Here is a 288,358-nt window from a genome sequence, read left to right on the forward strand (position 1 = left end):
AAAAAGAAAGAAGGAAGGAAGGAAAGAAAGAAAGAAAGAAAGAAAGAAAGAAAGAAAGAAAGAAAAGGAAAGAAAGAAAGAAAGAAAGAAAGAAAATACATGGAGCATGAAAGGCCAAAGGCAGTGAGTAATGTCTGTGCCTGGACTGTGAGTAGTGAGAACCCGGGAGGGTGAGAGCTCACATTTCCTGATCCAGCTCCAGGCTGAGTGCTGGCATGTGGGAATGTGGACCCAGCATGGCCAGATCTTCAGATAATTTAAAAAGAGGCAAGAAACCCTCATACACTGGTGGTAGGGATGTAAAATAGCGCGGCACTATGGAAAACAGTTTGGTGATTCCTCAAAAAGTTAAACATAGGGTTACCACATGACCCAGTAATTCCACTCCTAGCTAGGTATCTACCCAACAGAACTGAAAACATATGTCCACATGCCAACTTGCACACGAATGTTTATAGCAGCGCTATTTATTTTAATTTTTTAATTTTTATTTTTTGAGATACAGTCTCACTCTGTCACCCAGGCTGGAGTGCAGTGGCACGATCTCGGCTCACTGCAGCCTCCACCTCCTGGGTTCAAGCGATTCTTCTGCCTCAGCCTCCTGAGTAGCTGGGACTACAGGTGCGCGCTACCATGCCTGGCTAATTTTTGTGTTTTTAGTAGAGACGGGGCTTCACTATGTTGGCCAGGCTGCTCTTGAACTCCTGACCTCGTGATCCACCCGCCTCGGCCTCCCAAAGTGCTGGGATTACAGGTGTGAGCCACTGAGCCCAGACGTGTTTTTTTTTTGAGACAGAGTTTCATTCTTGTTGCCCAGGCTGGAGTGCAGTGGCACAATCTCTGCTCACTGCAACCTCTGCTGCCTGCGTTCAAGCGATTATCCTGCCTCAGCCTCCTCAGTAGCTGGGATTACAGGGGCCTGCCACCACGCCCAGCTAATTTTGTATTTTTAGTAGAGATGGGGTTTCACCATGTTGACCAAACTGGTCTTGAACTCCTGACCTCAGGTGATCTGCCCGCCTCATCCTCCCAAAGTGCTGGGATTACAGGTGTGAGCCACTGCACCGGGCCAATTTTTGTATTTTTAATAGAGACAGAGCTTCTCCATATTGACCAGGCTGGTCTTGTACTCCTGACCTCAAGTGATCCACCAGCCTCGGCCTCTCAAAGTGGTGGGATTACAGGTGGGAGCCACCAGGTCCGGCCTTTATTGGCTTAATTTTTGAGCAGGCAAAGCAAACTAGTGTTTGGCTTATTGGCTACCAGTTTGGAGCCTATGTTTTAACAGAAATCACGTGCTTATCTGGGGTTCTCACTTCCCAGCACCCCTGCCGCAGGGAGGCTGCTCCTTCTTCCTCATCCCTTGACCCTCTGGAGCCAGCCCTGAGGCTTCTTCCAACCATTATCATTCATTATCTTTTATTTTTTTTGTTTATTTATTTATTTATTTATTATTTTTTTTGAGACAGAGTCTCGCTCTGTCGCCCAGGCTGGAGTGCAGTGGCGCGATCTCGGCTCACTGCAAGCTCCGCCTCCCGGGTTCACGCCATTCTCCTGCCTCAGCCTCTCCGAGTGGCTGGGACTACAGGCGCCCGCCACCACGCCCGGCTAATTTTTTGTATTTTTAGTAGAGACGGGGTTTCACCATGGTCTCGATCTCCTGACCTCGTGATCCGCCCGCCTCGGCCTCCCAAAGTGCTGGGATTACAAGCGTGAGCCACCGCGCCCGGCCTATTTATTTATTTTTAGAAACAGGGTCTTGCTTTATTGCCCCGGCCGGAGTGCAGTGGCATGATCTCAGCCAACTGCAGTCTCAGATTCCTAGGCTTGAGAGATCCTCCTGCCTCAGCCTCCTGAGTAGCTGGGAATACAGGTGCACACTAAAGACAAGCTAATATTGTCTTTTAAAGAGCTTGTCACCTTCAAAGCCCTTGCCTCTCAGTTATACTAATTCACTGACAACATTAGACCCAGATGTACTTTCTTTTCTTTTTTTTTTTTTTGAGACAGGGTCTCATTCTATCACCCAGACTGGAGTACAGTGGCATGATCTTGGCTCACCACAACCTCCACCTCCCAGACTTTTTTTTTTTTTTTTTTGAGACGGAGTCTTTCTCTGTCCCCCAGGCTGGCGTGCGGTGGCGCGATCTCGGCTCACCGCAACCTCCACCTCCTGGGTTCATGCCATTCTCCTGCCTCAGCCTCCCGAGTAGCTGGGACCACAGGCGCCCACCAACACGCCCGGCTAATTTTTTTGTATTTTTTAGTAGAGACGGGGTTTCACTGTGTTAGCCAGGATGGTCTCGATCTCCTGACCTCGTGATCCACCCGCCTCAGCCTCCCAAAGTGCTGGGATTACAGGCTTGAGCCACCGCGCCCGGCCACCTCCCAGACTTAAGAGAGTCTCCTGCCTCAGCCTCCCGAGTAGCTGGGATTATAGGCATGTGCCACTACTGCCCGGCTAATTTTTGTATTTTTAGTAGAGACAGACTTTCATCTTTTTGACTAGGCTGGTCTTGAACTCCTGACCTCAAATGATCCGCCCATCTCAGCCTCCCAAACTGCTGGTATTATAGGCTTGAGCCACCACGCCCGACCCCAGACATATTTTCTATTTTCCTCTTTCTCGCAGTCTCTGCCTCTGTTCTAGGTATGTCTCATGTTCGCTTACGTGACCCATACACCAACCAACCTCTCTGTCAGTTCCCTGGCTTCCTTCTCCCCCAATCATTTCACCTTCCCTCGAACTCTGCCCCCTTTGCAACGCCAGAACTTGCAGCCGAGTGTCCCACCCCTGAGTTACTACGTTCTGGGTGGTCCTTTCTCTCTCCGTGGTCATCTACTCTCCCGCTGTTGGCTGCTCTCACTTTCATCCTTTCTACTGCAAGACAGTCCTTGACTCCAATCCTCCCGTCTGGCCTCTCCCTCCAGTCTTTGCTTCTTTCCCCAGCATGGATTCCACAGTTACCCACCTTGGCCAATCTCTTGACAACATCCTGACTTCTCTCTTTTTTTTTTTTTTTGAGACGGAGTTTTGCTCTTGTTGCCCAGGCTGGAGTGTAATGGCACGATCTTGGCTCACCACAACCTCTGCCTCCCGGATTCAAGCGATTCTCCTGCCTCAGCCTCCTGAGTAGCTGGGATTACAGGCATGTGCCACCACGCCTGGCTAATTTTTATATTTTTAGTAGAGACGGGGTTTCTCCATGTTGGTCAGGCTGGTCTTGAATTCTTGACCTCAGGTGGTTCTCCTGCCTTGGCCTCTCAAAGTGCTGGGATTACAGGCATGAGCCACCTCGCCTGAAATCCTGGCTTTTCTTGACCTGTCTCACTGATGCACTAACCCGGAAGCCCTGACTCAGAGCCAGTCTGCTCATCCTTCTTAGCTACACCTGGGTCCTAAGCTGTGCTGGAGAAAATCACATCACTGCAGAATCTGGTGCCATCAATCCATGGACATCAACCTTAACTGTGTGTCCTCCAATACTACCTGCCCACAGCTTGACTCTCCTCATCAGCTCGCCCCCAAAATCTTCCATCGTGGCTATTGAAAACCTCACTTTCTGTTATACTCAGAAACTGGAATTCTTCAGACAGGAACTCTCCCATTATCCTGCCACCAAGGTGCCTACCTGACTGCCCCACCTATCACCTCCTGGAGGGGAGATGTGTCCTTTTCCCACTGAAGGCCAATCTTCCCCGCTGTGCACCGTCTGATTCCCTAAATTCCGCCTTTGGCTCCTGGATGCTCTCGGGCTTCTTCCATCTCTCTCTCTCTACTGACTCCTCACTAAGAACAAACAAGAACCCTTCCATGTCCACCTCCCTCTCTCCACCTTGTGTCTTTTTCTAACAAGTAACCCAGCTCGGAAGCCAAAGCACTTTTTGTTGTTGTTGTTGTTGTTGTTGAGACAGGGTCTTCTTCTGTCGCCCAGACTGGAGTGCAGTGGTGCAATCACAGCTCACTGCAGTCTCGACCTCCTGGGCTCAAGCGATCCTCCCACCTCAGCTTCCCAAGTAGCTGGAACTACAGGTGCACGCCACTACTACACCTGGCTAATTGGTTTTTTTTTTTTTTTTTTTTTTTTTGTACAGACAGCGTCTTCCTATGTTGTCCAGGTTGGTCTTAAACTCCTGAGCTCCAGCGATCCTCCTGCCTCAATCTCCCGTAGTGCTGAGATTACAGGCATGAGCCACCGCAACCGGCCCCAAAACACTTTTTCAAAGAGTTGTTTACGTTGGCTGCCTCAGTTTCCTCACATACCACGTACTCCCCGGAGCCACCTGGCTTCTCCCAAATTCCACCGAAACTTTTATTGCAGGTCACCAACAACCTCCTTATTGCCGAATCAAACCGATTTGGGCTGAAGAGCATCCCAGCCGGATAGCCCACGGGTGATGTGCGAGCAGCTGGTCCTGGGAGCCTTCGCCTGAGGGCAGACGCACGGCTCAGCCCTCCTGGACGCAGGGTGCCGGTGAAACGCATAGCAGAGCTCATTCAAGTGGCAGGTGCCTCCTGGTCCCAGTAGCTGGTTCAGTCAACTGTAGAGTGCTTGGCACTGGAAGAGGATTGCAACTCCTGCTCTTCTCCCGGGTCAAGAAGGCCCCAGCAAACTCCCTGCAAGCCCCTAGGTGTAATTTCCTCCCACTCTGGTGAATCTCTGGTGAATCTCTTCTCTTCCAATGTACTGTTAGTGGATAAATACCATGTCCTTCCCCACTCAGGGACTCAAAGCCAAGCGCGTGACATCAAAAACTCTGGCTCGGCTGGGCGTGGTGGCTCAAGCCTGTAATCCCAGCACTCTGGGAAGCTGAGGCAGGCAGATCACGAGGTCAGGAGTTCAAGACCACCCTGGCCAACATAGTGAAACCCTGTATCTACTAAAAATACAAAAATTAACCGGGCATGGTGGCGTGTGCCTGTAGTCCCAGCTACTCGGGAGGCTGAGGCAGGAGAATCGCTTGAACCCGGGAGGTGGAGGTTGCAGTGAGCCAAGATCGTGCCACTGCACTGCAGCTTGGGCAACAGAGACTCTGTCTCAAAAAATATATATATATATAGCTCTGGCTCTGCCTCAGCTCTTTCTGCAGCGGGACGGTGGGCACCCTCAGATCTGTAGTGATACGGTCGTGCCCTCCCAACAAGGCCACCCCACTTCATCCAAACAAACTGCCTAAACAATGAGTGCTAAGGAGGAGGCCGTGTTTTGTACTGATTACTTCTCTGCCTCTCAGAGAGATGGGAGAAAAAATGGACCAGAGAAGGGTGATCAGGTTGCTGACCAGAACTGAGGTTCTATTCAGCTTTGTGTCATAAAGTCAAAGTGAGGACGTTCAGCATGGCTGAGTGTTCTCCAGCCACTTTCAGCTGTTCAGCAAGGAAAGAGTTAACATGATGGCGCATGGATCTAATCTGGGTTAGGACATAAGAATAGGAAAGGGGGCCCACTGTGGTGGCTCACTCCTGTAATCCCAACACTTTGGGAGGCTGAGGTGGGTGGATCACCTGAGGTCAGGAGTTTGAGACCAGGCTGGCCAACAAGGTGAAACCCCGTCTCTACTAAAAATACAAAAATTAGCCGGGCATGGTGGTGGGTGCCTGTAATCCCAGCTACTCAGGAGGCTGAGGTAGGAGAATCGCTTGAACCCGAGAGGCAGAGGTTGCAGTGAGCTGAGATTGTACCACTGCACTCCAGCATGGGCGACACAGCAAAACTCCGTCTCAAAAAAAAAAAAAAAAAAAAAAATAGGAAAGGGGATAGTGTCCAGTTAAAAGATGGAGCATTGGTGGCTTAGGAGTCCCAAATGTGAGGAAGTTGTCACATCAGGAGACTAAGAGGAAGAAGACAGAATATCGTTTGGAGGTGAAGGTCTGAGACGGGGGGTTAAAAGTGGCAGTTCTGCAGTTGCTACTGTTCTTGCCAATGATAATATGACCAGGTCAGCAGGTGGCCAAAGAACAGATCCTTGGCAGCAGGGAGGTCTAGGCCCTAGGTCCCAGGTTGGATGGGCTGTCTACATCTATGACACGGAAATCATGGCGAAGGGAGGTGGAGGGAATAGCAGCTGAGAGACAGACGGGGAGCCACTGCGTGTGTGATCCTGGCTGACCTGGAATGCCTGGGAGGAAGGCACGCGGCTGGAACCAGGGAGATCACCCCAGGGCCTGTGCATCAAAGGTGCTGCGAGATTTGAGGAAGGAGAGAGGGACAATGATCGGGAAGAGGCAACGAGGAGCTTGGGAGAGCCCGACCCCATCTCCAGCCTTTTGGGACAGGGAGCCTGGAAGGAAAAAGCAGTCCCCTTGAAGGGTTGAAAGGAAGCCGTGTCCTCACTCAGGGAAGAGTCAGGTGAGCAGAGAAGAGGGTGGGGACATAGAGGGCTTTGCTGTGGGCAGGGGCTGGGGCCTGAGGACAGATGAGGCACTTGGCAGATGAGGAGGGGCGTGAGACTGGTCAGGTAGAGGGATGTTGACAGCCATGTGGGGCCAGGCATTCAGGTGATGACGCGCGAGCTGGGAGACAAGGGCTTTAGGCAGCGTGGAGCCTCGTGGACTCTTGTCCCCTGAACGTTCCTCAGGCTCCTCCTCCTCTCTATTGAAGCTCACTCCGTAGGGGATCTAACCCACTCCCACTGGAGTACACTCTGCCAATGAGTGAGTCCCACATTTATCTCCACCTCCAGCCTCTCCGCAAGCGCTCCAGCCTGCACATGGGATTACCTGCGGGGCACTGCCACGTGGATGTTCTAAACACCTTCCAAAGTGCAAAGTGTGGTCCCTCAAACCCACTCTTCCCCCAGGAAACGGCACCACTGTTCACTCTGTCGCTTAGGACAAAAACCCAGAAGTCACCTTAGAGACCTCTGTTTCCTTTTCCCCCTTTAACAACCCAACACCAGGTGCCAGCGGCTCCTGCTTCGGAAGCCACCAGGGCCCTGTGCACTCGTGGCCCCATGGCTGCTGCTGGGTCCCTGCTTCCGCCACTGCTCACCCGGCCCTAGCACAGCTTCCACCCTCCCACAGGAGCAGCCAGAGTGAACCTCCCCAGACCCACATCAGAGCCAGCTCCTCCCCTCCTTCAGCTTCCTAAAGTGCTTGGGATAGATTCCTGAGTCCATGGCTGGGTCCCACAGGAGGGCTCCTTCCCACTTCACTCCCCGCCATGTCACCTGTGCCCTCCCATCCCCCACCTCACTGTCCCTCCTTACTCTCTCTTCTCAAAACACTCACATCTGCTCCAATGCCACCTCCTCCCAGAGGCCCACCCCCACCCTGAAGGTCCTGCCACAGAACAATCCCTCCTCCACTCTCTCCTGTTGCTCTGCTCTGTTATTCTCTAGGCCAATACATAGCACCTGACATACTGATGTTTCCTTGTTGATTTGATGATTTTCCTCTCTCCACTAGGACAAGCTCCATGGAAGATGTGGGCAAAACACCATCTTTTTCTTTTCTTTTCTTTTTTTTTTTGAGACAGAGTCTCGCTCTGTTGCCCAGGCTGGAGTGCAGTGGCGTGATCTCGGCTCACTGCAAGCTCCGCCTCCTGGGTTCATGCCATTCTCCCACCTCAGCCTCCTGAGTAGCTGGGACTACAGGCGCCCGCCACCACGCCTGGCTAATTGTTTTTGTATTTTTAGTAGAGATGGGGTTTCACCATGTTAGCCAGGATGGTCTCGATCTCCTGACCTTGTGATCTGCCCGCCTTGGCCTCCCAAAGTGCTGGGATTACAGGCATGAGCCACCGCGCCCAGCGTTTTTCTTTTCTTTTGAGACAGAGTTTCCTTTTGTCTCCCAGGCTGGTGCGTGCAGTGGCACCATCTTGGTTCACTGCAACCTCCACCTCCCAGGTTCAAACGATTCTCCCTTCTCAGCCTCCTGAGTAGCTGGGACTAAAGGCCTGAGCCACCACACCCAGCTAATTTTTTGTATTTTTAGTAGAGACAGGGTTTCACCATGTTGGCCAGGCTGGTCTTGAACTCCTGACCTCAGGTGATCCACCCTCCTTGGCCTCCGAGAATGCTGGGATTACAGGAGTGAGCCACCACTCCTGGTCTTTCCTGTTTGTTTTTAAGGCCGTCCTTTGAAGCACCACCTTTTCCACTGCTGTATCCCACACCTTGAACCTGCCCAGCTGATAGCGGGGGTGTAATAAATATTCGTTGAATAAATGGATAACTAAAGAAGCCTATTTTATTTTATTCGGGCCTCAAGAGCTTGTTCTGAAAAGTCAAAAGCTGAATTTATGATTCCTGCTTTAGCAATTCTAATTCTCCCCAAGGCAATTCATCCTCGGTATTAGGCAGGTAGTCAAGGAGGAGCAGCAGCCAAGAGCACGTCAAGGAATATTTTCTTTCTTGGTTGGTACCAGATCTTGGGCAGGGCAGGAAGAGAGTACACGTCTCTCAGCACAATAACAGACAAGTTCTTACCCTGAAGGGCAGGACATCTTTCTGTCTTCCATGACCTGAGTCTCTGTTGTCTCTGAAAAGTGGAATGGAGCAGGCTTGGGGCACCCACCTTCCCTCTCACTCATGGGCTGCGTGCGTTTTGGAGTTCAGGGTCTGGGCGCACATTACTGTTCACTGGCTAAACACCGGTAGGAGTGCGGAGCTCCACCTGAATTTGAGCTCAGGGAAGAAGAAAGCTCATTGAGAAAACGAAATGTAATACCTTCAGGAAACGAGTGAGACGGATGCTTTTCAGGGAGAAGGACCCTCAAGTGAAAAGGCCTGCAGGGGCCGGGCGTGGTGGCTCATGCCTGTAAATCCCAGCACTTTGGGAGGCCGAGGTAGGAGAATCACTTGAGATTAGGAGTTTGACACCAGCCTGGCCAACATGGTGAAACCCTGTCTCTACTAAAAATACAAAAAAAAAAAAAAAAGTTAGCCGAGTGTGGTGTTGCACACCTGTAGTCCCAGCTACTCGGGAGACTGAGGTGGGAGGATCACATGAACCAGGAGGTGGAGGTTGCAGTGAGCTGAGATCGAGCCAGTGCACTCCAGCCTGGGCGACAGAGGAGACTCTGTCTTAAAAAAAAAAAAAAAAAAAAAGGGCCGGGCGCGATAGCTCATGCCTGTAATCTCAGCACTTTGGGAGGCCGAGGCGGGCAGATCACGAGGTCAAGAGACTGAGACCAACCTGGCCAACATGGTGAAACCCCATCTCTACTAAAAATACAAAAATTAGCTGGGCATGGTGGTGTGTGCCTGTAATCCCAGCTACTCGGGAGGCTGAGGCAGGAGAATCGCTTGAACTCGGGAGGCAGAGGTTGCAGTGAGCCAAGATTGTGCCATTGCACTCCAGCCTGGGCGACAAGAGTGAAACTCTGTCTCAAACAAACAAACAAACAAACAAAACGGACAAAAACTAAAGTCAACACACATGTGATGGGCTGGGAGAAACCTTTGCCTGCCACAGTATAACAGCTTCATGACGAAAAATAGAATCTTGAAAGAAATAAGAAAATGACAAAAAAACAAAACAAACAAGAAAACCCAATAGGAAACTCGGCAACTCATACGAAAGGGTGATTTGAAGAAGAAAGGGTCAAATTCCCAGTAAACCTAGGAAAAGATGTTCAGTGTCCCCAGAAATTAGAAGAATGTAAATGTTACAGGCTGAAGTGTGTCCTTCCCAAAAAAATATGTTGTAGTCCTAACCTCCAGCCACCTCAGAATGTGATCTTTGTGGAAACAGGGTAATTGCAGAGGTAATTGGTCAAGACGGGGTCATACTGGAGTAGGGTGGGCTCCTGTCCAACATGGCATCCTTAGAAGGAGCTGGCCAGTGAAGACGGAGACACACAGACAGGAAGATTGGAGGGAGGCATCTCCAGACCAAGGAATGCTAAAGATTGCCAGCAAACCACCAGAGGCTGGGCTGGTGCAAGGAAGGATTTTTTTTTTTTTTTTTTTGAGATGGAGTTTTGCTCTGTTGCCCAGGCTGGGTGCAATGATGTGATCTCGGCTCACTGCAACCTCTGCCTCCCAGGTTCAAGCAATTCTCCTGCCTCAGCCTCCCGAGTAGCTGGGATTACAGACATATGCCACCATGCTCGGCTACTTTTTTTTTTTTTTTTTGTATTTTTAGTAGAGACGGGGTTTCTCCATGTTGGCCAGGCTGGTCTCGAACTCCCAACCTCAGGTGATCTGCCCACCTCTGCCTCCCAAAGTGCTGGGATTACAGGTGTGAGCCACCGTGCCTGGCTGGGGCAAGGAAGGATTCTATGCTACAGGTTTCAGCATAAGCATGGTCTTGCCCCCACTTTGATATTTTGTTGTTTGTTTATTTGTTTTTTGTTTTTTTTTTGAGATGGAGTCTTGCTGTATTACCCAAGCTGGAGTGCAGTGGCACGATCTCAGCTCACTGCAACCTCTGCCTCCCAGGTTCGAGCAATTCTCCTGCCTCTGCCTCCCAAGTAGCTGGGATTACAGGAATGAACTACCATACCCGGCACATTTTTTATATTTTTGGTAGAGACAAGGTTTCACCATGTTGGTCAGGCTGGTCTCGAATTCCTGACCTCAAGTGATCCACCTGCCTTGGCCTCCCAAAGTGCTGGGATTACAGGCTTGAGCAACCTCGCCCAGCCAGCACTTTGATTTTGGACTTTGAGCCTCCAAAACTGTAAGACGATACATTTCCATTTATTTATTTATTCATTCATTGATGTTTTGAGATGGAGTCTCACTCTGTTGCCCAGGCTGGCGTGCAGTGGCACAATCTCGGCTCACTGCAACCTCCGCCTTTCAGGTTTAAGTGATTCTCGTGCCTCAGCCACACAAGTAGCTGGGATCACAGGGATGCCTGAGCACGCCTGGCTCATTTTTATATTTTTAGTAGAATTGGTGTTTCACCATGTTGGCCAGGCTGGTCTCCAACTCCTGGCCTCAAGTGATCCACCCGCCTCGGTCTCCCAAAGTGCTAGGATGACAGGCGTTAGCCACCGCACTCGGCCACATTTCTTTTTTTAAACAACCTAGTGTGTGGTCCTTTGTTATACCATCCCTAAAAAACTAACACGGCAAATTAAAACAACGTTGAGATCGCTTTCATTTTTTCCGTCAGTTGGCAAAAAAATGAAAAATATTATTATATCCAGTGCTGGCAAAGATGTGAGAAAACTGGCCGGGCGCGGTGGCTCATGCCTGTAATCCCAGCACTTTGGGAGGCCGAGGCGGGTGGATCACGGGGTCAGGAGATCAAGACCATCTTGGCTAACACAGTGAAACCCCATCTCTACTAAAAATACAAATAAAAAAAACATTAGCCGGGCGCCGTGGCGGGCGCCTATAGTCCCAGCTACTCAGGAGGCTGAGGCAGGAGAATGGCGTGAACTCGGGAGGCGGAGCTTGCAGTGAGCCGAGATGGCGCCACAGCAGTCCCGCCTGGGCGAAAGAGGGAGACTCCGTCGCAAAAAAAAAAAAAAAAAAAAAAAAAAAGATGTGAGAAAACTCACTGCAACTCTGATGGGAGTGGGATTTAGTGACACCCCTTGGGAGGCAATTTGGCAGGACACCATCAGATAAAAATGAAAAGACTCATGTTCTACAGCTTGGCAATTCCAGCTCTTTCTGTCTAACCTGGAGAAATACTTACACATGTTCACAAAAGAGTTGCATATTAGAATGTTCTTTGTGGCATTTTTGTAACAGCAGAAAACCTGACAAATCTATGACATCCACGGAAAGGAAATGGCTCATGAACTGGTTTGTCTCTCCTCAGGGGGGATTCACGATGAAGTCACTGAAGCTTAAGCTGCAGGCCCCTCACTTGCACCACCCCCTTCTAAGGCCCAGGGAGGGGCTCTAGCAATTGCTATGTGCAACTTTGTATTACTTTTTAAAGAGGCTCCTCCTGAATGCATAAGCTCCAGGCTCCATAACATTTGAGCCTGCTCCTGTCATACTCTATAATAGATGATGACAATTAAAAAAGAAATAGGGCCAGTGGGTCAGACCTGGTGGCTCATGCTTATAATCCCAGCACTTTGGGAGGCCAAGGCAGGTGGATCATTTGAGGTCAGGAGTTGGAGACCAGCTTGGCCAACATGGTGAAATCCCATCTCTATTAAAAGTACAAAATTTTGGCCGGGCGCGGTGGCTCACGCTTGTAATCCCAGCACCTTGGGAGGCCGAGGCGGGCGGATCACGAGGTCAGGAGATCGAGACCACGGTGAAACCCCGTCTCTACTAAAAGTACAAAAAAATTAGCTGGGCGTGGTGGCGGGCGCCTGTAGTCCCAGCTACTCGGAGAGGCCGAGGCAGGAGAATGGCGTGAACCCGGGAGGCGGAGCTTGCAGTGAGCCGAGATTGCGCCACTGCACTCCAGCCTGGGCGACAGAGCAAGACTCTGTCTAAAAAAAAAAAAAAGTACAAAATTTAGCCGGGCGTAGTAGCGCTTGCTTGTAATCCCAGATACTTGGGAAGCTGAGGCAGGAGAATCGCTTGAATCCGGGTGGCGGAGGTTGCAGTGAGCCGAGATCATGCCATTGCACTCCAGCCTGGGTGACAGAGTAAGACTCCATCTCAAAAAAAAAAAAAGAAAAGAAAAAAGAAATAGGGCCAGTGGCTAGGGAATAGAGGGTTTCACCGAGCGGAGCCTCTGAGTTCCTGCAGAGGGTTGGAAGTGACAAGTTGAGAAACCGATCAGGCATCACCTCCTGCCACCCACCCTGGGCAGCCGGCGTGGACATGTGACACAGACTGGGTCCATCTGAGAGGCACCTATATAAAGGGTGAGATTAGGGGCCAGTGGTGGGCAGTGAGTGTCACAGGGGCCACCTGCTTGCAGGCCATGATGAGTGTCCAGGAGTGGCGGTATCGGCCGACAGTTCCTGTGGTTTTGTCTCAGCTGCCTTATTGTCCGTCTTGATTTGGCCTTTTTTTCCCCTAAGTTTCTTCTCTAGACTTCCTGACATTTGTTCATTTTGTTTGTTTGTTTTTGAGACAGGATCTTGCTCTGTCACCTAGGCTGGAGTGCAGTGACATGATCATGACTCACTGCAGCCTTGACCTCCTAGGGCTCAGGTGATCCTCCCACCTCAGTCTCCCAAGTAGCTGGAACTACAGGCATGTGCCACCACACCTGGCTAATCTTTGTATTTTTTGTAGAGATAGGGTTTCACCATGTTTCCCAGGCTGGTCTCGAACACCTGTGCTGAAGCAATCCTTCCACCTTGGCCTCCCAAAGAGATGGGATCACAGGTGTGTAATCCCTTGTCCAGCCCTTCGTGCCATTTGCTGAGCTGTCTGATGGTCTCCCAATAAATCCCCTTCCTGCATAAGCTAGCCAGTTGGTCTCTTCTGTTTCCCACCAGGAACCTGACTGGTACCAGTAGCTCACCCCAGTTCCCAGAAATATTTAAGGGAATACATAGAATTCTTTTCAGTCTAAGACTTTTCTCTCACAAATTTTTCTGAAATCTTTGATGTCTACTATGACTCGCCTCCACTAGAATTTCATAAAAGATTGTATATATTTATTATTATTATTTTTTTGAGACGGAGTCTCGCTCTGTTACTCAGGCTGGAGTGCAATGGTGCGATCTCGGCTCACTGCAACCTCCGCCTCCCTGGTTCACGCCATTCTCCTGCCTCAGCCTCCTGAGTAGCTGGGACTACAGGTGCCTGCCACCATGCCCGGCTAATTTTTTGTATTTTTAGTAGAGATGGGGTTTCACTGTGTTAGCCAGGATGGTCTCGATCTCCTGACCTCGTGATCCGCCCACCTCAGCCTCCCAAAGTGCTGGGATTACAGGCGTGAGCCACTGCGCCTGGCAGGAAAAGGTTGTATTTAATCTGACTCAAGAGGTATAGGTTTATTTATTCTGGCTTTAGTGCACATCTACCCAGGTGCTCTGCCACCCAGGAACCCAGAGCCCTGGAAAGCCTGAGGTTCCCTGGGCAGATCCCTTTCTATCGGGAGATGATGACTCCCACACCCACATCCCAAATAGGAAAATTTCTTCTTCTTTTTTTTTTTTTAAGATGGAGTCTTCGCCTGTTGCCCAGGCTGGAGGGCAGTGGCGCGATCTCGGCTCACTGAAACCTCCACCTCCCAGGTTCAAGCAATTCTCCTGCCTCAGCCTCCCGTGTAGCTGGGACTACAGGCGCCGGCCACCATACATGGCTAATTTTTGTATTTTTAGTAGAGACGGGGTTTCACCATGTTGGTCAGGCTAGTCTTGAACTCCTGACCTCAGGTGATCTGCCCGCCTCAGCCTCCGAAAGTGCTGGGATTACAGGCGTGAGCTACCGCGCCCAGCTCCAAATAGGAAGATTTCATAATACTCAACACTTGGAGAGTTTGTTCCCTGCATAAGAGGTCAAGTCATTCAGTGGAAAGAACATGAGATTTGGAGTCAGGAGACTGCGCTCAGGTCCAAATCGGCCTCCAGGCACAGTCTCTCCAGTACTCTGAGCCCCATACTCATTTGTAAAGGAGGTAACAGTACTTACTACGGATCAGCCATCCAGGAGACCCTGGGTGCTGCCACTCCACAGCCCCGACTAGAGAAGGTGTCAGAAATTTTTTTTCTTTTTCTTTTTCTTTTTGAGACAGAGTCTTGCTCTGTCGCCCAGGCTGGGGTGCAATGGCACGATCTTGGCTCACTGCAACTTCCATCTCCCAGGTTCAAGCGATTCTCCTACCCCAGCCTCCTGAGTACCTGGGACTACAGGCACCCGTCACCATGCCCAGCTAATTTTTGTATTTTCAGTAGAGATGGGGTTTCACCATGTTGGCCAGGCTGGTGTCAAACTCCTGACCTCAAATGATCCACCCACCTTGGCCTCCCAAAGTGCTGGGATTACAGGCGTCCCACAAATTGTTTTTATGAACAAGTTGTTATGCTCTATTCCTCGGACTTCAGACACATGGACTGGAAGAGGATCAGGTGACTGTGGCAAGGGCAGCCATCTCTAGAGGTCAATGCCCTGCGAGCGGGGCTAGCGTGAACAGTCCTGCCTGATCACCTGTTTCTCATGGACAGATGAAATGCAAGGCTTACATGGAGATTTGTGCAGCAGAGACACAGAAACCCAAAGATCCACAGAGATGACAGCTAAAAGTAGAAGTTGAGGCAGTAGAAGCTTTCAGCATGCAGGAGTACGCAGGAGTAAGGCAGTGGAGAGGCCGTGGTGGTTCCAGGAGCTGTTGGTCCCCTGCGCTGTATCCCCTTGGGCCTTCTCAGTCCACCTGCAGGTGTAGGTGGTGGTTCCCTGCACACGCAAGCTTCACTTCAGTACCCCCATCTCTCTGCTTCTCAGCCTGAGGGTTTTTTTTCTGGACCAGTGAACACTTGCTTGGCCTTTTATACAGGGTAACCCAGAAGGGCCAGGGATTTAAACCTCCAGGGCCTGGCTCAGTACCTGGGCTTCCCATCCCTGGGCATGCAGTGCTGTGCTGTGCTCTGCACCACCCCCCAGCGGGCCCGGCAGGGGACTGAGCCCAGTTGTCCGCAGAGGTGACCCGCTCAGTGTCTTTCCTCACTCCCCTGTCTCTCATTCCCTCTCCCGCGCTGTGCTTCCTGGAATCAACTCCAAAATAAGCTACCAAGTTCTCGTCTCAGGCTCTTCTTTAGGGGAATCTAAATTTAGACTGTGGCACTAGAAGAAAAGAGAAGCAGCAATAAAAATCTGCTGTGGGTGCTGAGAAGCAGCGGACACTTCTGCAGGGACAACCAGATGGAGGCCTGTGGCCTACTGAGCGACATTCCAGTCTCCCAGGCCAGATTGTGCAGACAGGGAGGATTTCCTGTGAGCCTGCTGTGCTACCAGTGTGCCTGAGGGAACCCGAGGAAGTCTCTGGTCCTTTCAACCAGAAGGGACTGAACCAGCCTTCTCCTAGGGAGAGCTGCTGTTTGTTAGGCACCTACTATGTGTCCAGCTCTGTGGCAGGCACTTCACTTTCATCTCTCATTCTCTTGACAACTTGCAAGGGAGGTAATATCTTAAAAAACAAAGTAGGCTGGGCGCGGTGGCTCACACCTGTAATCCCAGCACTTTGGGAGGCCGAGGTGGGTGGATCACACGAGGCCAGGAGTTTGAGACCAGCCTGGCCAACGTGACAAAACCCCGTCTCTACTAAAAATACAAAAATTAGCCAGGATTGGCTGGGCGCAGTGGCTCACGCCTGTAATCCCAGCACTTTGGGAGGCCGAGGTGGGCGGATCACCTGAGGTCAGGAGTTCGAGACCAGCCTGACCAACATGGTAAAACCCTGTCTCTACTAAAAATACAAAATTAGCCGGGTGTGGTGGCGCATGCCTGGAATCCCAGCTACTCAGGAGGATGAGGCGGGAGAATCACCTGAACCCGGGAGGTGGAGGTTGCACTGAACCGAGGTTGTGCCATTGCACTCCAGCCTGGGAAACAAGAGTGAAACTCCATCTCAAAAAAAAAAAAAAAGCCAGGATTGGTGGTACATGCCTGCAGTCCCAGCTACTCAGGAGGCAGAGGCAGAAGAATCGCTTCAACCCGGGAGGTGGAGGTTGCAGTGAGCTGAAATCGCGCCACTGCACTCCAGCCTGGGGGAGAGAGGGGGACTCTGTCTCAAAAACAAAAACAAAAACAAAACAAACAAAAAACAACAGCAACAACAAAAAACAAAGTAGGAAGTAGGCCAGGCATGGTGGCTCATGCCTGTAATCCCAGCAATTTGGGAGGTCGGGAGTTCGAGACCATCCTGACCAACATGACAAAACCCCGTCTCTACTAAAAACATAATAATTAGCCGGGCATGGTGGCACATGCCTATAGCCCCAGCTATTCAGGAGGCTGAGGCAGGAGAATCGCTTGAACCTGGGAGGCGGAGGTTGCAGTGAGCCAAGATCGTGCCACTGCACTCCAGCCTGGGGTGACAGAGTGAGACTCCATCTCAAAAAAAAAAAAAAGGATGAAAGACCTACATCTAAGAACTAAAACCACAAAAACTCTTAGATGAAAATATAGGGGCAAATATTCATGATGTTGGATTTGACAACAATTTATTAAATGTGACACCAAAAGAAAAAACAAATAGATTGCAATTCATCAAAGTTAAAAAGTATCAAAGGATATTATGGGTTTTGTTGTTGTTGTTGTTGTTTGTTTGTTTGAGACAGAGTTTCCCTCTGTTGCCCAGGCTGGAGCGCAGTGGTGTGATCTCGGCTCACTGCAGCCTTCACCTCCCAGGTTCAAGCAAGCTATCCTCCCACCTCAGCCTCCTGAGTAGCTGGGTCTACAGGCGTGTGGCACCATGCCTGGCTAATTTTTGAATTTTTCTGTAGAGACGGAGTTTCACCATCTTGCTCAGACTGGTCTCAAACTCCTGGGCTCAAGCAAACCTCCTGTCTTGGCCTCCTAAAGTGCTGGGATTACAAGTGTAAGCCACCACACCCAGCTGGGATACTATCAAGAGAGTGAAAAGGTAACCCACAGAATGGAAGCAAATTTTTGCAAATCATATATCTGGTAACGATTTAATATCCACATTATATAAAAAGTTCCAATAACTCACCACCACCAAAACCCCCCCCCAAAAAAAAACCCCCCAAAACCAACCCAATTAAAAAATGGCAAAGGGGCCAGGCATGGTGGCTCATGCCTGTAATTCCAGCACTTTGGGAGGCTGAGGTGGACAGATCACTTGAGGTCAGGAGTTCGAGACCAGCCTGGTCAACATGGTGAAACCCCATCTCTACTAAAATTACAAAATTTAGCCAGGTGTGGTGGCGGACGCCTGTAATCCTAGCTACTTGGGAGGCTGAGGTAGGAGAATCGCTTGAACCTGGGAGGCAGAGGTGGCAGTGAGCCCAGATCTCACCACTGCACTCCAGCTTGAGCAACAGAATAAGACTCTGTCTTGGTCAGGTGCAGTGGCTCATGCCTGTAATCCCAGCACTTTGGGAGGCCGAGTGGGCAAATCACAAGGTCAAGAGATCGAGACCATCCTGGCCAACATGGTGAAACCCCGTCTCTACTAAAAATACAAAAATTAGCTGGGTGTGGTGGTGTGCACCTGTAGTTCCAGCTATTCAGGAGGCTGAAGCAGGAGAATCACTTGAACCTGGGAGGCGGAGGTTGCAGTGAGCCAGGATTGCACCACTGCACTCAAGCCTGGTGACAGAGTGAGACTCCGACTCAAAAAAAAAAGAAAAAAGACTGTCTCAAAAAACAAAACAAAACAAAAACCAAAAATGGCTAAGAAAGAAACCATGGGCCAGGCGTGGTGGCTCATGCTTGTAATCCCAGCACTTTGGGAGGCCGAGGCGGGCGGATCACGAGGTCAGGAGATCGAGACCATGGTGAAACCCCGTCTCTACTAAAAATACAAAAAATTAGCCGAGCGTGGTGGCGGGCGCCTGTAGTCCCAGCTACTCGGAGAGGCCGAGGCAGGAGAATGGCGTGAACCCGGGAGGTGGAGCTTGCAGTGAGCCGAGATTGTGCCACTGCACTCCAGCCTGGGAGACCGAGTGAGACTCCGTCTCAAAAAATAAAAAAGAAAGAAGCCATGAAAAGATGCTCAACAGCATCAAAACCACAACTAGTTATCATTCCCCAGGTTGGCTATTATCAAAATTTGTAAAATGACAAGTGTTGGCAAGGATGTCGCTGTGGACTGAATTGTACCCCTCCCTGCAAATTCATATGTTGAAGCCCTAACTCCTAGTATGACTATATTTGGAGATAACGTCTTTTGGAGATAATTAAGGTTAACTGAGGTAAAATTTGGGGACCTAATCCAATAGGACTGGTGTCTTAGAAGAAGAGAAAGAAGAGGCCGGGCTTCCCATCCCTGGACGTGCAGTGCTGTGCTGTGCTCTGCACGACCCCTCAGCGGGCCCGGCAGGGGACTGAGCCCAGTTGCCTGCAGGGGTGACCCGCTCAGTGGCTTTCCTCACTCCCCTGTCTCTCATTCCCTCTCCTGTGCTGTGCTTCCTGGAATCAACTCCAAAATAAGCTACCAAGTTCTCGTCTCAGGCTCTTCTTTAGGGGAATCTAAATTTAGACAGTGGCACTAGAAGAAAAGAGAAGCAGCAACAAAAATCTGCTGTGGGTGCTGAGAAGCAGCGAACACTTCTGCAGGGACAACCAGATGAGCCCTGGGCTATCACCCAGAGCTCTCTCTCTCTCCAAAGGCCATGTGAGGATGCAGTAGGAAGGCAGCCGTCTAGAAGCCAGGAAGAGAGCCCTCATCAGAAACTGAATTTACTGGCACCTTGATCTTGAACTTCCAGCCTCCAGAACAGAATAGAAAATAAATTTCTGCTGTTGCAGCTGCCCAGTCTATGGTATTTTGTTAGAATAGCCTTAGTAGACTAATACAAATTTGGAAAAATTGAAGTGCATTGCTGGTGGGAATGTAAAATAGTATACCTGTGGAAAAATTTGGCAATTACTAAAAAAGCTAAACATAGAATTTACTGTATGACCCAACATTTCTACTTCTTGATATATACCCAAAAGAACTGAAAGCAGGGTTTCCTAGAGACATTTGTATACATTGTGTTTATTGTGACGTTATTTGCGACAGCCAAAAGGTAAAAAAAAAAAAAACAAAAACAAAAACAAAAAAAAAAACAAGCAGCCAGGCGCAGTGGCTCACACCTGTAATCCCAGCAATGTGGGAGGCCGAGGTGGGCAGATCACCTGAGGTCAGGAGTTTGAAACCAGCCTGACCAACATGGTGAAACCCCATCTCTACTAAAAATACAAAAATTAGTTGGGTGTCGTGGCGCATGCCTGTAATCCCAGCTACAGGGAGACTGAGGCAGGAGAATTGCTTGAACCTGGGAGGCAGAGGTTGCAGTGAGCCGAGATCACTGCACTCCAGCCTGGGCAACAGAGAGAGACTCTGTCTCAAATAAATAAATATATATATTGCATAAAAAATAAAAAGCTTGTCTACTCTGAATCATGAATGATGATACTGCAGGGTGGGCAGCCCTCTGCAAAGGATAGGGTGAGGTACAAAGACCAAGAGAGGGTAAGCAAATCCTCTGGGTGGGTAAGGGGACAGGGCTTGGTATCAACTGTGGGCCAAGGATGAGGACACCAGCCTTGGAGTCAGGCAGACCCTGATTCAAATTCTGCCTCTGCCAGCTGGGCGCGGTGTCTCACACCTGTAATCCCAGCACTTTGGGAGGCCGAGGTGGGTGGATCATGAGGTCAGGAGATGGAGACCATCCTGGCTAACACGGTGAAACCCCATCTCTGCTAAAAATACAAAAAATTAAATTAGCCGGGCGTGGTGGTGGGCGCCTGTAGTCCCAGCTACTCGGGAGGCTGAGGCAGGAGAATGGCATGAACCAGGAAGCAGAGCTTGCAGTGAGCTGAGATCGCACCACTGCACTCCAGCCTGGGTGACAGAGCAAGACTCCGTCTCAAAAAAATAAAAAAAGAAAGAAAAAAAATTCTGCCTCTGCTATTTCCTATGATGGGAACTTAAACGAGTCACTTAGCTCTCTGGGTATCAGTTTCCTGATGTGCAGCATCGGGGCAATAACAGAACTAATTTCACAGGCTCTATTTTTGTTGTTTTTTGTTTTTTGAGATGGAGTCTTGCTCTATTGCCCAGGCCAGAGTGCAGTGGCGCCATCTTGGCTCACTGCAACCTCTGCCTCCTGGGTTCAAGAGATTCTTCTGCCTCAGCCTCCTGAGTAGCTGGGATTACAGGCATGCGCCACCACGCCTGGCTAATTTTTGTATTTCTAGTAGAGACAGGGTTTCACCATGTTAGCCAGGCTGGTCTCAAACTCCTGAACTCCAGTGCTCCACCCGCCTCGGCCTCCCAAAGTGCTGGGATTACAGGTGTGAACCACTGTGCCTGGCCCACAGGCTCTATTTTTGTGATGAATAAGTGGATGGTGCAGTTTTCTCTTGTGCCTGGCACATCATTGAAAGTCAATGAATAGGCTGGGCATGGTGGAACACACCTGTAATCCTGGCACTTTGGGAGGCTGAGGCAGGTGGATCTCCTGAGGTCAGGAGTTCAAGACCAGCCTGACCAACATAGCAAAACCCTGTCTCTACTAAAAATACAAAAATCAGCCAGGCATGGTTGCGCACGCCTGTAATTCCAGCTGCTAGGGAGGCTGAGGCAGGAGAATCGCTTGAACCTGGGAGGTGGAGGTTGCAGTGAGCCGAGATCGTGCCACTGTACTTCAACCTCCTGGGCGACAGAGCCAGACTCTGCCTCAACAACAACAACAACAACAACAACAGAAACTTCTTACCCAGCCCAACATGTCTCCAGGTGACCTGGCCCCAGCCTTCCTCTGTGAAAATAATGCTCCCTCCTGTGTTCACAGAGCTCCAACCACACTGGAGCAAGTCATCGTCTGCCCTGGGGACGTGGTCTGGGACTTCCCACCTATTTCAGATGACTGGCTTCATTAAGTCTCAGAACTTGCCTGTCATATCCCCAAAGAAGACTTCCCTGCCACTCTGTTAGAAGTGGCCACCCAGTTTTACTCTATGACACCTCAACCCTCTTCACTGTCTGCATGACACTTAGCACTATCTAAAACACTAGTCACATATGTGATTACTTCTTTACAGCCTGTCTACCCTCCTGGTTCTGAGGCTCCAGCAGAGCAAAAGCCTCGTCTGTCCTGTTCACCCGTGAATCTCCAGCACTCAACACGGTGCCCTAATAAATACTGGCTGAGTAAACGAATGAAGGAATAAACAAATGAACGGCCCTGACTTTGACTTCATTCGTGTCTGCAAAGCCAATTATCTGGTCAGGATCTGGCGGTCCACTGGGAGACAGTATTAAACTGATGGTATAGACATAAGTATTTGTCCTGACCCCTGTAATAGTTATGGTTCACTTTGAAATAATTTGTGTGTGTGTTTTTTTTAATATGAGTCTAGGAGCTTGATAATTATTGTCATGCTCTATTATTCATTGACTTTTTTTTTTTTCCTTAATTCTTTTTTTTTTTTTTTTTTTGAGGCAGAGCCTCGCTCTGTCGCCCAGGCTGGAGTGCAGTGGCGCAATCTCGGTTCACTGCAACCTCCACTTCCTGGGTTCAAGCGATTCTCGTGCCTTAGCCTCCCGAGTAGCTGGGACTATAGTTGCTCACCACCACGCCTGGCTGATTTTTTTTTTTTGTACTTTTAGTAGAGACAGGATTTCCCCATGTTGGCCAGGTTGGTCTCAAGCCCCTGACCTCAAGTGATCCACCCGTCTCGGCCTCCCAAAGTGCTGGGATTACAGGTGTGAGCCACCATGCCCTGCCTTTCCTTCCTTCCTTCCTTCCTTCCTTCCTTCCTTCCTTCCTTCCTTCCTTCCTTCCTTTCTTTTTTCTGAGACAGAGTCTTGCTCTGTCGCCCAGGCTGGAGTGCAGTGGCGTGATCTTGGCTCACTGCAACCTATAGGTGAGCACCACCATGTCCAGCTAATTTTTATATTTTTTAGTAAAGGTGAAATTTCGCCATATTTGCCAGGCTGGTCTCAAACTCCTGGGCTCAAGCGATCCTCTCACCCTGGCCTCCCAAAGTGCTGGGATTACAGGCGTGAGCCACCGCGCCCAGCCAATTCATTTTTTAAAGAAAGAACTTGGAGTTGGTCCCTTGCCTGTGGCAGAAGCTGTGGGAAAGGTAGCAGAGTCTTTGGCACCCAGAGTTTTCCTGTCATGTCTGAAGCTGGTCTCCGTGAAAGAGAAGCAGTGAGGGCCGGGTGCGGTGGCTCACGCCTGTAATCCCAGCAGTTTGTGAGGCCGAGGTGGGCAGATCGCCTGAGGTCAGGAGTTCGAGACCAGCCTGGCTAACATGGTGAAACCCCGTCTCTACTAAAAATACAAAAATTAGCCGGGCATGGTGGCACACGGGAGGCTGAGGCAGGAGAATCACTTGAACCTGGGAGGTGGAGGTTGCAGTGAGCTGAGATCATACCACTGGACTCCAGCCTTGGTGACAGAGCAAAACTCTGTCTCCAAAAATAAAAATAAAAAAATAAAAAAGAGAAGCAGTGAGAATCCCAGCCGCATGGATTCCCTGGTTCTCTTCAGTCTTAGATACAGCTGCGTCTCCAGCCCTTTAGTGTTGCATTGCAGACCTCCATAGCCCTCCAAGAAATTTCCGTTTTGCCCAAGCAGAAGCTGGATTTCTGTACTTTACACAAAGAATTCTGATCAAAACCCAAGCAGAATTCTGCAAATATGTAATGTGTCATCTGTGCAAAAAGCAATGTGTTCTTCATTAATGAAAGTATTTAGGCAGTCTGAATGCTGCCTGGAAAGGGTTTAAAAGAAGGAATTTCTGCTGAGGATGGTAGTCCCAAAATGATACAAATAGGAACAGTAGCAGCTGCCTCCATTTGAGTGCTTGCTACATAATAGGTACTGTGGTAGTTTAGTGGGGGAGCCAGTTTTGTTCCAGGTTAGACTTTGAAGTTCTTTTTTTTTTTTTTCTGAGACAGAGTCTCGCTCTATCTCCAGGCTGAAGTGCAGTGGCGCGATCTTGGCTCACAGCAGTCTCCACCTCCGGGGTTCAAACGATTCTCCTGCCTCAGCCTCCCAAGTAGCTGGGACTACCACCATGCGTGGCTAATTTTTTGTATTTTAGTAGAGACGGGGTTTCACCGTATTGGCCAGGATGGTCTTGATCTCCTGACCTTGTGATCCACCCACCTCGGCCTCCCAAAGTGCTGGGATTACAGGCGTGAGCCACTGCGCCCAACCGAAATTCTTAATGACTAAGCTAAATAAAGGTTTTCAAACTTTTTAGTGTCAGGACCCTTCTATGATATTAAAAACTGAGGGCTCCAAAGAGTTTTATGTGGGTTTTATCTACAAATATTTACCACAATGGAAACCGGAACTGAGAAATTAGCCTGGGGAACATAGTGAGACTCTTTGAGACAGCGTCTCCCTCTGTTGCCCAGGCTGGAGTGTAGTGACAGGATCTCGGCTCACTGCAACCTCCACCTTCTGGGCACAAGCAACCTTCTTGCCTCAGCCTCCCCAGCAGCTGGGACTACAGGTATGTGCCCCCACACACAGATAATTTTTCTATTTTTTGGAGATGGGTTTTCACCATGTTGTGCAGGCTGGTCTCGAACTGTTGGAGTCAAGCAATCCTTGGCCTCCCAAAGTGTTGAGATTACAGGCATGAGCTACCACGCCTGGCCAAGATTCTACACAAAATTTTAAAATTAGCTCAGTGTGGGGCCTGGCGGGGTGGCTCACACCTGTAATCCCAGCACTTTGGGAGGCCGAGGTGAGTGGATTGAGGTCAGGAGCTCCAGACTAGCCTGGCCAACATGGTGAAACCTCTTTGCTAATAAAAATACAAAAATTAGCCAGGTGTGGTGGCATGCGCCTGTAATCCCAGCTCCTCGGGAGGCTGAGGCAGGAGAATTGCTTGAACTCGAGAGAAGGAGGTTGCAGTGAGCCGAGATAGCGCCACTGCACTCCAGCCTGGGCGACAAGAGTGAGACTTTCAAAAAAAAAAAAAAAAAAAGCCAGGCGCAGTGGCTCACGCTTGTAATCCCAGCACTTTGGGAGACCGAGGCGGGCGGATCACGAGGTCAGGAGATCGAGACCACGGTGAAACCCCATCTCTACTAAAAATACAAAAAATTAGCCAGGCGTGGTGGCGGGCGCCTGTAGTCCCAGCTACTCGGAGAGGCTGAGGCAGGAGAATTGTGTGAACCCGGGAGGCGGAGCTTGCAGTGAGTCGAGATTGTGCCACTGCACTCCAGCCTGGGCGACAGAGCGAGACTCCGTCTCAAAAAAAAAAAAAAGAAAAAAAAAATTAGCCAGATATGGTGGTGCACACATGTAATCCCAGCTACTTAGGAGGCTGAGGCGGGAGGATCACTTGAACCCAGCAGGTTGGGGGTGCAGTGAGCTGTCATCTCGCCACTGCACTCTAGCCTTGGGGATAGAGCAAGACCATGTCTCAAATCCCACCCCCCACAAAAAAAAAGCCCAGAAATTAAAAAAAAAGACTGAAAACAATAAAAATCCATCACTTATGAGCATATTTTTATTAAAATTATTTTTTAAAACAAAAAAATGTGAGACTAGCATTGTTTTTGCATTTTTGCTTATCTCTTTTACATCTGATTTAATAGAAGACACTGGATTCTTAAGTCGGTTTCTTCATTAGATATGCTGCTTTGGTTGAATATAAAGAAAAACTGCTTTCACATAGACTTGCAGTTCATGAACTCCCCGAAAGGGTTTCAGGTACCCCCTTGTCAGGAATCCTCAGATGATATTTTGAGAACCACCGCAACAAACTATATTGCTTCTCAGTTAAAAAGTCTGTATTATTAACCATTGAATTAATATTAGAACTGGAAATTCCATCTCCCAAGATTTTTTTTTTTTGAGACGGAGTTTTGCTCTTGTTGCCCAGGCTGGAGTGCAATGGTGCTCTCGGCTCACTGCAACCTCCGCCTCCCAGGTTCAAAGGATTCTCCTGCCTCAGCCTCCTGTGTAGCTCAGATTACAGGTGTGCACCACCACGCCTGGCTAATTTTTGTATTTTTAGTAGAGACAGGGTTTCACCATGTTGGTCAGGCTGATCTTGAACTCCTGACCTCGTGATCGCCTGATTATAGGCGTGAGCCACCACACCCGGCCAATATCAGTTTTTAACTTGAGTTCATAAATTGTCCCTTTGCCAGCCAAGATTATATATATTTTTCTAAGCTAAGAAGAGAAAGCAACATGTCATACACCAGGGGTCCCTAACTCTTGGGCTGCAGAGTGGATGCCAGTCCATGGCCTGCTAGGAACCCGACTGTACAGCAGGAGGTGAACAAGGTGGTGACCGAGCATTACCGCCTGAGCTCTGCCTGTCAGATCAGCGGCAGCATTAGATTCTCATAGGAGCTTCAACCCTATTGGCGAACTGTGCATGTGAGGGATCTAGGTTGCACAGTCCATCTAATGCCTCATGACCTCAGGTGGAACAGTTCCAAAACCATCCCCAAGCACACCCCCGCCCCACCCCCGGTCCATGGAAAAATTGTCTTCCATGAAACCAATCCCTGGTGGCAAAAAGATTGGGGACTGCTGTCATACACAACCAAAGGTCACATTTGTATAGTGGTTTTACATTTTACAAAGCTTCTCTCTGTGCCCACATGATGCCACTTAGTCCTCAGAAGCCCACAGTACAGAGGAGGAAAGTTCGGAGTAGAGAGGCAACTTTGCCAAGCTTGCCATCAGTAACCAAGCTGTGGAACCAGGACTCAGAACTGGGTTTGACGACTGAATCCCACATTCTTCCCTCTTTCAGCTGCCCACTGCTATCACACAGGAGGAGAAAGAAGGGCTGACTGCTGTTTTCGGGTGCTGGTGATCCACACTCTGCCTTGAGCTGTCGGATTCCTCATGACTAAGTGATGCGCTCAGAGGACAACCCTGCTCTGGCCCCGATGAACAAACATTTCACTTTCGAAAGCTGAGTTTTCAGCCTTGGAAGGGGAGACTCTTCATTTATGTTTACTTTGTTCACATACACAAGAGAAAGCATCCGTTCTAGAATCCAACTGGACTTTATTTGACACAGAATACAATATGGCTACAGAAACAGCAAACTGAAAAAACAAAGCAGAAAAAAACACAGTTCCATCCAATTTGTAATTAGGTAACAGCAGGGAAAGTCATTAAATGAATAACAAAACAATTAAGCTTGATGGAAGAAGTCTTTTCCTAGTGCCCATACCTGAAAGACAAAGTAAATTACTCTGATTAATTCCATGGTAATTTCCTGTTTGAGACATAAAACTTGCTTACATGAGCAACTTTAGTTAGAACCTAAGTGATCACAGTGTGCTCCAGGATTGGGTGACAACACTGACACTAGCTTGGCTGTCACTGTGATTCCCCTTTCCCCTCCCCATCTTACAGGACTTCTTGCCTACTGCCCCCTCTTAGGGACAGGCTCTCCCTCTGACTCAACCATGCCCACCTGACAGGTGCCAGTAGCTGCCTAGTGGTATTAGGGAGGTGAGAGGGAAAAGTCATTGGTGGTTGTGAAAGGGAGCTCCACCTGCTCACTCCCAGCAGGGGCTCAGACAGTTTGAACTTTCGGGCTCCCTGATCATGGCGGCCTATTTTCACCTGAACTCCAGTACTCAGGCATGTTTAGGGTAAAGCTAATAGTGAGAATAGCAATTGATCAGGCTTCAATTTCAAAATCTGTCATCAGCTCCAATTACAACTCTGATTACATTCAGCTCTATACAAAGAGAAGAGAAAGCTAGGCCTGGATTTTGGAGGTTTCTGTTTTCCCCAGAAACCAAAATTTGGCTCTAAGAAGATTATAAAAATTAACAAGGGGCCGGGTGCAGTGGCTCACCCCTGTAATCCCAGCACTTTGGGAGGCTGAGGTAGGCAGATCACCTGAGGTCAGGAGTTCAAAACCGGCCTGGCCAACATGGTGAAAACCCGTCTCTACTAAAAATACAAAAATTAGCCGGCGTGGTGGCAGATGCCTGTAATCCCAGCTACTCAGGAGACCGAGGCAGGAGAACTGCTTCAACCCAGGAGTTGGAGGTTGCAGTGAACCAAGATCACACCACTGCACTCCAGCATAGGCAACACAGTGAGACTCTGTCTCAAAAAATATATATATAAATAAAAATAAATAAACAAGGCCAAGGAATTTCTTCCACATATAAACAGATTTTTTTTTTTTTTTTTTGAGACGGAATCTTGCTCTGTCCCCAGGCTGGAGTGCAATGGCGTGATCTCAGCTCACTGCAAGCTCCGCCTCCCGGGTTCACACCATTCTCCTGCCTCAGCCTCCCGAGTAGCTGGGACTACAGGCGCCCCACCAACACGTCCGGCTAATTTTTTGTATTTTTAGTAGAGATGGGGTTTCGCCGTGTTAGCCAGGATGGTCTCGATCTCCTGACCTCGTGATCCGCCCGCCTCAGCCTCCCAAAGTGCTGGGATTACAGGCTTGAGCCACCGCGCCCGGCCATAAACAGATTTCTTGAACACAAGATCCCTCATTATTATCTTTTGTCCTGGATCTTTTTAGGCAGTTAACCTGATTAAAATAATTTGTCATATGGATAGAAACTAGGGCACTGGAACTCTGGATCACAGCTTCTCATAAGAAATCTACTTGAATATTGTCTTAAAAAAAGCTGTTGTGCCAAATTCCACATAGGTTAGGCTCTAGCATGTGAGATGGGCTGTAGAACAATCCTATCAGATTAAAGAATGCTGAAGAATTTGTTTTCCCAATGCACTGATAACTACCACCTGGGAAGGTCACCAGTTAGAATGGCAGAGTCAAAGCCCCAGATAAGGAATTCTTCATACCCCTGCAATTCTTAGATTTAGCCCTGGGCACATGTACCGGCAAAACGAGACCATTTTGGTCTAAAATGGAACCTTGAGCCTGCTGTAGGGCAGAGCCAATTACAAAGGCCCCCTGAAAACTTAGAAAAGTCCTCTGCCTTGACGTGTATTCCTGTTATGGTTCCCTGTAGAATGCAAGCTCCAAGGGCAAGAAGGACCATCTCAAACGTTTTTATGGCCGGGCACGGTGGCTCACGCTTGTAATCCCAGCACTTTGGGAGGCCGAGGTGGGCGGATCACGAGGTCAGGCGATCGAGACCACGGTGAAACCCTGTCTCTGCTAAAAATACAAAAAATTAGCCGGGCATAGTGGCGGGCGCCTGTAGTCCCAGCTACTCGGAGAGGCTGAGGCAGGAGAAAGGCGTGAACCCGGGAGGCGGAGCTTGCAGTGAGCCGAGATTGCGCCACTGCACTCCAGCTTGGGCAACAGAACGAGACTCCGTCTCAAGAAAAAAAAAAACAAAACAAAAAAACCGTTTTTATATTTTACACGGTACTTAGCACACATTTTGCTGAAGGGAGCCCAACAGTACCACTCAGATACTGAGTATTTGGCAGGTTTCTTAAAAACTGAATATGCATTGATAAGACTTCCAAATGTTTTACCAAAATAAATTATTGAATTTAAAGGCAAAATCACTGCACCAATAATGGATTTCTAAACATTTCACAAACAAAAGAATCCTATTTTTTTGTTTTTTAAACCAAGAATAGCCTAAAAAAGGCATATTTAAATTAAAAAAACTCCTTTCTCATAAAAAATTCAGTAAAGAAAATGACCAATAATTCAAAAGAAAACGTGCAGGAAGATAAACACAGCGGTTCACAGAAAAGCGTTAAGAGATACAAAAACATGAACAATTGCCCAACCTTACTGAAAATTCAAAAATGAAAATCAAATACTGATTGTCACCTATCAGAGTGGCTAAGATGGAAAAACTGTATAATGAAGCACTGGCAGGAAATGAAGAAAGGGGAGTTCTGCTTCACGGTTTGGAGAGAGTGAAATTAGTGTATATTCTTGGGAATGGAAAACCTGACACTATTTATCAAAAACAAAAATATACATTCTTTTTTTTTTTTTTTTTTGAGACGAAGTTTTCTCTTTTGCCCCGGCTGAAGTGGCACGATCTCAGCTCACTGCAACCTCTGGGCCCCCAGGTTCAAGCGATGATTCTCCTGACTCAGCCTCCTGAGTAGCTGGGATTACAGGCGCCATCATGCCCGGCTAATTTTTGTATTTTTAGTAGAGGGGGGGGTTTCACCATGTTGGCCATGCTGGTCTTGAACTCCTGACCTCAGGTGATCCACCCGCCTCAGCCTCCTAAAGCGCTAGGATTACAGGTGTGAGCAACTGCACCTGGCCTTTTTTTTTTTTTTTTAATTGGCTGTATTACCTAGGCTGGAGTGCAGTGGCATGATCTCAGCTCACTGCAACCTCCGCCTCCTGGGCTCAAGCCATCCTCCCACCTCAGCCTCCAGAGTAGCTGGGACTATGAGTGCATGGCACCACATCCAGCTAATTTTCTTTTTTTTTTTTTTTTTGAGACAGGGTCCCACTCTGTCATTTAGACTGGAGTGCAGTGGCATGATCTCTGCTCACTGCAATCTCTGCCTCCCAGGCTCAAGTGATTCTCCTGCCTCAGCCTCCCGAGTAACTGGGATTACAGGCATGCACCACTACCGCCCAGCTAATTTTTGTATTTTTTTTTTTTTTTTTTTTTTTTTTGAGACGGAGTCTCGCTCTGTCGCCCAGGCTGGAGTGCAGTGGCGCAATCTCGGCTCACTGCAAGCTCTGCCTCCCGGGTTCGCGCCATTCTCCTGCCTCAGCCTCTCCGAGTAGCTGGGACTACAGGCGCCCGCCACCACACCCGGCTAATTTTTTTGTATTTTTAGTAGAGACGGGGTTTCACCGTGGTCTCGATCTCCTGACCTCGTGATCCGCCCGCCTCGGCCTCCCAAAATGCTGAGATTACAAGCGTGAGCCACCGCGCCCGGCCTAATTTTTGTATTTTTTAAAGTAGAGACGGGGTTTCACCACGTGGGCCAGGCTGGTCTCAAACTCCTGACCTCAAATGATCCACCTGCCTCAGCCTCCCAAAGTGCTGGGATTACAGGCATGAGCCATCAGGCATGGCCTAATTTACTATTTTTTGGTAGAGATGGGGTTTCAACATGTTGCCAGGCTGGTCTCGAACTAGTGGACTCAAGCAATCTGCCCACCTTGGCCTCCTAAAGTGTTGGGATTACAGGTGTGAGCCACCAAGCCCAGCTATACTCTTTACCCATAAATTCCTCTTTTAGGAATTACTGCTCCAGATACATCTACACATTTACACAAAGCTTCACGTGTAAGGATGTTTCTCCCTTCACATTGCTTGCATCAGTGAAAAACTGGAAACGCAAATGTCCACCAGTAGGGACTGACTTTTTTGCTTTTTTGAGATGGAGTTTTGCTCTTGTTGGAGTGCAATGGCGCGATCTCAGCCCACTGCAACCTCCGCCTCCTGGGTTCAAGCGATTCTCCTGCCTCAGCCTCCCAAGTAGCTGGGATTACAGGCATGTGCCCCCACGCCCGGCTAATTTTGTATTTTTAGTAGAGACGGGGTTTCTCCATGTTGGCCAGGCTGGTCTTGAACACCCAACCTCAGGTGATCTGCCCGCCTCGGCCTCCCAAAGTGCTGGGATTACAGACAGACGTGAGCCACTGTGCCCGGCCAGGGACTGACTTTTTAAAAAATATAAAAAATGTTAAAAACATGCAAACAAAAAAAGAAAAGAAAAAAGTTAAGGTACATTTACATAAAGAAATACTCTGCAACCATTAGAAATGAGGTAGTTTGTTATTTGTGGAAACGGAAAATCTCCAAAATGTACAAAATGAAAAAAAAAAAAGGTGAATTACTGTATAGGATACTCACATTTATGTTAACAAAAATATATATATACACACAACCATGTAAATGCCAGGACATATAAGAGATAGTCAGAAAATCTTCTAAGAAGCTGTCCTGTCACTGATGGCTAGCTCCAGCAAGCCGGAGCAGGTGCTTATAGTGGGAAATTCATATTTTGTGGTATACCCTTTCAACCATTTAAATTTTTAAAAATTTACCAGGTCATGTTTTATTTATATAACAATAAAATCTAATCAGGATAGCCATAAATGCTATATCAGAATTAATCAGTGTGAGATAAACCAGTGAAATATAAGTGGATACAAGTCTAGCCCAAAGCTACCTGACATTAGGTAGTCCATGGAGCCTCATTAGGATGTAATTTTGGAAATATTTAAGAGTTCACAGATTATCACATTTTCTACTTTCACAGACCCTAGAAGGTTGGGAAACCTGCCGGGCACGGTGGCTCACACCTGTAATCCCAGCACTTTGGGAGACCGAGGCAGGCAGATCACTTGAGATCAGGAGTTCAAGACCAGCCTGGCCAACATGGTGAAACCCAATCTCTACGAAAAATACAAAAATTAGTTGCGCATGGTGGCACACACTTGTAATCCCAGCTACTTGCTAGGCTGAGGTGGGAGGATCGCTTTAATCTGGTAGGTGGAGGTTGCAGTGAGCCAAGATAGCACCACTACACTCCAGCCTGGGCAACAGTGAGACTCCATCTCAAAAAAAAAAAAAAAAAAGGTTGGGAAACCCTAGGCTGCAAATGTCTAATGTTGGCTAATCCTTTGTGCATTTTCCATATAGATAAGTCCTAGCTTAAGTAACCAAAAACTAGTTTAAAAAAAAACAAGGCATGTATCATGTCTCCATTCCCCAAGACCACGCTCCTTTCAGCCTGAGGCAAGTCAAAAAGCCCCGTCAAAACAACCAAAGATACCTACTTTTGGAATTCCCACTCTCTGTTGTCCAATGGACACACCTGTCGTGTTTTGAGCCAGCGAGAGATGCAGTGGAAGTGAAAAGCATGCTGAAAGAAAACATATATTTTATTAAAAATAACTCCGTGCAGGCTCAGCCATTGAGCGACAACAGGTTCCACAGGGCAGTGGCATGGGTGACATATAGTGGACAAGAAAAGAAAAGGAGACAACGAGAGGCAAAAGTTCAACAACTGATTATATCTTGGTTAGATGCAAGGACATTTCCAACAAGCATTTGTTAGAAATGTCATTACTACTAAAGGAAATCATTCAGGAAGCACAGGAGTATGTGCTAGCACTGAGCTCTCTTCTATTTAAGAGAACATGGAATGTGGCTCCTTGGTCCCATTCAGCCTGTAAGGGGATACTTCCACTTTCTTTGGGAAAGGAGGCCCCTGATCAATGCAGATTTCAAATATCCCCATTCCCGGTCTCTAGCTTCCCTCCCACCCTCCTGCCCCTGGAGAATGCGACCTGCAGGAGCAGAGCCTTCTCCCCAGCCTTTGGTAGAGAAGTGCATGGTCACTGCCACCCACCCAGAACTGAGACGGGCACTTCCCCAACCTCCCCACATCCAGCTCAGCTCTGGTCAAAGGCACTTTATTTCTAGATGTATTCACAGACATATTGATATTACAAGAGCTCAGTACTTCACGTGCCTTTAATGGGTGAGGGACTTTGTCTTAGGGAATGAGATAAAAGAAAATTGGCCGGGCGCAGTGGCTTACGCCTGTAATCTCAGCACTTTGGGAGGCCGAGGTAGGTGGATCACGAGGTCAGGAGATCGAGACCACAGTGAAACCCCGTCTCTACTAAAAATACAAAAAATTAGCTGGGCACGGTGGCGGGCGCCTGTAGTCCCAGCTACTCGGGAGGCTGAGGCAGGAGAATGGTGTGAGCTCCATCTGGGAGGTGGAGCTTGCAGTGAGCCGAGATCGCGCCACTGCACTCCAGCCTGGGCAACAGTGAGACTCTGTCTCAAAAAAAAAAAAAAAAAAAGAGAGATAAAAGAAAATTGGGGTAAAAGGAGTATCCTTATGAGGGACAAACGGCACACAAGCAGCCTAAAGAGCATCAAAAGGCTTATTTCATAAGACAAGAAGTAAAAAGACAAGAGTACCAAGAACACTGGTAACTGACAGGGAACTAGAAGTCTGCTTAGATTTGGGAAAAGGACAATCTGCGTGCAGTTTTTTGGTGTGGGCTCATGACATGCAGATGCTCATCACAATGCCTCTGCAATGAGTACCTCTCCCCCTGCTCATGTGCGTATTAGAACAGACACAGCAAGTGCTTCCTTCATTTCGTCTGTGATTGGTGCACTGTGGTGTGGCATGGGGAGAAATACTCACCCTAACAAAACAACAAAAGCTTTACAAGCTTCATTTAGTAACAACTGAAATCTGGTCAGTACATCTCCCAAAGTATGTATGGAACTTAAGGGATTATATAATGTGGATTATTATCTTGTGAAATGTCTTTTGACAAAGACAAAAATATAATTCAGTAATTAAGAGTGGAATCCACAGCTAGTACATTAGGGACACCCAAGAGGACAAATATTCTCCTAGAGTGACAGCCTTTTGGAAGATCCCTTTTCCGTTGACTCTTGTATAACTCACCGTGAAAAAGAGAAAAAGCAAAATTTCCAAAAGGCAGAAAGCAGAGACATTTTTCATAACCACCAGGTGTTGGGGTCAGGCTCACCGAAGGGGATTCGACAGCTTCTCCCTCTCCCACCTCACTCACTGAGCACTTTGCAGCAGTACAGTGTCCTGGTACGGCCCAACTAAGTCAGAGAATACCAAGCGCTGGGGAAAAGAGGGCTGTAAATGAGGTGTCAGGGAGGTGACAGCACCCCTGAACATTTACTAAGATGTACCAATGGATATATTTAGTGGCCAAAGTACAATTTACAGAAGATAAATTTACAGTACTTGACAGTTTACAGAAGATGTTGACATGTATTACCTCATTTGAGGCCTCACATCAACCCTGGCAGGCAAGCATGACAGATATTTTTATCTTCATTTTACAGACAGGAAACTGAAACCCAGACAAGTGACTTGCCTAATTCATGGAGCTGGTTTGTAGAAGACCCAGAACTAGAACCCAGGACTAATCCAGAGGCTTCTGCCATACCATGCTGGCTCTCTTTTACGGCAGGCTCTCTGAGAGAATCTCTTAGCCAAATTTAAGGGGATGTTCACTCTCTTTTCTTTCCACATAAAGGAACATGGTTCTTAGTATATGCCTGTATGCCAGAGAGGGCAAAGAGCCCAATATACTTCCTTTATCCCCACAAACGATTAAAGCTCCCCCATGGCCAACACGGTCTACTATGAGCCTGGCCAAAGGGTCCCAACAAAGACGGAAGAAGGTGTACCAGAAAGTGTGGGTAGGGGCTGGGCAGGGTGGCTCATGCCTGTAATCCCAGCACTTTGGGAGGCTGAGGCAGGCAGATCGCCCTGAGGTCAGGAGTTCAAGACCAGCCTGGCCAACATGGCAAAACCCCATCTCTACTAAAAATACAAAAATTAGCCGGGCGTGGTAGTACACACCTATAATCCCAGCTACTCGGAAGGCTGAAGCAGGAGAATCACTTGAACCCAGGAGGTAAAGGTTGCAGTAAGCCGGGATCGTGTCACTGCACTCCAGCCTGGGCCACATAGTGAGACTCCGTCTCAAAAAAAAAAAAAAAACAAAAAAAAACAAAACCAGTGTAGGTAGGAAAAAGAGTTGCAAGCCAACAGGAAAAAATACTGAGAACACCATCTACACAGTAACACCTCTACCTCAAATTTGTATTTATTTAGATTTTTTTTTTTTTTTTGAGATGGAGTCTCACTTTGTCGCCCAGGCTGGAGTGCAGTGGTGTGGTCTCGGCTCACTACAAGCTCCGCCTCCCAGGTTCACACCATTCTCCTGCCTCAGCCTCCCAAGTAGCTGGGACTACAGGCGCCCGCCACCACACCCGGCTAATTTTTTGTATTTTTAGTAGAGACGGGGTTTCACCGTGTTAGCCAGGATGGTCTTGATCTCCTGACCTCGTGATCCACCTGCCTCGGCCTCCCAAAGTGCTGGGATTACAGGCGTGAGCCACCGTGCCTGGCCTATTTATTTTTTTTAACAAGCACTTGTGCTTACTATGTGCCGGGAGTTGTTTAATCACATTTTAACATAAATCATCTAATCCTGATTACAATTTTATGTGGTCCACTATCAGCCCTATTTTACATGAGGGAACCCAGGATTAGAGATGTTAAATGCCTTGCCTAACGTCACTTAGCAAGTAAGTTACAAAGGCAGGAAATGGTGGTCTGACTCTAGAATCTCTTAGCCCTGTGTCATGCTGGGAACTGTGGGTATTCTGTCCCCATGATATATGAGGCCCTGATAAGACAATTTTAGCTCATGTGACTGGGACTTTACAGCTTAAAGAATGAATTTTTAACACATGCTAGAAATAACATATTTGATATTTGTTATCCTTCACAGCTGTCACACTCTTGGAAGGCCATTCAGTCCAATAAAGCTACACAAAACATTCCAGGCATAAGCCATGTTAAAAAAAAATCCTATCTCAGTACATACGCCACACTAAAACACACATACACAGAGACTTGAACACTCAATTTACTCATCAAACTTAGTTCCATTAGACACCTGGTCTTTAAAAGTCTGTTTTAAAGGTACAAAGTTCTACCAACAGAATATTCCAAAGGGTGCATGTAGGTTTTGAAGGCAGTTCCCATAGATGAAGCCCCAAAATATTGCTAACAAAATTGGGTCCACTTTATAATTAGGACAAATAAGTGCCTCTTTGCAGTAACTGTAATTTTTACCCTGTAACAGGTTAATAGTATTATGATTTAAAATCTTTTTTACTATTTGTATACCTTTTAGGAGAAAGGTGGACTAGTCATTTTTTTCCCTAGTTATTTTCAAGACTAGCAAAGCAGGAAAAGTGGAAATATGTTTACAAGCCATGCTGACAGGTAAAGATGCTTCCTTACGTTACAGACTCCCCATGCGACAGTACACTCTTCTGAAGTAGCGGACGCCTGGTTAGCTTGACACTCTATGCCTGTGGGAACAAGAGCAACAAGATCACTGGACCTTGGGAGCGGCAACGTTTCAATCTATAGCAGCCAAAACAATTCTCAAGTGGTTAATTAGCCATAATTGTTTTTTAATGAATGTGGGAAAGGAAGAACAACAGAGAAGACAGAGATAACAGTATGCTTTCTGACGATCTCCTATCCTTGTTTAAAAAGAGTAACAAATGGGAAATGCACATCTCACTCCCGTTACCCAGGCTACATAGTACAGTGGCATGAGCATGGCTCACTGCAGCCTTGACTTCCTGGGCTCAGGTGATTCTCCCTCAGCCTCTTGAGTAGCTGGGACTACAGGTGCATGCCACCACACCCAGCTAATTGTTTGTATTTTTTGTAGAGACGGGGTTTCACCATGTTGCCTAGACTGAGTTTTTTTCCTTTTGAGATGGAGTTTCCCTATTGTTGCCCAGGCTGGAGTGCAATAGCGCAGTCTTGGCTCACTGCAACCTCCGCCTCCCGAATTCAAGCGATTCTCCTGTCTCAGACTCCCAAGTAGCTGGAATTAACAGGCGCACACCACCATGCCCCGCTAATTTTGTATTTTTAGTAGTGATGGGGTTTCTCCGTGTTGGCCAGGCTGGTCTCAAACTCCTGACCTCAGGTGATCTGCCCACCTCAGCCTCCCAAAGTGCTGGGATTACGGTGTGAGCCACCACGCCCAGCCTGCGATGAGTTCTTGACTGAGATCAAGATCTGATGGGTTAAGTACATCTGGGGATAAATATTCAAAGAACAAGAATTACTCATGCATAATTTGCTTTCTCTGATCATAGTAACTAACTGGAGTCTCCCTTCTGAAGAATAAAAAGCTTCAGGAGAAACTATTTAATAGGGGAGAATTACTTCAAACTACTACAGGTGAAAAATAGTAAAACTATGGCTGGGCACGGTGGCTCACACCTGTAATCCCAGCACTTTGGGAGGCTGAGGCTGGCAGATCACGAGGTCAGGAGTTCAAGACTAGCCCATCCAACATGGTGAAACTTGTCTCCACTAAAAATACGAAAAACTAGCCGGGAGTAGGCCAGGCGCGATGGCTCACTCCTGTAATCTCAGCACTTTGGGAGGCCAAGGCAGGCAGATCATGAGGTCAGGACTTTGAGACCATCCTGGCCAACAAGGTAAAACCCCGTCTCTACTAAAAATAAAAAAAAAAAAAATTAGCTGGCCGTGGTGGCAGGCACCTGTAGTCCCAGCTACTCGGGAGGCTGAGGCAGGAGAATTGCTTGAACCCGGGAGGTGGAGCGTGCAGTGAGCCGAGCTTGCACCACTGCACTGGAGCGTGGGTGACAGTGCAAGACTCCATCTCAAAAATAAATAAAAATAAAAATAAATAAGTAAATAAAAATTAGCCAGGCATGTGTGGTGGTGGGCGCCTGTAGTCCCAGCTACTCAGGAGGCTGAGGCAGAAGAATTGCTTGAATCTGGGAGGCAGAGGATGCAGTGAGCCAAGACTGTACCACTGCACTCCAGCCTGGGTGACACAGTGAGACTCTGTCTCAAAAAAAAAAAAAAAAAAAAAAAAAGTAAAACTATTACAACAAAACAAAACTAGATGTTACTGGGCATGTGTGTTTTTAGGGGAAGAGATACCATGATGATACTTTTTTCTTTTCACTCTTCAAAAATGTGGAAAGTGGGCTGGGCGTATTGGCTCACACCTGTAATGCCAGCACTATGAGAGGCTGAAGTCAGGAATTCGAGACCAGCCTGACGGCAAAACCCAATCTCTACTAAAAATACAAAAGTTAGCGGGGCATGGTGGTACATGTCTGCAATCCCAGTTACTTGGGAGGCTGAGGTAGGAGAATCGCTTGAACCCAAGGGGCAGAGGTTGCAGTGAGCTGAGGTTGCACACCACTGTACTCCAGCCTGGGCAACAGAGCAAGACTCTGTCTCAAAAAACAAACAAACAAAAAATAAACAAACAAACAAAGGCTGGGAGTAGTGGCTCACGCCTGCAATCCCAACACTTTGGAAGGACAAGGCTGGCGGATCACCTGATGTCAGGGTTTGAGACCAGCCTGGCGAACATGGCAAAACCCCCTCTCTACTAAAAATGCAAAAATTAGCCAGGCATGGTGGTGGATATCTGTAATCCCAGCTACTCAGGAGGCTGAGGCAGGAGAATCACTTGAACCCAGGAGGCAGAGGCTGCAGTGAGCCAAGATCACACCACTGCATTCCATTCCAGCCTGGGCGACAGAGTAAGACCGTCACACACACACACACATACACACCCGGAAAGCAAAGCACTTACTTTTGCTAGCCAGATTCACACTACAGTGTGACTTGGTTTGCCAACTGATAAAAATAAAGAATTGGGGCCAGGCCTGGTGGCTCACGCCTGTAATCCAAGCGTTTTGGGAGGCTGAGGCGGGTGGATCACGAGGTCAGGAGATTGAGACCATCCTGGCTAACATGGTCTCTACTAAAAATATTAAAAAATTAGCCAAGTGTGGTGGCGGGCGCCTGTAGTCCCAGCCACTCGGGAGGCTGAGGCAGGAGAATGGCGTGAACCCAGGAGGCGGAACTTGCAGTGAGCCGAGGTCGCACCACTGCACTCCAGCCTGGGGGACAGAGCGAGACTCCATCTCAAAAAATAAAAATAAAGAATGGGGCCAGGCACAGTTGCTCACACCTGTAATCCCAGCACTTTGGGAGGCCAAGGCAGCAGGATCACTTCAGCCCACGAGTTCAAGACCAGGGTGGGCAACACAGCAACATCCCAACTCTAGAAATAAAGAAATTAGCCAGGTGTGGTAGCACATGCCTGTGGTCCCAGCTAGTAAGGAGGCTGAGGCAGGAGAATGGCTTGAGCACAGGCGGTTGAGGCTGCAGTGCACCATGATCGCACCACTGCACTCCAGCCTAGGTGACAGAGCAAAACCTTGTATCAAAAAAAAAAAAAAAAAAAAAAAAAAAAGGCCAGGCACGGTGGCTCGGCCGGGCGTGGTGGCTCACGTCTGTAATCCCAGCACCTTGGGAAGCCGAGGCAGGTGGATCATCTCAGGTCAGGAGCTCGAGACCAGCCTGGCCAACACGGTGAAACTCTCTTCTAAAAATACAAACAATTAGCCAGGTGTGGTGGGTGGTGCATGCCTATAATCCCAGCTACTAGAGAGGCTGAGGCAGGAGAATCGCTGGAACCTGGGAGGCAGAGGTTGCAGTGAGATGAGATTGCGCCACTGCACTCTACCCTGGGTGAAAGAGCGAGACTCCATCTTAAAAACAAACAAAAAAAGGATCTAGGGTCTATGCAGTGTATTTAAGAGCTTATTGAAACTGGAATACACTACTATAATTAAAAGGATGGCAGAGAAAAGTAAATATGATGTCCTTTAAGTTGGATCCTCTAACTTAAGAGGACTACGTATTATAAAATTAGCTACATAAGAGCCACAATTATTAAAGTGAAAATCGAAACTGTCTCAAGGTACATTATCATGTTTAAATTTGATCTGGGTCTTTCGTTTGACTGTGGCCATGGCACTACTAACCTAAAGAATCCTTCAGGCTCCCTTCATGGTAAGTCCTTTCCTTCCTCCCTGCCATACCTGGAACATGCTCCTCCTCCTATCACTCTCAAGTCCTCCCCACCTTTCAAGACCCAGCTTAAATCCCTACTTCTTGACTGAAGCTTTTCCTGACTATTCCACCCTGAGTCATTTTCCTCTCCTTCAGGCACTCTTAACACATCAATTATGAGTATCTCTTTACATACCTGACCTCCCTCCTTCCCCCTCAACTCAAAGCTCCCACAGAGCAGGGACCTGGTCTTTCTATGCCAAGGGCAAATTAGGCTCTTGGTACTTGAACAAGCAAACAAAAACTATTTCTATAAATAGAAGAAATATGGGACAAATACAGATTCATTCTTTTTTTTAGACAGAGTCTCGCTCTGTTGCCCAGGCTGAAGGGCAGTGGCACAATCTCCACACTGCAACCTCCACCTCCCAGGTTCCAGCTATTCTCCCACCTCCGCCTCCCAAGTAGCAGGGATTACAGGTGCGCACCACCATACCAAGCTAATTTTTTGTATTTTTAGTAGAGATGGGGTTTCACCATGTTGGCCAGGCTGGTCTTTAACTCCTGACCTCAAGTGATCTGCCTGCCTCGGCCTCCCAAGGTGCTGAGATTACAGGCGTGAGCCACTGCATCTGACCAAGATTCACTCCTTTTTTTTAGACAGAGTCTAGCTTTATCTCCCCAGGCCAGAGGGCACTGGTGCAATCTTGGCTCACTGCAACGTCTGTCTCCTGGGTTCAAGTGATTCTCCCGCCTCAGCCTCCCAAGTAGCTGGGACTACAGGCGTGCGCCACCATGCCAGGCTAATTTTTTGTATTTTTAGTAGAGATGGGGTTTCCCCACGTTGCCCAGGCTGGTCTTGAACTCCTGAGCTCACGCAATCCACACGTCCTGGCCTCCCAAAGTGCTGGGATTATAGGTGTGAGCCGTGCGCCCGGCCACTCATTCTTTACTACTAAATTCCTAAGAAAGAATAAAAATATATAGGAGGGATACTACTGTAATCTAGAATGCCAAATAACAAGGGATACAGCAGGGAAAATGATTAAATATTAGTGTAAAATGTGCTCAATACAAACGTTTTCCAGCTTTTGTTGCAGAGAGTAAGTAAAGGGGTTGAGTCCAGTTAGTTTAAACAGGGGCAGGAACTGTTCACTGTCAACCCAGAACAGGTAGACAGTGGCACATAACGGGTTCATGTCACACCCCTGCCAAGGCAGAAGCCTATCATGTGATTTATAAAGCTTGGGGACCTTTAAGCTTTGATAAAAACGCTGTACCACCAAAGAACTGTTAAGGAAGCAATGGCTTCATCTGAAGAGTAGGCAGATTACACTTTCAAAACACTGATGGGGCCGGGTGTGGTGGCTCACACCTGTAATCCTAGCACTTTGGGAGGCAGAGCCGGATGGATCACTCGAGGTCAGGAGTTAGAGACCAGACTGGCCAACATGGTGAAACCCCATTTCTACTAAAAATACAAAAATTAGCTGGGCGTGCTGGTGCATACCTGCAGTCCCAGCTGCTCAGGAGGCTGAGGCAGGAGAATAGCTTGAACCTGGGAGGCAGAGGTTGCAGTGCGCTGAGATCATGCCACTGCACTCCAGCCTAGGCAACAGAGCAAGACTCTGTCTCAAACAAACCAAACCAAACCAAACCAAACCAAAATACTGATGGATCTGTAGTTTTAGGTAGATACTAACATCTTCCGGGCCAAGGCTGGGTCTAAGATGATGAAGATTCCCTGTCATCAGGAATAAGATTACCAGAGGTAACAGAGAAAATAAAACCTAGCATATTTGATTTTTCAGCAACTCCTTAACACAACCAAGAAAGGAGACAATGTAAAATAAAATATATATAAAGGTACAGGATGGCATGCAGAATCAATATGGACTTAAAAGAGGAAGTCTTCAGAATCCGACTGGGGCACAGCCATAATCATTCTTATTTACTTAGAGCTATGTACATAATTACTCATTTAAGGCCAGACAAGATTTATTAAAATACAGCCATTGCTAAATCTAGATTCTTACTTTCATCTTTAACAAAAATTGTCTTTATAAAAATGATAAATCCACTTTTTTCTTTACTTGCTAAGTTCTTTTCCCATATAAATCCTTTTTTTTTTTTTTTTTTAAGTTATGACACTCAGACTTCTCCTCAGTTAATAAAAGTGTGTGGCCAGGGGCAGTGGCTCACACCTGTAAGCCCAATGTTTTGGGAGGGCAAGGCAGGAGGATTGCTTGAGTCCAGGAGTTCAAGACAAGCCTGGACAACACAGCAAGACCCAATCTCTACAAAAAATTAAAAAATTAGCAGCCAGATGCGGTGGCTCACACCTGTAATCCCAGCACTTCGGGGGCCGAGACGGGTGGATCACGAGGTCAGGAGATCGAGACCAGCCTGGCCAACATAGTGAAACCCCGTTTCTACTAAAAATACAAAAAATTAGCCAGGTGTGGTGGCAGGTACCTGTAATCTCAGCTACTCGGGAAGCTGAGGCAGGAGAATCGTTTGAACCCAGAAGGTGGAAACTGCAGTGAGCAGAGATCGTGCCATTGCACTCCAGCTGGGCGAGAGTGGGAGACTCCGCCACCAAAAAAAAAAAAAAAAAAAAAATTAGCTAGATGTGGTAGTGCACGTCTGTGGTCCCAGCTACTTAGAGGCTGAGGTAGGAGGACTGCTTGATCCCAGCTCAAGGCTGCAGTGAGCTATGACTGTGCCACTGCACTCCAGCCTGGGCACTTGAGTGAAACCCTATCTCTAACAAAAAAATACATAAAAATAAAAAATAAAGTGTTTCTCTTTTTGAGATAGGGTCTCACTCTCTCACCTATAGGCTGGTGTGCAGTGGTGAAATCTTGAGTCACTGTCACTTCTGCCTCCCGGGCTCAAGGGATCTTCCCACCTCAGCCTCCCAAGTAGCTGGGACCACAGGCGTAAGCCACCATGCCTGGCTAATTTTTTGTAGAGACAGGGTTTCGCCATGTTGCCCAGGCTGGTCTTGAACTCCTAGGCTCAAGCGATCTGCCTGCCTCAGCCACCCAAAGTCTTGGGTTTACAGGTGTGAGCCACCTCACCTGGCCAAGAGTGTCTTTTTGAGACAAGAGTTTTGCTCTTTTTGTCCAGGATGGAGTGCAATGGCAGGATCTCGGCTCACTGCAACCTCTGCCTCCCAGGTTCAAGTGATTCTCCTGCCTCAGCCTCCCATGTAGCTGGGATTACAGGTGCGTGCTACCACGCCCGGCTAATTTTGTATTTTTAGTAGAGATGGGGTTTCACTGTGTTGGCCAGGATGGTCTTGATCTCCTGACCTCATGATCCCCCCCGCCTCAGAATCCCAAAGTGCTGGGATTACAGGCGTGAGCCACTGCGCCAGGCCTAAGAGTGTGTTTCTTTTTTTTTTTGTTGAGACGGAGTCTCACTCTGTCACCAGGCTGGAGTGCAGTGGCGTGATCTCAGCTCACTGCAACCTCTGCCTCCTGGGTTCATGCCATTCTCCTGCCTCAGCCTCCCAAGTAGCTGGGACTACAGGCGCCCGCCATCACACCCGGCTAATTTTTTGTATTTTTAGTGGAGACGGGGTTTCACCTTGTTAGCCAGGATGGTCTCGATCTCCTGACCTTGTGATCCACCCGCCTCGGCCTCCCAAAGTGCTAGGATTACAGGCGTGAGCCACCGCGCCTGGCCTAAGAGTGTGTTTCTTAAAGGTAAAGACTTGAGGTTGGACGTGGTGGCTCACACCTATAATCCTGGCACTTTGGGAGGCCAAGGGGGGTGGTTTTTTTGAGGCCAGGAGTTTGAATGGGTCACGTCTGTAATCCCAGCAGTTTGAGACCAGCCTGGCCAACATGGTGAAACCCTGTCTCTCGTAAAAATACAAAAAATTAGCCAGGTGAGGTGGCCCACACCTGTAGTCCCAGCTACTTGGGAGGCTGATGCAGGAGAATCACTTGAACCCAGGAGGCGGAGGTTGCAGTAAGCTGAGATTGTGTCACTGCACTCCAGCCTGAGTGACAAACAGAGACTCTGTCTTTGAAAAAAAAAAAAAAAAAGGTAAAGACCTGCCCGATCTCAGTCATTGTTTTATCCTGGTGCCTACCAGGATGCTCGGGATATATTCATTGGATGAATAAAAGATAGGACTTAGAAAATACTTTCATAAGTTTTTGTTATAAGATTTCAACATCCTACTTCATCTGACATTCAAAATATATTATGAAACAGAACAGGTATCCCACTGAAAGCCTAATATGATGTCTCAAGCATTTCACTCTAAGAGAAGACAGAATATGGATCGCCTTTGTCTTCTGTGGTCCTTTTAAGAAGTACATTCTCTCATATCCAGAGACACATATACACTGACTTAAATATAGAGAAAAAAAAATCAGGGTTATATAAAATCATTAAAAATCATTAATTATTTTCAAAACAGAGCCCCAAGAAAGTAAAATTTTCTCTGGGTACAACTCTTTGTGAAAATGCAAGGCTGAGAAACTGGCAAGCATGTAATCAAAGACCCCACCCAAACACATCTGAAACCATGCATATGTTTTTCTGTGATGGGTTCATGTCATCTATATTAAACATTATGGTAGGTGCTGATCTCCCTTGGCTGTAGTGTGAAGAGATAAACAGTGTCAAAGCTCAAAGAAGCCAAGGGCAATACATGACCAGTATAAGCCATGACTGCTTTCCAACAGAAAATATTTGATTTGTGCTTTCCAAGTTGAAAATATCTAAGCAAGTTTAAGATAAGATCTAAAGCTCAACTATGGGTTAGTCTTACATTGCACAATAAAGTAGTTATTAACCACATGTGACTACTGAGCACTTGAAATGTGGCTAGTCTGAATCTAGATGTGCTGTAAGTGTAAAATACACACTGAATTTCAAAGATAGTACAAAGACAGAATGTAAAATATCTCATTTTTTTTTACATCAATTACATGTTGAAATAAAACTATTTTGGCTATAAAAGGTTAAATAAAATAGATTAATTTCACCTTTTTATTTTCTTTTTACTTTATGAATGTGGATACTAGAAAATTTCAGGCCAGCCACAGTGGCTCACGCCTATAATTGCAACATTTTGGAAGGCCAAAATGGGAGGATCACTTGAAGCCAGTTCGAGACCAGCTTGGGCAACAAAGCGAGATCCCGTCTCTGAAAAAAAGCAAAAAAAAGGAAAAAGAAAATTTAAAATTATATATGTGTTTGTATTGGCTTACATTCAGATTGGACAGTGCTGGGTTAGATAAAACCAAGGAAGAGAAGAGGTGAAGAATATTCTAGGCAAAAAAAGACTAGGCTATGTAAGGGCTCTAAAATAGAGCATGGACACTTGAGAATGGAAAAGCAGGCCGGGCGTGGTGGTTCACGCTTGTAATCCCAGCACTTTGGGAGGCAGAGGCGCATGGATCACCTGAGGTCAGGAGTTCGTGACCAGCCTGGCCAACACGGTGAAACCGTCTCTCTACTAAAAATACAAAAATTAGCTGGGCGTGGTGGCAGGCACCTGTAATCCCAGCTGTTGAGGAGGCTGAGGCAGGAGAATCACTTGAACTTGGGAGGCGGAGGTTGCAGTGAGCTGAGATCATGCCACTACACTCCAGCCTGGGCGAATCCATCTCAAAATAAGGAAAAAAAAGGAAAACCGGCCAGGGGCCATGGCTGCTTTGGCCACCATGGTTTAAAAAAAAAAAAAAAAAGCGTCCAGGTAAACTAACAGAGCGAGCAGGAGTGACTCAAGACGAAGCTGTAAAGGCAGGTGAGTGATCTGAAAAATAAGTTCCTATAATTCCAATTCTAGAAACTTGAAGTTTCTTTCCTCTATTTCTGGCCTCAGGAACAAATCATTTTAGTTCCCAGATGAAAAAGTACCCTCAACTGTTCCTGGTGTGATCAACATTCTTGTCCCTTCTACTATAAGCACAGGAAATCAGTCCATCAAAGACTATAATCAGATCTCTATGTGCTGACCACTACATGTAATAAAATACGTGGAGATTTAAATGAAATTTCTTTAGTGCAATTAATTATTTATTTAGATGTTGGCAATGATTTCCTTTTTATTATGTTTGGCCCTAACATACAAAATCCTCACTCCTTAGGCTTCTTTCCGTTGTAAACAATGACCAGCAAAAATTAGCTCAGATAGACTTTTTTTTTTTTTTTTTTTTGAGACTTTAAGTCTTGCTGTGTCGCCCAGGTTGTAGTGCAGTGGTGTGATCTCGGCTCACTGCCACCTCCGCCTCCCAGGTTCAAGCAATTCTCCTGCCTCAGCTTGCCAAGTAGCTGGGATTACAGACATGCACCAGTATGCCCAGCTAATTTTTGTATTTTTAGTAGAGACAGGGTTTCACCATGTTGGCCAGGTTGGTCAACTCCTGGCCTCAAATGATCCGCCCGCCTTGGCCTCCCAAAGTGCTGGGATTACAAACACGAGCCACTGCGCCTGGCCTCAGAATATTTTAGCTCAGTTTATTTTCCTCCTTTGACTATTTCTACCTTTGAGTCTAGGTACAAGATGGAAGACATGCAGGAAAAATCAACAGTGCCTGTTGTCCACAATTAATTCTAAATGTGTCCCTGCCATCTTTAGATTGAGTAGATTTATTCTGAGAGCTGGGTATGCCTCCAGGACATCATAAAAAAACTACTCTATTTCAAACACACCAACAGACTAGATACAGAAGACGGAGTGCTCAGAGTAGGCTTGTTATCTCCTTGTGAAGAAGAAAATCAGTCACATCAAGATAGCCACAATCTCTGCAACCTTCTCAACTTCCTCCCATCCTCCTCCAATTACTTACAAAGATCCATAATGTGGTTCCTGCAGATGGCACAGTTATCAACCACAATATCCCAGGCCCAGAGGGCTACTGCATTCCACTGTAAAGACAAAAAGAGGGAACAATGCATTCTCCTTATAACACGCACACACTCTTTAGGACTTCAGGCTGCAGCTGCAGTTATCATCTTTTTGGCCACAGGGAATCACCAAACAAAAGTTTTTGGATATTACGTTAATCTTACTATACCAAAGACAACAGTAGACTACACATATGTTCTCCTATTCTCCAAAAGGCTGACTGAGTGTATGAACACAGAAATTAATGTCATCTTTTGTTTCCTATAGTTTAAAATAATTTAGTCTGGCCGGGCGCAGTGGCTCATGCCTATAGTCCTAGCATTTTGGGAGGCCGAGACGGGTGGATCACCTGAGGTCAGGAGTTCGAGACCAGCCTGGCCAACATGGCGAAACCCCATCTTTACTAAAAATACAAAAATTAGCCAGGCTTGGTGGCAGGTGTCTATGATACCAGCTATTTGGGAAGCTGAGGCAGGAGAATCGCTTGAATCTGGGGGACGGAGGTTGCAGTGAGCCGAGATCGTGCCACTGCACTCCAGCCTGGGCGACGGAGTGAGACTACATCTCAAAAAAAAAAAAAAAAAAAAAAGCACAAACTTGAATTTCTGTGGCAGTTGCAGAAGAGCTCAAAATCTGAATAAGTATCTGCTTTACCAGGCAGCTCTGGAAGCATGAGCAATGAAGTGAAAGCTAGGGAACAGAATGAACTAAGATAATGACTGGATCATAAAATGGGTAATCGTGGGATAAGCTGGATAATTAACTACCCGTGTCAGTACACAGAACAAGGTCATCACTTAAATCTTAGATTACTTCATAACAAATTCTACAATTCACTAGAATTTTGTTTGATTCTTACCATAAAATAAACTGATGTTCTCAACTTTTATATGTTTAGACTCTTCCATTAAGATAATAATTCCAGTAAGAGTTTAACTAAAAGTGGCATTTCATTCATTCAACTCTGGCTTCCTCAATTACAAATACTCCCAAACCTTCATCGCTTTCAAACCCTATTCTCAGTGCCTAGTAACTTCTTCACCACTTTTCACATCACAGTTTCAACTTGGAGGAAAAGCCCCTACTTCTATTATTCTTCAATATGGCTGCTGGCTGTAACTGAGCAGCAGCGGCCACAATGAGACACCAAAAAGCACTAGGACGGGGGATATTGTCAGTGTTTAGCCAGATGTTCTAGGAATATCTTCCCTATTTCAGAATCTCCATTTTGAACAGCTTTCATGTTAGATGGGAATCGACACTGTTCTCCCAAACTGTGGCAAACCACTAAAAGGCATTTCATGCAAAAAGACACGTTCCATTTTTGCTTTCCCACGCTTACCAAGTCATTCGCGACTAGTACTCAACCCTCCCTAAATGCCACAGGATTTGGGCTCGGATTTTCTTAACAAGTTCCACCATGCTTTTTATTATTATTTTGGAAGGGGGAGATTCTGGACGCGACAGAGAACCCAAGAGTGGGGTGGTTGTGTGAAAAGCCAACAGACGTCTCAGAAGAACCAAGCATTACACTCCAGACTCTAACCAGGCGGTGTGAGGCCCAGAGATGGGGTTAATGGAGGCCTCGGTTTAGCGAGGACCAAGTCTGGATCCCTCCAACTGAGAGGACCCCAAGCTTCAAAAAGGGGCGGAGCAAGATCACCAAGGGGGCTCCTCAGAGGCCTCCAATGCGGTAGGACTTCAGGTTCCAGGCTTTCGCCGCACTGCCCCATCCTCCACCGCCGCAGTCGCTTCGACTCCCCATTCCACCCACCCGACCCTACCCTACCCTGCCCTGTCCTTCCCCCACCTCTCAACCACTCCAGTGACAGCTCACGCGCTTGGCTCCCGCCGCCAAGTCGCAACCCCGCGTATCTCAATAAGCAGCTCTGTGATTGGCCCCTTAGCCTCACAGCGAAACCAACACTTCCCCCAACAGTGGGCCGCCGTCACGCCGATCAACTCTAAGACCCGCCCCCCGACTTCCTTTCGTGGTACCCGGTCCCAGGAACGCCCTGAAATGAAACCCTTTACTCCGCGCCTCGACCATCCTCGGGCCTGCCAGCCAGATCCGCGCCTCTCTAGCTTCCCTGAGGAAGGCGCTGGCGAGACCCAACCTTTTTCACTTCAAAGCGCTTCTTGCCCGCGCCGCTGTTGGTGCCGCTCGGGGTATCCACATCCATCGCTGCCGCCATTTTGGAAACACACGGTCTGTCGTCCGACCACTGCGCCTGCGCAGCAGCGCACACTTCGCTCCCCCCACCTCCCCGGCACCTCCTCCCGCACCCCACCCCTTACCGGCGCGCGAGGGGGAGGTGGAGGCGGAGCACGTGACCACGCCTCTTAAAGGGGCTGTCGCAGGTCGCCCCACCCGCGAAGTGTAGGCCGGGGAGGGGGCGGTGGCCGGAGTGGGTGGGGCGGGGCCGGGCGGGGCCGAGGCTACGTGAGCTAGCCGGGTGGAAACGTTCGAAAGGGCTCGATGTCGCCGCCTCCTCTGGGAAGCCCCCGGCCGCACTCCGTCAGCTGGGGCGGCGGCTGCTTCCTCCGCCTGAGCCAGACCTGCGCCGCAGTCCTGTCCTGTCTGCTGGGCTCGCCGGGTCGCCGCGCGGCTCCCGGTGCTGGCGGGGGTGGGCGCCCGCCGCCTGCCCCGAAACCCGAGAGTCCTCGCTGGTCTTTCGCAGACTCTGACCCGCCTCCGAGCCAGGCCCAAGGTGCAGTCCCCGTGGGAGGGCTGGGGCCCAGGCACCGTCTGGTCTCCGATTTCTGTTCGGGAACTGCTCAGGGATTCGATGGGGAGAGAGGAGACCCCCGAAGTTCCTCCCTAAGGCCACACTGAGCAGGCCTCCAGCCCTGCCTTTACCCGCCCGCCAAGCCTGGGGGGTGGCCTCTGCGCCCGCATAGTCGCAGTCCTAGCCTTTGGTCGTGGTGCACGGTTTCACGGTAGCGTGTGTCAGTCCCCACTCCTCATTCCTCAGTTGTCATCTTTGTAGGGTGATTTCTCCCCGACCTGTGTCCTTTTTCCGCTGCTTGTGCTGTAGTGAAACCGACCCATCTGCAGTCGCTGTATTTCTTGAATTTTTGTGAGGCATTCTTTTTTTTTTTTTTTTTTTTGAGACGGAGTTTAACTCTTGTTGCCCAGGCTGGAGTGTAATGGCGCGATTTCGGCTGACTGCAACCTCTGCCTCCCGGGTTCAAGCGATTCTCCTGCCTCAGCCTCCCGAATAGCTGGTATTACAGGTGCCCGCCACGACGCTCGGCTAATTTTTTTGTATTTTTAGTAGTAACGGGGTTTCACCATGTTAGCTAGGCTGGTCTCGAACTCCTGACCTCAGGTGATCCGCCTGTCTCTGCCTCCCAAAGTGCTAGAGCCGCTTTTTTTTGTTTGTTTTTTTTTTAATAGAGACAAGTTCTCACCATGTTGCCTAGGCTGGTCTCGAACTCGTGAGCCCAAGCGATCCTCCCACTTCGGCCTCCCAAAGTGCTGGGATCACAGGAGTGAGCCATCGCGTCCAACCCAAGCACCTGTACTTTGTGTCACTCCCATTTCTGGCTAGACCAGGACTCCCTTTGACATCTCTAACCTTGCAGAGGTGTGACTCTGCCAGAGCACTCTTAGATCTCGTACAGGTGTATTTGAAGCCTTGTATTTTCTCTTAAAAGATATCTGGCGAGTAATGGAGTGTGCTGACTCTATTGCTAAAGAGAAAGAATAGGCTGGGCGCGGTGGCTCACGCCTGGGAGCCACTTTGGGAGGCCGAGGCGGGTGGATCACCTGAGGTCAAGAGTTTGAGACCAGCCTGGCCAACATGACAAAACCCCGTCTCTACTAAAAATACAAAAATTAGCTGGGTGTGTTGGCACGCGCCTGTAGTCCCAGCTACTTGGGAGGCTGAGGCAGGAGAATCTCTTGAACGCGGGAGGCGGAGATGGCAGTGAGCCGAGATCGAGCCACTGCCCTCCAGCCTGGGCGACAGAGGGAGACTCCGTTCCTCCCCCAAAAAAATAATAAAAGAGAAAGAATTGCGATTTGTTTGTTAGTGATAAACAGCAACAATCTGGGAAAACACCACCACAGCTTTATCCAGACTTCAAAAGAAAAATTGTGTGAGACCTTAAAGGGCTACAAGAACCCTACAAAGTTTTTCTTAGCCCAAGTTTTAATGACTTTATGTTAAAATTTCTGTTGTTAATTTGTTGTGTGCCTACAGGCCCTGACAGGAATACTAGAAACCCATTGTAAATTAAGGTCTTGAAGACATATTTATCCATCATTCAATAAAAGTATTGATATTTACCAGGTTTTGTTTTAAACAGAAGAGACATAATAACAGAGTTAAATAAACCCCTAGTTAGGGAATAATACACAAGTCAACAAATAAATACAAGAAGTCTCAGGGCCAGTCGAGGTGGCTCTAGCCTGTAATCCCAGCACTTTAGGAGGCCAAGGAGGGCGGATCACCTGAGGTCAGGAGTTAGAGACCAGCCTGGCCAACATGGTGAAACCCGATCTCTACTAAAAATACAAAAAAATTAGCTGGGTGTGGTGGCTGGCACCTGTAGTCCCAGCTACTCGGGAGGCTGAGGCAGGAGAATGGATTGAACCCGGGAGGTGGAGGTTGCAGTGAGCCGAGATCGTGCCACTGCACTCCAGCCTGGGCAACAAAGCCAGAGTCTATCTCAGAAAAAAAAAGTTGCAGGTATCCGCCAGGCAGGGTGGCTCAGGCCTGTAATCCCAGCACTTTGGGAGGCCAAGGCGGCCGGATCACTTGAGTCCAGGAATTCCAGACCAGCCTGGCCAACATGGTGAAACGTCTCTACAAAAAATACAAAAATTAGCTAGGCATGGTGGCACATGCCTGTAGTCCCAGCTATTCTGGAGGCTGAGGGGGGAGGATTACGTGAGCCCGTACATGGAGATTACAGTGAGCTGAGATGGCGCCACTGCATACCAGCCTGGGTGACAGAGTGAGACCCTATCTCATAATAAATTAATAAAAAATGCTGCATTGAAAAAAGGCTCACCGGGCGTGGTGGCTGACGCCTGTAATCCCAGCACTCAAAGTGGGTGGATCACGAGGTCAGGAGATCGAGACCACGGTGAAACCCCGTCTCTACTAAAAATACAAAAAAAACTAGCCGGGCGCGGTGGCAGGCGCCTGTAGTCCCAGCTACTCCGGAGGCTGAGGCAGGAGAATGGCGTGAATCCGGGAGGTGGAGCTTGCAGTGAGCCAAGAGCGCGCCACTGCACTCCAGCCTGGGCGATGGAGCAAGACTCCATCTCCAAAAAAAAAAAAAAAGAAAGAAAAGAAAAGAAAGAAGTCTCTGGCCGGGCGCAGTGGCTCATGCCTGTAATCCCAGCACTTTGGGAGGCTGAGGTGGGTGGATTACCCGAGGTCAGGGGTTCGAGACCAACCCAGCCAACATGGCAAATCCCCGTCTCTACTCAAAATACAAAATTCAGCTGGCTGTGGTGGCTTACACCTGTAATCCCAGCTACTTGGGAGGCTGAGGCAGGAGAATTGCTTGAACCCGGGACGTGGCAGTTGCGGTGAGCCAAGATTGTGCCATTGCACTCCAGCCTGAGTGACAAGAGTGAAACTCTGTCTCAAAAAAAAAAGAAAAAAAGTCTCAGGTATCAATAAGTGCTATGAAGAAAATAAGGTAATGAGATTGAGGGGAGAAGGAGGCAACAATAAATTGGGTGATTAAATAAGGCTTCTGTGAAGAGTGACATTTAAGCTGAAGTCCTTTAAATGGCCCTACATGATCTACTTCCCCATCCAATTTACATATATATACCTTCTAACATATTTTTTCTAAGTTGGGCATGTGGTGCCAGCTACTCAGGAAGCTAAGGAGGTGGGAGAATCCCTTGAACCTGGGAATTCGAGGCTGCAGTGAGCTGAAATTGCACCACTGCACTCCAGCCTGAGTGACAGAGCAAGACCCTATCTCCTAACAAACAAACATATTTTGACATTTACTTGTGTATTAGAATTGTTGTTTTTGTGTGTCCTCAGCAAGAAAAGAGAATTTTGATTTGTTTATTGGTAACAAAAACTGGTACATTGTATGTGCTCATTATGTGTTGAGTAAATAAATTTGGAGCTTACTGAGCAAGCAGAAAGTAGTAAGAGATGTCAGAGAGGCAGGCAGAGGCCAGAGCATGCAGGGATTTTATTACAGATCTTATGGGAAGGCATTGAAGGTTTTTTTTTTTTTTTTTTTTGACGGTCTTGCTCTCTTGCCCAGGCTGGAGTGCAGTGGTGTAATCTCAGCTCACTGCAGCCTCCGACCCCTGGGTTCAAGTGATTCTCCTTCTGCAGCCTCCCCTGTAGCTGGGATTATAGGCACCCGCCACCACGCCTGGGTAAATTTTTGTATTTTTAGCTTGGGTATCCGCCAGGCAGGGTGACTTGCGCCTGTAATCCCAGCACTTTGGAAGGCCGAGACAGGCAGATCACTTGAGGTCAGGAGTTCGAGACCAGCCTGGCCAACATGATGAAACCTCATCTCTACCAAAAATATAAAAAATTAGCCAGGTGTGGTGGCTCGTGCCTGTAATCCCAGCTACTTGGGAGGCTGAGGCAGGAGAATTGCTTGAACCCAGGAGGCAGAGGTTGCAGTGAGAGATCGTGCCACTGCACTCCAACCTGGGCAACAGAGAAAGATTCTGTCTCAAAAAACAAAAACAAAAACAAAACAAAAGTCTTAGAACTGAAAAATGCAAATAACTGAATTAAAAAACTCTCAGTGGATGGGATCAATAACAGAATGGAAGTGACAATTTTCCCAACAGAAGCTGGGAGGAAAAAAAGACATGGAAGTGATAGAAGAAAAAAAAATAACTGAACTGGAGGATAGAACAATAGAAATAAGGCTGGGCGTGGTGGCTCACACCTCTAATCCCAGCACTTTGGGAAGCTGAGGCAGGTGGATTGTCTGAGCTCGGGAGTTCGAGACCAGCCTGGGCAACATGGTGAAACCCTATCCCTACTAAAAGTACAAAAAATTGGCCAGGTTTGGTGGTGCGTGCCTGTATTCCCAGCTACTCGGGAAGCTGAGGCAGGAGAATCACTTGAACCTGGGAGGCAGATGTTGCAGTGAGCTGAGATTGCACCACTGCATTCTAGCTTGGGCGACGGAATGAGACTGTCTCCAAAAAACAAACAAACAAAAAACCAAAACAATAGAAATTACCCGATCTGAACAAGAAAGAAAACAGACTGAAAACAAAATTTAAAAAAGCCTGTGGACCTGTGGAAATACTACAAAAGATCTAATATTTGTGTCATCAGGGTTCTAGGAGGAGAGAATAAAGAGGGCCAGGTTGAAAAGGTAATTGGTGAAATAATGGCTGGATACTTGCCAACTTTGGCAAGAAAAATCTATAGATTCAAGAAGCTGAGCAAACACTACACAGAATACACCCATAGAAATCCATGCCACAACGCATCACAATTAAACTTCTGAAAACTAAAGAGAGAAGAAATTTCGACAGCAGCCAGAGAAAACACCTTACCTAAAGACGAAAAATCATTTGAATGGCAGATTTCTCACCGCAAACCACAGAGGCCAGCAGAAGTGGCAAAATGTTTTTCATGCAAAAAGCGAATACAAAAAAACACCTGTCAACTCAGAATGCTATATGTAGTGAAAATATCCTTCAGGAATCAAGGGGGAATCAAGACATTCTCAGAAGGAAAACTAAGAGAATTTGTCACCAGTAGGCCTTCCCCCAGAAAGGGCTAAAAAGGAAGTTCTCTAAAAAGAAAGAAAACAATAAAACAAGGACCTTGGAAAGTTAGAAAGAAAAAACAAACACAGAAAGTGAAAATATGGGCAAATACAATAAGCTTTTCTTCTCCTTTTGAGTTTTCTAAATTATGTATGACAGTTGAAGTAAAAATTTTTTTTGGAGACAAGAGTCTTGCTCTGCTGCCCAGGCTGGAGTGCAGTGGCGCGATCTCAGCTCACTACAACCTCCACCTCCCGGGTTCAAGCAATTCTCATGCCTCAGCCTCCCAAGAAGCTGGGACTACAGGTACATGCCACCATGCCTGGCTAATTTTTTGTATTTTTAGTAGAGATGGGGTTTCACTGTGTTAGCCAAGATGGTCTCAATCTCTTGACCTCATGATCTGCCCACCTCAGCCTCCCAAAGCGCTGGGAATGCTAAAATTTTTACTTTAGGCCGGGTGCAGTGGCTCATGCCTGTAATCCCAGCACCTTGGGAGGCCGAGGCAGGCAGATCACCTGAGGTCAGGAATTTGAAACCAGCCTGGCCAACAAGGTGAAACCCCATCTCTACTAAAAAAAAAAAAAAAAATTAGCTGGGCATGGTGGCACATGCCTGTAATCCCAGTTACCTGAGAGGCAGGGGTTGCAGTGTGCTGAGATCGTGCCACTGCACTCCAGCCTGGGTGACAAAGCGAGACTCCATCTCCAAAAAAAAAAAAAAATTATAGCATTATCTTCTAATATAGTCCTAAATCTATATGGAGAAAATATTTTAAACAATTACCATATAAACCGGGAAGGGTGAAGGGACCAGAGGGAGGTAAGGTTTTTATATTTCTCTCAAACTGGTAAAATGATGACATTAGTAGACTGTCATAAGTCATGTATATAAGAGCTGCCACTTAAAAAGCTATACAAAGAGACACTCAGAAGAGAAACACTATAGATAAAATGGAATTCTAAAAAGTGTTTGACACACAGAAAGGCAGAAAAACAGAGCACAAGCAGAAAACAAAAAATAAAATGAGGTGGGGCACAGTTGCTCGCATCTGTAATCCCAGCACTTTGGGAGGCCAAGGCAAGAGGATCCCTTGAGCCCAGGAGTTCGAGACCAGCCTTGGCAACATAATGAGACCTCATCTCTACAAACAATACACACACACACACACACACACACGAGTGTGGTGGTGCACAACTGTATTCTCAACTACTTGGGAGGCTGAGGCAGGAGGATGACTTGAGCCCACCAATGTCAAGACTGCCGTGAGCTGCGATTTCGGCACTATACTCTAGTGTAAGTGATAGAGTGATACCTTGTCTCAAAAATAAAATAATCACTTCAACCTGAGGAAGCTGATTAGAAAAATAGAAAAAAATAAAATGACAGACTTCCGCCTTAACATATCAACAATTGCATTAAATGCAAATGGTCTAAATACACCAATTGAAAGAGAAATTGGCAGAGTGGATTTAAAAAAAAAACCAGTTGTATGCTATCTGCAAGAAATTCACTACAAATATGATATAGGCAAGTTGCAAGTAAAAGTATGGAAAAAGTTATGTCATACAAGCATTCATCAAAGGAAAGCAAGAGTGACTATACTAAAATAAACTAAAGTGGACTTTGGAGCAAAGAAAATTAATGTAGAAAGAGCGGGACATTATATAACGCTAAAAGAGTCAATCCACTGAGAAGACATAGCAACCCTAAATGTGTATGCACTAAAAAACAGCACTGCAAAACATGTGAAGTGAAAACTGACAGACCTAAAAGTAGAAATAGGTAAGTCCAAGCCAGGTGTGGTGGCCCACACCTGTAATCCCAGCACTTTGGGAGGCCGAAGTGGGAGGATTGCTTGAACATAGGAGTTGACCGGTCTGGGCAACATAGTGAGACCCTGCCTCACAAAAAATAAAAAAAAATTAGCCAGGCATGGTGCCACACACCTGTGGTCTCAGCTACATGGGAGACTGAGGTGGGAGGATCTCTTGAGCCTGGGAGGTGAAGGCTGCAGTGAGCCATGATTGCACCACTGCACTACAGCTGGGTAACAGAGTGAGACCCTGTTTCAAAAAAAAAGAAAAAAAATATAATGACTTAGGCAAAATTGATCACTTCCTCAAAAACAAATTACCACAAGTCATCCAAGATGAAATAATTTGAATAGCCCTGTAACTTTTTTTTTTTTTTCGAGACAGATTCTCACTCTGTTGCCCTGGCTGGAGTGCAGTGGTGTGATCTCGGCTCACTGCAAACTCTGTCTCCCGGCTTCAAGTGATTCTTGTGCCTCAGCCTCCTGAGTAGCTGGGACTGCAGGCACATGCCACCATGCCTGGCTAATTTTTGTATTTTTAGTAGAGGCAGGGTTTTGCCATGTTGCCCAGTCTGGTCTCAAACTACTGACCTTAAGTGATACACCCTCCTTGGCCTCCCAAAGTGCTGGGATTACAAGTGTGAGCCTGGGAGGTGGAAACTGCAGTGAGCTGAGATCGTGCTACTGCACTCCAGCCTGGGCAATAGACCCAGAACTTGTCTCAAAGGAAAAAACAAAAAGTTGAGGATCATCTATAATTTTATGAAGCTAGTTTTACCCTGATAACAAAACCAGACAGAGTACAAAAAAGAAAACTACAGAAACAATAACTGTCATGAATATACACACAAAAATCCGCAACAAAATATTAGCAAATGATACCTACAAAAATTTTAGAAATTTTTGTTAATGGGACAAAATATTAGCAAATATAAAAATAATTATTCACCATGGCCAAGTGGGGGTTTTTTCAGGGATGCAAGGCTGGTTCAATATTTCAAAATAAATCAATGGATTCTTCCATATTAATGGGCTCAAGAAGAAAAATCACATGATTATATCAATAGGTGCACACACAGGAATAGAAGAGGAACTTCCTCAATTTGATAAGGAGCATGTACAAAAACCTGCCAATTTTATACATCTGGTCTTCTGTATCTGTGGATTCAACCAACAAGGGATCAAAAATACTTGGGGAAAAAACCCAGTAAGGATGCTGTGTTTGTACTGAACATGTACAGCCTTTTTTTCCTTGTCATTATTTCCTACCTAGTCTATATGGTATGTCAACTATTTACATAGCGTTTACATTGTATTATAAGTAATCTAGAGATAATTTAAAGTATGCAGGAAGATATGCCTAGGTTATATGCAAATACTACACCATTTTATCTCAGGGACTTGAAGATCCTGGGATTTTGGTATTATGTGGGGGATCCTGGAGCCAATCCCCCATGGACATCAAGGGACAAGTGGTGAAATGCTGAATACTTTCTCCTAAAATCGGGAACAAGGCAAGAAAGGCCTCATCACTCTTTCACTCTTATTTATTATAGCACTGGAACTTCTAGCCAGTGGAACAAGACCAAAAAAAAAAAAAAAAGGAAGTAGCCGGGCGCAGTGGCTCACACCTGTAATCCCAGCACTTTGGGAGGCTGAGGCGGGTGGATCACCTGAGATCAGGAGTTGCAGACCAGCCTGGCCAACATGGTGAAACCCCATCTCTACCAAAAATACAAAATTAGCCAGATGTGTTGGTGTACAACTGTAATCCCAGCTACTCGGGAGGCTGAGGCAGGAGAATCGCTTGAACCAGGGAGGCAGAGGTTGCAGTGAGCCCAGATCGCGCCATTGCACTCCAGCCTCGGTGACAGATCGACACTCTGTCTCAAAAAAAAAAAAAAAAAAAGGAAGTAAAAGGCATACAGGTTGGAAAGGAGGAAATAAAACTGTCCCATTTTTAGACGACACATGGTTATGTAGAAAATCTCAAGAATCTAGCAAAACTTACAACTAAATGAGTTCAGCAAGGTTACAGAATACATGATAAACATACCAAAATCAATTGTATTTGTATATACTAGCTAAGAACATGTGGACACTGAAATTGAAAGGAATATGCCACTTCTAATCATCCAAAAAGTGAAATAGTTAGGTGTAAATCTAACAAAACATATTTCAGACTTGTGTGCTGAAAACTACACAACACTGATAAGAGAAATAAAAAATATATGTATATTTTTGAGACACAAGCTCCCTTTGTTGCCCAGGCTGGAGTGCAGTGGTGTGATCTCAGCTCCCTGCAACCTTGGACTCCTGGGCTCAAGTAATCCTCTTCCTTCAGCGTTCCAAGTAGTTGGGACTACAGGCGCCCACCACCATGCCCAGCTAATTTTTGTATTTTTAGTAGAGATGGGTTTCACCATATTGGTCAGGCTGGTCTCAAACTCCTTACCTCAGGTGATCCGCCCACCTCAGCCTCCCAAAGTGCTGAGATTACAGGCATGAGCCACTGTGCCCAGCCAATTTTTGTATTTTTTTAGTAGAGATGGGGTTTCACCATGTTGGCCAGGCTGGTCTCAAACTCCTGACCTCAGGTGATCTGCCTGCCTCCACCTCCCGAAGCGCTGGGATTATAATCATGAGCCACTGAGCCAGGCCTATTCTAAAATTTACATTAAAAGGCAAAGGAACTAGAATAGCTAGAACAATTTTGGAAAGGAAAAATAAAGTGGGAGGAATCTCTTTACCTGCTTTCAAGACTTATTTTTTACAGCTGCAGTAATCAAGACTGGTGTTCGTGGAGGATAGACACATAGACCAATGGAACAGAATAGAGAACCCAGAAAAAGACTCACTTGAATATGCCCAACTGAATTTTGACAGAGGTACAAAAGTAATTCAGTAGAGGAAAAACGCACCATTTTTAACAAATGGTGCTGGAGCAATTGAACATCTATAGGCAAACAAAAACCAAACCAAAACAAAAAACCCTCGACCTATGTCTCACATGTTTTTCAAAAATTAACTCAATGTGTATCATGAACTTAAACCTAATACTATAAAACGTTTAGAATTAAGGCCAGGTGCGGTGGCTCACGCCTGTAATCCTAGCACTTTGGGAGGCCGAGATGGGTGGATCACTTGAGGCCAAGAGTTCAAGACCAGCCTAGCCAACATGGAGAAACCCGGTCTCTACTAAAAATACAAAAATTAACTGGGCATGGTGGCGGGCGCCTGTAATCCCAGCTCCTTGGGAGACTGAGAGGCATGAGAATCGCTTGAACCTGGGAGGCAGAGGTTGCAGCGAGCCGAGATAGTGCCACTGCACTATAGCCTGGGTGACAGAGTGAGACTCTGTCTCAAAAACAAACAACAACAAAAAAGAAGCCAAAAAAAAAAAAAGAAAGAGGAGAAAATTTGCAGGATCTAGGGCCAGACAGAATTCTTAGACTTGGCACCAACAGCATGATCTATAAGTAGAACAATTGATAAATTAAACATTAGAGTTTAAAACTTTTGCTCCATGAAAGGGCCAGTTAAGGGGAGGAACAGACAGCTACAGAGTGGGAGAAAGAATTTGCAAACCACATATCTGACAAAGCACTAATAGGTAGAATATATAAAGAAAGAATTGTTAAAAATTCAGCTATCAAAAAACAATCCAATTAGAACATGAGCAAATGGCATGGAAAGGGATTTCACTGGAGAGGATAGATGTAATACAAATGGCAAGTAAGCAGATGAAGAGATGTTCAACACCATTAGCCATCAGAGAAATGCAAATTAAAACCACAATGAGATATTACTACCCATCAGAATGGCCAAAAAAAACCCAAAAACAAAAACAAAAAAACTGTGACAACACCAAATGCTGGCGAGGATGTGGAAAAATGGAATGACTCATACATTGCAGGTAGAAATGCAAAATGGTACAGTCACTTTGGAAAGTTTGCCAGTATCTCCAGTATCTTTTTTTTTTTTTTTTTTTAGATGGAATTTTGCTTTTGTTGCCCAGGACGGAGTGCAATGGTGTGACCTTGGCTCACTGCAACCTCTGCCTCCTGGGTTCAAGCAATTCTCCTGCCTCAGCCTCCCAAGTAGCTGAGATTACAGGCATGTGCCACCACACCTGGCTAATTTTTTGTATTTAGTAGAGATTTAGAAGGGGTTTCACCATGTTGACCTGGCTTGTCTTGAACTCCTGAGCTCAGGCAATCCACCCGCCTTGGCCTGCGAAAGTGCTAGAATACAGGCGTGAGCCACTGTGCCCGGCCATTTTTTTTTTTAAGTTCCAGGATACATGTGCAGAACTGTGCAGAACATGCAAGTTTGTTACATAGGTAAATGTTTGCCATGGTGGTTTGCTGCACCAATTAACCCATCACCTAAGTATTAAGCTCTGCATGCATTAGCTGTTTATCCTGATGCTCTCCCTCCCCCTGCCCCTCTAAGATGAGTATTTTAATAAAAATGTTTGTTCTAACCTTGTAGGCTTCCCACTTTCGTTTCCTAGGAAAATGTAGTATTTAGTGGCAACCATTCAGAACCAATGGGGTTTAAAAACTGGTGGGAATTGGCCGGGCGCGGTGGCTCACGCTTGTAATCCCAGCACTTTGGGAGGCCGAGGCGGGCGGATCACGAGGTCAGGAGATCGAGACCACGGTGAAACCCCGTCTCTACTAAAAATACAAAAAAATTAGCCGGGCGTGGTGGCGGGCGCCTGTAGTTCCAGCTACTCGGAGAAGCTGAGGCAGGAGAATGGCGGAAACCCGGGAGGCGGAGCTTGCAGTGAGCCGAGATTGCGCCACTGCACTCCAGCCTGGGCGACAGAGCGAGACGCCATCTCAAAAAAAAAAAAAAAAACTGGTGGGAATCTAGATCAATATTATATAGTGACAGATACTTTTTTTTTTTTTTTTTTTTTTTTTTTTTTTTTTTTTTTTTTTTGAGACGGAGTCTCGCTCTGTCACCCAGGCTGGAGTGCAGTGGCGCGATCTCGGCTCACTGCAAGCTCCGCCTCCCGGGTTCACGCCATTCTCCTGCCTCAGCCTCTCCGAGTAGCTGGGACTACAGGCGCCTGCCACCACGCCCGGCTAATTTTTTGTATTTTTAGTAGAGACGGGGTTTCACCGTGGTCTCGATCTCCTGACCTTGTGATCCGCCCGCCTCGGCCTCCCAAAGTGCTGGGATTACAAGCGTGAGCCACCGCGCCCGGCCTGACAGATACTTTTTTTTAGAGACAGGGTCTTGCCCATGTCACTCAAGAGTGTAGTGGTGTGATCATAGCTTGTTGCAGCTTTGGGCCTCAGACTCCTGGGCTCAAGTGATCCTCCCACCTCAACCTCCTAAGTAGCTGGGGCTACCTGCATGCACCATCACACCTAATATAATTTTTTTTGTAGAGATGGGGATCTAGCTATGTTGCCCAGGTTGGTCTTGAACTTCTGGCCTCCAGTGATCCTCCCACCTCAGCCTCCCAAAGTGTTAGGATTACATGCATGAGGCACCACACCTGACCAGTCACACAAATTTTTATGTCCAGAGTAATTCTTACCAGTATAATTCTAGATCTTATGACCCTAAATACCCTAAATGATATTTCAATTAGGGTATTTAATTTAGGGTCATAAGATGTAGAATTAGTTTTCAAGAGCTCACTGAAACATGGAGAAGGAGGGGTGTTACCATTTGGTCATCTACTTCAGTGGCAGCTGTTGAGCCGTTTCACATGGAAGACAAGGAAGTCATGGAATTTAGGTAGAATGGTTGGTGTTTCAGATGTTTAAGGGCTGCTAGCCATAGGTGTCAAGGGGGCTAAAGACTGGGCCAGGGCTGCTTCCAGATGCAGCCTCAGACAGCCCAGATCTCTGCTTTACATATGCTGGATACTTACGACTTTTGTGGATGAAGTACCTCTTAGTGGAGTCCAAGCTGTGAGCAGGGTTACTGTTCTAACAATACATGTATATACTGCAAATTATAGCTTCATTATTTTGAAATATTTGATATAAAATATTTCAACTGGATTAGAAATCCATTCACATAAGAAATTTCATGTTTGTTGGTCAGCCATGGTGGCTCACTGTACATATTTTACTTATCATAGTTAAACGATGTATAATAATTTTTTTCTCCAAGTCATATGTACTTACCACTCAGCCCCCTCAAATTTATTCCATTGTGCCATACAAAGTATCTTTTTGTGCCTGCCAGAATGTGAGAAATGTTAAAAGTACTCCTTATAGACAGTCTCAGATTTTAAAGATGGTCCTAACAGGGAGAGAGAGATGGCTACACTTAGGATTCATTATATGGTTGACAAAGTTCAAATATTCATAATTTTGCAACTTGATCCTATTTCCCCACAAAATTCATCCTTCATAAAATGTGCATGGCTATAGTTTACAGTCTTGAGTACTATGGGGACTTTCTGGAGACTTTTCAGTCAGTTTTGTGTCAACCTTTTAATAGGCTGGATCAAATCCATCAGATTCTTCCTCTGTAAGATGGATAAAATCATTTCAAGTTTGCTATCATGATTTTGTGACAGCAGCTAATGAATACTTTTTAAATTATTTTGTAAAACCAGATGGTCTCACGTTTATACTAAATAGACTGTAAACTCTAGATTCTAAAGTAACACACACACACACCATACACCTCTATACTGTTTTATAGTTTTATTTTTTTTTAAATGACAGTTACAAATGCTTTTCCCTTGATGGGCAATGATGTAACTATTTTCAGTTATTAGTAATGCCTTAAAAAGTAACAGCATTTTGTCTAAATTGAACTTACATAATTGCACAAAAGTTATGGAAAGCATTAAGAAATGCTAGTAAAGATTGAAGTTTTCTCAGATTCTTGCGCAGCAACTCCAAGAAGGCTTGATTCCAGTGGGTCCTCTGATTCAAACAATAATGATGCTCAAACTCAGTGACACACAAGTAGAGAACAGCAGCACAACCAGGAGAACCCATGCGGTTTGTAACAGTGAAATTCTGCTCTACTGTTAAGGTTTAATGATGCATTCATTCATCTTTTCATTAGGAGCATAAAAAACACCTCAAGTTATATTTTCTCAGGCTTAAAACTTTTGAGCTATGGATTCTACTTCAGGAAACAAAAATTAAAAAAAAAAAAAAACACAATCACACCATAAAAACCTCTTCTAAGCAGGTTCCTTTATGCTGCTACTCTCTGTGGGGGCTGCCTAATTTTCTAATAGACACACAAACGAATTACATTCTCAGCTATCAGACACTAGTTGAGGGACAGCAGATAGGTTCTGTTTTATTGGCAGCAGTTATTGGAAACACTGTTACAAAGGACTCCGAGGTCACCGCTGGACTGGTGAACAGCTCACTGTGCTTTCTTCTCCATCTCTGACATGGGAACAGGAGGGGGAGAAGCAGCATTTGTGCTTCACATTTGTGATCTTTGTATTATTAACAAAGCTGAACAGGGTGTGGGTGTGGATATTTGGAGGTGGGAGGGTGAGTAGGGGCGATGGAGACTCCAGCTGTGCAGCCTTCATTCCGAGAGCTGCTTAGATAAGGTGCGCAAAGCCAGGCATTCCTAGGCTAGCACTGTCAGGATATAATTTGTATCACTTTTGTTTTCACATTATCTGTCTCTTGAGGAAGTCACTGCCTGTCTGCTTTTCACTCTGTACCCTGGGTTTCCCTGATAAGATAGGCAAACTTCCAGCATTGCAGAGATTGTTAATCCCCTAGCTTGTGCTTCCCTAATACAAATTGTTTTTTTAAGAAACCCTCAAAGTTGTGTTCTAACAATTGGCATGTTTTATACATCTTGAGCTCATATCCAGGTTTAAAGGAGGTGAACACACTGGTTCTTAAAGCTTCCCTCTATCACAGAAGCTCCTAAATAAGCTATCTGTGGTAATCTAGCCCTGTTCACCTTGCAAACTGAGTTGCTGTATAATTGTATCCAATGTTTGTGTTTAAAGAAATATGACTCTTAAACCGGGCGTGGTGGCTCATGCCTGTAATCTTAGCACTTTGGGAGGCTGAGGTGGGCGGATTGCCTAACCTCAGGAGTTTGAGACCAGCCTGGGCAACAGGGTGAAACCCTGTCTCTACTAAAATACAAAAAATTAAAATACAAAAAATTAGCTGGGCATGGCGGCATGCACCTGTAGTCCCAGTTACTCAGGAGGCTGAGGCAGGAGACTTGCCTGAACCCAGGTGGTGGAGGTTGTAGTGAGCCGAGATTACACCACTGCACTCCAGCCCAGGCGACAGAGCGAGACTCTGTTTCCAAAAAAAATAAAAAAGAAATACGACTCTTTACCACTGCACTCCCAATGCTAGTATCAAAGAAAGATAAGAATCATAGGATATTTACAGGTACTTGGTAGATTCCGTATTTTGTTTCTATTAGCACTAGAGGAAATCACAGAATGATAACAGGGGTACTTCTCTGAAAACTGGGTGCCACTACTGGGACTCTGACAGGGTATGTAAGTAGAGGATCTGCTTCTGCGCAGCACAACAACTACAAGGGTAACCTGTGAGGGTCAGGGCATTAAGAATCTATAGAGGGAGCAGGGATGTCTGGGAAAGAAATCATTTTTTTTCTTTTCTTTTTATTAATTTTTGAAGCCATCATTAAGAAATCATCTTTAAATTGAAGAGAAAAGATGGCAGGATGTCCGGATTTTTTTTTTTTTTTTGAGGCAGAGTCTTGCTCAGTCATCCAGGCTGGAGTGCAGTCGCATGAGCTCAGCTCACTGCAACCTCCACCTCCCAGGTTCAAGCAATTCTCATGCCTCAGCCTCCCAAGTAGCCAGAATTACAGGCATGTATCACCACACCCAGCTCATTTTTGTATTTTTAGTAGAGACAGTGTTTCACCACGTTGGCCAGGCTGGTTTTGACCTCTTGGTCTCAAGAGATCCACCTGTCTCGACCTCCCAAAGTGCTGGGATTACAGGCAGATCCACTGTGCCCAGCCCTGATGTCTGGATCTTTAGTATATACATACATAATTTTCTTTCTCTTCCATTTCCTTCTTTATCAAGAATCTAAACACTTTCCAGGTCCCAGGCAAATGGCAAGAAAAGCTCAAAAGTGTTTTGTTTGGTAGGTAGCTAGTGTTGCTGGAACCTGGACTGTGGCTGACTAATAAGACTGCAGGACACCAGTGTCCCTGAGGGCTCATATGGCTCCAGTAGATATGCAGGATCTAGAATAGGTAGGGAGGAGTTACATAAGGTATGTATTGGCCACCCACAATCACCGACAGATGAATTTTCGCATAGGCAGAGACCTTGGTAATTAGCTAAAAATACAGGCATCACAGAAACTTCTTATGATATTGGGTGGATCTCAGCAAAAGTATAGAAAGGGAAGGACTTGAAAAGAAGAAGTGAATTTTCTATATGTTTAAATGTGTTAACTGGAATGCATGGACATATGTAACCAAGACCTTTATGTTTAAAAATTAAACTTGCTCTGGTCATTAATTCTATAGAAAAAATTCATTTTTTCTATAGAATTCCAAAATTCATTTTTCCAGACTTCTAACTACTTAAAACAAAAAACCCCCCACACACGATTACATACATTCACACAGCTGCTATGCTCCCAAATGGAATGCATATATTAATGCACACACAGAGACACTCAGAAAGCACATGTGCAGGGCTGCCAGAAGACACCCATCTTGAACCTGAGGTGCATGTGGGCCCCAGTGAAGGTCAAGAAGCCCGGCTGCATATCTGTTCAATGTCATTCATCTCTTTGGGACAGTCTGCAGAAAGGATGAGAGGTGAGTCCTGAGTCACCACTACATCATCCTCAATTCGTACACCAAGACCCCGAAACTTCTCTGGGGCATCTTTGTCATCCTCTGGAATATAAATGCCTGTGAAGTAGAAAGAAGAACACGCTGTTCAGGAATGATAGTAACTGGGTGGTTTGGGGCAAGTAACTTCTGGATTAAAATTCCTTCCTCTGTAATACTGGATCTTTATGGTACCTACCTAGTAAAGCTGTAAGGATTAAATGAGATAATCATGTCAAAGTGCCTGGCATATAATGGTCAACACATGTTGGTATCATTACTAAAATTATTATTGTGGTTATCTTTATATTGGACTACAAGCTCAATACAACTACGGCAATGCTGATCATGATTCTGTCATATTCTAGTGGCTCAAGCAGGCCAATAAAGTTACTTAATTTAAAAGTACATCAATATATGTGGGGGGACAAGCAGATTATATAAGTGCATTCTTCCCCTGCCTAAGAGTCCCTTGGAAAAAGAGCACTTCGCAAAAATAAAGACAAAATATATTTAAACTGTATTAAAAGAAACATTTAGAGATTATTAGCCTTGACAACTGGAAGCTGCAGAGATAGTCATTATAAGATTTAAATATATCTGATGTGCATAATATAAAGTACAAGAGAAACTGAAAGACTTTAATGTACATTTGGAAAAATGTAGGAACCCCAGGTACCCTTTCTAATCATGAAGTTAGACACATACCAGGGCTTTTTATATTAAACAAGTTATAAACTTCCTCCACTATCCTCACAGATACTGCTCTGCGATTTAAAAAAAAGAAAGATCAGCAAAGGAAAATGTTGCACAGTCTAAGGAAGCGCCCATGTACCAACCAGATTGAACTAAATGATATATCTATGGCCACAGATAGCAATGTATGACTAGGTTCAAAGCGTGGCATAAAAGACATTTCACAGCCATAATTTATATATAGAGATTAAAATACTTGAAATCTAAAATTTAGATCAGTTTTCAAAACAAAACCAGCATCAGTATTTAACCATCAACTCTGACAACATCAATCTTCACACACCACTGTGGCCACTGCTTCTCTTCAGAATCCTGCCCAACACCCAGGACCATTCAAGTTAGGTAACGTATCCGATTGTTAGCTTTCTCTGAAGCTTATGAGGAAGGCGATGGATACTAAGGAGTGGGATGGTGCTGAGTAGTTCAATGCAGCTTGCAGAGGTGTTGAAACTGAGAGCATAGTGTGTCTGCCTGTCTCTCTGCACGCAAGCACTGGGCGCTTTGGAAGCTTGAGCAGCCCCCCACTACTAAATGGGAGACCAGTACAAACTGGCCCTGGGAAAGGCAGGATTAAAAAAGATTCATTTCTTAATATCTACTTATAGGAAGTATTCCCCATCTGTTGTTTATTGGAGGAGTCAAATTGAACAAATTGTGTGATGTTAATTAAGCATACGAAAGATAAATCTAAAATAAAATTATCTTCCACACTCGACTTTTTTTCCTGTCTCTTCTAACTTAATTACATTGGTTGAGGTAAAAACAAACAATGTGGCTGGGCGCGGTGGCTCACGTATAATCCTAGCACTTTGGGAGACCGAGATGGGTGGATCACCTGAGGTCAGGAGTTCGAGACCAGCCTGGCCAACATGGCGAAACCCCGTCTCTACTAAAAATATAAAAATTAGCCGGGCGTGGTGGCCGACGCCTGTAATCCCAGATACTCAGGAGGCTGAGGCAGGAGAATTGCTGAACCTGGGGGGCGGAGGTTGCAGTGACTGAAGGTCACACCACTTCACTCCAGCCTGGGTGAAAGAGCAAAACTCCATCTCAAAAACAAACAAACAATTTACCTCATACTACTATTGTTAACACCTCTCCTTACCTGGCTCAATTGTGATTACCATCCCAGGCTGCAGAGGGAGGGAACGGGGCATATCTGGAGTGTCATGGACATCCATTCCGAGGTAGTGGCCAACATGATGAGGGCAGTATTTTCGAGCAGCCTGGAAAATATAATTATCACAGTATCATTACAGCAATGACCTCTTACAGGAATGCTGGGCAAGTATAAATCAGTGAGATATGTGTTATTATCTCCCCCATGGTTCTGCCACTTCAGTTTAATCCCTCCTTGGGCTAATACTTAAAGGCACCTGAAAAACTGCGACCTCTTACATGCAATTCTGCCAATGGCATTCTCATAAATCCACATTTCCATTCTTGCTATTTAATACACTACATACATGCTGACTTGGGTAATCCCAACTAATGACTGTGGCAAATGAAAGTCTCTTTTCTTCAGTACCACAGGAAAGGTAAAAATAAAGAAAAAAAATCTCTTTTCTTGGGAAAGAGAGGATAACTATTACCACAGTTCTTTCCAATGTTCATTCACATATCCCCTCAGGAATCTACTCTGGAGACCCTAAATATCTCACAGCAACTTATGGAGAAGGCATACTTTGGGGCACCTACCAGCTTGGGTATTTCTTTTTTTTTTGAGATGGAGTCCTGCTCTGTTGCACAGGCTGGAGTGCAGTGGTGCGATCTTGGCTCACTGCAAACTCTGTCTCCCGGGTTCAAGCTATTCTCCCGCCTCAGCCTCCCAAGTAGCTGGGATTATAGTCATGTACCACCATGCCTGGCTAATTTTTGTATTTTTAGTAGAGACAGGGTTTTACCACGTTGGCCGGGTTGGTCTCGAACTCCTGACCTCATGTGATCCGCCTGCCTCAGCCTCCTAAAGTGCTGGGATTACAGGTGTGAGCCACTGTGCCCAGCCAGCTTGGATATTTCTGTCAGTTAGTTAAAGATTTGTTGGCCCGAGCAACAGCCAATTTATAGCTTCGTTTTTATTGATAACAGAAGTCCTAGAAGGCTTAACTTGTAGGTAGGAGATGCCCAATGGTCTGTCTAACTTAGGCATCTAGCATCTTAATTTTAAAGCTGAGGTTTTACATTTTTACTGAACACCATCACATTTTGGATGCGGAAAAAAAATTCACTAATGACATGGTCTTTGGGAATACTGCTGAAGTCTCAAAAATGTCACTTAAATAACAAATACCTTCTACTTTGACCTACAGAATAACCCGTAAAAGGATTAAAAGTTAATCTCTCTCTCTCTTTTTTTTTTTTTTAGACACAGGGCCTTGTTCTGTGGCCCAGGTTGGAGTGCAGTGGTGCGATCATAGCTCACTGCAGCCTTGAACTCCTGCGGTCAAGTGATCCTCCCACCTCAACCTCCCAAGTAGCTGAGACTAGAGGTGTGTGCCACCACACCTAGCTAACTTTTAAATTTTTTGTAGAGATAGGGTCTTGCTGTGTTTCCCAGGCTTCTCCTCATTTCTTGTTTCCTTTTTCACCCTATCGGCACCAGACTTCATTTTACGTTTTCTGAATACGGAGCTAGTTATGCAGCATGTAATGAATCAGAACGTGCTGCCATCTTCTGGAAGAAATAAGTACTGACTTCCTTTGTTTTAATCCATGTTAAAGCTAAATCTCTTTTACAGATCACAAAGATGATTTCTAAATCTTTTCTTTTTACTTAAAAAACCCCGTGTGTGTGTATGTATATATATCTACGTATGTGTGTGTATATATATATGTGTGTCTGTATATATATCTACATGTATATAGATGGGTCTTGCTATGTTGCCCAGGCTGTCTTCAAGCTATCCTCCTGCCTCAGCCTCCTAAACTACTGGGATTACAGGCATGAATCACTGCATCTGTCCCATTTCTAAATCTAATTAGCTTTATATAGGGTAAAAACCTAGCAGCATGGTAGGTGTTCTTGAGAACTGGGGTCAAGAGAAGTGAAGTACCTTGAAGGCATTATTTTCCTTAATGTTCTTCATGATCCCCAAGTCTTTAAGCTTCTGTCCTATCAGGGTCAGCATCATACTGTAGATGTTCTCCAAGCTTGTCCCAGGGAAGCAGAGGGCCAAACAATCTCTCTGGATCTCTAGAACGGCTTCATAGAGTTCTGCCTGAGGTGCAGTGAACCTGGGGATGGGAAAACCAAAGAACCTGAACTTAGATAATCTGATATTCTAAGAAGTTTGCTACTAAGTTTGATTAGAAAAACCCCAAGATGCTGCTGCTGCTGGGGCACTGTTGATGTTTAATAAGTACCAATCTATCAGTATGGCCAGGAGCTCAATCATGTCCTAGGTGCTCAGTAGGAAGGGCAACAATCCTTCAAGCTGGAGCAGCAACACAGTCTCTTTTTCAAATGGTCAGGAGAGACATGAAGTAGGGCCAAAAGAAGCACTGAGCCATTGAGTGCAGTCAGTGGGCAGACGAGGCTCAGCCATGATCCTGTTTAATCCCTTACAGCATAGACTACCATTAAAAAAAAAAAGGCAAGAAAGCCTAGGGACCCACTACTGACAGGTGAAGCAGATACCATGGGATAAACTAGTCAATCTGAGCTACTAGTAATGTACTAGCACTTAAGTGTCTTTAGAAAAACAGTTTCTTTAGCAATTACGAGATAAAAAAGTGACCTGGGATGATACATATGTATCTCACATACTGTTGACAGAACTGTAAATTAATACAACCAATTACATCAAAGGCCTTAAAGATGTTCATATAACTAGAGCTTATAATTCTACTCTAATATAGCCAAAGAAAATATTTTAAATTCAAAAAAGCTGAATGTATTAAAGTGTTCACTGTAATTTTATAATTGTAAATTATTAGACAAACTCTAAATGTCCCCTAATAGAAGAATGGTTAACTATAACAGCATAAGGAACCCATAGCATAATGTACCCATACCCCAGCCCACCACAGTATTACTAAGTGATTATTATTATTATTATTATTTTTGAGATGGAGTCTCGCTCTGTCGCCCAGGCTGGAGTGCAGTGGTGCAATCTCGGCTCACTGCAAGCTCCGCCTCCCGGGTTCCCGCCATTCTCCTGCCTCAGCCTCTCTGAGTAGCTGGGACTACAGGTGCCCGCCACCACGCCCGGCTAATTTTTTTTTGTATTTTTAGTAGAGGCGGGGTTTCACCGTGGTCTCGATCTCCTGACCTCGTGATCCGCTCGCCTCGGCCTCCCAAAGTGCTGGGATTACAAGCGTGAGCCACCGCGCCCGGCCAATAATTATTTTTGTAATAGTTTTTTTTTTTTTTTTTTTTTAGAGACGAGGTCTCACTATGTTGCCCAGATTGGTCTGGAACTCCTCAGCTCAAACGATCCTCGTGCCTTGGCCTCCCAAAGTGTCTTTATATACACTAAAATGCATACAATTGAACGGTACAATTTTGACAAATGCATGTACCAAACCTATTGAAGCTGGGGACAATGAACTCATAAATTCTGCTGAGTCTTCATTGCCAGCAGAAGTGGCCCTTCCACCCCATCTGAGAAGGTTGACCCTGTTTTGCCTGAAAACCTGTAGGTATGTCCCTTGAGGCAGTTGCCTTGGTTCTAGTAGAACTGTAACTACACTCAAGTCCCAGCAGGCTCCAAGTTGGGTAGAAAGTGTGACCCATGAGGAGATCTACTACACTCCAAAAAGAACTGCATGAGGGGCTGGGCGCGGTGGCACAAGCCTGTAATCCCAACACTTTGGGAGGCCGAGGCGGGTGGATCACCTGAGGTCGGGAGTTCGAGACCAGCCTGACCAACATGAAGAAACCCCATCTCTACTAAAAATACAAAATTAGCTGGGCATGGTGGTGCATATCTGTAATTCCAGCTACTCGGGAGGCTGAGGCGGGAGAATTGCTTGAACCTGGGAGGCAGAGGTTGCGGTGAGCCGAGATCGCGCCATTGCACTCCAGCCTGGGCAACAAGAGTGAAACTCCGTCTCAAAAAAACAAAACAAAAAAAAAACTGCATGAGGTTTCCAATTTCCAAAAGACAAAAATCTGGAATATGGGTGGGAATGAATATTTATGGTGTGGGATAATGGTAGAAGGAACATAGTTGCATCAGGCAACTTTACTGATATGGGTCCACTAATCAGACATTCTGGATTCAATGTTGCAGCTGAAGGGGTCAGAAAAGTTCTAAGTTTGGTTGCCTAGCTGGCTGAAACACAAACCAAAAGGTAACCCACAATACATAAACACAAATGCCACAACTGCTTTGGCATACTGGAGAAGGAATTCTGCCTCAAGACTATAATATAAACCCTGCCTGAGTTTGGACTGAAGTCTGCCCTATAGATTTTGGACTCAGGCCTTGTACAGACCATTTCCATCTCCCCTGAAAGCTTCCTCATGTTCATTTCTTTTTTTCTTTTTTTGAGATGGAGTTTTGCTCTTTCGCACAGGCTGCAGTGAAGTGGTGCGATCTCGGCTCTCTGCAACCTCTGCCCCCACTGGGTTCAAGCGATTCTCCTGCCTCGGCCTCCCAAGTAGCTGGGACTATAGGCGCCCACCACCACACCTGGCTAATTTTTGTATTTTGAGTAGAGATGGGTTTTTGCCATGTTGGTCAGGCTGGTCTTGAACTCCTGACCTCAGGTGATCCACCCACCTTGGCCTCCCAAAGTCCTAGGATTACAGGCATAAGTCACCACGCCTGGCCCTCATGTCCATTTCTAATCAATATCCCTACTTTCCGAGGCAAATGCTGTTGTGATCATTTTGACCTTAGTTTGCCTAATCTAGAACATCATATAAATGGAATCATATAATATATACTCTTTTGTGTCTGGCTTCCTTCACTGAACATAATCTATGCTCAGTGAGGGTAGAAGGGTGTCTATGCAGTACATCCATGGTGGTGCTTCAATCAGTAACAAAAAACATTCAATCAGTAATTAAAATGTTCTTTTTTATTACTGAGTGGTATTCCATTGTATGAACAGACCACAATTTGCATATTCATTCTCCTGTTGATGGACATTTTGGTTGTTATGCTATTGTGAATAAATGCTGTTATGAATGTCCTTGTGCAACTCTTTTTGTTGAGAAATGTTTTCATTTCTCTTAAATACCTAGAGTTTGGCTGGGCATAGTGGCTCATGCCTGTAATTCCAGTGTTTTGGCAGGCCAAGGCAAGAGGATCGTTTGAGCCCAGGAGTTGCAGACCAGCCTGGGCAACATAGCAAAACCCTGTCTCTACAAAAAAACAAAATTTTAGCCAGGCATGGTGGCATGTGCCTATAATCCCAGCTACTTGGGAGGTTGAGATGTGAGGATCGCTGCCTGCCTCAGCCAACCAAGTAGCTAAGATTACAGGCACCTGCCACCACACCCAGCTAATTTTTGTTATTTTAGTATGGACGGGGTTTCACCATGTTGGTTAGACTGGTCTCGAACTCATGACCTCAAGTGATCCACTCGCCTTGGCCTCCCAAAGTGCTGGGATTACAGGTGTGAACCACTGCACCTGGCCTTTTTACAATGCATTTCTATTCTTCTAGCTGGATAATTTCTATTTATCTTCAAGTGTGCAAACTTCTGCTGTCTCCAACCTACAGTTAAGTCTACCTAGTGAATCTCCTGTTTCAGTTAACGTACTTTTCAGCTTTAAAATTGTCATTTAAAAATTTAAAAATTTTTAAATTATAAAACAAAACACAGATATAGAAAGCCAAACAAATCAATCAAATATAAACCTTAAGAAATTATTCAGTGGCTGTATTAAAAATACAAAAATTAGCCAGGCTGGGTGGCACCTCCCTGTAGTCCCAGCTACTTGGGAGGCTGCGGCAGAAGAATTGCTTGAACCTGGGAGCCGGAGGTTGCAGTGAGCCAAGATTGCGCCACTGCACTACAGCCTGGGCAACAGAGCAAGACTTCGTCTCAAAAAAAAAAAAAAAAAAAAAAAGAAAAAAAAAAGGAAATTATTATAAGGTGAATACCAGTCAGATAAAACAACAACAACAAAACCACCAAAACCTGGTAGACTATCCCAGAATACCCTTCTATAGGTCCCAGAATAATGACAATCCTACCAACAAGTAACCCTCATCCTAACTTTTTTTTTTTGAGATGGGAGTCTCACTCTGTTGCCCAGGCTGGAGTACAGTGGTGCAATCTCGGCTCATTGCGACCTCCACCTCCTGGGTTCAAGTGATTCTCCTGCCTCAGCCATCTGAGTAGCTGAGACTGCAGGCACCCACCACCACACCCAGCTGATTTTTGTGTGTGTGTGTGTGTGTGTGTGTGTGTGTGTGTTTTTAGTAGAGACGGGGTTTCACCATGTTGGCTAGGCTGGTCTCAAACTCCTGACCTCAGGTGATCCACCTGCCTTGGCCTCCCAAAGTGCTGGGATTACAGGCGTGAGCCACCATGCCTGGCCTAACTTTTTTATTTTGGAGACAGGGGCTTGCTCTGTTACCTAGGCTACAGCACAGTGATGTGATCATAGTTCACTGTAACCAAAAATTTCAGGGGTCAAGTGATTTTGCCACCTCAGCCTCCTAAGTAGCTGGGATTACAGGTGTGTGCCACCATAGTTGGCCAATTTTTTGTATTTTTGTAAATATAGAGATCTTGTTGTGTTGCCCAGACTGGTTTTGAACTCCTGGCCTTAACTGATCCTCCTGCCTCAGCCTCCCAAAACACTGGGATTATCGGTGTGAGCCACCATGCTAGCCATATCAGTTTGTAGTCAGTTAATTGTGATTTTTTTTATTTGTGTGTACTGTTATTTACACATGAATTTTTTTTTCTTTTCTTTTTTTTAGACAGGGTCTCACTCTGTTGCCTAGGCTGGAGTGCAGTAGTGCAGTCACAGCTCACTGCAGCCTCGACTTCCCGGGCTCAGGTGATCCTCCCTGTTTAGTCTCTCTAGTAGCTGGGACTACAGGCCTATGCCACCATATCCAGCTATTTTTTTTCTTTCATGATTATATATGGAACGCTTCACAAATTTGCATGTCATCCTTGCACAGGGGCCATGCTAATCTCTGTATTGTTCCAATTTTAGTACACGTGCTGCTGAAGGAAGCACTTTTTTTTTTTTTTTTTTTTGAGACGGAGTCTCGCTCTGTCACCCAGGCTGGAGTGCAGTGGAGCGATCTCGACTCACTGCAAGCTCCGCCTCCCGGGTTCATGCCATTCTCCTGCCTCAGCCTCTCCGAGTAGCTGGGACTACAGGCGCCCGCCACCACGCCCGGCTAATTTTTTGTATTTTTAGTAGAGACGGGGTTTCACCGTGGTCTCGATCTCCTGACCTTGTGATCTGCCCGCCTCAGCCTCCCAAAGTGCTGGGATTACAAGCATGAGCCACCGCGCCCGGCCCAGGAAGCACTTTTAATATTTTTTTGTACAGATGGGGTTTTGCCATGTTGCCCAGGCTGGTCTGGAACTCCCGGGCTCAAGTCATCTGCTCGCCTTGGCCTCCCAAAGTGCTGGGATTATAGGATGAACCACAATGCCTGACCGAATTTATCATTTTTATTGATATATAATTCACTTATCATAAAATTCCTTCACTTAAAAAAGTGTACAATTCAGTGGTTTTAAGTATATTCACAATGTTGTACAATCATAACTACTACTAATTCCAGGAAATTTTCATTACCATCTCCTCCCAAATCTTGTATCTGTTAGCAGTCACTCCCTATTCCTTGTGTTTTTTTAAAATTTTAATTAAAATTTTTCCTTTTTTTACAGATGGGGTCTTGCTCTGTTGCCCAGGATGGAGTGTACTGGCTATTCACAAGCTTGTTCCCATTACTGATCAGTACAAGAGTTGTGACCTGCTCTGTTTCTGACCTGGGCCAGTTCAGCCCTCCTTAGGTAACATGCAGAAACCTCTAACTTGTTGCAGACACCTGATCAACATAGTGGACTGCAGCTTAGAACTCTTGGACTCAAGTGATCCTCCTGCCTCAGCCTCCTGAGCAGCTGAGACTATAGGTGCATGCCACTATGCTTGGTCATTGTGGGTTTTTTTTCTTTTTCTTTTTTTTTTGCGACAGGGTCTGGCTCTGTCACCCAGGCTGGACTGCAATGGTGCAATCTTGGCTCACTGCAACCTCTGTCTCCTGGGCTCAAGCAATCCTCCCACCTCAGCTTCTTGAGTAGCTGGGACTACAGGCACGTGCCACCATGGCTGGCTAATTTTTTTGTATTTTTTGTAAAGACCGGGTTTCACTATGTTGCCCATGTTGGTCTTGAACTCCTGAGCTCAAGTGATCCTCCTGTTTTGCCTCCCAAAGTGCTGGGATTACATGAGGCACCTCGCCTGGCTGTTCTTTGTGTTTTAAAAAATATTTTTATCACCCAAATATTCACCCCAAGATAATTTTCTTTGTGCTCATTTGTAATATATTTGATATGCTCATTTGTAATATATTTGATATAACTAAAATCTTTTAGTTAAAAGGTTCCTCCTCCACCTCTTTTCATTTCCTTGTAATTTATTTGTTAAAGAATCTGGGCTGCTTGACCTGCAGAGTTTATCAGTCTAGATTTTGCTAATTGTGCAGTTACAGACTGAATGTTTGTGAATTAGGAGGTAATTATTTTGAGGTAACAAGTATTACCTAGTGTTTGGTTTTGTTAGCTAGTTGCTCTATGTTTATTTGACAATTTGGAAAGTTTGAAAAACTATCCTGCTGCTGCCATCTTCCCAGAATCTCTGGTTCTTTTTTGTTTCTATTTCTCATTGAGATTCTCCATCTGTTTGCTCATTATGTCTACATCTTCCTTTAACATATCTATAACAGCTACTTTAGAGTCCTTCTGCTAATTGGAACATTAGGATCATTTCTTTCTTTTTTTTTCCTTTTTTTGAGATGGAGTCTTGCTCTGTGGCCCAAGCTGGAGTGCAGTGGTACAATCTCGGCTCACTGCAACCTCCCCCTTCCCGGTTCAAGCAATCTTCCTGCCTCAGCCTCTGGAGTAGCTGGGATTACAGGTGCCTGCCACCATGCCCAGATAATTTTTGTATTTTTAGTAGAGACAGAGTTCATATTTTGGCCAGGCTGGTCTTGAACTCCTGACTTCAAGTGATCTGCCCACCTCGGCCCCCCAAAGTGCTAGAATTACAGGTATGAGCCACTGCACCTGGCCAGGATTATTTCATGATCAGATTTTCTTGATTACAGGTCACAATGACCAGTTTCTTCTCATGTCTAGAAATTTTGTTAACTTGGATAGATTCAAACTACAAACTCTGTTCTCACTGGGAAGCAACTAAAATCTCTGCTCAGTTTATTCTGCTTCTAGCTGCTGGTATTTTGCTGAGCCTCGTGAGGCCTCCTCAGAACACATAGTTTAGTGATCAGCCAAGGATTTTTAAATATTCTGTATGCAGATTTTGGGGCTCACAGTTTCTGCAAGCCCTTCTCATCAAGGACTTTCCTTCATCTTTCTGGCTATTCTGCCAGCACCTAAATCTATCATTTGATGTCTTAAATCAATAAGGCTGTGGCTTTCTGCTGCCCAAGCTATGTGCATTGGGCAATGTCCTCAGGCAAAAAGCCCTAATCACCAAATTTATCCATTATAGTTTTTCTTTTTTTTTTTTTTTTGAGTCTCACTCTGTCACCCAGGCTGGAGTGCAGAGTCCAATCTTGGCTCACTGCAACCTCCATCCCCTAGGTTCAAGCAATTCTCCTGCCTCAGCCTCCCAAGTAGCATTCCTGGGCTAATTTTTGTATTTTTAGTAGAGACGGGGTTTCACCATTTTGGTCAGGCTGGTCCCGAACTCCTGACCTCAGGTGATCTGCCTGCCTCGGCCTCCCAAAGCGCTGGGATTACAGGTATGAGCCACTAGGCCCGGCTCATTATAGTTTTTCAAGAATGGACTTGCCGGGCTCGGTGGCTCAAGCCTGTAATCCCAGCACTTTGGGAGGCCGAGGCGGGCGGATCACGTGGTCAGGAGATCGAGACCATCCTGGCTAACACGGTGAAACCCCGTCTCTACTAAAAATACAGAAAAATTAGCCAGGCGTGGTGGCGGGCGCCTGTAGTCCCAGATACTTGGGAGGCTGAGGCAGGAGAATGGCGTGAACCCAGGAGGCGGAGCTTGCAGTGAGCCGAGATCGCGCCACTGCACTCCAGCCTGGGCGACAGAGCGAGACTCCGTCTCAAAAAAAAAAAAAAAAAAAGAATGGACTTGTACTTGGCTAGCATGGTGAAATCCCATCTCTACGAAAAATACAAAAAATTAGCTGGGCGTGGTGGCAGGCGCCTGTAGTCCCAGCTACTCGGGAGGCTGAAGCAGGAGAATGGTGTGAACCTGGGAGGTGGAGCTAGCAGTGAGCCAAGATCACGCCACTGCACTCCAGCCTGGGTGCCAGAGCAAGACTCCGTCTCAAAAAAAAAAAAAAAAAAAAAGAGAATGTACTTGTACAGTTTCTGCCTATTTTTGAAAGCTCTCTGGTGCCTTTTATTTTTATTTTTCTCATGTCAGATGGGTAATGTGCTGACTTTGTAAGAAAGTTTGAGGGTAGCACATCTCATACCTGCACATGAACACCCAATCATCACACTCATGAGCTACAAAGGGATCTCTGGTGCCTTTAAATAGTTATTTTTAATATTTTGTCCAGATTTTGTAATTATTATCTATGGAGGATTAATCCAATCAAGCTTTCTACCATAACCGGAATACTACATCTGCATTTTAAAAAATCAACTTTGTTTTTTTAAAAATGTCTGTGAGTCAGGCATGGTGGCAATGTGCCTATAGTCCCAGCTACTTAGGAGATCTGAGAAGAGAGGATCACTTCAGGACAGGAGTTCGAGGCTGCAGTGAGCTATGATTTGGCCTGTGAATAGCAACTGCACCCCAGCCTGGATGACACAGCAAGACCCCGTCTCTTACCAAAAAAAAAAAAAAAAATCTTTGTGTGTTAGTTACCTAGGTGTTTCTATGTGCCTCATCCTGTGGTATGATGAACAAAACAGTCTTAGAAAACAATAAGGAGCTTTGCAACCTAACTTGACCAGGAATGGACCTATAATATTTCTTTAGTCATTCATTCCAAATACAGCCATATTCCAACTCATACTCCTAAGAAGCAGTGGGATATGTTACTCTGTAGAAGCCCTACCTGCCATTGACTGGCCACGTACGTGTGATGTCACTCACATAGCAAGAAGACTCACAACCTCCATCCAGAAGCACCATTTCTCCATCCTGGAACAAAGTAAGACATGTTAAAATGGATAAGCTCATGATTATAAGTTGTTTCTAGTAATCCAAAATATGCCTTTTTTTTTTTTTTTTTTTTCTGAGACGGAGTTTCACTCTTATTGCCCAGGTTGCAGTGCAATGGTGTGATCTCGGCTCACCACAACCTCCGCTTCCCACGTTCAAGCGATTCTCCTGCCTCAGCCTCTGAGCAGCTGGGATTACAGGTGCTTGCCACCACACCTGGCTAATTTTGTATTTTTAGTAGGGACGAGGTTTCTCCATGTTGGTCAGGATGGTCTCAAACTTCCGACCTCAGGTGATCTGCCTGCCTCGGCTTCCCAAAGTGTGTGGATTACAGGCGTGAGCCACTGCACTTGGTCCATTTTATTTTTTTAAAGCTCTAATTTAAAGGACACTAATTGCTAGTTTCTTCTATTTATCTACACAGCATCTAAACTTTCTAGATGTTTGAAACGAGGCATGTGAAAACAAAACTTTTCAGATGAATTCACCCTGCCACAAGAAAGTTGGCAATGTGTAGTGTTTCAGTGTATAGGCTTTGGAACCAGACTCCTTGGGATTGAATTACTAGGTGTAAACATTAGCACATAATAAATATCACTATTATCATTTTTTTTTTAAGAAAAAAAAAAACAAAACCCATAGGCCTTTGCTTTATGAAACAAGAGAAAAAAACAATCCTATATACGTTGGTATGCCGGTGGTATGCCGGGCCTTATTCAAACACAGCCACCCTTAAACATTTAACCTTGGAATATCACTTCCCTCTTTTTTTTTCTGAGACAGAGTCTTGCTCTGTTGCCCAGGCTTGAATGCAGTGGCGTGATCTCAGCTCACTGCAACCTCCGCCTCCTGGGTTCAAGCGATTCTCCTGCCTCAGCCTCCCAAGTAGCTGGGATTACAGGTACCCGCCACCACACCTGGCTAACTATGTTGGCCAGGATGGTCTCGATCTCTTGACCTCGTAATCTGCCTGCCTCGGTCTCCCAAAGTGCTGGAATTACAGGCACGAATCACCGCGCCAGGCCCCACTTCCCCTTTCGCTCTCCATCATAATACATGTGGGGAAAGAAGAAAACTTTAAGTATATCTCTAACTTTTAAACTGTCATGTTATGCTGAAATTATCTCTCTATGCCCTTGAAGACAGAGTATATGTTATTCATATCTAAGTAAGTACAAAATTTGACAAACAGTAGAATAATGGGTAAATGATAACATATAGTAATGGCAACTTGAAATGATGAATGTGATTTTTCATTTTTGGCAAAAGATAGAATAAATTTCTGCTAGTAAACAACTAAATCCTGGATAAAATGTATTTTATGAAATGTTGACTTTTTTTTTTTGAGATGGAGGCTTGCTCTATTGCCCAGAGCTGGAGTGCAGTGGCGCAACCTTGGCTCACTGCAATCTCTGCCTCCTGGGTTCCAGCGATTCTCCTGCCTCAGCCTCCTGAGTAGCTGGGACTACAGGCGCATGCCACAACACCCAGCTAATTTTTGTATTTTTAGTAGAGACGGGGTTTCACCATGTTGGCCAGGATGGTCTTGAACTCCTGGCTTCAAGTGATCCCCACCTGCCTCAGCCTCCCAAAGTGCTGAGGTTACAGGCATGAGCCACTGGGGTGCCTGGCCCTGTATGTTTACTTTTTAAAGAAACCATCTAATGAGATTTACTAGACTAAGGAGAAAAGGCAAAAATATATCAAGAATATAAAAGGGTACATAACTATAAATACAAAGTAGCTTAAAATGTAAGACAACACTGTGAGTAATTTAGACAAAATGGACAAAATGGTAGAAACATATAACTTATGAAACTGTCTTAGTAAGAGTAGAAGTATAAATTGACATAATCTCTTTGGAAATGTTTGGTACTATCACAGTTGCAGATATGCATATCCTATGACCCAGCAATTCCATTATTAGGTGTCCCTTAGACAAACTTAGTAACTTGTATACCAGGAAAAATGCACAAGAATGATCAAAGTAAGAATCTGAAAAAAATCATAAAGATCTATGAATATTTATCACATTAAGAAATTAACACTGAGAAAATTTTTATAATATTTATTAAATTCACTTAAAAATAAACCCATTACATGTTAAGATAAATAACATTTTTATGAAAAAAACTATTTTTCTAAATATAAATAGAAAATTGGCATTGTTTGCATTTTCTAAATTTTTTTGTCTAGTGTCACAGAAGACAGCTGGACTCTCATACTGCCTGTGCATTCAGTCTTTTGTGTTATCATAAAACTTCTGGGATACTCCAGTGTACACTAGTAAGAGAATGTCTGTGTTCTTATGAAAATATATTTAACTTCATGAACCACACTAACTGCTGCTCTATACTATAGGAATTAAAATAGGCCGGGCATGGTGGCTCATGCCTGTAATCCCAGCACTTTGGGAGGCCAAGGCGGGCAGATCACTTGAGGCCAGGAGTTTGAGACCAGCCTGGCCAACATGGTGAAACCTCGTCTCTACTAAAAATACAAAAATAGCCAGGCATGGTGGGCGCCTGTAATCCCAGCTACTCAGGAGGCTGAGGAAGGAGAATCGCTTGAACCTGGGAGGTAGAGAGAGGTTGCAGTGAGCCGAGATTGCACTATTGCACTCCAGTTTGGGCAACAAGAGTGAAACTCCATCTGAAAAAAAAAATGCGAGAAGAAAGAAAATGCCTCAATATATGAGGGATACTGAATTAGGAGTTTAAAAGTACACGAAGGAAAATATCAGGCCCAAAGAGTTCTACATGTGTTTACCCAATTTTCAAGAAACATTAATTCAAGTCATTGCATAATACTAAGAATGAGACTATTAATTTTTCTGAGCTTAGTTTGACCTTGATATGAAAACCAGAAAAAGACAGCATAAGAAAGAAATTATATAGGCCAAACTCACTCGTGAACACAGATCTGAATATCCTAAACTAAGTATTATTAAGTTGAAATGAATAGTGCTAAAGATAAGAAACGATGCTCAATTTCATTGTTAATTAAGGTAATAAAAATTAAGACCACAAAGAGATGCTATGTTATACCAAGTAGAATGGCAGAAATTAAGAGGTCTGATAATACCAGGGGATGGAGAGGATGTAGCTGACAGAATTGCACACTGCTAGTGAAGTATAAACAGACACAAATAGGAAAGGTTTATATTATCATATATATTTTATTTATTATTTATTTTTTGAGACAGAGTCTCGCTCTGTCACCAGGCTGGAGTGCAGTGGCGCGATCTCAACTCATTGCAACCTCCGACTCCCTGGTTCAAGTGATTTTCCTGCCTCAGCCTCCCGAGTAGCTGGGATTACAGGCACGCACCACCACACCTGGCTAAATTTTTTTGTATTTTTAGTAGAGACGGGTTTTCACCATGTTGGCCAGGATGGTCTTGAACTCCTGGCCTCGTGATTCACTCGCCTCGGCCTCCCAAAGTGCTGGGATTACAGGTGTGAGCCACTGTGCCCAGCCTACACATATATATATATATATTTTTAAAGACAAGGTCTTGCTCTGTTGCCCAGGCTGGAGTGCAGTGGCATGATCGCAGCTCACTGCAACCTTGAACTCCCCAGGCTCAGATGATCCTTCCCACCTTAGCCTCCCAAGTAACTGGAACTAGAGGCATGTGCCATCATGCCTGGTTCATTTTTGTATTTTTTTTGTAGAGATAGGGTTTCGCTATGTTGCCCAGGCCGGTCTTGAACTCCTGTGTTCAAGGGATCTGCCCGCCTTGACCTCCCAAAGTGCTGGGATTACAGATGTGGGCCACCTCACCCAGTCTATGATATTTAGGAGTTAAAAAAAATCCCTCCAAACTACCTATAGAGTATACAATTTGTATAGAGTTTATAAACAAATAGTAGCTAATTAATACTGTTTGGGGAGTCATATATATGTAATACAACTATTTCTTAAAAGTCAAGAGAAAAACAAAATTTAGTTACCAGTTACCTTTGGGAGGGAGGAAGTGGGATGGGACAGCATAAGGGTAGGTGTGCTGTATTGCTACTGTTCTAGCTCTAAAATCGACTGCTTGGTTGATGGGTATTCGTTTTTATTTTTGTTTTTTTTAACTATGCTGTATAATTTACATGTTTGCTATATTTTTTTCTTTTGGATTTATTGAATACTAAATCAGTAAAGAAATGGACTTAATAAAGGAATACACAATTCCTTCACCTGTATAGTCACATGGGATGAAAATCATAGAAGAGGCCGGGCGCGGTGTCTCACGCTTGTAATCCCAGCACTTTGGGAGGCCGAGGCGGGCGGATCACGAGGTCAGGAGATCGAGACCACGGTGAAACCCCGTCTCTACTAAAAATACAAAAAATTAGCCGGGCGTGGTGGCGGGCGCCTGTAGTCCCAGCTACTCGGAGAGGCTGAGGCAGGAGAATGGCATGAACCCGGGAGGCGGAGTTTGCAGTGAGCCGAGATTGTGCCACTGCACTCCAGCCTGGGTGACAGAGCAAGACTCCGTCTCAAAAAAAAAAAAAAAAAAAAAAAAAAAAAAAAAAAAAAAAAAAAAAGAAAATCATAGAAGATATGTTCCCTCACAGCTAATAGTGATTTCTTAAAATCTTTCTGCCCAGAAAATCTGCTTGGCTCACTGTTGTTGCCGCAAGTCCTCAGAGAAGGAGAGTTATAATGAAATGAGCAGAGGCTTTAGAGTAGAATACTTGGCTCTGCACTAATATGTTGTTTTAGGTTTTTAAATATTTAAATATTTATTTATTTAGAGACAGAGTCTCGCTCCATAGCCCAGGCTGGAGCACTGGAGTGCAGTGGTGTGATCTCGGCTCACTACAACTTATGCCTCCCGGGCTCAAGCAATTCTCCTGCCTCAGCCTCCAGAGTAGCTGGGATTACAAGCATGTGCCACCACACCTGGCTAATTTTTGTATTTTTTAGTAGAGACATGGTTTCACCATGTTGGCCAGACTGGTCTCAAACTCCTGACCTCAAGCGATTCACCCGCCTTGGCCTCTCAAAGTGCTAGGATTACAGGCCTGAGCCACCACGCCTGGCCTATGTTGTTTTATTTTTTGAAGTTCATTTTCCTCATCTATTAAAGAGGCATGTTAATAATTCCTTTCTTTTTTTTTTTTTTGGAGAAAGAGCCTCATCCTGTCACCCAGGCTGGAGTGCGGTGGCACCATCTCAGCTCACTGCAAACTCTGCCTCCTAGGTTCAAGCAATTCTCTGTCTCAGCCTCCCAAGTAGCTAGGATTACAGGCGCCCACCACCATGCCCAGCTAATTTTGTATTTTTAGTAGAGATGGGGTTTCACCATCTTGGCCAGGCTGGTCTCAAACTCCTAACCTTGTGATCTACCCACTTCAGCCTCCCAAAGTGCTGGGATTACAGGTGTGAGCCACCGCACCCGGCCAATAATTCCTCCTTTCTAACAGAGCTAATTTAAGGACAAAATGAGATAATGTCTGTAAAACCATTTTACAAGCAATAATATACTTTTAAAATGTCAGCTAATTTGTGAAAGCTGAAGGTTAGAGGACCATGAGGTTAGCAGGTTTTCTACTAGGCTATCTGGACCTAGTGGGAGTAGCACTGAGGGCATCTCACGTACCTTGATGAGTTGATTATTTTTCACATAGTGCAAAGTGTTTGACCGATTACCACCAGCCACCACAGGTGGATAGGCTAAGATGTCTGCGCCACGAGCCCGGCATTCAAATTCAAACTGTGAAAAACAACAGCAAGGTATGACTCAAAGGGTTTCTGTAGGGCTGCCCCAGCCCAGGCTCTCTTCAACAGCCCATACCTCCATACCGGTACTTATCTTAAGTCATTACTGGGAAACTATTCATCATATCTAACCAAACCTTTTACGTTGTAATTTCAGTCCATTTCTTTTATTCTCACCCCATGTACTATAATCTATGTAAGTATACTTTTTTATTCCCACAAATCCTGTTATTTCAACCCTATTATTAAATCTGTTCTTTTTTCTTTAGTGTTTTCTAAATTTCTTATAATTTTCAAATTAAGTCCAGAAGACAGAAAACTATGATGAAGGCTGAGCCTTGAAATACCATCATGTAAGGTTACTATTTGTTTATTCTTATTTAGCTAAACACCGAAATGTGACTTACATTTTTAACAACAGCTCTAAATTACTAATTCCAATCTTTCAAATAGCTACAAATCTAAATGCTCTGGAAAAGTGAAAACGGATGCTAGGAAAATTGCAGTCCTACTAATTTCACTACGTTCCAGGATACAGGATGGAGCTGGAGGTTGGTGAGTATCTGCTACTATCTACAGCACTTTCTCAACCTCTATTTTTTTTTGAGACATGGTATTGCTGTCACCCAGGCTGGAGTGCAGTGGGGCAATCATAGTTCACTATAGCCTGAACCTTCCAGGCTCAAGCCATCCACCTACCTCAGCCTCCAGAGTAACTGGACTACAGGTGTGCCACCATGCCCAACTAATTTTTTTTTATTTTTGTAGAGATGAGGGCTCAGTATGTTGCCCAGGCTGGTCTCGAACTCCTGGGCTCAAGTGATCCTCCCATGTCGGCCTCCCAAAGTAATGGAATTACAGGCATGTGCCACCACACCTGGCCTCAGCCTCTTTTTTTTTTTTCTTTTTTTTTGAAACAGTCTTGCTCTGTTGCCCAGGATGGAGTGCAGTGCAGTGGCATGATCTTGGCTCACTGCAACCTGTGCCTCCCAGGTTTAAGTGATTCTCGTGTCTCAGCCACTTGACTAGCTGGGATTATGGGCATACGTTACCATACCTAGCTAATTTTTGTATTTTTAGTAGAGACGGGGTTTGGCCATGTTGGCCAGGCTGGTCTCAAACTCCTGGCCTCAAGTGATCTGCCTGCCTTGGCCTCCCACAGTGCTGGGATTACAGGCATGAGCTCCACGCCCAGCCCTCAGCCTCTTCTTTACATTGACCTAAACAGTATTACTTTTGTCACCTCACATTGCTGAATCTTCCCTTCATCATCATCTGTGCTACTTTGCAATTTTCTTCCTTTACTTGTAACACAGTATATTTTAGACTTATAAATGACCAGGGATATTTCAGAACCAAATTCTCTCCAATGACATGCTGGTCATCACTATCACAAAAGCAGACTGCACTGCCATTTCTGCAAATCAAATTACTTTATTATATTCACCTCCAACAAGATGGTGAAGCTAACCATCTAAATCTCACCTTAGCATAAAGAAAGGCTTCTTCCACAGGGGCTTTACTGGCGAACATGGTTTCTATGAAAGCCTGCAAAGAGAAAGGAGGATGAAAAGAACACGATCTCATTCTATGTTGCTTACTCGAATATTCAAAATACTAGAGCTCAGATGAAAAGCACCTTTCCCCACAATTTCGTCAACCTGAAGTTGTGACTTACTGTGGATAATAATACAGTTTTTTTTTTTGAGACGGAGTCTCGCTGTGGCACCCAGGCTGGAGTGCAGTGGCGTGATCTCGGCTCACTGCAAGCTCCGCCTCCTGGGTTCACGCCATTCTCCTGCCTCAGCCTCCCAAGTAGCTGGGACTGCAGGCGCCCGCCACCATGCCCGGCTAATTTTTTGTATTTTTAGTAGAGACGGGGTTTCACTGTGATAGCCAGGATGGTCTGGATCTCCTGACCTTGTGATCTGCCTGCCTCGGCCTCCCAAAGTGCTGGGATTACAGGCGTGAGCCACCATGCCCGGCCAATAATATAGATTTCTGAAAGGAAAACATTTTGCTTTGATTTGAATGTGTCCCCTCCAAAATTCACGTTGCAATTTAATCCCCACTGGGGTGATAGTAAGAAGTGGGGCCTTTTGGGTAGTGACTAAATCATGAGGGCTCTGCCCTCATAGATGGGATTAGTGACCTTATAAAGGGGCTTGGCGGAGTGAGTTTGGCCCCTCTTGATTTTCTGTCCCTTCTGCCACATGAGGATACCTAGAGGGTGCCACCTATCAGGAATTTCCCTTCACCAGACACTGAATGTGCTGGCACCTTGACCTTGGACTTCCCAGCCTCCAGAACTATGAGGAAATACATTTCTATTGCTTATAAATGATCCAATCTCAGGTACTTTGTAATAGCAGCACAAACATACTAAGATATACATTTGTTATTTATGTCACAAAATGCCTCAATAGCCCCATGTATGAAATTATGGATTGAATGGTCTAGTCTATAGCAAGGTTTCCCAACCTCAGTACTACTGACATTTGGGGCCAGATAATTCCTCATGGGAGAGCTGTCCTGTTCAACGTAGGATGCCAGAAGCATTCCCAATTGTGATAACAGGACACTACCAAAATGCTCCCTAGGGGACAACACTGCTCCCCCACTGAGAACCACTGACCTATAAGTAATTTTATGTGATAACCACACTATATGTGTGTGCATTCTTTTTTTTTTTTTTGAGACAGAGTCTCACTCCATCCCGCAGGCTGGAGTGCAGTGGAGTGATCAGAACTCACTGCAGCCTCAAACTCCTGGGCTCAAGTGATCCTCCCGCCTTAGCCTCCTAAGTAGCTGGGACTACAGATGCATGCCACCATGCCCAGCTAATTTTTAAATTTTTCATAATTTTTAATGTTTTCAGCCTCTCAGGGTGACTCACACGTGTAACCCAGCACTTTAGGACGCTGAGGTGAGAGGATCGCTTGAGCTCAGGAGCTCGAGATGAGCCTGGGCAACATAGTGAGACACTATCTCTCTAAAAACAAACAAACAAACAAACAAACAAACAAACAAACAAACAAACAAACAGGCTGGGTGCATTGGCTCAAGCCTGTAATCCCAGCACTCTGGGAGGCTGAGGCGGGCAGATCATGAGGTCAAGAGTTCGAGTTCAGTCTGTCCAACATAGGGAAACCCCATCTCTACGAAAAATACAAAAAATCAGCTGGGTGTGGTAGTGTGCGCCTGTAATCCCAGCTACTCAGGAGGGTGGGACAGGAGAATCGCGTGAACCGGGAGGCAGAGGTTGCAGTGAGCCGAGATTGTGCCACCGCACTACAGCCTGGGCCACAGTGGGATACTCTGTCTAAAAAAAAAGAAAACATGAAAACATTTCATAGTATGAGGTAATGGCATTGCCAAAATGCCCCAAAGAGTAAAAGCAAGTGGTGCAATGGTGGGAATATTTACATGGCTTGCTGCCTCTCTTCATTCAAATCTTTCCTCAAATGTTTCCTCCTCACAGAGGCCCTTCCTGACTATCCCATCTAAATTAGCACCTTCCATTACATTTCATCCCCCTTCACTGCTTCATTTTTCTTCATAGCATTTAATTCCAGATGACTTCATGTCTTATTTGCTTACTGTCTCTCTTCCACCAGAATGTAACTGTGAAGAGTGAGCACGGATAGTCTATTGTGCTCACTAATGTATCCTCAGAACCCAGAGCAGTGCCTGGCATACAGTTGGTACTCAGTAAATATCTGCTGGATAATGAGCAATTAAAATCAATTAAAGGGGCTGGGCACGGTGGCTCATGACTATAATCCCAGCACTTTGGGAGGCCGAGGTGGCGGATCACGAGGTTGAGATCGAGATCATCCTGGCTAACACAGTGAAACACGATCTCTACTAAAAATACAAAAAAATTAGCTGGATGTGGTGGCACGCACCTGTAGTCCTAGTTACTTGGGAGGCTGAGGCAGGAGAATCGCTTGAACCTGGGAGGTGGAGGTTGCAGTGAGCCGAGATCGTGCCACTGAACCCCAGCCTGGGTGACAGAGTGAGACTCCATCTCAAAAAAAAAAAAATAAGAAAATAAACAGCTGGGTGTGGTGGCTCACGCCTGTAATCCCAGCACTTTGGGAGGCTAAGGCAGGTAGATCACTTGTGGCCAGGAGTTCGAGACCAGCCTGGCCAACATGGCAAAATCCTGCTGTCTCCGCTAAAAATACAAAAAATTAGCTGGGCATAGTGGTGGGCACCTGTAATCCCAGATGCTCAGGAGGCTGAAGTAGGAGAATCACTTGTACCCAGAAGGTGGAGGTGGCAGTAAGCTGAGATCGTGCCACTGCACTCCAGCCTGGGTACCACAGCAAGACTCCATCTCAAAAAAAGAAAAATAAATAAAAAATCAATTAAAGGACACTTGCACACACAATCACAAATGTTGACAACTTATTCAGCACTATATTTTTAGCATGAAACCTAAAAAATATGGCAGTCCTAGTGGCTTCATTCACTCAAAAGAGGGATTTGTCTTTTTATTAATTTTGCTTTGAAACCTTATTGCCTGGCATAGATAACTGTTGATGTCATGGCTTAAAATTTTTTTTTTTTAAGAGATGGGGTCTTGCTATGTTGCCCACACTGGAGGGCAGTGGCTATTCACAGGCACAATCATGGTGCACTACTGCCTTGAACTCCTGGGCTCAAGCGATCCTTCTGCTTCAGCCTCCTGAGTAGCTGGGACTATAGGTGCACACCATTGTGCCAGGACAGTTGTGACTCTTTCAAACTGTTAGGTAGACTCAACAGGATAGAAAAGTTCCTCCTCCTGGCTGGGCGCGGTGGCTCACGCTTGTAATCCCAGCACTTTGGGAGGCCGAGGCAGGCGGATCATGAGGTCAGGAGATCGAGACCACGGTGAAACCCCGTCTCTACTAAAAAAAAAATACAAAAAATTAGCCGGGCGTGGTGGCGGGCGCCTGTAGTCCCAGCTACTCGGAGAGGCTGAGGCAGGAGAATGGCGTGAACCCGGGAGGCGGAGCTTGCAGTGAGCCGAGATTGCGCCACTGCACTCCAGCCTGGGCGACAGAGCGAGACTCCGTCTCAAAAAAAAGAGAAAAGTTCCTCCTCCTTCCTAGGTGATCAAATGCCTAATCTTGCTTTACTTCTTTTTGTAATGAATGTGCCTCCTATGAGTCAATTTCTTTACAGAGCATTCCAGGTACACATGATACGCAGTTCAAATGCTACCTACCCTTACTATATGCTTGATGTCCTTCCAGTAAAGATCAAGAGTTAGACTTCATGATTGGCACTTCTAGGACTGTCTTGTCACAACGTAGCCCATACTACCAATAAAGACTTAACACTCTTACTTCACTAAGTGCTACCTGAATGTTTGTATTTTGACTGTTAAAAAATGTAAAATGGGCTTTCTTTGCATTTCACCCTGCATCTCATAATCAGAACACATCACAAATGAACACTGTAAAGCTAATGGAGAAGGGAGAGTAGAGAGAAAAAGCATTTCACAAACCATTTCAGGAAAGTTGTGTGTGTGTGTGACAGAGAGAGAGATTGGGGGAGGGATCCCTTAACATTGTCCTATGGATCTTTTCTTAGCTTATTTTAAAAATCAATAATTTGAGGCTGGGCGCAGTGGCTTACACCTGTAATCCCACCACTTTGGGAGGCTGAGGCAGGTGGATAACGAGGTGAGGAGTTCAAGACCTGCCTGGCCAAAATGGTGAAACCCTGTCTCTACTAAAAATACAAAAATTAGCCGGGCATGGTGGCGGGCACCTGTAATTCCAGCTACTCAGGAGGCTGAGGCAGAGAATTGCTTGAATCCGGGAGGCGGAGGTTGCAGTGAGCCTATATCGTGCCACTGCACTCCAGCCTGGGCGACAGAGTAAGACTCCATCTTAAAAAAAAAAAAAAAAAATCAATGACTTGAAGGAAGACACAGATGTATGTCGACCACGTTTGTTTAAGTATTAAGCAGTCTTTGCTGGTCTGGCTGGGGCTAGTAGTGAACACTGTACTTGAAGGATATTAACAAACGAGAGAGCACACAGAAGAGGGTTACCAAAATGAGGGGAAATATAACATATGAGGAATGGTTAAGGAAAACAAGAACGTTTAACTTTGGGAGACTAAAGGTAGAATATAGAGAAGTAGGCCTGAAATGTTGGTGTGCTATTATGCTGTGAGGCTTAATTCCAGCAGGTCTGAAATTAGCCTGAGCTGTTCTGCTAAAGTTCCTGTATGACACTGATTTGGGCCAAGGCCTGAAGCATGCTGATAAACAGTGTTGCAGGGAGTTTCAGAGCAGTTTGTATCAGCTAATTAAGTTAATCTGTAGATAAGGTGTGAAGTAGGGTTACAACTTCATTTTATTTTTTATTTTTTTTTATTTTTTATTAATTTTTTTTGCATACAAAAACAATAAACATTTTCTAAAAATACATACAAACAAAAAGATGCGTATCAAACATATTAGGAAGGTTGCACATGGGAAGTCGGGGAATAGAAATGGGGGTGGGAGTTAAAATAAATGAGAGAGGGACTTTATATGGATCAGTGATAATAACTCAATCCTCTATTTGACAAAGAAGAGGGAGAAGGAAGAGGAAGAAAAAGAAAGTGGGATAAAGGATCAGAAAGGGAGGAAAATAGAAAAAATTAGAGTATGACTCCAGGGTAGACCTGTTTTGTTGTCATTGAGTTGGTTGGTTGGTTTGTCTGTTGTATTCTTCATGTTTCGCCAAGTTGGCCAGACTGGTCTCGAACTCCTAGCCCGAAGTGATCAACCCGCCTCGCCCCCCAGAGTGCCGGGACCACAGGCGTGAGCCACCACGTCCAGCCCCCACATTGCTTCTGGCCTCCGTGGTAGACCTCCCAGACGGAGCGGCCAGGCAGAGGAGCTCCTCACTTCTACCCAGACACGGGGCGGCCGGGCAGAGGGGCTCCTCACTTCCCAGACGGGGCGGCCAGGCAGAGACGCTCCTCACTTCTTCCCAGACGATAGGTGGCCGGGCAGAGGCGCTCCTCACTTCCCAGACGATGGGTGGTCGGGCAGAGGCGCTCCCCACTTCCCAGACGATGGGTGGCCGGGCAGAGGCGCTCCTTACTTCTCAGACGATGGGCGGCCGGGCAGAGGCGCTCCTCACCTCCCAGACGATGGGTGGCCGGGCAGAGGCACTCCTCACTTCCCAGATGAGGCAGCCGGGCAGAGGCGCTCCTCACTTTCCAGACGATGGGTGGCCGGGCAGAGGCGCTCCTCACCTCCCAGACGATGGGTGGCCGGGCAGAGGCGCTCCTCACCTCCCAGACGGGGCGGCCAGGCAGAGGCGCTCCTCACTTCTTCCCGGACGGGGCGGCCGGGCAGAGGCGCTCCTCACTTCTTCCCGACGGGGCGGCCGGGCAGAGGCGCTCCTCACTTCTTCCCGGACGGGGCGGCCGGGCAGAGGCGCTCCTCACTTCTTCCCGGACGGGGCGGCCGGGCAGAGGCGCTCCTCACTTCTTCCCGGACGGGGCGGCCGGGCAGAGGCGCTCCTCACTTCTTCCCGGACGGGGCGGCCGGGCAGAGGCGCTCCTCACTTCTTCCCGGACGGGGCGGCCGGGCAGAGGCGCTCCTCACTTCTTCCCGGACGGGGCGGCCGGGCAGAGGCGCTCCTCACTTCTTCCCGGACGGGGCGGCCGGGCAGAGGCGCTCCTCACTTCTTCCCGGACGGGGCGGCCGGGCAGAGGCGCTCCTCACTTCTTCCCGGACGGGGCGGCCGGGCAGAGGCGCTCCTCACTTCTTCCCGGACGGGGCGGCCGGGCAGAGGCGCTCCTCACTTCTTCCCGGACGGGGCGGCCGGGCAGAGGCGCTCCTCACTTCTTCCCGGACGGGGCGGCCGGGCAGAGGCGCTCCTCACTTCTTCCCGGACGGGGCGGCCGGGCAGAGGCGCTCCTCACTTCTTCCCGGGGCAGCCGGGCAGAGGCGCTCCTCACTTCCCAGACGGGGCGGCCGGGCAGAGGCGCTCCTCACTTCCCAGACGGTGGGTGGCCGGGCAGAGGCGCTCCTCACTTCCCAGATGATGGGTGGCCGGGCAGAGGCGCTCCTCACTTCTTCCCGGACGGGGCGGCCGGGCAGAGGCGCTCCTCACTTCTTCCCGGACGGGGAGCCCGGGCAGAGGCGCTCCTCACTTCTTCCCGGACGGGGCGGCCGGGCAGAGGCGCTCCTCACTTCTTCCCGGACGGGGGCGGCCGGGCAGAGGCGCTCCTCACTTCTTCCCGGACGGGGCGGCCGGGCAGAGGCGCTCCTCACTTCCTCCTGGACGGGGCAGCCGGGCAGAGGCGCTCCTCACCTCCCAGACGATGGGAGGCCGGGCAGAGGCGCTCCTCACCTCCCAGACGATGGGTGGCCGGGCAGAGGCGCTCCTCACTTCCCAGACGGGGCGGCCGGGCAGAGGCGCTCCTCACTTCCCAGACAGGGCGGCCGGGCAGAGGCGCTCCTCACTTCCCAGACGATGGGTGGCCGGGCAGAGGCGCTCCTCACTTCCCAGACGGGGCGGCCGGGCAGAGGCGCTCCTCACTTCCCAGACGATGGGTGGCCGGGCAGAGGCGCTCCTCACTTCCCAGACGGTGGGTGGCCGGGCAGAGGCGCTCCTCACTTCCCAGACGGTGGGTGGCCGGGCAGAGGCGCTCCTCACTTCCCAGACGGTGGGTGGCCGGGCAGAGGCGCTCCTCACTTCCCAGACGGTGGGTGGCCGGGCAGAGGCGCTCCTCACTTCCCAGACGGTGGGTGGCCGGGCAGAGGCGCTCCTCACTTCCCAGTCGGTGGGTGGCCGGGCAGAGGCGCTCCTCACTTCCCAGACGGTGGGTGGCCGGGCAGAGGCGCTCCTCACTTCCCAGACGGGGCGGCCGGGCAGAGGCGCTCCTCACTTCCCAGACGGTGGGTGGCCGGGCAGAGGCACTCCTCACTTCCCAGACGGTGGGTGGCCGGGCAGAGGCGCTCCTCACTTCCCAGACGGTGGGTGGCCGGGCAGAGGCGCTCCTCACTTCCCAGACGGTGGGTGGCCGGGCAGAGGCGCTCCTCACTTCCCAGACGGTGGGTGGCCGGGCAGAGGCGCTCCTCACTTCCCAGACGGTGGGTGGCCGGGCAGAGGCGCTCCTCACTTCCCAGACGGTGGGTGGCCGGGCAGAGGCGCTCCTCACTTCCCAGACGGTGGGTGGCCGGGCAGAGGTGCTCCTCACTTCCCAGACGGGGCGGCCGGGCAGAGGCGCTCCTCACTTCCCAGACGGGGCGGCCGGGCAGAGGTGCTCCTCACCTCCCAGACGGGGCGGCCGGGCAGAGGTGCTCCTCACCGGTGCTCCTCACCTCCCAGACGGGGCGGCCGGGCAGAGGCGCTCCCCACTTTCCAGATGGGGCGGCGGCCGGGCAGGGGTTGCAATCCCAGCACCCTGGCAGGCCAAGGCAGGCGGCCGGGGGGTAGAGGCTGCCGCGAGGCCAGACCACGCCACCGCACTCCAGCCCGGGCAACACCGAGCACTGGGTGAGCGAGACTCCGTCTGTAGTCCCAGTACCTCGGGAGGCTGAGGCGGGCAGAGCAGTCGGCGTCAGGAGCTGGCGACCAGCGTGGCCAAGATGGCGAACGCGTGCCTGCATCCAGAGGAGAAAAGGCAGGCAGGGGTCGCGCGCGCCGGCAGTCCCAGGCAGTCTGCGGCGTGGGCAGCAGCAAGCCAAGTAGATTGTAGCCTGGGCCAGAGAGGGAAAGAAAGAAAGAAAGAAAGAGAGAGAGAGAGAGAGAGAGAGAGGGAGAGGGAGGGAGGGCTTCATTTTTTTTTTTGAGATAGAGTCTTGCTCTGTCACCAGGCTGGAGTGCAGTAGCGTGATCTTGGCTCATTGGAACCTCCACCTCCCAGGTTCAAGCAATTCTCCTGTCTCAGCCTCCCAAGAAGCTAGGATTACAGGCACCCACCACCAAGTCCAGCTAATTTTTGTATTTTTAGTAGAGATGAGGTTTCACCATGTTGGCCAGGATGGTCTTATTTCTTGACCTCGTGATCCACCCGCCTTGGCCTCCCAAAGTGCTGGGATTACAGGTGTGAGCCACTGTGCCCGGGCACAACTTCATTCTTTTGTATGTAGATATCCATCTGTCCCAGCACAACTGACTCATTTAAAAAAAAATTCATCCTTGGTTTGATATGGCACATGCTTTGAAATCATGGAATGTGGAAATGATAGAATCTGAGCTAGCAAAATGGATTGGGAGGGAATTCTGAATCGCTGGTAGGTCTGCTAAATATTCAGTAGTTTGGTTAGTGCCTTCAGTGCTGGCTGAAAGTAAGCTCAGAATCTCTTAGATGAGCTTCTCTTTTTGATCAACAGATGGAGCTCTAACCCAAAGAAACTGGGCTACTATCATTTTTTTTTTTTTTTTTGATAGTCAACTGAGACCAACCACAGCTAAAATAATTCGAGTGGCAAGTTGAAAGCGACATGTGAAAAACCATGGACGTAAGGGGCTATTCAGTGAAGAAAATGAGCCATTTTCTAGATTATTACATGCAATACCCTGAGGCACTCTTTAAAAATGGTTCCTGAGAATTTTAGATCAAAGAACAGTATCTCTCATTTTGAATATTGCTGAGTGAGAGAGAAAGGTTCACAGGGAAACCTCTAGTTTATTAAAATGGATGAAGGGAGGGGCCTATCATACGTATCTAGATATGGGCAACTGTCCTGCCCCTCCCTCGTCACATAGTCAGTGCCTCCTGAAGCTACAGAAATGCTGTGGATGCAGACAGTATGGTTCTGGTTGTATGAGGACAGAAATGAACTCCATTATGGGATACCCCTCACCCAGGTTATGACTGATACTGTGATAGAAGGCATCCACCAGCATGAACTTCATATGTGACTTTGCTGTTAGATCTCAGGAAGATGTAAAAAGGCAGTTTAAGATCTTTTATCCCAACTTCTTGGATAATAAAAAGATAGTAAGTTTAGGACTTTACAAAAGAAATAAAATCAAGAAAGAAAGGGGGCATGAAAAAGAATAAGGTTAGATCCTTAGTTTATACCATATATAAATATTAACTCAAAATGGGTCAAAGACCTAAACATAAAACTATAAAACTCTTAGAAGAAAACATAGGGGAATATCTTTGTGACACTGGATTTAGTAATATTTTCTTGGATATGACACCAAAAGCACAGTTAACAACAACAAAAAAACAAACTGGCCTTTATAAAAATCAAAACATTTTGAGCACTAAAGGACGCTATCAATAGTAAAAAGCCAACCCTCATAATGGGAGAATATTTGCAAACCATATATCGGATTAAGAGTTAATATCAAAAACATATAAGGAATTCCCACAACTCAACAACAAAAAAATCCAACCCAATTTGAAAAAATGGGCAAAGGAACTGAACAGGTATTTCTCCAAATAAGATATATAAATAACCAATAAACACATGAAAATATGTGAAAATATGCTCAACATCACTAATTGTTAAGGAAATGCAAATAAAAACTATGAGATGTCATTTCACACCCGTTAAGATGGCTAGTACTCAAAAGGCAGAAAATAACAAGTATTGATTGGCAAGAATGTAGAAAAACTGGAACCCTTGTGCATTGCTGGTAAAAATGTGAAATGGTCCATTTGCTGTGGAAAACTGTATGGTGGTTTCTCAAAAAATTAAATATATAATCAGGAGGCTGAGGTGGGAAGATCACATGAGCCCAGGAGTTCGAGGCTGCAGTGAGCTAAGATGGTGCTGCTGCACTCCAGCCTGGGAACAAATGGAGACTCTGTCTCAAAAAAAGAAAAACAAAACAAAACAAAATACAGAATCACCACAGATCTAACAATTCTACTTCTGGGTATACACCCCAAAGAACTGAAAGCAAGGACCTGAATAATTATTTGTAAACCCAGGTACATAGCAGCATTAGTCACCATAGCCCAAAAGATGGAAGCAACCCAAGTGTCCAATGACAGATGAAAAGATGAAGGAGGGCCGGGCACGGTGGCTCATGCCTGTAATCCCAGCACTTTGGGAGGCCAAGGTGGGTGGATCACGAGGTCAGGAGATCGAGACCATCCTGGCTAACATGGTGAAACCCCATCTCTACTAAAAATACAAAAAAAAATTAGCCAGGTGTGGTGGTGGGCGCCTGTAGTCCCAGCTACTCAGGAGGCTGAGGCAGAAGAATGGCGTGAACCCGGGAGGCGGAGCTTGCAGTGAGCTGAGACTGCGCCATTGCACTCCAGCCTGGGTGACAGAGTGAGACTCCATCTCAAAAAAAAAGAAAAGATGAAGGAAACATTGTCTTATACATACAATGGAATACCATTCAGCCATAGAGGAATGTCATTCTGAAAAATGCTACAACACAGATGAACTTGAAAACATTTTACTAAGTGAAGAAAGCCAGTCACAAAAAGACAAATACTGTGTGATTCTACTTATATGAAGTAGCTAGAATAGGCAGTCACAGAAAAAGTAAAAGTTACCAGGGGCTGGGAGGAGGGAAGAATGGGAAGTTATTATTTATTGAGTACAATTTCTATTTGGGATAAAAAAAGTCTGAAAAAGATAGTAGTAATAGTCACACACAGTGTGAATATACCTAATGTTACTGAATTTCCATCTTAGCCATTTTTGAGACATACACTTAAAAATGGCTAAAATGGTTAAATTTTTTTTTTTGCAGAGTCTCTCTCTGTTGCCTAGTCTGGAGTGCAATAGCATGATCTCGGCTCACTGCAACCTCCACCTCCCAAGTCGCTGGGATTACAGGCATGTGTCCCATGCCCAGCTAATTTTTTGTATTTTTAGTAGAGATGGGGTTTCGCCTTGTTGCCCAGGCTGGTCTCAAACTCCTGGCCTCAAGTGATTCGCCTGCCTCAGCCTCCCAGAGTGCTGGGATTACAGGCATGTGCCACCGTGCTTGGCCTAAAATAGTAAAATTTTATATGCATCTCACCACGATTAAATAAAAAACACATAGAGGCCAGGTGTGATGGCTCATGCCTGTAATCCCAGCACTTTGGGAGGCCAATGTGGGCAGAGTGCTCAAGCTCAGGAGCTCATGGCCAACACGGTGAAACCCTGTTTCTCCAAAAATAATAATACAAAAATTGACAAGAGGGCCAATCCCGATAGAATTTTACAGGAAGGTTTGGGATCCACAACTGCCTGTCATTAAACTCCTCAGACTATAAAAATCCCAAGGCAGATATGTTTATTATCTGAGTTTAAAGGAATTTTAGAAAGAGAAAGGTTCCAATGAGTCTCTAACATCAGATGTCAAAATGCTGTGTTTTAATATCAGCATGGTAATAGATGAAGAACATTGATATGTAGGCCAGGATCTCATAACCCCAACTCCTGGCAGGGAACACAAGACCTTTCACAAATGTGTGAGTAAAATGGCCTGGAGGTGGAGAAGAAACTCTTTTACGTCTACTGGATGGAGTAAGACAGTGTACAATACTGTCTGGGCCTCTTAATGAAGCATTTAAGAATGACAGAATTAACTCCTGGGATGTGGGGATGCTGCTGTGAAAGGGATAAAAAGTTTGGTTAGAAGTCTGCGTAGCTCAGTTGGTCGAGCATCAGATTTTTAATCTGAGAGTCCAGGGTTCAAGTTTGTAAGTCAATTTTTAAAAAAAGTTATAAATTTTTTAATTTAAAAAGTCTGGGCCGGGTACGGTGGCTTATGCCTGTAATCCCAGTACTTTGGGAGGCTGAGGCGGATGGATCACCTGAGGTCAGGAGTTCAAGATTAGCCTGGGCAACATAGTGAAACCCTGTCTCTACTAAAAATACAAAAATAAGCCAGGCGTGGTGGCGGGTGTCTGTAATCCCAGCTACTCGGGAGGCTGAGGCAGGAGAATCACTTGAACCCGGGAAGCACAGGTTGCAGTGAGCTGAGATCGCGCCATTGCACTCCAGCCTGGGCAACAGATCAAAACTCTGTCTCAAAAAAAAAAGAAAAGTGGTAATCTCTATTGAAAAAAAAAAAAGAAAAAAAGAAATGCATTTCAATAAGATGGACAATGTCCAAAGAAGTTGTGTCATAAAATGGCAATGAACTATATGCAGCTTGCTACCAGGGGATCTATGTGAAAGAATCATCAGATTCATAAGCAAGTAGTCTTTTCCTCCTAGGATCCCTCCTTTCAATTATTTGCCCACAGATGCCAGGCAATTGGACTGCTTCACAGATGGCTGTTCTAGAACTGAGGGCAATTCTGTATGAAAAGTACATGTTCAGAGTCCAGCAGAAAGTAAAATCCTGGCCGGGCGTGGTGGCTCAAGCCTGTAATCCCAGCACTTTGGGAGGCTGAGGCGGGCGGATCACGAGGTCAGGAGATCGAGACCATCCTGGCTAACACGGTGAAACCCCGTCTCTACTAAAAATACACAAAAAATTAGCCGGGCGTGTTGGCGGGCGCCTGTAGTCCCAGCTACTCGGGAGGCTGAGGCAGGAGAATGGCGTGAACCCGGGAGGCGGAGCTTGCAGTGAGCCGAGATCACGCCACTGCACTCCAGCCTGGGGGACAGAGCAAGCCTCCATCTCAAAAAAAAAAAAAGAAAGTAAAATCCTATGGAAAAAGTTAAGAACAAGTGGGTCAACAGGGCTGAATTACAGGCTACAATCATAGTCCTGATAGAAGAACTGGACACAAAAGCCCTATTATTTGGGTAAATATTGATTCTTGGGCTGTCACTAATGGACTTGTAATTGGTCTAACAAGTGGGTCACAAATAACTGGACAATAAAAGGGCCCTCCATGTGAGGGGCTGCTCTTTGGAAATCTCTATGAAAATTCTGAGGGAAAAATCAAAGTAGGGCATGCTAATACCAAAGAAACTCTATGCCAGAATTTTAAGGTGATTGGAACCAACAGTTGATGGCCTAACTTGATCTCTTGAAATGGCAACCAAGTCTATGAAATGGGTGGAGGAACTCAAGCCAGCCAGTGACACACTGAACAATGACATATACCAGTGGGCTCCACTGAAGCTTAAACTATTAATAAAAATTGTCCTGGCTGCCAACAGTATAGTGCCATTTTCTGTATTTATCCAATTTATCTCCCTATGATTAGACTAGCTCAACAGCTGACCAAGGAAGTCTCCTTCAGCAGGAAAAGTTTGCATTCAAATTAATATAAATGCATTTGCTTGACTGCAGTAACCACTGTATTATGCATAGGTATATCAAAATATGTTGCACACTTTATATATAAATAAAAAAATTTTAAAAACGATTAAGAAAGGCAAGGTTGTTGCTAAGGGCAAAGAAGTCAATAAATGAGTGGTATGGAAGCTCAACAGATGCTTCTGGAGCCTCAAGAGATGCTTAAAGCAAGAGAATAATATTCTCTCTTTACTTTAACTCAGATACCCCTTGGGGTAAAGAACTTATGAAATCCCCTCTTTTTTAAGAAACGGAGTCTTGCTGTGTTGCCTGTGAATGCAGCGCCTACTCACAGAAACGATCATAGCAGCACCTGTATCATAGTCTACTATAGCTTCTAACTCCTGGCCTCAAGTGATCCTCCTGCCTCAGCCTCCTGGGTAGTTGGGACTACTGGCATCACCACCATGTCCAGCATTCTCTTCCTCTTTTGAAGAGCCAAAAAGAGAGCTAGGCAATAGCCAATCTAACAAGCACACTTCCAGGAGTGATATATGTCCTCAAAATGGATGAAGAAATGGAACAGCTGCTGGACACAGTGGCTCGCGCCCGTAATCCCAGAACTTTGGGAGGCCGAGGTGGGCGGATCACCTGAGGTTGGGAGTTCTAGATCAGCCTAACCAATATGAAGAAACCCTGTCTCTACTAAAAATACAAAATTAGCCAGGTGTAATGGCATATGCCTGTAATCCCAGCTACCCGGGAGGCAGAGACAGGAGAATCACCTGAACCCGGGAGGTGGAGGTTGTGGTGAGCCAAGATCATGCTATTGCACTCCAGCAGGGTAACAAGAGTGACACTCCATCTCAAAACACAAAAAACAAAAAAGAAAAAGAAATGTGACATCTATCCATGACTATGTGGAATTCTACAAATAAGGCTATATCTTGATTCCTGTTTCACAGGATGCATCTTTTTTTTTTTTTTTTTTTTTGAGATGGAGTTTCACTCTTATTGCCCAGGCTGGAGTGCAATGGTGCCATCTCGGCTGACTGCAACCTCCACCTCCTGGGTTCAAGCGATTCTCCTGCCTCAGCCTCCCGAGTAGCTGGGATTACAGGGATGCACTACCATGCCCGGCTAATTTTGTATTTTAGTAGAGACTGGGTTTCTCCATATTAGTCAGGCTGGTCTCGAACTCCCAACCTCAGGTGATCCGCCCGCCTCGGCCTCCCAAAGTGCTGGGATTACAGGCATGAGCGCCCAGCCGTATGTATCTATTAAAAAGGATCTGTGTTGGGAAAGCAACCTGTGAGAATATTTAGCCAGTTAAATTTGAAAATCAATGAATAATAATCTCAGTTAACACATATAACCATTAATTAAGATGATAACAGTTTTACAAAGGTTACCAGAATATGATGATAGAATGCTATCTCATGCCGTGTTCCATCTGTTATAATATGTATAGAAATAACTATTTCCATTGTTATTGTGGGTAAATAGGCATAAGGAGGTGGAGAGAAAATTGGGACACTTGCCCTCAGTGACAAAAATAAATAACAAGGTATAACTTGGTGGGCCTATATTCCTGAGAATTCAAAATTCAATGTGGATGATTCTGCAAAGTACATTCAATTGAGTCTATTTAGGTGTAACCACCACTCATATGACCTAAGCCTGGGGAACTCAGTATTCTGGGGTCCCAAATTTATTTTCTAGTTGTAGTAAAGCAATTGTACAAATTAAACAGTTGTACAAATATTAGTTGTACTAATATTTAATGGTGACATGTCATGTTCCCACACTCAAAATAAGAGAGCCTTAGTGGAATTAGGAGCCAGGCTAGGAGCAACTGGCCAGGGGGATTTGTTTTTAATGAGGAAAGACATACTGATGAAACAGATTTGCCAGCCGGGCGCGGTGGCTCATGCCTGTAATCCCAGCACTTTGGGAGGCTGAGGTGGGCGGATCACGAGGTCAAGAGATTAAGAGCAACCTGGCCAAAATGGTGAAACCCTGTCTCTACTAAAAATACAAAAACGTTAGCTGGGCGTGGTAGCGCACGCCTGTAGTCCCAGCTACTTGGGAGGCTGGGGCAGGAGAATCGCTTGAACCTGGCAGGCGGAGGTTGCAGTGAGCTGAGATTGTGCCACTGCTCTCCAGCCTGGTGACAGAGCGAGATCCGTCTCAAAAAAAAAAAAAAGAAAAAGAAAAAGAAAGATAAATAGACTTGCCAATGCCAATAAGTGTGCCTCGAAGGCATCCTATTTCAGGAGTAAGAACAAAAGTGGCAGGCTGTTTGAAATGATAGACAGCGCTATCAAAATGGGTCTTAACAATTTACAGCATGCACTATGACAACACGCCCAAACCAACCCAACAACGGGAAAAAGCCTGCATGTTAACACAAGCTGCATTACAGATATCTTAATTTAAATGGAGTCCAAGGTATCCCAAGCATGACTGCCAGTGATTCCCATGGCAGAAACCCACGTTGTGCATGCATGGGAGACTCACAGAACCTCTGGTCTATGGAAATTCTAACTAAAGGATGCAACCTGTTGAGGTGCTTTTTAACAGCTCCAACAATGCAACTGAGGGCCAAGCATTCTTTTCCTGTAGTGTAGTTTGTGGGTCCTGGACAAACTTTAAACAGGACTAGTGTTTTCTGTGGTAGATAAATGAGTTCTGTTGCAGAATCCTTCTCACTGAGAATCGACATCTGTCAAACCATGTAACCTTTTTTTTTTTTTTGAGACAGAGTCTCACTCTGTCACCCAGGCTGGAGTACAATGGTGCGATCTCTGCTCACTGCAACCTCCGCGTCCCGGGTTCAAGCGATTCCCCTGCCTCAGCCTCCCAAGTAGCTGGGACTACAGGCACCCACCACCACACCCAGCTAATTTTTGTATTTTTAGTAGAGACAGGGTTTCACCATATAGGCCAGGCTGGTCTCGAACTCCTGACCTTGTGATCCGCCCGCCTCGGCCTCCCAAAGTGCTGAGATTACAGGTGTGAGCCACCATGCCCAGCTAAACCATGTAACTTTTTGAGGCAGGGTCTCTGTCACCCACGCCAGAGTGCAGTGGCATGATCGTGGCTTACTGCAGCCTTGACTTCCTGGGCTCAAGTGATCTTCCCATGTCAGCCTCCGAAGTAGCTGGGACTACAGGTATGTGCCACCACATCCAGCTAATTAAAAATTTTTTTTTTTTTTTTTTTTTTTTTGTAGAAACGGGGTCTTACTATGAGGCCTGGGTTGGTTTCAAACTCCTGGGCTCAAGTGATCCAACAGTCTCGGCCTCCCGAAGTGCTGGGATTATAGGTATGAGTCACCACATCCGGCCAAATCATGTAACTTTTTGAGAAGGTAATCTGGCTGTTTTCAAGATGTTTTGAATCTTGAAAGAGCAGAGATATGACCTCTGATCTAGACTCCTATGAGAAATAATATACAGTATATGAGAAGAGGTAAATTGCATAGGGAAAGACAAAATAATTACACCATGATTTTGTCTTCTTTTATTTATTTATTGAGACAGGGTCTCACTCTGTCACCCAGACTGGAGTGCAGTGGTGCAATCTCAGCTCACTGCAGCCTCAACCTCCCTGGGCTCATGTGATTCTCCCATTTCAGCCTCCTGAGTAGCTGGGACTACAGGTGCGTACCACCATGCCCAGCTAATTTTTTTGTATTTTGCAGAGACAGGGTTTCACCATGTTGCCCAGGCTGGTCTTGAACTCCTGGGCTCAAGTGATCTGCCCGCCTTGGCCTCCCAAAGTGTTGGGATTATAGGCATGAGCCACTGCATCCAGCCGTCTTATTTGTTAATTTTATTTTTTAAAATTTTATTATTCTTTTTTGAGATGTGGTCTCACTCTGTTGCCCAGGCTGGAGTGCAGTGGCACGATCACATCTCATCGCAGCTTCAACTGCCCCAGCTCAAGTGATCCTCGTACCTCAGCCTCCCAAGCAATTGGGAACACCACACCTAGCTATTTTTAAAAATTTTTTGTAGAGATGGGGGTCTCTCCATGTTGCCCAGGCTAGTCTTGAACTCCTAAGCTTAAGTGATTCTCCTGCCTCAGCCTCCCAAAGTGCTGGGATTACACGTGTCAGCCACCATACCTGGCCTTAACTTTTATTTTAATGTAATCCTTTAGCAGCTAAATTTTGTCTGACTTCTCACTTCAATGGTACTGCTATATGATGTAATACAGGGGTCAGGTAAAATTAATATTTTAGGAGCTTGTAAAATTTAGTATAATACTGATGATGATGATCAAATATACTGACAGACTGAATTAAAGTCCTGTTGTGATGTTATTCCTATGGAGGAGAATTGGCTTGATGAATATTTAGACTTGATTAATTATTATTAATTATTATATTATTATTTGAGACAGAGTTTTGCTCTTGTTGCTAAGGCTGGAGTGCAATGGCGCGATCTCGGCTCACCGCAACCTCCGCCTCCCAGGTTCAAGCAATTCTCCTGCCTCAGCCTCCCCAGTAGCTGGGATTACAGGCATGCACCACCATGCCCGGCTAATTTTGTATTTTTAGTAGAGACGGGGTTTCTCCATGTTGAGGCTGGTCTCAAACTCCTGACCTCAGGTGATCCGCCCGCCTCGGCCTCCCAAAGTGCTGGGATTACAGGCGTGAGCCACCGCGCCCGGCCCTAATTATTATTTTTAATAACTCAGCAGATATATACCATAAAGTGCAGAAAATTGTGGATCAAGGAGACCAAAGGACCGTACAGTTCGTACAAAAACACAGGAAAGCATAATTGGATAATTCAGCTGTCTGTTTAAATCAGTACCAACCCTTCACTGATCATTGTAAATGTTTGGATTCTGTGTACGCATTTTTTTAGAGACAGGGTTTACTCTGTCACCCAGGCTGGAGTGCAGTGATGCGATAATACTTCACTGTAACCTTAAAATTTTGGGCTCAAGTGATCCTTCTGCCTCAGCCTCCAGAGTAGCTAGGACTACAGGCATATGCCACAATGCCTGGCCAATTAAAATAAATTTTTTTGAGGTGAGGTCTTGCCATGTTGCCAGGCTGGTCTCTAACTCCTCGCTGCCTCATGTGATCCTCCCACCTTGGCCTCAGTGCTGAGATTATAGGGGTGAGCCACTACATCCTGCTTGTCTATGTATTTTGATTATCTATATGATATTGAGAAGTGAAGTAACTTGTCAACTCAAGATTACTGTTTTATCAAAAAATAGAGTTAATATTGGTTATGGGGGCAGAGTGAACTGTTGTGCTAATTCCAGGCTTAGAATCAGCCAGAGCTATTTTGCTAAAGTTCCTTCCTTGGTCAAGGTGTGGCAGGAAACATACTGACTGAAAGTGTTAAGAGGATGCTGGACATGGTGGCTCATGCCTGTGATCTTAGTGTTTTGGGAGGCTGAGGATGGAAGATCTCTTGAGGCCAGGAGTTCAATACCAGCCTGAGTAACATAGTGAGACCCCATCTCTACAAAAACCTAAAAAATTAGCCAGGCATGGTGGTATGTGCCTGTAATCCAAGCTACTCAGGAGGCTGAGGCAAGAGTACCCCTTAAGTCCAGGAATTCAAGGCTGCAGTAAGCTATGATCTCACCATGCACTCCAACCTGAACGATACTGAGACACTGTCTCAAAAAGAAAAAACAAAACAAACCATTAGGAAGGCAGAAAGCACATAAAAAGATGCCCAACACCACTAATCATTAGGGAAATACAAATCCAAACCACGATAAGATACCACTTCACACACATTAGGATTGGCTATTACCACAAAAACAGAACAAATGTTGGTGTAGAGTGGAGAAATTGGAACCCTTGGTGCACTGCTAGTGGGAATGTGAAACGGTGCAGCCACTATGGGTAACAGCATGGTGGTCCTCAAAATATTAAACATAAAATTACCATTTGATCTACCAACTCCAGTTGTGTGTATATACCAAACGGAATTAAAAGAGACTTGAACACAAGATATGTGTACACTTACGTTCACAGCAACATTATTCACAATAGTAAAAACAAAAAAAAGATAGAAAGAAACCAAATGTTTATCAATAGATGAATAGACAAATAAAATATGGCATACACATACAATGGAATATTGTTCAGTCTTTAAAAAGAATGAAGCTGGGCACGGCAGCTCATACCTGTAATCCCAGCACTTTGGGAGGTCGAGGTGGGCGGATTGCTTGAGCTCAGGAGTTCGAGACTAGCCTGGACAACACTGAGAAACCCTGTCTCTACAAAAAATTTAAAAAATGAGCAGGCATGGTGGCATGCACCTATGGTCCCAGCTACTTGGGAGGCTAAGGTGGGAGGATCACTTGAACCCAGGAGGTTGAGACTGCAGTGAGCTGTAATCATACTACTGCACTCTAGTCTGGGCAACAGAGCGAGACTCTATCTAAAAAAAAGAGAATGAAATTCTAATTGAAGAACCTTAAAAACATTATGCTAAGTGAAATAAGCCAGTCACAAAAAGCCAAATGTTGTATGATTCCATTTATATGAAGTAGCTACAATAGGTAGATTCATAGAGAAAGTAGAGGTTACTGGGGGCTGGAGGAGGAGAGAATGGGAAGTTATTATTTATCTGTACAGTTTCTATTTGGAATGATGGAAAAAGTCAGGAAAAAGTGGGCACAACAATGTGAATGTACTTAATGTCACTGAATTGCATACTTAAAAATGGTTAAAATGATATATTTTATGTTATGCACATTTCACCACAGTAAAAAAAATTTTTTAAATTGAGTCAGTGGCCAACACCTTGGAGAGAATAAATGAAATAAGGAGTTTTGGGGTAGTTTGTATCAGTTTGCCAGTGAGATTTATGGTTTACACTTGGTCTCTGTGAAAACTCTCGGGGGGGGCGGGGGCGCTTTACTGTTATGTAGCAGGAATATGATTATGTGACCAAAAAAACAAAAATCCCTAGCTGAGATTCCATTTTGGAGTCTCTCATTCTGAGGTATTCTGTTGCATGTGTCATGGACTGAATTGTGTTTCCCCCAGAATTAATGTGTTTAAGGTCTAATCTCTATGTCTTTAGGGGGTAGTTAAGGTTAAATTAGGTAATTAAGGGTGGGGCTCTAATTTGATAGGACTATGGAGTTGTAAAAAGGGCCTCTTTCACTGTCATGTAAGGACACAGCAAGAAAGCGGCCTTCTGTAAGCCAGGAGAGCCCTCACCAGAAATGGACCATGATGGCACCTTGATCTCGGACTTCTAGACTGCAAAATTATGAGACAATACATTTCTCTTGTTTAAGCCATGCAGACTGTGATATTTTGTAATGGCAGCCTGAGGAGAGTCTGATAACACTGGTGATTCCTAATCTGTAAGAGAAAGATACATCCTGCCTGGCCCTTACCTAGGGAGGACCATAGAAGCCTGCACCTGGCTTCTCTAGACTCCTTGCTTTGAGATAGCCATTGGCTGTGATATATATCCTTACTTTCATACTATGGTTATTTTTTACCCTTTTCCTATAACAAACTGCAGATCTGTAAGCATTCTCACTTTGGGTCCTGAGTCTTTCTTAGAACCAAACTGTTTAACTGACACTATTAGTGTAACTATAAGAAAAGGAAACAGTATTAATTTCTGTCGTTCTAAGGAGAAATAATTAAGATTGATGGGTCAAAGAACCATCTTAAGAGAAGGCAGATTTACTTTCTCTTGCAAGGTATTAAGCAAGTCTCTAGGTATGTTCACTACACACTGGAGCAGAGGCTAGATGCCCATCTGAGGTGAGGAGACTGCTGCATTGGGTATATGACCTCAAGGTGCTTACTGAACCTTAAGAGCTTACGATTTTTTCAATCTGGAAAAAACTTTTTCTTTTTTTCTTGTTTTTTTTTTTTTTTTTGAGACGGAGTCTCGCTGTCGCCCAGGCTGGAGTGCAGTGGCCCGATCTCGGCTCACTGCAAGCTCCGCCTCCCGGGTTCACACTATTCTCCTGCCTCAGCCTACCGAGTAGCTGGGACTACAGGTTCCTGCCACCACCCCCAGCTAATTTTTTGTATTTTTTTAGTAGAGACGGGGGTTTCACCATGTTAGCCAGGATGGTCTTGATCTCTTGACCTCGTGATCCACCCGCCTCAGCCTCCCAAAGTGCTTGGATTACAGGCGTGAGCCACCGCGCCCGGCTGGAAAAACTTTTTCAATAGGAATCATACCTGTGATGTCAGCTTCCCAGCAATCTGCATTCGTTCAATTTCTGCAGGAGATTTGATCAGCCGGAGGCGCTGTATCAGCTGCTGAACACCCCGAACCTTGTTCTTGCTCTTGGCTTTGGCTTCAGTCAGGGGCTGCATATAGTCAGAGTGAAGCTGTGCATGTGAGGGCCTCATCCAGTCATACCAAACCATGTTCGTCTCAGCTTAGAATGAGAAGCCAAAAAATAAATTTAAAATAAAACTACCAGCAACAAGAAATATTAACTGTCATAATGACTTGAACAAGAGTCAAAACTATAAAACCTGTAATGTGGAATCTAAAGTGTTGACAGTTAAGACTCTCTCAGGACTGAAGCAATAAAGGTTTGATTATAAATCACTAGAAAGGTCATTCCCCGAAAATGGCAAGATATTCTAAGACTGAATATATAGCTTGTCTGCCCCTAAACTTCAGTGTTCTTTATAAAGGACGATACATGGGACTAAAGCTTTATTCAAGCTTTGATTTTCTCTTTCTCTATTTTGGAGACGGAGTCTTGCTCTGTTGCCCAGGCTGGAGTGCAGTGGCAAGACCTCGGTTCATTGCAACCTCCACCTCCCAGGTTCAAGCAATTCTTCTGCTTCAGCCTCCCAAGTAGCTGGGACTACAGGCACCTGCCACCACGCCCAGCTAATTTTTGTATTTTCAGTAGAGATGAGGTTTCACCATATTGGCCAGGCTGGTCTCGAACTCCTGACCTTGTGATCCACCTGCCTCAGTCTCCCAAAGTGCTGGGATTACAGGCGTGAACCACCACGCCCGGCCTTCATTATTGAATTAAACAATTAAAACAACCATTCTTCACCACCACTTACTGAGCTAGAGGCACTTGTTGAGTAATTGCACACAGAAGGACAGAAAAACATACTCAGATCATGACTTTATGGGTAAAGTGTCCCATCCTTTCACATAATGATCTCAGTACTAGAGGAAAGGGTTCTCCTCCCATTCTGGAGCAATTATTCATTGCTATGGAAAAACTACAGTTGATATTTCCTCACTTCTCCCTTTGCATCTGCTATACATTCTCTTTGTAAACAATCACAGTTCCGCTTTCAACTTTAGAGACCTAAGGAAATGGTCTGTATTCGCCTAAGATATATGATATAAAGGCTCATTATAAAAATGATTTGCACTTAATACCAGATCTACATTTGTTCTCTTTTTCTAACAGCAGGCTACAAACAGTATTCCTAACAATCCAAGTGAGAAGGTCTGAATATTTTATATGACTAAAAAGTACTTTGGGGAAAGTAGAGGGGAAAAAATCCAGAAAACTTTGATTGGATATGCACTGATTCTATGATTCTATGTCCTATGTGATTCTATGTCCTACATATTTTCATTTTTAAAATGATTCTAAATATATATTACATGGGAAACACTTTCCTACTTATGATAGATGGAAATTTAATTGTCGTGTAATATTTTTTTTTTTGAAACGTAGTCTTGCTCTGTTGCCCAGGCTGGAGTGCAATGGCGCGATCTCGGCTCACTGCAACCTCCACCTCCCCGGTTCAAGCAATTCCCCTGCCTTAACTTCCCAAGTAGCTGGGATTACAGGCGCATGCCACCACGTCCGGCTAATTTTTTTGTATTTTTAGTAGAGACGGGGTTTCACCATATTGGCCAGACTGGTCTCGAACTCCTGATCTCAGGCAATCCGCCTGCCTTGGCCTCCCAAAGTGCTGGGATTACAGGCGTGAGCCACTGCACCTGGCCAATTGTTGTAATTTTTAAAAAGTAAAACAATCTCTACTACCTATTCAAAGTATATGAAATCATAGCTTACCTTTTTAAAGGTTTTTAAACCTTTCAATAAATATGATTTCGGCCAGGCGCGGTGGCTCACGCCTGTGATCCCAGCACCCTGGGAGGCTGAGGGGGGTGGATCACCTGAGGTCAGGAGTTCAAGACCAGCCTGACTAACATGGTAAAACTTTGTCTCTACTAAAAAAATACAAAAATTAGCCAGGCGTGGTGGTGCGTGCCTGTAATCTCAGCTACACGGGAGGCTGAGGCAGGAGAACTGCTTGAACCTGGGAGGCGGAGGTTGCGGTGAGCCGAGATCATGCCATTGCACTCCAGCCTGGGCAAGAGCGAAACTCTGTCTCAAAAAAAAAAAAAAAAAGGAATGGTGACCCAGAAGTAGAGAAATTTATTTTACATGAGATTGTAACTACACTGAGTTAATAAAATTTAGACAATAGAATATGAGAAGTAGCAACTAATGTAAGAAATAAAAAAGCTACAAAGAAAATGATTCTATGCCCCACATTTATGTGGATTTTGAAGACATAAGAAAGTTCAGTGAATTGAACAACCTAATTATCTATAAAATGGAAAACATTTCTATAATAAAAAGAATTTAATAAAATGTATTAGAACTTACATATTCAAATGAGTATTTTCTTCCAAAAGAGCCTTTACAGGAAACAGTCTAATATATTTCATGATTGTGAAAAACATTTTTGGAATTCTCTTTTAGAAGCTAACTTCAGAAATGATTTGTAACCCATGTAAGAAAAATCAAACAAAAACTTTATAATTATACATTATCTTGGCCTAAAATCAGTATTTTTAAACTTGAGCATCTATCTTATTTTCCAAATAAGATACTTCAAAAAATAAAATGCTTCCCAGAGCTAAAGTTTTTTAAGAATTACTAAAGAGTTTATAATGTGGCGTAGGTTCTGAAAAAATTCCCAGAAGAAAAATCTCAAAACATTCAGACTGATTAAAATTTCACCAGAATAACTGTAGAGAAAGTAATTTCTTTGAGGGACAAGAACTCAACTGTGGCCAGGCACGGTGCCTCACACCTGTAATCCCAGCACTTCAGGTGGCTGAGGTGGGAGGCTCACTTGAGGCCAGGAGTTCAAAACCAGCCTAGGCAACAAAGTGAAACTCCATCTCTACAAAAAATAAAAAAAGTTAGCCAGACATGGTGGTGTGCCCAGGTAATCCCAGTATTCTGGAGGCTGAGGCAGGAAGACTGCTTGAGCTTTGGGGTTCGAGGTTGCAGTGAGCCATGAGTGTGCCACTACACCTACATCCCAACCTGGGTGACAGAGTGAGACCCTGCCTAAAAAAAAAAAACAAAAAAAGAACTCAACTGTATATGAACCACAAAAGATCTTGTTAAAATGCAGATTCTGATTCAGTAGATAGGAGGTGGAAGCCTGAGATTTTAATTTCTATTACATATTATGCATTTTTAATTTTAATATGCATTACCAGGTGATTCTGATGCTGTGATGCATGGATTGTTCTTGGAGAACAGTACCTCCGTTTGAAGAGTTGGCAAGAGCACTAAGGTAAGAAGTAGTAGTCAAATATCAAGAAGCTGGTCAGTAATCTTTAAGAGTGGTCCATGCCCATCCTGTCCTTAATTCATTTATTTTTTGGAGATGGGGTCTCACTACGTTGTGCAGTCTGGACCTGAACTCCTGGCCTCAAGTGGTCCTTTTACCTCAGCCTCTCGAGTAGCTGGACTACAGATGTACACCACTGTGTCTGGCTTATCCTTTGCTTTAAAAGAAAATTCTCTGAGATTTCAAACTAGGATAGGTAACAATCTCCATTAATGAATAATCCAGTGAACATGGAGGTTTTTTTTTTTATTGAAATGTTCTAAAATTCATTGTGGTGATGGTTGCACAATTCCATGACTATACCAAAAACTCTTGAATTATATACTTTCATATTATTATTATTATTATTTTTGAGATGGAGTCTTGCTCTGTCGCCTAGGCTGTAGTGCAGTGGTGGGATCTTGGCTCATTGGCTCACTGTAACCTCCTGCAAATGAATAAATGAATCTTTTTTCTTTTTTAAGACAGTCTTGCTTTGTTGCCCAGGCTGGAATGCAGTGGCATGATCTCGGATCACTGCAACCTCCACCTCCTGGGCTCAAGTGATTCTCCTGCCTGAGCCACCTGAGTAGCTGGGATTACAGGTGCCCGCCACCATGCCTGGCTAATTTTTGTATTTTTAGTAGAGACAGGGTTTCGCCATGTTGGCCAGGTTGGTCATGAACTCCTGGCCACAAGGAATCTGTTTGCCTCAGCCTCCCAAAGTGCTGGGATTACAGGTGTGAGCCAATGCACCAGGCATAAATGAAATCTTTAAAGAAGCTCAATCTTCTGGAAAAGACTTTACATTTCTTTCATGGCGCTCATGGTCTTTTCATGGTGGTGCTACAATAACGAAATTAAGGACTTGTCCAAACAGGCAAGAAAGGTTTTAATTCCAATCTGGTTTGTAATGTGACTTCTTCTCCCATTCGTTACCTTTCATTTTTGGTAGAAGATGTTGAAATTCTTCTAGCGTATAGGCTTCATCTACTCCAGTTAGAGCTATTGCTCCATCAGTGCCAGATCGCGGACCATCCCAAAGTTCTCGACTGGGATCTCGACGAGGCACAAAAAGTATGGCTTTGTGTGATGGTAATTGTTTGCCAGGGAGGCTCTGAAGGACAAGAATGCTATCAGGCTCTTGGAATCCACACAGGTACAGGAAATTGTTGTCTTGGTGGAAAGTATAGGGAATGTCGTTGCTCATGTAGTATGTAGGGTTGGAGAGCACAACCACTGTCTGGTCTGTCCCACTCTGCCCTTGAGCTTCCTTCTGGATCACAGACATTAGTTTGTGTCTGCGAAGTGCATATTCCACCTGAGATAGTCCTGGAGTTACCTCCCCTAGAAATGACAAATAAAAGGGATGCTTTACATTTCTGCAGTGCCAAAGTACTTAAGGTAGTTTAATATTAGATGGAAATACTCAAGTCCAATTGTTCAATTTATGCCAAATCTCCTCACAGAACATGGAGAATTAAGGAGATAACCAGGTTTCAAATTTCTATTCCACTGCAAAAATTTGGAAGAAATGATAGTTGAATGTGGCCCCGCCTGAAATCTGGAATCATGGACCCCTTAGATCTCTTCCAGGTCTTTGGCTCATTCTCTTACTCACTCACTTATATTCATTGAATATAATTTTTTTTTTTTTTTTTTTTTTTTGAGACGGAGTTTCGCTCTTGTTGCCCAGGCTGGGGTGCAGTGGCATGATCTCGGCTCACTGAAACCTCTGCTTCCCAGGCTCAAGAAATTCTCCCACCTCAGCCTCCCAAGTAGCTGAGGTGGCTCATGGCTGAAATCCCAGCACTTTGGGAGGCTAAGGCGGGCAGATCACCTGAGGTCAGGAGTTCAAGACCAGCCCGGCCAACATGGTAAAACCTCATCTCTACTAAAAAAACACAAAAATTAGCCAGGTGTGGTGGTGCATGCCTGTAATACCAGCTACTCGGGAGGCTGAGGCAGGAGTATCGCTTGAACCTGGGAGGTAGAGGTTGCAGTGAGCCAAGATCCCGCCACTGCACTCCAGCCTAGGCGACAAAGCAAGACTCCATCTCAAAAAATAATAATAATAATAATAATAATAAAATAAAAGTATATAATTTAAGAGTTTTTCGTATAGTCACAGAATTGTGCAACCATCACCACAATGCATTTTAAAACATTTCAATAAAAAAAAAAAACTCCATGTTCATGAGCAGTTACTCCCCATTTTCTCACAATCCCCCAGCCCTTGGCAACTCCTAATCTATTATCTGTCTCTATGGATTTGCCTATTGCAGAGATTTTATATAATGAAACTAAACAGGTGTAAGCCACCACGCCCAGCCCCCTCTTAATTTTAAAAAGGTAACGATTTGACTTCCTTATATACACACACCGTATAGTTGTATATAAATGTAATACTGAATTATTTCAATAAATGTTTTCCCCTCTTTCCTTCATTGTTTGGCTCCTTACTCCTATTCCCGTCTCCTACTCACATCAACACCTTGCCCAGGTTTGCAATCTAGTATGTATCTTTTCTGAGTTTTCTCAACTCTCACATAATCATACATACATGCATTTGGGGCTTTCTGGATCACTACTGTTTTACAAAATGGGACACTACACACTCTTTTTGGTATCTTCCTTTTTCAACAGAACAACATGTCGTGGAATTCTTATCCTTCAAGTCGTTTGGTATAGCTTCAACTCATTCTGCTTGATGCCTCCATGACATTTCTTGGGGTGAATAGACCATAACTTATTCAGCCATTTCTATACTGTAGGAATTCAAACTGCTTTCAGCTTTTTGTGCTGTAATAAATATCTTAGTACTTTTATGTCCCATGTACTGGTGCTTTAATTATTATGGGGATAGTCCCAGGAGAAAAACTGCTTGGTCAAAGATCTTTGAATTTCCTTAGTACTCATGTTCAGTATATGATTACCTTAGATTTGTTTTGTTGTTGTTTTTTTTTTTTGGAGACAGAGTCCTGCTCTGTCACCCAGGCTGGAGAGCAGTGGCACGATCCTGGCTCATTGAAACTCTACCTTCTGGGTTCAAGTGATTCTTGTACCTCAGCTACCCAAATAGCTGGGATTACACACGTGAGCCACCAGGCCTAACTATTTTTGTATTTTTATTTATTTATTGCTATTATTTTTTGAGAAAGAGTCTTGCTCTGTCACCTACGCTGGAGTGCAGCGGTGAGATCTCATCTCACTGCACCTTCCAACTTCCCGGTTCAAGCGATTCTCCTGCCTTAGCCTCTCGAATAGCTAGTATTACAGGTGTGCACCACACGACCTGGATAATTTTTGTATTTTCAGTAGAGACAAAATTTCACCATGTTGGCCAGGCTGGTTTCAAACTCCTGACCTCAAATCATCTGCCCGCGTAGTCCTCCCAAAGTGCTGGGATTACAGGCATGAGCCACCGTGCTTGGCCTAATTTTTGTATTTTTAGTAGAGACGGGGTTTCACCATGTTGCCCAGGCTGGTCTTGAAATCCTGGTCTCAAGCAATCTGCCTGCCTCGGCCTCCCAAAGTGTTGGGTTTCCAGGTATGACCCATGTCCCATGGCCCAGGATCTAATTGTTTTACCTATATATAGTTTATCTCACCAGCAAATTCTGTAACTTGTATTCCATTAATAAAATATTTTTATTTAACTTTTCAGACATCTACAATAGAAACAAATTTATGTTTTTGTTGATGAAGTTGGCAAGAAATAAGAGAGAGAGATAAGTTGGGGCCTTATGGGCCAATGTGAAGCAGCTGAAGCAACAAAATGGAGCCAAGAAGAGATCATATCACATTTTTTTCTTTCAAGATTGAGCTACCTAAGAGTCTCCTAGGTTTCTTAGGCAGAATACTGAACTTTGTACTAGAGCTATTTATTTCCTTGATAATTATTCATGTTAAGTCTGCCACTGCTACTCAACATTGAAAATTTCCTAATTTACTCAAGTAGTAAATACTCTTACAAAAGCAGAGGCTGGTTATAACTGATGAACTATCTGAACTTTCCTTTTTTTCATCTTTTTATTTTCTTCCTTTCCTGAACTTTGCTTTTGGCTATTTCACAGCTATAGTCCATAAAATAAAAAGAAATTAAAAAATCGGCTGGGTGCGGTGGCTCACACCTATAATCCTAGCACTTTTGAGAGGCTGAGGCAGGCAGATCACCTGAGGTCAGGAGTTCAAGGCCGGTCTGGCCAACACGATGAAACCCTGTCTCTACTAAAAATACAAAAAATTAGCCAGGTATGGTGGCGCACACTTGTAGTCCCAGCTACTGTGGAGGCTGAGACAGGAGAATTGCTTGAACTCAGGAGGCAGAGGTTGCAGTGAGCTGAGATCGCACCACTACATTCTGGCCTGGGCGACAGAGTAAGACTCGGTTTCCAAAAAAAAAAAGAAAGAAATTTAAAAATCAATTCTTTTTTTTTAATTTCAGAAGAAAATCCATAATTTTAATAACTTCAACGCATGTGTTACCTCTCATTTTCATTAATAACAGTATACATTAACACATATCAGGAAGTTACTTCTAAAACAAGAAAATTATTTGGAAATCAAAGCAGGATCCAAAAAACCATCTTTTATACCCTTCAAAGTATTCCTATGTTTGCTGAATCCAATTTCATACAATTGACTACATGAGAAATATTTAAAACACTGGCTATATTTTCCCAAACCTATTAATTATCAACACTATTGAGTGATCATTAAGTAAATGCTTCTAAACTTCTAAAATCTCAATGCAACAAAGCACTCTCCATCACAACAAATTTTTTTTTTTTTTTTTAGATAGAGCTTTGCTCTTGTTGCCCAGGCTGGAGTGCAATGGCACAATCTTGGCTCACTGCAACCTCCGCCTCCTGGGTTCAAGCGATTCTCCTGCCCCAGCCTCCCAAGTAGCTGGGATAACAGGAATGTGCCACCATGCCCGGCTAATTTTGTATTTTTAGTAGAGAAGGGGTTTCACCATGTTGGTCAGGCTGGTCTTGAACTCCTGACCTCAGGTGATCCACCGGCCTCGGCCTCCCAAAATGCTGGGATTACAGGCGTGGGCCACTGTACCCAGAAACAAAGAATTTACTCAAGAAAAAAGAAACCTTTTCATGTGAAGGAGGAAAAAAAAATGTATTAAAGCAATGACCTTTAAACCCTAGGAGTAAACTTGGAAGGTGTTATGGCCTTTGATCACAGAACTCAACTTTATAGTCAATCTGGCCTGAATTTCTTCTGATAAAACTGTATCTCAACAGATCCTCTGGCAACTTGGTAAAACTGTAAAGAATTAAAAAACAAAGTCAGCATTTTATGATGTGGAACCACTTAGGATGGAAAGGCTCTTCTAACAAGTTTATTGAGCCAATCAAAAGCCTAGATATTGGAAGCTGGACTCTGCAAAGTCTCACTATCAGTTCCGAGATTCTGCAGCCAAGAAGGAAAGCTCTTCCAGGACACTTAGGATCGTGCCTCTCGAAGAGAAAAGCAGTAATGTTCTTCATATTTTACCAGCTACACAAAACACCCAGAAAGGAAGATATAACAAAGACTGAAAATGGATGAAATGATACAGGTCTTTGCTACAATCTAGGTATGTATTTTTAATTATTTCCTGAAACTAACTAGATTAGAATTTTAACATGGTCTGATTTTGAAAAGAAGTCTGCTTAATATTAGGTAATTTTCACAGCATATAAGGAAGTAATTAATAAACTATTACGGTGCAGTTGGACAATAGGGTGAAAGAAAAAGCTAGTGTTTCCTTTATAATGTAAAACAGGCCTCTCAGAAAAAATGAAATGACCGAGTAAAAAAATACTCTAAATAGAATTGTGTATGTTGAGCAAAACTAAACAAACAGAAAGGCTACATACATAATTATGATTCTGTATGATTCTACTTACATGAAGTCAAGAAAAGGCAAAATAGTCTATGATGACAGAAACCAAAAGAGTGGCTGCCTATGAAGGTGGAGACTGACTGGAGGAGCATGAGGGAACTTTCCAGGACGATGGAAATGTTCTATATCTTGACTGAGCTATAGGTTACCTTTGTTAAAGCTCACTGAACTGCATATATAAGATCTGTGAAATTCACTGCATATAAATTTTACCTTATTTAAAAAAAGTATAATGCTCTCCAAACTTGAAATAACTTTTATACTAAGACTTCTCTCAGTTGGATGCCTTCTTATAAAAAATGTAACAAGAAAATACTTTAAGGCCGGGCGCGGTGGCTCACGCTTGTAATCCCAGCACTTTGGGAGGCCGAGGCAGGCGGATCACGAGGTCAGGAGATCGAGACCACGGTGAAACCCTGTCTCTACTAAAAATACAAAAAAATTAGCCGGGCGTGGTGGCGGGCGCCTGTAGTCCCAGCTACTCGGAGAGGCTGAGGCAGGAGAATGGCGTGAACCCGGGAGGCAGAGCTTGCAGTGAGCCGAGATTGCGCCACTGCACTCCAGCCTGGGTGACAGAGCGAGACTCCGTCTCAAAAAAAAAAGAAAAGAAAAGAAAATACTTTAAAAAATATTACCAGATAGTATTTTTTGGCATAGGTATTATGCAGGGTCTTGTGGTTGAAAAGTGTAGATTCTGAGTTAGGTTTTTGTGAGTTGGAATCCTGGCTTAGCAATTCACTGAGTGACTTGGAAAGAGCTACCAAACTTCTCTGTGCCTCAGTTTCCTCATGTAAAATGGAAATAACAATAGCACTGACTTCACAAAGTTGTTAGGTGGACTATATAAGTTCATAAAACACTTAAAACATAACACTTAGCACTACATAAATATTAGCTATAATTATTACCAAAATAAAAAATTTACACTTGAACTGGCTGTCATCCTGGTAATCCAAAGCCAGGCAGGATCTTAGAAGAGTAAAATTTACATGGACAACCACTATTATGACAACAAATGAGATCAAAATAATTATTTATACAGAAGAGCTGGAAGTCTTTGGCTTTTTCACATGTTAGGAAATGAGTTTCCATTGACCATTCAGAAACTTTTCATTATTATTCATTTCTTTAGGTAGCTGCTGATTCTTGTCTAGGGCTGATTCTTGACAGTCTTTACCTCAGAGAGTTTCTCAGTGTTAATGAGGACTACACACAAAGGTAAAAAAGAGAAATATAAATGTCATTTATTTATTTATTTTTTGAGACAGAGTCTTGCTCTGTTGCCTAGGCTGGAGCACAGCAGCACGATCTTAGGTCACTGCGACCTCTGCCTCCTGGGTTCAAGTGATTCTCATGCCTCAGTCTCCTGAGTAGCTGGGATTACAGGCATGCGCCACCATGCCCGGCTAATTTTTTTTTTTTTTTTTTTTTTAGTAGAGATGGAGTTTCACTATATTGGCCAGGCTGTTCTCAAACTCCATGCCTCAAGCAGTCGGCCCACCTTGGCCACCCAAAGTGCTGGGATTATAGGTGTGAGACACCGTGCCTAGCCAAGTCATTTATTTTTAGTTTTCTAGTATTTACACTACATGAAAACTTTATTATATTTCAAGATTTTCTATTTCTCCCTAGGGCTTAAAAACAAGCAAACAGGGAAATCCTCTATAATTCTTCACTAGATGGCAGTTTATAGATTATTGGTATAATGGCGTCCTGAAATGGTCTGTCAATATATACTAGACATGTAAGTAAAAAAGTTTTATTCATCTATAAATTTATTTACATAGAGACTACATTATTTACTCTGCATTAAAATTGAATCAGGAGATGAAGACAAGAGGAAACATAATCACTATGAATACAGTGATTTAAAAAAATTATATAAGTAAGCCTGGGCAACACAGTGAGATCCCATCTCTACAAAAATTCAAAAAATTAGCCAGGCATGGTGGCTAATGCCTGTAGTCCTAGCTACTTGGGAAACTGAGGTGGGAGGATCGCTTGGGAGGTCGAGACTGCAGTGAGATATGATCGTGCCACTGCAGTTCAGCCTGGGAGACAGAGCCAAGATCCCATCTCAAAACAAAAACAAAAACAAATAAAATTACACAGGTACATTGGGGTAAGAAAAGAAAATATATTACTTTATAAAAACAGGTGGGCTTCATGGTGAAGTACTTATAGAAAAAGTAGACCTTCAACTTAAATTTAAAACCTGTAGGGTACAAAACTTTTAGTCTACTATTCTATCAGGCATACGCTATTAAAAAAGTGTTGAAATGGTTAGATAAATGTAACGTCATCACTCATTTGATGGTGGTGGTGATGATAAAGATGTGAATGAATTTAAGGACTGAGTGACTGGGGATGAGATTACAGAGGCATGGGGAAGGCACATTCTCTGCTTTAAAACATGGCCAGTGGCCACAGATTTGGCTTGTCCCCTTAAGTCATCAGGCATCTCATGCACCTAGCTAAAATGAGTACCCACTAGGTTAGTGGTGTATGTGAGAAACGCCCGGGGAGCTCTTCAAAACACATGTTCCGGCTGGGTATGGTGGCTCATGCCTATAATTCCAGCACTTTGGGGGGCCAAGGTGGTAGAATTGCTTGAGTCCAGGAGTTCAAGACCAGCCTGGGCAGCACAGTGAGACCCGATCTCTATAGAAAATACAAAAATTAGTTGGGCATGATGGTGCATGCCTATAGTCCCAGCTATTCAGGAGGCTGAGACAGGAAGATTGTTTGACCCCAGGAGGTCAAGACTCTAATGAGCCGTGATCTCGGCACTGTACTCCAACCTTGGAAACAGAGTGAGACCCTGTCTCAAAAAAACAGAAACAAAAACACATGTTTTAAGCCCTCCCTTTAAGATTCTCATTCAACAGCTCTTTATACAGTCCTAGCACATATGTATATTTTGAAAAAGCTTACCCAACAGTCTAGGCAGGTTCAAACCACTTCCAATTTCTGTTATTTGACACATTTTACTTTTTAAATTCTTCTGAGATAGGGTAACACTCTGTCACCCAGGCTAGAGTGCAGTGGGGCAATCATGGCTCAGTACGGCCTTGACCTCCTGGGCTCAAGCATCATTTTATTTATTTCATTTTTTATTTTATTTATACTGGAGTGCAGTGGCGCAATCATGGCTCACTACAGCCTTGACCTCCTGGTCTCAAGCATCATTTTATTTATTTTTTATTTTTCTTCCTAACTCTCCAAACTTGTTATCAAGCATCATTTTAATCTTTTAAATAGTATAAAAATCTTACCACCACCAAAATAATATATTTGTCTTTTAGATATTATTAAAATCAACCATATTTAACAAGTTTTAAAAATAAAATGCATCCCTTGGTCAAGAGACAGCTACAATTAAACTATCGCTGAAAGATGGGCAGCTGATTTTGAAACTCTTAAGGGAAAAAGATTTGGGAATTATCATCTATAACCCATTCTAGAATCAATCTTTTCATCATTTTAAATATTATATTGACTGTAACTGTATTGTCTCTGCCATTGTATTTATTTATTTATTTTATTTCTATTTTATTTTATTTTTGAGACAGGGTCTTGCTCTGTTGCCTAGGCTGAAGTAGAGTGGCACAATCTCAGCTGACTGCAGCCTTGACTTCCCAGGCTCAAGCAATTCTCCTACCTCAGCTTCCCAAAGTGCTAGAATTATAGGCGTAGCTAGGACTACAGGCAAGTGTCACCACACTCAGCTAATTTTGCTTACTTTTTTGTAGAGATAAGGTCTCATTATGTTGCCCAGGCCTCCCAAAGTGCTGGGATCACAGGCGTGAGCCACCACACCTGGCTTCTGCCATTATAGTTGACAATAGAGATGAAACGGTAAATGCTGAAAGCATTGTCTTATATTTTATGCCACACAGTTGCATTCTTATTATTTCCCCAAAAATCTGTTTGCTGCTGTAGTTGAAAATCAAGAAGTGGGCCGGGCATGGTGGCTCACGCATGTAATCCCAGCACTTTGGGAGGCCAAGGAGGGCAGATCACGAGGTCAGGAGTTCACGAGCAGCCTGACCAATATGGTGAAACCCCGTCTCTACTAAAAATACAAAAATTAGCCAGGCGTGGTGGCGCACACGTGTAGTCCCAGCTACTAGGGAGGTTGAGGCATGAGAATAGCTTGAATCTGGGAGGCAGAGGTTGCAGTGAGCTGGATCACGCCACTGCACTCCAGCCTGGGCAACAGAGCGAGACTCTGTCTCAAAAAAAAAAAAAGAAAAAAACAACAACCATGAAGTGGTTCTACATATGTCAGACAAGTTATTCTGACAAGCCCAACTCCCTGAGTAGCCCTTTTTAAAGCTAGCACTCCAAACTATACCACATATTCTAAAACTAATTTTGTTTAAGAATGTAAAAATTTTAGAAATAATGTTTCATTAGGCATCCCACTGATTCTTCCCATTCATTCTCTGATATGTTTCAGTGTTTTTTTTTTGAGATGAATGTCTTGCTGTCCTGCTAATGACAACATTACTCCTTTGGCAATAATCAGGGAACCATGGAAGCATCTTTCTTGTACGGATAATATAAAAAGTAGACTCACTGGGTGCGGTGGCTCACACCTGTAATCCCAGCACTTTGGGAGGCTGAGGCGGGTGGATCACCTGAGGTCAGGAGTTCGAGACTAGCCTGGCCAACGTGGTGAAACCCCATTTCTACTAAAAATACAAAAATTAGCCGAATGTGGTAGCAGGCGCCTATAATCCCAGCTACTTGGGAGGCTGTGGCAGGAGAACTGCTTTAACCCGGGAAGCAGAGGTTGCAGTGAGCAGAGATTGTGTCATTGCACTCCAGCCTGGGCGACAAGAGCGAAACTCCGTCTCAAAAAAAAAAAAAAAGTAGACTCACAGTTCAGAACGCCACTTGCCTTCCTACATGGAAACATTTTCATGTCTGAGTGTCAAGTGTGAGACACAGTAGTAATCAAAGAGACTGACCAACATTTTCCATCCCTACAGATACAGTCCTTAGCACAGAGATGGCACTGTCATAAAAAGCAGAAATGGTCTACAGTGCTCAGATTTCTTTAAGGAAATGACAAGTTTTGAAAATCACTAGAACCTAGCAGTAGCACAGCCAGAACAGAATTTCTTTATTTCCCGTGTCATCCTGCTAAATATTTTCCAAGCTATTGATGCTTCAGGAAACTTGGATACGTAGGTATGGCAAAGAAAAATCTAGGAAAAATAGCTCCCAAGAATTCAGAGGAACTGGCCGAGTAATTTCACTTGTTTTTTTTTTTTTTTTTGAGATGAAGTCCCACTCTGTTGCCCAAGCTGGACTGCAATGGTGCGATCTCAGCTCACTGCAACCTCTGCCTCCCAGGTTCAAGTGATTCTCCTGCCTCAGCCTCCCGAGTGGCTGGGATTACAGACACCCGCCACCACGCCTGGCTTATTTTTATATTTTTAGTAGAGACGGGGTTTCACTATGTTGGCCAGGCTGGTCTCGAACTCCTGACCTCGTGATCCACCTGCCTCGGCCTCCCAAAGTGCTGGGATTACAGGTGTGAGCCACCGCGCCCGGCCTCAGTAATTTCACTTCTAAGAATTTAAGGAAATAATAGAACAATATACAAAGAATGTGTACACATGTGTACACAAGATGTACACTTACACACACACCTATATAAGAAATAAGACTAAAAAGAAACATATACCAAAATCTCAACAGTGGCCTTCTCTGAGTTGTGGGATTATTAGTAATTAAAAAAAAAAAAAATCTGGCCAGGCGCGGTGGCTCACGCCTGTAATCCCAGCACTTTGGGAGGCCGAGGTGGGCGGATCATGAGGTCAGGAGATCGAGATCATCCTGGCTAACACAGTGAAACCCCGTCTCTACTAAAAAAAAAAAATAAAAAATTAGCTGGGCGTGGTGGTGGGTGCCTGTAGTCCCAGCTACTCGGGAGGCTGAGGCAGGAGAATGGCTTGAACCCGGGAGGCGGAGCTTGCAGTGAGCCGAGATTGCGCCACTGCACTCCAGCCTGGGCGACAGAGCGAGACTCCGTCTCAAAAAAAAAAAAAAAAAAACCTATGCTTACCTGTATTCTCTTTTTCTGTATGTATAGAACTTGCATAATAATTAGGAAAGGCATTGAGATGTTTCCCAAAAGTATTAAGTACACACTGCCATGTATTAGAGAAAGATGCAAAACATGAAACCTTTTGGAGAAACCAAGTAGCCCATGACATAATTTTATATCCTAAACTAACAAGCCAACTGCGTAAGAGACTTTTTTTTTTGAGAGACAGACACGGTCTCACTCTGTCACCCAAGATGGAGTGCAGAGACATGATCACAGCTCACTGCATCCTTGACCTCCTGGACTCATGCAATCCTACCACCTGAGTCCCCCAAGGAGCTGGGACTACAGGCATGAGCACTAATTTTTTTTATTTCTTATAGAGACAGGGTCTTGCTATGTTGCCTATGCTCGTCTCGAACTCCTAACCTCAAGTGATCCTCTCACCTTGTCTTTCCAAAGTGTTGGCATTATAGGCGTGCGCCACTGTACCTGGCCTAAAAGAGATTTTTTAAGTATTACATGCCTTTTAATTTTTTTTTTCTTTTTTTTTTTTTTTTGAGACAGTCTCCATCTGTCCCCCAAGCTGGAGTGCACTGGCACAATTTTGGCTCACTGCAACCTCCGCCTCCTGGATTGAAGTGATTCTCCTGCCTCAGCCTCCCCAGAAGCTGAGATTATAGGCATATGCCACCACACCCGGCTAATTTTTTTTTTTTTTTTTTGGGTATTTTTAGTAGAGACGGGATTCCACCATATTGGTTAGGCTGGTCTCAAACTCCTGACCTCAGGTGGTCCACCCACCTTGGCCTCCCAGAGTGCTGGGATTACAAGTGTGAGCCACTGTGCCTGGCCCCTTTTAATTTTTCTTAAAAATTTACTCTTCTTCACCCTACAATCATTTTAACACTTCCACAAGTTTTGCATCTCTGGAAGGAGAAAGACAAATGATTAATTCTTCTGCTACTTTTGTCTGCAGAAAAATCTGTACCTAATGGTACAAACTATCAATCTGATAGTTTGAGGTTTAAAATACTAATAATTCTGTTTTAGAATTCCATCTACTTCCATCCCTTCTCACTTACCCCAATGTCCAAAATCCCACGTCTAGGAGAGTAAAATTAGGACAGGCATCCTTTTCCCCCCAGATATTCACATACGTATGTATATGAACATATACGTGTGCATATTTATTTACATTCACTTATACTTAACATGCACTTAAGGTATAAAGCAAAAAAATCTAGATACAGAGGCCATTGTCTTGACAATATAATTACTAGGTTTAAGGCCTGGAAAATGCAGCTTACCATGTAAAAATATCTCACCACAAGAAATCAGTAATTTTCAAAGCTGGTAAAACTATCAATTCTACTTAAAAAAATAACTCGAGGCTACAGGTAGGTTGATCGGGTAGATAAATACTAAAATTAATACCAACTGGGTTGCTATTAAGCTTACCTTACAGCTTTGAAAAACTCTGATTTCTTGTGGGTTTCAGTGGTGAGCTGCATTTCCTTAGTTTCAGCCGACTTCCCAGCAGGAATTCGAGTCTGATGAAAAATCAAAAAAAGGAAGCCCTCACTGAGAAACATACTGGTATCATTCACTGAGTGGGGATGGTGAAAAAGGAACATATTTCTAAAGGTAAATTTACATTAGTAATATATATATGCTTATATGGCAAATACAGATTTAATTTCTTATGGCAGAAAGAACAATTAATTTTCCTTGAAAACCTGATTGCTTTTTCTACAACGTGTTTGCTTTTACCCTACCTACCTCTTTGAGATATTCATTAGTCATAGTTCACCCCTTAAGTGCAAGAAATCAAAACAAAAAACCTTTAGGTCTAAATTTGAGCAACAGTTGTAAGACATCTTCTGGCAGCAACGCTGGGATCTTACAGCAGAAAAAAAAAATTAGTGAAACAAACCTTTATCAATTTTTTGCATCACCTTTATCAACTGGGATACTACCTCTCAAATTTGTGACAAACAAATCTGGAAATCTTGCTTAATCTATATAGAGATAGGTTATAATTTTAAAGTAAATATTTGATAATTTCAAGAAAAAACATGTTTTCTAAAATGTCTTTAACACAGTAATTCACAATAGTATACATTTCTAAAAGCTGACTTAGAAATAGAACTTTGCTTTAAAAACATCCTGAAATATGTACCTTTCATTAATTATTCTGAATTATAAGGTTTATCATATTTAAACTTTGTTCTAGACTAGTATTGTCAATAAAGCAACAGTACTCACATGTAGTTAAGCTTAAATTTAAATTAATTAAAATTAAATAAAATAAAAAGTTCAGTTCCTCAGCTGTACTAGCAACCTTATTAGTGTACAATAGCCATGTGAGGTTAGTGGCTACCTTATGGAACAGCACAGATCCAGAGCTTACCGCAAGAAGTTCTATTGAACAGGCCGGGCGCAGTGGCTCACGCCTGTAATCCCAGCACTTTGGGAGGCCGAGGCGGGCGGATCACGAGGTCAGGAGATTGAGACCATCCTGGCTAACACAGTGAAACCTCATCTCTACTAAAAATACAAAAAATTAGCTGGGTGTGGTGGCGGGCACCTGTAGTCCCAGCTACTCAGGAGGCTGAGGCAGGAGAATGGCATGAACCTGGGAGGCAGAGCTTGCAGTGGGCCGAGATCGGGCCACTGCACTCCAGCCTGGGTGACAGAGTAAGACTCTGTCTCAAAAAAACAACAACAACAAAAAAGAAGTTCTATTGAATAGCATTGCTGTAGACAGAACCTAAATGGTGAGATAGCATAGTTAAAAGGCCTTACCCGGTCTGAGGAGGTGTGGGTGTGTAAACGGGCTGGGCTGGCCTAAGTACCGGTTTGGAATCCTCTTTTCTGGGACAGGCTGAAGGGAGTACCTTCGCTGTGAACACAACATACATCCTGAATGAAGAATAAAGAGAATGAAATGAAACAACAGATCTAGAAAGTCTTCATGATATAAATACACTTACCTATCTCTAGCAGTTTAGATGCTTTAGAAAAATGCAAACTAATATTTCCTTCCTTCTCTCCTTCAATATTCATTTATTTATTTTTAAGACAGAGTCTCACTCTGTCACCCAGGCTGGAGTCAGTGGCGTGATCTTGGCTCACTGCAACCTCCGCCTCCTGGGTTCAAGTGATTCTCCTGCCTCAAGCCTCCTACGTAGCTGGGATTACAGGTGCGTGCCACCATGCCTGGCTAATTTTTGCAGAGACTGGGTTTAACCCTGTTGGCCAGGCTGGTCTCGAACTCCTGACCTCAAGTGATCGGCCCACCTCAGCCTCCCGAAGTGTTGGGATTACAGGCTTGAGCCACTGCACCCGGCCCTCCTTCAATATTTATATGGCCTTTGCTCTGTGTCAGACTCTGTGTTGGGCCCTAGGAAAACAGAAATGAGATCATCTTTACCCTCAGAGACATTTGTCTGCTACAATATTTTATACACATACACACACACACACATATATATATAATAAAGGTATGAATAAGGAGCTATGAAAACAGAAGAAAGGAACCAAAAAAGGCAGGGGAAGGATATCACAGACGCAGTCTGAAAGGATATCACAGACATAGCATAAAGCTGCATCCTAAAACTCAGGAAAAGATAATCAACATTTTTTATTGAGAATATGTTAAGCATGAGAAAATATGCACATGCTATTTCATTTAATCTTGGAATGTTAGAGCTAGATAAAATAATTTATGAAAAATGCTTAATCATAAGAGTACAACAAATGTTACTGTTATTAGCATTAATTAAAAAATTCTTTGCACATGATTGGAACATGTGCAAAGAAAGACACATGAATGACAAGGCTATATGCTGTGGTCTTTAAAGAATGCACAGTCTAGTGGAGGTGAAACAAAACAGAGCACTACAATATTAAACGGTGAATGCAATGGTGGATTCACACATAAGGAGTTTTGTTTGTTGGGTTTTTTTTTTTTTTTTTTTTTTGAGACAGGTCTCACTCTGTTGCCCAGGCTAGAATGTAATGGCATGATCATAGCTCACTGCAGCCTTGTTCCTCTGGGCTTAGGCAGTAAATGAAATGAAACAATAGATCTAGAAAGTCTTCATGGTATAAATGCACTTATCCATCTCCAGCAGTTTGGAAACTTTAGAAAAATGCAAACTAATATTTCCTTCCTTCTCTCCTTCAATATTTATTCATTTATTTTTAAGACAGAGTCTCACTCTATGGCCCAGGCTGGAGTCAGTGGCTCAGCCTCCCAAGTAGCTGGGACTACAGGTATGTGCCACCAAGCCTGGTTAATTTTTTTTATTTTTGGTAGAGATGAGGTCTCACTATGTTGCCCAGGTTGGAAACCCACACCAATTTCTTTGTAATCATCTTAGAAGCTATGATTTTTCTTTTTTTTAAATCTTTTTAGAAGAAGCTATGATTTTTCTAAACAATCCTCTACAAACTTAAGTGGAATTAACTTTTAAGACTTTTCTCTCCCAAATACATATATTATTATTCATAATTCATAGTCCTTACAGAAATTGTATGTTCACAAGGAGATTGTACAGTATTGATTGTTGAGATTAAACAGAGAGGACCTAGTGAGCAGCAAGGGGGAGGGATAAGAGCAAAGATTATGAAGTCAAATAAACCTGAGTTTGAATCTCAGCTTCTCTGGTACTAACTGTGTAACCTTGTCCAGAATACTTCTCTGAGTCTGATTCTGTGTTTGTAAAATAATGACGATAATGCCTACCTCATGTGACAGTTAAAAATCTAATTCCTTAATTCAGAATACAAAACCTTCAAAGCTCTCTTACCTTCCTGATCTTTTCCTCTCCCTCCAGCAGCACTAACCCGCTAGTGGAGTAGGCTGCTGTTGCACTGGTAATTTCTCTTGTGATTTCTCTCTCCTCCTGCACCTTCTCCACATGCACGCTTGTGCACAAATACTCATGCACACATAGTGTCTTCTGTAATCTCATTTGGGAGTAAAATTTCAGAATATAAAAAGTTAACTGATTCCTTTTTCAATGCTCATATGAAATAATCCTAGCATATCCTTCTATTCTGGACCACTCTCAAGCAGAGGGAGCTTAACTTTAATAAATTCAAAGCAAACAAGTAACACTTTAACAGGAGACATAAATTGAGATGTTTATTCCCAGTAAATTTTTTAAAAAGGTCTCAATAGCTTTTTACTTAAACATCTTTTGCCCAAAGTCATATAATTAGTAGCAAAGCTGGTGTGTTAAGTCCTATTTCAAAAATATCCAGTTGATAAGCTTCAAACTCTTTTGCTTAGGAAACTTCATGATTTGGATTCTGCTCCTTTATCTGACCGAATCCTCAAAAAACATTACAGCCACACTAAGCTACTTGAAGAACCCCGGCTAAATCATTCTGTATCATAATAGCATTTGCATTAAAAAATATAGTTCTCTTAGTCTAAAGTGGACACTGCCTGCTTATACGAATACACAAATCCTAAAAAAAATCAGCTCAAACATCACTTAATGCAGGAGACTTCTCTTACTCTTCTCACACCTACTGCCTCTGTTCTGCTTGTTTCAGATGTCTTCCTCAACGTTCCTATGATTTCTATTTTAATACCTACTACACTTCACATAATTGCTAATCAGTTTGCCGTTCTACTATGAACGATCTTTGGAAGCAGAGATCACTTGTTATTTGACTTTATTTTCCCAGTGACTTGATTTGGAATGTATTTTGAAGTTAAAAGTTAGTAAGTCTGGCTTCGGATTGGACATAAGAAATAAAGAAAAAAGAGGAATTAATTCTTGATTTTTGATTTGAACAAGTGAACAAATGGTTGTACCATTACATGAAATAAGAAAGCCTGAGATATTTATGGGAAATAAATTTAATGGAGAGGTCAAATGAGCAATCTTAATTTCAGGGAGAAAAGTGCTAGGCTAGATATATAAATTAGGGTGTTATAAGCACACAGATGGCATCTAAAGCCCTGGGAATGGGTATTACCCAGGGAGACTGAACAAAGCCTGGCACTGTAATATTTTAGTGTGAGAAAGAGCACAAGAGAAAGAAGGAAAACTAGAAGAATGTGGTATTTAGGGCCGGGCATGGTGACTCACGCTTGTAATCCCAGCACTTTGGGAGGCCGAGGCAGGCAGATCACTTGAAGCCAGGAGTTCGGGACCAGCCTGGCCAACATGGCTAAACCCTGTCTCTACCCGCCGCCCCCCTACTCCCCCCACAAAAAAAGTGTGGTATTTAGGAAGTTAAAAAACAAGTGTTTTAAGAAGTGGGGAGGACTATACCAGGTGCGGTGGCTCACACCTGTAATCCCAGCACTTTGGGAGGCTGAGGTGGGTGGATCACCTGAGGTCAGGAGTTTGAGACCAGCCTGACCAACATGGAGGAACCCTGTCCCTACTAAAAATACGAAATTAGCCGGGCATGGTGGCGCATGCCTGTAATCCCAGCTACTCGGGAGGCTGAGGCAGGAAAATGGCTTGAACCTGGGAAGTGGAGGTTGCTGTGAGCCGAGATCACACCATTGCACTCTAGCCTAGGCAACGAGAGTGAAACTCCATCTCAAAAAAAAAAAAAAAGGGCAGGGAGGGCTCACAGTATGGCAAGTGCTTCAAAATATAAGGAAGCCAAAAGGACAACCACTGGATATGGTAACATCAAAGTCACTGGAGACCCTGGCAATTTTAGCAGAGTAAAGACGGAAGACAGACTGGAGTGTGCCAAGGAGGGAATAGGATGCAAGAAAGCAAAGACACTGAGACAATACTCTGGTTAAGTTTTGTTGTGAAGAGGCAGAGAAAATGGCACAGCAGATGGCTGGGAGGCAAAGGATCATCAAAGAAGGGTATAACTGCAGAAACAAGTGTCATGTTATAACTTTACACTCCACTGAAATTAGTTTTTTCAAACTATATGAATTTCTTAAGAGCTGAATTTCCTATTTTCTACCTTCTCTCTGTATCAATCATAGTGTCAGAGGCATTTGAACCAGAGCAACTCCATCTTCAGTAGGGGTTTGGTAAAATAAGGCTAAGACCTGCTGGGCTACATTCCCAGTAAGTTAAGGCAGTCCCAATCACAGAATGAAATAGGAGGTCAGCACAAAATGCAGGACATAAAAACCCTGCTAATAAAACACGTAGGTTATAGTAAAGAAGCTGGCCAGCTGGGTGTGGTGGCTCACGCCTGTAATACCAGTACTTTGGGAGGCTGAGGTGGGCGGATCATCTGAGGTTGGGAGTTTGAGATCAGCCTGACCAACATGGAGAAACCCCCTCTCTACTAAAAATACAAAATTAGCCGGGCATGGTGGCACATGCCTGTAATCCCAGCTACACAGTGGGCTGAGGCAGGAGAATGGCTTGAACCCGGGAGGTAGAAGTTGCAGTGAGCCAAGATCCCACCATTGCACTCCGGCCTGGGCAATAAGAGTGAAACTCTGCCTCAAATAATAATAATAATAAGATAAAATAAAGTCCCTGTCAAATTTAGACATTGCAAACATCTCCTACACTGTCACCTTCCTGTGAACTTTACCTGTGATGTTCTTAGTAATAAAAATGTTCAAAAAAAAAAAAAGGAGCTGGCCAAACCCCACTAAAACTAAGATGGCAATGACAGTAACCTCTGATTGTCCTCACTGCTACACTCCCACCAGCGCCCTAAGAGTTTACAGATGCCATGGCAACGTCAGGAAGTTATCCTATATGGTCTAAAACGGGGAAGCATGAATAATCCACTTCCTGTTTAGGATATAATCAAGAAATAACCATAAAAATGGGCAACCAGCAGCCCTTGGGGCTGCTCTGCCTATGGAGTAGCCATTCTTTATTCCTTTACTTTCTTAATAAACTTGCTTTCACTTTACTCTGTGTATTCCACTCAAATTCTTTCTTGCACGAGATCCAAGAACCATCTCTTGGGGTCTGGATTGGGACCCCTTTCCAGTAACAGTAGGTTCTCAGTATCTGTTTGTGGAATGCCTAGAACCTAAACTCTTTAAGTCCTAGTCCGAGAAATGCAGTAGAGTGGAATGAGGAGAACTTGAAATTAGACTCAAGTTTAAAAATCAGATTTTTCACTAACAAGCTATGTAGCCTTAGGCAAATTACTTTCTCTCTCAGAATGTCTATTTTCTTATGGGCATTAAATATTTATTTCGCTAGAATGCTGTGTCAGTTAAATGAGCACTTGCTACAGTGTGACTCAGAGGGTACTCAAATAATGTTCAACATTATTGGTTATTATTTCCAGTGGCAGGCAAATTATAATCATGGGTATGCCACACATAAGTACATGTAAGCACATATACTGGAGAGAATTTAAATTGAGTTTTAAGCATTTCACAATACCTCTCAAAAATGAGTATATAAAAAAATTTATGCAAAGCAAAAAAATATTCAGACCTGACAAATGGTCTTGAAAGACTAGAAACATACACTACAGTTTTAGATTTCATTAGAGTATCATTTAACTGAGGGGTTATAAATGTGATGGAAAATAAAATAAACACAACATAGAGGAAGAAAAACAAAGATCATTATAGGGAATTTTCTGAGACAATAAAATGAGCCGGTATAGAATATAAGTCCTTTAAATTCGGGTCTAGACTGCTGGTAATTTATCCCCAAAGAAAATCACCTTTGGTCTGTTTCTAACTGGGCTCTTGAATTCTACTTTCCCATACATGGCTGAATTTCAAAATAGTAGCCACTGATCCATTACAAATCTAAATCACATCATTAAACTTGCATATTCCCCACTCCCCACAAAGGCTTCCCATTGTACTTGAAATAAGTGCTAGCTTTATGTGCAACAGCCCCAACTGGCAACAACCAAAATGTCCATCAACATGGCCAGTGGCTACCATATTAGATCACTATGTGGCTGACTGTCATATAGGTCTCACCAATAATGTCATCTCCTCAGAAGCCTTCTAAAACCAATCTAAAGTAGCGCTCTGCCCCCAGCACATTGCTCTTTATTTTTTTTGGAGCCCATATCACATTATCTCAAATTATTTTATTTGTTCTCTTATTTGTATTCTATTATAATGCAAGCACCAGGAAAACTGGTGTCTTTTGTTCAATACTGTTATCACCAGTGGCTAAAATGGTGCCTGGCACAAAGTAGACATTCAGTAAGTATACAGTGAATACATAAACACACAACTTTCCAAATCTTTAATTACATGTTTTATAGCAGTAAACCTTCGGTGGACAAAGATACTATAATCTCAAATGACTTACCCCTGGCATGCAGAAAGTTAACTTATCAGGCTACTTCCTCCAAGAGGCTTTCATTGACACCCCCAGCCTGAGCTGTCTCATATAATTGTTTAGCATCCAGTACTTCCTCTCATCATAACTATTATATTGTAACTAAGTTACTTGTTTGTATCCCCCACTGAACTGTCTCTTGACTGAAATAAATGTCAACTGCTTGAATACTTTCTTCACCCGTAAGTCACTACTTCATTTTTCTAAACCAAAGCGTAGAAGAGCTGGGAAGTAATTAAGGCCCAGTAATCTAGAGGTCATATTATGCAAGGGATATGCTGTGGCTATTAGCAACAGATTCCATTGGCTTATGAGGCACTGCCTGAAGCTTCCAGGGAAATACATAGGGGAAACAGTCCAGAGGATTCAGGATGGTCTGGTACGACTCTGGACTAGCTCTATCTGGAAGGTCCAGTCCCCACACTGACCCCAGAATGACACCATAATGCAGCCCTCTCTGACATATTTGTAACTCTGCTTGCCACATAATCAGTATCCTCATCTCCTAGCACATGGTAATAACATTGTCTTTAACATAAAAATGTACCTATTTGCAGTCACTACCTGTATCACCACCACCAGCAGAGCCTGAGCTGAGGAAACCACGGTTCTCAAGACCCAGCACACGCACTTCCAATCATCTAAAACATGGTGGATTACTATGAAGTTCTAGGAGTGCAAAGATATGCTTCACCTGAGGATATTAAAAAAGCTTATCATAAAGTGGCACTTAAATGGCACCCTGATAAAAATCCAGAAAATAAAGGAGAAGCAGAGAGAAAATTCAAAGAAGTAGCTGAGGCATACGAGGTATTATCAAATGATGAAAAACGGGACATTTATGATAAATATGGCACAGAAGGATTAAACGGAGGTGGAAGTCATTTTGATGATGAATGTGAGTATGGCTTCACATTCCATAAGCCAGATGACGTTTTTAAAGAAATTTTTCATGAAAGGGATCCATTTTCTTTTCACTTCTTTGAAGACTCGCTTGAGGACCTGTTAAATCGTCCAAGAAGCTCCTATGGAAACAGAAACAGAGATGCAGGATCCTTTTTCTCTACCGCCAGTGAATATCCAATTTTTGAGAAATTTTCTTCATATGATACAGGATATACATCACAGGGTTCACTGGGGCATGAAGGCCTTACTTCTTTTTCTTCCCTGGCTTTTGATGATAGTGGGATGGACAACTACATATCTGTTACAACTTCAGACAAAATTGTTAATGGCAGAAATGTTAATACAAAGAAAATTATTGAAAGTGATCAAGAAAGAGAAGCTGAAGATAATGGAGAGTTGACATTTTTTCTTGTAAATAGTGTGGCCAATGAAGAGGGCTTTGCAGAAGAATGCAGCTGGAGAAGACAGTCATTCAACAACTATTCACCAAATTCTCACAGCTCCAAACATGTATCTCAATATACTTTTGTGGACAATGATGAGGGAGGTATATCTTGGGTTACCAGCAACCGGGATCCCCCTATTTTCTCAGCAGGAGTCAAAGAGGGTGGTAAGAGGAAAAAAAAGAAGCGTAAAGAGGTGCAAAAGAAGTCTACCAAAAGGAATTGTTAAATTGACTCTTCAAACATGTAACATTTGAACACAATTGTGTGTGTTTTGGTTAATCACAAATTTTGTAGATAACACTTGTTTAATACTATACTAAGAGCTTTTCAACACTTTTAGCAGGATTGTGGACATTTGGTTAGTAGTTTTTTGGACTGGGTATATCAGAAAAGGATAAGTTTGTGGTGACAGTTGGTGCTAATAAGAATTTGCCTGGGCAATATAGTGAGATCTTTTCTCTACAAAAAATTTAAAAATTAGCCAAGTGTGGTGGTGTGCACCTGTAGTCCCAGCTACTCGGGAAGCTGGCAGAAGGACTGCTTGAGCCTGGGAGACATAGGTTGCAGTGTACTGAGATCACGCCACCACACTCCAGCCTGGGTGACAAAGTAAGACCCTGTCTTAAAAAAAAAAAAAAAAAGGAATTTGGAAAACTGGAAATAGTTCTTTACTTTTGAATTTTTCTTTAGTAGAGTTTATAGCCTATTTTTCTTTTCTCTAATTAAAACCACCATACAAATTTCTGAAACATGCATAGCATTAGGAGACAAGAATGTAGTAAGACACACAGGTTCAGACTACACAATTATTCATGAAATGGCTTTTTTCCAATGGAAGTACAGCATTTGATGCATTATAACTTAAAGGTACTACAAATTAAAAATTAAAGTATAAAGTATTTTAAGTTAAAAATAGACTTAGCTGGGTGCAGTGGCTCACACCTGTAATCCTAGCATCTTGGGAGGCCCAGGCAGGAGGGTTGCTTGAAGTCAGAATTTTGCGACAGTCTGGATAACATAATGAGACCTCTCCTCTATGAAAAAACTTTTTTAAAAATTTAGCTGGGTGTGGTGGTACGTGCCTGTAGTCCTAGCTACTTAGGAGGCTGAGGTGGGAGGATTGCTTGAGCCCAGGAGTTGAGGTTGTAGGGAGCTATGATCTTGCCACTGCACTCCAGCTGACAGTGTGAGACACTGTCTCTAAAGAAAAACAATAGAAAATTAAAAAAATCAAAAAACGGGTAACATGGTAAATTTTATGTAGTATATTTTACCACTTTATTTTTATTTTTTTGAGACGGAGTCTCGCTCTGTCGCCCAGGCTGGAGTGCGATGGCGCGATCTCGGCTCACTGCAAGCTCCGCCTCCCGGGTTCACGCCATTCTCCTGCCTCAGCCTCTCCGAGTAGCTGGGACTACAGGCACCCGCCACCACGCCCGGCTAATTTTTTTGTATTTTTAGCAGAGACGGGGTTTCACCGTGGTCTCGATCTCCTGACCTCGTGATCCGCCCGCCTCGGCCTCCCAAGGTGCTGGGATTACAAGCGTGAGCCACCGCGCCTGGCCCACATTTTTTTTTTAAGGCCTGTCTTACCCTGAATTCCTCAGAGCAGTTCTGTATGGTAGGCCATCAGTGAATCACTCCAGATAGGAAATTTTCTATTTTTGTTTAGAGTTTGTATACAAAATCTACAAATACATTACTCTAAAACAGCACCTATAGCCATTTTAATTTAGTCATGTTGGGAGAAAAACAGATGGGTTACAAATACATCAGATATCGAGCAAATGGTTTGAGTTACGTCTAGCAGCACTAAAACTTATTCACCTTTGGCCAAACACAAATGCAAAATTAGAAAAAAATTATAATTATCTGCTATTTTTAAAAGACAGCTATAGTCAAGAGCTTGTGTTTTGTATCGGTATTTGATTTTCAGTGGGCAGATGGGAGAAGGAAAGGTTATTTATTCCATAGAAGAGACTGCGGACAATTAGTATTCAAAGTTTATTTTCAGAAAATAATAAAAGCCCAGGGTATTTTAACTGCTTCTAATATAACATGTGATATTTAGTAGAGTTTATCTGTTATAATGTGGTAGTAAAGTTGAAAAAAAATTGCAATTTTCCAAAAACTAAAGCAAAAATCAGTGTCTCAGAAAATTTAAGAATGTAATGACATGCCCTGTAGTCCATTTCTTCACTCTTAACAGAAAACCAAAAATTTAGATTTAATCATCTTACTCAATAGCTTAAAATTCCTCAGTTTTCCCACCATCTAAAGGAAAAAGCTAATTGTTTGCTTAATATAATGTACAAGGCCCTCCACGAGCCAGCCACCAGCTTTCTTCCCAACTTGATTTCCTATCAGCTCGTACTCATCTTATGCTGTAGCCCAACTTTTCCCAAAATCTGTTCCAGGGATACCAGTTCAAGACTCATCACAGAAAAGGGGTCCATAGTCAAATACATTTTTACACATTTGGCAAATTACTGCGGAACACCTCTCTTAGAAACCTAGACTATTAAGGGCTGGATGCAGTGGCTCACACTTATAATCGCAACACTTTGAGAAGCTGAGGTGAGAATTCAAGTTTACCTTGGGCAACATGGCGAGACCCCATCTCCAAAAAAAGAATTAAACTATTATGTACATTATGAAAGGCAGCATTCCCCAAGAAGTATTTGATCACAGAATCATTTTCATGTAATGCGTACTATTTTGTCTGAGAACATCTTTCAAAAAATCTTTTCCTAAGCCCGGCGCCGTGGCTCACGCCTGTAATCCCAGCACTTTGGGAGGCCGAGGCTGGTGGATCACGAGGTCAGGAGTTCAAAACCAGCCTGGCCAAGATGGTGAAACCCCATCTCTACTAAAAACACATAAATTAGCCAGGCATGGTGGTGGGCGCCTGTAACCCCAGCTACTCGGGAGGCTGAGGCAGGAGAATCGCTTGAACTCGAGGTGGAGGTTGCAGTGAGGCAAGAGATAGCACCATTGCACTCCAGCCTGGGTGACAAGAGCAAGACTCCGTCTGAAAAAAAAAAAAAAAAAAAAAAAGCTTCTCCAGCCATACTAAATGATTGCAACGCTTAGTGCTGGCCATTCCGTTTCAGAGTTCTGTGCCTTTGCAAGTGTTCCTTCTGGTAGTATGGTTCCTTTAGTCAGGTTGGTGAGAGCCTTTCAAATAAAAGCAAATTCCAGGCCGGGCGTGGTGGCTCAGAGAGGAGGGTGGATCGCTTGAGGCCAGGAGTTCGAGATCGGCTTGGCCAACGTGGAAAACCTGGTCTCTACTACAATTACAAAAATTAGCCAGGCGTGGTGGCACACGCCTATAATCCCAGCTACCTCGGGAGGCTAAGGCACGAGAATTGCTTGAACCCAGGAGGTAGAGGTTGCAAATAAGCAGAGATTGCCACTGCACTCCAGTCTGAGCGACAGAATGAGGGCCTGTCTCAAAAATAAGACAACAATTGCACATCTTTCTTTTCACCTAATCCCACGGAGAGTTACGTCTTTCTGCAGCTTTACTAGGAGAACTGAAGAACAAGTTCTGTGCACTGGACAATAACTTTTTATGTTTTATAGTAAGAAGTCGATGTAATTAACATTCCATTTTAAATGAATTCAAGTATATCAACATAAACATATGCCAAGACATAGCTTTGATGTCAAATACCACACGTTTTGGTTCACACATTGTTCATATATTGGCCTAAAAAACTGAAATAGGATCCAATGGCAGATCTGCCTGCAAGGAAGGTGATTCAGTTTTCACTGATTAAGCTTTATGTTCATCAGATTAATTGCTCGCAATAGAGAACACCCTACAAAAATTATTCTCCTTATCCTTCGTCTTGTCAGACACAAAATGCCCCAGAAGTATTTCCAAACAGTTACCTTTCCTAAGAGAAGCTGCTGAAAGAATTTGTGTTACTAAACATGCTTCGTGTATATTCTGGAGCAAGCTCTCATGCCTAAGAGAAACAAGAGCTACTTGATGTGAAACACTTTGTCACTTAAGTGTGATAATTGCCACAACTTCGGAGTCCGAGTAACTTGGAAGACAGCCCCTCTGGGGGATGGCACACTTTTTTCTCTGCAGTCATTTCGGCTTCACAGAATACCTCAACGGTAGAGAACACACTGGGCCCACCCCTTTCCAGGAGCAGCCGGTATAGAAGAAATCCGCAGAGAGCACAGAGGGTTGGGGAGCGGAGGCCCCACCAGGAGAAGGGTCAGCCGAACCAGGGATCGCCTGAGACCAACTTGGGTCCCTCCAGGGGACACCATGGGAGGAGACCGTGGGAGGAGAGTCTAACCTGAGAGGCCGCGGACGTTTGCTACAGCGGGAACCAGCTTGGGGGCTGAGAGCAGCCAAGGCATGACGGCCTAACTCACGCGTCAGGAAGCGAAAGAGGGTAACGACGGGGAAAACAACCGCCTGCAGCGCCGCGTCGCCAGGAAACCGGGGCAGCCGCACCTCCCCTTCCGGCGGACGCGGCTCGCGGGCCTTCCTTATGCGGCGGCGCAGAGTGTGACGTCATGCCCCGAGCTGGGATCGCCCCTCCGGCTCCACGCCCTTTTTTTTTTAGGTCCCTGGCGTTGAGCTCTAGTTAGTGCACGCAGCCACACAATATGCTCTTGGACGTTGCTCCCTGGAGGGCATGTTATCTCCCGCCTCCTTGAAGGCGCCTGTTTCTGGGGTTGCCCCATCCAGGGAGCTGGTTCCTAGTTAAGAATATTGAGAATGTATGCGCAGGGAGGCAGGCAAAAGCACGAACAGCCACGCTTCTAGAAGATTCTAGGGAGCGCGCAGGAGCAGCGCAGAGGGAGTAGAAATGAGCAGGCGGAGGACCCGGGGTCACGAGACCGTTGGGTGGGAGGAGCCAGCGGCCGGGGAGGTTCTAGTCTGTTCTGTCTCGCGGCAGCCGCCCCCTTCTGCGCGGTCACGCCGAGCCAGCGCCTGGGCCTGGAACCGGGCCGTAGCCCCCCAGTTTCGCCCACCACCTCCCTACCATGGACCCCCGCAAAGTGAACGAGCTTCGGGCCTTTGTGAAAATGTGTAAGCAGGATCCGAGCGTTCTGCACACCGAGGAAATGCGCTTCCTGAGGGAGTGGGTGGAGAGGTGAGACCCAGGCCTGAGGACCGTTGGGGGCGGGGGGAAGCACGGCCCCAGAGGGAGCCGGTCCGGACCTGGCTCGGGCCGGCGGGCGAGGCAGGGTCGCTGCCCCTTCTTTGCCCGGGAAAGGGAGGCAACTTCGAGGGGTCATGGAAGATCGCGAGCCTTGGGTAGTACAGGAGCCGCCGGGAGCAGGAGGCAGAGCTGGGTTCCTCGCACCCTGAGGTTGCCCGGGGTTGTATCTTGGGCGAAATACAAAAACAGGACTGCGGATACGTGGACACTGGAGACGCGAGGAGTGAAAACTGCAAGACTTAGCTTTTGCGTGGGGTTGTTTTTCTTTAAGTCTTGTGTGCCCTGCTCAGGTCTCACTGGTACATAGCAGCTCCTTTACTCACTATCCCTTTACATCGTGTTATAATAATATAACACTAGTAAGTTAAAAGTTACAAAACTAGTAAGTTAGAATAAAAATGGTAACTGTAAAAATGATTGTTTTTACCTTACAGCGCTTGTAACTGCGTAGGATTAATTATCTTGAGAATCGCTTATTATACCTCCGTTACTTGGCAGTGTTATCACTCCAAACACGTCTGAGAAATGTTTCCAGGATATATTCTTGTTGTCTTTAACTGTAGAGTACTTCGCTACGTGCAAGGAGTTAATTGACAAGGCATTGTGCCTTGTGCTAGGAAACAGTATAAGTACTGTCTATTTAGACGAATAAATAGAAAAGTTCGTTTTGATATTTACTATATAATAGTAATTAGCATTTTATGTATTGAAGGAGCACCGAAGAGAAAAAGTGAGAGGGAAGTCTTCCCTAAGATGACTTTTAAAAAAATTATTACTAATGGGTAACTGAAAAGATGACATACAAATTGCACTAAACAGGAATAAATAGCAACTATGCAGACCATTGCGACTCCTAAGAGGTGCTACTGTGAACGCTGTTTAGTGATTTTTGTTTTTTAGAGACAGGGTTTGGCTGTGTTGTCCAGGCCACATACAGTGGCGGGATCACTGCTGCCTCCAATTCCTGGGCACAAACGATCCTCCTGCCTCAGTTTCCCAGGTGGCTGGCAGTGCGGGATCGAGCCACCATACTTGGCTATTTTAATTTTTTGTAGAGATGGGGGTCACATTAAGTTGCCCAGGCTTGTCTTGAACTCCTGGCCTCAAGGGACTCCCCCGCCTCCGAAAGTGGTGGTATTGCAGGCGTGAGCCACTTCACCCAGCCTGATATTTTTATATGGGAAGATGAGCTCATGATTACCAAATAGCTCAGAGAATATTTCTTAAGCTGGTTCTAAGGAAAAAACTCGTTACAATCTGTCAACGTTGTGTATTGTATTTTTTTTCTTCTAAGAAGTTTTTCAATTTTTAGCTCTCCACCAATTGTCTAACTGCTGGAAGACTGACTTATATGTGAAATTCTGAGACCATTTAATACTACCATGTTAATAGTAACTTTATGAATATTGGTAAGAAGTCTATTTTGCAAACTCCTCAACCGGGAAATGTCAGGATTAGGAATTGAGGGCTAGATTTTAGTCGTTTTCTCTATTGAACAGCTTGATGATCCAAAAGCCTTTCTTAAGATATTTGTATGCTTTTATCCTAATTATAGAAGAACCTGCAGTTAATAAATTCTTCCTAAAATTCCAGGTGAAGTAGACAAGTATCACAGGAAGAAAATAGCCGGCTCCAAGAGCTGGCTCCACTTTACATTAAGTGGATACACTGTTTTTGTTCCATTCTTACTAGTGAGGAAGAGGAGACACAGAAGAACAAATTAAAAGCATGTGTAAGAACAGTGTCCTCCTGACTTCTGCTGGAGTGATTGTGCCTATATAGAGAATTCCACTTTAAGATTTGCAAAATATTTGTCAGGCACTACTATGTCCCAAAAAAAAAAAACAAAAAAACAACAAGTCGTCATATACCTTATTTTAACATAGATAATTCCAATTTTTCTTTCTGATTCCACTTACATTCTTGTGGCATCCTGAGTTGGCTAAAGTATGGGGTGAAGCATCATGGCATATGTGGGGATTTTATTCTGAACTTAAGATATTTAATATAAAGCTTTTTCTCTCTATTTCTGTATTTAAACTAAGATTTTTATAAACTCTGAGGCCTTTGCGTTTGTGTCAGTTTCTCTCTCTGCCTTCATCAGTCTGCAGTTAGAGATTGTGGCAGATGGGGCTGAATGTGGAGACTTCTAGGTCCAGACGTATTCCTAGGCCTGATGCTACTATTAGGGTTACTCAAGTTGAAAACATCTCAGTTTCTCACAGGCTTAGCTGTTGAAGAACAGTACGGCTGCCTATTTGCTATAATTGCTAGCATTGTTTATAGCTTAGTTTTATTTGATATAAGGATTTATTAGTTTAACCTTTTAAATTAAACAAAGAGAAATACTAAAAGTCTTTCTGAACTAGTTGTCAGTGAGGATCCAGGGAGACTGTTCAAGAACTGTGTTTTGAGATATTTTTGTTTTTCCCTTTTTGGAGACAGAAGTAGTCTCCCACTCTTTCTCCCGTTTAACAATTTAGTATCTTGTATGTGGTTTCATGGCTTTACTTGATGGTAATTAAGATCGAAGAGAGTGTCTTTGTTTTCTACTCCGTAGTACAGTACGTGGCACATGGCTTTTCCTAAATACTGAAAAGGAAATGAACAGAATGCATTTCTACCCTCAATATAGAATTTAGAGTGTAGCAACCCAAGTTTTTGTACGTGTGTACAAATAACCATAGCACAAAGCAGATTAGAAAGTTATCAAATTAAGAGAATTGTGAATGAAGTTTTGTGTGGTCCTATGTGAGAAAAGTCTCTACACTGGTCCTACTTGATTGTGTAACATTAAGCCTGTAGTGCCAAAGTTCAAGGGGCAGTTTTTGGCCAGAAAGTAGCTTGTTCTAAGCCTTGGAACCATTAATTGAAATTTCGTACCTACGAGTTGATGTTTTCTTCCCTTAGTTAACTAGAATTTGGGATGGGAGAAACTAAATCTAGCTTATGAGTAAATCCTCTTTTTTTTTTTAAGTTTTTATTTTTTTGCAACAATTTCTAGCTCAGAGAAAAATTGCAGGTATGGTACAAAGGAATTTTTTCTGAACTAGTTGAGAGTAAACTGCCAACATTATACCCCGACACCAGTGAGTGTGTACTTCCTACAAAGTCTTTACAATACAAATATTAAACTTAGGAAACTAATGCTGATGCATTTATGCTATCTAATCCTCAGATTTATGTGTCGCATTTAGTTGCCATGTCACGTAGTCTCCATTCTGAAACAGTTCCTCAGTCTTTCCTTGACTTTCATGATCTTGACAGTTCGAATATTATAGGCAAGCTATTTTATAGACTTTCTCTCAATTTGGGTTTGTCTGGCCTTCCCTCAGGATTGGATTTAGCTTAATACATTTCTTGGCAGGAATATCACTTCCCAAAGTTAGTGTACTGTAAGTTATACTATGTCTGGATGTCACCCTAAATACATTCCTGACGCTGCATTTTGAAACTTAGGAAGAACACTGTGTAAGAAACCCTGTGTCTTCAATAAAATTTAACTACAAAGGACTGGTGATTACTGTGCTCTTTTGCAGATTAGGATGTTTTGGATCATATAATCTTTATGTTTAACATGGGAGCTATTCCATATTAAGGGTACTGAGTAACATTTTCTTCTATCATATTAAACATAATGGAAAAAGTAGGCACATTTTCTTTGTTGGAATGGTGCTTATAAGAAATTCCAAATTCTGTTTCTTTTCATTCCATCTGCTACTTTGCATTTATACTTTTGCTTCATATTGGGATCCTCAGATGATACTAAGAGTGAAAAGGCAAGCCACAGGGTGGGAGAAAATATTTGCAACACATAAAGCTGACAAAGGGTTCATATGCAGAATACAGACAACACCTTCAAATAAAGAAAGTCTATTAGAAAGCTGGATGAGAGTTGAACTTTACAAAAAAGTCTTTTCAAATGACCAGTAAATATATGAAAAGGGACTCAACTGCAATGAGATGCCAGTAGACACCTATCAGAATGGCTAAAAAATCTTTAAGATGGACAATAGCTAAGCATTGGCCAAGGCGTGAAACATTGGAATTCTCATACGTTGCTGATAAAAGTGTAAATTGATAAAAGAACTTCAGAAAACTGTTGCCCATTTAAATTCAGCCTGCACATACCCTTATGACCACAAATTCCACCCAACTGAAATGAATGTAAATGTGGGTATGACAACTCTAGTTATAAAGAATCAGGCCGGGTGCAGTGGCTCACACCTGTAATCCAGCACTTTGGGAGGCCAAGGCTGGCGGATCACGAGGTCAGGAGATTGAGACCATTCTGGCTAACATGGTGAAACCCCATCTCTACTAAAACAAAAAATTAGCCGGGCGTGGTGGCATGCACCTGTAGTCCCAGCTACTTGGGAGGCTGAGGCAGGAGAATCGCTTGAACCCAGGAGGTGGAGGTTGCAGTGAGCCAAGGTCGCGCCACTGCACTCCAGCCTGGGTGACAGAGCGAGACTCCGTCTCAACAACAACAAAAAAAAAACCTTTTCTGTTTTCAAAGTTAATATATCCCCTTGTTTTACATAGTTAATGGCTTTTGTTGTTTGTTTTTAAGGCAAATTTTAATAACGTCTACGTTGCTTCCAACTGTCATGGAGTGCTCTTAAATCTATCAACCATTTTAGTCACTGGATTGTTGCAGGTAGTCCGTATACTATAGGGTCTGCACCAAATGGAGCATGTAACGCTAATTCTTTGTATCTTTTTTCTTCTAGTTATTTGCTTATAATGAATTGTGTTGCCCTGGACTATTTGGGAAAGAAGGGTTTGTAGGGCCAGGAGGAAGTATTAATGGATGAGGTTGGGAGGGGTGTATAAGGAGAAAATCTATAGTGTGATGGGCATGCAAATATAAGCAAGAAAAATCCTCTTAGGTCTCAGTCATAGGAAACAAACATTTTGCTTTATTATATCAGGATGGCATAGTTATTTCATAAACTGCATATTTAAATTTAATTGAACTCATTTCAAGTTTCAAATTTTGGATTCAAATATATCTACTGAGTTGAATTCTAAGTTAACAGCTTGTGCAAATGATTTTGTCATTGCATGTTGACATATCTGCCTCTTTTCCTCTGGGAAGAGGCACAGAGAAGCTATACATTATGTTTATTAGACTCATTGAGGCAAAGAAAGGGGTTCATTAGCCAGTAGCCTTAAAATAAAATTTTAAGCTGGAAAAAAGTTAACTGTAATAATACCACAGCATTCAGATTAATTGAGAGTTTACTTTTAAATTTTGAAAAGGTAGTCACCTAAATGTCTAACATTATTTTTTAGGTATAAGTATGTTGCGTGACAGTGAATTTTAATTTCCTAAACAAATATCTTTTTTCTCATCTTCTTCAAGCATGGGAGGTAAAGTACCACCTGCTACTCAGAAAGCTAAATCAGAAGAAAATACCAAGGTAAGTTTTAATTTCATTTGTATGTTTCATGACAAAGTAAGATTTCTTAGGGGTTGTTTTTAAACTGCTGCTCTCCAGTTATCACTCCCGATTTCCCCAAGATCACTTGGAAATAAGATCTTTTAAGACCTCTTTGTCTTTATAACTTTGTAGACCGAATTCTCTGGATTCTGATTTAGAACTGAGAATTTAGGGTTGGATGTTCACTGTTTTAGAATACATGACAATAAAAGTTACATGTATGGCCTGTAAATGGTAAGCTCCGTGATGGTATGCATCCGTAGTCTTCATCATTGCCTTACAGTGTGTCATATGCGTTGTAGTTACTTTATTCATTATTTGCAGAGTAAATGAAGAAGTATTCCAGGTCAGTAATTTAATTTTTTTGCTCTACTACCTGAGTGATATTTCTGAGTGTGAATCATGGTGTTGGGTTAGCATATTTGCTTAAAGGACATGTAAGATTAGGAGAAGGTTACCAGTAGCTGAAGTTGAGAGACAGATGAAGGGGAAAATACATGTTTAAGAGTGTTTTCTTTTGTTTTATTTGTTTGTTTTTTCTTTTCCTGAGGCAAAGTCTCACTGTGTCACCCAGGTCCGAGTGCAGTGGTACAATCTCGGTTCACTGCATCCTCAGCCTGCTGGGTTCAAGCGATTCTCCTGTTTCAGTCTCCCGAGTACCTGGGATTACAGGTGCATCCCATCATGCCTGGCTAATTTTTCTTTTTTTTTTTTGAGACGGAGTCTTGCTCTTTTGCCCAGGCTGGAGTGCAGTGGCGCGATCACGGCTCACTGCAAGCTCCGCCTTCCAGGTTCACGCCATTCTCCTGCCTCAGCCTCCCGAGTAGCTGGGACTACAGGCGCCCACCACTGCACCCGGCTAATTTTTTGTATTTTTAGTAGACACGGGGTTTCACCGTGTTAGCCAGGATGAGTCTCGATCTCCTGACCTCGTGATCCACCCGCCTCGGCCTCCCAAAGTGCTGAGATTACAGACGTGAGCCACCGCGCCCGGCCTAATTTTTCTATTTTTAGTAGAAACGGGGTTTCGCCATGTTGGCCAGGCGGGTCTCGAACTCCTGACCTCAAGTGATCCCTCAGCCTCCCAAAGTGCTAGGACTAAGGCGTGAGCCACCATGCCTGGTCAAGAATGCTTTCTTGATAATTTTTTATTTCTCTCTTCTGCCTTCATATCTAAAAGGCTTTTTTTGTGTGCAGATTTTCTGATTAGCTGTCTTAAATTGATAAGAAAATAGCTGTTTTATTATTTAGAAACTTAAACGTTGTTATCTATTTGGATCTTAAAGTGGAAGTTGTGTCTATTAAGAAGGAGAATGAGAAAAGGTAAGCAAAAGCCCCAAAAGTAGTTACCTTTTTTTTAAAAGGGTCATTTATCAGAGTGGTATTTTCTGAGCCCTAGATATTTTGCCATTTGGCAAATGTGTATGAAGGCAAACTTATATTTAACCTATGTGTCAGCTGAAAACTTTTTGTAAGAAAAACATTCTAAATTAGAATTATGACTTGTCTTTTCAATATATTCTAGAATACCTAGACTGTACATTTTATAGGGACTCAACAAATATTTTGTGACAAGGTAGGTCTTTGGTTCTAAAATTTTTTTTTTTTTTTTTTTTTGAGACAGAGTCTCACTCTGTTGCCCAGGCTGGAGTGCAGTGGTGCGATCTCAGCTCACTGCAAGCTCTGTCTCCCGGGTTCATGCCCTTCTCCTGCCTCAGCCTCCTGAGTAGTTGGGACTACAGGTGCCCACCACCAAGCCTGGCTAATTTTTTTGTGTTTTTAGTGGAGACGGGGTTTCACCGTGTTAGCCAGGATGGTCTCAATCTCGTGACCTCATGATCCACCGACCTCGGCCTCCCAAAGTGCTGGGATTACAGGCATGAGCCACTGCGCCCTGCCTTGGTTCTAATTTTTTAAGTAACAGGGAAGCAACCTAAAAAACTGGTTAACGATATACGGTTGAGTGAATAGATGAAGGTAGGCTGATAATGGTGTATAATTTACAAGATACACAGCATTGTTAAAGGCAAAGGATAGAGTTCTTTCATATATAGAGAGACTATGCTGGAATGGGATATATAAGAAACCACACTGGTTACTTATAGGATGGGAAGAAAATGTTGCTTTCTATAATATCGTGCACTTTTAAATTCTTTGAATTTTCATTGTTTATTATTGTAATTCCACAGGTTCTTATTTGCAGTTCCAAAACTCAAAAACCCTTGTAAAGATTTTTAATAAATTTGGCAATAAAATATAATATGAGTGGACATGAGGCTATTTATAATCTCTAAACTGTTTATTGTCAATGTTCAAACTTTCTTTTGAACAGTTGTTTTTTTGTTCTTGAGACAAAGTCTTGCTCTGTTGCCCAGGCTGGAGTGCAGTGGCATGATCTCGGCTCACTGCAACCTCTGCCTCCCAGGTTCAAGTGATTGTCCTGCCTCAGCCTCCCAAGTGGCTGGGATTACAGGCAGGCACCACCACGTCCGGCTAATTTGTATTTTTAGTAGAGATGGTTTCACCGTGTTGGCCAGGCTGATCTTGAACTCCTAACCTCAAATGATCCACCCACCCCAGCCTCCCAAAGTGCTGGAATTCCAGGCATGAGCCACCATGCCTGGCCATATTTGACAGTTTATACATAGGTTTGTAGAAATTAGTATAAATATTGGTTATGTTATTAAATACTGATAGTACTATTTGTCTTCCCTTTGCTAGGAAGAAAAACCTGATAGTAAGAAGGTGGAGGAAGACTTAAAGGCAGACGAACCATCAAGTGAGGAAAGTGATCTAGGTGAGGAGACGGTAGTTGGTTTGTATTTGAAAACCTATGATGTGATACTTTGTTGATTTTTATTAAAGTGACTTAAATCAGCACTGTGTAATAGAAATATAATGGCACATATGAAACTTAGAATGTTCTAGGAGTCACATTTTAGAAAGTAAAAGGAAACAGATGAAATAAATTCAGATATTAATGTCATATTGGTTGAAATATTGACGTGTAATCAATATTTTTTTCTGTTTTTTTTTTTTTGTTTTTTTTTTTTGTTTTTTTTTGAGGTGGAGTCTTGCTCTTGTCCCCCAGGCTGGAGTGCAATGGCACAATCTCGGCTCACTGCAACCTCCGCCTCCTGGGTTTAAGCCATTCTCCTGCCTGAGCCTCCCGAGTAACTGGGATTACAGGCACCTGCCACCACACCCGGTTAATTTTTGTAATTTTAGTAAAGACGGGCTTTCACCATGTTAGCCAGGCTGTCCTCGAACTCCTGACCTTGTGATCCACCCACCTCGGCCTCCCAGAGTGCTGGGATTACAGGCGTGAGCCACTGCACCTGGCCTCAATATATTGTTAATAAGTTATTTTCCTTCTTTTTTTAAAAGCATTCAAACTCCAAAGGGTATTTTACACATGTGGCACCCCTCAATTCAGGTTTTACATTTTCATTGATAATAAATCAGACTTCATAATGTTTGTATTAGAAAAAGTTGGGTTACATATTAAAGTTGTTCTAAGCATACTTAAAAAGTTTTCTTTTTTTTTTTTTTTCCTTTTTTTGAGACGGCGTCTCACTGTGTTGCCCAGGCTGGAGTGCAGCGGCGTGATCTCAGCTCACTGCGGCCTCCCCCTCCCAGGTTCAATCAATTCTCATGCCTCAGCCTCCCTAGTAGTTGGGACTACAGGCGTGTGCCACCAGGCACGGCTAATTTTTGTATTTTTTTTGTAGAGATAGGGTTTTGCCGTGTTGGTCAGGCTGGTCTTGAACTCCTGATCTCAGGTGATCCACCTGCCTTGGCCTCCCAAAGTGTTGGGATTACAGATGTGAGCCACCATGCCCAGCCAAAAGTTTTCCCGTAACTGAATTGAGTGCCAAAAAATAGTATTTGTTTAGTACTTACAACCATGTTGATAAAACTGGTTCATATTTGGAAGAGTTGTTATCTGTGCTATGAGTTTGGTTGGTTTTTGGCCACAAATTAACAAAATTTCTTCATGAATTTGGAAGTCCTTTGGGGTATAAGTATACCGCAATTTATCAATTGGGAAATCTCTTATATCACAGAACCTGAAGAAAAGTACTTGAAATGTTTCAAATTTTGAATCAATTTTTTTGTTTGTTTGTTTTGTTTTGTTTTTTGTTTGGAAGACTTGAGTCTCGCTCTGCCACCCAGGCTGGAGTGTGGTGGCACGGTTTCGGCTCACTGCAGCCTCTCCCTCCTGGGTTCAAGCGATTCTCCTGCCTCATCCTCCCGAGTAGCTGGGACTACAGGCGTATGCCACCATACCTGGCTCATTTTTTTGTATTTTCAGGAGAGACAGGGTTTCACCATGTTGGCTAGGCTGGTCTCAAACTCCTGACCTCAGGTGATCTGCCCGCCTTGGCCTCCCGGAGTTCTGGGATTACAGGTGTGAGCTACCACACCTGGCCTGAACCAAATTATCTTTGATATCGTTAGAGGTCTTATATTCTATTGGCAGTTGTTCGAGTGCTAAATTGAAGATCTTTTACTTTTTATAAAATGCTTCTTCAGTCTTACTTTCTACCAGTTTCTAAAACTACAATAAATTTTTTAACCAACTCTCCACCTAAAAGTGTTTTCTTTTTTGTGTACAAATCAAACTTTGATAGTTAGACAAGCTTAGTTCCTGTTAAAAATGGATTAAAAATTTTTTACCGTGTTAAAGGGCATAAACTTGGAGCTATAATCTGAATAAATTCCAGAGATCCAGTATACAGCATGACTATAATACTGTATACTTGAAATTTGCTAAGAGACTAGATCTTCAGTGTTCTCACCAAAAATAAATATGTGAGATGGATATTAATATGACATAATATGTCATATTAATATGTGAGATTAATATGATGAGTGAGAATCATTTCATTATGTGAGGTGCAGTAAAGTGAAACACAATAAAATGAGGTATGCTTGAGGTCAGGCGCGGTGACTTACACCTGTAATGCCAGCACTTTGGGAGGCTGAGGCGGGCGGACCACCTGAGGTCGGGAGTTTGACACCAGCCTGACCAACATGGAGAAACCCCATCTCTACTAAAAATACAAAATTAGCCGGGCGTGGTGTCACATGCCTGTAATCCCAGCTACTTGGGAGACTGAGGCAGGACAGTCGCTTGAACCTGGGAGGCAGAGGTTACAGTGAGCCAAGATTGCGCCACTGCACTCCAGCCTCGACAACAAAAGCAAAACTCCGTCTCAAAAAAGGATATGCCTGTATGTTAAAACATCACACTGTACACCATATATATGTGTGTATATATATATATATATATATATATATATATATATAATTTGTCAGTCATGTGTCAAGTTTTGTTTTTGCTGGACACTTAATTCTGATTTTAGGTGGGTGATTTTAAGTTCCTTTTTTTTTTTTTGACTAAGGAAACTTCTTATCAAATTAACTATTTGCAAATATGTTCTTTTTAAATGGTGTGTGTGTGTGTATGTATATATAAAAAACTCGTTTTCCTCTTGCAACAAATTACAGTTGTCATTTAACATGAAACTTGCAAGATACTGCTTTTCAATCTTTACTGTTTTGGTTGTAAATACTAGCTTTGGTTACTACTGTACATATGGAAACTAAATTTATTTTTAAATCTAGCCTTGGTACTTGATTCTGCATCAGTAGTAAGCCTTTATTTTAAAATTAAAACTTGTCCATGCTACTTTTAAAAATGAAAATAATTAGGGACCAGGTGCAGTGGCTCATGCTTGGAATCCTAGTGCTTTGGGAGGCTGAGGTGGGAGGATTTCTTGGACAACATAGTAAGATCCTGTGCCCCCCAAAATTAATTTTAAAAAAGTAATGAATATAATTATATTAAAATATTTTGATTTACATTAAAGTATCACTGTAGCTTGTGTTACCTGCATAAAGTATTTTTGAAAAACATATAGTACATCAGTGTGTAGAAAAAAATTATTTGAACTAAATCAGTTTGTTGACAATGGTGTATTTATATACAATGACTAACTCAGTGGTGTATTTATGTGTAATACTAGAAACTGCACATGTCAACAACCCCACTACAACCTGATAATAAATATCTTACATGATGTGACAGTTAACGTAAAGTGTAGTCTTACCAAAGTAATGAAATGTTTAATGGGAACATACTTTAAAATGCATCAATATTTAAATCAAAATTAATTAAAATATTCAATTGTAGTAGCCATAGTATGTCAGTTTTTTTTTTTTTTTTTTTTTTTTTTTTTGAGACGGAGTCTCGCTCTGTTGCCCAGGCTGGAGTGCAGTGGCGCGATCTCGGCTCACTGCAAGCTCCACCTCCCGGGTTCACGCCATTCTCCTGCCTCAGCCTCTCCGAGTAGCTGGGACTACAGGAGCCTGCCACCACGCCCGGCTAATTTTTTTGTATTTGTAGTAGAGACGGGGTTTCACCGTGGTCTCGATCTCCTGACCTCGTGATCCGCCCGCCTCGGCCTCCCAAAGTGCTGGGATTACAAGCGTGAGCCACCGCGCCCGGCTGTCAGTTTTTAATAATCTTGGGAGTGGCTACTATATTGTATGGTGCAGGTCTTATTGTCATTTTCTCGACTTTGGCAGAAATTGATAAAGAAGGTGTGATTGAACCAGACACTGATGCTCCTCAAGAAATGGGAGATGAAAATGCGGAGGTAAGTTTTGATTTCCTGCTTGTTCTAAGAAATGTGAAAGGTCCTGCTGTTGCAATGATTTTATGACACGGTTCTTCCAGGAAAAGTGCATAGTAAGTCTTTCTCTGACTTCAGGTGTTTAGGCAAGCATTGTATTTTACTACTTAAAATACTAGTGAAAATAAATACTGTTACTTTCTGTTTTATCCGTTTTTTAAGTTTGCATCTGGTGTGACTGCTTGCACTGTAACGTAGAATTCACTTAAAATACATATCTACTAGAATTCACTTAAAATACATATCTATTAGTGGAGTTGCTCTTGATGGAATATCTAATGCCAAATTGTATTATAAAATGGTTTTGTCATAACGGGCCCTCAAGGGAGTGAAAATTGGTTCTTGGGAGTAGGGCTTGAAAAAAATTCTACGTATTACAATGGTTAGTGGTCCTCCAAAGACTCATAGAATATTAATATGTAGTGTATCTGTGGTATTAAAATTGGGGATATGGAAATAAGGAAAAGATGTCTAAAAAGCCTCCTTAGTGTCTGATAAAAGATTTGAGAAGCACTCTAATATAGTAATAGCAGTTTTAAAAGATTGGTTTGTATCCTCAAAACTTGATATTATCAGATTTCATCTTTGCCAGTATTGTGGGAAATGGTATCTTTTTGTGGCTTTTGATTTGCATTTTCCTGGCCAGACGGCGTGGCTCATGCCTGTAATCCCAGCACTTTGGGAGGCCGAGGTGGGTGGATCATCTGAGGTCAGGAGTTTGAGACCAGCCTGGCCAACATGGTGAAACCCCGTCTCTACTAATAATACAAAAATTAGTTGGGCATGGTGGTGCACGCCTGTAATCCCAGCTACTTGGGAGGCTGAGGCAGGAGAATCACTTGAACCTAGGAGGCAGAGGTTGCAGTGAGGCGAGATCGCACCTCTGCACTCCAGCCTGAGCGACAGAGCAAAACTCTATTAAAAAAAAAAAAGCGTTTTCCTGATTCCTAATGAGGCTGAGCATATTTAAGTGTTTATTGGCCATTCACCGGCATTTGCGAACTCCTGTTTAAACTCTTTTTCCACTTTTTGCTGGATCTTTTTCTTTCTGCTTTGTATTTCATTTCAATATTCTGGATGCTAATAATTTGTTGCTAGTGCTGCATATATTTTCTACTAGTTTGTAACTCCACTCATCTTTGTTCATGTTGTTTCAAAAATAGTATCTTTTAATGCAGAAACTTTCTGCTTTATTACTTTAAGATTATAATTGCTGTCGTGCTTGTTTTTTCTCTTCTGAACATTTTATACACTGAGCTTTCACCTTTAATCTACTGGTCCCACCAATACTAAAATACACTGTTTCTGAATATTGTGGGTCTGTTAGTCAGGACTCTGTTGTTCTGCTTGTCTCTTTTTTTTCTGTTCACTAATTCCACATTGTCTAAGTCTTGTTATTTTGTAGAACAGGGACCCCCAAAACTTTTTAGTCTTTTGGCTATTCTTGGCTTTTTGTTTTTCCAAGTAAATTTTAGAAATAGTTTGATAAGTCTCTCCCCTCCCATTGGTTTTTTTCGCCTTTGTTAGAATTCTGTTAAATCTAAATCAAGTTCGGGAAAAGATACATCTCCTCACCATTGAGATAAACTATCCATAAATAATGTTATCTGCCCAGTTTTTAGGTGTTTTAAAAATATTTTAATAACTTACTAACTTGTTCCCCATAAGGCTTGTGCTTTGTTTTTTTGAGACAGTGTCTCACTCTTCCGTCCAGGCTGAAGTGTAGTGGTACAATCATAGCTCACTGTGCCCTTGACCCCCTGGGCTCAAGTGATCCTCCCGCCTCAGCCTCCCGACCAGCTGGGACTACAGTCATGCACCACCATGTCCAGCTGTTTTTTATTTTTATTTTTAAAAATTTTTAGTAGAGACAAAATCTCAAACTCCTGGCCTTCCAGAGTGCTGGGATTACAGGTATGAGTCACTGCACCCGACCTAAGTCTTGTGCATTTTTGTTAAGAACAAATGTAAGTACTTTCTGTCACCATTCGTCAGAGGAAACTTTAAAGGTTAAATGTTACGTTTATTGATGGTATTGCTTCTTTTATGATGTGTCTAGGTTTATAATTTTTTATTTATCCTGCTTGGGATTCATTGAGCATCAAATTCTTGGGTTAACTTTCTTTAGCTCTAGAATATTTTCAGCTGTTATTTCATTCAAATATTGCCTCCTTCCTGTTTACTTTATGCTCTAATTCTGGATCCCTGGTAATGTTAGACTTTTTCATTATTAAGTTTCATTTCTTTATCACTCTCTGCTGAAAAGCAGTCTATGCTTTCTCTGTTCCATTGATGTTTGAATTGGAATGCTTGTGTTTTTCATTTTGGTACTTCAAATCTTTTTGAAGTCTACTTGGTTATTTGTAAGTCTTTTGCTCTTTACTCATTTTCAGAATTTACTTTTATTAAACACATTAAATTCCTTGTTGAACTCTTTGCTGGTCTTACTCTTATTTTTCATGGCTCTTGCTTATTAAGGTACCTTGTTTACTTTATGATATGTGTGTTTGTGTGTTGTGTGTGATATTTTGAAAATGTGTTCTTTGGAACTTCACCTGTAGAAAAATTTTGAGGCCTAGGTAAGAAGATGATTGCTTCCATCAAGTCTCTGAGTTGGTGCTACCAACTCAAGGACCCCTTGCAAGTCTCAGCATGGTGTTTTTTTGTTTGTTCCAATTACTTTGGTAATACAGAATTCCGGATGAAAGGCTGGCTTGTAGCTCTGAATTTTCGGGGAAGTTCTTTTAATCTCACTACTCAACTGTCCATTTCTATAGGACAGGTTTATACCATTATGCTTGCCGGTATTAGCATTTGGAGTTCCAGATTTATTTTGGAAGGTGTCTGGTTAGGCCACGTACATTCTCTTTCTCTGAATATAATAGACTTCAGAGAAAGGACACGAATGTGTCCTGCATTACCTTCAAAATAAAATTGCAGCCAGGAGTGGCGGCTCATGCTTCTAATCCCAGCACTTTGGGAGGCTGAGGCAGGCAACTCACTTGAGTCCAAGAGTTCTAGACCAGCCTGGGCAGCATGACGAAAACCCATCTCTATAAAAAAAAAATGCAAAACATTTAGCGGGGTGCGAGCATGTAGTTCCAGCTACACATGAGGGGAGGCTGAGCCCAGGAGATGGAGGTTGCAGTGAGCCGTGATTGTACCACTGCACTGGAGCTTGGGTGACAGAGGTAGACCCTGTCTTTAAATAAAGAACAAATAATTTTTATATTTAATATTTATTTTTTCTGTTTATTTTTTGTAGAGACGAAGTTTTGCCATGTTGCCCAGGTTGGTCTTGAACCCCTGGGCTCAAGGGATCCACCTGCCTCAGCGTCCCAAAGTGCTGAGATTATAGGCATGAGTTGTATATTTTTTTTCCTGTGGTTAAAGATCTCCTGAGCTTTCCATTTTAGGAGGATGTTTACTATAAGTCTTTGTTCTTTTTTTGCAGGGGTAGGGTGAGACATGGTCTTGCTCTGTGTCACCCAGGCTGGAGTACAGTGACACAATCACGACTCACTACAGCCTTGACTTCATGAGCTCAAGTGATCCTCCTAACTCAGCCTCCTGAGTAGCTGGGACCAGATGCATGTGCCACCATGCCCAGCTTGTTTTTTTTTTTTTTCCTTTTTTTTGGAGAGATGGGATCTCCCTTTGTTGCCCAGATGCACATGTTTCTGTTCTTAACTAACCTTTATACTGTCAGCATCTTGTACAGTGTTTGGTCTGTCTATATAGCATAGGCGCTCAATAGTTGTTTGTGGGAACAAAGGAATGAGACCTTTCTCTTCTGAGGATTCAAACCTAAAAGGAGCTAGTTATCTCTTTGTCAGGAGATTGGGTTTAATATTTATGGATAGGTAGGAAGGAGCTGGTATGCTTTGGTTGGGATGGAAGGTTAAGCAAAGGTTATGTCTCGGGCAGAGTGTAGGAGTGAAATTTGTTTAGTATAAAAGGTTAAAACTCGTATGTAATTTCTCACTAATGAGTTATCATAATTGTCTCTGTTCTCCGGAGACTACAGAAGAATGAATGAAAATGGGTATTGTGACTGCGCCTCATCCCTAAGAAGGTACAGATTGCTTCCTTCTCTCTCTCTCTACTAATTCTAAGATGATTTTTATTTTCTTCCTAGATAACGGAGGAGATGATGGATCAGGCAAATGATAAAAAAGTGGCTGCTATTGAAGCCCTAAATGATGGTGAGTAATCTTTTTGCTGCATTTCTATGGTAGTCAGAATATTTATTGCAGTAACTTAAATAGTGGTAAAGTAGAAGAGAAGTTACATGTATCTGTCCTGTACTGGAGAAGATAGTGTCCTATTATCCAGTCACCCCTTTCTCATTGATAAAAGAGGCTGAAATCACTTCTCTCTGCAAGGACAGATCCTGATTTGATTCAGTGCCTCTGATTTCCTGACCCTATCGTGGTGTTTTTCTACTGAGAAGAGGCTTTAAAGAGGTGAAAGGCTTTAAAAAAAAAAAAAAAAAAGTAGTATTAGAACAGTGACCCTTAACTTTTTACATATTAATACCCTTGACAGATGATGTTCATAGGCATACCAATTTTATTCCTAGTCAGAGCATGTTAGATTCTCTTCAGAAAATCCCCTCAGAGTGAGAAAGTGGTGATAGTATTCGGTTTTTTGTTTTGTTTTTTTTGTTTGTTTGTTTTTTTTTGAGACAGATTCTCACTCTGTTGCCCAGGCTGGAGGGCAGTGGCGCAATCTCGGCTCGCTACAACCTCCGCCTCCCGGGTTCAAGCAGTCCTCCTGCCTCAGCCTCCCGAGTAGCTGGGATTACAAGCGCGTACCACCATGCCCAGCTAATTTTTTGTATTTTTATTAGAGAAGGGGTTTCACCATGCTGGCCAGTCTGGTCTCGAACTCCTGACCTCGTGATCTGCCTGCCTCAGCCTCCCAAAGTGGTGGGATAACAGGCATGAGCCACTGCGCCCAGCCTCTTTTTTTTATATGTTTATTTTTTTAACTCTCCCAGGTAACAATAGGTTATTTTTTTTTCTTTTTTCTTTTTTTCAGTTGTTTTTTATTTTTGAGACAGAGTCATGCTTTGTCGCCCAGGCTGGAATGCAGTGGCGTAATCTCGGCTCTCTGCAGCCTCTACCCCAAGTCAAGCAATTCTCCTGCCTCAGCCTCCCTAGTAGCTGGGATTACAGGCGTGTGCTAGCATCTGCAGCTAATTTTTGTATCTTTAGTAGAGACGGGATTTCACCATGTTGGCCAGGCTGGTCTCAAATTCCTGACCTTGAGTGATCTGCCCGCCTCTGCCTCCCAAAGTGCTGGGATTGCAGACACGAACCACTGCGCCTGGCCCATGGTAGTATTAAATATAATGTTTGATCGGTTATAATTTGTAAGAACAAATCATGTATAAACTTGGGTACTGTGGCTGCTTGAGTAATATTTCACTCTTTATAACAGTGGTAGTGTGTCACAATGCCATAGTTGACTAGATGCTATTGTATAGTGCTCATGTGCATTTGGACTTCATTATTAGATTTGGAAGATGACTGAAGTTATTTTTACAATGAGTTCAGTATTGATGTTCCGAGTTGGTACATATTTTAAACATTTTGTGATTCTACCACCTGATTAATTTAGCTCCTTAAAACATGTTTATACTGTTTTATACTGCAGTTGCCTTAATAGTTTACCTTCCTGAAAAATTTATTCATGTATTGCTTTCTGTTTACTTTCCCTAGGTTATGCTTATTTTTTTTTTTTTTTTTTTTTTTTTTGAGACGGAGTCTCGCTCTGTCGCCCGGGCTGGAGTGCAGTGGCGCAATCTCGGCTCACTGCAAGCTCCGCCTCCTGGGTTCATGCCATTCTCCTGCCTCAGCCTCTCCGAGTAGTTGGGACTACAGGCGCCCGCCACCACGCCCGGCTAATTTTTTGTATTTTTAGTAGAGACGGGGTTTCACCTGGTCTCGATCTCCTGACCTCGTGATCCACCCACCTCGGCCTCCCAAAGTGCTGGGATTACAAGCGTGAGCCACTGTGCCCGGCCTCCCTAGGTTATTCTTAGAGTGGTTTTTTATTCTACTCTTGCTTGTAACCCGTGACTATAACTTTTGCATTTATATTTAAGATCTTCATCAGAGGATTATAGACCTGCCAGACTCAGACCCTGTATTTTACTTCTCCAGTCTTGTTTTCTCCAGTCAGACTTTACTGTTCTAGAATTTTTTTTTTTACTTATGCTATACTGTTTCTCTGGAAAGCTTTTCTTCACATATTTCAACTTTTAATTCATACCTATCAGTTGTTCCCAGCCATTGCTCTTCTGTACCATTCCTTTTCTTCACACGAAACTGTTGCTAATTTCCCTACCACCTAAGTTTTAAGAGACAGCGTCTCACTTTGCCACTCAGTGAGTGAGTGCTCACTGCAGCCTCAAGTTTCCTGGGCTCAAGCAGTCTTCCTGAGTAGCTGGCAATACAGGTGCGTGCCACCATGCCTGGGTAATTGTTATCTCTTTTTTTTTTTTGGTAGAGATAGGGTTTCATCCTGTTGCCCAGGCTAGTCTTGAACTCCTGACCTCAAGCAGGCCTCCCAAGCTCAGCTTCCGAAAGTGCTAGGATTACAGGTGTGAGGCACTGTGCCCGGCCCATTTTAAAATTTACTGTCTCGGCAATATGTAACAAAAGGAAAATGAGGCTATCACCTAATCATGTTTTTGTTTTCTCATTTTTTTCTGAACTCTCTGTTTATGTGCCTTTGCAAATTTAATCTAGTTCTGATTTTAGAATTTATACAATTTTATAGTGTATTCTAAAGGATAAAAGATTAGTATTCTAAAGCAGGGGTTGTGAATCCAAGCCCCACCAAGGTTGGTGAAGGCAGTTTTGTTTGGAGAATGTAGTTAAAACCTAGAGTATGGAGCCAGAGTGCTATGGTTTGAATCCCACGTCTGGCACTTAACTGTGGCTGCTTTCCCACCACAACAGCATCATTGAGTAGTTATGACAGATTATATGGTCTGCAGAGATTAAAATAATTCTTATTTGGCCCTTTCCAGAAAACATTTACCAATTCCTGAACTAAATGTATGGAGGAGCCGTTTGTTTAGTTGGGAAGATACAAATTGGGAATAGATTTGGAAATGGGGTAGGAAATGGGAATTCAGTTTTTTGGTTTTGGCTGGGCGTGGTGGTTCACACTTATAATCCCAGCACTTTGAGGGGCCGAAGCAAAAGGATCTCTTGAGTCCAGGAGTCCAAGATCAGCCTGGTCACCACAGTGAGACTCCATCCCTTAAAAAAAAAACAAAAAATTAGCTGGATGTGGTAGCACGTTTCTGTAATATGAGCTACTTGAGAGGCTGAGATGGGAGGTTCCCTTGAGGCTGAGAGGATTCTTTGAGCCCGGGAAGTTGAGGGTGCAGTGAGCTGTCATTGTGCCACTGCACTCCAACCTGGGTGACAGAGCAAGATCGTTTTTTTTTTTTTGAGACGGAGTTTCAGTCTCGTTGCCCAGACTGGAGTGCAATGGTGCGATCTTGGCTCACTGCAACCTCCGCCTCCTGGGTTCAAACAATTCTCCTGCCTCAGCTTCCCGAGTAGCTGGGATTACAGGCATGCGCCACCATACGCGGTTAATTTTATATTTTTAGTAGAGACGGGCTTTCTCCATGTTGGTCAGGCTGGTCTCGGTATTTCTCCATGTTGGTCAGGCTGGTCTTGAACTCCCGACCTCAGGTGATCCACCTGCCTTGGCCTCCCAAAGTGCCGAGATTACAGGCGTGAGCCACTGTGCCTGGCCAAGATCCTGTCATAAATTTAGGTTTTGAACATGGTAGGTCTGAGTTGTTTATTAGACATTTAAGTGTAATTACCTATAATAGATATCTGTAGTAGTAATTAATAAGACTGAGCATTTTTCTGTGTTGTTTTCGTGAGTTCTTTTCAAGTCCTTTACTCATTTGCTAACTGGCTAAGTATCTTTCACAGTGAATTGTGACATTTATTTTAAGATTTCTGTGTTTGGCCTGGCACAGTGGTAATCCCAGCTATTCAGAAGGCTGAGTTGGGGGGATCACTGGAGCTCAGGAGTTCGAGAGCAGCCTAGGTGACACAGTGAGGCCCAGTCTCTAAAAAATTTTTTTTAATTAGCTAGGTTTACTGTTGTGGGCCTGTATTCCCAGCTATTCAGGAAGCTGAGGTGGGATGATCACTTCAGCCTATGAGCTATGATCATGCCACTGTACTCTAGCCTATGTGACAGTTAGACCCTGTCTCTTAAAAAAAATTCTGTATTTGTTTTGCCTCCCCAAGATTTAGACTTTGTGCAAAGAACTGTTCTGATTCTATAGGGTGTTTTATTTGTCGAATGGCTTAAGGGATTAGTAAAGAAGCTAACTATGAGAATAGGACACAATGAATTAAAGTATAGGTTATGGTCTTATGAATTCTAGTTGTCTTGAATTTTTGTGCCATTTCTTTGAATTCAAATAATAAGCATATTGTTGTTTTCTTTTAAAATCAGCCCTGTGAAGTTAGCATAGGTTCCTTTTCCTTTCTAAGCTTAATTTTATCTTTTTAATTTAATGGATAAAAGAAAGTCAATGGAATAAAATTATTTTACCTTATCCTTTAAATTGATTTTGTCTTTTTACTTTTATCTTTTTTTTCTTTTATTTTTAGTTTTTTGAGATGGAGTCACGCTCTGTTGTCCAGGCTGGAGTGCAGTGGCGTGATCTTGCCTCACTGCAAGCTCTGCCTCCCGGGTTGGCGCCATTCCTCAGCCTCCCAAGTAGCCGGGACTACAGGTGCCTGCCCCCACGCCCAGCTAATTTTTTGTATTTTTTAGTAGAGACGGGGTTTGACCGTGTTAGCCAGGATGGTCTCGATCTCCTGACCTCATGAGCTGCCTGCCTCGTCCTCCCAAAGTACTGGGATTACAGGCGTGAGCCACCGTGCCCATCTACTTTTTCCTTAAACAAGATCAATAAGGGTCATACTAAGAATGTGCTATTCTATTGTTAGTTAGGGGCTTATGTACCCAGAAATTGTCTTACCTCGTGAGTTACAGTATAGATGTGGTAAGATTTGCTTTCAAGAGCCAGTTTTTGTATAACTTAGTTGTCTTTTTTATTTTTACTTGATTAAAAGAAAAATGTAAAAGACAGCTGGATAACAGATCAAAACTTTGTATTAATATTTTTATCCTCTGAATATTTCTCGATAACTTTTGTTTCACTTTAGGTGAACTCCAGAAAGCCATTGACTTATTCACAGATGCCATCAAGCTGAATCCTCGCTTGGCCATTTTGTATGCCAAGAGGGCCAGGTGAGAACTCTAAACAGAAAAGCATCCCCTGGCAAATAATTTCTGCACATTTGTTTAAATAGAAGTGCTTCTGTGTTGATCCCAAAACTTTTACTAAAATAAATACTTTTTAATAACACACTTATTTTTCAGTGTCTTCGTCAAATTACAGAAGCCAAATGCTGCCATCCGAGACTGTGACAGAGCCATTGAAATAAATCCTGATTCAGCTCAGCCTTACAAGTGGCGGGGGAAAGCACACAGGTAAATAATTGAATTTAATTATTTTCAGAACTCTACATTTAAATCTGATGTTTTAAGATGCTTTGTTTAAACAAAAACACAAAAGTTCCTAATGACTTAATTTTCAAATTAGTATGTACTTAGTATCAAGAAGTGAGGATAGCTTGTAGACAGCTGCTTAAAAGGCAAAAGAAAAAGAAATTTAAAAAAAGAAATGAGAATATAGGAAGGAAGAAATAAAAAGTATTTTCATTTTTTTTCATTCAAATAAAGTTACTTTTACCAGTTTTTGGCTACATATGGCCAAATATAAGGTAAGGATTTTTACTTAAAATTAATTCCAGGAAAAGAAAGAATGATCTTTTATCAGTGTCCTTACAAATTTTCTCTTACTTTCAGACTCTGTAAGTTAGCATTGAACTACCAATGTGTTATAGAAGAAGGAGTATGCCAGCCTGAAACTACTTCAGTCACTGCTAGGCCACCTGAAAAATTAGGAAAAGGACGGGGGGCATAAAGAGGTGAATTTAACCCAGATTAGTAATTATACCTTGCAGCAAAACTTAGGAATATTTGTATCTTGGGGATGAAGCGTTCAGTGACTTTCACATGTTACATGGGTTGAAAGGGCTCAAATGTGGATGGAGATAAAGACGGATGTGTTTTTAGGACAGCTGTATTAGCTGACTCAGAGTAGCTCTAGTGGATTTTATGACACATGTTAAAGATAAACATTAAAAGTTGAAATAAAATTTATTAATGCTGTGTCAGCACAGGAAAAGCCCATGCATTGCTGTTGATCCTTTTGAAATCCTATTAGTCCAAGTATTTCTTTCCCTTCTAATACAAGACAGCATTGGCTCATCTTGTGCTTTGCTTGTCTCAGACTGAAAATAAGCCATTTCTGTGGGAAATCATGGTTCATTATAGCGGAAACTAAGATTTGATCACTGTGTGTGTTCATTGCTTCTGGTATGTACTGTCGTTTCAATGAACAGCTAGAAAAAACATTTTAAAAATCATGAATTTAAGGAAAATTCTTGAAATTATGAGTTTATACTGATATTTTCTATTAAAATTTAACATTAAATGTTTTGTTTTACCTTTTAGTTTGTATTTTTAACACTTATGTGGTAAAAATTTTTGTCCTAGTTTTACATTTACTTGCTATAATGCTGTGATATACATAAAACTGTTTCAGAATTATAATACCTTAAAAACAATATACACTCTAAGTAAAGTTTGAAGGTTTTTTGGGAAGTTTTTGTTTTGCTTTGTCTTTTGTTTCCGCACAGAGTCTCGCTCTGTCGCCCAGGCTGGAGTGCAGTGGTGCGATCTTGGCTCACTGCAACCTTCACCTCTCATGTTCAAGTGATTATCCTGCCTCAGTCAGCCTCCTGAGTAGCTGGGATTACTTACAGTCACGCCCCACCATGCCCAGCTAATGTGTTGTGTTTTTGGTAGGGAGGGGGTTTCGCCCGTTAGCCAGGCTGTTCTCAAACTCCTGGCCTCAAGTGATCTGCCCTCCTTCCCCTCCCAAAGCATTGGGATTATAGGTGTGACCCAAGGATGTTCTTATTCTTAGAATATATATCCCACTTGAAATATACAGTCAAGATAACTGTAGGAAAAGTTACTTGAATTCATTTTTTTCTGTGTAGCTTTATGTTGTTAATGCAATACACATTTTTTTTTTTTTTTTTGAGGCATTTTGCTCTTTCACCCAGGCTGGAGTGAAGTGGTGCGATCTTGGCTCACTGCACCCCCGGCCCCCCACCCCCACCCCGCCCCACCCCGGGCTCAAGCAGTTCTCCTGCCTCAGCCTCCCAAGTAGCTGGGATTACAGGTGTGCGCTACCATGTCTGGCAAATTTTTTATTTTAGAAATGGGGTTTTGCCACGTTGGCCAGGCTGGTCTTCAACTCCTGACCTCAGGTGATCTACCAGCCTCAGCCTCACAAAGTACTAGGATAACCGGCATGAGCCATCGCGCCTAGCCACAGCTTTTTTTTTTTTTTTTTTTTTTTTTGAGACGGAGTCTTCCTCTGTCACCCAAGCTAGAGTGCAGTGGCGCGATCTCGGCTCACTGCAAGCTCCGCCTCTTGGGTTCGCGCCATTCTCCTGCCCCAGCCTCCCGAGTAGCTGGGACTACAGGCGCCTGCCACCACGCCTGGTTAATTTTTTGTATTTTTAGTAGAGATGGGGTTTCACCACGTTAGCTAGGATGGTCTCGATCTCCTGACCTCGCGATCTGCCTACCTTGGCCTCCCAAAGTGCTGGGATTACAGACGTGAGCCACCGCGCCCAGCCGCACAGCTTCTTATTTCTGTTTGTATTCAGGTTTAGGATTTGCTTTATTTCCATTTTTCTGATTTTATATTTTGAGTATGTAAAGCATTTAAATGTTTGAAGAGTTACACCTAAGTTAAAAGGTATACGCAGAGAATTCTCAATTTTCGTTGCTGTCTCCTCTGCCCCATTCTCACCTACTCTCACCAACCTTTAGTGTCTGGTTTACTTGTTCTGTGTTTTTCATAAAGCCTGTACACATGTATTATTTTCTCTTCTGTCTTACATAGAAGGTAGCTAAAAGCTAACACATTATGTTAGTCCTGGTTTGGATGAGTTGAAAGTTACTGCTCTACATACTTAGAAAATTACGATATTCTGAATTAAGAAAGATTGTTTGTTTTTTAGCTTTTAGTAGAAAAGCAGCTTTAAATAGAGGAAATTTAAATGTTTTCAGGTTTTTACAGAGTTAACTAAAGTGGGATATAGTAATTGAATTGGTTGGTGAAAGTTTATAGTCAATATTTAACTGAAGCCTGTTTTAGAACAATCCTTTTTTGTAAGGAAGGAAGATATCATGCCACATAGGTGAATATGTATAAAAGGCTCCTAAAATGAGTGTAAATCTGTTTCAGACTTCTAGGCCACTGGGAAGAAGCAGCCCATGATCTTGCCCTTGCCTGTAAATTGGATTATGATGAAGATGCTAGTGCAATGCTGAAAGAAGTTCAACCTAGGGTATGTCAAAGTAGAGAAAGGGAAAGTCATTAGTTTAATACTCCATCTCTTTAGTGCTTAGCCCCTGACAGTCATAATTCTTCTGAAAAACAGGCAAAGAAACAAACCATTGGAAGGTATAATCTGTAATGGCTGAAGTTTGTGCTCAACTCTGGAGATCTCATTAGGTTTTCATGCTTTCATTTCTCATGCATTATTAGAGCAAACTCTGTTACTTTGTTTGGAAGCCTGCAGTGGAATTACAACCAGAAAATTAGAAAAGGGGGTATCAGGTTTACAACAAGGAAACAAATAGAAAATCTATAATTAGCATTACCCAAGATTGAATCTGATGTGTCCTTATATATAATAGGTGTATACAACCACTTTATAAGGCAAGAAGGCCTGTGGAACTTAAGAAGTTTCAGTCTTTCCGGCTGGGCGCGGTGGCTCATGCCTGTAATCCCAGCACTTTGGGAGGCCGAGGCGGGTGGATCATGCGGTCCGGAGTTCAAGACCAGCCTGGCCAACACAGTGAAACCCTGTCTCTACTAAAAATACAAAAAATTAGCCAGGTGTGGTGGCATGCACCTACGTAGTCCCAGCTACTCGGGAGGCTGAGGCAGGAGAATCACTTGAACCTGGGAGGTGGAAGGTTGCAGTGAGCCAAGATCACGCCACAGCACTCCAGCCTGGGTGACAGAGCGAGGCTGTCTTAATAAAACAAAGAAGTTTCAATCTTTTAAAAATAATAATATTGAATCCCAGAGGTAGAACATTCCAGCTTTTAAGGATGATTTTTCTCTAAAATTGTTGGTTAAAATAATTTTAATGTGTTTACATGGTAAATCCTTCATTTTGTGGGAAGTTCAACTGTCAAAAATTTACTCTCAGAGATTTTAAGATAGTGGAAATTGTATTGAATTTAATTATTTACTGCCAGAGAGTTCATTTGGTTTTCTGTTTTCTTAAAATAGGGCAAAGTTGTATCTTTGTCAGCAAAGTGTAAACAAGCTAAAGTGACAGTTGAATTTGAATCTCTTAAATGTATTTTACTCTGAGGAAATAATAGATCCAGAGCATTTATTTGATACTACTTACTAGTGTCTGGTACACATATTTACATTTTTCCCTCTCAATCCCTATAGCAATTTGATAATACTAAATATTTCTTCCTCTCCTATTTTATGGATACAGAAACTTAAATATGCTATGGCATATACTTGGGATATGTGTTCCCAGTCTCTGCCTTCCCATGGCAGACATCCATAATAATACTCTTCCTACTCAACTCAGCTGTCCTTCTGAAACCTGAACACTGTGTATCTGATAGAAACTAGCAGGCAAGAATTGTCATGCACTTAGAAACCTATTTGTTAATCTTTGAGCTTAATTGTTTGAGATTATAACATTTCTAACTTCAAATCCCAGGCCCCTTTACTCTGTTTTACAGTGCCTCATGCAGTTGAGGTTGGTTTTTTTAAAGGCTTACCTTGTGTTAGGTCTTTTTCTACAAGACAGATCTGTCATTTTTCTGAACTGCATGTTGAATTAAACATCTCTCCACAAAGAATATTTGTGTTGATATTATTCAGCTTTTGGAGCAAGCTTATTTTGCTGTGGCTCTTTTTTCTAGGCACAGAAAATTGCAGAACATCGGAGAAAGTATGAGCGAAAACGTGAAGAACGAGAGATCAAAGAAAGAATAGAACGAGTTAAGAAGGCTCGAGAAGAGCATGAGAGAGCCCAGAGGGTAAATTCCCTATAGCTAAGCCATGAAAGGAAAACACAGCAAATTAGATAGAGGTTTTAGGACACTAAAATTCTAATTCCTGGCTCTTTTATTTAATGCTGGCTACAGTTCTATAGAGTAATGATATTACTTATAAGGAGTCTTCTTTCACTGTGTCTAATTTTGGGGACATTTTTAGTCTTAAATTATTCAGTGAGCTTTTATTTCATCATTTTATATACTTGTTTGTGTTTTTATAAAATCAGGAGTTTTTCCAGGTCAAGTAATTGAAATGTGACAGTATTATTGTTTGATCTTTTGAGGATGCTTGGCCAGATTAATTAAATTTGTGATTCCTCCTCTCTTCCAACAGTGGATGTGTTGCTATTTAAAATTGCTATTTAACAATTGGCAATTATATCCAGTTGTCCTTTTCTTTGTATCAAAATTGTGCTATTTAAAATTGATTCTAGCAGGGCAAGGTGGCAAGTGCCTATAGTCCCCGCTCTTTGGGAGGCTGCAGTGGGAGGTTCATTTTCTCTTTTAAAAAGCAGCAAAAACAAATCAATAAATCTACATTTGTATTATGTAGGGAGAGTAATGGAAAAGATGTACCTAGGAAACAAAAGTCATGGTAGTCTTGGTAATCTAGCCATGTCCTTCCCTATGGGTGTTTTAAAACCAGGATGAATTTAGAGTTTTCATATTAGTACTGTAAATTGTTTTCCAGGTTTGCTTGTTTCCAGAGTAGATGTAAAACACTTTACTTGAAATTATTACCGAGAATAATGCCCACTGAGAATCCAGTTGGAAAAAATGTTTGAAGGGGGTATGGAGTATATCCTTTAGTTCAGTATTGCCATCTACTAGGTTATTTTACAATTTTTTTCATGGTCTTGCATGGACAGCACTTATTTCTTCTTCTATTATATAATTTATTTCCTTTTTTTTTTTTTTTTTAATCAAAGGAGGAAGAAGCCAGACGACAGTCAGGAGCTCAGTATGGCTCTTTTCCAGGTATATTTAAAGAAAAGTTAAAACTGTTTTGTTTTATTATACAGTGATATTTTAATATAATACTTAATATTTGTGATACTCTGATTTTGTTCTCTTATACAGTGATATGAAGAACCTAGGTAAAACAAATGATGGAATTATTAGGCATAAAAATGATGTTTTTTGTCCAGTGTAAAAATAGCATATTTTTCTTTCAAATGTGATCAGAAATTGCTAGTGAGGCAAATCTTTGAATACCAGAGGACAGGACTAACACGGAGATAGAAGAGACGGAAAAGGCACGCAGAAGATGTATTGAGTACTTCCTGATTACGACAGTGTGGAATTTTATAAAGACCAGAACAAGACTTAATTTTTTGTTTTTTAAACAGCTGTCTCCAGTTGTTTAATGGTAACTAGCTTTCTCTTAAGGAAAGTTTTTAGAGGCTACGTATGCTTATATGTCATTGGTTAGAACTTAGTTGCATGATCTGACGCTAGAAAATCTAGCCTTTATCCTGAAAGAGTATGTGCACAGCAACAGAAAACAAACCTAGAACAAATACTGAGGATGACCTGCTGTTTGAAGAAAAAGCAAGAAATTAAATTTAGCTCATAGTTTACTTCCTATTTAAAATATAAATAATCTTACTGTCACATACCTATGTTTTAGAAATTGACTGCTAATGTTGGGCTAGTACTAGAGATAATTTTCTGTTATGTACATTTTATTTATATTAGACAAGCTTTGGGTCAGTAATTTTGTTACGGGTAGGCATTAATTTTTCAAAGCATTGGGATAAGTAGGGGCAGCAAGAGAAGTTAGAAGTTGTTTTATGGTCAGTCCCCTTAGATTTCTTCATCTGTGATTGTTAGTTATTAATGGCCATGTTTTAATTACTGTTGAAGCAGGTAGAAATGACTTTATCATGTGTTTCCTTCTTTAAAATGGCTTTACTTACAGTGACCCTTTGTAGAATACATTAATGTTATCTTTCTCTATATTATTATTTGTAATTTTAGAATATCTCCAGTAGACATACAGATTTATGATACTGAAGAACAGTAGATTATTTGGGTTTATAATCTAACAAATTATACTGGGAGAATAAAATCCTTTTTGCTAGAGCATTATTCTCTGTAAAGAAGCACCAGGAATTCTTGTTAAAAATCCAGGTTTCCAGTTTCACTTTCAGAGAATTTTTATTTTGAGATGGAAATGAAAAATCAACAGATAAGCCTTTTAAGGTAGTCCTTAACTGAAGGAAGATCTATGCTAGATGAGTATAGTTGAAACAAAAACCTAAACTAAACTCGTATGAATTAATTTTAAATTGAAACAGACAAATATTCCAAGAATGGAGAGTTGAAAGATGATCAAAATGACTAGCTTTATAATCTAAGGAACTGTTAGATGACTGTTTTTAAGGTGAGATTAGTCTTTTAACAGTGTTATTACTAGAAAAAAGTTGCTGAGCACGGTGGCTCACACTGGTAATCCCAGCATTTTGGGAGGTTGAGGCAGGCAGATCACCTGGGGTCAGGAGTTCAAGAGCGGCCCGGCCAACATGATGAAACCCTGTCTCTACTAAAAATATAAAAATTAGGCATGGTGGTGCATGCCTGTAGTCTCAGCTACTCGGAAGGCTGAGGCAGGAGAATTGCTTAAACCTGCGAGGCAGAGGTTGCAGTCAGCCAAGATGGCACCACTGCACTCTAGCCTGGGCGACAGAGCAAGATGTCTCAAAACAAACAAAAATAAACAACAGTGTTATTACTAGAAAAAGGTTAATCCAGGAGGTAACAAAGTCTGATTTACAGCCTTGTTTTTAAAGAGATAATTAGAAGCTATAACTTGTGTCTTGTTGCAGTCTGATTAGAATTTTCAGACTCTTAAGATTACTTTGTGCTTAGTGGCACCCTTATTCTTTTAACCTGTACTTTTTGTGGATGAAATACTGTGTCGGAATATTTGGGAGTATGATTAGTGTCTATTCATTTTTTATTACAGGTGGCTTTCCTGGGGGAATGCCTGGTAATTTTCCTGGAGGAATGCCTGGAATGGGAGGGGGCATGCCTGGAATGGCCGGAATGCCTGGACTCAATGAAATTCTTAGTGATCCAGAGGTTCTTGCAGCCATGCAGGTAAGACTTGGAAGAAAAACTTTGGACTTTGTATCATTAAGGCAATTCTTTCATAATTCTGTGTGGAGACAAAGGTTACTCTCGTAGCTATTTTTTATTTATCACAGTTACCAGATAGCTAATTATGCAGGAGTGACATTTATTTTCTTTATGCAGAGTGAGTAACTTAAATTTTTAAAACTAGGAAATACTTAGTAACAATTGGCAATTATATGCAGTTGTCCTTTTCTTTGTATCAAAATTGTGCTTTTTTCATCATACAGTTCAAATGACATAATTCAGCTTGATTTTGATACTTCTAAATCCCATTTAACTTAACTATCACCAAATTACAGGTCTAAATAAGAGATGGAATTTAGGATAATAAACTTACTGACCCAGTAGGACACTTTTTAAATACAAACCCTTTCTTTTCAGGACCCAGAAGTTATGGTGGCTTTCCAGGATGTGGCTCAGAACCCAGCAAATATGTCAAAATACCAGAGCAACCCAAAGGTTATGAATCTCATCAGTAAATTGTCAGCCAAATTTGGAGGTCAAGCGTAATGCCCTTCTGATAAATAAAGCCCTTGCTGAAGGAAAAGCAACCTAGATCACCTTATGGATGTCGCAATAATACAAACCAGTGTACCTCTGACCTTCTCATCAAGAGAGCTGGGGTGCTTTGAAGATAATCCCTACCCCTCTCCCCCAAATGCAGCTGAAGCATTTTACAGTGGTTTGCCATTAGGGTATTCATTCAGATGTTTTCCTACTAGGAATTACAAACTTTAAACACTTTTTAAATCTTCAAAATATTTAAAACAAACTTAAAGGGTCTGTTAATTCTTCTATTTTTCTTTACTAATCATTTTGGATTTTTTTTCTTTGAATTACTGGGCAGGGAATATACTTATGTATGGAAGATTACTGCTCTGAGTGAAATAAAAGTTATTAGTGCGAGGCAAACATAACTCATTTGAGGATAAAGTTTGTGTTGGATATGTGGTTCCTGATGCATTTTGACTTGTCTCTTTAAATGCTTTATCTTTTTCTTTAAAGATTTATTTCAGTAAAACTAATTGGGACCACCTGTATTTCAGTAGGACCTGGGTAGGGATTGGAAGTACTTGGCAGGGCAGCAGCAATCTTGCTGTTTGATATAACATGCATCCTTGGGCAGGTTGCCCTTAAATCTTACACTGTGGTGAAGGGGATGATTTTTTTTTTGTAATGCTGCAGTAGAGTTGGAGTACTTAGTTCTCTTGTTGTCCAGTATATCTAATAAGTGTTTCATATTATTTCCACGTAAGGGAAATAAGGTAGTACTTTTCTTTTTATATTTCTATGCTTAAAATTGTCTTTCCTAGTCAAAAATTGCCCAACTCTGTGTTTGCTTTCTGCTTGTTACATTTGTCTCTCTTACTTTTCTTGGGCTAAAGACAGGCTTTTTCCACTGGCATCATCACTGCTATCATCCATTAACAGCATAATTATACAAGCATATTTAATGCTGAGTTTAATTTAATATGTAATACATATGGTAATTGTAGGGTAATACCCACAACAACTGTAGTTTCTTACTTGGCCAAGAGAATGCTTATTTAAGTGTTAGACTTCCATTCTGGCAAAATCTTGCCATATCAGAAGACATTGGAAAGAGGGATTCCCTTTGGTGTTTGGTCTTCTACTTAGAAAATACCTATTGCAGTTAGTTTATCTTATAGTATTCATCTTTGTATTCTGAAGATAAGGTTTGAATTAAACTGATATACACAGAGGGGAACTAATTTTTTTTTATCCAATGTGAATTATAAATGAGATAATCCACAGTTACTCATTGTGGAGTTGAGACTATGAAAGACTCATTGTCTTTGTATTCAGCTCTTAAATAGTGTAACCATATCCCCACCTCTGCTTGCTTTCTTTCCCTCCCCTCCAATGATAAAGAAAATGATAAATTTTCTGTTGTGCATTCAATTCTTATTTTAAATAAGACTTAAGTATAGGCATTCTACCTGACATTGCTACGTTTCTACCAGTGTTTCAATTTAAAGTGCTAGTGTTTAAAAACATTTTCAAGGGATAAGACCTTCCGTATTTTGCTTATTTGAAGAATCAGTGGTAGGAGCAGTGAAGTAAATTCTATGGAGTACATTTCTAAAATAGCACATTTCTGAAATCATAAATAAGCTTATTCAGGTTCTAACCCTTTGCTGTACACAAGCAGACAGAAATGCATCTGTTACATAAATGAGAAAAAGCTATTATGCTGATGGAGCATGCTTTTTAAATCCTTTAAAAAACTCATCATATAAACTTGCATTTGAGCTTGTGTGTTCTTTTTGTTAATGTGTAGAGTTCTCCTTTCTGGAAATTGCCAGTGTGTGCTTGGCTTAACTCAAGAACAGTTTCTTCTGGATTCCGTATTTGATTTATTTAACCTAATTATATTCTAATATTGCAAATATTACCATAAGTGGGTAAAAGTAAAATTCCTCTTCTGAAAATGTGTCCTGTGCTTTTAGATTTTTAAATTCCATAATATACATTCTTAATTTTCAACTCAATATTCTAAACTAGAAATGTTTTCTTGTACTAATGATGCTATCAGAAGGAAGTTTTTTTCTGCTTAAAAATAGAGTTAACATTTCTAGCTGTCTTTAACATACAGTTTCAAACTAGATATTGGGCAGGTGCGGTGGCTCATGCTTGTAATACCAACACTTCTGGGAGGCCGAGGCAGGCAGATAGTTCAAGACCAGCCTGGCCAACATGGCAAAATCCCGTCTCTACTAAAAATACAAAAATTAGCCAGGCATGGTGCTGGGCACCTGTAATTCCAGCTACTCGGGAGGCTGAGTCAGGAGAATCACTTGAACCTGGGAGGCAGAGGTTGCAGTGAGCTGAGATCGCGAAACACAGTCTCAAAAAACAAAAACTAGATATTGATTCCCCCCCCGCCCCTGACTTTTTGTAGCATATGTTCTATTTTATGTCTCTGGTACTCAAGTTATTTACTAGGTATATTAGGCTGCAGACTATTAAGTGCTGCAAACAAGAACCCCTAAAAAACATGTACTTTCTTTTGGGTAGCTGTTCAGAGGCAGGCATTCTGCCATACTTAGAAGGTAGCTTCCATGTCTAGTCCAAAGTTGCTTGCTCTGGTGCTCATTCTCCAATTGAGGAAATAGGAGAAGGGGGGTCTGGGAAACATGCTGAGATACTGAAGCTAATATATGATGTTAAAATTTTATTACTTCTAATATCCCATTGGTCAGTTTGTGTGTTGAGGCTATGTTTAGCTGCAGGGAAAGCCAGTTTGTCATCCATAACTGTGTGGTCACGTGCTCAAGAAAAAACTTAGAGTAGAAACAGGAAAGACGACTTGGGGTGACACCTAGCAGTCTACCATACTAGGAAATACTAGTTTGATAAGATAAAGGAGAATTTCATTTTAGAGATTTGCTAATGACTAAAATTAATGCACCTGAATAGGCACAGGTAAGTAGTGTTTGTGCCAAGCCCTGTTACAGTTTGCAAGTATTGGATCAATTCTGATAATGACCATAAGGGTAGATACTGTTAGCACCACTTCACAATTTTACAGATAAGGAAACTGAAGCACTTAATACGTAAATTGCCCAGGATAACACAGCTGATTATTTGTAAAGCTAAGATTGTTGAATACAGAGGTTTGTGGCTTCAAAGGGCTTTCTCCCAAACTCTATACTGTGCTGCCTCTGTGTACAAGGTTGATTCTTGCAGAATTGTTTAAGGAGCTGAAAACAACTAAAATGTACATTTGAATAAGGTTGGTTAAATAAGGAGTGTCACACACTTGATGTGCTGATGTGTACATCCAGGGGGTTTCTTCCTAATAGTAAGGGACACAGCATAATTGAAGTGCATGACAAGCCCCCAAATAAGGGCAAGAATAAACTAAGTAAAAAAATTATAGTACAGTAATTCTAAAAAGTTCAATATGTGCCAGTATTTACAACCAGTATATAATGTACTTAATAGCACTCATACAGTTTGGGGAGGAAAATGTCCTAAAGTAAATAGGCAACAAAAGTGAATAACTGTTGAGCTTTAAAAAGCAAATTTAAATAGTATGCCTGTCAAGTTGGCAATTTTTCAGTGAGACCTTTCGTATAGTGCTGGTGGAAGTGTAAGTTTATGGTTTTCTATAAAGTTGTTTAGCAAAAACTAAAATCTTTGACGTTTGGTGAAATCCTAATTTTAAAATTAACGGTTCTAAGAAGCCAGGAGGTAAGTAGAACTAATGTAAATGTCTGTGGTGCTCTGAAAATCTAGGCATCTAATACATAATTAAGTAGTTTACTCACAGATCACTGGGACATTTTTAGATTGCAGGGTAAGTAACCTGAGCATACTTAAGCCAGTGTAAAAGCAACATACACGAAATGGCAAGTACTAGCTAGGTTCCTTTAATTCTTACAGCATGGGTGTATACATAATGGCCTTAAATTTTTCATATACTTTATGTAGTGTCAAGGGGTATGATGCTTACATAATTCAAAGGACCCTCATTAAGGAAAATAATGTAATTATGAACACTAAATTGGACACACAAGTGGGTATTTGTTTAGAACGAAAAAAGCCAAAAATTACAATAGTTAGGTTTTTTGAAACAATCTCTGTTTCCCATACTGGAGTGCAGTGACGCAATCGCAGCTCACTACGGCCTTGACCTGAGCTCAAGCAATCCTCCCACCTCAGCCTCCCAAGTAGATGGGACTGCAGGCATGCACCACCATGCCCATCTGTTTGTTTTTAACAGCAATGAAGTCTTACTTTGTTGTCCAGGCTGGTCTGGAACTCCTGGTTTCAAATAATCATCCTGCCTCAGCCTCCCAAAGTGCTGGGATTACAGGCGTGAGCCACTGTGCTCAACTGAGTGATAATTTTTAAAAATTATGTCTCAGGCGGGCACGGTGGCTCACGCCTGTAATCGCAACACTTTGGGAGGCCGAGGGTTGGGGGGGGTCGGTGGATAACTTGAGGTCAGGAGTTCGAGACCAGCCTGGCCAACATGGTGAAACCCCGTCCCTACAAAGTACAAAAATTAGCTGGGTGTGGTGGTCCATGTTTATAGTCCCAGCTACTCAGGAGGCTGAAGAAGGAGAATTGCTTGAACCTGGGAGGCAGAGGTTGCAGTGAGCTGAAGTTGCGCCATTGCACTCCAGCCTGGGCGACGAGCAAAACTCTGTCTCTCTCTCTCTCTATATATATATAAAATGTATCTCGAACATCACAACTTCATAGTTGCATTTAATAACTGATGTAGCTATGCAATGTCTACGTTTTTCAGTGCATACTCTGATTACATGAAAATGACTGGCTGGGTGCAGTGGCTCATACCTGTAATTCCAGCACTTTGGGAGGTTGAGGTGCATGGATCACCTGAGGTCAGGAGTTCGAGACCAGCCTGGCCAACATGGTGAAACCCTGTCTCTACTAAAAATACAGAATGAGCCAGGTATAGGGGCGTGCACCTGTAGTCCCAGCTACTTGGGAGGCTGAGGCAGGAGAATCACTTGAACCCAGGAGATGGAGGCTATAAAGTGAGTCAAGATCACGTCGCTGCACTCCAGCCTGGGTGACAGAGGGATACTCCGTCTCAAAAAAAAAAAAAAAAAAAGTGTACTGTTTTCAGTATGTCAGTCTTTAGTTGATCAGGCTGGGCGCAGTGGCTTAACGCCTGTAATCCCAGCACTTTGGGAGGCCGAAGCGGGCGGATCACGAGGTCAAGAAATTGAGACCATCCTGACCAACATCATGAAACCCTGTCTCTACTAAAAATACAAAAATTAGCTGGGCGTGATAGCGCATGCCTGTAATCCCAGCTACTTGAGAGGTTGAGGTAGGAGAATCACTTGAACCCGGGAGGCGGAGGTTGCAGTGAGCCAAGCCGGGGCCACAAGAGTGAAACTCCATCTCAAAAAAAAAAGTTGCAAGGCCCGGTACAGTGGCTCATGCCTATAATACCAGCACTTTGGGTGGCTGAGGCAGGTGGATCACTTGAGCCCAGGAGTGCAAGACCAGCCTGGACAACGTAGAGAAACGCTTCTCAGGTTTAAAAAAAAAAAAAAAAAAAATGATCAAAATGTTTTTGGTATCTAAGATACAAAAACGTCAAAACAAAGTATTAATGTTTTCATAACTATGATGCATAATCCAGTATATTCTTGACAGCAAGCTCCCAATTTGATCAGGAGTCAGAATTGAGTTCTCAAGTTTTACAACCAACTAGTTTCTGTCTACGTTCCCATGCCAAAATCGTCTTTTTTTTTTTTTTTTTTAGGAGTCTCACTCTGTCCCAGGCTACTAGAGTGCAGTGGTGCAATCTTGGCTCACTGCAACCTTTGCCTCCTGGGTTCAAGCGATTCTCCTGCCTCAGCCTCCCTAGTAGCTGCAGTTTCTACATTGCAATTTCTGCAAGGCATGTGCCACCATGTCCGGCTAATTTTTTCTATTTTTAATAGAGACAAGGTTTTGCCATATGGGCGAGGCTTGTCTCAAACTTCTGACCTCAAGTGATCTGCCCGCCACGGCCTGCCAAAGTGCTAGGATTACAGGCCTGAGCCGCTGCGCCCAGCCCAAAATCATCTTCGCTTCACTTTTGGTCCTGCACTTTCACGTCATGATTCTATGGCGTGATGGGAATGTTCCTGGAAGCAGTATCTTCTGCAAATTTTGTGAAAACGGCCAAGTTAAACTTTGTTAGGACCCTCTCCCAGGGATTAAGTGTGATGTTGGGCATAAAACACTAAGCCTGGCATGTAGTCAGCACTCAGGAGTTATCAGGAGGATATTCTAAAAGGAAACATGGTAGAGCAAGTGGTGATGGTGTCTCAGGAAAGAATCCCTGAGTCCCTGAGGAGCATCCTGAAGCAGAACCTCACAGTATGACAGGTTAAAGCTGAATGTGGCTTTAGTTCTATGTAGTTTTGTTAGTCACTTTGCGACATGGAAAAAAAAATTTTTCCTTCAGTATTTTATGAAGTACTGCTACATACATTGGCTTTCGTAATCCTCACAGCAGATGGGGATTGTTGGTACTAGTACATTGTCATTTCACAAAGGAGGAAACCCAAGAGGTTAAATGACTTCCGCAGTTGCCAACTAGGGGGAGGCTCCCACTCGCGTCTTGTATTTTGGGCTCCTGATGCTCAACGTCTCTTCCCACCACACTCAAAGGTTTTTCGGGAGGAAGAAGTTTACAAGTCCACAATTGAGTTTTTTTCCTCTTGGCCAAAATGTGACTTTCCGAATAGAAAAGAGCTCAGGCGCAGAGAAACAGGGAGACTGGAGTCTCATTGAGTTTCCCCATCTTTGTCACCAGAGTAAAGGCCATTAAGATTTCTGAGATGGAGGGACTGGTCAGGGCCCGGGAACGCCAGAGAACGTCGTGGGAACCGGGAGCCGGGTACCTGGACTCACGCCGCCTTGCGCCTTGGAGCCCGGCCCCCGCGAACACCTCGCTGTCCCGCCCCGCGCCCACAGGGGCCAATCAGTGCTCAGGGGCGTTCTTAGGCCCCCCCCCTTTTCCTGCCCCGCGACCCGGAAGTGGTTCTAGGGCAGGCGGGCGGGTTTGAGAGGGTGGGGATTGCGACTCACACCCTGAGCTCAGGTGCTCCTTTCCTAATTCCACTGGCTGCGGCATCTGTAGGAAAAGTGTGGCTGGGTCTTCGAGGAGCCGCACCAATGGCTTCCGTGCTGTCCTACGAAAGCCTGGTCCACGCCGTGGCCGGAGCCGTGGTGAGACTGGGTCTTCACGCCCGGGCCGCAACGGGTTGTAAGGCTTCTCGGGGGCCAGTCCCGGGATATGCCTGAGGGATGGGTCTGAGAGGGAGGTAGTGTGGGTTGGGGTCCACTGTCATGACTGTGGGGCAGAGAGGAATGGGCCGTTGTTGGAAAGTTGTTGGAGGAATACGGGGTAAGGGCCGAGACTCCGCCACCTCCTGGTCTCCTGTAGACTGTGGGGTAGAGAGCCGTGGTCACACGTGCCCACTCAGGGTCCGCATCTTTGCCTTGGGAAGTTTAAGGTCAGTCCACCACCGCACACTCACACACTTTGCTTCACTGGCCCGGAGGAGAACGTAGGTGTGAAGCCGTGTTGCTTAGTCACATACTTCCCTACAGCCTGTCTTCACGCTTGCCGCGGGCAAGTGGCAATACTTAGTAGGATAGTTCTGGGCACCATTATTAGCAGGAGAAGATAGTTCTTTTTTTTTTTTTTTTTTTTTTCCGAACAGGGTCTCGCTCTGTTGCCCAGGCTGGAGTGCAGTGGCGCGATCACGACTCACTGCAGCCTCAATGTCCCGGGCTCCAGCGATCCGCCCACCTCAGCCTCCTGAGTAGCTGGGACTGCAGGTGTGAGTCACCACACCCGGCTACATTTTTTAAAAAAAAATTGTGGGTCTGGCAGTGTTGCCCAGGCTGGTCTTGAATTCCTGGCCTTAAACGATCCTCTCGTTTTGGCGTCCTAAAGTGCTGGCATGAGCCACTGTGCCTGGCTTTTTTTTCTTTCTTTCAAACTCAAGAACTGGGTTCCTGTCTACCACAAGTGTGGTTTGTTATGAGGTATACGCTTGATTCTTGGGCTTCTGGTGTCTAGGTTCCACTTGACACTTCCCCTGTCTCCTCTTTTCCTTAAAACTTTCCGCTTTTGGCTTGGTGACACCTCTTGTGGTTCTTTTATCTCTTTGACTGCCTTTTCTCATATTCTTCACCAGTTGTTAGCACACACCTTTAGCTGTTAAAATCACTGTGACTTCAGAGGAACATCACTGAATCCTCTGTTTAGCCTCCAGAAACTTCACTGAGAGCTCACCTTCCGTGTAGACTAATCTGGATTTAACCCTAACTCCATCATTTGTTAGCTAAATGCCCTGTAAACCTCACTTTCCTAATCTGTAAAGTGGAGGAAGTGATACCTACCTCACAGAGTTTAAAGAATTAAGTGACACAGCATTTCATGAAAATGCCTAATTCAGGAAGCCTGGTTGGTTCAGTTCAGCCAGAAGAGCCTTTCAGCCAGTATGAAGGCCGAGATGGACGCTTGCGTGACTTGCTTTAACATGGGCATGGAGGCCTGTGTTTCTGGAGTGGAGGGAACAAAGGGGCAAATAGGTTTCAGGGGACCAAATTGTGTGAGACTTTCACTCTGGCTAGCTGTTGAACTTGCTGATTTACCTTTAAACGTGATCACCCTGGCTGCTGTGTTGAGAGTAGAATGTAAGGGAACAGGGGACAATTAATTATCAGGCGAGAGATGATGGTGACTTGGATCAGGGTGGTAGCAGGCGTGGTAGAAGTGATCATTGGCCTGGAATATATTTATAAAATGAGGGTTGGTTGACTCCAAGAGTTTTTGGCTTCAGTAACTGGAGGGATGGTGTTATTTACTGGGATGGCAGAGGCTGTGAAGGAGAAGGTTTTGGGGGAAATGATAAATTTGGCTTTGGTTTTGGAGGAGTTTGAAATGCCTAAGAGTAGTCGTGAGACTAGATGAGCTCACTAGGGAAGTGAGTATGGACTGACAGAAGAATCTCAATGACTGAGTCTTGGAGCAGGCTAACCATTAAGAGGCCGGGAAAATAAGATTGCACCAGCAAAGGAGACAAAAGGAAGGATGGATCAGTACTGTAGGAGGGAAGCTAAGAACTAAGAGTGAAAGCCACGTGAAGAAAGTGTTTCTGGGGAAGGATGTAGACCAGCTGGGTCAGATGCTGCTGATGGGTCAAGTAAGGTGAGGACTAAGAAATAATTGAGAATTTATCATGTTGATAAATCCAGTGGTTAATTGAGAAGACCAGTTTTGGTGGAGTGGTGGGGTAAATAGTTGGAGTGCATCTAAAAGAAGAAAGTGAGAAGATGGGAAATGTTTTTCTCTTCTTTCTTGCAATAAATGTTCATTAAACACCTTTATTGAGTGCATTCTATGTGCCACACGCTGTTCTAGGTGCAAGGAATACAGTAGAGAAGAAGGTCTTTTTCTTCATGAACTATGCATTCCAATAGGGGAGTCAGACAATAAATGAATAGGCCGAGTGCGGTGGCTCACGCCTGTAATCCCAGCACTTTGGGAGGCTGAGGCGGGCGGATCACCTGAGGTCAGGAGTTCGAGACCAGCCTGGCTAACATGGTGAAACCCCGTCTCTACTAAAAATACAAAAAGTAGCCAGGCATGGTGGTGGGCGCCTGTAATCCCAGCTACTTGGGAGGCTGAAGCAGGAGAATCACTTGAACCCGGAAGGCGGAGGTTGCAGTGAGCTGAAATTGTGTTATTACACTCCAGCCTGGATGACAAGAGCAAGACTCTGTCTCAAAAAAATAAATAAATAAATAAATAAATAAATGAATAATTAAAAAATAAGTAGAATAATTTTAGATACAGTTAAGTGCTATAAAAGAACATAGAGGTTGGCAAACTTTTTAAAGAGAGCAGATGGGAAATATTTTAGGCTTTGTGTACAGTTGTCACAGCTACCCAGCATTGCCATGGTCATGTGAAATCAGCTGTAGACAGTAAATGAACGGACAGAGATGTGTTCCAATAAAATCCTGTTTTCAAAAACAGGTATTAGATTGGATTTGGCCCATAGGCCATAGTTTTCTGACTCCTGCTGTAGAGAGAGTGACTGGCAATAGTGGTAATGTATTTCTATTTAATCTACAAAGATACTTCTTTTTTTCACTTGTTGCTTATTTTTCTCTTTTTTTCTTTTTCTTTTTCTTTCTTTCTTTTTTTTTTTTTTGAGATGGAGTTTCGCTCTTGTTGCCCAGGCTGGAGTGCAGTGATGCGATCTCGGCTCACCACAACCTCCGCCTCCTGGGTTCAAGCGATTCTCCTGCCTCAGCCTCTCGCTGAGTGGCTGGGATTACAGGCATGCACTACCACTCCTGGCTAATTTTGTATTTTTAGTAGAGACGGGGTTTCTCCATGTTGGTCAGCCTGGTCTCGAGCTCCCGCCCTCAGGTGATCCGCCTGCCTTGGCCTCCCAAAGTGGTGGGATTACAGGCATGAGCCACTGCGCCTGGCCTGGAATTGCTTTTCTAACTTTGTTTGTTTATGCCTGAATCAAAAAGGATTAATGAAATTATATCGTCATACATAGTATTGTATAACTTAATTTTTTAAAGAAGCAAATATGGCATAATAGCTGAAAAAAAAAGTTCTGTAGTAGAACTTAACTATGAATGTCATCTTTAATCGAACTATAAAACAGGGACAGTAACGACGCCTCACTTAACTGGGTTCTTGTGAGAAGTAAATGTGATTATATTTGTGGAGCATCTAGCATAATGGAACATTGTAGTAAGACCATGATTATTCATTTCTGTCTCAAGTATATTCTTGCAAATGCAGCACTTATACCTAGTTTTAGAAATTTAAGGGAATTGAAATGTTCTCTTGCCTCATGGCCATCTCCACCCATTCCCTTCACTTGTTGCAGATGATCTTACCTTTTACTCTCTAGATAAAATAGAACCTACTTGGGATGAGTTTTTTCAGTTTTTTCCAATTACAGTTGTACTCGTGTTTTCTACATTCTGCTGGTCTCAGAGGAGAAACAGACATATTCAGTGTCTGCTACCTTCGATCTTGGTCCTCCCCTCCAGCCCACGGCCAGTTTTCTTCTAGGACTTTGCTCCAGTAATTTTCATCTCTTTCCTATAGCTTTAACCTAGTGTCTACTTCTGTTCAGCCCTCAAACATGGTCAGGCCTGTCCCATCAGAAAACTATACCAATCTGATCTGGAATCTGGCAGCTTCAGCCTCTGCCTGTTCTCTTTCGCTTTGTGCTAAGCTTATTTAAAGAATATTCTGGGCCGGGTGCAGTGGCTCACGCCTGTAATCCCAGCACTTTGGGAGGCTGAGGCGGGCAGATCACGAGGTCAGGAGATCGAGACCATCCTGACTAACACAGTGAAACCCCATCTCTACTAAAAATACAAAATACTAGCCGGGCATGGAGGCAGGCGCCTGTAGTCCCAGCTACTCGGGAGGCTGAGGCAGGAGAATGGCATGAACCCGGGAGGTGGAGCTTGCAGTGAGCCAAGATTGCGCCACTGCACTCCAGCCTGGGCGACAGAGCGAGACTCCGTCTCAAAAAAAAAAGAAGAAAAACAAACAAACAAACAAACAAAAATCTACTGACTGTTTTTGCATTCTTAATTGATTCCAGTTCTTTGTAAGTATTCTATACTGTTGACCCTTCTACCTTTCTGAAGCTCCTTCTGAAAGAGCAGTTGGTGTTTATTTTTTACTAAATAGCAATTGCTCTTTTAGAGGGAACTTGAGAAGTCATTACTCATTTTAGGGACCTAAAATTAATACTGGTTTCTACTACTAACAGATGCTATAGCTATAAAGGACATGTAGAAACCAACAATTGTTGAGTGCCGCCTGTGTGCCTGGTATGATGCTAGGGGCTTTCCATAATTTTTTTTGTTTGTTTTTTTGAGTTGGAGTCTCGCTCTGTCGCCCAGGCTGGAGTGCAGTGGCGGGATCTCGGCTCACTGCAAGCTCCACCTCCCGGGTTCACGCCATTCTCCTGCCTCAGCCTCCCGAGTAGTTGGGACTACAGGTGCCTGCCACCACACCCAGCTAATTTTTTTGTATTTTTAGTAGAGATGGTTTTTTTTTTAATACAGAGTCTCGCTCTGTCACCCAGGCTGGAGTGCAGTAGCACGATCTCGGCTCACTGCAACCTCTGCGTCCCAGGTTTAAGTGATTCTCCTGCCACATCCTCCAGAGTACCTGGGACTACAGGTGTGTGCCATCACTCCTGGCTCATTTTTGTATTTTTAGTAGAGATGAGGGTTCACCATGTTGGCCAGGCTGGTCTCGAACTCCTGACCTCAAGTGATCTGCCCACCTCAGCCTCCCAAAGTGCTGGGATTGCAGGTGTGAGCCACCACGCCCAGTTACTTTCCGTAATTTGATTCTAACTTCTCATAGCAACCTTGACAGATACTGGTCTCAAAATTACAAATGAGGAAATTGAGACATAGAGATTTGAAATTACTTATATAATATATACTATACTTGGGACCTGAACCTAGATTTTGTCCCAAAGCCCACGCTCTTTCCATTAAACACTCGAGAGTGTCATCCATGAGGCCATTTGTGTAACTTGCCTATCCGTCTGTGTATATATGAGTTAGCTTGATTGTTATGCCAGGGAAAAGACTTACATTAACTCTGATGAGGTGAATAACATTTGTAAATATGAAAGCCATAGTAAGTGGCTTTTAATCTTTAGAATTTTATTAGCTCAAACCACGGAAAACATCTTAGGTGGTTTTTAAAAATTTTTTTAAATTTTTATTTATTTATTTATTTTGAGACAAAGTCTCACTCTATTTCCCAAGCTGAAGTGCTGTGGGATGATCACAGCTCACTGCAGCCTCAATCTCCTGAGCTCAAGCCATTCTCCCACCTCCTAAAGTGTTGGGATTACAGGTGTGAGCCACCGTACCCGGCTTTAAAATAATCTTTCTGTTCTATAATGCAGTGTTCTAAATCAGGAGAGGCTATACATTAACTTCAGTGGTGCTGCTGTGACTTTAGCCACTTCTGGACCCCTCTGGAAACTGATTTTGGACTAGCATTGTATTTTTCCCCCCACCCACTAGTTTTCACCCTGCTGGGATGAATCAACATTTTAGAAACAGTCAGTCACATTTGGTGATATGGTTGGTATACCAACCCAAACATCATTGTTTTATGCTTAAAAGGCATGAAAATCTGCTTTTGTATTTATGTATGTTCCTATCTATTATTCCCATAAGATTGCACACGCTGGGGGGACCAAGTCTTGACCAGATTTACCCAGTGTTTCATTCTTACTCTGTCTGTAAGCTCAACTTCATGTGTGGATTGTGTTGGCCAAATTAAAAAGTATACTTTAGATATTTATTGCCCTTTTACGGGACAGATACAGCCCAGAATGAATAAATCATCTGTTTTTTTTTAGTAAGTAGCCTGAAATGTAGATGATGATGCATTCTTAAGAAATCCAGGTGCCAGGCTGAGAACGCCTGTAATTGTAGCACTTTGAGAGGCTGAGGCAGGCGGAACACTTGAGGCTAGGAATTCGAGACCAGCCTAGGCAATGTAGTGAGACCTCATCTCTAAAAATAAATAAATAAGTTAAAAAAAAAGAAAGAGAGAAAGCAAAAGAAAAAGAAACAAGGAAATCCAGGTGTCAGTTGTAGAATTGTTCACAAAAAAGAGTAACCCCCAAATCCCCAGGAACTTAGGTTAAAAATTGTTTATGTGACTGATCTAGTTTGGATGTTTGACCCCTCCAAATCTCATGTTGAAATGTGACCCCCAGTGTTGGAGGTGAGGCCTAGTGGGAGGTGTTTGGGTCATGGGGGCAGATCCCTCATAAATGGCTTGGTGCCGTCCCCTTAGTGATGAGTGAGTTCTCACTGTTAGTTCATGGGAGAGCTGGTTTTTTAAAAGAGCCTAGTACCCACTCCTCTCTCTTACTCCCTCTCTTACCTGTTCCCCTTTCACCTTCCACCACGATATAAGCCACCTGAGGCCCTCACCAGAAGCAAATGCCAGCACTGTGCTGGCTCACACCTGTAGTCTCAGCTACTCAGGAGTCTGAGGCTGGAAAATCCCTTGAGTCTGGGAAGCCAAGGTTGCAGTGGGCCACGATTGCACCACTGCACTCCAGCCTGGGCGACAGAATGAGACCCTGTCTCAAAAAATACATATATAGAAATAAAATGACTACAATTTAAAAGTTACTGCATGATTGGCCAGGCTCAGTGGCTCACGCCTGTAATCCCAGCGCTTCGGGAGTCTGAGATGGGTAGATCACTTGAGGCCAGGGGTTTGAGACCAGCTCGACCAACACAGTGAAACCCCGTCTCTACTAAAAAAGAAAATAAGCAAAAATTAAAAATAAAAGTTAATACATGATAATCATGGGAACACCGAATATTGATTTAAGCAAAAATCTTAACTATTAGAAGGATGGAGAGAATAAAGAGAGGGATTCAAGACCAGCCTGGGCAACATGGCAAAACCCTGTCTCTACAAAAAATACAAAAATTAGCTGGGTGTGGTGGCTCACACCTGTGGTCCCAGCCACCTGGGAGGCCGAGGTGAGAGGATTGCTTGATACCCAGAGATGGAGGTTGCAGTGAGCTGAGATCATGCTACTGCACTCCAGCCAGGGCAATAGAGTGAGACCCTGTCTCAAAACAATAACCACAAAAAAACAGAGAATGTGGTATAAGAGAGCTGAATTCTCATTCCCCATAAGAGAATGTAAATAATGTCTAAAAATGATTAATAAGATATCAGTATATTATTATATGGAGATGTATAAATTCCAAAACAAACAACTGGAAGAATTTAATTGCCTCTCTGAAGGAAGATTGGATAAAATAGAGAGGAGTGGGGCAAAAACTGCTATATTTTGTCATACCATGTGATTTTTTAAACTATGCATGCTTTGCTTTGATCGATTAAAAATTTACAATTAGAATATTTAATGCACGGTGGCTCACACCTGTAATCCCAGCACTCTGGGAGGCCAAGGTGACCTCAAGGATCACCTGAGGTCGGGAGTTTGAGGCCAGCCTGACCAACATGGAGAAACCCCGTCTCTACTAAAAATTCAAAATTAGCTAGGTGTAGTGGCGCATGCCTGTAATCCCAGCTACTCAGGAGGCTGAGGCAGGAGAATCACTTGAACCCAGGAGGCGGAGGTTGCAGTGAGCCGAGATTGCGCCATTGCACTCCAGCCTGGACAACAAGAGTGAAACTCTGTCTCAAAAAAAAAAAAAAAAAAAATTTAATGCATAGCTATGAATTCATGTTAATTGTTGAAGCTTAGTGATATATTCAAATTCAAGCACAAATTTCTGACTGTATTAGATACAGCTGAAGATACAATTAATGCACTAAAAGATAGGGGCCATCAGTATACAAAAAGACACTCTTAGCACTCTGGAGATTCCAAGGGTCTTGGATGCTCTTGCATCAGGAACCAGGGACTAAGACACTATTATAACAGAAGACATTCCTGTCATTCAGGAAATAACAAGAATTTTACCAGGAGCTCTGTGTCAGGAGCCTAGGATGAGGACCAAATATATACTTTGCATCATAGTATCACATCCCATCATTTAAAAAAAAACCCTAATAAATGATCATCTGTAAGACATTAATTATAGGATATAATCAATATCCTATATAATATATAGCTTCCTAGAGGTATTTACCTTTTTATGGAGTTTTCCTGGTAAAGACAGTGGCCAACCCAGCGGTAGTGTGATGATGTCAGGTTCTGTTTTTGTGACCCTGGCGTGATAAGATTAGCTGAAGGGAGTATTAGAATCGATAGTAAATAATAATGAAGTTTGTTAATGATGTATTTTTTTTGTAGTTAATGGCCTGTGTTCAAACTATAGTCATAGGACCCATTCACACTCCTAAAAATTTTCACCAACCCCAGAGTCTTGCTTATGTGGTTATATCAATATTATTGTGTTAGAAATTAAAACTGAGAAATCATTGAGATATTTGGTTTTGTTTTTTGGTTTTTTTTTTTTGAGACAGGGTCTCACTCTGTACCCAGGCTAGAGTGCAGTGGCACAATCTCAGCTTACTGTAGCCCCAACAGCCCAGGCTCAAGCAATTCTCCCACTTCAGCTTCCCAAGTAGCTGGGATTACAGGCGTGCACCACCATGCTGGCCATTTTTTTTTTTTTTTTTTTTTTTAATTTTTTTGTAGAGACTGGGTTTCTACATGTTTCACCATGTTACTCAGCCTGGTCTAGAACTCCTGGGCTCAAGCAATCCGCCCACCTCGGCCTCCCAAAGTGGGATTACAGGTGTGAGCCTTTTTGTTTGTTTTTTTAAAGAGATGTGGTCTATGTTGTTGGCCATGGTGGTCTTGAACTCTTGGCCTCAAGCAGTCTTCCTACCTCACCCTCCCAAAGTGCTAGGATTACAGGCATGAGCCACTGAGCCCGGCCAAGATATTTGTTAATTCATTAAAAATCATTAAAAATACATTAGCTGGGTGTGCTTGTTCATACCTATAATTCCAATGTTCTCTCGCCTCTACAAAAAAAAAAAAAGGTAAAATACATCCATTACATGTTAACATACATAAGCTATATTTTTTAAACCATATTTTCCAAAACGTTGTAAGATGAATGGCATTGATGTATAGTTTTGCAAACCTCTCTCTGACTTGATAGAAGATAGCTAGATCCTTTTATCTGCTTCTGAATTCAGTCTGTTGCAATATCACACATTTATGTGTAGCCGTTGGAAAATTTTGCTACACACTGTGAGAGAGTAAGAATGAGAAGGGCAAATAGCATCTTATTATATCATAATGATTCTTATGAAAAGGTTTTTAATCCTACAAAGTCTCTTAGAAAGGATTTGGGGACTTTTAGGGATCTCCAGACTATAGTTTGAGAATCACTAGACTGTATTATATCTTGTATTCTGATGTCTTTTATAAAAAATATTTGCCTCTTACCCACTTCAAAACTGAAATGTTTAACACGCTTCTTTATAAAAACATTGTACAGAGATGCGTAACATGAGAAATAGAAACCACTCTTAATTCCCTCCCTCCTCATATAATCATTCTTAAGAATTAGTTGTTTGATTTTCCCAGATCTTATGTGTGTGTGTTGTGTACACTTTTATAAGTGGAAGAGAAAATTTCAATGTCATGTGTGTCTTGATTGAAAAAAGGTTGAGAACTTTGGTAGGAGAACCATAAACAGTAGGAGTAGGAGTCAGAGATCTTGGTTGTAACCTTGCCTCTGCCACTCTGGCTTTGGGCAGACCCCTCAACTACCCTGCCCTGTCTCCTCACTTCTCAGCTGAAGGGACTCCACTGCTTCAAGTGCCAATATAGTGTAGGAAGTCACTTACTCTCCCAACACTGAATGGTTAAATGCTGCTGGGGTGGGAAGATAGAGTGTTGTAATTAAAAATATTTTGAGTGAGATACAAAGAAGGGTGTCTCTTGGGAAATAGATTCTTTAAAATTGTAATTGCTGTCAGCGATAGAACCCCCACTCAGATAGATGGTTAGAATTCTGTGGGACTCAAAATAATGGATTTATTTTATGCCTCTCTGGCACAACAGTATTGTACATTGTGGTTATCTTCTCGGTATTTTGTGCCTTCTAATTTTATGTAAGTGAACAGACAGTCCTCAGGGGAAAAAAATGAGTATTTATGTTAAGATAAATTAAATTCAGATTCTGAAAAGTTATGTGCTTATACAGCTTGGCATAAGACTCACATATATAACAAATATTTTGCTTCAGGTAATAGCTGCTTATAAAAACAGTCATCTTTGTGTTTGCTTGGCTAGGAGACAAATACAGCAAGTCCCTGAGGTATAGAATGCTGTGTTCCAAATTTAGCTTTAGTATTCGGAGTACATTATTATTATTATTATTATTTGAGACGGAGTCTTGCTCTGTCACCCAGGCCGGAGTGCAGTGGCACGATCTCAGCTCACTGCAAGTTCCGCCTCCCAGGTTCACGCCATTCTCTTGCCTCAGCCTCCGGAGTAGCTGGGACTACAGGCACATGCTGCCACACCCGGTTAATTTTTTGTATTTTTAGTAGAGAAGGGGTTTCACTGTGTTAGCCAAGATGGTCTCGATCTCCTGACCTCGTGATCTGCCCACCTCGGCCTCCCAAAGTGGTGGGATTACAAGCATGAGCCACCACACCTGGCCTCTAATTTTTATTTCTATATTAGTAATTTTTAAAAAGTTTTAATTATAGTAAGAGCGTGAGCTCTGTAGTCAGGCTGCCTATGTTCAAATACTGATTCTATCACAAACTATCTGACTTTAAGAAAATTACTGTACCTTTTGGTATCTGCTTCCTCATCTGTAAAATAAAGAGAATGATAGCGCCTGCTTCATTGGGTTGTTGTGAGGATTAATTTTTTAAATTGAGATATAATTCATACAACATAAAATTATTTCAAGTATAGTTCAGTGGTATTTAATACATTCACAATGTTGTATAACCACCACCTCTATCTCATTCCAAAACATTTTGAATAGATAAAATGTGGCATATACACACAGTGGAACACTCAGCTATAAAAAGGAATGAAGAATTTGTATGTGCTACAATATGGATGAACCTTGAAAGCATGATAAGTGTAAAGAAGCCATGGCCGGGCATGGTGGCAATCATCAGTAGTCATAGCTACTTGGGAGAGTGAGGCAGAAGGATCACTTGAGTCAGGAGTTCAAGGCTGTAGTGTACCATGATTGTGCCTATGAATAGGTACAGACAGCACTCCAGCCTGGGCAACATAGAAAGACCCCATCTCTAAGACAAGAAAAGAAAAGCCAGTAGCAAAAAGTCACAGGTTACATGATTTCCTTTAGAGTAAATATCCAGAGTAGAGACAGAAAGCCGGTTAGTGGCAGCTAGGAACTGAGTGAAGGGGGAAATGGGAAGTACTTGCTTAATGAGTATGAGATTTTCTTTGGGATGATGAAAATATTTTGGAACTTTGGTGGTGGTTGAATAATATTATGAATATATAAATGGAATACTTCAAAATGGTTAATTTTATAATATGTTAATTCCACCTTTTTTTTTAAGCCCCTTGCGCAATTAGACTGGCAAAAAAAAAAATCCTCAGACAACCAAAATAGAAGAGCCTTCATAACCCTGTAGGTTTTTAATCTTCTTTCTGGCCCCAATGGATTTCCCTTACTTTCTTGCAAGTTCAGCTAAGCATTTAAAGGATATTTGTTATATATATTTTATTTGACATTTCTAGGTATTTTGCAGCACGTTTTCTAGGCTACCATATTGCTGGAAATGGAAGCCTACATTTCAACTTTAAATATTTAACCCTCACATTTACACTTACGTTTTCTAACAAAGCCTAAAAGAAATCCATACGTGTGTGTGTATGTGTGTGTACCCTTTCCTTTAATTGGTTAAAACTGGTCAGCTTTTAGTTTCCTCCCCACTTCACAGCTTTCCCCTGCCTCTGCCTATCTGTTTACTGCTTCCAGCCTCCAGGGATTGTAGCAAAAAGGTGGAAATGGGTTTCTGGCAAAATGTGATAATGGTTAGCTTTCTGGGCACAGAATTTCCTGTTCCAGCTGGGTGCTCCAAGTCACCGTTGGCAAGTCAGGTTCCCGTACTCACAGTTACTAGCTGGGACTGGTACTGCCTGTCTGGTATTACTGTGACACCCAGCCATGCTTCCCAGTGTTTGTGTCCACAATTTGTATAATAGTAATCCTGTTGTATTAGTTTTCTATTGCTGCTGTAACAAATGACCACAGACTTAGTGGCTTAAAATAACACAAATTTATTTTCTGTAGGTCTTGTAGATCTGTAGATAAGACTGATGCGGGTCTCACAGAGTTAAAATCAAAGTGTCAGCAGAGCTGTATTCCTTTTTGGAGACTAGGCCTGCAGCCATGTCCAGCCCTTTGAATGCGAGGACTTTTTGCTTACCTGGTGTGGCGGATATCACAAAAATTATGCACAGACCTTTTTTTAAGCTCATCACCTCTCATTAGTGTTAGTATATTTTATGTGTGGCCCAAGACAATTCTTCTTCTTCCAGTATGTCCCAGGATTATCCCTAGAAGATTGGACATGTGTGCTCTAGGGGATAATCCGTTTCCTTGCCTTTTCCAGCTTCTAGAGGCCGCCACATTCCTTGGCTAGTGGCTTTTTATCCCATCTTCAAAGCCAGGAATGTTGGGTTGAGTCCTCATCACATTGCAGCTTTCCCACTATTCTTCTACTCTTCTGTATTCCTCTGCTATCTTTTTTTGAGGCAAAGTCTCACTCACTCTGTTGCCCAGGCCAGAGTGTAGTAGCACGAACTTGGCTCACTGCAACCTCTGGTTCAAGCGATTCTCCTGCCTCCGAGGTTCAAGAGATTCTCCTGCCTCAGCCTCCTGAGTAGCTGGGATTACAGGCTTGTGCCACTACTCCCAGCTAATTTTTGTATTTTTAATAGAGACAGGATTTCACTGTTTTAGCCAGGCTGGTCTCGAACTCTTGACCTCAAGTGATCTACTGCCTTGGCCTCCCAAAGTGCTAGGATTACAGGCGTGAGCCACTGCTCCCAGCCAATAATGCTTTCTTCAGAACAGCGGTTCTTAACCATTTTCTTTCTTTCTTTCTTTCTTTCTTTCTTTCTTTCTTTCTTTCTTTCCTTCCTTCCTTCCTTCCTTCCTTCCTTCCTTCCTTCCTTCCTTCCTTCTCTTTCTTTTTCCACCTTTTTTATATTTATTTTTATAGAGACAGGGTCTTGCTATGTTGCCCAGGCTGGTCTCAAACTCCTGGCTTAAGTGATCCGCCTGCCTTGACCTCCCAAAGTGCTGGGATTACAGGGGTGAGCCACCGCACCTGGCCTTGGGCCATTTTCTCACAAGACAACAGATGATGCTCACAATCGACACAGACTCGGAGGCTCTCCTGCATGTCAACCATAATCCCACCCTTTTCTCACACACTCAATAAAACACTTCAGGCTGGGCGCAATGACTGGCCTAAGTGAAGAGATAACCTATACAATAGGAGAAACTATTTGCTAACTATGCATCTGACAAGAGGTTAATATCCAGAATATACAAGCAACTCACACAACTCAATAGCAAAAACAAACAAAAACCAAGTAAATAATTAAAAAACGAAAGCTCTGAATAGACATTTCTCAAAAGAAGACATAGAATTGGCCAAGAGATACTTAAAAAAAAGCTCAACATCACTAATCATTAGAGAAATGCAAGTCAAAATCACAATGGGATATCATCTCACCCCAATTAGATTGACTACGATAAAAAAGACAGAAAACAGGGATCCCATTCCTTCACGGGGCCCTGGTAGAGCGACCTTGCACATCTAGGTACCAGCGAGCCCCAAGTACACACTTGCTCTGAGGTTGGGTGCGTAGATGAGCAAGGATGGATTGTCTCTACCATTCCTCAACCAGCTGAGGCCCTGAAATCCTCCCTTAGCCAGATTTCAGGACAAAGGAGCACTAGATATTATTAAAAGGACTCCTTTTGCTAGTCCTTTGGAGCCTGAATTGGGATTGAAAGTGAGAGGAGCAGGGCCTGGGCTCAGAAGGGGGATATAAGGAAAGCAGAACCCAGTGTGCCTGTGTCAGTGTCGTCTGGAGAAAAAGCTCTTGATGATATCTAATAGCCGTTATTCAAATCAAAACTGTCTTAAGGCCCTCCACCTATTTTCTCATTTATGGGAAATGAAACATTGAGAGAAAGGACTTGCCCAGTCACCTCAGATGGCTCAGCTGGAAACTAGAAGTGAGATCCGACATAGTGGAAATGTGTCGCATACAGTGAGCCACTTTCCAACTTAGCCATTAAAAAAAAAAAAAGCCAAAAACTAGCAAATGCTGGTGAGGATACAGAGAAAAGGGAACTCTTGCGCTCTGTTGATGAGAATGTAAATTGGTGCAGCCATTATGGAAACAGTATGGAGATTCCTCAAAAAATTAAAAATGGAACTACCATATGATCCAGCAATCCCATTACTGGGTATATATCCAAAGGAAATGAAATCAGCATGTCAAAGAGACCTCTGCATTATCTGTGTTAATTGCAGTGCTATTTACAATAGAAAATGTGGAATCAATGCTTATCAATGCTTATCTACAGATGAATGGATAAGAAAAATGTAAATATACCAATGGGAATTTTATTCAGCTGTAAAACAGAATGAAATCCTGCCATTTGTGGTGACATGGATGAACCTGGACAATAAATATTATGTTAAGTGAAGTAAGCCAGGCACAGAAGAACAAACATCAAATGATCTTACTCATAAGTAGAATCTAAAAAAGTTGATTTTATAGAAGTAGAGAGTAGAATAGTGGTTACCAGGGGCTAGAGATGGTAGGAAGGAGAGGGGGACCAGGAGAGGTTAGTTAAAGGGTACAAAGTTTCATTTAAGCCAGGTACTGTGGTGGCACAGGGCTGCAGTTCCAGCTACTCGGGAATCTGAGGCAGGAGGATTGCCTGAACCCAGGAGTTCAAGGCCAACTTGGGCAACACAGGGAGACCCCATCTCTTTAAAAAAAGAAAAAGTTAGACATGAATAAGTTCTGGTGTTCTATTACAAACTATGGTGACGATAGCAAATAACAGTGTCGTGCGTATTTCAGGATAGCTAGAAGAGAAGATTTCCGATGTTATCACCACAAAGAAATGATGTTTAAAGTAATGGGTGTGGTAATTACCCCAGTTTGATGATTATACAGTGTGTACATGCATTGAAACACTACTCTGCACCCCATAAACATGTACAGTTATTACATGTCACTTATAAATAAATTTTAAAATGTCTCACTGTGGTATTCTTTTAATTCTCATCTACCAATTAGACCCCTTTTTGTTTTTCTGTATAGTCCTTTTATATATAAATCTGTTCTCATTATTAATCACTGGAGTAGGGAGGAGGCAGTGGTGGGTTTTCAGCTAACCCTCTTGATGCAGTTTTTCCAGTACTACTAAATTTATAAAACTGTTACTTGGTGTTACTCATTTGAATTTTCTTTTTTTCTTTTTTTTGAGAAGGAGTTTCTCTCTTGTTGCCCAGGCTGGAGTGCAGTGGCACGATCTTGGCTCACTGCAACCTCCGCCTCCCGGGTTCAAGTGATTCTCTTGCCTCAGCCTCCCAAGTAGCTGGGATTATAGGCGCCCACCACCACGCCTGGCTAATTTTTGTATTTTTAGTGGCGGGGGGGAGGGTCACCATGTTGGCCAGGCGGGTCTCGAACTCCTGACCTCAGGTGATCCATCTGCCTCGGCTTCCCAAAGTGCTGGGATTACAGACGTGAGCCAACGTCCCTGGCCTGATTTGAATTTTCATATGCCAGTTCTTGAGGTAGTAATAGACCAATGAGCTCTTTGGGCTGACTGTTCTCTTTATCTTGGTGTTTCACTTCAAGATATCTAGGTAGGTAGGTAAGGACTTTTATGTTTAGGAACCTTCAAGTATTTATTTAAAGCTGGCAGAAAAGAGGGATGAAGGTGACCCAGTGTTTGAAGAGGTAGCTTCCAGGCTAGACTTTTTCTGTCTGGAGATGCCCTGTCTATGCAGTACCCTTCAAAGAAATGCAGTACTGGCTGGGCACGGTGGCTCACACCTGTAATCCTAGCACTTTGGGAGGCCGAGGCGGGTGGATCACCTGAGGTCGGGAGTTCGAGACCAGCCTGGCCAACATGATGAAACCCCGTCTCCACTAAAAATACAAAAAATTAGCTGGGTATGGTGGCAGGCGCCCTTAATCCCAGCCACTTGGGAGGCTGAGACAGGAGAATCACTTGAACCCAAGAGGTGGAGGTTGCAGTGAGCCGAAATCCTGCCATTGCCCTCCAGTCTGGGCAACAAGAGCAAGACTCCGTCTTAAAAAAAGAAAAGAAAAGAAATGCAATACCATGCAATAGAAAACGAATGCTAGAGCCTTAATAAACTTAATAAGCTTTCTCTAACTTTCCAGCTCCCATTTTTCTTGGAAATTGCCTCCTGAAGATGAGCAAGAATGCTGGATGCATGGATTTGTAGGATTTGTAAAGCTTTGTGGGTTCAGTGTTTTGTGAGACATTGAATATCATTTAGTCGTTGAGTATCATATCTTGAAACATTGAATATCATTTAATCATTTATCATGACTAGAAAAGAACATTTATGTTGGGGTCATCAAAAAAGCATAAATAAGTGAAAGTACAGTGAATTGAATAAATGTTTAATTGAGAATCTAGGATGTGCACAGATATAGAAAGAATACTCTCACAAATTAGCAGAAGAGTTAGATTTCACTCTAGTATATGTGCTGAAAGAGTCATAAATAAGTGCTAATGGCAACCTAGAGGACTGAACAACCAATTGTAAGCTGATAGGTGGGGAGAGGTAACATTTAATATGTGTTTTGAAGAATACAAATATTGGAGTATTCTCCCTTGTCATGGAGGCTGACCTATTTAAACTGATAATAGGCCTACCAAATTTTCTTATTTAAGTTGACCTAGTTCCTAGTTATTTATCATGATATAGATATATATATATATATTTTTTCTTTTTTCTTTTTTGAGACGGTCTCTTTTGCCCAGGCTGGAGTGCAGTGGCATGATCTCGGCTCACTGCAACCTCCATCTCCCTAGTTCAAGCAATTCCCCTGCCTCAGCTTCCCGAGTAGCTGGGATTACAGGCGTGTGCCACCAGGCCCAGCTAATTTTTTTGCATTTTTAGTAGAGAGGGGATTTCACCATGTTGGTCAGGCTGGTCTCAAACTCCTGACCTCATGATCTGCCCACCTCAGCCTCCCAAAGTGCTGGAATTGATTACAGGTGTGAGCCATCATGCCCGGCCTTTATTCGTTTGTTTTTTTGTTTTTTTGTTTTTTTTTTTTGAGGCAATCTCGCTTTGTCAGCCAGGCTGGAGTGCAGTGACACAATCTTGGATCACTGCAACCTCATGATTAAAATATTGTGTGAAGCCAGGTGCAGTGGCTCACACCTGGTACTCCTGCACTTTGGGAAGTTGAGGCCAGAGAATCACTTGAGGCCAGGAGTTTGAGGTCAGCCTGGGTAAATATAGTGAGACTCTGTCTTTACAAAAAATAAAATTGGCTGGGTGTGGTGACACACATCTGTAGTCCTAAATACTTGGAATGCTAAGGCAGGAAAATTGCTTGAGCCCAGGAGTTCAAGGTTACAGTGAACTATGATCTCGCCACTGCACTGGAGCCTAGATGACATAGCAAGACCCTGTCTCTAAAATAATTAACTAATTAATTAATTTTTTTGTAACCATTATTAGATCAGCAGTCTAAACTTGATTTTATGCCTGCAAATCTATACCAGTGGGTATGCATCTGGATTGAGAACCATAAACCAAAATGGAAGTTTCGTGCATATAGTTTCATCCCTAAATATATGCTTGTGGTTTTTATATAGGACCTTATAAGTGGAAAGACTGTTGTTTGCTTGTTTTTCTTCATTGATAATTTGTGTCATTGTGTTATCTTGGATGAGCTTAAAGAATTGTTAGCGAAGAGATTGTTCCTATTTAATTTAAAACACAAGCAAACTACTATTTCAAAGACAATATGATCCTTTCACTTTGTGGTGAATGTATTAAGCACAGAATAAAAGTATGTGTCTGTTTAATTACCGGGTATTTTGGTTTTGGGGGTTATCAGGGAGTGCTCATGATAGCAGAAACTGACCTGTAGAAGGTTAAAAATCCATTTGCCTCCTATGTTTGACATGTGTCGTAGGTTGCAAACCCCCTATCTTGTCATATGCAGGGAAATACGTTTTCTTTTTCAGTCTCTGAGAGAGAGAGAAAGAGGAGTTTTCTTCTGAAAAATTAAATACTTCTACTAAAGCATAGTAGAAGCTTGAACATTACTAATCCTAATAGATTAAAATATTATATGTATTTGTTCACTGAAAATCTGATTTGATCGATTGCTAATAATAAACTTCTGTTCATTTAAAAGTTGTGACTCCCGGCCAGGCACAGTGGCTCACGCCTGTAATCCCAGCACTTTGGGAGGCCTGAGGCGGGTGGATCATGAGGTCAGGAGATCGAGACCATCCTGGCTAACATGGTGAAACCCCATCTGTACTAAAAATACAAAAATTAGTCGAGCGTGGTGGCAGACACTTGTAATCCCAGCTACTCAGGAGGCTGAGGCAGGAGAATTGCTTGGACCTGGGAGGCGGAGGTTGCAGTGAGTCGAGATCGCGCCACTGCACTCTAGCCTGGGCAAAAGAGCAAGACTCCATCTCAAAAAAAAAAAAAAAAAAAAAAAAGAAGTTGTGACTCCCAGCCTGGGCAACAAAGTGAGACCCCCATCTTTACAGAAAAATTTAAAAATTAGCCAAACATGGTGATATACACCTGGAGGGTATGTGCTTGTAACCCCAACTACTTGAGAAGCTGAGGTGGGAGGATCACTTGAGCCCAAGAGTTTGAGGCTGCCGTAAACCACAACCACGCCACTGCATTCCAGCCAGGATGACAGAGCAAGACCCTGTCTCAAAAAAAAAAAGTTGTGACTTCCTATGTTTGTGATACTGTAATGGCCTTTTTCAAACTTTTCAGGGAAGTGTGACAGCAATGACAGTGTTTTTTCCCCTGGATACAGCTAGACTTCGACTTCAGGGTAAGTAGAATCATATTCCTATTCATATGGTGTCAGGAAGCAAACGTTTTCTCTAGTAATTTCTTTTTTTTTTTTTTTTTGAGACGGAGTTCGCTTTTGTAGCCCAGGCTGGAGTGCAATGGCATGATCTCGGCTCACTGCAACCTTCGCCTCCCGGGTTCAACCGACTCTCTTGCCTCTGCCTCCCAAGTAGCTGGGATTACAGGAACCTCTTTTTTCGTAGAGACAGGGTTTCACCAGATTGGTAGTCTGGTCTTGAACTCCTGATCTCAGGTATCTCCTGCCTTGGCCTCCCAAAATGCTGGGATTACAGACATGAACCACCGTACCCAGGCTCTTTTTTTTTTTTTTTAATGTATGTGTGTTTTTATTTTTCTAGGGGGGATAGGGTTAAGGGGGAACAAGTTTTGCCTGAGAAAATAAACTTTTCAGCTGAAACTGTATCCCAGAAGTTTGAAATAAGTTGTAGAAGAGGGAGAAGATAGATACCTGGTAGACTGGGGCCTAAAGTTGCCACCCCCTTTCCCACTCTAGAGGCCCCTTGACTTCCTGCTCCAGATTACAGTGGGGAAGGAAGCTTTCACTCTTTCTTCTGCTCATCGGTGATCTGAAAGAGGCAGATGGGGAAAAAGCTCCTAAGAACCAATGGTGCACATCAGGCCATGTTACTTTCTCTGTCTGAGATGAGTTCTCTAAGACCCAGGGTAAAGGGTGGACTGTAGCTCTGTGGACTCAATTTGCCTCCGGACCTTTTCCAGAGCTTTTTGCCCAGTTGTTGCTGACAACTGATGACAAGACAGGCAAAGATCAAGGCCACATCAACAGCCCCTTCAAATTTCCAGAACAGGTGTATTTCCATCAGAGCCGAGCGGGAGGCTTTCGAACTCGTTCCATAGATGAGCTGCTTGCGGTTTTCTCCACACACCCTGTGAAGCCACACTCTGGGGTGACTTTAGCCTGGAGATGAAAATGGGCAGTGCCCCCTTCTATGCAGATCTGAGATACTCAGGACCACTACTCCTCCTGGGGTGCAGAGGCAGTGCTTACTCTACAGCCCTTGCGGAGGTTCCAGGTCAGGGCGGGAAAGCCAGAGGTGCCCGTGGGGCAAAGACTTTATCAGATGTCCCTGTGGCCACAGCAAGAAAAACCCATGTGCATTTGTTGGCTGTGGAGGAAGGGCTGGCCGGGCATACAGGCCTGGCCCACCTCAGCCTCCACCCCAGTTTAGTGATTTCTGAATTAATCAATGATTTCTGATACTATAGAGATCCACCATTGACTTTAAATACTGGTCATCATTGTTTCCTATTTTATTTTTTATTTTTAAGTTTTATTTTCCTTTTCTTTCCAGAAGATATCATGTTTCCTAATTAACAGAGAGTCATTCCTGGATGAGTCATAGCCTTAGCCATTTTCTAATCTAAGAACCTGAGTGGGCTTGCATTAATAATTTTGAATTGTTACAATCCTTTTCTAAGAAGCCATATGACTTAAGGCACACAGTGGAGAGTTTTTTGAGGGAGTTAGATGATCTCAGAAGAAGAGGCAGAATAGGAACATACTGGAGCCACATACTCAATGCCATTGCTAATGTAGGCGTGTAGTCCTAATCTGCCTTTGCAGCTTTATGGGACTCTACAGCTCACTGTGATTCTTGCTTGTTTTTTCCTCAGATTTGTTCAAGTTGAAATTGTAAACCTATGCCAGAACTTGCATGAAGAGATGAGTAAGATTAGCTTTGAATAGTAATTCAAAGGTTAAACCCTTTATGCCTACTATTTTTGGTTAATTTTATAGTTTTTGGATAAATAATTTTACATGATTCAACAGGCAAAATATATAAAAAGGTATACAGTGCAGTGAAAATGCTCACTCTTAGTCTGCCCTGTCTCCCTTTCCTCTTCACTGCAGGTAACATGTTTATCAGTTTCTTGAGTAGCCTTGCAGACATTCTTTATGGGATAACAAGCGAATAAGAATATATAGTCTTAATTTTCTCCCTTTTTTACTTTTTTTCTCTCTTTTTTACACAAAAAGCATACTTTACATGCTGTCCTGTACTTTGAACTTTTCACTTAACAGTATGTTTTAGATGCCTTCCGAATCAGCGCATTGGGAGCGTCTTAGTCTGTCTTACAGCCGTGGAGTGTTCCATGGTGTGAATGCACCATAACCTGTATCACCCTTACCCTGTTGTAGATTCTGGGGTTGTTTCCACCCTTTTGTTATTACAGAAATGATATAAGAATAGATTTGTTCCTATGCCACGTTGTTTCTGTGAATTCTATGGGATAAATTCGCAGATATAGGATTACTGCATTAAAGGGTAATTGTATTTGTAATTTTGATGGTTATTGCCAGATTGCCTTCTTTTTTTTGAGACAGAGTCTCTCTCACCCAGGTTGGAGTGCAGTGGCACAATCTCGGCTCACTGCAACCTCCACCTCTGGATTCACGTGATTCTCCTGTCTCAGCCTCCCGAGTGGCTGGGATTACTGGCATGCGCCACCACGCCCAGCTAATTTTTGTGTTTTTAGTAGAGACGGGGTTTCGCCATGTTGGCCAGGCTGATCTCGAACTCCTGACCTCAGGTGATCCGCCCGCCTCGGCCTCCCAAAGTGCTGGGATTACAGGCATGAGCCACGACGCCCAGCCTCAGATTGCCTTCTATAGGGGTTTGCCAGTTTGCCATCCCACAAGCCATACTGGTACCAATTTTAATTCTTAGGAAATTGGTTAAATTGCATATTTTATGTTCGAAAATTACTTTTCAGGTATGGGTAGGAAATTTGAAGTTAATTGAGGTGAGTTTTGTTTTCAGTGAGAATGCCAGGAAAAACACAGTCCTTGTCCTTTTGAGACTTTATTTTTTAGATTAGGAGACAGAACGCAAGGCTAAAACCCTTTAAGAAACTTGAATTTTAGGCCGGGCTTGGTGGCTGACGCCTGTAATCCCAGCACTTTGAGAGGCCGAGGCAGGCGGATCACATGAGGTCAGGAGTTCGAGACCAGCCTGGCCAACATGGTAAAACCCTGTCTCTACTAAAAGTACAAAAAATTAGCTGGGCATGGTGGCAGGAGCCTGTAATCCCAGCTACTCAGGAGGCTAAGGCAGGAGAATTGCTTGAACCCAGGAGGCAGCGGTTGCAGTGAGCTGAGACCGCACCCCTGCACTCCAGCCTGGATGACAAAGAGAGACTCTGTCTCAAAAAAAAAAAAAAGAAAAAAGAAACTTGAATTTTAATACTGGCTTTGCTGCCGACCACATCTGTTCTTCCAGCTTTTGTGTCTATAGCCTCTCCTGTAAAAGGTAGATAGTAATTTATTTCCTCTTTGCTTTACAAGATGCTAAAATGAGGAAAATATATACATTAATTGAATAAAACAAGACAGCTTTATGAAATATAAGAAATAAATTAGGCTGGGCGTGGTGGCTCACGCCTGTAATCCCAGCACTTTGGGAGGCCGAGATGGGCGGATCACGAGGTCAGGAGATCAAGACCATCCTGGCTAACACAGTGAAACCCCATCTCTACTACAAAAAACAAAAAATTAGCTGGGCATGGTGGCGGGCGCCTGTAGTCCCAGCTACTCCAGTGGCTGAGGCAGGAGAATGGCGTGAACCCGGGAGGTAGAGCTTGCAGTGGGCTGAGATCACGCCACTGCACTCCAGCCTAGGTGACAGAGCAAGATTCCGCCTCAAAAAAAAAAAAAAAGAGATGTTTTCTGTCATGCCTTTTCCTTTGGAAATTAGGAATTAAATTAGACTGCTTTATGGTTCATGAGTAACAGATGAAGGGCGAGGGATCTGCAGTGGGAATTTAGCACATGGTCACACAGGTGCATCATTTAGTTCTGGGGCAACCTAGGGAGCTCAAAGGTGAGGTAAATGGCATTTCGGTGAAACTTGCTGATGCTGACAATTATAATTCTCAAAGGATTTAGTTTAAACATACATAGGCCGCGTATGGTGGCTCACGCCTGTAATCCCAGCACTTTGGGAGGCTGAGGCATGAGGATCCCTTGAGCCCACGAGTTTGAGACCAGCCTGGGCAACATAGTGAGACTCCGCCTCTAAAAATATTAAAAAATAGGCAGGGCACGGTGGCTCATGCCTATAATCCCAGCACTTTGGGAGGCCGAGGTGGGCAGATCACTTGAGGTCAGGAGTTCGAGACCAGCCTGGCCAAAATAGCGAAACCCCGCCTCTACTAAAATACAAAAATTAGCTGGGCATGGTGGTGTGCACCTGTAATCCCAGCTACTTGGGAGGCTGTGACAGGAGAATTGCTTGAACCCAGGAGGTGGAGGTTGCAGTGAGCTGAGATCGCACCACTGCACTCCAGCCTGGGCGACAGAGTGAGACTCTGTCTCAAAAAAAAAAGTTTTTTTTAATTAATAAATAAAATAAACATGCACCGTTTGGTCTTGTAGTTGATGAGAAAAGAAAATCCAAAACTACGCACATGGTGCTCCTGGAGATCATTAAAGAAGAAGGACTGTGAGTACTACCTCATTTCACCTTCGTTAAAGCAACTTGTTAGGAGATTCCTGTGCTTCCAGTAGAGTTATGCTTACTTTCTATCTTTCTCATAGCACAATAATGTTGTGAATTTGTAATTGCCTGATTTATAAGTACATAATTGTTTTCAGTTTCTTAAAGATCTGTAGTGAGGCGTTTGATTCTTTTTATTTATTTATTTTTGTACAATACTTAATCTTAAGCCATTTGATTCTTGATCATGGAGTCTTCCATGAAACTAAAATGCATTGTTTTATATACAGTAAACTGAAAAAAAAAAATAGTTGTTTAGTTCATTCCTGTCAGGTGCATTAAGACAGATTATGTACTTCTTTTTTTTAGCTTTTTATTGGAAATAATTTTAAATTTACAAAAATTTGCGAAACTAAACTTAGTACAAAGAAGACAAGTATATGCTTTACCCAGATTCATCTGTTAACATCTTTTCCTCTTTGTTTTACCATTTTTGCTCATGCTGTCTCTGTCCCACCTCCCTTCACTCCTTACACACACCACACACAAATTTCCTCTGAATTATTTGAGAGTAAGTTAAATACATCAAAGCCTTTTAGCCCCATGACATTGACACTTTTAAACAATACAGTCAGCCTGTAATCCTAGCACTTTGGGAGGCCGAGGCGGGCATATCACCTGAGGTCAGGAGTTCGAGACGGCCTGACCAACATGGAGAAACCCCGTCTCTCCTAAAAATACAAAATTAGCCGGGCGTGATAGCGCATGCCTACAATCCCAGCTACTAAGGAGTCTGAGGCAGGAGAATCACTTGAACCCAGGAGGGAGGTTGCGGTGAGCCGAGGTTGCGCCATTGCACTCCAGCCTGGGCAACAAGAGTGAAACTCTGTCTCAAAAAAAAAAAAAAAAAAAAAAAAATAGAATGTTTCTCATTTTAAGTTTGCCTGACATTTCCTCATGATCCCATTGAGGTTATGCATTATTGGCCTGAATAATGCACAGGTGATATTGTGTCCTTCTCAAGGTATCACATCTTGACTCACATACTGTCTGCCTGCCCTTGGTTGGCTAATTATGATTTCTTAAATTTGATTTAGCCATTGTGCAATTACTTTTTCTTCCCTTGCAACTATAAGCAGTCTATGTGGAGATACTTCAAAACAATACAAATATCCTGTGTTTTATCAACATTTCTCCGCTAAATTTACCACGAAGTTGCAAAATGACGACTTTCCAACTCCAGCATTGCCTCCACAGTGACAATTTTACCAGTGTTGGCATTCTGCTGTAAGCGGGACCTCCACTTCTCCTTCATTTATTTATCTACTTATTATTGGTATAGGCTCAGAAATGTCTATTTTTCAGTGGTTTACAATTGATTACTGTACTTAATTATTTTGGTATTCAAATTGCCCCAGATTTGGCCTGTAGGAGCTCCTGTGAGCTCCTCTGCCCTTGTGAATTCCCCCATCTTTTTTTTTTTTTTGTACTTTTTTCCTATAATTACTTAATTTTAACTGTTCTTGCCCTGTAATAAAACATGAATGGTACTCTATTAACTAACAGCCATGAGGAAGTTGTCTCTAATTTTATATACCAACGTTACTAAAGAAAATTAAGGGAGGGAATTAATAAATCAGTCAGACTTTGTGTTGTTTCTTTGGTATCATTAGTGCTAGAATAGATTTCTTGGTTTGGACATCCTTCAGAATGTGAGGTGTGTGTACAGTTTTGAGTCCCTTGTATTCATGTAGGAATGAAGCTTGAGACCATGTGAATGATGGTCAGCCTTTCCTAGGATTTCTCTGCCAATTTCTAATTTGTCCATGACCTTTACTTTGCTTATTGTGTTTTTCCCCTAGCCTGGCACCATATCGAGGGTGGTTTCCAGTGATTTCCAGTCTCTGCTGCTCCAATTTTGTCTATTTCTACACTTTTAATAGCCTCAAAGCACTCTGGGTCAAAGGTCAACGTTCTACCACTGGAAAAGATCTGGTAGTTGGGTTTGTTGCAGGTAACAAGGTTTTCCGGGTATAAAATGTTTTTATATTTACCTTGTAGTTTTATATCCTCTAAGAGGTTCTTTAGCCCAAAGTAATGCTTACAAAGAATATAGCCAGTTTTTCAACTTGGTTTTTTTTTTTTTTTTTTTAAAATTGTGTTAAAAAACATGTGACATAAAATTTACCATGTTAATTTTAAGTGTAAGGTCAGTAGTATTAAACATGTTCACATGTTGTGAAACAAATCTCCAGTACTTTTGCATATTGCAGACCTGATTCTATTCTCATTAAACTCCCCTTTTCCCTTTCCCTGAGCCCCTAGTAACCACCATTCTACTTTCAGTTTCTAAGAATTTGACTACTTCAGATACTTGATATAAGTCGAATCATACACTACTTGTTTTTTTTTTTGTGACTGGCTTACTTCACTTAGTATAATGTCTTTGACTTTTATCCATGCCATATAGCATGTGACATGACTTCCTTACTTTTTTATGACTGAATAATATTCCATTATATGTATATATCACATTCTGTTTATCCATTCATCTGTTAATGGGCACTTAAGTTGCTTCCATCTTTTGGCTGTTGTGAATAGTGCTATGAGAATGGGTGTGAAGCTATCTCTTTGAGAGCCTGCTTTCCATTCTTCTGGATATATACCCAGAAATGGGATTGCCGGATCATTTGGAATGCTGTTCAGTTTTCTCAGGAACCTCCATACTGTTTTCCATAACACTGTAACATTTATAATCTCACCAACAGTACACAGAAGTTCCCATTTTTCCACATCCTCACTAACACTTACTTTCTGTTTTATGATAGTAGCCATCCTAATGGGTGTGAGGTGATATCTCACTGTGGCTTCGATTTTCATTTCTCTGATGATTATTGATGCTGAACATCACTTTTCATATGTTTGTTGGCCATTTGCATATTATCTTTGCAGAAATGTCTGTTGTGGTTCTTTGTCCATTTTTTAATCGGGTTATTACGTTTTTTTGCTTTGAAGTTGTAGGATTTCTATATGTGGTATAATAAAAAATATATGTGGCCTTTGTCCCTGGTTCCTGGCACAGTTCCTAAAACCATTGGAATTCCCTGAGTGGTAGTATCTTTTGTTATTCCTAATGAGCCCCTTTGAACTATCCCTGAGTTTAGGCTAATAAAGTTACTATTGGTGGGCTCCTAGATAGCTTCAGGATGGAGGCTGGTGGCCAGAGGAACCAGCCATGTGCTTAGAGAGAAGGGGAGAGAGGTTGAATTTTGGATAAATAACTCAGGATAGAAGTCTAGGAGTCATCACAGGCTCTTCGTGCCTTCCCACCCTCCACATCTGCTTGGCCATCAAGAACCACTCGTCTGTCTCCTCACTATCTCTTGGATCCATTTCCTCTTCTCCATATCCATAGCCATTTCCCCAAATCAAGCCTTATCATTGCTCACCTGGACTATTGCACTAGTCTGATCTTCCCTTTGAGGTCTTCCTCATGAACCCACTTTGCACAGTTTTGCAGCCTTTCTAGGAGAGTAGTTTTCAAAGAGTATCACGACTCAAAGAACTCAAGTTTGAGATTTGTTCACTTGGGGAAAAAAATTAGAATAGTTCCTGTACAGAAAAAGACTTGTTTTTTACATAAATTACAACAAATGGCAATCTAGTGGGATCTTCTATACTTGAGACCAGTTATTTGTAATACCTTGATTTTAATCATTTTAGATTAGTTTATATGTATTTGCATTTGAAAGATTATAACTTACAGGGACTAACTCATATAACTTTCCATGAAACTTCTAATTCATGGACTATATGTTGAAATTTTTTGCTTTTTATATTGTCCAAAGCTGTTTATTGGCTGTGTCTGCCATCCCATTACCCACCAGATATATACCACCCCAGTGTTACTCTCTGTGTCCTGTTCTTCTCCTTTCTAACTCTTAGCACAATTTAGGATTACAGCAGACTCCCCCGTACCTAACACAGCTGGACTGATATAGTAGGGCAGTTAGCTTTCATTTTTTACTTTTTTCTACTTGTTTAAAATTTTTTTTTCAGGGCTCATGAACAATTTTTTTCTTTTTTTTTTTTTTTTAGGGCTCAGTTTTAAAAAGTCAGTTAAAGTAACACATATAATAAAGTAACATATAATAAATATGTATATATTCTACATATAACACCTGTATAATAAATATACAATAAATTGTTGTATTTTAACTTTAAAGTTCACTCTTACACTTTTTTTTTTTTTTTTTTTTTGAGATTGTGTCTCACTCTGTTGCCCAGGCCGGAGCGCAGTAGCACAATCTTGGATCGCTGCAACCTCCGCCTCCTGGGTTCAAGCAATTTTCCTACCTCAGCCACCTGAGTAGCTGGGATTACAGGCACCCACCACCATGCCCAGCTAATTTTTTATATTTTTAGTAAAGATAGGGTTTCACCATGTTGGCCAGGCTGGTCTCGAACTCCTGACCTCAGGTGATCTGCCCGCCTCGGCCTCCCAAAGTGCTGGGATTACAGGCGTGAGCCACCGCGCCCAGCCTAAAGTGTTTTCTTGAGTGTGTGAGAAGAGGGTAGGATTACAGTTGGCACATAGGAGAGTCTACAGGTCTGTGTTGACTGTGAGCATCATCTATTGTCTTGTCAGAAAATGATCCAAGGCCAGGTGTGGTGGCTCACCCCTGTAATCCCAGCAGTTTGGGAGGTCAAGGCAGGAAGATCACTTGAGCCAGGAGTTTGAGACCAGCCTGGGCAACATAGCAAGACCCCATCTCTATAAAAAATAAATTTTACACCAGGCGCAGTGGCTCATGCCTGTAATCCCAGCACTTTGAGAGGCTGAGACGGGTGTATCACCTGAGGTCAGGAGTTCCAGAACAGCCTAGCCAACATGGTGAAACCCCACCTCTGCTGAAAATACAACAAATTAGCCAGGTGTGGTAGCAAGTGCCTGTAATTCCACCCACTGGGGGACTGAGGCAGGAGAATTGTTTGAACCCGGCAGGCAGAGGTTGCAGTGAGCCGAGATCATGCCACTGCACTCCAGCCTGGGCAACAAGAGGGAAACTCTACCTCTAAATAAATAAACAAACAAACAAACAAATAAAATACTTTAAAAGGTGGGGAAAGAAGGAAAGAAAGAAAATGAAAATGGTCGGGAGACCCAGCTCCCGAGTCGCCGGCATCAGGGATCCTCTGTGGCGTGTCATTGGCATTGTCTGGCCCCTGGTGCACCCCCGCGGCAGACAGAGCTCACGCCTCTTCCCACCCTGTGGCTGGTCGGGGGTCCGGGCACTGCGTGGACGGTGGCTCTGTAGGATGCAGGGACTGGGCTGCAGCCCATGCCTCGAGCAGACTGCATTATGAAGCATCTTATACTCCTGCTGGGACCAAGTGGTATGGGCCTTCGGCCGTGGCTACAAGCAACTGGGCATCCCCCACAGCTAATTTTCCTGAGCAAGTGGTAGATAATCTGCCAGCCGATATATCCAGTGGCATTATGGTTGGGCCAGTGTTGGAAGTAGAGATGGTCAGAAGATGGTGGTGAGCATAGGATGGAACCCATACTATGAGAATATGAAGAAGTCCATGGAAACACATACCATGCATACCTTCAAAGAGCACTTCTATGGGGGAATCCTGAGTGTGGCCATTGTTGGCTACCTCAGACCAGAAAAGAACTTTGATTCATGAGAGTCACTTATTTCAGCAATTCAAGGTGATTTTTGAGGAAACTAAGAAAGGACTAGACTTACCAGAACATTTGAAACTCAAGACAATTTCTTCCAGGTTTCTAAAAGCAAAATAATGAGTGGCCACTGATGAAAAATCATATTATTTATTCATTCACTGTTTTCTAGTATTTCAGTGTTTTGTTTTGTTTTTATTTTATTTTATTTTAATTTTTTGAGACGGAGTCTTGCTCTCTCTCCCAGGCTGGAGTGCAGTGGCGTGATCTCGGCTCACTGCGACCTCTGCCTCCCAGGTTCAAGTGATTCTGCTGCCTCAGCCTCCTGAGTAGCTGGAATTACAGGCGGACACCACCATGCTTGGCTAATTTTTGTATTTTTAGTAGATACAGAGTTTCACCATGTTGGTCAGGCTGGTCTCAAACTCCTGACCTCGTGATCTGTCTGCCTGGTCTCAAACTCCTGACCTCGTGATCTGTCTGCCTGGTCTCAAACTCCTGACCTCGTGATCTGTCTGCCTGGTCCCAAACTCCTGACCTCGTGATCTGTCTGCCTGGTCTCAAACTCCTGACGTCGTGATCTGTCTGCCTTGGCCTCCCCAAGTGCTGGGATTATAGGCATGAGCCACAACGCCTGGCCCAGTGTTTATTATTGTCCAGCCTCATCTTGGTTATATTTCAAAAATCAAACATTTTCCTACAGCTGTGAATTAGTTTAAACAGTATGATGTAGTTACCATATCATGCTTCATCTGTTAAATTAAGCCCATCATGTCATAGCACTAAAAAGATTCATTTAAAAATCAAGATTTAAAAAATATATATTGATTAAGATGTACCACTAGGAAGGTATTACATGTGTATAAGTATGGGTAAAAAGGCAAGTCACTAGTTTGAGCTGAAAAGTAAAATTTTCATGGTAAAATACCAGCATGTATGTACTTGTATAGTGCGTACTTCTAAGTAGAGAAGGCTTATAAAAGTAAATGGATTAAGGCCAAGTGCAGTGGGTCACACCTGTAATCCCAGCACTTTGGGAGGCCAAGGTGGGAGGATTGCTTGAGCTTAGGAGTTCAAGACCAATCTCGGCAGCATAGCAAGACCCCATCTCTATAAATAAAACAAAAGTAAATGCATTAAATGGAAGGTTGATAGTTTATCATAAACCTACAAAGATGTTTGTAAAATTTTGTTTTAGTCATTTTCTTTGAACTCACATCATTATACCATCTTCATTTTTGTATGGAGCTGGTTCAATTCTAAGTCCTCTAGACTTTCCCTGCCTCTTTGTTGTTGTTGTTGTTGTTGTTGTTGTCGAAGACAGTAAAATAAGTGTTTTTCAAGTCTAAAAAAAAAAAAAGAAGAGAAAACTGTCAAGAACTGCTATTCTGCAACTCTAAGTCTGTTTTATCCCTGCTTAAAAGCTTTCAGTATCTGTTCCTTGCATGCAGCTTGGCACCCTCAGCATATCAGACTCCTGCTGTTTATAGGATAAAAGCCTGACATATCTTATCTGCTGTGATACAAATTACCTCAAGCTTGATCTTTACTGATCTTGACTGCAGACACTACAGCACACTGAGCTCTTGTAACAGGTAGGCTACTCGCTAGGATGCCTGTGCTCTTCCACTTCTAGTCACTGAGTTTTACACTTACCAAGAGTGAACTGTTTATTCTCAAATCTGCTTATGCCAGTTGCATCTGTTACTGTAGGCAAAGCATTATGGTATGGGTGTCCTTCCATGCCAAACTGTGAGTCTTTGACTGTACCAAGCCATGTAGTAACCCCATTCCTCTACAGCAGCTGTGGTCTGTCTGACAACAGTCTTACTGCTTATTTCATCTTATTAACTCCCATTCATCCCTTTATTCTCAGCTACCTCTTCTTCAGGAATCTTTCCTTGTTTCCTGTACCCACCACCCCTAGGTTTTATTCTGGGTTACGTGCCCTTCCTATGTGCTCCAACATGGCATCTACTTCTGTCTTAGTGTTTATTTTCTAATAAGTCTGCATATTCTTCTTCATCTTTTGCTAGACAGTAAGCTCCTTAAAGGCAGAGATTACATTTTTGTTATTTCCACATCCCCAGTGTCTTAGCACACTGCCTAGTACATAGAAGGTACTTATTAAACATTGAGTGAATGAATTAAATTTAAAATACTGCTCCTCCTGGAGTCTTCTCCATTTTACTAAATGGCAACTCTGGTCTTCCAGTTGCTCTACCAAAAATCTGGAATATATCTTCCTTCTCTCTGACCCCACCTCCAGTCCATGAGCAAACCTTTCTTCTTATGATACCCAGAATTCAACTACAGTCAGCCCTCATCTGTGGGTTCCACATCTGTAGATTCGGCCAACTGTGGATTGAAATTATTTGGGGAAAAAGAAGAGGGTGATTCCATCTATACTGAACATGTAGACTTTTTTTTCTTGTCATTATTCCCTAAACAATACAATGTAACAACTATCTACATAGCCTTTACATTGTATTATAAGTAATCTAGAGATTAAAGTGTATGGGAGGATGTATGTAGGTTACATGCAAATACTTGTGTCATTTTATATCAGGGACTGGAGCATCTGGGGATCTTGATATCCAAGGGGGTCCTGGATCCACTTCCCCTAAGATACTGAGAAGTAACCGTACTTTCCTCTCCCCCACCACCTCAGTCCCAACCACCATCATCAAATCTTTCTGGAATTATCTCCAGAGCCTCCTACTTTTTTATTTTTATTTTTATTTTTTTTTGGCAACAGGGTCTCACTTTGTCACCCAGGCTGGAGTGCAGTGGCACGATCTTGGCTCACTGCAACCTCTGCCTCCCAGGTTCAAGCGATTCTCCTGCCTCAGCCTCTCTAGTAGCAGGGATTACAAGCACACACCACCATGCCCAGCTAATTTTTTGTATTTTAGTAAAGATGGAGTTTCACCATGTTGGCCAGGCTGGTCTCAAACTCCTGACCTCAAGTGAGCTGCCTGCCTCGGCCTCCCAAAGTGCTGGGATTACAGGCATGAGCCACTATGCCCAGCCAGAGCCTCCTAACAGATCCCTCACTTCCTCCTTAGTCTCCTTCAGTCTGTATTCACCACAGCAGCCAGTGTGATCATGTTAAAACATGAATGAGGGCTGGGTGCAGTGGCTCATGTCAATAATGTCAGCACTTTGGGAGGCTAAGGTGAGAGAATCACTTGAGGCCAGGAGTTTGAGACAGCCTGGGCACCATAGCAAGACCTCATTTCTACAAAAAAAAAAAAAAAAAAAAAAAAATTAGCAGGGCATGGTGGCATGCACTTGTAGTCCTAGCTATTCAGGAGTCGTTCAGAGTGAGACCCTGTCTCTTAGAAAAAAATTTTAAAAAGTGAATGAGATCATGTCATTTCTCTGTTCAGAGCCTTCCAGTTGCTTCCTATCTCACTCAGAGGAAAAGCCAGTCCTTGCCTTGTACTGCAAAGCCTGTTTAACCCGGCCATCCTATTCTCTTTACTTACACTGCTGCAGCCACCCTGACCTCTTTTCTCCTTCCTAAACACTCCTGGCATGTATCTGCCTGTGTACCTGCTATGACCTCTGCCTGGTAACCATGTGGATAACTCCTTCGCCTCCTTTTAGGCTTTCCCTAAATGGCCACTGTTAAATGATAAACTTTAGACAAATTATGTTTAACAGAGCTTTTTTTGTTTTGTTTTTTTGAGAAGGAGTCTCACTCTGTCGCCCAGGCTGGAGTGCAGTGGCGCGATCTCCACTCACTGCAATCTCCGCCTCCCAGGTTCAAGAGATTTTCCTGTCTCAGCCTCCCACGTAGCTGGGACTACAGGTGCAAGCCATCATGCCCAGCTAATTTTTGTATTTTTAGTAGAGACAGGGTTTCACTGTGTTGGCCAGGCTGATCTCGAACTCCTGACCTAAGGTGATCCACCCGCGTCAGCCTCCTAAAGTGTTGGGATTACAGGCATGAACCACCATGCCTGGCCTAACAGTTTGATCAAACAAAGAACAATTCGCAAATTGGGCAGCCCTCAGAACCAGAAGGTCAGAGTGACTCTGGAGCTGTCACATGGTAGAATATTTATGGACAGAAAAAGGAAAGTGACATATAGAAGTCAGAAGTGAGGTACAGAAGCCAGATTAGTTACCACTTGTTTACCTTATTTGAACAGTTGGCTGCCTGTGATTGGCTGAAACTCTATGATTGGCACAAGATCCAGGTAGGTTATAGTTCACTATATACTGAGAAACCTTCAAGGTTATTTTTGTTCCTTTTGTTGTTGTTGTTGTTGTTGTTGTTGTTGTTGTTGTTGTTGTTGAGACAGGGTCTTGCTCTGTCATCCGGGCACTGGAGTACAATGGTGCAGTCATAGTTCACTGCAGCCTCAAACTCCTGGGCTCGAGATCGCCCTGCCTCGGCCTCCCAAGTAGCTAGGACTACAGGGATGCCACCACACCCAGCTAATTTTTTTTAATTTTTTATACAGATGGGGGTCTTACTGTGTTGCCCAGGCTGGTTTCAAACCCCTGGCCTCAAGCGATTCTTCTGCCTCGACCTTCCAAAGTGCTAGGATTACAGATATTAGCCCCTGCTCCCAGCTGAATATTTATTTTAAAAAATAAAAAGAATATTTATTTTTGTTCATATTAAATCTATCTTCTTAAAGCAACTAGAAACAAAGATGAAATTTAGTACATATGTTTTCTCCCCTTGCAAAGGTATGAGTTAGCAATTCCAAAATGACTTTTTGTATACTTTAGGGTAAGTAAATATATTGTGATCCTGGCCTAGTTCCCTTGGACAATAAAGAAAAAGTATATACCCTCTCCCACAAGCCATTTATTCATCGTGGTTTGTTCATCAAATATATATTGGGTGTCTAGTATGTGCTAAATCCAGTTCTAGATGCTAAGGATATGGCAGTAAATAAAAAATGAAAATCTCTGTCCTCATGAGGCTTACAATCTAATATTGTAAGATAGACAATGAACAAGGAAAATACATAGTATGTTAGAGGATAAGGTTACAGACAAAATTTAAGCAGAGAAGGGATAGAGAGTACTGAGGGTTAGAAAGAGGTACCATTGGCCGGGCGCGGTGGCTCATGCTGTAATCCCAACACTTTGAGAGGCTGAGGCGGGTGGGTTACCTGAGGTCAGGAGTTTGAGACCAACCTGGCCAACATGGTGAAACCCCCTGTCTACTAAAAATACAAAAATTAGCTGGGTGTGGTAGCGGGCACCTGTCATCCCAGCTACTTGGGAGGCTGAGGTAGGAGAATCACTTGAACCCAGGAGGCGGAGGTTGCAGTGAGCGGAGATCGAGCCACTGCACTCCAGCCTGGGAGACAGAGCGAGACTCCATCTCCAAAAAAGAAAAAAAGAGGTACCATTTTAGATAGTATGGTGTTAAGTCAAGTTAAAGCTGTCTCTATGTATTTTAACTTCAGTGCTGGGAATGGTAAAAAATTAAAAATAAATTAGCTGGCATGTGCCTGTAGTCCCAGCTACTTGGGAGGCTAAGGAGGGAGGATCACTTGAGCCCAGGAGTAGGAGGCTGCAGCAAGACCATGTCTCAAAAAAACAAAATAAAATAAAATAAATAATTGTAACAGCTAATGGAATAAAACAGGTGTGAAAGTGAATTCCTGTGTTTTGAAATTGTAAAGAATAAAGGGAATAATCACTTGGTGATTGGATTAGATTAGTGGTTCTCCACTGAAGCTGATTTTGACCCACAGGGTCAAATGTGGCATCTAGTGGGTAGAGGCCAGGGAGACTGCTAATCATCCTACACAAGAGCCCACATACACACACAACAAATAATTTTCCACCCCAAAATATTAGTACTGTCACAGTTGGGAGACTCTGGGTTAAAGAATTTTACAATCCTTTGTAATTGTGAGATTCTCTGATTGTAGGTCTTCTCTTTTTCTGAAGGTTGAGAGTTCCTTGAAAATTACTTTTGTGAGTTTTAAACTTCTCTTCATAACAAGTTTTTATATCTTAATATGTACATATTTTTATAATAATTATAACAGCTTTCTCCCTGCTGTATTATAATCACTGTAGAAATGAGTTATATCATCTCTAAGGAGAACTAGGAACAGCATTGTTGCTCTTCAAATTCTTCTTGAAACTTAGAAATTTATTATTTATTGTATTTTCCCAGAAAAACAAGCCTATAAAGCTTAATATCTTGGGGAATAATTTGGGAACAGAACCTTAACAGATAACTTAAATGAAGAGACACTTATTTTTATGAAATTGGAATTTTTAGCAATAACTCTTACTGAATGCCAAAGGTATTATCATTGTTATGATAGTTCAAAATGTATTTCCTGCCCTCTGGCCTTAAATCTGGCAACACAGGTTTGTTCCTGTTGTGTGTAAAGTTTCATTCGTTCCTACAGAGTCAAGTGAGATTTGTTAGATTTGTGCCTTTGTTTTGCCATTTTCTTATATCCATGGCCATTGCACATATTTCCCAGAAGTGCATACCCAATTAGCCTACTTCCTTTGTGTTTTCTCTCCATAACAAAGGAGACTCACTGCTGATAAAACTATTTGTTTTCAAGATTTCAGGAGTAAATAGCTGTGTTCTAATTGTTCCTTGATTTAGTGAATAATTTTAGTGTGTTCAATTACTGTTCTTCATCTCTTAATTTTGGTTTATTCTTTCTTGTAAATGATTTGTTACATAAAAGAAAGAAAATAGAATTATAGACATTAGAATTAGAAAAAACACAGTCTTCTGCCCTTTGGTAGATAAAGTATTAATTTGTATTTCTGCTTTAGAGCTGAAGTAGCATCCACAGCTTGGAACTGGCGGAAGAGTTTTTGTTGTTGTTTTGAGATGGAGTCTCGCTGTGTCACCAAGGCTGGAGTGCAGTGGCGCGATCTCGGCTCACTGCAACCTCTGCCTCCCGGGTTCAAGCGATTCTCCTGCCTCAGCCTCCCGAGTAGCTAGGACTACAGGCGCCCGCCACCATGCCCATCTAATTTTTGTATTTTTAGTAGAGACGGGGTTTCGCCATGTTGGCCAGGCTGGTCTCTAACTCCTGACCTTGTGTTCCACCCGCCTCAGCCTCCCAAAGTGCTGGGATTCCAGGCGCGAGCAACCGCGCCCGGCCGGAACTGGCAGAAGAGTTACACGGGCTTATAAAAAAGCAGACAATTTTCTTTATCCTTTGGGCCTGTCAGGAGTTGGAATTGGTACTCACGAATGGTTTGTGGCATGCTTTTCTCAGTGGAATGCTGACCTTTGCTTGATGATATAGGTTGCAAGTTTTAGTAGTGTTGGATTCTCAAGTATTTTGAGTAGCTTCTCTCAGAACTCATAAAATTATACTGGTTAAAAAATACTCCTCCATCTATTTTGGCTTAGAGAGTGAAAAATAGTACTTGAACTTCTCAGATAAAAAGCTTTGAAATACCAAATGTTCTTACAAGGACTTTATAATCTGTTATTTAAGTAATGTGGTACGTTTTTGTACTTGAGGTTGTCCTTTAGAAGAATCCTTTTAGGCTGGGCGCAGTGGCTCACACCTGTAATCTCAGCACTTTGGGAGGCCGAGGCAGGCGGATCACAAGGTCAGGAGATCGAGACCATCCTGGCTAACATGGTGAAACCCCATCTCTACTAAAAATACAAAAAATTAGCCAGGCACAGTGGCGGGCGCCTGTAGTCCCAGCTACTCGGGAGGCTGAGGCAGGAGAATGGTGTGAGGCGGTGAGGTGGAGCTTGCAGTGAGCTGGAGCTTGCAGTGAGCTGGAGCTTGCAGTGAGCCGGAGCTTGCAGGGAGCCGAGATAGGGCCACTGCATTCCGGCCTGGGCAAAAGAGCGAGACTCCATCTCAAAAAGGAAGAATCCTTTTAGTCTTTCTGCTTGTGTTAATAATGAGGATATGAAAGCAGATTCTTTTTTCTTTTTTCTTTCTTTTTTTTTTTTTTTTTTTTAATAAGAAAAGGTCTCACTCTGTTGCCCAGCTCTGGAGTGCAGTGGCACGATCACAGCTCACTGCAGCCTCAACCTCCTGGGCTGAAGCGATCTTCCCACTTCAGCCTCTTGAGTAGCTGGAACCACAGGAGTGTGCCACCATGCCTGGCTAATTTTTAATATTTTTTTTAGAGATGGAGTCTCCCTCTTTTGCCCAGGCTGCTATTGAACTCCTGGGCTCAAGTGATCCTCGCATATCAGCCTCTCAAAGTGCTGAGATTACAGGCATGAGCAACCACACTGGGTATGAAAGCAGAATTTTAAAGAATAGTTAGATCTTAGTCTTAGCTGCATTGTCTCCTAAGTGTTTTTGTATGTGCCTACCTCTTAAATGAAGAAAGTTTTTATTTCTGAAGAATTTATTTAACAGGCAACATATTTCACTTGTTTAGAAAGGTGGGTGCACTATACCTTTCTACAGTATCTATGGAAGCTTCTGATCGCAGGTCCTGAGCTCTCCTGTCCTCCTTTTCTCTCTTTTTTTTTTTTTTTTTTTTTGAGACGGAGTTTTGCTCTGTCGCCCAGGCTGGAGTGCAGTGGCGCAATCTCGGCTCACTGCAAGCTCCGCCTCCCGGGTTCACGCCATTCTCCTGCCTCAGCCTCTCCGAGTAGCTGGGACTACAGGCACCCGCCACCACGCCCGGCTAATTCTTTTTGTATTTTTAGTAGAGACGGGGTTTCACCTGGTCTCGATCTCCTGACCTCGTGATCCACCCGCCTCAGCCTCCCAAAGTGCTGGGATTACAAGCGTGAGCCACCGCGCCCGGCCACCTGTCCTCCTCTTCTCTTAAAACAAATGCAGTAGACTGCTCAATAGCACTTTCTAGTCTGATTTTTCTGGCTGTTGGTTTTTCTCTGTTAAGTGAAGTGTGCATTGCATTGAATAGGAATACATTCTAAAATCTAGGCAAATAGGAATGTGTTAATATCCTTCTATACTGGCCTCTGGGGCATGGGTGCTTTTGAAAAAATGAGACTAGCAAGAATCTGTAACTAAGGGTTTTTTAGATTATAGGCAATGCCTCCAGTGACAATGTATGAACATTTTAAGTTATAACTAAAGATGACTCCTTAATGTTATGTGAATCTATAAAAATATAACAAATACGACTGATAAAATTATTAGGTGATGTCTTTTATTTTGAGAAATGGGCTCTCATAATGCTCCTTAGAGATAGGCAGCAAAATATCTTTAACAACTGTATGCAACCAATGAAAAAATTGAATTTGAATCTCTTGGCTGTTTTGTCAAGTTTATCCTTGGTTAGACTACATTTCCTATATATAATATTTTGAGATACCTTAAATCAAAACTTTATTTCTTCAATTGTCTTTAAATGGATTTTAGTAAAAGACTTCTCTTCCTTAGGATTTTTTCTTTTGGTTCTTCAGATCTTGACTAGAGCCAGAAAGCTGGATGTGTGCTTTTTTACTGAGTTTGTTCATTGCTTCATTTGTTCCACTATTTATTTAGCAAATGTTTATAAAGTATATACCATGTGTCAGGCACATTGTTACAATTCTATCTGGTATTTTTTTTTTAATCATTTCAGGACTGGTGAGGAATATTTTAATATCTCAAGATGGTGTTAAATTGGGATCATATGTTTTCAGAAAAGAAGCACCTGGCTCATTGTATTGTTCTACTCTGAGGCAACCTTGGGGGACTAAGATCCCCATCCTTAAGCTTGTAAGGATCATGATGCTTGTGAAGCTGTTTCAGGTGTTTTGTGATACTTAACTGATGCTTGCTGCCTGCCTATCCTAATTCTCTAAGCAATGAGGAACTCTTCAATGAGCTTCTAGTCTCTGTTAAGGCAATTTTAAATGTCACCACGTTTCCCCCTCCTGTCACTCATTGTACCAGATCCATACTCACTTCAAACCATGTGAGCTACTTAAGTAAGAGTTGTAAATTGTGTGTTTTATCTGATATTGTCATGGACCTAGCATGTTAGCTATAAGCCACTCTCATCTCTAAAGCTGTTATGTTAAAATTATATTTAAAGCTATATCGAAATTGCTACTTTGAATGGTATATAAATTGACGAATAGATTGCCTATTGTACAAATGAGGGAACTTGTTGCTCTTCATCTGGAGAAGTGCTGCCGCCAGCCATTTTGCTATCAGCAAAGCTTCCAAATTGCTTCTAACAGTAGTGGCTTGTGTTGTACCCTGGCACAAAGAGACACCTTACCTTAGGTCTCCTAAGAGGTCAGTGACAGAGATATAAATGGAATATTGGTATGTAGCTTTAAAACAGCAAAGCTTAAAAGCTGACATTTTGCTTTCCCTTTTTCTCTCCATCTTTCTTGTTAAAGGAGTGGTTAACGTGTTGCTAACAACTCCACTCTGGGTGGTAAACACCAGACTGAAGCTGCAAGGGGCAAAATTTAGGAATGAAGACATTGTACCAACAAACTACAAAGGTATCATTGGTAAGTATCTCTTCGCTGAATTCCTATTTAAGGGTTTTCTTCCTTCTTTGTATCTGGAATATGTTGCCACATAAAGCTACATAACATATCCTTTGCCCACTTTTTGATGGGTTTGTTTGATTTTTTTTCTTGTAAATTTGTTTAAGTTCTTTGTTGATTCTGGATATTAGACCTTTGTCAGATGGGTAGATTGTAAAAATTTTCTCCCATTCTGTACAGTTGCCTATTCACTCTGATGGTAGTTTCTTTTGCTGTGCAGAAGCTCTTTAGTTTAATTAGATCCCATTTGTCTATTTTGGATTTGTTGCCATTGCTTTTACCTAATGTAAATGATGAGTTAATGGGTGCAGCAAACCAACATGGCACATGTATACATATGTAACAAACCTGCACATTGTGCACATGTACCCTAGAACTTAAAGTGTAATTAAAAAAAAAAAGCTGCATAACAGACAACCTCAAATCTCGGCCTCCATCAATAGCATTTTTTTTTAACACGTGTTTGTGGATTGACGTGGATTTGGCTCATCTAGGCTGACCCTAGCCTGACAGTCTCCGTTCACATGTCTCTCCTCTTTCTGGGACCAGCATAAGCATATTCTTCTCATTGTGATGGCAAAAGGTCAAGAGGACACACCCAATGGTATAAACACCTTTCAACCCTGTTGGCACCTCGTCTGCTGACATCCCAGTGGCCAAAGCACATCACGTAGCCAAGCCCAAGACAAGGGGTAGAGAAGTATGCTGCTCCCAAGGAGTATCAGTGGGAGGGGATGAATATTTTTGAAGAATAATCTGTACTTTTTTATTCTAGTGTTGTCTTTGGATAGACACCAGATTGGTATCTGATATCTTTGAACTTCTGCCTTTCAATAGTACCGCATTGCCAGGTTCTCCCTTCCCATACATCAATCTTTGTAGTGAAATAGTGGTTTTTAAAAGTCAAATCCTGTATAATAAATTCTAGGAAATGATCTTATCTTTTCTTGTGCTGGACTTTTTTGTGAAATATGTGGGCTCAGTTCACAGCTCTGTGTAATCCAGAATTCCCAGTGATGGTGATAATGACTTAGGAGAATTCGATCATCAGGAACAGTTGCCTGTGATTGAAGTTGGTCTCTCAATAACTTGGTGACTGTCAATGTCTGATTATCAAAAAGTAATTAACTGATAAACTTGTCCCCAAACTATCATTGCAAGAAAGAAATCTTTTTTTTTTTTTGAAATGGAGTCTTGCTCTGTCACCCAGGCTGGAGTGCTGTGGCACAATCTTGGCTCACCGCAACCTCTGCCTCCCGGGTTCAAGCAATTCTCCTGCCTCAGCCTCCCAAGTAGCTGGGATTACAGGTACGCGCCACCATACCTAGCTAATTTTTGTATTTTTAGTAGAGACAGGGTTTCACCATGCTGGCCGGGCTGGTCTCGAACTCCTGACCTCGTGATCCACCCACCTCGGCCTCCCAAAGTGCTGGGACTACAGGCGTGAGCCATTGCAACCGGCTGCAAGAAGGAAATCTTTATAGAACCAGTATGGTTTGTGTTCTGGGTACATTTGAACAGAATTCATGTTGTCTTCTCTAGTTAGGGGATTGTGATCATGCTTTTCAAAAGTCCCTGATTTCTTGCTTAGATGCTTTTCATCAGATCATTCGAGATGAAGGAATCTCGGCTTTATGGAATGGCACATTTCCCTCATTGCTGTTGGTCTTCAATCCTGCCATCCAGTTCATGTTTTATGAGGGTTTAAAACGGCAGCTTTTAAAGAAACGGATGAAGGTAATCCCTGATTTTGAAAGCAGTAAAATAATTCTGTCTGACACCTTCTTGTTGGCTTGATTGATGTGGTTTGTTCTTCCTTTGCTTTCCAGCTTTCTTCCTTGGATGTGTTCATCATTGGTGCAGTAGCCAAAGCGATTGCCACCACGCTCACCTATCCCCTGCAGACAGTACAGTCAATTCTGAGGGTGAGTGCTGGGGTTCTCTTCGCATTTAGTCAAACAGCATTCGAGTATATGTGGTCTCTTGATTTAAAACAATGTTAATAAAGCAATAAAGCAGTTAGTTGGTATACCAGAATATTCCCTATCTGTTTTTTTTTTTTTTTTTCTTTTCTTTTTTTGAGATAGGATCTCCCTCTGTCACCCAGGTTGGAGTACTGTGGTGCAACATGGGTCTCCATAGCCTCGACCTCCTAGGCTCAAGCAGTCCTCCTGCCTCAGCCGCTCAAGTAGCTGAGACTACAGGCATATACCACCTTGTCCAGCTAATTTTAAATTTTTTTTGTGAAGATGAGGTCTCACCATATTTTCCAGGCTTGTCTCAAAGTCCTGGACTCAAGCGATCCTCCCACCTTGGCCTTCCAAAGTGCTGGGATTATAGGCATGAACCATTGTGCCTGGCCCCCATTTTTTCATTTGTTTGATATTCTGCTTAACTAGGCTGGCTGTCATTGGTTTAGAATGAAGTTTGCATTTGTAATTTCTTAGGTAACGTAATGTCTCAGAAAACACAAATGTGGAGACAAGTTCCTTAAAGACCTCAGGAAAGCATAAGTTTGCTTCCTGCTCATTCAAGTTGATTGGTTTGGTGCCCCAAGGGGGATTATCCTTTACAAAGTCAGAGGTTAATTCCTTTAGTTCACTCAGGAGGAATGAATGATTTAGCTTTTCTGAAGCACTCTCAAACTTCTGTTTTTTAATTCATTCAGTTATTTATCCATTCAAATATTGACTAAATACCCACACAGTGGGAGGACCTGGGCATGCAGTGGTAAATAAAAGTCATAATCCCTGCCCTCATGGAGCTAGTGGAAGAGAGAATGAACAGGTAAACAAGCAAAATAAATAGGTAATTACAAATTGAAAAAAGAGCTGTGAAGGAAATTATTTACTGGAGAGGGGCATGGTGGGGATCTTCTTAGATAGCACGATTGGAGGTGGGCTTTGAGAAGGAATATTTAAATCAAGATGCAAAGGAGGGTAAGGCCCTAGAGGGGCAGAGTGGAGGAAAGTGCATTCCAGGCAGGGGGAGCATGATGTGTGTATTAGTCCATTCTCATGCCACTCTAAAGGACTGCCTGAGACTGGGTAATTTATAAAGGAAAGAGGTTTAATTGACTCATATTTCAGCATGGCTGGGGGGCCTCAGGAAACTTACAATCATGGTGGAAGGGGAAGCAAACATGTCCTTCTTCACATGGCAGCAGCAAGGACAAGTGCAGGGGGAACTCCTATAAAACCATCAGATCTCATGAGACTTAATCACTACCACAAGAACAGTATAGGGGAAGCCACCCCCATGATTCAGTTATCTCCACCTGGCCCTGCCCTTGACATGTGGGGATTATTACAATTCAAAGTGAGATTTGGGTGGGGACACAGCCAAACCATATCAATGTACTAAGAATTTGGTGCATCTTAGGGACTGAAAGAAGGCCTCTATGGCAGTAGAGTGGCTCAGGGTGAGATTGCAAGAGCAGCAGGGAAACTGTAGGTGAGGAATGTAGATTTTTATCCTCAGCACTTTAAGCTGAGAATATGTGATGGGAAGGGCTTTAAGCTGGGGAATATGTGCTGTGATTTACAATTGGAGAAGATTATTGTGGCTATTGTGTGGTGAATTGGTCAGAAAGCTAAGAGAGAAAGCCAGGGGCAATCTAGTAGGAGGCCATTTCAGTAATACAGGCAAGAAAGGATGGTGGCCTGGACCACAGTGGTGGCACTGGAGAGGAGAGGGGTAGGATGAGGACAGATTCAAGATCTGTTTTGGAGAAAAATTTCAAAAGGCTTGTTGCTAGATAAAATAGGGGTGGTAGTGAGAATATTCCAGTTCAGAAAAATTAGTACCTTATGTTGAAAGCATTTTTACTAATATATTATTTTAAAATTGGTACTTAATATAAGGAAATTCAGTAGCATCCTTATAAATGTATTTTAACACTTTTATAATGTAAACACATAATGTGAAGAGCTTAGACTGCAGAGGTTCTAAATGATTCGTTTCTTAGAATTTCCTAAAGAAGTGGAAGTTATTACCATCAATATCTAAATCATTATCCTGGGCATATTTTTTTCTTTTGAGGTAGAATTTTCCCTATACCTCTCTATAAAATGAAAATTATTATGCTTGCTTCATTGAAAAATTTTTCTTAGGCCAGACATGGTGGCTCATGCCTGTAATCCCAGAACTTCAGGAGGCCGAGGCGGGTGGATCATTTGAGGTCAAGAATTCGAGACCAGCCTGGTCAACATGGTGAAACCACATCTCTACTAAAAATACAAAAATTAGCCGGGCGTGGTGGTACATCATGTCTATAATCCCAACTACTCGGGAAGCTGAGGCAGGAGAATCACTTGAACCTGGGAGGCGGAGGTTGCAGTGAGCCATAATTGTGCCATGGCACTCCAGCCTGGGTGACAGAGTGAGAAGATGTCTCAAAAAAAAAAAAAGGAAAAATTCTTCTTATTTTCACTTATTTGATTGAAATATTTCACTCAGTTGAAAAATACAGGATTAATGAAATCTATGGTACTAATTGGATAAATGTATTAATGTATGCTATAAGATACTGCTCCAACATAATATCCTCTCCAGGTAGAAATGAAGATTTTAAAAAGCAGCAACAGTACTTTTGTTTTTTTTTCCCTCTTTCCTCAGTTTGGGCGTCATAGACTAAACCCAGAAAACAGAACATTGGGAAGTCTTCGGAATATTCTCTATCTTCTTCACCAACGAGTAAGGTGAGCTTTGTAGATGCCTCACATTCCGTGCTCTCCTTCAGCAGCCATCTCTGCCAGGGAGGGGTTGCATTTCCCTCTCTCACACTACTGCCTTGGTGGTGGCAACCTCCAAAACCTTTCCCTTGCTTGCTGTGCTTAGACATTTCCCATTTTAGGAGCCTGGTACAGTATGACAGCATTTTGGGAAATTATGGAAAAGTTCAGGTTCTTATTCTTTGTTAGTTACAAATATAGAGAACTCCTTCAGAAAGAGAACCCTTCTATACTCCAATCACCCTGAGTGTGCTTTCATCAGTGGCATATCCTATGATGCCTCTTAGCAATATAACATCTGCCTATAGAATAGGAGTACTGGAGTAGGGAGGGGGCAGTGGAAAAAGTGATAATAGTGATGATGATGATGATGATGATGATGGTGGTGGTGGTGGTAAGGGTAGCTAACATTTTCAGTGGCTTGCTATGTGGCAGACACTGAGCTAGAGGCTACACATAGGTAATCTCAATCCTTTTTTTTTAAGACGGAGTCTTGCTCTGTTGCCCGGGCTGGAGTGCAGTGGCGCGATCTCCGCTCACTGCAAGCTCCGCCTCCTGGGTTAACACCATTCTCCTGCCTCAGCCTCCCAAGTAGCTGGGACTACAGGCGCCCGCCACCACCCCTGGCTACTTTTTTGTATTTTTTAGTAGAGATGGGGTTTCACTGTGTTTGCCAGGATGGTCTTGATCTCTTGACCTCGTGATCTGCCCTTCTCGGCCTCCCAAAGTGCTGAGATTACAGGCGTGAGCCATCGTGCCCGGGCTTCTCAATCCTAACAGTAGCTCTGTGAGTTAAGAACTATTGTCATTTCCTGTTTCATTTAAAGAAACTGACACTTAGTGAAGTCAGATAAGTCAGGGACTTCCTTTGAAGCAAAAGCTCTTATAACTTTATTACTGTTCCTAGATATAAGATACTTTGAAAATAAATTTATTATTAAAATAAAATATGCAGCCAGTCAAAGTGGCTCATGCCTATAATCCCAACACTTTGGGAGGCTGAGACAGGAGGATAGCTTGAGGCCAGGAGTTCAAGACCAGCCTGGGCAAAGTAGTGAGACCCTGTCTCTACAAAAAATATTTACAAAATTAGGCAAGCATGTGGCACAAACCTGTAATCACAGCTACAAACGAGGCTGAGGCGGGAGATTCACTTGAGCCCGGCAGACTGAGGCTATACTGAGCTATGATGGCACCACTGTACTCCAGCCTGGGCTATAGAGGCAAGACCTTGTATCAAAAAAAAAAAAAAAAAAAGAACATTCAAGGGACTAAAAGATAAAATTAGTCTGGGCATAGTGGCTCACACCTATAATCCCAGCACTTTGGGAGGCCGAGGCAGGCAGATCGCTTTAGCTCAGAAGTTTGATACCGGCCTGGGCAACATAGTGAGACCCTGTCTCTACACAAATAAAAAATTAGCTAGGCATGCTGGTGCCTGCCTGTAGTCCCAGCTACCCAGGAGGCTGAGGTGGAAGGATTGCTTGAACTCAGGAGGTCGAGGCTGCAGTGAGCTGTGATTGTGCCACTGCACTCTAGCCTGAGCAACAGAGTGAGACCTTCTATCAAAAAATAAAATAAAATAAAAGACAAAGAATAGATAGGTATAAAGTCAAAAATAAATACTCACTATATCAAGTATTGGGAGGGATGTTGGAGCAACCAGAACTTACTTTCTTATGCTGCTGGTGGAAATATAGAATGGTACAGCTGCTTTGAAGGGCAATTTGGCATTTTCTTTAAAAATTTATATATACCACACCTATTATAGGACCCAGCCATCCACTTCAGGGTATTTACCCAACAGAAATGAAAGCATATGTCTACACAAAAGCTTGTATACAAATGTTAATAATGACTTTTTTTTTTTAATTTTTGATTTTTGTGGGTACATAGTAGGTATATATTTTTGAGGTATGTGAGATGTTTTGATACAGGCATGCAAAGCATAATAATCACATCATGGAAAATGGGGTATCTGTCCTCTCAAACTTTTATTCTTTTTGTTACAAACAATCCTATTACACTTTTAGTTATTTTCAAATGTACAATTAAATTATTATTGACTGTAGTCACCTGTTGTGCTAGCAAATACTAGGTCTTATTCAAACTATCTATTTTTGCACCTATTAACCATCCCCACCTTCCCCCCGCTACTGCTCTTCCCAGTAGTCTCTGGTAGCCTTCCTTCTACTCTTTATCTCCATGAGTTCAGTTGTTTTGATTTTTAGGTCCTCAAATAAGTGAGAACATGCGATATTTGTCTTTCTGTGCCTGGTTTGTTTCACTTAGCAGAATGACCTCCAGTTCCATCCATGTTGTTACATACGACAAGCTCTCATTCTTTTTGATGGCTGAATAGTACTGCATTTTGTATAAGTACCACACTTTCTTTATCCATTTATCTGTTGATGGACACGTAGGTTGCTTCCAAATTTAAGACATTATTTGTAAGAACCAAAAACTAGGGCCAGGCACAGTGGCTCACACCTGCAATCCCAGCCCTTTGGGAGGCCGAGGCAGGCAGATCACGAGGTCAGGAGATCGAGACCATCCTGGGTAACACAGTGAAACCCCATCTCCACTAAAAATACAAAAAAAAATTAGCCTGGTGTGGTGGTGGATGCCTCTAGTCCCAGCTGCCCGGGAGGCCGAGGCAGGAGAATGGCGTGAACTCGGGAGGCGGAGCTTGCAGTGAGCCTAGATGGCGCCACTGTACTCCAGCCTGGGCGACAGAGCGAGACTCTGACTCAAAAAAAAGGAACCAAAAATGAGAAACAACCTGACTGGGGTGCGGTGGCTCATGCCTGTAATCCCAGCACTTTGGGAGGCCTAGGCAGGCGTATTATTTGAGGTTAGGAGTTCGAGACCAGCCTGACCAACATGCTGAAACCTCGTCTCTGCTAAAAATAAAAAATAAAAATAAATTAGCCAGGTGTGGTGGCGCATGCCTGTAGTCCCAGCTACTCGGGAGGCTGAGTCAAGAGAATGGCTTGAACCCAGGAGGCAGAGGTTGCAGTGAGCCAAGATCTCATCACTGCACTCCAGCCTGGGTGACAGAGTGAGACTCTGTCCCACTCGCCCCCCACCCCCTCCAAAGAAAAGAAAGAAATCAGAAAAAAAAAAATTCATACTGTCTGATTTCATTTCCATAAAATTCTAGAAAATGCAGACTAATCTGTAGTAACAGAAAGCAGTCAGTGGTTATCAGGGCCAGTGTAGGCAGAGTGAGAAATGGTTATAGAAGGACATGAGGATACTTTTGGGGTAATAGATACGTTCACTGTCTTGAAGGTGAACTTATCAGGGTGGTGTCATGAGTATATACATGAGTCAAAACTTCTCAAATTGAAGTCAGTTAAACTTCAGTAAAAGCTGTAAGTACATGCATATGTAATCCCTATTTTTCTTTCTCTCCGTATTCTTTTTCCAAGAGGTGATCACTATTAACAGTTAAGTGTATATATTTCCAAAATATTATGTAAAATATATATTGCCAACATATCGATGCAGCTTGCCCTTTTTTAATCATCGTCACTCCTTCATCAGAATTTTTTTTGGGATAGGGGGACAAGGTCTCACTTCTGTCACCCAGGCTGGAGTGCAGTGGCACAATCATGGCTCACTGCAGCCTCAACTTCCAGACCTCAGGTGATCCTCCCATCTCAGCCTCTCGAGCAGCTGGGACTGCAGGTACACACCACCATGCCAGGCTAAATTTTTGTATTTTTAGTAGAGACAGAGTTTCACCATGTTGCCCAGGCTGGTCTCCAACTCCTGGGCTCAAGGGATCCACCTGCCTCAGCCTCCCAAAGTGTTGGGATTACAGGCATAAGCCACCATGCCTGGCTACAACTTGCCTCTTTAATAAACTTAATATCTCAAACATCTCTTCACATCGAAATCTATAGACCTAATCTATTTTTTGTAGTGACTGCCTGGTTTCCTGTTATGTAATATACCATGATTTATTTACCAGTACACTTATTGATGGATATTTTGGTTGTTTCCAGGTTTTTGCCTTTACAAACATTGCTGAATGAACAACCCATAAATTTAGCTCTGTATACCTGAGGGATTATAATTGTAGAGAAAATTACCTTAACCAATGAAATTACCTGGTTGAGGAGTTTGAACATGTGAAATTTTGATAGAGATTTCCAAATTGACCCCAAAAAAGTGATAATTTCTGTTTCTATCAGCATTGAGAGAATTAAGAAAGATGTAGTTAACAAGAAAGTTAAGAACATAGTGTCAAATGGAAATCTATGGGTTTATGTAATTTTCAAATCCATTGTGTTTTTACATGTTGTATCTGCTTTGGTTCTCATTCAACCTTAAGGATGTGGAAGGGTGATTATATTCCCATTTTGCAGATTAGGAAATAGATTTAGAGAAAGAAAGTGACTTGCCCCAAATGAGATCAAGGCAGACTCAGATGTTCAAACTCAGATGCTCAAACTCAGATGCTCAGTAAGCACTCAGGAAGGATTGAATGAATGAAGAGCTTTCATTCTGTTTATTAGAATGTTCTTCAATGATGGAAATACGTGTACTGTCCAGTAGGGCTGCCACTAGTTATATGTGGCTGTTGAGCACTTGAAATGTGCCTAGTGCAACTAAGAAACTGAGTTGGTTTTTTTTTGTTTTTTTTTGTTTTTTTTTTTTTGAGATGGAGTCTCGCTCTGTCACCCAGGCTGGAGTGCAGTGGCGCAATCTCGGCTCACTGCAAGCTCCGCCTCCCGGGTTCATGCCATTCTCCTGCCTCAGCCTCTCTGAGTAGCTGGGACTACAGGCGCCTGCCACCACGCCCGGCTAATTTTTTGTATTTTTTAGTAGAGACGGGGTTTCACCGTGGTCTCGATCTCCTGACCTCGTGATCCGCCCGCCTCGGCCTCCCAAAGTGCTGGGATTACAAGCGTGAGCCACCGCACCCGGCGAAACTGAGTTATTTTTATTTTTATTTATTTTATTTTTTGAGACAGAGTTTCACTCTGTTGCCTAGGCTGGAGTGCAGTGGCATGATCTCGGCTCACTTCAACCTCCGCCTTCCAGGTTCAAGTGATTCTCCTGCCTCAGCCTCCTGAGCAGCTGGAACCACAAGGCATGCGCCACCACACCTGGCTAATTTTTGTATTTTTAGTAGAGACGGGGTTTCACCATGTTGGCCAGGCTGGTCTCGAACTCCTGACCTCAGTTGTTCTGCCTGCCTCGGCCTCTCAAAGTGTTGGGATTACAGTCATGAGCCACCATGCCCAGCCTATTTTTAAAAAATTTTAGTTGCCACGTATGGCTAGTGGCTGTGATAATACATAATGTAGTATACCATACCAGGCCTCTCCAAACTTGTGTGTGATTAAAAATCACCTCAGGTGCTTGTAAAATGTAGGTTTGCCTCCTCTCTGGGTTGTGGCCTGGCAGTCTACATTTCTAAACAAACCCTGGTGCTTCTGATGCGGCTGGACCTCACCTTGAGAAACACTGAGGTGGAGTTTCTTAGGTTTCTTGGGGTAACATAATTCAAGTTAGTAAAGGAACTAGAAATTCATGGGTCAAGTCTTTAAATCATTCCCCTTTATCACATGATTTTCCCCCAATTATAGGTTTTCACATAGCATATATATAAGATGTAGTAATAGCTTCTGATGGGAACACTTGATTCATTTTAATATCTCAATCTGCATGCTGTAAATAGCCCTGGAGTTGCTGATGAACTAGCAGATAAGATTAATTCACTCTCAACAAATAGCTTTAGAGAGATCTTTTGCTCTGAACTCCCATTTTAGCTGAAACATTCTTCCCTGAGGTTAGATTCCTACGGGCTGGTTTCCAGGCTGGCATCCTCCTCCTCCTCATCTGGGAGCTTGTTAGAAATGCACATTCTTGGGCTGGGTACAGTGGTCACGCCTGTAATCTCAACACTCTGGGAGGCTGAGGCTTGGAGGATCACGTGAACATAGGAGTTGGAGACCAGCATGGGCAACATAGTGAGACCCTGTCTCTATTAGTAAAAAGAAGAAATGCAAATTCTTGAATTCCATCCCAAACTTAGTCAATCAGAAACTCTGGGAATTGATCCAGCAATGTATTTTGTAACAAGCCTTTCAGGTGATTTGGATGCCTGCTAAATTTGAAAACCACCAGGTTAGAGGACGAAATGTATGGGAAGTTTTGAGAATCAGGCGGCTTTTCATTTGTCTCTTTCTCTAGTTATATTGAGCTAAAATGATCTAAACATATTGGCAGCTTTCCTGCCATTTAGGGACTAAGTTGAAATAACTGAATTAGCATTAAAGTGAAGATCCAAAAGTTCTTAGTTAGATCTCAGATTTTGCCGTTAAGATGGTTTTAGGAGGTTTTAGGATCCGCATCCTCTCAGTGGGATATTGTCAACATTCTGCTAATTAATGGTGATTATAAAGACAAAGTGTTAATGGTTCATGAATACTAAACTTTCATCAGTTCCCAAATACCTTTAAAGATAAGAACTACTTTGACAGGCTGGGCACGGTGGCTCGCGCCTGTAATCCCAGCACTTTAGGAGGCCGAGGCGAGTGGATCACGAGGTCAGGAGATCGAGACCATCCTGGCCAACATGGTGAAACCCCGTCTCTACTAAATATACAAAACATTAGCCAGGCGTGGTGGCGGGCGCCTGTAGTGCCAGCTACTCGGGAGGCTGAGGCAGGAGAATGGTGTGAACCCAGGAGGCAGAGCTTGCAGTGAGCCGAGATCGCACCACTGCACTCCAGCCTGGGCGACAGAGTGAGACTCCGTCTCAAAAAGAAAAAAAAAAAAAGTACTTTGACAACAGAAGTCTGTGTTGAAATCTAAAACCTCCGTTGCTTGTTCTCATCAAAGTAGCTATCTAGGTAGCATGTTGTCTGATGCAGGAGCTGACTTCTGTTTTTTCAAACCTCTTTCCGTTTAGACGTTTTGGAATAATGGGACTCTACAAAGGCCTTGAAGCCAAACTGCTGCAGACAGTCCTCACTGCTGCTCTCATGTTCCTTGTTTATGAGAAACTGACAGCTGCCACCTTCACAGTTATGGGGCTGAAGCATGCACACAAACACTGAGACGCCTTCCCATGAAAAATCCCGAAGATGCTCAAGAGGGAGGTTTCCTCCTGAGTGAAGAGAAGTGATTCTCCTTTGACTCTGGCTCCTGCCACCACAAATGTTACCCTCATTGGCTTGAAAAGCATCCAAGGGTGAACAGGGAGTATGGCCAACTGAACCTGTTGTCACCTTAATTGTCATGCTGGCTGGTTGGATTTTGGGGTGGCAGTTGGACTAATGTGAAAAAAACATTGCTGAAAACCTAAAAATCAAAGTTTGTGTTTATTGGTTTTCTTAAGAGAAATGGACTATTTTGCTCTCGTGTAATGTTTTCTATTTAAATCTTTCTTAAATATACCAGCTGTTCTCCTTCCTTGAACTCTCCCCCAGGTTCTAGGACAAATTTAATAACATGTAGTTCTCCTCAAATACTTTTGTATGTCTCAGTGTTGGTGTTTTCCTCCCTAAAACTAACATTAGGGCTGTGCCACGGGCATGACTTGATTTTTGTTGGGCTTTTTTTTTCCTGCCTAAGGAGCGGTGTCTTTTTAGGATATGAGCTATTTATTTTGTGAAATGAAAATTGTTCATCCCAAATGATTCTCTTATAAACTATTTGTAAATGTCACTTATTCATTAGTGTTTGACATAATTTTTAGAATATTTATTTTGAATCAATCCTTTCATTACTAAAGACTTGAAGTTTTGTGTCCATCCTTACAAGCACTGGTCAGTCAAGTCCCAGTAAATGGTCAGCACAAAAAAGATATTCTTGAAAATTGCTCTTTATTAAGGTATTATGTTGAGTTTGCAACCAGATGGGAAAAATCACAAAAATGAGAAGAGGAACAGGTATCTTGTTGAGGTCTGGATATTATCTCCCTTTATAAACTTGGTGTAGGCTGTATATTTTGAAAATAAACATCGGGTTGAGGTTATTTCATTTGGAAACCGTCCTTAGAGTCCTGTTGCTCAGTGTGGTCCATCAGATGGTAATACTGTCACAAGCTCAGAGTTTGCTGGGCACGCAACCCAGAGTTTCTGAATCCTGTTCCGTATTTTAACATTCCCAGGTGATTCACAGCCACATTAAAGTTCAGGAGACCATAGGACCCCTGACCCATGAGAAGAAGTGATTGGTTTCAATTATAGACATCAAGATAAAGATTTTTCTCAAAGGAAAGAGATTAATGTATTAAAACAACCTCTGAAAAATCTAGGAGTCCTATGTCATCCCTTGCTTTCACCTCACAGCACGTTGTTAAGGTGGTAGGGCTTTTATTATGCGGCCAGGAGTGGATTTAGATATCTCAACCCACTCAAGAAGCAAATTCACTTGACATTAGCAGAGCGGTTCTTTGGATTTCTCTGACTTCGTTTTTGTCCCTATAACAAAATGGCGGGTTTTTCATTTGTAAGTCCGTGATTCAGTCAGAGAGAGTAATAATAGAATACTTCATTATTAAGGATTTAGTTCAATTTTGAGAGTGGAAATTTCCTTCTCTTATTTCCTCTCTTTAGTCCCTGTGGTAATTTCAAAGTATATGATTGTTAAAGATCATTGTATTGTTCTAGCAAACAAAAATTAGCAGGAGCTAATAATCTGGGAAGAAGACTGAACATTCATCCCCTATTTAAGTCAGAGAATTGAAGACAGAATTGTTTTTACTATTTTTTAATTTTACTTTAAGGTTTTTGTGTGCCTGTGGCAGACCTTGAGTGGGAAGTACAAAATTATTCTGATTTCTGTATAGGAGAAGAATGATCATAAAGGTGTCATGTGTATTTTCATTATTGTTTTAATTATGCTGTTCCCTTTGGAACTTGAATTTTGAGCACAGAATATTGTGAGTTGGTCTGTTAGGATAATTTCCAATTCAAATTATATAGCTGTCTTAGGTATTTATGATGTGAGAATGTATTTGATGCTTCTCTTTTTCTGATTTTATGAGGAAACAATTTAACATTGAGGGTTATTTTCCTTATGGAAATTTACAAACTCACTAGTTGAACTAGTTAGTAACCCACTTAGTTTTGTAACCATTGGTTAATAATAAGTTGTTTGAGAAAACTAAAGAGCTAAAGTCTGTACTAGGGAAATGGGAATTTTTTATTTTTGATACTTTGTGCAATTTCTCAAGAATATGAGGATTAAGAACCTTAGGGATTGTATTAGTGTCACGGCAGTAGAAAATTTAATTTCTGTATTTAATGTGTGTTTTGAAGTGGGCACTGTAATATTTCTACCCTTGTCTGTTGTACAGTTAAGTATGAAATGCAGAAATAGATCTAGCGTAAGAACATATTCAATGGGAGTTAGAAATCTTGGGTTTTATTCCCAGCTCTGCTGCTGACTAGCATTTTACGCCATCTCTTTGTAATTTGCTGTTTGATAAGTGGAGATAATACTACCCACTTCAGAGGATGTTTGAGAGCTAATGATGTCAGCCAGATCCCTTTATGACTGTGGAATAGGGAAGATCTGAGTGAAACTTTAGACAGTACCTAGATTTATATAGCAATTTCCCTTTTGAAAGCTTAAATACTTACCACACAGCCCATGAAACAGCATTTGCGTTTATTGAGAGAGAGGATGTGCCATCATGATTAATGAAAAATATCTTTTGAGTTTGAAAAGAAATTAATTTGCAGTGTTTGGATTGTATATATGGTGCTAAAAATAAATTAATTTACTTTATAAACCTTAAAAAAAATGAAAGCTTAAATACTTTCTCGTTTTATAATCCTAATATTTCTGTGAAATAGGTAGGGACAAGTAACAATATCCCCATTTAATTAACAAGGAAATTGAGAGAAAACTCTCAAACGACTTGCCTCTTTGGAAGCAGGACTAGAGTTCGAGTTTCCTTTAATCTAGTGTAATGATTAAGAGAATGGGTTCTGGAATTAGATAGACCTAGGTGCAAACTTGCCCTACTCCTTACCAGCTGTGGGAACAAAGCAATTACTGAACTTTTATGAAACTTGGTTTCCTCAATTATGAAATGGAGATTTTTTTTTTTGAGACGAAGTTTCGCTCTTGTTCCCCAGGCTGGAGTGCAATGGCACAATCTCGGCTCACCGCAACCTCCGCCTCCTGGGTTCAAGCAATTCTCCTGCCTCAGCCTCCCGAGTAGCTGGGATTACAGGCATGCGCCACCGTGCCCAGCTAATTTTGTATTTTTAGTAGAGACAGGGTTTCTCTATGTTGGTCAAGCTGGTCTCAAACTCCCAACCTCAGGTGATCCGCCCACCTTGGCCTCCCAAAGTGCTGGGATTACAGGCATGAGCCACCACGCCCGGCGAAATGGAGATCTTGATAAACCTACCTCATAGGGTGATTGTGAGGATTAAATGAGATATACATGTAAGTCGCTTAGCACAGTACTTGCCACATGAGAAGAGCTAGATAAATGTTAGCAACGACTATTATGATATAATTGTTACTGGTTAGGGATATGGCTATTTGAATAGATGTATCTGTGATTGAGTGGAAGGCACTCTGGATTTTGAGCCAGACCTGGTCCCAGTTTTCATTCTGTCACTTTATTAGCATTTGTGGCTACAGACAAATCACTTGACCTTTTTGAGCTTCCAGGTCTTCATCTGTCAAGTATAAATGATGACCTCTCAAAGCCGTTCTGATGATTAACAGCTGTAGATATGGGAGAGCATCTGGCACAGTATAGGGCATATCTATGTGCTTAAAAAAAGCTGTTTGAACCAAGCAAATGAACTAGGTGTTACTTTGGGGCAGCTTTTCCTCTTTCCGTTTGTTTTAATTGTGAACATTTCTTTTTTGGGAGCCTTCCTTTATTGTATCTTTTCAAAAAAGAAGCCAAATCCAGTAATTTTATATTTTATTTAGTAGTGAAGTTTCCCAAACACATCAGTTAATCAGTAAAACATGAACTGGTTTAATGGCAACATCACTGACTGAGCTAGTGACTCACCTTGGCTCTTTTGAAAAGCTAAAGAATGGTGACTTGAGGAGCCAAATGCCAGACACCTAAGGAGAGCCCTTCTCTGGGCAAGTGAATTAATTACTTGTCTGGCAGTGTGGAGTGTCACCAGAATACCCAACATACACAAAGCCTCATTTGTAGGATATTTATGAGAATAGCACTAAAAGTGGCTGACTGAGGCCAGGCACCAGGGCTCACGCCTGTAATCCCAGCACTTTGGGAGGCCAGAGCAGGAGGATCACTTGAGTCCAGGACTTCAAGACCAGCCTGGGCAACATAGTAAGACCTCGTCTCAATTACTTAAAAAAAAAAATCAGCTGGGCACCACGGCTCATGCGTGTTGTCCTAGCTTCTTGGGAGGCTGAGGTGAGAGGATCGCTTGAGCCCAGGAGGTGGAGGTTGCAGTGAACCGTGGTCGCACCACAGCACTCCAGCCTGGGTGACAGAGCAAGAACCTATACCCCGCGCCCCCTACCCACCACAAAAAAGTGGCTGATTGAGACCCTGATTGTTTTGTTTTGTTTTGTTTTGCCTTCATAGGAGCAGTGGGAGGGCTTTTATTACTATATAAATTGAAGGTTAGTGCTGATCTTTCTGGGACATACTTGTTGCCCCTGAAAAGTGTATTCAGTGGGCTTAATGAGCAAGAAAAAAAGTTTTCTACGGGCTAAGTGGAGAAGAAGGAAAACTACTATTTAAAGACAGAGTGAAAAAGAAATTAGGAGATGGTATGAGAGTCAAGAAAAGGGAGAGACCAGTGCCTACCACAACACTCAAAGAGATGTTCAAAAAATGTGGGGCAAGTGTACATACTGGACAGTGAACTGTGGGACCCAGCAAATGGGTTCAGTCTGTAATGACATTGAAAAGGAAGGAGAACTCTGTTTGAAACTAGTTATAGAGCATGAGAGTGGGTACTGAAACTTCTATGCAAGAAATTGAATGCCCACTAAATGCTAGTCACAATTAATTTACATACATCTTTTTTTTTTTTTTTTTTTTTTGAGACAAAGTCTTGCTCTGTTGCCCAGGCTGGAGTGCAGTGGTTTGATCTCGGCTCACTGAAAGCTCCGCCTGCTGGGTTCAAGCCATTCTCCTGCCTCCGCCTCCTGAGTAGCTGGGACTACAGGCGCCCGCAACCACGCCCGGCTAATTTATTTGTATTTTTAGTAGAGACAGGGCTTCACCATGTTAGCCAGGATGGTCTCGAGCTTGACTTCGTGATTCACCCGCCTCGGCCTCCCAACGTACTGGGATTACAGGCTTGTGCCACCGCGCCCGGCCTATATACATCTTGATATCCTTGCAACAACTCCAGCTTATGGGGTTTATTCCCATTAACAGGTGAAGTAGTTGAAGCTTAAAGGGTAATTTATCTACAGTCACACACCTCATGAATAGGGGTAGGGATTCCTAGTTGAGGCTGACTTTTTACCCTGCCATAGTACATTCTTCAGATGTCCTTAAAAGTAAGCCATCTAGGCCGGGTGCGGTGGCACACACCTGTAATCCCAGCACTTTGGGAGGCCACAGCGGGTAGATCACCTGAGGTCAGGAGTTCAAGACCAGCCTAACCAACATGCTGAAACCCTGTCTCTACTAAAAATAGAAAAATTAGCTGGGTGTGGTGGCGGGCGCCTGTAATCCCAGCTACTTGGGAGACTGAGGTGGGAGAATAGCTTGAATCCAGGAGGCAGAGGTTGCAGTGAGCCGAGATCGTGCCACTGCACTCCAGTGTGGGTGACAGAGCAAGACTCCGTCCCCCGCAAAAAAAAAAAGTAACCTTCATTTATTTCTTTGCTTTAATTGGAGTCACCAAAATAATCTACCCTAAGGGCACTGTTGATGTAATTGTGTCACGTGCACCTCATTCTTGTTTTGCTGTGGTTTCTATAGAACCTGTTGGCAGATTGGATGGCCAGTCAAGTAGGTGGTTCCCTGTGTGGGTATCATATGGAGGACCTTCTTAAATTGCAAATTCCTATTCTAAGAATAATGTTCTATTCATTTAAGAAATCATTTTTGATTATCTGCCATATCCAAACACTATGCAAATTGCTGGGATTATACAGATGAATAATACTCAGTTTCTGCCCTCATGTATCTCATTGTCCAGCGTGGGAGTCAGACAAAAACAACTTAAAATTGTACCGCTGATGAGTTCTGATGAGAAATGTGCTGTAAATGTTCAGGAGTTGCTTTGAGAGCATGAGGAAGTGGGACCTAACTCTGTATTGAACTGTGGGGCCAGACGGTGACATTTGAACTAGAAATACACCAAGCAGTGGGTGGAGGACCTCGACAGGAAATAAGTAGCATATGCAAAGTAGGAAGAGGATGATACTTTATTATTTGTGCATTGGTTTGAATTAGATCGAGAAGCTTTCCAAGCTGGACCTCTGGGTTTGAACAAATAGTGAAGCGGAGGAGAAGAAACAGCATCAGGTCACAGAGGGCCTGCAACAAGGGAGGAGGAGTGATTATGACCCCCATTCTACTTAGCAGTTATGTCTACATGTAGACTTGGGAAAGAAGATAAGGTGCTTGTACTCTAAGAATTTAAAATCTAGGCCAGGGGTCATGGTTCATGCCTGTCTGTAACCCCAGCACTTTGGGATGCCAAGGCTGGTGGATCACATGAGCCCAGGAGTTTGAGACCAGCTTGGCCAGCATGGCAAAACTCTGCCTCTACAAAAAATACAAAAATTAGCCAGCCATGGTAGTGCATGCCTATAGTCCCAGCTACTTGAGAGGCTGAGATGGGAGGAACATCTGAACCCAGGAGGCAGAGGTTGCAATGAGCCATGGTCACACCACTGCACTCCAGCCTGGGCGACAGAACAAGACCCTGTCTCAAAAAAAAGAAAAGAAAAACAAACAAACAACAAAAAAAAAACGGGCACGGTGGCTCACGCCTGTAATCCCAGCACTTTTGGAGGCCAAGGCCGGGTGATCACTTTAGGCCAGGAGCTTGAGACCAGCCTGGCCAACATGGAGAAACCCCATTTCTACTAAAAATACAAAAACTAGGCAGATTTGGTGGCAGGCACCTGTAATCCCAGCTACTCGGAAGGCTGAGGCAGGAGAATCACTGGAACCCAGGAGGCGGAGGCTGCAGTGAGATCATGCCACTGCACTCCAGCCTGGGTGACAGAGTGAGACTCTGTCTCAAAAAAAAAAAAATTAAGTCTAATTTTATTTCATTTATTTTTGTAGAGATGGGGTCTTACTATGTTGCCCAGGCTGGTCTCAAACTCCTGGACTGAAGCAGTCCTCCCACTTTGGCCTCCCAAAGTGCTGGGAGTACAGACATGAGCCACCATGCCTGGCCCAAAATCTAATTTTAAATATACTTTAAAAATTAGACATAGGGCTAGGTGACAGAGTAAGGCCCTGCCTCAAAAAATAATAATAATAATAATAATAATGAGACATAGCATTAATTGTTTCATTTTACCTTTATGAAGACTGACCAGAAAGAACAGTTTAGGCTTACTGTGAATTCTTGTTATTATCAAGGTCTGGACTTGGATTTATCTTGATTAATACAGAAATGTTTACTTGGAAACTAGTACAGAGACTAGATGAGGTTTCTTTTTCCCCTCCTAATTTGTGTGTGTGTGTTGGGGGTGGGGGGGAAATACACATGACATACCATCTTAATCATTTTTTTTTTTTTTTTGAGCTGGAGTTTCACTCTTGTTGCCCAGGCTGGAGTACAATGGCACGATCTCAGCTCACCGCAACCTCTGCCTCCTGGGTTCAAGCGATTCTCCTACCTCAGCCTCCCCAGTAGCTGGGATTACAAGCATGTGCCACTACACCCGGCTAATTTTGTATTTTTAGTAGAGACCAGGTTTCTCCATGTTGGTCAGGCTAGTCTTGAACTCCCAACCTTAGGTGACCCGCCCACCTCGGCCTCCCAAAGTGATGGGATTACGGGTGTGAGCCACCGTGCCCGGCCCCATCTTAACCATTTTTAAGTGTAGACTTCAGTAGCATTTAATATATTCATAATATTGTTCAACCAACAGCACCATTCATCCTAGAACTCTTCATCTTGTAAAACTGAAACTCTGTAAACACTAACTCCCCGCTCCCCACCTTTCCCTGTCCCCTGGCAGCCGCCATTCTAGTTTCTGTCTCCATGATTTTGACTACCGTAAGTACCTCATCTAAGTGGAATCACACAGTAATTGTCTAACTGTGACTGGCTTATTTCACTCAGCATAATGTTCTCGAGGTTTATCTATGTTGTAGCATAGGTCAGAATTTCCTTCCTTTTTGAGGTTGAATTCCATTGTATGTATATATCACATTTTGCTTCTCTATGGACATTTGGGTTGCTTCCACATTTTAGCTATTGTGAATAATGCTGCTATGCACATGAGTATACAAATACCTCTTTGAAACTTTGCTTTTAATTCTTTTGGATACATACCCAGAAGTAAAATTGCTGGATCATATGGTAATTCTATCTTTAATTTTTTTTTTTTTTGTCTGAGACAGAGTCTTGCTCTGTCACCCAGGCTGGAGTGCAATGGTGCGATCTCAGCTCACTGCAGCCTCCACCTCCCTTGTTCAAGCAATTCTCCTGCCTCAGCCTCCAAAGTAGCTGGGATTACAGGTGCCCGCCACCACACCTGGCTAATTTTGGTATTTTTAGTAGAGACAAGGTTTCACCATGTTGGCCAGGCTGGTCTCGAACTCCTGACCTCAGATGATCCACCCACCTCAGCCTTCCAAAGTGCTGGGATTACAGGCATGAGCCACCGTGCCCAGCTCTGTTTTTAATTTTTTGAGGAATCACCATACTCTTCCATGGCAGCTGCACCATTTTACACTCCCACCAACAGTACACAAGGGTTCCAATTTCTCCACATCCTCATCAACGCTTATTATTTTCTGCTTTTTTGATAGTAGCCATCGTAATGGGGTGTGCAGTGGTATCTCATTGTAGTTTTGATTTGCATTTCCCTAATGATTAGTGATAATGAGTATCTCTTCATTTGCTTATTGGCCATTTGTGTATCTTCTTTGGAGAAATGTCTATCCAAGTATCACTCCCTAGTATCACTCCCTAGTGAGCCAACTCAGAATTAAAAAAAAAAAAGTTTATTTGCCTGTTTTTGAATCAAGTGTGTTTTTGTTGTTGAGTTTTAGGAATTCTCTATTTATTCTAGATATTAACCTCTTATCAGACATATGATTTGCAAATATTTTCTCCCATTCTATGGGTTGCCTTTTTGCTCTGTTGATAGTGTCTTTTGATGTATGCATTTTTAAATTTTCATGAAGTCCAACTTGTCTGTTTTTAGTTGTTTTTGCCTGCTACTTGGAAAGCTGAGATGGGAGAATATTGCTTGAACCCAATATTCTCCCGGAGGTTGCAGTGAGCGGAGATCACGCCATTGCACTCCAGCCTGGGTGACAGTGAGACTCTATCTCAAAAAAAAAAAAAAAAAAGAAAAGAAACTAGTTGAGTTTTTATTTGAGTTCTTTATTTTGCATTTGTTAGTGTATTAAAAATTATAAAAGATTGGGTGCAGTGGCTCATGCCTATAGTCCCAGCACTTTGGGAGGCCGAGGCAGAAGGATCGCCTGAGCCCAGGAGTTTGACCAGCCTAGGCAACATAGCAAGACCTCATCTCTAGAAAAAAAAGAAAAAATTATCTGGGCATGGCGGTGCGCACCTGCAATTCCAGCTACTCGGAAGGCTGAGATGGAAGGAAAGGCTGAGATGGAAGGATTGCTTGAGCCCAGGAGCCAGGAGGTGAAAGCTGCAGTGAGCCATGATCATGTCACCACCCTGCAGCCTGGGTGACAAAGCAAGATACTACCTCAAAAAAAAAAAATATATATATATATATAAAATATGTATATATAAATTATATATACACATTTATATATAAATGTATTAAATATATATTATATATAAGGATAATATATAAATTATCCTTCACCTTAAGTCTTCACTGTTTTTAGATATATATTTTATATATATTTAATATATGTTATACATATTAAATATATTTACATATATGTTATTTATAGTAAATATATATAACATTTATAATTTTTTTATTTTTTATTTTTTTATTTTATTTTTTTATTTTTGAGACGGAGTCTCGCTCTGTCGCCCAGGCTGGAGTGCAGTGGTGCAATCTCGGCTCACTGCAAGCTCCACCTCCCGGGTTCACGCCATTCTCCTGCCTCAGCCTCTCTGAGTAGCTGGGACTACAGGCGCCCGCCACTGCGCCTGGCTAATTTTTTTGTATTTTTAGTAGAGACGGGGTTTCACCATGGTCTCGATCTCCTGACCTCATGATCTGCCCGCCTCGGCCTCCCAAAGTGCTGGGATTACAAGCGTGAGCCACCACGCCAGGCTATAATTTTTTTTTAATTTTTTTTTTTTGAGATGGAGTCTCGCTCTGTTGCCCAGGCTGGAGTGCAGTGGCGCTATCTCGGCTCACTGCAAGCTCCGCCTCCCGGGTTCATGCCATTCTCCTGCCTCAGCCTCCCGAGTAGCTGGGGCTACAGGTGCCCACCACCACTCCCGGCTAATTTTGTGTATTTTTAGTAGAGACGGGGTTTCACCGTGTTAGCCAGGATGGTCTCAATCTCTTGACTTCGTGATCCACCTGCCTCGGCCTCCCAAAGTGCCAGGATTACAGGCGTGAGCCACCGCGCCCGGCCAAATCACCTTTTTTTTTTTTTTAAGAGACTGCGTCTTGCTTTATTTCCCCGGGCTGAGTACAGTGGCATGATCATAGCTCACTGCAGCCTCAAACTCCTGGGCTCGAGTGACCCTCCTGCCTCAGTCTCCTGAGAGGCTGGGATTACTGGCTAAATTATTTTATTAACCCCTTGAACCATGGAGTTACGTTGGGCAAAGTGCATCTGTAGAAATGCTTTATTATTATGATAGTCATGGAAATCAAAAGGAAGTTTTATGGATTATCTTTGTTAATGTTTTCATTTATAAATAAACTCCCATTTGATAGAAAATGGCTGCATTTATTTTTAACTTTGCAGTTATAGATATGAAGAAAGCTTTAAACCACCAGAGGGCATTGCAGTCAGCTTCTTATTATATATCATTATAAATCACTGCTGCCAGAGATGCCTAGTGAAATTTGTTCCCAATTAAACCAGAAAAAGAAGCATTTTTAGGCCGGGTTCCGTGGCTCACGCCTGTAATCCCAGCACTTTGGGAGGCCCAAGGTGGTCAGATCACGAGGTCAGGAGTTCGAGACCAGCCTGACCAACGTGGTGAAACCCCATCTCTACTAAAAATACAAAAATCAGCCAGGCATGGGGGTGTGTGTCTGTAATCCCAGCTACTCAGGAGGCTGAGGCAGGAGAATCGCTTGAACCTGGGAGGCAGAGGTTGCAGTGAGCCAAGATCATACCACTGCACTCCAGCCTGGGCAACAGAACAAGACTCCGTCTCAAAAAAAAAAAAAAAAAAAAGAAGCATTTTTAGATCTGATAAACAATCTGAATAGGAGCTGTGGCTTGAACTTAGTGGAACACTACTTTGAAGCACCTTTTATATGTATTAAAGCGAAGAGTGGAGTTGGTAGTACTTTGCTGAAATTGTATTGTTTTACTTTTTTCTTTCCCCAAGCGTATGCCCAAACTTTTAATTTGTCATCTATCATTTATCATCTTTTTTTGGCCAGAGAATGAAGCCAGTACCTTTCCATATCAACAGGTATTGAAGTGCAAGACACTAAAGTTACAGTTTTTGGCCAGTAGTATCCACCTCTTTATGGCCTTTATTGGAGCTAACAGAAACCTGCAAAATTAGGCGGCCGGGCACGGTGGCTCACACCTGTGATCCCAGCAATTTGGGAGACCAAGGCAGAAAGATCACTTAAGCTCAGGAGTTCGAGACAAGTCTAGGCAACATGGCAAGACCCTACCTCTACAAAAAATACAAAAATTAACCGGGCATGGTAGTGTGTGCTTGTGGTCCCAGCCAGTTGTGGGGCTGAGGCAGGAGGATTGCTCGAGCCCCAGAGGCCAAGGCTGCAGTGAGCTGAGATCGCACCACTGCACACTCCAGCCTGGGCAACAAAGTGAGACCCGGTCTCAAAAAAAAAAAAAAAAAAAAAAGAGGAAGAAAAGAAAAGAAACATGCAAAATAGAATGATCCACAGTTTGTTAAAACTCCCTCGTTCCTGTTCACCATTGGTGGAAGTGCCAACAGGCAGAAGAAAAATGATTAAAAGAGCAGGAGGTAAAAAGCATTTTGACAACCCATGAATTTAAAAACAAATCCTCACTAAACAAATCTTGTTAAACAGGTAAAAAATCTTTCCACATCATCTTTTTTTTTTTTTTTTTTTGAGACGGAGTTTTGCTCTTGTTGTCCAGACTGGAGTGCAATGTCGCGATCTCGGATTACTGCAACCTCTGCCTCCCAGGTTCAAGCAATTCTCCTGCCTCAGCCTCCCAAGTAGCAGGGATTACAGGCATGTGCCACCACGCCCAGCTAATTTTGTATTTTTTTTTAGTAGAGAGGGGGTGGGTTTCACCATGTTGGTCAGACTGGTCTGAACACCTGACCTCAAGTGATCCACCTGCCTTGGCCTCCCAAAGTGCTGGGATTACAGGCGTGAGCCACCACACTTGGCCCATATCATCTGAAATAAATGTTGTAACTATTGAGGCTTCCTGGTTATAGCTGACTAGAGCTCTCATTGGTCTATACTCCAGGAGCATTTGAGATATTAATTTATTTTACGAACACTTATTGAGTACATTTGTGCCGGTCACTTGCTAAAGCTGTAGCATACAGATATAAACACTGATTATTAATCTTTGTATATTTCTTTGTAGTTTATAAAACAATCTGGCATCCACCCTCTTATTTGGTACTCCAGACCTCTGAGATGCAGTGGGCAGATGATATCTCCATTTTATAGGTGTGGAGACGGGTTCCAAATTGTTAAATGACTCATTCATAGTCACACAGCCAGTAAGTGACACAGCAGGACCAAACAGGTCTTCTAACTTCAAATGCCATCCTTTTTTCCACAACAGCATGCTGTCTTCTTAGAAGAGGTAAGCCTATTACTCTCAATACATATCATATGCCGAAGGACCCCAGGTTAAAAATATAGCCACTTGATGGTTGTGATTATTTAGCTTAACAAGCAACTTAGCAGATAAGTTCAGAAGTTTACCAGTACTGTTTCTCTTTTCTCCAAAGATCAAAGGTAGATTCAGCATACAGTCAATGAAAAAAATAAATTGGATTCTTTTTTAGTACTTGGTTGACCTTTACTAAGAATCTCTTTCCGCCGAGTGCTGTGGCTCACGCCTGTAATCCCAGCACTTTGGGAGGCCAAGGTGGGCGGATCACTGGAGGTCAGGAGTTTGAGACCAATCTGGCCAACACGGTAAAACTCCATCTCTACTAAAAATACAAAAATTGGCTGGGTGTGGTGGCAGGTGCCTGTAGTCCCAGCTACTCAGAAGGCTGAGGCAGGAGAATCGCTTGAACTCAGGAGGCAGAGGTTGCAGTGAGTTGAAATCGCGCCACTGCACTCCAGCCTGGGCGACGGAGCAAGATGCCATCTCAAAAAAAAAAAAAAAAGAGTATCTTCCAAGGCTCAGTTCCTGCATCTTTTTCCTTGAGGTATGATTTATGCAGTAACACCCACGTTAAAAAGAGTAGGCCCATCATTTGAATTTCAAGTTTGGGTGAGGATGTGCCTAAGACAAAGGTCTCTGGAATGCTTTTTATTTTATTTTATTTTTTATTTTTTTGGAGACACAGTCTTGCTCTGTCACCCAGGCTGGAGTGCAGTGGCATGATTAAAGCTCATTGCAGCCTCAACCACCCAAGCGATCCACTCACCTCAGCCTCCCGAGTAGCTGGTACCACAGGCAAGTGCCACCCTGCCCAGCTAATTTTTTTTTTTTTTGTAGGTGGGGTCTTACACTACATTGACTAGGCTGGGAGGTATATATGTCTTTGTTAGTTTTTGGAACATAATACTCTGGGTGGAGCTCTGTCAAGCACCTTCAGCATTAAATTGTATTTATTTGTTTACTTACCTACCCTCTCAACCTAGTAGATTCAGAGCTCCGAATCCTCGTTACCATGGCTAAGTACCAGGCATTGCTATGAATATTCTGTAAATATTTGTCCATTGAGTTTATATTGAGGGGGGTGGGCTACAGTGTTGAGAAAGACATGGCTTCCCTAAGATTTAGTGCCTTAGAAATTTCGCCATATTAAATACCATATGGTTGACGCACTCCTACCTTAGTCTGAATTGAATAAAGTATGGGTGTGTCTAGGCAGAAGGAAGCTGAGAAATACATGCATGATCTCAGGAGCTTGTGAGTAGAAAAGGTACTGTGTAATAAAACAAGAATGCTAGCCTCAGTGGCTCACATCTGTAATCCCAGCACTTTGGGAGGCCAAGGCGGGTGGATCACATGAGGCTAGGAATTCAAGACCAGCCTGGCCAACATGGTGAAACCCCATCTCTACTAAAAATACAAAGATCGCTGGGCGTGGTGGCGCGCATCTGTAATCCCAGCTACTTGGGAGGCTGAGGCACTAGAATCGCTTGAACCTGGGAGGTGGAGGTTTCAGTGAGCCGAGATCACACTACTGCACTCCAGCCTGGGAGACAGTGAGACTGTCTCATGAAAAAGGAAAAACAAAACAAAACAAAACAAAACAGGAACGCTAGCCATGCTAGCCTGGGTAACATGGCAAGACTCCATCTCTACAAAAAATTAAAAAGAAAAGTAGCCAGCCACAGTGGCATGTTCCAGCAGTCCGAGCTACTCTGGAGGCTGAGGTGGATCACTTGAACCCAGGAGTTTGAGGCTGCAGTGAGCTACGATCATGCCACTGCAGTCTGGCCTGGGTGACAGAGCGAGACCCTGTCCCTTAAAAATTAAAAAGTTGTCAACAAATAATTTTTGAAGATCTGCCATGTGCCAGCCACTTTGCTAAGCAATAGGGATACAATGTAAATGAGACAGACAAGATTCTTGTTTTATGGGATTTGCATTAGAATGGAAAGAGACAGACAATAAGCATATAAACCAGTAAAGTGATTTTAGACATACCTAAGAGCTATAAAGAACATAAACTGGGGAGAATTTTTTTTTTTTTTTTGAGACAGAGTCTCGCTCTGTCGCCCAGGCTGGAGTACAGTAGCACAATCTAGGCTCACTGCAAACTCCGCCTCCTGGGTTCAAGCAATTTTTCTGCCTCAGCCTCCCGAGTAGCCAGGATTACAGGTGCCCGCCACCGTGCCCAGCTAATTTTTTGTATTTTTAGCAGAGACGGGGTTTCGCCATGTTAGCCAGGCTGGTCTCAAACTCCTGACCTCAGGCGATCCACCCGCTGCAGCCTTCCAAAGTTCAGGGATTACACGCGTGAGCCACTTTGCCAGTCCCCAAGGCATAGTCTTAATAGGTCCTAAGAACATGTGCCCAAGGTCGTTGGGTTACAGCTTGATTTTATATGTTTTAGGGAGACATAAGACATCAATCAATACATGTCAGCTATACATTGGTTTAGCCTGGAAAGGTTGGGGAGGGGAGCTTACAGGTCCTAGGTGGATTCAAAGAGTTTCTGATTGGCAATTTGTTGAAAGAGTTAAGTTATTATCTTAAGACTCGGAATCGGCCAGAAACAGTGGCTCACACCTGTAATCCCAGCACTTTGGGGGCCAAGGAGGGTGGATCACCTGAGGTCAGGAGTTTGAGACCAGCCCCCCAACATGGTGAAACCCTGTATCTACTAAAAAAAAAAAGAAAAAAAAAAATTAGCCGGGGTTTGTAATGCATCCCTGTTGTAATCCCTGCTACTTGGGAGGCTGAGGCAGGAGAATTGCTTGAACCTGGGAGGCAGAGGTTGCAATGAGCTGAGATCCTGCCACTGCACTTCAGCCTGGGTGACAGCAACACTCTGTCTCGAAACAAAACAAAACAAAAAACTTGGAATCAATAGAAAGGAGTATCTGGGTTAAGATAAGGGGTGGGTTGTGGAGATTAAAGTTCTTACTATGTAGATGAAGTCTCACAGGTGGGTGCCCTTAGAGGCAATAGATGGCAAATGTTTCCTGTTTAGATCTCTAAAAGGTGCTAGACTGAACCAATCTCTTCAGGATCAGAAAAAGACCTGGAAAAGGGTCAAAATTCTCTATAGAATGTAAATTTCCCCCACAAGAGACCGTTTTGCAGGGTCATTTAGAAATATGTCAAAGAAGGCCAGGCACGGTGGCTCATGCCTGTAATCCCAGCACTTTGGTCACGAGGTCAGGAGATCGAGACCATCCTGGCTAACACAGTGAAACCCTGTCTCTACTAAAAATACAAAAATTAGCCGGGCATGGTGGCGGGTGCCTGTAGTCCCAGCTACTCGGGAGGCTGAGGCAGGAGAATGGCATGAACCCAGGAGGCGGAGCTTGCAGTGAGCTGAGATTGCGCCACTGCACTCCAGCCTGAGCAACAGAACGAGACTCCGTCACTCTGTCTAAAAAAAAAAAAAAGAAATATGTCAAAGAAATATATTTTGTGGTAAAATACTTTAATATTTTAGGGCCTGCTGGCTGTCATGTGATGCTATACTAGAATCAGGTTGGAATTTGGTATCTTATTGCTACAAAGTATGTTTTGTCGGCCTCAAGGTCCCTGTTTTAATGTCAATGCTGGGCAGCTGTGCCCGAATTCCGAGAGGAGAGTATAATGAGGCACGTTCAACACCCTCTTTCTATCATAGCCTGAACTGGTTTTTCAGGTTTACTTTGGAATCCCCTCGGCTGAGAAAAGGGGTCCATTCAGTTGATTGGGGGTCTTAGAATTTTTTTTTTTTTTTTTTTTGAGACGGAGTCTCGCTGTGTCATCCAGGCTGGAGTGCAGTGGCACCATCTCGACTCACTGCAAGCTCCACCTCCCGGGTTTCTGCCATTCTCCTGCCTCAGCCTCCCGAGTAGCTGGGACTACAGGCGCCTGCCACCATGCCCGGCTAATTTTTGTATTTTTAGTAGAGACGGGGTTTCACCGTGTTAGCCAGGATGGTCTCGATCTCCTGACCTCATGATCCGCCCGCCTCGGCCTCCCAAAGTGCTGGGATTGCAGGCGTGAGCCACCGCGCCCAGCCGGGGGTCTTAGAATTCTAGTTTTGGTTTGCATTAGTGTCACCCAACTAAGACAGTTTATATATTCTATTGCATTATATGTATATGATTTCTTGTCTTGTTCCTGATCTTTGGGGAAAGCATCCTGTCTTTTGCCTTTGAGCATTAGCTGTGGGTTTTTCATAGAGTTCCTCCATTGTTTTTTTTTCCTTTTTTTTTTTTTCTTTTTTTTTGGAGACAGAGTCTTGCTTTGTCACCCAGGCTGGAGTGCAGTGACGCGATCTTGGCTCACTGCAATCTCTGCCTTCTGGGTTCAAGTACCTCTCCTGCTTCAGCCTCCCAAGTAGCTGGGACGCGCCACCATGGCCAGCTAATTTTTGTATTTTTAGTAGAGACGGGGTTTCGCCATGGTGGCCAGGCTGGTCTCGAACTCCTGACCTCAGGTGATCCATCCACCTTGGCCTCCCAAAGTGCTAGGATTACAGGCGTGAGCCACTGTGCCCGGCTCCTCCATTGTTTCACTGCCTGCAAGCAGGCTCAGTAGGACTGAGCTCCTACTCTGTACGCAGCACTGAATATGTGGCACTACATAAACAGATTGTTTTCCCAATGACAGTGGCAAGAGATAGAAAAATTCCTAGGCAGATAGGGGCAAGTCCCTGGTGAAACCCAACCTTCAAGCCAAAGGCAGCTTAAAGCCTGAAAACTGAGCTGCCAGTTCTGGGTAGAGTCCACAACCAAAGTGAGAACTTCCTTGATACCTTTTAGCCAATTGAATGGTGCTTTTTTCCAGGCCTGCCCATAGACCAATCAGCATGTATGCCCCCATTCTGAGCCCATATAAACCGTGGACTCACCACACATTGGGCTACCCTCTTTCAGGCTCCCCTGTCACACAGGGCTACCCACTTCGGGTCCCCTGTCATTATCGAGAGCTTTTCTGTCACTCAATAACATTCTTCCCTGCCTTGCTCACTCTCCAGTGTCTGCCTAACCTCATTCTTCTTGGTTGCAGCACAAGAACCTGGAACCCACCAAATGGTGGGTGTATAAAGAGCTGTAACACTGTAGCTCTCCTTCCTGCTCGCCGAGCAAAGGGGGAGAAAAAGCCACTGTGCACCACATGCCCCCATTCACCAAACTGCGGGCGACGGGACTGGAGGAGCTGTGACACAAATAAGCTGTAATACGCCCCCCATTCACTGTGCTGCAGGCAGCAGGAATGAGAGAGAGCTGTGTCATTTCTTGGGGACTCAAACCTTGGGACATCCCAGGCAAGAGCCATAACACCCCTTGGTGCTCCATGGTTGCTGGCATGTTCGTGTTTTCAGCCGCCACCGCGTTCCCCTCGTCTCAACGCTGGTGCCTAACATGAAAATGGTCCACAGCATGCCTGGCTCAGCTGCAGGCTGAGCACGGAATCCTTGCGCGTGCACAGGATCTGGGCTGGTAGCCTGAGCTGAGCGCAACCTGCCAAGGCAAACTGGTGGAGTGAGCCCAGGAGTAAGCCCAGAGCCAAGCCAAGCCTGGACAGAGGCGCTGCCAGCCGTGGATATTTCCAGGTGTCGAAGTGGCATCAAAAGCATCCTGTGTCACTAACATCATTGCAATGCTACTTCTTTATGCACCAAAATGTTTTGACTTATTGCTTTGTTTTCTTTTAACCATTTTGTACAGAAATCATTCTCAAAAGCTAAACATCCTCGGCCACTTTCTTTTTTCTCTCTCTCTCTCTTTTTTTTTTTGTGATGGAGTTTCACTCTTGTCGCCCAGGCTGGAGTGCAATGGCATGATCTCGGCTCATTGCAACCTCCGCCTCCTGGGTTCAAGCAATTCTCCTGCCTCAGCCTCCCGAGTAGCTGGGATTAACGGCGCCCACCACCACACCTGGCTAATTTTTTGTATTTTTAGTAAAGATGGGGTTTCACCATGTTGGCCAGGCTGATCTCAAACTCCTGACCTCAGGTGATCCACCCGCCTTGGCCTCCCAAAGTGCTGGGATTACAGGCGTGAGCCATCGCACCCAGCCCATCCTTGGCCACTTTCAACATAACATAGGCCAGGCACAGTGGCTCATGCCTGTAATCCCAGCACTTTGGGAAGCCAAGGTTGGGAGATCGTTTGAGCCCAGGAGTTCGAGACCAGCCTAGGAAACATAATGAGACCTTGTCTCTACAAAAAAAAAAAAAAAAAAAAAAAGAATTTAATTAGCTGGGTGTGGTGGCGTACATCTGTACTTCCAGCTACTTGGGAGGCTGAGACAGGAGGATTACTTGAGCTCAGAAGGTGGAGGCTGCAGTGAGCTATGATCATGCCACTGCACTCCAGCCTGGGCAACACAGTGAGTCCCTGTCTCCAAAAATAAAAATGAAAAATGAAAAATAAAATAAACATAATACATATCGTTCAGTTGTTGCTTTAGCACTGGGACATCATTGTGATGTGTCACTCTGGTGGCACATAATGTGGGGATACTATAACTGCCCAGTGGGTTCACCTTGCCCTCTGGTTAGGCACAGCCAATTTATCAAGACAGAAATTGCAATGGAGAAAGAGTAATTCGCACAGAGCTGGCTGTGCAGGAGACCAGAGTTTTATTATTACTCAAATCAGTCTTCCTGAGCCTTCGAGGATCAGAGTTTTTAAAGATAATTTGTGGGGCACGGGCTTGGGAAGTGAGGAGATGGAATCATAGGGGGTTGAAGTGAGGTTTTCTTGCTGTTTTCTGTTCCTGGGTGGGATGGCAGATCTGGTTGAGCCTTATTACAGGTCTGGGTGGTGTCAGCTGATCCATGGAATGCAGGGTCTGCAAAATATCTCAAGCACTGATCTTACGTTTTACAATAGTGATGTTATCCCGAGGAACAGTCTGGGGAGGCTCATACTCTTGGAGTCAGAGGCTACATGGCCCCTAAACTGTAATTTCTAATCTTGTAGCTAATTTGTTGGTCCTGCAAAGGCAGACTGGACCCCAAGCAAGAAGGGGGTCTTTTCAGGAAAGGGCTATTATTAATTTTGTTTCAATGTCAAACCATGAACTGAATTCCTTCCCAAAGCTAGTTCGGCCTATGTCCAGGAATGAACAAGGACAGCTTAAAAGTTAGAAGCAAGATAGAGTCAGTTAGGTCCGATTTCTTTCACTGCCACAATTTCCACAGTTTCAATACCTTTGGGAACTTATTGGACGGCTGTTTCAATACCTTTGGGAACTTATTGGACGGCTTGTCCCTTCAAAGAATCACTCCAAACTGCTGTGTTTTTGCATTTCTGTATCTTTTTTTTTTTTTTTTTTAACAAATACATATTGTCCTGTTCCTATCTGTTAATTCACGCTTTTTCTGACCTTCATATGCCTGCGTCTGAGAACATTCTCTTCTAAAAGGCAATTTCTAATTTGGTGAGACTGCCAAAGAGCCACAGAGTTTTTAAAAGTTTTTATAAAACAAGAACAAGTACACTGAGGAGGACATTTTCCTATGAATAAAGTGCAATACCTTGTTTGGTGACTTAAATGCCTCTTATTTCCTAGGTTCTCAGCTCTGTTCTGGATGAATCACTGTCAGGTATACAGTATTATTGTATCATAAATAAAATTATTTTTTAAGTCTTCTAGTTCTCTCCCCCTTACCCCACTCCCAGTTAATTAGCTTTTTGGCAGTTCTAGAACTGGGCAACAGAAGAGGTTGGCTTTTAGACAGAGAAGAGCTAAAGAAAGAGCAAGACCCTGTCTCAAAAAAACAAAGAAAGAAAGCAGAAGCAAAGAACAAAGAGCATATTGGTGATTTCAAAGCTATGTTTCTTATAAGGCAGGGACAGAGAGACAGAACAATAGAAAAATAACTGATTAGTAAACATCAAGCTCCTTTTTTCCTGTAAGGACTAAAGCAGAGGGAACTTCATTATCATGCCAATTGAAGATTTAAACTGGCCTGTTTGGGAAATTATTTGTGATTTGGGGGAGGGTCAGTCAACTTGGTTTGGGTTTAGTGATATGGAACTTTGGCATAGGTGAGTCCCTTTTGATTTTTGGTCTTGTCCGTTGGATCCAAGAGCAGAAACTCAGTCCAAAACAATAGCATCCTATACTTTTTATTTAACACATTTAATCACATAGATTCAAATGCATAATACAAAGATGGTCAGAAATTGACAGATCCGGCCCAGTGCAGTGGCTCACATCTGTAATCCTAGCATTTTGGGAGGCTGAGGCAGGTTGATAGCTGAGGTCAGGAGTTCAAGACCAGCCTGGCCAACATAGAGAAACCATGTCTCTACTAAAAATACAAAAATTAGTTGGGTGTGGTGGCACATGCCTGTAATCCCAGCTACTCAGGAGGCTGAGGCAGGAGAATCTCTTGAACCTGGGAGGCAGAGATTGCAGTGAGCTGAGATCGGGCCATTACATTCCAGCCTGGGAGACAGAGTGGGACTGCATCTCAAAAAAAAAAAAAAAACAAAAAACAAGAAATTGACAAATCCACTAATCACATAGAACTCTTAACATCTCTTTTTGAAAATTAGGCTAAAGAATATTTGAGTAATATAATTATTTACCTCGTTGATATGGCATAAGATATATGTATTTGGTGTCCGTCCCTGGTTCCTGGCACACAACTCCTAAAACCCTTGGAGTCAGAGGAGTAATAAGAGTATCTTTTGTATGCTGACGAGATGACTGATGGGGCTCGAAGCCCCTAGATAGCTTCAAGATGGGGGTTAGTCACCAGAAAGCCCAAGGTAGGATTAGAGGGTTGGGACTTTCAGTCCACACCCCACCCCCAACTTCCAGGGAGGAGAGAGAAAGTGGAGTTGATCATCAGTGGCCAATGATATAATCAGTTGTCACCCTGAAATAATCAAAACATCAGCATCCAGTTTTAGAGAGTATATTCAAGCAAAAAGCTGGGAACAGCCATCCGGGTAACATAGACTCCAGAGAAATGGGGTCAGTGCTCCAAAATTAAAAGTTAAGGTCTTGCTTGTATTGGCTGAAAATAAAGAAGTTTAGTAGGATTATAACATTTTCTATACCAGAGTGGTTTATGAGTTACAATTTAATTAGTTGCAGTTTATTTTCTTTTCCTTACAGCTTTCCTTTTCTTTACAACTTGTTTTCATTTCCTTTCCAATTCAAAGGTGTGTATTTGACATTCTATCTTGGATAATATGATAGTCATGAAGTCTTTGTGTGGGATGGAAAAGAGGGAGGTTAATCTATAATGAAAATCAACAGTTAAGAGGGAAGGGGTCCCTGATGCTCTTTAGTCATTTACAACATTTTACAAAACAATGTAGGTAAGGAAGAAGGCCACTCTATAATCAGAGAAATATAAGTCACAGCTGGCTGCCTAGGTTATAGCTGCCTGCTTATGACACTCAGGTCCCATAATCACATTCCCTTAAGGTTCAAAATATTTTAAAGTTCCAACTGACACAGGATTCTTTCAGTGCCACCTCACCAGCTAGAAATCTTCATGGCCGGGGTCACCCCTACCCGGGCCTCGCTTAGCTCTGGGCTCACCGATGGGCTCACGCTCCCCACTCAGTACAGCAGGCTGTGCTTGGTTCATGCTACAAGCCCAGAGTCTGCACCCGTCGTGGTTCTGCACTCAGCCTGCAGCTGGTCCAGGCATGTCATGACTGTCTTCCACCTTGAGCGCCCACATCTGGACGAGGGGGACACAGCAGCACCTGAAAACTTGGAGATGCCAGCAACCACAGAGCCCCAAGGGGTGTTATGGCTCTCACCTGGGGAGTCCTGAGGTCTGAGCCCCCAAGGACTGTTAGAGCTCTCTCTCCTTCCTGCTGCCTACAGCACAGCAAATGGTGGTGGTGGGGAGCATCTTACAGCTCATTCATGTTACAGCTTATGTTTGTTCCTGCCTCCCAGTGGCAAATGAGAGGACATGTTATGGCTCATTAGTTCCTGCCATCCACATGCTTCAGTGAACGGGGCATCGATCCTGCTGCCCCACTCTGGCCTGCGGTTCCTGGGCTGCTCCAGCCCCACTGCTGCCTCTTCCCATCACGTGGGATGGCCGCCTGACACTGACAGAGGGTGGGTGGGCTACAGCGTTACAGCTCCTTTCGCACCCATGATTCAGTGGGTCCCAGGTTCTTGTCTCATGTCCCAGAAGAATGAGGTTACATGGCCACCAGAGAGTCAGCAGGGCAGAGAAGCTTTTATTGAGCAACAGAACAGCTCTCAACATGAGAGGGGACCTGAGGTGGGTAGCCTTCTGTGTAAGAGGGGGCCTGAAGGTGGGTAGTCCCAACATGTGGCTGAGTCCAGGGTTTTTATGCGCTCAGGATGGGCGTGTGCATGCCGACTGGTCCATGGGCAGGCCTGGAAAAAGCACCATTCGACTGGCTAAAAAGGCATTGAGGAAGTTCTCACTCCGCTTGTGGACTCTATATGGAATTGGCAGCCCATTTTTCAGGCTTCGGGCTGTCTTTGGCTTGAAGGTTGGGTTTCACCGGGGACCTGCTTCTGTCTGCCTAGGAATTTGTCTGTCTCTTGCTGCTTTCACAACCACTTAGATTTTGAATTACTTATTTTCACACAATCATGCCTACATAATGAAGACTATAAAAACCTAAAATGTGCCAGGCGTAGTGGCTCACACCTGTAATCCCAGCACTTTGGGAAGCCGAGGTGGGCAGCTCACCTGAGGTTGGGAATTCGAGACCAGCTTGACCAACGTGGAGAAACCCCATCTCTACTAAAAATACAAAATTAGCCTGTAATCCCAGCTACTTGAGAGGCTGAGGCAGGATAATCTCTTGAACCTGGGAGATGGAGGTTTTGGTGAGCCGAGATCGTGCCATTGCACTCCAGCCTGGGCAACAAGAGTGAAACTCCGTATCAAAAAAAATAAAACTAAACTAAAATGATTAGATTCAGAGAGTTTCTGGATTGCAGAACATGTGGAGGTGCCTAGAGGGTGGTGTGCCCAGAAATGGCCTGAAAGTTCATCCCCCTCCCTCATGCCTTGCCCTATGTATCTCTTTCATTATGCTGTTCATCTGTATCCTTTGTAATATCCTTTAGAAAATAAATGTGTACATGTAAATAAAGTATGTCACTGAGCTCTGTGAGCCACTCTAGAAAGTTAATCAAACTCAAAGAGGGGGTGGGGGGGAGCCCTGATTTATAGCCAGCCAGTGAGAAGATCAGGTTACAACCTGGGGGTTGCAATTGACCTCTGAAGTCAGAGGCAGTCTTGTGGAACTGAGCACTCAACCTGTGAGATGTGATGCTATTGAATTGGAGGACACCCAGCTGTTGTCCACGGGAGACTCTGCTAAAGAATTGCTTGGGCCAGGCACGGTAGCCCATGCCTGTATTCCCAGCACTTTAGGAAACTGAGGCAGGTGGATCACCTGAGGTTAGGAGTTCGAGACCAGCCTGGCCAACATGGTGAAACCCCATCTCTACTAAAAATACAAAAATTAGCCAGGCATGGTGGTGCACGCCTGTAATTTCAGCTACTCAGGAGGCTGAGGCAGGAGAATTGCTTGAACCCTGGAGGCAGAGGTTGCAGTGAGCTGAGATTGTACCACTGCCCTCCAGCCTGGGTTACAGAGCGAGACTGTCTAAATAATAATAATAATAATAATAATAATAATAATAATAATTGCTTGGTTATATGTGGGAAGAAATCCCTGCACATTGAGAATGAAAAGTAGCTTAGAGCAGTCTGAGCTATGTGAGGTTTGCAAAATGTATCACACCCAGAGAGTCATGAGTATACTTCAGTCACACAAACATACCTACACCCAGGCAATTGTTTAAAAGCATTTTCTTCTTTCTTTCCTTACCTGTAGTTTCCAGACTGGCTGATAAATGACCTAAAATGTTATCACAAGTTGCAGAATGTGACTCTTAACCATTATCTTCATGTTGCTAGAATTCATGATACGAAAAAGCAATGTATAGCCAATCAATAGCTTATGTTATTTTAATGAACCAATGTAAGAACTACTCCTTCTTTTTTCCTTTAAAAACCCATGTCTAGCTACTGCTAATTGGAGCATATATTCAGGGCAACTTGAATCTATGTCTTCTGGGTTGCAGTCTTCAAATTTGGCCCAAACAAACCCTACTTAAAAAAAAACAAAACAAACAAAAAAAAAACGGGTCTGGGCGCAGTGGCTCACACCTGTAATCCTAGCACTTTGGGAGGCCGAGGTGGGTGGATCGCCTGAGGTCAGGAGTTTGAGACCAGCCTGTCCAACATAGCGAAACCCTGTCTCTACTAAAGCTACAAAATTAGCTGGGTGTAGTGGTGGGCGCCTGTAATCTCCAGCTGAGGCAGGAGAATCGCTTGAACCCTGGGGGTGGAAGTTGCAGTGAGCGGAGATCACGGCCATTGCATTCCAGCCTGGGCGTAAGAGCAAAACTCCGTCTCAGGAAGAAAACAACAACAACAACCAAAAATGTTACTTATATTAATTTTGCCTCAGTTTGTTTGTCTGTTTCTCTCTCTCTCTCTCTGTTTCTTTCTTCTTTTTATTTTTGGAGACAGAGTCTCACTCTGTCACCCAGGCTGGAGTGCAGTGGTGCAATCTTTGCTCACTGCAACCTCTGTCTCCCAGTTCAAGCAATTTTCATGCCTCAGCCTCCCCAGTATCTGGGATTACAGGGTCACGCCACCATGCCCAGCTAATTTTTGTATTTTTTTTTAGAGACGGGGTTTCACCACCAGGCTGGTCTTGAACTCCTGACCTCAATTGATCACCCGCCTCAGCCTCCTAAAGTGCTAAGCTAGCCATGGTGCCTGGTCCGAATATATTTTTAAAATGTGCCTTAAAATTTCTCAATACAAAAAGGTTCAATGAACATTATCTAGGAAATAAAGACTAAAAAAAAAATAAGATTACTAGGTAGAAAATAAACGTTTAAATTCATAGAAAGGGATTGGAAGATTATATACCAAACTTCTTTTTTTTGAGATGAGGTCTCGCTCTGTCGCCCAGGCTGGATTGCAGTGGCACAATCACAGCTATATATATATATGTGTATATATAAACGTGTGTGTATATATACGTGTGTATATATACATGTATATATACGTGTGTATATATACATGTATATATATATATACATGTATATATATATATATATACATGTATATATATATATACATGTATATATATATATATATATACATGTATATATATATATATACATGTATATATATATATATATATACATGTATATATATATAGATATATATATATATACACACACACACATAATTTTCTAAATAAAGAAAGTTCTGAAATTTTAGGTTAAAAGGTGTATTAGGGCCGGGTGCAGTGGCTCATGCCTGTAATTGCAGCACTTTGGGAGGCTGAGGTGGGCAGATCACTTGAGACCAGCCTGGCCAACATGGTGAAACCCCATTTGTGCTAAAAATACAAAAATTAGCCAGGTGTAGTGGCAGGTGCCTATAATTCCAGCTACTCGGGAGGCTGAGGCAGGAGAATCATCTGAACCTGGGAGGTGGAGTTTGCAGTGAGCTGTGATGGCACCACTGTACTCTAGCCTGGGCAACAGAGCAAGACTGTCTCAAAAAAAAAAAAAAAAAAAAAGATGTATTAGTCAGTGTTCTCCAGAGAAACAGAACCAACAGGATATTATCAAAAAGATTTATTATAGGAATTGATCACTTCTCGGCCTTTTGGCTAAGATCAAGTGTAGATTTATTATGGGAATTGGCTCATGCAGTTATGGAGGCCAAGAAGTCCCAGGATCTGCCATCTGCAAGCTGAAAAATGAGGAAAGCTGGTGGTATAATTCAGTCTGAATCTGAAGACTGAGGACAAGAGGGACAATTGTGTAAGTCCCAGTCTAAGCCCAAAAGCAAGAGCTAGGAGCACCGACCTCCAAGGGCAAGAGAAAATGGATGTCAGCCCAGAAAGAGCAGATTCGCCCCTCCTCCACCTTTTGTCCACTCAGCAGTGGATGATACCCACCCGCACTGACGGGGAGGATCTTTTTCTATTTTTTTTTTTTTTTTTCTGAGATGGAGTCTCGCTCTCTCGCCCAGGCTGGAGTGCAGTGGTGTGATCCCCGCTCACTGCAAGCGCTGACTCCCGGGTTCACGCCATTCTTCTGCCTCAGCTGCCCAAGTAGCTGGGACTACAGGCGCCCGCCACCACGCCCGGCTAATTTTTTTGTATTTTTAGTAGAGACGGGGTTTCACCGTGGTCTTGATCTCCTGACCTCGTGATCCGCCCACCTCGGCCTCCCAAAGTGCTGGGATTACAAGCGTGAGCCACCGCGCCCGGCCTAGAAAAATAATTTCATCCAAGTTGCTCTTCCAAGGGTTCAGAGAGGAATGTGAGTTTTTGTTTTTTGTTTTTTGTTTGTTTGTTTTGTTTTTTTTTTAGTCAGAGTCGCACTCTGTCACCAGGGTGGAGTGCAGTGGTGCGATCTCGGCTCACTGCAATCTCCGCCTCCCAAGTTCAAGCGATTCTCCTGCCTCAGTCTCCTGAGTAGCTGGGACTACAGGCACATGCTACCACGCCCGGCTAATTTTTTGCATTTTTAGTAGAGACAGGGTTTCACCATCTTGGCCAGGATGGTCTTGAACGTGATCTGCCCGCCTCGGCCTCACAAAGTGCTAGGATTACAGGTGTGAGCCACTGCGCCCGGCCAAGTTATTTTTTAAATAATCAGTGGTTCAAGTAGCAAGCTCCCTGGGTGTGGCCTCAGGAGACCTGGGGTCAAGTCCTATTTAGTTGTTTCCTTCGTTCTTTACTTGAATGTCTGGTGGCTTTTGGCAATGGCGTCACATCTTTGAAGATTGTTTTCTCTTCTTTTTTCTGTTGCTTTTTTAATTTGTTTGTTTTTTGAGACAGGGTCTTGCTCTGTCACCTGGGCTGGAGTGCAGTGGTGCAATCACAGCTCACTGCACCTTGAAGTTTTGGGCTCAAGTGATCCTCCCACGTTAGCCTCCTGAGTAGCTAGGACTACATGTGCCAACACACCCGGCTAATTTCTTTTTGGTAGAGATAGGGTCTCACTTTGTTGCCCAAGCTGGTCTTGAACTCATGGGCTCAAGTGAGCCTCCTGCTTCAGCCTCCCAAAGTGCTGCAATTACAGGCATGCCACCACATCTGGCCTAGTTTTCTGTCCTATACAGTGGGTGTTTTACATAACAATCTTGGAAAGATGTTCGAGGATTCAATTAAATTAAAAAAAAATTAAAAATAAATAGCCGAGCGCGGTGGCTCATGCTTGTAATTCCAGCACCTTGGGAGGCCGAGATGAGCAGATCACAAGGTCAGGAGTTTAAGACCAGCCTGGCCAATGTGGTGAAACTCTGTCTCTACTAAAAATACAAAAATTAGCTGGGTGTAGTGGCTCACACCTGTAGTCCCAGCTACTCAGGAGGCTGAGACAGAAGAATCGCTTGAATCCAGGAGGTGGAGGCTGCAGTGAGCCGAGATCTCGCCACTACACTCCAGCCTGGGCAACAGAGTGAGACTCCGTCTCTCTCTCTCTGTCTCTCTCTCTCTATATATATATACATATATATATATATAGAGAGAGAGAGAAATGAGAAGCTATTATGGTATAGTGATGGTATTCTTATTGTTTGATCGTGTAACAAAAATCTGTTGCTCTGAGTTCTGATCTGTAAGGGGTTTTGTTTTGTAATCCTCCAGCACATCTCCAAGCTCCATTCTGGAAGCACGCCACATCCAACAGCTGATATCATATCACAATGAACAGATAATTGCAGGGTCAGGTTTTGTGTTTTCATTTTTTTTTTTTTTTTTTTTGAGGTGGAGCCTCACTCTGTCGCCCAGGCTGGAGTGCAGTGGCACGATTTCGGCTCACTGCAAGCTCCGCCTCCCAGGTTCATGCCATTCTCCCGCCTCAGCCTCCCTAGTAGCTGGGATTACAGGTGTGCACCACCATGCCTGGTTAAGTTTTGTATTTTTAGTAGAGACAGGGTTTCATCATGTTGGTCAGGCTGGTCTCGAACTCCTGACCTTGTGATCTGCCTGCCTCGGTGTCCCAAAGTGCTGGGATTCCAGGCGTGAGCCACGGCGCCCGGCCAGGCTTTGTGTTTTCTATTGGCTGTCATCACAGTCCAGCTTGTTTATTTCCATCTGAGGGAAGCAGATTCATTCTCTTATTGTATCCCGTTCTGTCACGTTCGCACCGAGTGTCTCTTTATTAATTGTAAATTCCAAGAGAAAACATCTCTATTTCAGCAGAGATCTACATCTCACATGACTAAGTGGCCTTTTTAGGGAGGCTGCTCTGTGGTGTGTTGCGTTCCCTAAGAGACAGGCTTGTAGCTATAGAAACTGTAACCTTGTGTGGCCAATGGTATGGCAGGGGTAGCGCTGACTTTGTTGATTTCTTTCTTCTTCACTGTGGTTCAAAATACCTGGGGACATTGCTGAAATAACTGAAAGCTGGTTCCCCTTCCCCTATTGCCCCAACTGTGTCTTTTGCCCTTCTATAGCATTAGATGTAGAACTCGGAAGATTTTTTATTTTTATTTTTGAGACAGGGTCTCATTCTGTCACCCAGGCTGGAGTGCAGTGGTGCAGTCTCGGCTCACTGCAACCTCCACCTCCCAGGTTGAAGTGATTCTCCTGCCTCAGCCTCCTGTGTAGCTGGGATTACAAGCACATGCCACCACACCTGGCTAATTTTTGTATTTTTAGTAGAGATGGGGTTTCGCCGTGTTGGCCAGGCTGGTCTTGAACTCCTGACCTCAAGTGATCCTCCCACCTCGGCCTCCTAAAGTGCTGAGATTACAGGTGTGAGCCACCACGCCCAGCAGGACCTGGTATCTTCTAAATCAGAGTAGGATTTTGTTTCACAGGTCCTCGAGATTAGGAAAATAAATACGTAAAATAAAATAAAGAGGCCAGACTGGGTGGCTCACAACTATAGTCCTAGCACTTCGGGAGGCTGAGGCTGGTAGACCAGCCTGGCCAACATAGCGAAACCCCATCACTACAAAAAATACAACAATTAGCCGGACGTGGTGCTGAGCACCTGTAGTCCTGGCTGCCCCGGAGGCTGAGGCGGTAGGATCGCTCAAGTCCAGGAAATTGAGGCTGCAGTGAGTGGAGATCATGCCACTGCACTCCAGTCTGGGTGACAAAAAGACCCTGTCTCACAAAAAAAAAAAAGAAAAGAAAAAGAAATAAAGAAAAGAAAAGAAATGAAAAAAGAGAGAGTAAAGGGTGAGAGTGCAAGGGTGGATTAAGAAAAGTAATAATAAAGAAAAAAAGTTTGACTTTGCTGGAATTATCATTACAAGAATGTTGTCTCAGGAAGACAAAACAGAAGGTAAAAAAGCAAGCAAGGATCTAATAAATGATACTGGCAGGCTGCAGATAGACCGTGGGTCCAGAAGGAACTATTTGCACTTTAGAGAAAGGACACCAAAGAAAGAAATGAGCAGTAATTCCCCAGGGCTGTGAAAGGGAGGGGAGCTGCCAAATCTGGTGGAGGAGAGTATTACAGTCACCAGGGAGGTGCGTCCTGCCCTGAGGCAGGAACAGGCAGTTACTTGTTCATTCAGCACACACAGATTGAGTGCTTACTGTGGACCAGGTGCTATGGATCAGGTGCTAGGAGGTGAAAGGTAGGTAGGCTCTGCCCTCGGCTTTCACGTTTTGGGGAGGGCGAGGCACAACTTCCAGAGGAGGCTGTGATTCCAAGTTCACAAAGCCCGCAGGGTAACTCAATATTGCAAAAGGATGCTGCAGGCCTGAGACCACAACTGCCACAGCCCTCTCCTCATCTTTTTGACTTGTAAGTGATTGTGACTCCTGCAATCCAGGCTAACAAAATAAGAGAGATACTTGTTTGGTCCAAATACTCTTAATTGATCCTACGAAATCCATTTTGCTGTGCAAAGGAAGTTGGGCAATGTTCTAGTCCAGACTTGGCCCAGAGAGAGAATTTATACAAGAATCCTATAAACCAGGCCAGGTGTGGTGGCTCACACCTTGAATCCCAGCCCTTTTGGAGGCCACAGCGAGAGGATCTCTTGAGACCAGGAGTTCAAGACCAGCCTGGGCAACATAATGAGACTGCATCTCCACAAAACATTTTTTTTTTTTTTTGAGACGGAGTCTCACTCTGTTGTCCAGACTGGAGTGCAGTGGCACGATCTCAGCTTACTGCAACCTCTGCCTCAGCCTCCTGAGTAGCTGGGATTACAGGCGCCCGCCACTACACCCAGCTAATTTTTTGTATTTTTAGTAAAGATGGGGTTTCACTATGTTGGCCAGGCTGGTCTTACACTGCTGACCTCGTGATTCGCCCGCCTCGGCCTCCCAAAGTGCTGGGATTACAGGTGTAAGCCACCGCGCCTGGCCCACAGAACATTCTAAAAGTTATCCAGGAATGGTGGTGTTCGCCTATAGTCCCAGCTACTCAAGAGGCTGAAGTAGGAGGATCACTTGAGCCCAGGAGGTCGAGGCTGCAATGAGCCATAATCACACCACCGCACTCCAGCCTGACAGAGCAAGACCCTGTCTCTAAAAAAGAAAAAACAAAAAGAATTTTATAAAACAAAATATCACAGCAATGTTTTCAGCCTCTTCCCAATAGCGACCCTATTCCGTCATTCTGGAGATCCACCTTACAACACCCCCTCCCCACCCTTCCTCATGCAAAGGAAACCGTTGACATCCTGCTTGACACAGTTTCTTTGTGGTTTTGTTCGTGCGTATTGATTAGTGTGAGTCGGGTGACTCAGTCCCTAAGAACCTGACCTAGCTTTATGTGCACTGGAAAAGGTGTGCTCGTGGCGGGGCGCGGTGGCTCACCCCTGTAATCCCCGCACTTTGGGAGGCCGAGGTGGGCAGATCACCTGAGGTCGGGAGTTCGAGACCAGCCTGGCTAACATGGAGAAACCCCATCTCTACTAAAAATACAAAATTAGCCAAGCATGGTGGCACATGCCTGTAATCCCAGCTACTTGGGAGGCTGAGGCATGAGAATTGCTTGAACCCGGGAAGCGGAGGTTGTGGTGAGCTGAGATCACACATTCCAGCCTGGGCAACAAGAGCAAGACTCGTCTCAAAAAAAAAAAAAGAAAGAAACAAAAGAAAAGGGGTGCTTGTCCATTCACTCATGTATTTGACAGACATTGATTGAACACCTATGCAAGGGCCAGGCCCTATGCAGGGCTCACAATACAGGAAGGAAGACACAGTCCCTGCCCCTAAGGGACTGGCAACAGAAGGAATCCCTATGGTAAGTAAAGGGACAAACTGGAAAACCATTAAAGCAAAGCTCCTCCTATAACAATAGGTTCTGCAATTTTATAAAAAATCACAACTTCTTGTTGCAGGCAAACTCCACCCCCCCCAACTCCAGAACTGGATCCTGCCCCAGCAGTAGCAGAGTTCTTGACTTGCCTCTGACAGAGCAAATGACAAGGGGTAGGGATGCAGTGGTCCCGAAGATAATTAATTTTCTCATTGATACAATGGAGAAAACAGAAATTAATATATTAAATATCACTTTTCAGCCAGGTGCTGTGGCTCATGCCTGTAATCCCAGCACTTTGGGAGGCCGAAGTAGGAGGCTCATTTGAACCCAAGAGTTCAAGACTAGCTTGGGCAACATAGTGAGACCCCCCATCTTTACAAAAAAAAAAAATACAAAAATTAGCCAGGCATGGTGGTGTTCCTATAGTCCCGGCTATTCGGGAGGCTGAGGTGGGAGGATTGCTTGAGTCCAGGAAATCATAGCTGCAGTGAGCCAAGATCATGCCACTGCACTCCAGCCTGGGCAACAGAGATCGTATCAAAAAGAAAGAAAGGAAGAATATCACTTTTCAGCCAAGTTTTCCAGAAGATGCTGAGAGTCTTATGGTTGTTGGAACGAAAGCATTAATAGCCATTAAACTGTGTCTAAGGACAGAGCGTATTAAACTGTGTATAAGGAGAGATTGTATTTATTTTATTATTTTATTTATTATTATTATTTTTTGAGACGGAGTCTTGCTCTGTCGCCCAGGTTGTAGTGCAGTGGTGTGATCTCGGCTCACTGCAAGCTCTGCCTCCCGGGTTCATGCCATTCTCCTGCCTCAGCCTCCCGAGTAGCTGGGACTACAGGCACCCGCCACCCCACCCGGGTAAATTTTTTGTATATTTTAGTAGATACGGGGTTTCACCGTGTTCTCCAGGATGGTCTCAATCTCCTGACCTTGTGATCCGCCTGCCTCAGCCTCCCAAAGTGCTGGGATTACAGGTGTGAGCCACCACGCCTGGCCCTATTTTATTTTTTAAATAAAATAGAGTTGGGGTCTCACCATGTTAGCCAAGCTCGTCTCAAACTCTTAGGCTCAAGTGATCCCTTGGCCTCCAAAAGTGCTGGGATTATAGGCGTGAGCCACCGTGCCTCCCAAAGTTGTCCTTTTAGATCTAGTTAAGTTAAGGATCTTGAGATGAGAGCACCCTGGATTATACAGGTGGGCCCTATATCCAATGCCCTATATCCAATGGCAAGTATTTTTATAAGAGACACATGGAGGAGAGGCACACAGAGCAGAAGCCCGTGTAAAGATGGAGACGGAGATGAGAGTGATGCAGCCACAAGCCAAGGGACACCTGGTGCCACCAGAAGCTGGGAGAGGCAGGGAAGGCTCCTTCCCTAAGGCATATCCCTGCTGACACCTGGATTGCAGACTTCGGGCCTCCAGAACTGTGAGAGAGAAAATATCTGCTCTTTTAAACCACTGAAGTGGGGCCGGACACGGTGGGTCCCGCCTGTAATCCCAGCACTTTTGGGAGGCCGAGGCCAAGGCGGGTATGTTGGGTAAAAGCTGAGTGTTGGGAAAAAAGCTGAGGCAGGGCTTGCATGTCTGCAATAATGTAAAAGAGACTTGGAACATGTCTGGGGTCCAGAGTCTAAAATCCCTCGTGGCCTTTGGAACACCAAGCTCTGTGCTAAAGGGTGGAAGGCTGCCCTGCCACACCACAATCTAAGCCCAGGGCATAAAAGCTCTCGTGGCTTGGATGGAATCCAGGGCTCAGGGCATAAAAACCCTCATGGCCTCTGGAATGTGTCTAGACTTGCTGGCTCCTTGCTTCTAGTGCTCCCATTACCTCAAGTAGCAGAACATGTTCCATATGCTTCAAACAAAATGCTAAACCGTCACAGCTGTAGATCATGCGCTTGATGCACTGCTTTCTTTCAACCCCCACATCCTCACCACCTGCTTCTTTGATCACCAATAAATAGCGTGGGCTCCCAGAGCTCAGGGCCTTCGCAGCCTCCATACTAGCGTTGGCCCCCGGTCCCCCTTTCACTCTTAACTTGTCTCATTCCTTTGACTCCCCCGGACTTCGTTGCCCCCACAGCCTGGTGTTGGGTCTGATCACCCCAAGAGAGTGGATCACCTGAAGTCAGTCATTCGAGACCATCCTGGCTAACATGGTGAAACCCCGTCTCTACTAAAAATACAAAAATTAGCTGAGCTTGGTGGCAGGCACCTGTGATCCCAGCTACTCTAGAGGCTGAGGCAGGAGAATCGCTTGAACCTGGGAGGAGGAGGTTGTAGTGAGCCGAGATCACATCACTGCACTCCAGCCTGGGCTACAAGAGCGAAACTCTGTTTTAAAAAAAAAAAAAAAAAAAATCCCACCAAAGTTATGATTATTTGGAAGGCAACTATGCTTGCTACTATACCACCAATGCCGCTTGGTTATGTTTGTTACAGCAGTGCTAGGAAACTAATACGTGAATCAACATGCATATGGAAATATTTACAGCCTTTTCTTTAATATGTTTAATTTTTCCCCATGCCTTTGCCATTTCCTTTTTTTCAGAAGGACAGTGGCAGGCTGCACACAGTGGCTCATGCCTGTAATCCTAGCAATTTAGGAGGCCAAGGTGGACAGATCGCTTGACCCCAGGAGTTTGAGACCAGACTGGGCAACATAGCAAAACCCCATCTCAAAAAAAAAAAAAAAAGCCAGGCATTGTGGCCCTCCTGTAGTCCCAGCTACTTGGGAGGCTGAAGTGGGAGGACCACCTGAGCCTGGGAGTTCGAGCCTGCAGTGAGCCGTGATCACCTGGGTGACAGAGTGAGACCCTAACTCAAAAAAAAGAAAAAGGGCAGAGGCAGTCCAGGCTTGAGCCAGCCAATTTGGTCATTTCCTAGCTGTGTGACCAAATGCCAATTTGGTCATTTCCTAGTGGTGTGACCTTAAGCAAACTACTTAATCTCTCAGAGCCCCCATTTCTTCATCTGTAGAATCCCTGCATTGGTATTAAATGAGACTGTCACATAAGTGCTTAGAATCGCGTCTGGCATATTATTAGCAATACACATAAGTGGTAGTTTATGTATTCTCTCCTGTTCCTCAGTGATTTCCTGTCCTCATCAGAATGCTACTTCTTCATGGTAATGAGCCAGTTTTGTTCCTGCCTAGATTTTTTAAAAAATCATTATTACTTGTGATTCATTTACCTCATTATGCTTTTAGGCTATTAGAATGGGGAAAATGTCACTCAGAAGAGTATGAACAAACCAAGCCCCGTGGAATCTCACTTGATAGCCAGGGTTAATCATCAGAAAAGTCAAAAGTCCAGCCATTAGCAAAGTGGAGAGACAAAGAACCCGATTTAACTAATAAGCACTTGAATACCCATGACTTCTAACTGACTCTCTCTCACTCTCTAGACTTTCCTTTGAAATTTGAAAGGGTATGAATAATTTAATTGATTTTCAAAATAATTGACTTGTTTTTGACAAGCGTGTGCATGTTTGCTTGGTTTGTGGTTGAGATGGACCAAAAGAGAGACAAAAGGATTACTAGGTTTAAGGAGACCCTGTCTATCCTGTGTTTCAAATTTCAAAGACAGTATTTGTTCTTAAAACAGTCACTGCTTCCCCTGCTTTGAAGGCATTTAAGAGTATGTCTTCGCTCACAAGAGCATGTCTAGCTTAGCAGCCAGGCGCAGTGGCTCACGCCTGTAGTCCCAGCACTTTGCGAGGCTGAGGCGGGTGAATCACCTGAGGCCCGGAGTTCAAGACCAGCCTGACCAATATGGAGAAACTCCCCCGTCTCTACTAAAAATACAAAAAATTAGCTGGGCGTGGTGGTGCATGTTTGTAATCCCAGCTACTCGGGAGGCTGAGGCAGGGGAATCACTTGAACCTGGGAGGCGGAGGTTGTGGTGAGCCGAGATTGTGTGCCATTGCATTCCAGCCTGGGCAACAGAGCAAGACTCTATCTCAAAAAAAAAAAAAAAAAGAAAAGAAAAAATCACTTATCTCTGAACAGCACACTGGCTTCTTCACTCACAATTATTCCTCATTCAGACCCTAGCAATTTCAGAAAGTGTTGAGTTTGTTACTAGCGCTTGGCCTCCAGGGCTCTCCCTCCACACTGCATTAGTAGCTGAACTGTCTGCTTTGTCTACAGGGCGTGCTCATCTTGCGATTGGACCATCTTCTTTTCCTTTCACTTTCGTGGTCTCTTTCACACAAGTAGGAAAAAAAACGGAAAGCATATTATCTTTTTTTTCTTTTTTGAGACAGAGTCTTTGTTGCCCAGACTGGAGTGCAGTGGCATGATCTCAGCTCACTGCCACCCTGCAACCTCCGCCTCCCGGGCACAAGCTATTCTCCCAACTCAACTTCCTGAGTACCTGGGATTACAGGTGTGCGCCACCATGCCCGGCTAATTTTTCTATTTTTAGTAGAGACAAGGGTTTTGTCGTGTTGGCCAGGCTGGTCTCGAACTCCTGACCTCAGGTGGATCACCTACGTTGTGTGATCCACCTATCTTGGCCTTCCAAAGTGCTGAAATTATAGGTGTGAGCCACCGTGCCCAGCTGGGAAAGTATTTTCTTCCCAAGCCCATACCTTTAACACATTTGCAAATCAAGCATCCCTAATGGTTTACCTTGGCGTGGTTAGAAGTTTTGATTTATACAATATTAGGTTTCCTAAAAGAGGGAGACTTCCCTGTGGCCCTCACCTAAGGGATTTAGGGGTAATTCATGAAGCAAGTATACATAAAAAAAAAAGATCCCTACCATTGCATACCAAAAAAAAAAAAAAGATGGTTACGGTCATACCAATGGCATGTTTAAAACAAGACTTAATTGGCCAGGCGCGGTGGCTCACGCCTGTAATTCCAACACTTTGGGAGGCTGAGGCAGGCAGATTACCTGAGGTCAGGAGTCTGAGACCAGCCTGGCCAACATGGTGAAGCCTTGTCTTTACTAAAAATACAAAAATTAGCCAGGCGTGGTGGCACACACCTGTAATCCCAGCTACTCGGGAGGCTGAGGCAGAAGAATTGCTTGAGCCTGGGAGATGGAGGTTGCAGTGAGCCAAGATCACGCCACTGTACTCCAGCCTAGGCGACAGAGCGAGACTCTGTCTCAAAAAAAAAAATACATAAATAAATAAAAATAAAAAACAAAGACTTAACTGTTGCACTATGATACTGTGACATCTGGAGGCCCATATTTAGTATAATAGGTGAATTACTCATTTTGAAAAAAAACATTTTTATGGCTCTGACCTTGGTAAATTCTGACATCTCTCGTTGATCTGGTTGGCTGTGATTGGGTCAGTTTTCAAGATGCAACAATGAAAGGCTTCATGATGATACCTGGTCCCAATCTCACCAGAAGCCTCAGGGCCAGGGGCCAGCCATTGTTTCACCTGGACTGAGCCCTTTCCATGGCGCAGATGGCAAGTTAAGGATGGGGGAAGGAAAGGGCGAGAAAACTAAAGGAGAAGGAAGATGAGGGTGGCAGAAGAAAGGGGACCAAAGGACGCAAACATTAGGGCAAAAACATTAGAGTTGAAGTGAAGGCTTCAACCAAACCCAGCATATAAAAAATCTCAGTTTGGGCCGGGTGCTGTGGCTCACACCTGTAATCCCAGCACTTTGGGAGGCTGAGGCGGGTGGATCACCTGAGGTCAGGAGTTCGAGACCAGCCTTACCAACATGGTGAAACCCCATCTCTACTAAAAATACAAAAAATTAGCTGGGCTTGGTGGCAGGTGCCTGTAATCCTAGCTAGCTGGGAGGCTGAAGCAGGAGAATTGCTTGAACCCAGGAGGCAGAGGTTACAGTGAGCCGAGATGGCGCCACTGCATTCCAGCCTGGGTGACAGTGCAAGACTCTGTCTCAAAAAAAAAAAAAAAAAAAAAAAAAAAAACATGCTTGAGACTTTAGAACACTTCTCTTAATAACTCATGGGTGAAAGGAGAAATCATGACGGATATTTAAATTATTTAGAATTGAGTGATAATGAACATGCCTCATATCAAAACTTGTGAGATGCCTTAAGGTCATACTTAAAGGGAAAGATATGGCCTTAAATGCTTATAGAAGAAAGGCTTAAAGGTTAATGAGAGATTTTGGGAGGTCGAGGCAGGTGGATCACATGAAGTCAGGAGTTTGAGACCAGCCTGGGCAACTTGGCGAAAACTGTCTCTACTAAGAATAGAAAAATTAGCTGGGTGTGGTGGTGCACACCTATAATTCCAGCTACTCGGGAGGCTGAGGTATGAGGATTGCTTGAGCCTAGGAGGCGGAGGTTGCAGTGAGCAGAGGTTACAGGTGCCCGCCACCACGCCCAGCTAATTTTTGTATTTTCAGTAGAAATGGGGTTTCACCATGGTGGGCAGGCTGGTCTCGAACTCCTGACCTCAGGTGATCCACCCGTCTCGGCCTCCCAAAGCGCTGGGATTACAGGCATGAGCCACTGGCGCCTGACCACTTTTTTTTTTTTTATTATAAAATTCTTATTTATTTTAAATTTTAAAAAGTCTTTACTCTGTGCCTATGATTACCCAGGCTGTTGCTTTTTAACATATGTTGGGTGCCCTGGACGCCGCCTGTCTGTTGCTAGCTGCTGCTGTGGGATGAACCGCCGGCCAGGCTACACTGATTTATACAATATTAGGTTTCCTAAAAGAGGAAGACCTACCTGTGGCCCTCACCTAAGAGCTTTAGGGGCAATTTGTGAAGCAAGTATACATAAAAAAGATTCCTACCATTGCGTACCAAAAAAAAAAAAAAAAAAAAAAGATGGTTACCGTCATATCAACGTCATGTTGCCAGGAGCCCCAAGTGCTCCCGCCCGCCAGGGCCCCGCTCCGAATGCTGCCCATTGCATCGTTTTCCACCTCCCTCCCACCCGGAGCCTCTTCTGAACCCTTCTCATTGGAATCCCTTTCAAGGCAAACCTCATTCTTCATTCTGCTCTCTGAATGCTCTCTCCTGGTCCTCGTTCTTCCCTTGGAACACCGCCCCCTGGTATTGCTCTTGGAAGGCTATTTCTCATTCACACCTTTCAGATCTAGAGGTCTAGGGGTGCGGTTTGCCTCCTCCTCCAGCACCTCCCACAACCAGCTGACTACCCCTCTGTTCCACCTCCCACACGAAGCCTCCCTGGCCCTACTCTCTTCTCCAGCCCCACCACCTCTGTCCCACTGTCCCACTTCAGACCTTATCACACTTGATCTTGATATTACAAGAGCCTCCTCGGCCCCCCTCCGCCTGCACACATTCTTGATCAATTGAGCCACAAAAGGTGGAGGCTGCAATGAGCTATGATTGTGCCACTGCACTCCAGCTTGTGGGCAACAGAGAGACCCATTCTCGAAAAAGAAAAAAAAAGAAATTTAATTTGCATTTAACAAGGTCCCAAGTGAGTTGCTTGCACTTTATTTATTTAGGTTATTTTTTGTTTTTTTGTTTTTTTGAGAGATGGAGTTTTGCTCTTGTTGCCCAGGCTGGAGTGCGATGGTGTGATCTTGGCTCACCACAAACTTCGCCTCCCGGGTTCAAGCGATTCTCCTGCCTCAGCCTCCCAAGTAGCTGGGATTCCAGGCGTGTGCCACCATGCCCGGCTAATTTTGTATTTTTAGTAGAGACAGGGTTTCTCCATGTTGGTCAGGCTGGTCTTCAACTCCTGACCTCAGGTGATCCACCTGCCTCAGCCTCGCAAAGTGCTGGGATTACAGGCGTGAGCCACCACTCCCGGCCTTGTTTGCACTTTAAAATTTGAGAAGCACTAAATACTGAAGAGAAGCATCAGCAAGGTGAGGGGACAAGAGATTTCAAAGTTCACATACTTTTCATTGCCTTAGTTTGGGAGAGCTTGGGGTCAGTGTGGGTGAAGACAGCCAATTGAAATGACCTACTGTAGGCTGGGCATGGTGGCTCATGCTTATAACCCCAGCACTTTGGGAGGCCGAGGCAGGCAGATCACTTGAGGTTAAGAGTTCGAGACCAGCCTGGCCAACATGGCGAAACCCCGTCTCTACTAAAAGTACAAAAGTTAGCTGGGTGTGGTGGTGCACACTTGCAATCCCAGGTACGTGGGAGGCTGAGGCAGGAGAATTGCTTGAACTCAGGAGGCGGAGGATGCAGTGAACAAAGATCATGTCACTGTACTCCAACCTGGGCGACAGAGCAAGACTCTGTCTCAAAAATAAAAATAAAAAATAATTGAAATAACCTACTGACATCCTAGAATGAATAAAATCAATGCAAGCTTTGAGGCTTAGATCTGGAAGAGATCCTCTTATTCTGGAAACAGCTGACAGGTTCAGATTGATGCTGTGCTGCAGTGAATAAGGCAGACAGATGCCAGGATATGTCAGCAAATGGACCTGTCACAGCATCAATTAAGAGAAATGTTGAACACTCACCCCTTTGTCGGAGCCAGCATGAAGCAGGAGCACAGCAGCAGGAGGGCAAGAAGAGGGGAGACAGCTCTGTCCTGGCAACAGGAAATTGCTTCGGGAAGATTGATTTGCACTTAGTGCAAAGTCACTGTGAGGTCAGAAATGGCTACGTGTTGAATCTTTTCTGCATGTTCGACTCACCCGGGTTGTCCTGCCCAGTATGCACTTAGCATTCCTATTACTCATAGAGTCATCACAGGCAGTGGCACTTAAATAATGGACCCTTAAGCCTAACCTTCTGAAAGGCTCCAGTTATCTTTTATTAATACAAACTAGATCTCTAGGGAAGAGCTAAGCTCTCCTACATAGCAGTCAGTGTGGGGGCAGCTTGGTGGGGTGGGGGAAGGATGAGGGGGCTGTAATGATAGCCTTTGAGCACCCAGGGGAATGCTGCTGAGGTGAGTGTCACTGTTGATGTGCATCTAGCTCCATGGGCCAGGTACCACAGTGGAAAGTTCACGATCCCACGTGTTCCACTCCCTAGCCGTATCACCCTGGCATTCTCATTCCTACAGCTGAAAAAACTGAAGCAGAGGTTACATGACTTGAGGCATCCCACTGCTAACTAATGGCAGAGATGCTGATATGGGTTGAATTCTGTCCCCTAAAAAAGATATGCTGAAGTCTCAGACTATAACCTTATTTGGAAACAGGGTCATTGCAGATGCATTTAGTTAAGATGAGACATACTGGAGTGAGTGGACCCTTTAATCCAAGATGATTGGTGGCCTTATAAGAAGTGGGGGGCCGGCTGGGCATGGTGGTGTCTGCCTGTAATTCCAGCACTTTGGAAGGCCGAGGCAGGTGGATCACCTGAGGTCAAGAGTTTGAGACCAGCCTGACCAACATGGTGAAACCCCCATCTCTACTAAAAAAAAAAAAAATTAGCTGGGTGTGGTGGTACATGCCTGTAATCCCAGCTACTTGGGAGGCTGAGGCAGAAGAATTGCTTGAACCGGGAGGCGGAGGTTGCAGTGAGCCAAGATCTCGCCATTGCACTCCAGCCTGGGCAACAAGAGAAAAACTCCATCTCAAAAAAAAAAAAAAAAAAAAAAAAAAAAAGAAGTGCGAGGCTAGGCAGTGGCTCACATCTGTACTCCCAGCACTTCTGGAGGCCAAAGTGGGAGGATTGTTTGAGCCCAGGAGCTCGAGACCAGCCTGGGCAACATAGTGGAATCCTGTCTGTACAAAAAATTTTAAAGTAAGTTGAGTGTGGTGGCACACTTCTGTAGTCCCAGCTACTTGAGAGGCTGAGGTGAGAGGATCACTTAAGCCTGGGAAGTGGAGGCTGCAGTGAGCCTTGATCGCGTCACTGCACTCCACCCTGGGTGACAGAGTGAGACCCTGTCTAGAAGGAGAAGGAGGAGGAAGGAAGAAGAGAAGAGAAGAGAGGAGACACACAGGGGCAGATAGCTATGCGACAGTGGAGGCAGAGATAGCAGCGATGCAATTCCTACTCGCTAGGGAAGCCAGGATCACTGGCAAACACGAGAAGCTGGAGATTGAAGGAAGGATCTTCCTTCCCTACAGGTTTTAGGGGTAGCATGACACTGCCAACACCTTCATTTTGGACTTCCAGCCTCCAGAACTGTGAGGCAACACATTTCTGTCATTTTAAGTAACCCAGTTACTTAAACAAAGATATTTTGTTACTGCAGCCCTGGAAAACAAATACAGGTGGGATTCAGACTTCGGCCTGCTGAGCCTGTGGTTTTCCCGTTGATGTCGCCCTGCAGACATGACATGGACAGAGCTACTTGGGATGCTGGGATTGCGGCATCCATACTCACATGCCCTCTGGAGCCCTCCTGCGCACATGGTAAGATAGTCGTCCACAGTCATGTGGAGAAGGGGATGCTGCTTGGAAAGCTTCAAAAATGGAGCAGACTCCTGCATGGAGGGACCCTTTACATCCCATGATTTTATAAAGAATGAAAGCAGATGACGTGTCATCGTCAGCCATATAGAAGCAGAACCTGAGTCGGAGATCCTTGTGCAAGGGATTTATTGAAAGAGCGTGCCCAGCAAAAAAAAAAAAAAAAGAAAGAAAAAGAAAAGCGGCCGGGCACGGTGCCTCATGCCTGTAATCCCAGTACTTTGGGAGGCCGAGGCGGGTGAATCATCTGAGATCAGGAGTTCGAGAGCAGACTGGCCAACATGATGAAACCCCGTCTCTACTAAAAATTCAAAAAAGTAGCCGGGTGTGATGGCGAGCGCCTGTAATCCCAGCTACTCGGGAGGCTGAGGCAGGAGAATCACTTGAACCCGGAAGGCAGAGGTTGTGGGAGCCGAGGTTGTGCCCCTGCACTCCAGCCTGGGTGATAGAGCAAGAGTCCATCTCAAAAAAAAAAAAGAAAAAAGGGGGCCGGGCATGGCGGCTCACACCTGTAATCCCAGCAGGTTGGGAGGCCGAGGCGGACGGATCACTTGAGGCCAGCAGTTCAAGACCAGCCTGGCCAACATGGCGAAATCCCATCTCTACTAAAAATGCAAAAATTAGCCAGGCATGGTGGCATACATCTGGAATCCCAGCTATGCAGGAGGCTGAGGCAGGAGAATCACTTGAACCTGGGAGGCGGAGGTGGCAGTGATCGTGCCACTGCACTCCAGCCTGGGCGACAGAGTGAGACTCCGCCTCAAAAAAATAAAAAATAAGTAAATAGAAAAAAAATGGGAGGAAAGGATCATGCAGGGGACTCTGATACTAGAATAGGGTTTGGGGTGCGTCTCCCAGATCCTAAAGGCCTCAACAGGCAGGGATGATGGCCAAAGATAAACAGGGAACAGATTTTTTAAATTGTCATAAAATATATAAAACATAAAATTTACCATTTTAATCATTTTAAAATATATAGTTCAGTGGCATTAAAGTACATTCATATTGTTGTGCTATTATCACCACCATCCATCTCTAGAACATTTTTCACCTTCCCAAACGGAAACTCTACACCCACTAAACAATCACTTCCCACTGCCTCACACCCCCAGCCTGCGGTAACCACCATTCTATTTCTGTCTCAATTAACCTGACTATTCTAAGTCCCTCACATAAGTGGAATCATGCGCTATTTGTCCTTTTCTGACTGGTTTATTTCACTTAGATAATGTCCTCGAGGTTTACCTACATTGTGTGTGCTGCAATTTCTTTCTCTTTGAAGCCTGAATAATGTTCCAGTGTATACACTGCACTGCGTTTATCCACATCTGTCGATGGACGCTTGGGTTCCTTCCATCTTTCGGTTGTTGTGAATAATGCTGCTATGAACATGAGTGTACAAATATCTGTTCAAGTCTCTGCTTTCAGAAGTGGAATTGCTGGATCATGTGGTAATTCTATTTTTATTTTTTTAGAAATGGAGTCTTGCTCTTGTCATCTAGGCTGGAGTGCAACGGCACGATCTCAGCTCACTGCAACCTCTGCCTCCTGGGCTCAGGTGATTCTCCTGCCTCAGCCTCCCAAGTAGCTGGGATTACAGGCAAGTGCCAATACACCCAGCTAATTTTTGTATTTTTTGAGATGGAGTCTAGCTCTGTCACCCAGGCTGGAGTGCAGTGGTGCGATCTCGGCTCACTGCAAGCTCCGCCTCCCGGGTTCACGCCATTCTCCTGCCTCAGCCTCCCAAGTAGATGGGACTACAGGCGCCCGCCACCACGCCTGGCTAATTTTTTGTATTTTTAGTAGAGACGGGGTTTCACCGTGTTAGCCAGGATGGTCTCGATCTCCTGACCTCGTGATCCACCCATCTCGGCTGAGTAGTAGAATAGTAGAGACGGGGTTTCACCATGTTGGCCAGGCTGGTCTCGAATGACCGTCCAATGGATTGAATCACATGTCCAGAGACCAACTTGACCTCCCCTCTCCCTAGCTGCCCAGAGCAACACACTGGCCTTCTGGGAGATCCCTCAGCTGCCCCTCTCCCTGCTGCCCCTGTGGCCCAGCAGCTGTTTCTGGTGACTCCTGGAGATATTCCAGTTCATCATGAGGTTTCCAGGTCCTTCTGCCCCTGACCAAGTCTAAGGAGAAAGGGTGACCTGGACTCCCATACCCTGGAAAACCTGTCCCAGAGCAGGGGCTGGGGCAAGACAGAAGGCAGGCTGCACCTGCCCTGCCTCAGGGACTGGCTCTGGTGTCCCTGCAGCATCCTCCTGCAGGCATTCAGCTTCAGCTGAGTGCCCCAGTCACTTCATTCCACCCACCAGGTACTTCTGCCTCAATATGAGAAAGAAATTTGCATCCCACCAACAGGCTTAAGTAAGATAGATGGAGGTAGCCGGCCTTCCCACCTCATGAACACCTTTCATCCTGCAGAGGCTGCTATGCGGAGGGCAGATGAAAGGCTTTTTTGTTTGTTTGTTTGTTTGTTTGTTTTGAGACAGAGTTTTGCTCTTGTTGCCCAGGCTGGAGTGCAATGGTGTGATCTTGGCTCACTGCAATCTTTGCCTCCTGGGTTCAATCAATTCTCCTGCCTCAGCCTCCCGAGTAGCTGAGATTACAGGTGCCTACCACCATACCCAGCTAATTTTTGTATTTTTAGTAGAGGTGGGGTTTCACCACATTGGCCAGGCTGGTCTCAAACTCTTGACCTCAGGTGATCCCGCCCGCCTCAGTCTCCCAAAGTGCTGGGATTACAGGCATAAGCCACCACACCCAGCTGGAGCACTTTGTTTTAATGTGGCCCCTGCAGGCTGGATTTTAAATTTGTGGTTCATCTGCCTGAGAGATGCCCAGTGAGTGAACAGCTGGGATTGCTGCAGACTGAGGACTAAACTCACTTGAGCCTCCCGCCAGGGGCAGCTGTTTAAAGCCAGAGAGAGGGACCAGTTCTATTTGCAATATCTGGGGTGGGCTTGGGGTGTCTGGGGCATTAGCCTGAGCAGTGCGATGGGAAATGGAATTTGGGACCCAGAAAAGCACCCAGGGCGCTGCCCTCTTCCGGGGCTCCCACTTTGGGATGAAAAGCTGTCCGGGACAGCAGAGAGCCAAGTTCTCTTCCAGAGCTGCGGGAGACCTTTCCAGTCCTTTGCACACTGGGTATTTAATAGTACTGGGCTTACAAAATTGACATAAGGCTTAAATAGCAATAGCTAGTGCTTTAAAAGCTTTTAGTAGCCAGGCGCGGTGGCTCACGCCTGTGATCATAGCACTTTGGGGGGCCAAGGCGAGCGAATTGCTTGAGCTCAGGAGTTTGAGACCAGCCTGAGCAGCATGGTGAAACCCCGTCTCTACTAAAATACAAAAAATTAGCCCGGACGTGGCAGTGTTCGCCTGTAGTCCCAGCTACTCGGGAGGCTGAGGCAGAAGAATTGCTTGAACCACGGAGGCGTAGGTTGCAGTGAGCCAAGATCGCGCCACTGCACCACCGCACTCCAGCCTGGGTGACAGAGCGAGACTCCATCTCCAAAAAATAATAATAATAATCAAAAAGGTCTTATTACATGCCAGTCATCATTCGAAGCACTTCACATGTGATAACTCATTTAATCCTTGCAACACCCTTTGATATCATTATCCCAATTTTTCAGAGGAAGAAACTGAGGCTCAGAGAGCGTATAAGTAATTTGCGGGAGTTCACACAGCTGGTCACAGAGCTAGGATTTGAACCCAAGTTATCCAGTCCCAAAGTCTGTGCCCTTAGGCACTACGACAGGTCTGCAAAGCGACACCCAGGAGGCACACGTTTAAAGGTAAATCATTGTTACTGGTATCCGAGCCACCGATCCTAGCTTGACTTGGGGGGCGAGCTCTACAGAGGCTGATTCTCTGTAATCCTACCCTCCCCTTCCCCACATCAGGGCCCTTCTTAGCACTCTGGGTGGTTTCTCCAACCATGCACCTAGAAGCTTGGGCTCGGGTTACAATGCTCTGTTTATGTGTTTGTCTCCCCGATTGCCTGCCAGTGATTCTTCCTTCCCATATCTCAGCACTTAACATAGTTCTTGATATATACTAGGTGATAAAAATTGTCTCTTCTTTTAGCACTGGAGCCATGAGATACCTCTGAGAAGTGATGAGCTTGTGACGTGAAGAGCTGGGTGACCTCCTCTTCCTTTTGGTGGCCTGAGCCAGAGATGTACTTTCTCACCTGCTCTTTTCTGCTTTCATGTCTCAAGCTGCCTGGGGGGCTTCTTTTTTTAGGTATCTTACACTCAACTAATCTGCGAATGGGCCAAGAACCCACAATGGGGAAAGGACAGACTCTTCAATATGCAGTGTTGGGAAAACAAAATATTCACCTGCAGAAGAATTAAATTGGAGCCTTGTCTCACATCTTATACAAAAAACAACTCAAAATGAATTAAAGACTTAAACATAGATGTGAAACTGGAAGAGAACATAGGGGAAAAGCTTCTTGACATTGGTCTGGGCAATGATTTTTTTTTTAGATATGATCCCAAAGCTCAAGAAAAAAAAATAGGTGAATGGGGCCAGGCACAGTGGCTCATGCCTGTAATCCCAGCACTTTGGGAGACCAAGGCGGGTGGATCATATGAGGTCAGGAGTTCAAGACCAGCCTGGCCAACATGGTGAAACCTCGTCTCTACTAAAAATACAAAAACTAGCCAGGCATGGTGGTGGGCACCTGCAATCCCAGCTCCTCGGGAGGCTGAGGCAGGAGAATCACTTGAACCTGGGAGGCAGAGATGGCAGTGAGCCAAGATCGTGCCACTGCACAACAGAGTGAGACTTCATCTCGAATAAATAAATAAAACAAAAATACAAAAATTAGCCAGGCGTGGTAGTGCATGACTGTAATCCCAGCTATTCAGGAGGCTGAGGTGGGAGGATCAACTGAGCCCAGGAGGCAGAGGTTGCAGTGAGCCAAGATCGAGCTATTGTATTCCAGCCTGGGTGACAGAGTGAGACACTGTCTCAAAAACAAAACAAAAAACAACCAAAACAACAAAAAAAGATGAATGGGGTGAAGAGACAACCTATGGAATGGGAGAAAATATTTGCAAACCATACATGTGATAAAGGATTAATAACCATAATATATAAGGAACTCAAACAACTCAGTAGTAATAAAACAAATAACCTGATTTAAAAACAGGCAAAGGATCTGAGTAGGCATTCCTGAAAAGAAGACTTACCAATAGCTAACAGGTAAATTAAAAAGTCTTCAGTATCACTAACCATCAAGAAAATGCAAATCAAAACCACAATGAGCTATAATCTCACGTGTTAGAACGGCTATCATCAAAAAAACAAAAGATACCAAGTACTGGTAAGGATGTAGAGATAAGTGAGCCCTGTACACTGCTGTTTAACGTGGATTTAAATTTGTACAGCCACTATGGAAAGCAGTATGGAGATTCCTCAAAAAATTTAAAATAGGTTGGGCACGGTGGCTCATGCCTGTAATCCTAGCACTTTGGGAGGCTGAGGCAGGAGGCTCACTTGAGGCCAGGAGTTCAAGGCCAGCCTGGGTAACTTGGTGAAACCCCCATCTCTAACAAAAATATAAAATTAGACAGGCACAGTGGCATACACCTATAATCTCAGCTACTCAAGACGCTGAGGCAGGAGAATTGCTTGAACCTGGGAGGCAGAGGTTGCAGTGAGCCGTGATCACACCACTGCACTCCAGCCTGGGAAACACAGCAAGACTCTGTCTCAAATAATAATAACAATAATAATAATAACGATGGGAAGAGACTTAATCTATGGTCTAAGAAGTAGAATTGCAAACATGCTATGTGACTCAGTCTCCAGGGCTTCTCCCTTGGCAAAATAAATTTAGAGGGTCCTGAAATTTTGTTTTGTTTTCCTTTTTTTTTTTAGATGGAGTTTCGCTTTTGTTGCCCAGGCTGGAGTGCAATGGTGCGACCTCGGCTCACTGCAACCTCCACCTCCCAGGTTCAAGCGGTTCTCCCGCCTCAGCCTCCTGAGTAATTTCATCTCCTTATCTTTATTGGCTTGTCAAAATTAATTATATATTTTTAAAAAGCTCTCCACACTTTGGGAGGCCGAGGCGGGCGGATCACTTGAGGCCAGGAGTTGAAGACCAGTCTGGCCAACATTGTGAGACCCCCGTCTCTACTAAAAATACAAAAATTAGCCGGGTGTGGTGGCCGGCGCCTGTAGTCCCAACTACTGGAGAGCTGAGTCACAAGAATTGCTTGAACCCAGGAAGCAGAGGTTGCAGTGAGCCGAGATCCTGCCACTGCACTCCAGCCTGGGTGAAAGAGTGAGACTCTGTATCCAAAAAAAAAAAAAGCTCCTTAGAAGGGAAAAAAAGGCCGGGCGCGGTGGCTCACGCTTGTAATCCCAGCACTTTGGGAGGCCGAGGCGGGCGGATCACAAGGTCAGGAGATCGAGACCACGGTGAAACCCCGTCTCTACTAAAAATACAAAAAAATTAGCCGGGCGTGGTGGCGGGCGCCTGTAGTCCCAGCTACTCGGAGAGGCTGAGGCAGGAGAATGGCGTGAACCCGGGAGGCGGAGCTTGCAGTGAGCCGAGACTGCGCCACTGCACTCCAGCCTGGGTGACAGAGCGAGACTCCGTCTCCAAAAAAAAAAAAAAAAAAAAAAAAAAAAAGAAGGGAAAAAAATGAAAAATAACATATTTTCCCCATTTAATGCCCCCCCAACTGCAAAGGTAAGCACTGATAACAGCTTATTTTGTCTCCTCACAAACTTGTTTTAGCCCTTTTTAAAAAACACACACACACACACAAATGCGGTAAGTATAATTCCATTCTGCAACTTGACTTTTTTTTGTGTGGTAAAGAACATACAACATAAAAGTTACCATCTTAATTTTTTTTTTTTTTTTTGATACAGAATCCCGCTCTGTCCCAGGCTGGAGTGCAGTGGTGCTATCTCGGCTCACTGCAACCTCCACCTCCACCTCCCGGGTTCAAGCGATTCTCCTGCCTCAGCCTCTCAAGTAGCTGGGACTACAGGCGCCCACCATCACACCCAGCTATTTTTTGTATTTTTAGTAGAGAAGGGGTTTCACCATGTTGGCCAGGATGGTCTTGATCTCCTGACTTCGTGATCCTCCCACCTTGGCCTCCCAAAGTGCTGGGATTACAGGCGTGAGCCACCGCACCTGGCCTTAATCATTTTTAAGTTTAGAATTCAGTAGTTATAGTCACATTGTTGTACAACCAATTTCCAGAATTTTTTCATCTTGCAAAGCTGAAACTCTATACCCATTAAACAACCCCTCATTCCTCCCTCCTCCCCAGCCCCTGGCAACCACCCTTCTCCTTTCTGTTTCTATGAGTTTGAACAATTTGCTTTTTATAACTTAACAGTACATCTTTCCATATGGGTGCATAAGCTCTAGCTCATTATTCCTTCAGCTGTCTAGTGGCTTAGCTGATATTTAACCCATCTCCCATCAGTGATGTGAAGGTCGTTTCCAGCTTTTTGCCGTCATTATACAAAAATGTTGTCATGCCAGGGTTAAGCCCCAGAACCGTAAGATCAAAGGGTATGCACCTGTATTGGGCCAAATTGCTGCTCAAAGAAGTTGTACCAGTCAACGCTCCCACCCACAGAGGAGGAGGGGCTGGCTCTTCATTCTGCACGGCGATCAGGTTCTTCCCAATGTAAACCAACAAGTAAATATTGTGTCATCCCAGGGACAAGCAGGACCAAGCCTTGAAAGGAGGGGTCAGACTCCCCTCTGTGGTGATTTCCCCAGGAGAAGCTCGGGAAATGAGCCGGCCGAAGACGAGGGAATCAGTGCAGCGAGATGTGCAGGAGGAAGTCTAATTCAAAAGCCACATAATGAGTGGACTTGGAAGAAGCTCGTTGCTGTGGCAACCTGATTCCCCTGCTGCCAAGAACGGGTTTTCTTCTTTCTTCTGCACCTGGCAGGAGCTCCTTTTTCTCCACATTACTTGAGAAAGAAAGACAGCCTTTGGCATTCTTTTACTGAGGTCAGTGCACCGTTTCTGTCAGTGGCCAGCCATCACTGAGAAAGCATGTGCCCCCGACAGGTGCAGACCTAGCCAAGCCCTGTCCCGTGGTCGGTGGACAGAATGCATCCGGTGTCTGGACTATAACAGCAATGTCATGGGCCACACCAACCTGGGCTGCCTATTCTCATACTCCCTAGAGGCGCCAGGTGGGCCAAGCCCCCGTGGAGACTGTTCTGTTTCCTTTACAAGAAAAGCTTTTCGCCGGGTGCGGTGGCTCATCCCTGTAATCCCAGCACTTTGGGAGGCCGAGGCAGGCGGATCACAAGGTCAGAAGATCGAGACCATCCTGGCTAACATGGTGAAACCCTGTCTCTACTAAAAATACAAAAAAATTAGCCGGGCGTGGTGGCGGGCACCTGTAGTCCCAGCTACTCGGGAGGCTGAGGTAGGAGAATGGTGTGAACCCGGGAGGCAGAACTTGCAGTGAGCCGAGATCGCGTCATTGCACTCCAGCCTGGGTGACAGAGCGCGACTCCGTCTCAAAAAAAAAAAAAAAAGCTTTTCTAGATTTTTGTTTAAGAACGCCAAAGTTCTGGCCAGGTGTGGTGGCTCATGCCTGTCATTCCGGAATTTCAGGAGGCAGAGGTGGGAGGATCGCTTGAGGCCAGGAGTTCAAGACCAGCCTGGGCAACATAATAAGGCCCTGTCCCTACAAAAAAAACAAAAAAAACACCAAAGTTCAAGGGCCCAGTGAGCTTGCTTGAGCAAGCCTCTTAAACCTGCTCAGGTTTTAAGTCACTTTGCCTGGCTTCTTCCAGAGCATTTAATCTTGAAAATGCTGATTGAGGTGGGGCATGGTGGCTCACGCCTATAATCCCAGCATTTTGGGAAGCCGAGGCAGGCGGATCACCTGAGCTCAGGAGTTTGAGACCAGCCTGGCCAGCATGGTGAAACCCTGTCTCTACTAAAAATGCAGAAATTAGCTGGGCATGGTGGCAGGTGCCTGTAATCCCAGCTACTTAAGAGGCTGAGGCAGGAAAATCACTTGAACCTGGGAGGCAGAGGTTGCAGTGAGCCGAGATCGCGCCATTGTCTCCAGTGTAGGCAGCAAGAGCAAGACTCTGTCTCAAAAAAAAAAAAAAAAGAAAATGCCGATTGGAATAGAGCTGCAGGAGGGACGACAGATGGGTGGGTGGAGTTAAATTCAATTCTTTTCACCTGTTCTCTGCATCGGGCTCTGTGGTAGGCACACAATTTACATTCTGCTTCATGTAATGCTTTTCATGGCTCAGGAAGGTGGAAATTGTTATCCCATTTTTATAAGAATGAAATCTAAGGCTCTGGCTCCACAAGCTTAAGTGTTTTGCCTAAGATCTCAGTGCAGGAATATGAACCCAGGTCCACCTCATCTCAAGGTCATGTCCCTCCACCACTACCTTCCACAGTGAGGTCATTCGGTCAAGCAAACCAGGCAGGAGAGAGGGATCGTCTCTTCTCTTGAGATGATGGCGGCCAATCAGTAAATCTCCCCCAAGCAAGGAAGGCTTTCGGGACTTGACCTCCAGCCTCACCTGAAGGTGCCCTTGTCCTCAGAAGTCCCACCTCTCTCCTTCAACCAGGCAGTGGGATATAGCACGGAAAGCATAGTGTGGAGCCAGCTAGACCAAGGTTCAAATCCATGCGCACTGTGGACATCCTGATTTCGTCCTTGCTATAGATTTGTGGGAAAACAGAGACTCTGTTGTTTTGTTTTGTTTTGTTCTTGTAAAGACAGGGTCTCACCATGTTGCCGAGGCTAGTCTTGAACTCCTGGGCTCAAGTGATCCTCCCACCTCAGCCTCCCAAAGAGCTGGGATGACAGTCATGAGCCACCATGCCCAGCCCTTGTTTTGTTTGAAGAATGCTGAGGACTGCCAGGGGGCGGTGGCTCACACCTATAATGCCAGCACTTTGGGAGACTGAGGTGGGTGGAACTCCTTGAGCCCAGGAGTTCGAGGAAAGCCTGGGCAACACGGCAAGACCACATCTCTACAAAAAAATAAAAGTAGCCAGGCACGGTGGCACGCTCCTGTGGTCCCAGCTACTCAGGAGGCTGAGGTGGGAGGATCACTTGAGCCGGGGAGGTAGTAAGCTATGATGGCGAACTGTACTCCAGTCCAGCCTGGGCGACAGAGCAAGACCCTGTCTCAAAAAAAAGAAAAAAAAAAGAAAAAGAGAGAATGCCAAACGCCGAGGGCCATGGGGGAGGACTAAGTGAACCGAGGAGAAGGATCCTTGACTTTTGTATTAAACTCAACCAGCTCAGGCCAGGCACAGTGGCTCACGCCTGTAATTCTTGCACTTTGGGAGGCCGGGGTGGAAGGATCACTTGAGGTCAGGAGTTCGAGACCAGCCTGGCCAATGTGATGAAACCCCATCTCTACTAAAAGTACAAAAAAATTAGACGAGTGTGGCGGCCAACTCCTGTAATTGTAGCTACTCGGGAGGCTGAGGCAGGAGAATCACTTGAACCCGGGAGGCAGAGATTGTAGTGAGCAGAGATTGTGCCACTGCACTCCAGCCTGGGTAATAGAGCAAGACTTTGTCTCAAAAAAAAAAAAAGAAAAAGAACTCAAACAGCCCATCTCTACCCAGCACAGCAGCTTAGGAGACTTTTCTCCTTCTGAGCTCTCTTTTCTGGGTTCTGCTACAAAAAGCTTCCTTCTGTCGCCCCCAGGGTATATAAAGATATTTACTTGTACCCTTGAATTTGATTTCTCTACATCCCATCCTAGAGGCAACTGTGCCTGGAGCCATTCCTGGGGGAATCTTGCCTCGCTCACACATTTACTCTCAGCTTCTGGACCCCATACCCCTTTTCTACGTGCCTGTTGCCTCTGGCCAGGCCTTGGAAATCTTGCCCTGTTCTCCCCAGGCTTCGTGGCATGGCCTGGGTGACAGTGGCATGTCTAGCAGGATCGCAGATTAATATACAAGGAAAGGTGCATGGAGAGATGATGTTTCTCCATTTCCCGCAGCTGATCTGCTGAGCCATGAGCCCCTGCGGGGAAGTGGAAAGAAATCCTCATCACTGCACTGCAGCTTATCTCGGTTTAGATAGCCTCTCGATGACTCAAGTCTCTGTAAATACTCTGGTTTTTTGTTTTGTTTTGTTTTGTCTTGTTTGAGATGGGGTCTCGCTCTGTCGCCCAGGCTGGAGTGCAGTGGCACGATCTCGGCTCACTGCAAGCTCTGCCTCCCAGATTCAAGCAATTCTCCTGCCTCAGCCTCCCAAGTAGCTGGGACTACAGGTGGATGCCACCAGGCCTAGCTAATTTTGGTATTTTTAGTAGAGACAGGGTTTCGCCACATTGGTCAGGCTGGTCTTGAACTCCTGACCTCAGGTGATCCACCCACCTCTGCCTCCCAAAGTGTTGGGATTACAGGCGTGAGCCGCCGTGCCCGGCCTAAATACTCAGTTTTTTAAGTGGCCTCTTCTTTCCACTGCCGCTCTCCGTGATGATGTGGCCAGGTCTACTGAGTGGTCCCAAGTGGGCCTTTTGTTTGGTTTGGTTTTCCTTCTTTCTTTCTTTTTTGTTTGTTTGTTTGAGACACAGTCTTGCTCTGTCACCTAGGCTACAGTGCAGTGATACGATCATAGCTCACTGTAGCCTCAATATCCTGGGTTCAAGTGGTCCTCCTGCCTCAGCCTCCCAAGTAGCTGGGACCACAGGCACAAGCCACCACACTCAGCTAATTTTTTTTTTCACATTCAGCTAATTAAAAAAAAATTTTTTTTAGAGGCCAGGTGCGGTGGCTCACGCCTGTAATCCCAGCACCTTGGGAGGCCGAGGTGGGTGGATCACCTGAGGTCAGGAGTTCAAGACCAGCCTGGCCAACCTGGTGAAACCCCATCTCTACTAAAAATAAAAAATTAGCTGGGTGTGGTGGCTCCTGCCTGTAATCCTAGCTACTCAGGAGGCTGAGGCAGGAGAATTGCTTGAACCCAGAAGGCGAAGGTTACAGTGAGCCGAGATTGCCCCACTACACTCCAGCCTGGGCAATAAGAGCAAAACTCTCTCTAAAAAAATAAAAAAATAAAAAAAACAATTTTTTTTTCTAGGGGCTGGCTTTCACTATGTTGTCCAGGCTGGTCTTGAACTCCTGAGCTCAAGCGATGCTTCTGCCTCGGCCTCCTAAAGTGCTGGCATTACAGACGTGAGCCACTGCGCCCAGCCCCCATGTGGGCCTTTTGAAGGGCCCTGCTGACACTCCCTGCTCGGTGAGTCCTCATGGCTGAGTTCCTGTCGTGAGGTCTGCACATACACTGGTCTCTTTTTCCTGCCCTGACACTCTGGGAATCTCAAGGCCCTTCAGCTCTTCCAAGTCCCCTGGTCAGATCCTGGAGGGATTTCAGGATGCCCTGTGGCCATGGGGAGCCCAGTGTGGGGCCCAGGCTCACCTGTGCAGCCATTTCCCAGCTCATTGTTACTTCCTGTCCTCTTGATTGCTGGACACAGTGTCCAGACCACTATGGGCTGCTTCCTAGGGCTCCAAATAAAACAGAGGAGGCCGGGCGCGTTGGCTCACGCCCATAATTCCGGCACTTTGGGCGGCCAAGGCGGACCGATCACAAGGTCAGGAGATCGAGACCATCCTGGCTAACACGGTGAAACCCCGTCTCTACTAAAAATACAAAAAATTAGCCGGGCGTGGTGGCGGGCGCCTGTAATCCCAGCTACTTGGGAGGCTGAGGCAGGAGAATTGCTTGAACCCAGAAGTCGGAGGTTGCAGTGAGCTAAGATCGTGCCACTGCACTCCAGCCTGGGCGACAGAGCAAGACTCCATCTCTAAAAAAAAAGAGAGAGCTGAGGATCCTGTGCCTTTAGCTGTCCCTCAACCCTTCTAACACTCACCTCCCCCAGCCTCTGGCCTGGAGGAGGAGCTTAAGAGGCAGTAGTGGGATGGCCTGTGTCCCTTGCCTCTGCTTCCTTTCGCAGCCATCCTGGGGCCACAGCCACTGCATCACATCTGGATTCCTTCCACCCCAGGCACACACAGCAAAACTCCGTGATGTAGTCCAACAGGCCTGGCTCTTGATATGTTAACACGTGCCTAAATTGTTTAGAAAATCCTTTTCTCTCTTGGCAAAGACTGGCTTTCAAAGCTATTACTTTGCCTTACACAGAGGAATATTTTTTTGGATGTCTACAGCTGCGTACTGGCTTTCTGTTTCTGTTTGCAATCCTAATCGTCTCTGAGGCAAACAGATGCCTCTGGCAGAAGGGGAAGGAGGTCACACAAAAGGGAGTGCAAAAGAGGAAAGCACGTTAATATCACACACCAGCTCATTCTCCCCAGGCCATGTGCTTATGACTTGGCAGTGTTTAAGGTTCCTTCCAGCCCTGACATCCTGTGAATCTGTGAATCCTCACTTTTCTTTCTTTCTTTTTTTTTTTTTTTGAGACGGAGTCTTGCTCTGTCGCCCAGGCTGGAGTGCAGTGGTGCAATCTTGGCTAACTGCAAGCTCCGCCTCCTGGGTTCACACCATTCTCCTGCCTCAGCCTCCCGAGTAGCTGGGACTACAGGTGCACGCCACCACGCCCAGCTAATTTTTTTGTATTTTTAGTAGAGACAGGGTTTCACCGTATTAGCCAGGATGGTCTCGATCTCCTGACCTCATGATCCGCCTGCCTCGGCCTCCCAAAGTGCTGGGATTACAGGTGTGAGCCACCGCGCCCGGCCCTGAATCCTCGCTTTTCAAGCCTATCGACATAAGAACCTTTTCTTCATTAGCAGTGTGCTTTTTGTTTGCTTGCTTGTTTTTTGTTTGTTTGTTTTGGTCTGGTTGGTTTTTTTGTTTTTTTGGGTTTTTTGTTGTTTTTTTTTTTTTGAGACGGAGTCTCACTCTGTCACCCAGGCTCAGGCGATCCTCCCACCTCAACCTCCCGAGTAGCTGGGACTACAGGCACCTGCCACCAGGCCCGGCTACTTTTTGTATTTTTAGTAGACACAGGGTTTCACCATGTCAGCCAGGCTGGTCTCAAATTCCTGGGCTCAAGCAATCCTCCTGCCTTGGCCTCCCAGAGTGCTGGGATTACAAGCGTGAGCCACCGTGCCCTGCTGTCTTCGAATTTTTATTAAAGGAGAAGGAGATTTGAGACACAGAGACATAGAAAGCGAGCCAGGGGAAGACTGAGGCAGAGGCTGGAGTGGAGCCTCTGTGGGCATCAGAGCCTCCAGAAGGGACCAACCTACCTGAGAACTTGATTTTGGATTTCTGGCCTCCAGAACTAAGAGATAATATATTATTTCACAGTTTCTAACCTGCCAAGTTTGTGGTATTTTGTTATGGCAGCCTAGGAAACTAATACAGGGCACATTGAATTTAGAAATGAAGAGGTCACTGATTGACTTTGGTGGGTTCTAAACCAGTAGGAGCAACTTTTCCAGGAAGCTTGACTATCAAGAGGAGGAGCGCTATGGCAGTAACTAAACGAAAGTTGCTTTAAGAAAAGATGTATATTGATTCCAGCAGAGCTATAAAACAAACAAACAAACCCAAAAACCCAAACAAACAAAAAACCCCACCAAACTACAAATAAATAAATATTTAAAAAAATAAAAATTAAAAAAAGCTGAGATGGGAGAATCTCTGGAACCCAGGAGGCTGCAGTTGCAGTGAGCCAAGATTGTGCCACTGCACTCCAGCCTGGGCGACAGAGCAAGACTCCATCTCAAAAAAAAAAAAAAAAAAAAAATCCAAGGATATCAGCTATAGGATTTAGGATGGACCTATATGACCTCAGTGCAAGACCTTTAACTTGATTATATCTGCAAAGACTCAATTTCCAAATAAGGTCATGGTCGTCATGGTCACAGGTGTCAGGGTCAAGACTTGGACGTATCTTTTAGGAGGACACTATTCATCCCCCACACATCCTTGCCAGGCCCCATCCTGACCTTTTTGCAGCATTTGACCCGCTGGGTCACTTGCTCGTGGAAACCATGTTTTCCATCGGCTTCCAGGATGCCACGCTCCCCTGGCTTCCCTCCTGCCTCTCTGGATGATCCGACACAAGCTCCTCTGCTGATTCCTCTTCTCCCACCCAGCCCTGAACAGTGAAGGTTTCTAAGATTCTATCCTTAGCTTTCCTCCTCTTCTTTCTTTTCTCCTGCTCCTCCTCCTCCTTCTTCCTCCTCTTCCTCTTCTTCCTCTTCTTCCTCTTCTCCTCCTTCTTCTTTCTTCTTCTTTCATCTTCTTTCTTCTTATTCTCTTGGTTGGGCCATTGCATTCATTCCCATGGTCTTCAACAAAGACACAAGGGAGTCATCCTGGATATGACAGTCCATATTATTGGCCAGGCGCAGTGGTTCACGCCTGTAATCCCAGCACTTTGGGAGGCCGAGGCAGGCAGATCATGAGGTCAGGAGCTCGAGACCATCCTGGCTAACACGGTGAAACCCCGTCTCTACTAAAAATACAAAAAATTAGCCGGGCGTGGTGGCGGGCGCCTGTAGTCCCAGCTACTCGGAGAGGCTGAGGCAGGAGAATGGTGTGAACCCGGGAGGCAGAGCTTTCAGTGAGCCAAGATCACGCCACTGCACTCCAGCCTGGGCGACAGAGCAAGACTCTGTCTCAAAAAAAGAAAAAGTCCATGTTATTGTAGATTTTAGGGCTAGAATGGGTCTTTGACAATGTAACTTGATGGCAATGCGAAAAGTGAAACTGCCTATGCAAAGATAATTCCAATGAGAGAAATCTAACATGGGTGACTCCATCTGGCCTCCAGCCTCACGGGTTGGCTGTCTTTGCTCATTTCTGGGCATAGGCCAAGCTAACCATGAGAGGAATTTAGTTTATAGTTTAACTTTGAAGCAAGGGTGATAACAGTCCCTTTTAATTTGAGAGCTGAAACCACCTTTGTAAGACTAGTGAAAGGCCAAAAGATTAGGATCATGAGAGGAGGCTCAATTCTGTCAAAATGCAGGTGTAGTTTCTGTAATCCCTTACTGCTCAGGAGTCGTGAGGCCAGAGGCCATAAGACTTGTGACTTCCCCAGTTGCTCCTACAGATAACATCACTCTTGTAGAACCTAAGATTGGCCTTTTGAGATGTTTTTCAGACTCGTGACCCATGACCATGACTGTAGCCCTACCAAGAGGTGGACTCAGTGCACAAGGACCATGTTCCACGCCCCTCCAATTGCATCCCTAAGCAGTCAGCAGCACCTATTCCCTAGTCCCTGCCCACCAAACTATCCTTGAAAAACCTGAACCACTGATCCTTCAGGGAGACTGATTTGAGTGATAACCCCAGTTCTCCTGTATAACCAGCCTTGTGTCAATTAAACTCTTGCTTTACGGCAATACCACAGTTCAAAAAAATTAATTTGGTCTGTGCAGCAGACGGGAAGTACCCATTGGACAATTACAAAAGGTCAGAAAAGTGACAAAAGGAATACAATATTTCAAGGCCAGGCACAGTTGCTCAGGCCTGTAATCCCAGCACTTTGGGAGGCCGAGGCAGGTGGATCACCTGATATTAGGAGTTTGAGACCAGCCTGGCCAAGATGGTGAAATCTGTCTCTACTAAAAATACAAAAATTAGCTGGGCATGGTGGCATGCTACTGTAATCCCAGCTACTTGGGAGGCTGAGGCAGGGGAATCACTTAAACCTGGGAGGTGGAGGTTGCAGTGAGCCAAGATCATGACACTGCACTCCAGCCTGGGTGATACAATGAGATTCCACCTCAAAAAAAGAGGAGTACAATATTTTAAGAAGATTTCTCCAGTCTTGGTGTTTGAGATGGACTGGATTGGTGAAAGAGACTAGAAAACCAGAGACCCTTTGGGGATTTACTGTAGTAATCCAGGTATGTAATGAGGAGGGCTTAGACTAGGATGCTACCAAGAAAGAGAGGGAAGAGGAGAATGAATGTTTTTTGGGGGGCACCTATTCTGTGCTACTTTATATACATGTCAATTCTCACATCCTACAAGGAATGTATTCAGATTTCCATTTTTACAGACGTTTTAAAAAG

General features: G+C 43.8%; 5 protein-coding genes, 2 non-coding genes and 1 pseudogene across 17 annotated transcripts; 4 read left to right on the forward strand and 4 right to left on the reverse strand.

Moving 5' to 3' along the window:
• Positions 1-26,484: 26,484 nt before the first annotated feature.
• Positions 26,485-49,019, reverse strand: RBX1 (ring-box 1). 2 transcript variants are annotated; one of them, XM_055252799.2, is made up of 5 exons: positions 48,855-49,019; positions 46,679-46,757; positions 36,228-36,298; positions 32,173-32,258; positions 26,485-26,673 (listed from the first exon to the last, which is right to left on the reverse strand). In XM_055252799.2, the coding sequence occupies exons 1-5, from the start codon at positions 48,930-48,932 to the stop codon at positions 26,661-26,663; spliced, it is 327 nt and encodes a 108-aa protein (XP_055108774.1). In that variant the 5' UTR covers positions 48,933-49,019; the 3' UTR covers positions 26,485-26,660. The 2 variants fall into 2 exon arrangements, with proteins under 2 accessions (XP_055108774.1, XP_055108775.1); XM_055252800.2 differs by lacking the exon at positions 32,173-32,258 and having other exon boundaries at positions 48,855-48,997.
• Positions 49,020-62,957: 13,938 nt separating this feature from the next.
• XPNPEP3 (X-prolyl aminopeptidase 3) lies at positions 62,958-138,778 on the reverse strand. 8 transcript variants are annotated; one of them, XM_055252777.2, is made up of 11 exons: positions 138,541-138,673; positions 126,880-126,982; positions 126,385-126,501; positions 112,550-112,957; positions 108,218-108,420; positions 86,381-86,443; positions 84,777-84,890; positions 79,071-79,156; positions 69,914-70,094; positions 67,966-68,086; positions 62,958-66,185 (listed from the first exon to the last, which is right to left on the reverse strand). In XM_055252777.2, the coding sequence occupies exons 3-11, from the start codon at positions 126,494-126,496 to the stop codon at positions 66,019-66,021; spliced, it is 1,455 nt and encodes a 484-aa protein (XP_055108752.2). In that variant the 5' UTR covers positions 126,497-126,501; positions 126,880-126,982; positions 138,541-138,673; the 3' UTR covers positions 62,958-66,018. The 8 variants fall into 8 exon arrangements, with proteins under 8 accessions (XP_055108752.2, XP_055108753.2, XP_055108750.2 ...); XM_055252778.2 differs by lacking the exon at positions 126,880-126,982 and adding an exon at positions 135,304-135,421 and having other exon boundaries at positions 138,541-138,647; XM_055252775.2 differs by lacking the exon at positions 126,880-126,982 and having other exon boundaries at positions 138,541-138,706.
• On the reverse strand, positions 74,910-75,013 carry LOC129468788 (U6 spliceosomal RNA). The gene has a single exon (XR_008652847.1). It is a non-coding gene; the product is annotated as a U6 spliceosomal RNA (small nuclear RNA).
• Positions 78,422-78,525, reverse strand: LOC129468738 (small nucleolar RNA U13). Its single transcript, XR_008652815.1, has one exon. It is a non-coding gene; the product is annotated as a small nucleolar RNA U13 (small nucleolar RNA).
• Positions 133,518-134,447, forward strand: DNAJB7 (DnaJ heat shock protein family (Hsp40) member B7). Its single transcript, XM_055252795.2, has one exon. It carries the CDS (start codon positions 133,518-133,520, stop codon positions 134,445-134,447), a length of 930 nt encoding a protein of 309 aa, XP_055108770.2.
• A 10-nt stretch (positions 138,779-138,788) lies between the features above and the next one.
• On the forward strand, positions 138,789-171,280 carry ST13 (ST13 Hsp70 interacting protein). 2 transcript variants are annotated; one of them, XM_055252793.2, is made up of 12 exons: positions 138,789-139,347; positions 144,785-144,842; positions 147,585-147,660; positions 151,458-151,528; positions 155,703-155,769; positions 160,792-160,876; positions 161,009-161,119; positions 164,022-164,124; positions 165,740-165,856; positions 166,804-166,852; positions 168,843-168,976; positions 169,394-171,280. In XM_055252793.2, exons 1-12 carry the CDS (start codon positions 139,238-139,240, stop codon positions 169,520-169,522), a joined length of 1,110 nt encoding a protein of 369 aa, XP_055108768.1. In that variant the 5' UTR covers positions 138,789-139,237; the 3' UTR covers positions 169,523-171,280. The 2 variants fall into 2 exon arrangements, with proteins under 2 accessions (XP_055108768.1, XP_055108769.1); XM_055252794.2 differs by having other exon boundaries at positions 138,846-139,347; positions 147,615-147,660.
• Positions 171,281-176,546: 5,266 nt separating this feature from the next.
• SLC25A17 (solute carrier family 25 member 17) lies at positions 176,547-231,357 on the forward strand. Of its 2 annotated transcripts, XM_055252796.2 has the most exons (9): positions 176,547-176,743; positions 196,140-196,200; positions 200,635-200,701; positions 202,558-202,709; positions 216,694-216,810; positions 218,441-218,586; positions 218,679-218,774; positions 221,467-221,549; positions 228,514-231,357. In XM_055252796.2, the coding sequence occupies exons 1-9, from the start codon at positions 176,690-176,692 to the stop codon at positions 228,659-228,661; spliced, it is 924 nt and encodes a 307-aa protein (XP_055108771.1). In that variant the 5' UTR covers positions 176,547-176,689; the 3' UTR covers positions 228,662-231,357. The 2 variants fall into 2 exon arrangements, with proteins under 2 accessions (XP_055108771.1, XP_055108772.1); XM_055252797.2 differs by lacking the exons at positions 200,635-200,701; positions 202,558-202,709 and having other exon boundaries at positions 176,567-176,743.
• Positions 205,330-206,623, forward strand: LOC129467894 (riboflavin kinase-like; annotated as a pseudogene).
• Positions 231,358-288,358: the final 57,001 nt, after the last annotated feature.

The sequence above is a fragment of the Symphalangus syndactylus genome, chromosome 18, assembly GCF_028878055.3.
Source record: "Symphalangus syndactylus isolate Jambi chromosome 18, NHGRI_mSymSyn1-v2.1_pri, whole genome shotgun sequence".
Classification (NCBI taxonomy): Eukaryota; Metazoa; Chordata; class Mammalia; order Primates; family Hylobatidae; genus Symphalangus; species Symphalangus syndactylus.

Bases quoted from the DNA above. Each gene is read 5' to 3' on its own strand.
- RBX1 (XM_055252799.2), bottom strand. From the start codon at position 48,932: ATGGCGGCAGCGATGGATGTGGATACCCCGAGCGGCACCAACAGCGGC. The intron at 46,758-48,854 runs GTTGGGTCTCGC...TTGTCTTTACAG, and splicing joins AGCGCTTTGAAGTGAAAAAG to TGGAATGCAGTAGCCCTCTG. The intron at 36,299-46,678 runs GTAAGTAATTGG...TTGTTCCCACAG, and splicing joins GAACCACATTATGGATCTTT to GCATAGAGTGTCAAGCTAAC.
- DNAJB7 (XM_055252795.2), top strand. From the start codon at position 133,518: ATGGTGGATTACTATGAAGTTCTAGGAGTGCAAAGATATGCTTCACCT.
- XPNPEP3 (XM_055252775.2), bottom strand. From the start codon at position 138,604: ATGCCTTGGCTGCTCTCAGCCCCCAAGCTGGTTCCCGCTGTAGCAAAC. The intron at 112,958-126,384 runs GTAAGGCCTTTT...TGTCATTTCTAG, and splicing joins CCCACACCTCCTCAGACCGG to GGGAGGTAACTCCAGGACTA. The intron at 86,444-108,217 runs GTATGATTCCTA...TTCTCTTTGCAG, and splicing joins CTGGGAAGCTGACATCACAG to GCTTTCATAGAAACCATGTT.
- ST13 (XM_055252793.2), top strand. From the start codon at position 139,238: ATGGACCCCCGCAAAGTGAACGAGCTTCGGGCCTTTGTGAAAATGTGT. The intron at 139,348-144,784 runs GTGAGACCCAGG...ATCTTCTTCAAG, and splicing joins CTGAGGGAGTGGGTGGAGAG to CATGGGAGGTAAAGTACCAC. The intron at 161,120-164,021 runs GTAAATAATTGA...AATCTGTTTCAG, and splicing joins TGGCGGGGGAAAGCACACAG to ACTTCTAGGCCACTGGGAAG.
- SLC25A17 (XM_055252796.2), top strand. From the start codon at position 176,690: ATGGCTTCCGTGCTGTCCTACGAAAGCCTGGTCCACGCCGTGGCCGGA. The intron at 196,201-200,634 runs GTAAGTAGAATC...TTGGTCTTGTAG, and splicing joins AGCTAGACTTCGACTTCAGG to TTGATGAGAAAAGAAAATCC. The intron at 221,550-228,513 runs GTGAGCTTTGTA...CTTTCCGTTTAG, and splicing joins CTTCTTCACCAACGAGTAAG to ACGTTTTGGAATAATGGGAC.